Raw genomic sequence first — 288,358 nt, 5'->3', positions numbered from 1 at the left:
GAGCAGATTGTTTTGCATAAATCACTCACCATCTTTCGGAGCTCAATATTTGAGCAGTCTTTGAGTTTCTTCATTTTATTTATTGATTTGTCTTGTTTCACAGATTAGTATCCCAATTCACACATCAATTCATCTAGAAAGCTTTGATTGAAGCAGACGTGATCCCACTTATTTCAGTGTAAGAAAACGGATATCCCATAACTGGGTTCTGAGGCTTTTACTTGAGAGAAAACTAGGGATGTACGAAAGTCACTTACCTTTCTGCAGATTATGTTGATTGGGGGGGGGAGGCTTTCTGTCCCTCCCCCCGGAATCCTCGATGGGGGAGAGGCAATCCGTTCCTCCCCCCTGGAATCCTCCACGGCCGGCTGTGCTCTGCGGCAGCTCTGCGGAGCAGCCGGCCAGGCCCAGGCCAGAGCCGTCCACAGCCGGATTTCTGGCAGCGGAGGGCTCTGGGTAAAAAAAAAAAACACGTACGCAAATGGCGGCGGCTATGGCCGCCACCGTTTGCATTCCTTATTTTTGGCCATCTTAGTCTACGTAAATATTTACGTAGACTATGACGGCGAAAATAAAGGGGAACGCAAATAGCGTAGCAGGTGCTATTTGCGTCCCTTTTTGATTCGTCATTTTAGCCTACGTAAAGATTTACGTAGGCTAAAACGGGGAATCAAAAAGGGACACAAATAGCGCCCGCTACGCTATTTGCATTCCCCTTTATTTTCACCATCATAGTCTACGTAAATATTTACGTAGACTAAGACGGCCAAAACTAAGGAACGCAAATGGCGGCAGCTGTAGCCGCTGCCATTTTCGTACACTTTTTTTTTTTTTTTTTACCCAGCCATGATAGGCTACGTAAAGATTTACATAGCCTATCACATCTTGTAAAAAAAAAAACCCGACAAGACTGCAAATGGCAGCGGCGGCGGCCGGTCGGAAGACCAGCCGCTGCAACCACCGCCGCCAAAGCTGCCGCCAAAGCCTGGAACATCCGCCCCAGGTAAGTCTCGTCCCAGGGGGGATCCGCAGGGGGGCGGGGGGCAGGCCGTTCCGCCACAGATTTCAGGGGGCCGAATGCACTGGCATTCGGCCTCACCGAGATCCGTGGCGGAATTCTCTGCCATCCCTAGAGAAGACATGATGGGACTTTCTTCCAAGCAAACATTCATAGGATTGTGATGCGCCTTGGGTTGCAGGAACTTTCTTCGGCATATTCTATAGGTTTTCTATTAGAAATGTATATAATTTTAATAGGAAACATATTATTATGGTACTGTATTTAATTTAGCCTTTTTCTATTACATCAGCAGAAATTACAGTCAGGGCCAGAAATATTGGAACAAGGATAACTGTTTTGGCAGTTGGCCTCTGTACACCACCACATAGAAGTTGAAAGGAAACACACTCAGATGGGAGCAAAGTCAGGACTTTCAGCTGTAATTCAAGGGGCTTGACAAAAGTGGGGCACTAACCATTCAGGAAGAACAGCCAGCGGCATGCACACACACCCATCGTTGGTGGCTCATAAGTAATGGAACAAACCAACATCATTTCAAACTGAAGGATCGCCTTTAATACCTGGATGAAAATCCTTTGCAGTCAATGGCTGCCTGAAGTCTGGAACCTATGGACATGACCAAATGCTGAGTGTCTTCCCTCGAGATGCTTTGCCAGGTCTTTCCTGCAGCTGCCTTCAGCTGCTGCTTGTTTGTGGGTCTTTCTGCCTTCAGTTCTGTCTTCAGTAAGTGAAAAGCATGCTCTATTGGGTGGAGATCAGGTGACTGACTTGGCCATTGAAGAACATCCCACTTCTTTGCCTTGAGAAACTCTTGGGTAGCTTTTGCTGTATGTTTGGGGTCATTATCCATCTGCAATATGAAGCGGCATCCTATCAGTTTGGCAGCATGAATCTGAGCAGAAAATATAGTCCTATACACTTCAGATTTCGTCCTGCTGCTTTTATCAGCAGGCAGGTCATCAATAAACACCAGTCTAGGGATGGGGGAGAATTTCTCCCCGAAACTTCGGGGGGCCAAGCGCCAATGCATTCGGTCCTCCAAAGGTTGTTCGGGGAGAACTTCTCCACCCCCCCCCCGGGATTGGACTTACCTTTCACAAATGTCCCTCCCGGCGGCGGGTCCCGGTGGCGGTTCGGCAGGTCTTCGTCAGGGGCGGGGGCGGCAGCCGGTCTTTTGACCGGCTGCCGCCGCCGCCATTACAAGCAAAGTGAAAAAAAAAAACCACGCCCCTGTGATAGGCTACGTAACGATTAACGTAGCCTATCACGGCTAGATTTGCAAAGTCAGCCGTGATAGGCTACGATAATTGTCACGTAGCCTATCACGGGTGAATTTTTTTTAAAAAAGTGCGTATGGCTAATGGCGGCCCCCATAGGGAGCCGCCATTCGCGTTCCTTATTTGGTCCCTGTAGTCTACATAAAGATTTACGTAGACTACGGCAAAAATAAGGACAACACAAATAGCGTTGCCCTTATTTTCGCCATAGTCTACGTAAATCTTTACGTAGACTACAGGGACCAAATAAGGAACGCGAATGGCGGCTCCCTATGGGGGCCGCCATTTGCGTATGCGCTTTTTTTTTTTTCAAAGTCACCCGTGATAGGCTACATGACGATTAATGTAGCCTATCACGGCTGACTTTGTAGATCTAGCCGTGATAGGCTACGTTAATCGTTATGTAGCCTATCACAGGGGCGTGGGTTTTTTTTTCTTTTGAAGTTCGCGGCCGGGGAGACGGGGCGCTTCTCCCCGGCCTGAATTTCGGCTGGGTGAGGTGGGAAGCCTCCCCCCCAGCCTGAATTTCGGCCGGGCGAGGAGGGAAGCCTCCCCCCCCGGCCTGAACTTCGGGGGGAGCAGCGAAGCGCCTCCCCCCCACCGCGAAGCAAGCTGCAAGACCAGGTAAGTGACTTTCGTGCACCCCTACCAGTGACACGATTCCATTGGCAGCCATACATGCCCATGCCATAACGTTGCCTCCACCATGTTTAACAGATAATGTGGTATGCTTTGGATCATGAGCTGTTCCTTTCCTTCTCCATACTTTTCTCTTCCCTTCATTCTGGTACAAGTTAGTCTTGGTTTCATCAGTCCAAAGAATCTTATTCCGGAACCGGGCAGGCTTTTTTAGGTGTTTGCTGGCAAAGGCTAATCTGGCCTTTCTGTTCTTGAGTGTTACCAGTGGTTTGCACCTTGTTGTGAAGCCTCTATATTTACATTCATAAAGTCGGCTCTTGACTGTAGATGTTGACAATGACATGCCTACCTCCGCAAGAGCGTGACCTGGCTAGATGTTGTGAAAGGGTTCCTCTTCACCATGAGCAGAATTCTGTGGTCATCCACTTTAGTTGTCTTCCATGGTCTTCCAGGCCTTTTGCTGCCGCTGAGCTTGCCAGTTAATTCCTTCTTTTTCAGGATGCTCCAAATTGTATTGGCCACTCCCACTGTTTTTGCTATCTCTCTGATGGGTTTCTTTTGTTTTCTCAGCCTAATGATGGCCTCCTTCACTCGCATGGACACCTCTTTGGACCTCATTTTGGGAGTTCCAGTGAACAGCTATTAAATGCAAATGTAACACTCAGAACCACCTTCAGGCCTTTTATCTCCTTGATTGGTCATGGGGTACCCAGGAAACAGGCCACACCTGGCCATGCAGCTGCTTGTCAATCATTCGTTCCATTCCTTATGAGCCACCAACGATGGGTGTGTGTGTATGCCACTGGCTGTCCTTCCTGAATAGTTAGTGCCCCACTTTTGTCACACCCCTTGAATTACAGTTGAATGTCCTGACTTCACTCCCATCTGGGTGTGTTTCCTTTCAACTTCAATGTGGTGGTGTTATCCTTGTTCCAATATTTCTGGCCCTGACTGTACATCAACAGAGTATTATAACCAAGGATGTACCAATTGTGCTCATACCGTTCCCCTTGACTTCTGCAGTTTGCATCCTCTGTCCCGTTGCACTGGCCACAAGCCCCCGAAATCCTCTGCTTTTTTTTCCCGCCTCGGAAGTTACGTAAATAAATCCGCACCATCCGTTGAAAAATCCTCCGCGCCCAACAGCTGCCCATCCCGTTCTGCCATCCCGCGAAACACTATTCTTTGTAAATATTTACGTAGTTTCCTTTGGCCAGAATTGACCCTATGTAACTTCCACCGCACTCGCCATTGCTCATTGTGATTGCTTACGTATTTTCTCCCTAGGGGGGAATCCCCCTGTAACTTCCGCTGCACTCGCCATTGTTTGTTGTGATTGCTTACGTATTTTCTCCCTTGGGGGGAATCCCCCTGTAACTTCCGCCGCACTCGACATTGTTGTGATTGCCTTGGCCAGAACTGTCCTGCTATTTTCGTAATTGTTTACGTATTTTTTTTCATTGCCACCTGGAATGTTTCCTGCCCTCTGTGCGCTCCCCTGCTGTCTTGTTTTCTCGGACAGGGACTGTGATTTTATTAATTTCTGTGTATTTGTGCTTGATGTTCCTCATGTTTACTGGTCTTGTTAACCTCAGAAAACCATCTCCCAAATAAAAAAAAAACGAGGCTGCAGCTCCGCTTCCACAAAATCTGTCGTCAACTTCCTGCTAACTTCCTGAATGTCGTCTGCATCTGCGTTTGTGTCTGCATGGTGATTTGTGGGTGGAGTTCTGTTGTGTGGTGGTAGTTGTGTGTTAGTGGTGGTGCTTATTGGATTTGCTTGTGTCAGTGTTGTTTGTGCATTGTGGTGTTTTTGTCTGGTTTGGTCTGTGTGTGTGTGTAGTGAAGTGGTGGTTGTGCATGGCTGTCTGGTGTGTGTGTGTGTGTGTGTTTGTGTGTTGTAGTGTGGCTGCACTAAAATGGCTGCACCAGTGCTTGGCAGGAGGTGGGACCATGAGGAGACCAAGGCCCTCCTCATTAACATTAGGAGCAGCGAGGCAGTGGCAGCGCTGCTTGGCAGCTGCTCCTGCCGCAATGAAGTTTATTGGGGCCGGATAAAGAGGAGGATAGAGCGAGTGGGCCACCATCAAACGACGGGACAATTACGGTCCAAATGGAAGGTGTTGAAGCAGTCCTTCATCAAGGAGGGGATGGCTGCTGCTGAGAGGAGGGCATCGCTGTCGAACCCCCCCCCCCGCCTACTACTGGCGCATCCATAGAGTGTGGGTCAAGGCAGGCCAGCCCCCATTTTTGCAGAGGCATATGCCTGGTAAGTTATATTTATCCCATCCCATCATCAAGTTTAACTAAATATGAAAACAATGATGTGCACCGAAAATGAAGCTATCTCTTTGTGGTCTCATGTGGAAACAAACAAATCCTGACATTTAGCCTGCAATCCTATGCTTGTTGAACTTGGACAGAAAAAGGTCCCATCATCTTCCGGCCACTTTGGCTGGTTGAAGAAGGGATGCTGGGAACTGCATTACTTTTTCCTTTACAGTACAACCACATGCATAGGATTTTGCAGGCCTGGCTACAACTCATATTACACACTGACACACTGTCCATTTCCAGGGAAATGCTAGGGATGTACGAAAGTCACTTACCTTGAACAAAATTTGATTCGCGGTGGGGGGGAGGCGCTCCGTCCCTCTCCCCGAAATTCTGGCCAGGGGGGGAGGCGCTCCGTCCCTCCCCCCCGAAATTCTGGCCAGCCGGGCCGCAAATGGCAGCAGCCATAGCCGCCGCCGTTTGCATCCCTGCAGTCAGCCATGATAGGCTACGTAAATGTTTACGTAGCCTATCACGGCTGAGTAAAACAAAAACAAAAAAAACCACACGTACGCAAATGGCGGTGCCCATGGGCGCCGCCATTTGCATTCCTTATTTTGGCACATCTAGTCTACATAAACATTTACGTAGACTACGGCGAAAATTAAGGGGAACGCAAATAGCGTAGATGCCAAACCGCTGCCGAACTGCCCTTCTTCCACAGATGAAGCCCCTCCTCTTGTGCTCCTGAGGCGTCTCTTGACAGATGTCCAGAGGCTCAGCAGGACCTGTAAGTGGTACTACGGAATGGCACCTGAGCTAACAACTCTGCCTGCAAGATGCATATTACCATTGTGCTTTATTCTTCTCTTTCTACACACAGGTGATGACCTTCAAAGAAGGGTGGAGGCCATGGAGCAGGAACTGCATCCTCCTCCAAACTGAGGCCTGCAGCCAGCCAGCGCCCAGCCCAATGTTACAATTGTTTCTGTGTTTTGTTTTGATCTGTTCTATTTGTATATAAAGTTCTTTCTAAAAAAAAAGTTAACAATTCCTTGGTTCAAGTCCACAGATATAATTTTTTAAATCTAGATCATTTCACACCATGATCTCTGTGTTTGCTTACTGTTAACTGCAACAAGTATGCTTTCCAAGCCAAACAAGCCCAGCTGCTGTAAGCTTTCCTCATAGGGAGATGGTCAGTCAGCAGCGGTTATGTTATGAAGTATGCTTTATTTTACGTGGAGGTGCATATCACATACATGTAAACTAAACACATACCAGAGGGATCTTTTCACATAGAACTCTCAGTGCTTAGGGGAACCCAAAAGCTGAGGGAGTCAAGAGAGAGACCACAACAAGGTCTTTGAAAGCAATTCCTTGATTTATGAAAGAAGAATTTAAAATGAATTAAAAGCACACATCAAGAGAATTGGAACTATACATACATTTGGGGAATCAGAATCATACTAACATTCAGAGGGGTAAAGATACACATATTCAGTCAATAGCGAAGTACACTGGGATGCATAGAAAATTGTGTGTGTGTGTAGTAGGGATGTACGCTGTTGCATAGTCCGCCACACACAGTCGGGCAGCACAACTGGACTCTGCATGTGAGTTATTATAAAGCTCCGCCACATATCGCCAGTGCTTTGGGCTCTGCCCAGGCCAGACAGGGACTGCTTGTTTGCACAAAGCTCTGAGGGACACCTCAGTGTGACCACACTCACAATTACATGATTCTGCCTCATTGTCCCTCAGAACTTTGGCTCACATTAGCAGCAGTATCATCATCCAAGGGGTCCTCCTCCTCGTCACTTGATGACTGCTCTGCTCTGCTGATAGCTGGTGGTGGTGGAGGGAGGTGCTGCTCGGGAATCTATTCCCTGTTGGAATGTATGAAGGCAAGGGTGGAGACATGTTCTGGTGTGAGTCTACTTCGGCGGGTAGTGACAATGTTGCCAGTGGTGGAGAAAAGCCTTTCAGAGGCCACACTCGAGGGAGGGCAAGATAGATGCCAAATGGTGACTCAGATTTGGCCAAATGCCACGTTTTGTCTCCCAGTATAGGAGAGGATCACTCTCTGGGCTGCTCTGCGTTCCTGAGAAACTCTCTCTGGCATAAGCTTCCAGTTCCTGGATAGCAACATCATAAGCTGATCCTTTCCTGGCTGCTTTGGCACATTTCCCCAGCCCACTTACACGGAGCTCCACTGCCATTGAGGAGTACAGGTAGAACTTTCCACAAGATGCCACTGTATCTGTATGTCGTGTTGGTGGTGTAGCTGCTGTGGGGTCATCATTGCCCCTCCTGCTGGTGATGGTGCTGCAGATATTATGCTGCAGATATTATCTTCAGGGGAGGTAGTAGTCCTACTAGCCTCACTCTTCCCCAGCTCCTTCTCATCCAGAACATCTCTCTAGCAGCACGCCATGACTTTCTCTGTCAAATAGCTTTTTAGACTTCGGAAGTCAGGGTTCTGGTTTGGCAGCACTGCCCTTGTTGTGCTATTCCAGAACCATAGTTCAAGGAATGCAGCAGCAATGTATTTCATGTCCCCCCTCATCGAAGTGATGTGTTTGTTGGTGCCCAAATCCTTCAGAAGGAATTCAGCCAGCCTAACTGCAGGATTGGGGACTTGACTGCCTACAGCACTGGTGCACTCACAAAGCTCAGCATGGCGTTTTCTCAGCACCCCCTCTATAATCTTCAGCACAGGTAGAACTTGGCCCAGTGTAGCAGTCTGCACTCAGTAGCATTGTGCATTCATCAAATATGTTTAAAATGTCCACCAGGTCTTGCACCCAGAGCCACTGATGTGGTGTGACAAAAAAATTGGAGTGGTGTTGTTTCTCAGTAATGTAGTCATTTATAGCTGCTCTCTGCTCACAGAGTCTCTGTAGCATATGCAATGTGCTGTTCCAGCGTGTGCACACATCCAAAATGAATTTGTGTTCTGGAAGGCCACGGCTACGTTGGATGGCGCCGACTGCCTCCATTGCTGAGCAGGACTGCCTGAAGTGGGTGCAAATGGATCGGGCCACCTTAAGTAGTTTGCCTATTTTAGGAGATGCATTGCTCAATCCGGAACGCACCACAAGGTTCAAACAGTGCGCAACGCACTGAACGTGGTTTAGCTGTGCGATGCGGGCTGCTTTTAGGTAGTTGGAGGCATTGTCTGTTGCTACACAGCCCACTGTTAGATTTAAGGGAGCCAACCAGGACTGAACAACACCACTGATGCTACTGGTGATGTTTTCTGCTGTGTGTGTCCCTGAGAGCATTGTGAGGGCCAATGTCGCTGTTCTCCGAGTCAGTCGGCTGCTCGCGCTGACGGATACCCATTGCGCGGTGACACACAGATAAGACTTTGTTTGATTATTTGTCCATGTGTTACTCGTTAAATGTACACTTCCTCCAACTGCACATTTCAAATCCTGTTGGAGTACCCTTTTGATTTCAGAAGCCAGGGCTGGAATGGCAACGCCACTAATGTAGTGACGAGAGGGGACATCCCACCGAAGGCACAATCTCTTCATGAAGCGCAGGAAGACCTCATCTTCCACCAGGGAGAAGGGAAGCATACATTGAGCAATGAGCTCTGTCAGGTCATGATTCAACCTTCATGCCTAGACGCTGTCAGAGAGGAATTTCTTTTTCAGCATGAGGCATAAATATTTACGTAGGCTAGAACGGCGAAAAATAAAGGAACGCAAATAGCGTCCACTATGCTATTTGCGTTCCCCTTTTTTTTTTGCCGTTTGATTTTACGTAAATATTTACGTAAGATAAATCAGCGAAAAATAGAGAACGCAAATGGCGGCCGCCGTAGCCGCCGCCATTTGCGTACGCTGCATTGTTTTTTGTTTAGGTTAGCCATGATAGGCTACATAAATTCTTACATAGCCTATCAGGGCTGTCTGTTTATTTATCAAGCTATCAGTTTATTTATCAAGCTGCTTTGGGACCACTCCTCACACCACACTCAATCCTGCTAGAAGTATTATGAAACACATACAAAGATAATAATACTGGTTGATGCTACCAAGCAGTTTTGAACATGTCATCATAATATAATATTTTAACTGCTCCAGAGGTACAGATAAGATCTGTTCCTTTCAGTGGTGTACTGTAGCTATATAGTTTTAGACCCTGGAAATAATGGACTTATGAGGATTGGCAGGGGGGAGGGGGGCTTTAGACAGCTATGTGTATCACTTCCACTGTAAAGCACACAAATAACATTTCTCTTCTCCCCACCACCACTCCATGCTTTGCAACTGCTTCAACATGCCTGCTATGTTAGAAAACAACAACAACAACAGTTTGCCAACTCTGATTAAATAAATAATCTGAGCATGTGCAGTTTCACATTTTAAACTAACAAATCGTATGACCATCATGACTACTTGAATAATAATATGGAGTTTGCTACTCCAGGTAGTGACTTGTTTGCTGCTGCATCTGCTGCTCTCTGGGTGGTCATCTGGGGGACCCTAGGGCTGCAAAGCCCTGGACTTCAGCCCCAAGGTCCAGCCCTAACTTTACCACTGGTTTCTCTAGAACTGAAGAAACACCAGTAAGAGATATGCATGGCCAGAATCAGGTTCTCAAGATGTCTGTTATCTGCATTTTGGACATTATATTTTAATACGGGCCTATGCACACAGGTCAAAACAAGCACAGGCCCTATGTGAGCATGATCCCGACTGGGTGAGCTTACTGTCAGAAATCATAATTAGCTCACCAAGTTATGAATCTGGCATTACACGTCTGGATGAAATTGCCCGTTGGTTCAAGAATCCAAAGTATCTGAACTGTTGTGCATCCACTTGACCAAATGCCATCTTGGAAATGTGGCATACGTTATATGCAGTGGAAGCTGGTGGCTCAGCTCCAATGTCAGTGGGGTGGTGAACCCACTCCGGGTTTCAGCCAGAATCAGTTAGCACTTTAAAGAAGCTGTCCAAGGTACAAACCACCTTGGGAGGCTCCTTTAGAGTTCTGACTGAAACCCAAAGCAGATTCACCATCCCACTGAAACCAAAGCCACCAGCCTCCACTGGTACGACGGTGTTGTTTTCCAAACCCATATGTCATGATGTACCTTTCTCTGATTAGCCAGGTGTGCTTTGTTTGCTATAGATGAGTTGAGTGACATGGAGGTGAAGGCCGCAGCTCCAGTGCAAGCTGAAGAAGTTTTAAACTGATTGGCTCCTTTGGCAAAGAGTAACTGAAGGGCTGAAGTAAAAATCTTCCCATGTGCACATGCAATACAAAGGGGATGCTTTCTTTTCCTTTGGAGAGTAAGGTGTTGCAGCAACCAACGTCTGAGCATGTGCAAAAATGGCAGTTCGGATGCTTAGTCATGCAGACCATGCGGGCGCAAAAAAACATAAATTAACCAGTAATTTTGGTTTGAATTATGAAAATATTAACATTCATCAGAGTGAAGTCCAGGCTCATTACACATTCAGGAATAATGAACCTACCAGGTTTGACCAAAAAAATGGCTAATTTCACATTTCAGTACTATCCCTAATCCTGACCCTTCACTGCACAAAGGCTCTATGCATATCTGTTGTAAGGTCATTATGAATGAAAAGCAGTGAGTTATAAAAACTCACACAACATGCTGGACTGGACTTCAGAAAGAATTTTAGAGCGAACACATACATGCAGAGAGAGAGAAAAAAAAGAGAGAGGAAATGAACTGGATTTCTGAATGTGAGTTCTTCTAGCCACTGTCTAGCAGAGAGAGATTGTATTTTCCGCTGCTTCCTTTCAAACCAGAGGAAATTCTTGTACCCAATTTCCTGCTTCAAAGCCACCTTGGTTAATTTCATCCAGAGATCTGAACTCAGAGATCTGAGCCTGAGCTGTTAAGCACTAATTCCCATCAACTGTTAAAGTGCAGGTTTATTTTGCTAACCCAAAACAATATTCCAGTGGGTCCAGTCATTTCTGTTGGTGTCAGAACTTCAGCCAGCAGCATGAATGTTTAGCACATTAACTAATTAACAATGTTAAGGGAGAAGAGCAATTACCCAGCAATGTGTGCAACATTTTTCAAAGTAGCGGCGGGGGGGAGGGGAATATATGCATTCAAGAAGCTGACTTGAATCTTTTCCAGATTTAATAACAAACTCTTATAACTGAGGTGGGGCACAACGAAAGTCATAATGCATAATGCAATGGGCTGAAGTAGTTATGTACTACTGAAGAATGTGCCTTGACAATGGGTCAGAATGAAGAGGCCTTTAAACTAGGGATGTCAGAGAATTCCGCCACAGATCTCAGTGAGGCTGAATGCCAGCGCATTCAGCCCCCCGAACTCCGTGGCGGAACGGCCTGCCACTCCCTGTGCCCCCGCGGATCCCCCCCCGGGACGAGACTTACCTGGGGCGGATCTTCCGGGCGGCGGTGGCGGCGGCGGCTGTGGTGGCTGGTCTTCCGACCGGCTGCCGCCACCGCCATTTCCAGTCTTGTTAAAAAAAAAAAGATGTGATAGGCTACGTAAAGATTTACGTAGCCTGTCATGGCTGGGTTTTAAAAAAAACCACATGACGTGATAGGCTATGTAAATCTTTACGTAGCCTATCATGGCTGGGTGGGTTTAAAAAAACAGCGCGTGTACGCAAATGGAGGCGGCTACGGCCGCCGCCATTTGCGTTCCTTATTTTTGCTGTCTTAATCTACGTAAATATTTACGTAGACTATGACGGCGAAAATAAAGGGGAACGCAAATAGTGTAGCGGGCGCTATTTGCGTCCCTTTTTGATTCGCCATTGTAGCCTACGTAAATATTTACGTAGATTAAGACAATTACATAATAATTAATTACGTAGATAAATATTTACGTAGGCTAAAATGGTGAATGAAAAAGGGACACAAATAATGCCCGCTACGCTATTTGCATTCCCCTTTATTTTCGCCGTCATAGTCTACGTAAATATTTACGTAGATTAAGATGGCAAAAATAAGGAACACAAATGGCGGCAGCCATAGCCGCCGCCATTTGCGTACGTGGTTTTTTGTTTTTGTTTTTTACCCAGAGCCCTCCACGGCCGGAAATCCGGCTGCGGACGGCTCTGGCCTGGCTGGGCCTGGCCAGCTGCTCTGCGGAGCTGCTGCGGAGCACAGCCAGCCACGGAGGATTCCAGGGGGGAGGAACGGAGCTCCTCCCCCCCGGCGAGGATTCCGGGGGGAGGGATGGCATGCCTCCCCCCCACCATCAACATAATCCATGAAAGGTAAATAACTTTTGTACATCCCTACTTTAAACAAGATTTTTGTGTAAGAAACTTTACAAGGAATGTGCTCAAGGACTCAATAATGGCACTGAGCTCCCAGGGAAATCACTTCAACAAGGTACACTCCCTGTATTTAATACAATTCAGGACTTATTTTTACTGTGCTAAGGTTTTCTTGAAATTCAAAATGTCTAAAGGACCCTTTCTCAAACTTTATCAATTTTTTAAGATAGATAAAGGGAGCATATAAAGAAAGCATATGAGCACATTTGCATGCATGCCTTAGCAACTGCCCATATCACTATTGGGATAAGAGTAAGGACAGGATCCTTGCTTGTGGTGATTGCTCGGGGGGCAGCCGGCAGACACATCTATCTCCTTAACATGTTGGAGAAGGATGAGCATCACAGTAGCAGAAACAAATGGCTGGAGCAACATAGATGCAGTGGTGTCAGTGGCTGCAGTGTTGCCAAGGAATTAAGCAGAGGGGAGAAGAAGTTACAGATACAAGAATCCTATCCCCAGACCATTGGCATGGTGTTTCTGTTTGAGAAGGATCCAAATACTGTTGAGATCCATTCACTAGGACAAGAGTGGGAAGAAGGTAGGTCTCTAGATGTTTTGGACTTCAAGTTCCAGAACCCTCTCCCAGCATGGCTAATGGTTAGGAATGCTGGGAGTTGAAGTCCAACACATCTGGAGATCTATTTTCTGCCCACCCCTGAACTAGGGCAGCTGTGGAACAAGTTCTATCGCCAGACAGATTGTTCTGCCCAATGTCTGTCACCAATTGAGACTGAGGCAGTAAGGAAAGTCCCAGTTCAGCTCCATAAATGCTCTCTCAAAGATTGTGCCTTTTCCATCCACCCTATACAGTCCTCTCAGCTTTCAGGTGTGCATGATGAGAATTCAGATGATCAATACCTGTGTAGCTATTTTGTATTACCAAAGGTACTTGGAAATCCAGGGAACTGTGGAAGGGATGTAATCACATAATTAGAGATTCCACTGAGCTGCCTTCTCCACATTATACACTTGTCTACCCATAGTAGGAAGGACTACCTAAGGATGAGAAGTAGAAATGGAGAAAACCCAAAATGGCACCGTGATTTGAGGTTCCCAATTCTGGGCCAAATTTACTGTGCTAAATGGTCAAATATGGGAAGGAGAAGGAGAATGAAGAGGAAGGAAGGAAGGAAGGAGTTACTATAATAGTAATGTATTACAAAAACACAGCACAAGGGATCAGCAGATTGATGTGTCCAAGTGCCTTTTTTCTCATTCCCAGGGATATTCTCCCAGGTTCTGCCTACACAACAAAAAGGTGTATTGATTAGCATTGGGAACTTCCCCTCTGAAGGGACTGCAAGCTTGCAAAATGGGCAATCAACTTGTCTCAGTCACACCAATGCTTCAGAATTAGAATTCTGCCAAAGGTGCAGATTTTCTATCATAAATAAGCATGTGAACACTGTTGGATTGGTCTAGCATCTTGTTTCCAGCAGTGGCTAGCTCCCATGAAACCAACAAGGAGGGCATGACAGCAATAGCCTTCTGCTATTGTATGGACCCAGCACCTGATAGTCAAACAAACATTGCCGCTGAACCTGCAGGTGGCATTTAGCTGACATGACTGGCAGTCATTGAAAGACCTGTTCTCCATATATTCCTGGGTTTTTAAAGCCACATAAGATAGTGACCACCACCATGTCCTGTGGCAGTGAATTCCATAAGTTAAGGATGTATAATTTGAAACCCTCTCTCAGGTCTGTCTGCTTCCACTTTGGAACAGCTGTCCTCGCTTTCCCACAAGCTTTAGCTCCTAAATTCACCAGGTAAAAGAGACACCCAATAGGGCTAATTGGTTCCCTTTACCCAACCAGGAGAGGTGCCCAGGGAATATGAACACTGCTGGTAGCACAGAAAGATGAACAAGTCGTGGGATTTTATAATTTAAAAACAAACAAACAAACAAAAGATTATTTAATACAAGAGATGTTATATCTTATAATGAATCACTCAGTTCTTGGTCTTACCCTGCCTACTCTACCCCTTCTGACTCTTATTCCCACAACGCCACTATCTCGATGTAGCTTAATCAAACTCTGAGGCCCTATCTAACCGTCCACTCCTGCCTTATATAAAGTCAGTCTCCGTTCTCTCTCTCTCTCTCTCTCTCTCTCTCTCCCTCTCTCTCTCTCTCATACACACACACACACACACACACCCTCCCACCTTTCACTCACTTAGAGTTAACCCTAACTTACCTGGGTTATGTTTAACTCAGCAAACACATATAAACATTAATATAAACTCCTCATGGCAACTATTGTGATTTTGTCACAACTGAGCATGCTGCCTGTCAATATTTCAATACAGAAAATTAATGAGGCTGTATTCCTACACTCACCAGGGAGTAAGCTCCATTGAATTCAGTGTGACTTACTTTTGAGTAGACATGTATAACAGTGCTCTGTAAGATGTTGTTCAGTCGTTAAGCCTGTGTAAAAATATCAGGGCAATCCTGCCTTATAGTGATGGTAGGGAGTGATCCACTCGTGGAGCAATGACCAGATCTTGTGCCCTGCTGTTTTGCTTTTGTCATGTCCGCCTTCCTTGACCCATCCTCTGGCTCTGAAGAGGACACACAGGCAGAGAAAACTCCCTCCATTCATCCAGTCCCCACTAGGCCAGGGCCTTCCAGACCAGAGGATGTGCCTCTACCTGACTCCTCAGATGCAGAGGACACTCCCCCATTACAGCCTTCACCACCCCCACCCCACAGGAGCCAGCGGCTACAAATCAGGCAGTAGCCCTTTCAGAAACAAACTCCTTCTCCAAGGGGGTGGAGTTAAACTGCAGGTCTTGAGCTGCTGGCCTTTATAAGGCTTCAGAAAGCAATTGACTGTCACTGAGTTGACAGCTCCTCTTGCTTGGTTGTCATAGAATAGTAGGGTTGGAAGGGGCCTATAAGACCATCGAGTCCAACCCCCTGCTCAATGCAGGAATCCATGTCAGAGCATCCCTGACAGATGGCTGCCCGGCCTTGTCTTGAATGCCTCCAGTGTGGGAGAGGTGAGCCCACCACCTCCCTAGGTAATTGCTTCCATTGTCATATTGCCCTAAGAGTCAGGAAGTTTTCCTGATGTTCAGTCAGAATCTGGCTTCCTGTAACATGAGCCCATTATTCTGTGTCCTGCATTCTGGGATGATTGAGAAGACCATTCTGGCCTTCCTCTCTGTGACAACCTTTCAAGTACTTGAACAGCGCTATCATATCTCCCCTCAGTCTTCTCTTCTCAAGGCTAAACATGTCCAGTTCTTTCAGTCTCTCATAGGACTTTGTCTCCAGTTCCCTGATCATCTTTGTTGCCCTCCTCTGAACCCTCTCCAGCTTGTCTGCATCCTTCTTAAAGTGTGGTGCCCAGAACTGGACACAGTACTCCAGATGAGGCCTAACCAGTGCTGAGTAGAGGGGAACTAGTACTTCCCAGGATTTGGAAGCTATGCTTCTATTAATGCAGCCCCAAATAGCATTTGCCTATTTGGGGCTGCACATTTTGGGCTGCACATCACACTGTTGGCTCATATTCAGCTTGTGATCTATAACAATTCCAAGATCCTTCTCGCTTGTAGTGTTGTTGAGCCAAGTATCCCCCTTCTTGTAACTGTGCATTTGGTTTCTTTTTCCTACGTGCAGAACTTGGCATTTATCCCTGTTACATTTCACTCTGTTGTTTTCTGCCCAGTGCTCCAGTCCATCAAGATCCCTTTGAATTTTGTTTCTGTCTTCCAAAGTATTAGCTATCCCGCCCAATTTTGTGTCATCTGAAATCTGATAAGCATTCCCTACACCTCCTCCTCCAAGGCATTAATAAAAATGTTGAAGAGCACTGGGCCCAGGACTGGACCCTGTGGTACCACACTCATTACCTCTCCCCAGTTTGAGAGGATCCCATTGATAAGCACTCTTTGAGTCCAATTCTGTAGCCAACTATGGATCCACCTGATAGTTCTTTCATCTAGCCCACTTTGAGCTGGTTTGCTCATCAGGATATCATGGGGGACTTTGTCGAAAGCTTTGCTGAAGTCGTGGTATACTGTATTATGTCCACAGCATTCCCACAGTCCACAAGGGAGGTTGTTGTTGTTCAGTCATTAAGTCATGTCCGACTCTTCATGACCCCATAGACCATAGCACGCCAGGCCCTCCTGTCCTCCGCTCTCTCCCGGAGTGTGCTCAGGTTCATACAAGGGAGGTTACTTGATCAGAAAATGAGATTAGATTCATCTGGCAGGATTTGTTCTTGACAAATCCATGTAGGCTTCAAGTCATCACTGCATTATTTTCAAGGTGCTTACAGATGGATTGCTTTATCATCCGCTCTAGAATTTTCCCAGGGATTGATGTCACACTGACTGGTCTGTAGTTCCCAGGTTCCTCCTTTTTGCCCTTTTTGAAGATAGGAACAACATTAGCCCTCCTCCAGTTATCTGGCACTTCCCCTGTCCTCCATGATTTCTCAAAGAGAATAGACAGTGGTTCTGAGAGTTCTTCTGCCAGTTCCTTTATTACTCTAGGATGCAGTTCATCTGGCCCTGGAGATTTGAACTCATTCAAGTAATTAGGTGTTCCTTGACCATATGCCTATTGATCTCAAGCTGCAATCCTGCCCCTTCAGCTTGTACTTTGCCTTTTCCAAGGGAGTCATAGACCCTCTTTTGGGAGAAGACTGAGCCAAAGTAGGAATTGACCTCTGCCTTTTCTTTGTCATCTGTTATCATTTTACCATCCTTATTTAATAGCTGAGCCACCATTTCTTTCCTCTGTCTTTTACTATGCACGTATCTGAAGAAAGCCTTTTTGTTGCTTTTAGCATCCCTCACTCACCTCAGCTCATTCTCAGCTTTAGCCTTCCTGACACCATCTCTGCAATTCTGTGCTACCTGCCGGTACTCTTCCTTTGTTGCTTGCCCTTCCTTCCATTTCCTATATGTGTCCTTTTTTGTTTTCAGGTCATCTCTAAGCTTTTTGTGAAGCCACATTGGCTTCTTCTGTTGTCTTCCACCTTTCTTCTTGTTGGAATTGTTTGTAATTGTGTCTTGAGAATTTCCTTTTTTAAAAGCTCCCACCATCTTGGACTCCTTTTCTCATTAGAATCACTTGCCATGGGACCTTACTTAACATTGTTCTGAGTTTATTAAAATCGACTTTCCTAAAATCCAGGGTACGCATTTGGCTACACTCAGCTTTTGCTTCCTTTAGAACCAAGAACTCAAGTGCAACATGGTCACTTTCTCCCAGAGTTCCTGTAACTGCTACTTAATCCACTAAGTCATCTCTGTTGGTTAGGATCAAGTCCAGGATAGCCGATCCTCTAGTTCCTTCCTCTACTTTCTGTAGGAGGAAGTTATCTGCAACACAAGTCTGGAATTTCTTGGAGGAGCCATGTTTTGCAGAATTTGTCTCCCAGCAAATATCAGGGAAATTGAAGACCCCCATTACTACTACATCATGCTTCCTTGAAACACTGGCTATATGCTTTTCAAAAGTTTCATCCTCATCTTCTCCTTGATTGGGTGGCTGGTAGTAGACTCCAACTACCATGTTCCTTTTATTCTTTGCTCCATTTATTTTAACCCAGATGATCTCGATGGGGCTCCCAAGCTCATCCTCCTGTATTTCTGTGCAGAGATATGTATTTTTAACATATAGTGCAACCCCACCTCCCTTTCTGTGTTTCCTGTTATTTTGAACAAGTTATACCTTCAATTGCTGTATTCTAGTCATGAGAGTCATCCCACCAAGTCTCAGTTACACCTATCAAGTCATAATTTCCCTCCTGTCAAGTTTGTTCTGTTTGTTTCCCATACTCTGGGCATTAGTATGTAGACATTGAAGACCATCTGCTTCATAGTCTGGCTTTCTTCCTACATGTTTCTGAAGACTATTATTGGGCACTATTAGAGCTCTCCATTGCGGTGCATGAGCCTTCATCCATTGTTACCCCCAACTTTACATCTCCCTTCCCCATAGGATTCAGTTTAAAGCCCTCCTGATAAAGTTCTTCATGCTGTGGCCAAATACATTCTTCCCAGCCTTTGTGAGGTGCAACCCGTCCCTTGCCAACAGTCCATCTTCCAGGAAGTATAGCCCGTGGTCCCAGAATCCAAATCTCTCTTGTCGGCACCACCTTCATAGCCAGTCATTCACCGGGAGTATTTTTCTTTCCCTTTCTAGCCCTCTTCTAACTACTGGATGAGAAAACTATCTGGGCCGCAAAGTTCTTGAGTTTCCTTCCCAAAGCTTCAAAGTCTGACATGATTTCTTCACAGCTCCGCTTGGCGGTATCATTTGTTCCCACATGGATGAGAAGAAAGGGATACCTATCAGTGGGCTTTATGAGTGCAGGCAATGCTTTAGTCATGTCTCTAATCCATCCTCCTGGGAGACAGCATACCTGGCAAGTCCATGGGTCTTTGCAACATACTTGGGTTTCAATTAGGGTTGGCGGAGACTTTCTCCCCGAAACTTCGGGGGACGGAGCGCCAATGTGTTCGGCCCCGCAAACAAGTTTCGGGGAGAAATTCTCCGCCCCCCCACCCCCCGCACACACACCCGGGACGGGACTTACCTTTGGCGAATGTCCCTCCCGGCGGAGGGTCCGGCCGGCGGTTCGGCGGGTCTTCGGCCGGGGTGGGAGCGGCAGCCGGTCTTTTGACCGCCGCCATTCCAATAAAAGAAAAAAAAAACTGCCCCCATGATAGGCTACGTGACGATTAACGTAGCCTATCATGGCTAGATTTGCAAAGTCAGCCGTGATACGCTACGTAAATCGTCACGTAGCCTATCACGGGTGACTTTAAAAAAAAAAGATTACATAGACTACGGCAAAAATAAGGGCAACGCTATTTGCGTTGCCCTTATTTTCACCGTAGTCTACGTAAAGATTTACATAGACTACAGCGACCAAATAAGGAACGCGAATGGCGGCTCCCTATGGAGGCCGCCATTTGTGTACGCACTTTTTTTTTCTTTTTTTTTAAAGTCACCCGTGATAGGCTACGTGATGATTTACGTAGCCTATCACGGCTGACTTTGCAGATCTAGCCGTGATAGGCTACGTTAATCGTCACGTAGCCTATCACGGAGCCGTTTTGTGGTTTTTTTACTTTTTAGTTCGCGGCCGGGCAAGGCGAGGCGCCTCCTCCCTGGCCTGAATTTCGGCCGGGCGAGGCGGGAAGCCTCCCCCCCGGCCTGAATTTCGGCCGGGCGAGGCGGGAAGCCTCCCCCCCCAGCCTGAACTTCACGGGGGGAGCAGCGAAGCACCTCCCCCCCGCCGCAAAAAGCTTCGAGGACAGGTAAGGGACTTTCGTGCACCCCTAGTTTCAATCCCAAGCAGCAAGGAATCTTCCACTACTACTACTCTTCTCTTGTTGTTGTAGGCCTTGGTTTCATCGCCTCTGCTTGACTGACCTTCATCCTCTTGCTCACTCTCATGCAGGTTCCCCTGTAATTCTTCCTCTGCAGGCTGTCCTCCAGTCTCATCCTCAAGTACCTGGAAATGGTTCCATAGCTGCACTACTTCCACTGGTGCAGAGTGGCTTCTAGTTCTTCTGCTCCTAACTGTCACCCCCTTCCAAGGAGTATCCTCTACTGCATTTTTCCACACCTCAGTATTATCCTCTTCTGCCTCAACTTGCTGTTGCTCTTCAAGCTTCTGTTCTTCACTTTGCTGCTGTAGTTCCACCATTCTGTCCAAGAACTCTTTGTGTTCTCTTATTCCCTGGAGGGTCGACAGTCACCACTCCAGTCCTCTTACTTTTTCTTCCAGCAGTGTGATCAACTTGCACTTGTTGCATGTGTAGGCCATGTTGTTCTCAGGCAAGAAAACAAACATTGCACACACCTTGCAGGTCACCACCACTGGTCTTGTCCTTCCATAGTTTCTTTTCCCTTTTTGTGTCTAGATTTCTGATTGTTCTAGAGTAGCTTGTGCTTGGTCCTCTACTCACTGGAGGTTAAAAACAGAGTCCCACTGGTATGGAAGTGTGTGTTAAAAGGAAAAAAAATTAAAATTGTTTAAAAAAATGTTAGGGGCCTCCCCCTTGACCTCCCCTGCCAAATTCACCTGGCCAACTCCTGTTTGCTCTCCCTGTTCGCTCACTCTTTGGGAGCTTGCTTGCTTCTATAGTCCCTAGACCAGCTGGAGCAGCTTCCTCTGCTCTGCTCTGCTCTGCTCTGCTCTGCTCTGCTCAGCTAGGAGGCAGGAATCAGACTGAAACTTCCTGCTCACACAGCTGCTGGGAGTACTCAGGCCACACCACCTCAATTCAGTTGGAGCTCTCAGGAGCACCTGGTGAGCTGACAACGACTGGTGAGCTCACAGCCAAAGGGAGAGGACAGCCTCCTGGGCTTACTCCAGCCCACTTACCTCTTTGCCTTTGTCTCCTTTGTCTCCTCTTCCACTGCAGCTCCCCTGGCCAACTCCTGTTTGCTCCCCCTGTTCGCTCACTCTGGTCGCTCGCTCTCTGGGAGCTTGCTTGCTTCTGCAGTCCCTGGACCAGCTGGAGCAGCTTCCTCTGCTCTGCTGTGCTTTGCTGTGCTCTGCCCTGCTCTGCTCAGCTAGGAGGTGGGAAACAGCTAACTTGGAGCTAGCCAATGTCCTGGAAGACCCTATCTGGTGTAACTTGCCTGGCTATTTATCACCCCCAAACTGGACTTGCATTGCCTGGACCTGACCCAACTTGCCAAGTCTGTGACTGTATGTCCTCTGCTGATTTTAGCCACTCTGGGTGCCTTGAAACAAGTTGGACAGGACAGCTGTGGACAGGGTGCGAGGTGGGGGCAGAATTTTCTGTTCCTTTCCCATTGGCTGCAGTGGGAGCAAATTTACTATGCCAGGGCTGGTGTAGAGTTACACCAATTACTTGGGTATGTCAGTGAAATAAAAGGGCTTAGGATGTGGCAGTTCTGTGTCCACTACTGGCATGCCTCAGGCATGCCCCATTTCCTCCCATGCTTCCTGCAGAAGGTTGTTGGTGGAACATCTACACCAGCAGTGTGTACACCTGGCTAATGCTATCTTGCTTCAGCAGTGTGCTCAGGACACAGAGCTTTCCATAGGTCGGGGGGATTATTCCAATAGCATCAGACAGCTTTGGCTATTGGATGGTATAGAAATGTAATAAATAGATAAATCAGCGTCATGCTGCTTGTGTGCCCCCGTATCCTCCCATGAAGCAGCACTTATACCTCAGCAGCAACACCTCAGCCAGCTCATCAGTGAGGGTAGGATGGCTCCCAATGTTACACAATATTAAAGAGGAAGTGTAATTATATCTGAAAGTAATTATAAAATATCATTAAAATGTTGAAACTGTACTTTCCATTATTTTTTAAAAAAATTCCAGATGATTTGCATTTCCCATTTAGGTGGGAATGAGCTGTGAGAGCTGCACTCAGAAATGCTTTGTATAACATGCAGCAACAGATTTCCTAGTAGACAGCTTGAGGAAAGCAAGACAGAGGAGACATTGTCAGAGAGATGCACCATGGGAGAGACTGTGGAGAAAGGAATGGCTCCATTGACAGGAACCGTCTACATGTTCCAAGGGTAGCATACTGCTTCTCATATAGTAGCTGGCATCACCTGGAAATACTTGACTGTAGAGTGTACTTGTGTAATTAGCTTTAATACTTCAAAACACAGAAAAATCTGATTGCTGTGAAAAAAACAAGCCCTCATTAAACGTATTCAGACTCAGTTATTGCCTTGGTTATTATTTTCATCTCAGCTCTGTTCTGCAAAATAACAATAATAAAAAGTATCTGAGGTGAAGCACAGTCATCTGCCTAACCACAATGAGAAAAATGAAAATGTGAAACTTACAGTGAAATCCTATAGATGTCTTAGAGATAACTTAGAGATGACTTAGAGATAAGCCTGTTGACTTCAGTGGGACTTTCTCCCAGGGAGATGTGCATAGTATTGATGACAAGGCTTGTCTGTTAAGGCATCACCCTCAGCTTCCAACACATGCACAACATCACAAGGCCTGTCTGTTAAGGCATCAGCCTCAGCTTCCAATTCCCTGGCTTTGAGGAACTTGAGACAACATGGGAGAGCCTTAACTGTTCTGAAACCAGCAGGTTCTTGTTGTTTTTTAAATCATTGAATTAGTATATAGGAGAACCAGGGGGGAGAGAATAAAAGAAGTTGTATACTTTAAAGTTAAACACATAACTTTAATCAAAACTCCTGTTCAGATATTATTCCCTCTACACAATTAAGATGGTGTGGAAAGGGCAGGGCATTATGTGCATTGGTCCCAGCCTTGTCATTGCATTCCCTGCCAGCCCAGCCTCCACATTGTCCATCCAGGATTCCCAATCATGGGGAGAGCCTGTGCATATTCAGGAATATCCCCTGTACACACGAGCCACCAACACTTGTAGGGGCAGAGTTTGGAAGGCAAGGCGGGGGCCTGTACATTTGGTCCCACTCTCTCTGTGTGCCATCTTAATGCCTGAATAGGCTACTGAGAGCCTCCCACGTGAGATGTCCAGTTAATGAATAATTTATGGGAGTGATTCCACTGAGGCAGAGCTACCATCTTTGAAGCTACTGGAAGCAGAGGTTGTGTGACGCTGCAATCCTTTGCGTTTTGACACTTACCCTTTTCAAACCCTATGCCTTAAGGCTTAACTTAGTGAAGTGTTTTGCCATAGCTTTGTCGTGCAAGGTTGCCTTTTCACGAAGCCCTGTTCCGAATCATTTCAAATTTAACAGGAAGACTGTGCAGTGCTGTGCTAGCAAACAAGTGTGTAGAATAGCGTGCAAAGGCTCTATATACTGCCATACTGTCAGTAGTTTAGGTGAATGGTTCAGCAGCATAGATTGTTCTAAAGCAAGCACCAGCCAGCATCTACAGACAACGCATTGTGTTGCATCCCTGGCTGAATCCAGACTAGCTAATTGCTAAGGGACAAGTGCAGTGACAAGTGGCAGCCCTGGAATACCCTTTAAAATTTGTAATAGCAAAATTCCCATGTCTATTTCCAGCTCTGTTGGAAGGGTTGCCAGAGGACTGTCTTCAACTTCAACTCTCCAGTCCAAGTCTGGTATAAAGATAGAGCCATCAGAAAGAAGAGTTGGGCCCTGGGGTTTGTCCATCAAGAGGACCTGGACAGCAGGCTGAGCAGGCACAGTCACCCACTTCCACACTATGGTGAGATGTTGTATTTCTGTTTAAATTATTATTATTATTATTATTCTTTATAAATTTACATCTATACATATACATTAGCATATGGAAACTTCATGTAAACCAATGTCCTGTTTTGGCGATGCATTTCTTCTTTTCTGGCAATTCATAACTGGCCACCCATACACACAAACACACGCTTTGTATAACATCTGAGCTCACCTCTTCTGGTAAACTTTTTGACATGACTGTGCAAGCATATGAAAAATATGGCTGTATCAGTAGGCTTGAAGACAACAAGAATATATGCTACAGGAGGCTGCATTATGAGGAATATGATGTTGAATCCATAGGTTTAAAGGCTATTATTATGGGGAGGGGGGTTACTTTGAAGTATTACTCCTCTGAAGTTATCTCTCAATTGCAATAAAATTCCATTCTTTGAGACAGTTTGTTTTCACAGGCTTAAATGAATATAATTGTGTTTGGTCAAATTCAGTCCTCATATTAGTTTTATTTTATAGAATCAGTACTAGTTTCCTTGGAGATATTGTAAGCTTAAATAGATGTAACAGATCATAATCTCCCTCCGCCACACGATACTTCATTTTATTAAGAATAGTGGGATATTCCAATAACCATGAGAATGCTGGAACATCATTAAGGAGAAATATCTTATATGATGTGAAGCTCTCTCTGTATCTGGTTCCTTTTTTTTCTGGTGGTGATCTCAGGTCATTCAAGCAGTAAAATTAAATGCATAGTAATATTCATGGTTCAGTGCCTTTATCACTGGAGTGCTGTCCTGCTTAGGAAAAGAGCCAGAAGACAGCATTGCCCAGCAACTCCACTTAAGAGATCTCATGTAGCAGTGTTTTGCCTAACACCTCAGAGAGCTGCCATTGGTTAGAGTGGATGACATTGGGATTCCTTGCTTCAGTTTTCAGTGCCCTGGCAACCTCCTGTTTGAACTACTGGTGGGGCTGTTTGTATGTTGGGGCTGCCTTTGAAAATGGGCTGGAAACTTCAGATACTTCAGAATATAGTTGCAAGACTGCTAACTGATTCTGGACAAAAGGAGCACATCATGCCAGTTCTACATCATCTTCATGGCTTCCAGTTAATTGCTGGGCCCAGTTCAAGGTGCTGGTTTTGACCTTTAAGGCTCTTCATAACATAGGACCAAGGTAAGGACTACCTCCCTCCGTACCCAGACCTTGAGATCCTCTTTGGAAGTCCTTCTCCAAGAGCCTCTAACAAACAAGTCAAATGCAGCAGGCAGTTAATGAAGAGAAGGCCTTTTCAGGGGTGACACCCTGGGTGTGAAATGCCCTCCCCAGAAAAACTCACCCTATGCCTTCTTTGGTGTCACTGTGGTATCAAGTGAAGACTTTTTTTTCAATTTCCTCAATCTTTTTAATCTGTTTTAGCTTTAAGCATTTTTACTCTCTGCAACTTGTATTTGCTGTATTATAGTTTTATTGTTGTGTTATTGTTACTGAATTTTAATGTTTAATTTCTTCATGTGAAGCATCTTGAGAACATTATTATAGGGCGGCCTATCAGTGCTGTTAATAAATACATAAAATCAATGTGCTTATTTTTTTTCTAACTTGCTCTCTAACTCTGATATGGCTACCAAGGTGGCAACAATCAACATTAAAATCACTATACTAACTAAAAAGTGATAACCATCTTTTAAAAAAAATAAAAAATGAAACCAGTCTTAATCACCTCAGGGAAGTCATTAACTTTTAGCACAATCAACCCAATAGGCTTCTTTTGATAAATAAAAGTGCTATCCTATACTTGTCTACTCAGAGGTAAGACCCATTGCCTTCAATCAGACTTACTCCCAGTTAAGTGTGTATAGGACTGCAACCTAAAAGTTTTAGCTGTGGTCCCTCTCTCTTTTTAATCTATCTTTCCCTCCTCCCCAGTTACTTAACTTTTAGGCAGCCATCCTATGCATGCTTACCTGGGAGTAAGCATACAATGAGACTAGAGCCAGATCTACACCTTGTGTCATATCAATATGATCCCATCATGGTGACATGGTATCCCTCTTGCGTACTTAAACCTCACAGCACACACAACGACATCTGTTTGTGGTATTTTGGATAATACAGAATAAAAAGTGGGAAATAATACTAGAAAAGGGCTGGATGCGCCTGCTCTCAACTGATCTCGGAAGCTAAGCAGGGTCAGTCCTGGTTGGTACTTGGATGGGAGACCGCCTGGGAATCAGGCTTCCCGCATTGAGCAGGGGGTTGGACTCGATGGTCTTGTAGGCCCCTTCCAACCCTACGATTCTATGAAAAGTGGTATATGGAATGCATAATGTGCCCCAACAGTTATCAGGGCACTTCAGTACTGATAAAAAGCACTAGGGCAGCTCTAGACTTACTTATGACGTACATACGATTGCACTATTAATAATATGTCATGCTGATTGGTTATTGTGAAAAAAAAAATCGTATTGCGAGTCACATTGAGAGACTATTTAGAAACAGAATGGCAGGATATAGGATTTCCTAACAAACAGACAAAGAAATAATAAAATTAGTTGCTGCATGATCTAGTGATGACCACTGATTTAGATGGCTCTAAAAGAGGATTAGATAAATTCATGGAGGGTGGATATATCAACACTTATTACTCCTGATGGATATATGAAACCTTTACATAAGAGGTAGGAAGTCACTGGATAGCAGTTCCTGGGGTGTACCCGCTGGAGTGGGCCACTGCTTTCATGCACTGCTTGTGGTTTCCCGAAGGCATCTGTTTAGCTACTGTGGAAACAAGATTCTGGGGTAGATGGACTTTTGGTCAGATCCAGCAGGACTCAACCTATATTCATCAGGCTCTCAGAGCAGCATACAAATGAATCAAACTATCCAATAAAACAATAGCAAACACATTAAAACCAAGCATTAGCAGCAACCATCTGAAACACAGTGAACTAAAGCCATTCAGTAGCAGCACCAGCTATTCCTTCACTGAATTTCTAAAGGAAAGATACCAAAGCCTTAAGATGTCTTTAAGCTTTAATAAGATACCTTTAAGATACCAAGATATTTAAACTATACCACAACTGCCTATTATTATTATTATTATTATTATTATTATTATTATTATTATTTCCACCTGCCCAATTGGGAGTTCATGTGTAATACGTTACTCACTAGATAATTGCTTGGTAACAATGAATATGTCAAACTGCTCTCCTCAGTCATCACAGATTACTGTCTCTTATCAGCACAGACCTAACAGTTCAGCCAAGCTGGAGGGAACAAGCTTATCATATCTTGGCTAGTTCCTTCTGTCTTCTGATGGCTATCTCTGACACCAAATATCAGAACTGTCCCTAAGACAGATTTAATGAAAAGCATCTTAGATAACAGCTCTGCTTCTGCTAAGGCAAACCTGAGCAGCTGGTGGCCAATGGGACATTGTTACTCAAGGCTCTGTGGAAAGCCTTGAACTGTAGGGGTGCAAATAGTAGGGGGGGTACTGTCAGGGTGGAAACTGATCCCATAGAGCCCCAGAGCAGTTCTGATTCTGAGGAGGAACAGCAATCCGTGGGAGAGGAGCTCGCTCATCTCTCACAAGCACAGCAGCTGACAGAGATTCCTCCTGCCAGCATTCCTGGGATAGATAGTGACCCTGGTAGTGAGAGAGCACTGGAGGGGGGCTTGCTGGACGCTTGGTGCAGATGCAGGGAGCGACAACAGATGGAGGGCGCCAAAAGGAGGCATAGCGCTCGTTTGACGCACAAACAACGGTCACGTCCCAAGGACCCAAGGGAAAGAGGGAGGATCTTTCCCTAGCCCATCAGTTCAGGGTCTTCCCGTGGTTCTCCTTCAAACAGGGACCAACTGCCTTACCTGGAGCTTAGGCTACTCTGCTATCTTTCCCCAGTGCTGTTCCTTGCTTTGGCGCTAGTGATTAGTATCTGAAAGAGTCATAGAGGAATAAAGGAATAAAGCCTTGGAAAGAATCCTCGTCATCTGTGTCCTGAGTTGGCTATTGGAGGGGACTGCAAGAGGCAGCTAGGGTGCTCCTGACAGGTACCACTGAAGGTTAGGTTCTACAAAATATCTAGGGACCCCATATCCCATCACTACTATCAATTCAGACAAGAGGGAGGAAGACTCCTTTCCACTCTTATGTCCTCCTATAACAGGCTGAAGAACGTAGAAGGAGGATTCAAAGGCTGCTGAAACGATCTTTTGCTACTGCTAAGGTGATAGCTAATTGTGTCTATCCACCAATGGAACAGCATTTCCCAACAGAGCCTTTCCCCATGCAATACCCACCAATCTTCTCCAGAGGTTGGGGGAACCCTAGAGAAGATTTTGGGGTGCAGAGGGCTGAATGGGAAAGAGAACATGGGAAACTTGGTTGTGCTAGCAGAAGTCCACTCATGCAATGTTGGATGCAGCCCAAAGATCCTATAGCTGTTTCTACATGCAAAAACATCTTTTACAAAATCAGATGGTGATGATAATGATGATGGTGACGATGATGAACTGTAGACTGTGGGACCTTGGAATTCCACCTTTCATCGTTAAAGCAAATTTCTAGCCCATGGGATGATTCCAGATTTACACTGGATCAATGGCACTGATGGAAGTGGGCATCTCTGCCCCCTCCTTCCCACAGCTGTCCCTCCAGCCCCCTGCAAAAGCTACACAGAGAGTCAGGAGACCCTGCTGAATGAGGTCAGCTGTGGTGTGTGTGGTGGTAATGGTGGGATCCCAGAACATCAGGAGGACCTTTCATGAATATAGCCCTCCTCTTGTGGAAGGCTGATCCTGGATCCAATCCCATATGTCTGCCAAATTAACAATGATTATTTAGTGACAATAATTTTTCATGATTCCAGTTAATGAACTGCTCCCTATTATGCTAAATAAAATAAATGGTGTCTCTGATCTAAAGAGTGCTAAGAAATAATGACCTTTACCTGAACCACCTCAGTATTCTCTCTGACCCCTATTTTAGAATATTTCCGTAGTCAGGCCACCTTGTGACTTGTATTCATTATGCATCATGCTTCTTTTATCAAAATAGAGCTCAGCTCATGGCAATCTAATCATCTGAACCATTCATCACAAACACAGGTCACAACTGGCATGCTACTGATTTAGTGTTTCTTTTGTACTGTACTCAGTGGGTTGGATACAGACTTAATCATACTTGGAGTAGTGCCACTGAAATCCATTGATTTCAGTGAATCTACTCCAACTTAATCTGAATCCAACACACAGAGGGTATACATTTGGCTTTCAAAATGTGGCAAGCTTCATGTTTTTCTCTGCAAATGCTTTAGCTGGTGGTCATCTCTGTATAAAAGGCAGTATGGCTCCATTCCCACCTGTGTTCTCAGCCTTACTATCCAGCTGATTGCTGGTCCACAGTGCACTGTCACCTCAGTCTCCCTCACCTCTATATCACAACCAGTAAGATATTCCTTTAGCTGTGCAGAGGGTGATTCAGCAGCTCATCTAGGGTTCACTTAAAAAAAAAAAAAAAAAAGGACTGGGTTTTTGTTAGTGGTTGCATGTCGTAAAACTGTAGCATAATGATTGGCCCTAATAACTGTGGTTTATTGCTTGCAAACTTTCAGTTAATCTTGATTTAATGTGAGTAAAATTGTGTTAAACCTTGTATTTACATTCCAACAGCAGTGAATAATTTTCCCTCTTCTAATTTTCATATGTGTGGGTTTAAAAACAAACAAAAACACTTTTTAGCACTTTATCTTTCTCATCATTGTTTCTCTAACTCATTTCAAAATATTAGACCTTGGTATTCAATATCTATTGATTGAAAGGATAATGAATTGATATAATAAAAGGGTGGGGAAAATTAGAAGAAAGGGATTAAAAAAGGAGAAAACATGAACAAATGAGCTGGTTATTAGAGTGTGTCCTACTCACATTAAGTGGACATTGAACAGATGCAGTCAAGGTCTAAAATGAAAACAAGTAAACAAATGGAGATTATTCATTGATCAACACTGGGGAAAAGAACAAAACAAAATTGGCCCATTTTAAAAAAAAACAACAATAAAACAGGGAGATAGAAATAGCTTGCTTTGAGGCAGATTGAGCTCTGCATGACACCTATGATTTCAGCTCAGAAATAGGGAAAGAAAACTGACAAACTGAATGAAGCACTGATAGGAATAAATGCCGTTCCTGAACACCTACTGCAGCCATTCAACTTTGGGCACAATAGAATTCAGCAACATGACATCACTGCTTTGATTTCCAAGAGGGAACCAATAATAATGGCTTACTAGCATGATGACTGCAAAGAACAGACCTTCCCACCCATTATCAAACACAGCTTGTCTAATATCAAGGCAGAAAGTGTAAATTCCTAAAGAAGTCAATTCAGTTTTGAAAGACATGATGAGGTTCCAAACATGGTTTCAAACAGGTTCCAAACATGGTCAATGGCTGGCACTATACCGGGGGAATATGCATTTGTCTTCCTTTCAATGAGGTAGGTCTCTAAAATTCACATATCTGATGCATTCCCCCCCTACACACACACACACACACACACACACACACACAGCCAGCCTTTCTCCTTCAGTTGCTGATCCATGTGTTGCTTCTTTCATGGCAAAGCGTCTATGAGCTTTTCTATATGAGGCTGTTAATCAGCTGTTAATCTGATGTATCTACTTTTGGTTTCATCACAGAATTGAGATCTGAGCACTCCATAAAAACAGTGTTTCCTTTCCTGCTTTTCTGCAACATAAGTTCTAGGTGGCACTGCAGTATAGGGAAATAGCGCAAATGCCCAAGGTAATCATGCTTTCTTTCACTTTCACAATTAATGCCACATTTTCCCTGCTCTAAATTTTTTTTGCTGAAACTGTAGGTTAGACAAAAAAGCAAAACTGGAGGGTCATGATGTCATCTAAAGAACCCATAAATAATCGTGAGTAGGAAATGACAAGCAAGCAATAAATGCTTTGTTTAGAAAAGCCCTTTAATGAATAAGTCATTCAGAGCACACACACACACACACAAATGTACAACTCACATCCAGAGTTCTGCAAGCAAAAGAAATGGATAACCTATGGGTAGAAGTTTAGAACTCAGCATGATAGGTTAATGCAAGCTACAACCTTTTGAAAAGCTGGTTCCATATTATGGATATCTGTGAAAGAAAGCTTCCAAACAAGGCTTTCATTGTACAATTGTCCTGTCTCATTCACAGAATTTTACAGAGAGTCCAGATGAAATCATCTTCCATTTGTAATCCTCCCATGTTTTACCAGCTCTTCTTCCAACTTTTAACAGAAAATTTACTAAGGGGGAAAATATGTATTCGCTGCACTATGTCTTTTAATTGGTATCACTAGAAGCTGTTCATCTGGAAGCATCTAAAATCTGATGGAAACCTTACATCATTGACTTTAGAGGATTTAATAATGTTCCAAGTTGGAACTTGGAGTACCTAAGCCATTAAGGGTACACTTCCAGCATGGTTCCTTTTTGGACATGGCTCTTCGTGGATTGCAAACCTTTTTCAGCCTGTCTTCTGTGGTTCTGTGAAACCTTCCTAAGAGATAATTGGTACAGAAGAGACCTTCAACCCGTACAAACCAATGGTAGAGACTGTGGACTTAGACTGACTCACAAACTGTAACATGTTCACTTTATCAGGAATTTGTCTAGGAAAGGACAGAATGTGCTCTTCGAGACATGTGTACAAACTTGTGCACATTCTCAAGACATTCATCCATTAAGAGACCTTTTAACTTTGGCAATAGTGCATCTTGGCAGAAGGGGACTGTATGATATATAGACACACATTGGTTTCTTCAAAAACAGGGAGAATTTATTAAACACATGAAAATTTAAAATGCACTTGAGGAAATTAGCTGGTAGAGAGTTTGTTACAGAATTCCAAAATACTGGCAAATTATACACAAAACATGCAGAGCAATCCACTAAATCCAGTCGAGAGATAGATGATGTGATGATCCATGCACCAGTTTTGAATACTGGGGAGAGTGGTGTAAGAGTTCTCTCAGGACTTAAACCGAGGGCTGTGATGCATAGACTAGGCCACGGACATCCATGGGTACTCTGGGCTGAACTGGGCTGAGCTTCTGGGTGCAAGGATTGCCATGGCAGAAGCTAGGGAAATCAGGAGTCCTTGCACTACTAGGGGAGAAAATGAAGGTTTGGGGTGAGCTTGCAAGAGTGGGGAGGAGAGAAGGCATCTCATGGAGGCTTGTGCTACCAGTGGGTGGTGTGATCAGGCACAAAATAGGAAACAGGGTATAGAGTAGGAGACTGCACTTTATGTAAGCTGGTACATGGGTACATATTTTCTTCCAGAAAATAAAACAGAACTGTGAAAGATAACTTGCCTTGTGTTTGAGTAACTCATTCCAGAAGCTGAAGGCTGCAGCACATTGAAACTCCTAGGCTCCCCCTGAGGAAAAGAAATGTGTCCATCTAAAAAGGAAGTTGCAGCCGGCAAGGCAAGAACCTCAGCAGCCACACTTGGGAATCTCACACACACACACCCAAAAAGGGTGGTGGAGCAGAGTGTCTGAACAATCGTGTTCTGTGCCTTTTGGCAGTTCTGTCTGGGCTTGCAATGGCAACAGAGGCATCCAGGTCTCTTTGAGCTTGTCCAGAACCAATGGGGGAGATACCTGGCCCTGGGAGGACACAATATTCCAGAGTTTGCCATGCTCTGTGACTTGGAATACTTCCAGGAATGGATAGGCCAGGAGATTTGAGCAGTGTGGTCCCAGTGCATTAATGGAGCAGCAGCCACAAAGGAAGCTGATTTGGTATACTGATGGCTCAGAGCCCAGGATTCTTACATTATTTCAACAAAGGCTTCAAAGACACAATGGATGCTAGGTCTGACATAACAGAAACACAACGGGGCTAGGGAGCAGTGGCCTCAGTAGCCATTCTGGGCTAAAAACCTAGGGCTGGGGTTACTCTTGGCCAGAGTCATCACAAATGTCAAAAGACGGGACTTGAGATTATCAAACTGATCAAGACAATGCTGAGCCTATAGCTACTCAAAATGGTGACCTTTTCAAAAAGTTGAGAAATTCCCAGTTCTGTGCCTGGAGCAATAATTAAATCATACCTGGGGAGATTACTTGACAGCTGGTATATGCTTACATAATTAAATTAGTGTTTGCCTGGCCTGGGGCTTCTGAATATGTGCAGTTTTGATTAGACTGGTCCTGCTAAATTCAGCCTTACATACACAACCTGCAGAAGTTATAGGCAAGATCATATTTTGCTGCTGTCAACAAATTAATAACCATCCCTACATCAGGGATGTCTTCATACCCTTTTAGACAACTCAGAAGCACCTTTAATGGACCCACTGGTATGTTATAACCTGTTATAAACTCACTATGATGCAGAATCAAAGTCCAATATGATTTTATTTTATCAGAGTGCCAAAAAGTATGTATGGAGTCTGCACTTTGTTCACCACACTGCCAGCATTTGTCATGAGTCAGCTGATAGATTGTCTTGATTTTATATAGTGTAAGATACCATTGATAGAAATTCTTTTAAATGCTTTCCGTTTTAAATACATTGGTATCAAATTCATTGCTACATTAGTACCTATCTATTGCCAAACCTCACCTGGTAAAACCATTTGTAGGTCCTTTCCCCAGTTTGTTTGTTTGTTTGTTGAGAATTAGGTGCGTATCTTTTCTGAAGGTCCTTTAACAACAGATAGATCCAACTTTAACAAAAGATAGACCTTACCTATCAGACCTTTACTGGAGATAGTTAATTAACATATCTCAGTGGCTGACAGTTCCCTAGGGAGACTATATTTATGTAACATCACAAAAGTAGCATATTCGATTAAGGATGGGCGAACTCACCATTTCTTGCCCTGTGCACCACTCGCCAGACTCCCACCAGCCACCCAACCCTGCCCGCCATGCATGGCAGGCACCCAGGTTGTCTGCAACCATCCACTCCTTCACTTTGCATAAAAATAGCAGCTTGATGTTTTTCATATATAACCATTTGTGCAAATGGCAGCCGTAAAGCAGCCATTTATGCAAAAAATACAGGTGTAAATGGTCCATTTACACCTGTAATGTTGCATAAATGGCTGCTTTATGGCCGCCATTTGCATAAATGGTTATTTTTCAAAAACAAGGCTGAGCCACCATTTTTACACAAAATGGTGTCTCTGTGAGGAAGAAGGCTGTTGCACGCTTGCCCAACTCGGCATTCGCCAAGTCAAGCAAGTGAGGGGATCCGCAGACTGGTGTCTCTTGGGGGGGCATGCTGATGAGAAATCACCAAGCTTTGAGCCCAGCCAGATGCCCACACCATCCCTAGAATTGATATGAAAAAAAACCCTGACCTGATGCAGCTTCAACTGCCTATTGGTTCTTAGCCTTGCTTGATCAACAGTGCTTCGCCCAAATCTCTTCTCATTCTGTTGTGCCCGTGGGACCAGCCACTAGTGCAACAGGAAGCTAGAGCTTCCGAAAGCAACCTTGGAAATGAGCAGGAACACTTGTTTACAGAACTGAGCAGGTCAGCTCCCTTCTGAGAGTTCTGCTGACCTGCCCCGTTCCAGAAAAATAGTGTTTCTGTTCATTTCTGGTTGCTCCAGGAACCAATGTCTTCCTGTTTCACTAGCTGTGGGTATCACTAGCACATAGGAAGCATTGGATACTGCCCAAGCATAGCCCTAATACAAGGATTTGACAAAGCCATATCCAAATCAGTTTTCCCTCTGAAACATGTTTCAGGAGTGGATATGTTCCATTTTGCTCATATTCTTTGACGCCATGCTTATGGAAAATAAGGGTAAATTAACTCCTCCATGGGTGACTTAATGTTGCTAATGCTGTTTTGGGATGTTTATACTGCCATATACATTTATTACAGAGTTCTTGTCATTCTTTTGGTCTGGATTCCTTATGCTTCAAAGTTGATTTCTTTTTTAAACACAAAGCAGCCTGGAGTGGAAGAAGCCACATAAACCTTTTTCTGTCCTGTAGTTTTCTCAATCAAAACTGTCCTGGCTGTTGTGTATTTTTTCCCATTCTAAAAAGTTAAAAGTCCTCTCCTAAGAGCTTTAAGCTAAAAGATCTTATGAGCAGTAAGAGCTGTAAGCTAAAATATGCTGGCATTTAGGGTAAATTGGTCCTGCACCTTTTGCCCTTGGTCCCACCCCCTTTTGCTTCCAGCACCACCTACTGGAATGCAGCGCCCAAGAGCTTCTCCAAAACTGAATTCAACCCTCGGGCTGAAAGAGGGTTGATAACCCTGCTCTAGGAGCACATGACATCTGCTGTTCATCACTCCTGGCTGTAACAAACTTACAGCATGAGCAAGTTCCTTGGTTTTGCAGTGAACCGAACAGACCCCATATTGGCTAGGGATGTACGAAAGTGACTTACTTTTCGTGGATTATGTTGATGGGGGGGAGGCATTCCGTCCCTCCCCCCAGAATCCTCAATGGCCGGCTCTGCTCCGTGGCAGCTCTGCAGAGCAGCCGGCCAGGCCCAGCCCAGCCCAGAGCCATCCACAGCCAGATTTCCAGCCGCAGAGGGCTCTGGGGGGGGGGGAACCGTGTACGCAAATGGCGGCGGCTATGGCTGCCGCCATTTGCGTTCCTTAATTTTGGCCATCTGAAACTATGTAAATATTTACATAGACTATGACGGTGAAAATAAAGGGGAACGCAAATAGCATAGCAGGCGCTATTTGTGTCCCTTTTTGATTCACCATTTTAGCCTACGTAAATCTTTACGTAGGCTAAAACGGCGAATCAAAAAGGGACGCAAATAGCGCCCACTACGCTATTTGCGTTCCCCTTTATTTTCGCCGTCATAGTCTACATAAATATTTACGTAGACTAAGACGGCCAAAAATAAGGAATGCAAATGGTGGCGGCCGTAGCCACCGCCATTTGCATACACGGTTGTTGTTGTTTTTAAAACCCACCCAGCCATGATAAACTACGTAAAGATTTACATAGCCTATCATGTCGTGTGTGTTTTTTAAACCCAGCCATGATTGGCTACATAAATCTTTACGTAGCTTATCACGTCTCTCTTTTTTTTTTTTTTAAGAAGGCTGGAAATGGCGGCGGCAGCAGCCGGTCGGAAGACCAGCCACCGCAGCCACCGCCGCAGCCGCCGCCACCTGGAAGATCCGCCCCAGGTAAGTCTCGTCCCGGGGGGGATCCGCGGGGGGGGCAGGGGGGTGGCAGGCTGTTCCACCACAGAGTTCGGGGGGCCGAATGCACTGGCATTCGGCCTCACCAAGATCCATGGCAGAATTCTCTGCCATCCCTAATATTGGCCAGAGAGAAAACTAACTGAAGCATATTCATCCTCGGCCTTGACTAAGGTGGAAAAGCATAGCCAAAGGGGTAAACATAAGCTGCTATGTCATTTAAACGGCCTCGAATGGCCTTCTCTCTGTCCCATCAGCCAGGACAGCTAGACTGGCGAGGACAAGGGAGAGGGCCTTCTCTGTGGTGGCCCCCACTCTGTGGAACTCCCTCCCTAGGGAACTCCACCATGCCCCCTCTTCAATGAGCTTCCACCACGCATTAAAAACGTGGTTGTTCAGGCAGGCATTTGGGGTGGGCTAGGGTAATTTTAGAAATGTGATGCTTTTAACATTGAATTTTATTGTATGAACTGTTTTTATTGGTGTATATCGCCCAGAGTGGCTGGGTGACCAGCCAGATGGGCGATTAATAAATTTAATAAATAAATAAACAAACAAAGCTAGATTTCTATTCATATGTTTAACTGTATACGTTTTAATGTTGTAAAGCCGCCTTGAGTCCCAGTATTGGGGGAAAGGCAGGATAGAAATAAATAAATAAATAAATAAATAAATAATAGATTGGGCATTATCAGATTCTAATCAAGCATCCAGATGTGCATATGCCCCTAAGCACAAATAGGGAGTGAAATTGGGTAACGTGAGCCTGTCTCACAGTTAGAGTGATTTCTCTCCCAAATATGGCAATGTGTCATGAATAGGTTTCCTCAACATGCACCATTGAGACAGACATCTGTATTAGGTATTCCTTTTATTAAAAAAAATATCTTTTGCAGGAAAGATTATAGGGCTTTGTTGTAGGGCAATCACTGCCATTTCTAGTACTTAGACTAGTTTGGCAAGTCTTTAGTTGTGGGTTTCACACTGCTTTAACATTAATTCTTTTGTGACTTCAAAGAGAGGATGCCTTCAAATTGAGGATTGTCCTCTGTAAAGTAAGACACGTGGCCATTCTAGAAGGAGCCCGTAAGTAGGGTGGGGCGAAGACACTCGTGTTCACCTCTGGTTGAGCTGTCATATAGTAGCTACAAGTGTAACCCAGGGAGTCTATGGTTCAAGCTGCACCACTCCCACAAAATCACTGGGTGGGTGTAGGCACACCACTGTTGTGTTTGCATTAGCTCATCACATGCAATATAGAGCTAGTAATACTTACAACAAGACTGTTTCTAAGATAAACTAAAACAAAAATTGTGAGCCAGAGTCTTTTGTCAGGTGCAAGTGAGCTCTGGGCCTCAAAAACTGATGTCACAATAATTTGTTAGTCTTAAAGTTGCCTCCAGGCTCTTGTTGTTTGGGGGGCAACGGCCTAACGTGGCTATGGCACTGAAGTATGTGAAACTCCAAGTCCAGTATTAATGCTCATCATCGTCATCTTACTTAACAGCCAAATGTTGGGCTGCAGGCTTCGGGTTACAATAGAACTCTGCAGCCAAAACGTTTTGTTTGTTTGAATAAGGAACAGTAGTAATTGCTTTCTTTGACAGACGAATGGACTGTAATAGACCCTACAAAAGACCTTGGCGGGTGTTCATCATCTGTAAGCCGTTGCGGTTCATGTACATCTTTGAATTCTACCCTACAACAACATACACGCTCACTCTTTCCCCTTTTTTTCATGCAGCAGGAGAAAGTCCAATATTGTGTGTGTGTGTGTGTGTGTGTGTGTGTGTATGTGTGTGTGTGTGTGTGTGTGTGTGTGTGTGTATATATATATATATATATATATAAGGGAAAGGATATATTGGATGCATCTCATTGAGAACAGCCTTCCTATTTGCTAAGCTGTATCAGTTCAATTCAGAGTTTAGGCTTTTCTTTCCTTTATCTGTTTTATTGCCAATCCTACAGATACATGGGAAGTACAGAAAATCCCTCATGTTTTAGGATCTGGATGGTTGACTTTTAAAAAGGGCAATGCATACGGAAAGCTAATGGCTAAACTAGCTGCCAATAGATTGCCAGAAAATAATCTCCCTGAAGAATGCTGTAACACCGCCCCCACCCTCCATCTTCTGTGAAAGAACCATGCGGTTTAACCATGCATTTCTAAACTGATCCATTTCCAAAGAACAAACTGAATGCACTGATGCTCATTTCCAACTGAGTTTTAAAAAAAAAAACTTTCGGAACAGCAGGAAGCGAGATTATGTGTCACCATCTCTATGCTCTTTTGAAAAACACTTATTTCTTTACTACATAGCTGCGTGTCCTTAAAGTTAAAATCAAAACACTTTACAAAACTTAAAACCATCAGCTTATATGAAATAGTAAGAAATAATTATGACACCACCAATCATTACAACAGCAAAAGATAAAAGCAACACATTTGAAAACAAAGATTTCAGAAACAGGGAACTAATTAAGAACAGTCAAACCATTGGTCCCTTTATTTCAGTATTGTCAACACTGATTGACAGAGGCTATCCAGGGTTTCAGGCAGGAATTTTCCTGCCCTACCCAGATATGCCAAGGACTGAACTTGGGACCTTTTGCATGCAAAGTATGTGCTCTGCCACTGAGCTATATATACTCCATGGGTAAATCTCTCTCAAAATAAACATTTTAACTTGCCTCTAGAGATTAAGCACTCTGAACTAAAGGTTCATGGTTCCAGTCCAGGTGGTCCCTGACACAGATTTATATGCTGTGACTGAGCATTGCAGTGCCCGATTAATTCAGGGCATGTTTAGGGGAAGCCTATAGCTCAGTGGGAGAGCCCAGGCTTTGCATGCCAAAGTTCAGTCTCTGCATCTTCAGACAGAGCTGGGAAATACTCTTATCTGAACTCCTGGGGAACTGCTGCCAGGAAATGTAAGCAATACAGTGCTAAATGGACTATTGGTTTGACTTGGTATAAGGGATGTTCCTACATGGAGAATGACTGGCACAAATGAGTTTCAATTGGGAGAATGTTCTATAAGAATATAAGAACATACGAAGAGCCATGCTGGATCAGACCAAGGGTCCATCTAGTCCAGCATTCTGTTCACACAGTGGCCAGCCAGCTGCCCACAGGAAACTCACAAGCAAGACACGAGTGCAATACCACCCTCCCACCCATGTTCCCCAACAACTGGTGTACATGCCTATGATACTGGAGGTAGCATGTATAAGTTTAAGGCTACCACTTACTATTATTGGGGGAGGGATAGGAAACTGAACCACGTTTAGGAACTAAGAAGATTTATATATATTTCTTAAAATCCATAAGATTTAGGTATGATCTAGTGTTAAAAAAGAAAAACAGCATTTTGAATTTGGCCCAGCAGATTATTAGAGTGCATAGACTCCAATGGACTCGAATTTCAGACTGCCTGATAAGTGCCTGAAAGCTGAGTAAGGTATTCTTGGTTTTGTTTTCTTGTTGTTAAATGTCCTTTTAACAACAAGAAGGAGAACAACAACTCCTCATTCGGCTTTCAGACGCTCAATATGCTGCAGCACTGGAAAGCTTCAAGGGAAGAAGAAGTCATGGTTAAGTCATCTAGGGAGCTTTCCAGGAAGCCCAAGCAGCCGGGGAGGTTACAAAGCACAGGATGGGACAACAGTTGTAGAATAAAGAGCACACATAAGCTCCACAGCCACCTCCTTACTGTAAGGTAAGTGCTGAAACCCTGCACCCTGAGAAATGTCTCTGAAATTCTCAACATCCCTGCAAAACAAGCAGAAAAGGAAGTGCCTCTTTCCCGGGGAAATGAAGTGGTGCAAAAGGATAGGTGGGGTTTTCAGCACAGCACTACTAAATATCGCAGGGCTTTCACTTTGACACAATTTAACATCCTACCCCCCTCAAATACTTTGGGGAAGATATGATGGTGCCCCCTGCCATTGATGGTTTGTCCATGTAATGACCAGGAGGTGAAATCTGTGGGAAATGTTCCCCTGTTTTGTAATTTCTGCATTGGAGTTGGGCAACAAATGATTGCTAATTTATTGGCCGCTTTTCCAGGTAGATCAACCCAATTGTATGTTAAATATCTGTTGTCAGATAAAATCCCATGACTAATTGTGGCTAAATTCTTGTCAGTTGCAATGAGAACAAGGAAGCAATGAAATATTTGATGTTGCAAGGTTGTTTCTGGGGAACTGCCTTAGCGTATTCGTTTTTGTAGAATTCTATGTTTGAGTCGATGACATTTATGTTGTCCTATTTTGTTTTGTAAACATATCTCTGGCTGTTTTTATCTCTGGTTTTTTCACTGTAATAATAATTTTAGAAGAACTAAGAAGAAGTAAAGCCAAGACAAAGCCTAATACCCATTTCCCACCAAATCCCAAAGACAATGGCAGAGAATGTGGTGTTCCTTCATGCCAAAAGCTTCTAAAAGGTCCGAAAGAATAAATATGATGGGTTGCCTCCTATCACCTTCTAGATGCAAACCAGAATTTGCACCTCTAAAATCATCCTAGTCCTATTAATAGGGCAGAGTTGCAGCTACTGGAAAAAAAAAACTGTGTTCCCAAAAGACTTGTCTTCCTTTTCATTTGGACTGGTACATACAACCCTGGCAAATAGTTTGATGGTTTTTTAAGGATGCTACAGGATTATAGTTTTTCCTAGTTTGAATTTGTCAAACCCCCTCCAAGAAAAAAGCAATGCAACTGAGATTGCCCAGACATGGTTCCTTGAGAATTCTGTCATTATTGTGGTCTACATTTGTCTGGTGATCTTCCCTATTGTCATGCAAATGGTCCATGATATCGATAGGGCTTCCAGTCTCTCCAAAAAGCTTCCAAAACTCCCATTACATTTTCCCATTAAGATTGTCCAATATTCTAAGAATGAAAATATACATGTAAATGTAAAAGGGCCATAGTACATGTTGTTGTTTTTTGGTGAAAAGTAGTTGTGTGGGAGACTGCAGTACTGAGCAAAACACCAGTGAGGTGCTTAATCCTTTTCTGTTGGGTCATTTTTCTGCTCAAAACTGCAGCTTTTCGCCTGGCGGTGGTGGTGGTGATGATGATGATAATGTAGCATTATTGCATATATTTTCCTCTTGAGGAGAAAAAGCAGCTATGATTTTTTTAAAAATGTTAATTATATTGTGCTAAACTTACGTGCGACTCCATGTAACATGTGGTTTGGCCATTGTTCTGCAATTCTGTGGTTGAGCCTTTTCTGAAATGATTTGATATATGGAACAAAGGTGTTTAGTAGATATATGTGCAGTGCTTGCGCAAATACCTTGATCAAGTATTGCTGGCCTGACCTTGAAGTCGTAATTATGAAATTGTTTTATATTATTCCTTGCTCAGATGACACTGATTCATCAATCTCATTAAATCTCTAGTTCCCAAGGTATTTTTCAGCAAATGAATAGCAATTTTGTCTGCCTACAATTTCCATTGGTGTACATGGCTGCTTATATGGATTATAGACTGTCTGTGTTCAAAGCATTAAAATTCATCATTCAGATGTAGCAAATGGCTATCAGCATGTGGTCATTTATTTTGCTGTAAGTGGTTCTATTAGTCACTGCAGTTAGACTTCACTAGAAAGAATAAAACCCCTGTGTACTCTATGCTTTTCTACAAAATGAGGTACTGAAACATTACTACCACCACTTCTCTGTGAACAATTGAAAATAAATAATGCTAATTTTTCGCTGCAGTCTAAGCTGTGAACGTTAAAGATACTTCTTTCCTCTTTAATATAGCAATTCAACAGGGATGAATAGTCAACCAAGATTTGTTGGGCTTCTGCAAACCTTGGGGTTCTACCAAATCTGCTGTCCTCCTTGTGATTCCGTAAGTGACAGCACTACACCCTAAACATCAGAAATAGAGGGGGTGATATTTTAGTGTTTTGCAAAAGAATACAAGAAAGTAGGGCTGTGCACCACTTCAGTTCCGTATCCGAATTCTGAACCAAAGCAGAGTGATTGGACCAAATCAGTCTGGATCCAAATCAGATCTGGATTGCTCTGAATTGGGTCAGATCAATCCAAATTGGGTCAGATCAATTTGGACTGATCCGGACAATTCTGAGGCCCAGACTGTCTGGGAAGTGTAACAATTTGCTTAAGATTGGGGGGGGGGAGTTGGGAGGGGGGAACTGAGCCTTGGCAAGTGACATCCCTAGCTGCCAATAGGGCTGAACTTTAAACCCAGCAGTCTCCAATCACAGTGGTGGAGGAGGGGTTGTATATAACAGGAGATTCTGCTTTTGCTTCCCAGTGTGAGAGAGAGTTGGTAGAAGTGTAGGAGGAGAGTTCTTTATTGCGGAGTGTTGGTTGGATAGTGCAAGTGCAGCTTTGTTGGTTTGTTCTTCCCAGTACCCAGCCCTTCTCAGTTCCCTTTCTTAGTCTCCCCTTTCCCTTAAATCCTTCTTTTCATTTCTAGTTCTGAGGCTTCAGTTTGTTTCCTTGCTTTGTTTACTGCTTGTTCTTTGGCTTCCCCCTCCCCCGTTCTCAATTACTATTTCTTCCCTTCCCATTTTTCAACTCTTCATCTATATTCTTATAAAAAAAAGAAACGAAAAAAGTGCCACCCCCTTTTTTTTCTCTTCAGTTAGGCTTTAGATAGATAGATAGTTAGTGTTAGCGTCAGTCCCCTTATTCCCACCCCTTAGCTTGTGTAGGTAGTTTATGCTTTTTGTATCTGCTTTTCTTTTGGCCGTTGTGTGTGTGACTGTGCATGCGCACGCGCAGCGTGATTGCAACATACACATTATTGTGTCCTCCTCCGCCGCCAGTTTCTGCCACCCATGCTGCACTGCATGGTTCCTCCACTGCCAGGTGGATGGTGCCAGCCTTGAATGTGCCCACCTGAGTGGTGGCTGGCTGGTACTGCTGGTGGCTAGGGATGGTGCAGGTACTCAGTTGGGGCTCCAAGGCTGGGGAGAAATCACTGGCTTCCCTGCCCCCCTGAATGCCAGTCTGCAGGCCCCAGCACCTGCCTGGCTTGGCACAGTGCACAGGTGTCTGCTCCCTTGTCGAGTGCTATTTGCCACTCAAATGGCTGCTTGTTCTTTTCCATAAGTATGCCATCTATGCAAATGGGTAATGCCTGTAATGTTGCTGATATTTCCCCTTTAAGGGCTCCATTTGCATAGACAGGGTACTTACAGAAAAGAATGAGCAGCCATTTGAGTGGCAAGTGGCACTTGTCGGTTCCACAGGGGTTGGTTTTGTTCCCCACGTTATTCAACATCTACATGAAACCGTTGAGTGCGATCATCTGGAGTTCAGGAGTATGTTGTCATCAGCTTGCTGATGACATACAGCTCTATTTCTCTTTTTGATCCTCTTCAGGTTAGGCTGTGGATGTGCTAAGTCGCTGCCTGGCTGTAACAATGGACTGGATGAGGGCTAAAGTTAAAGTGTATTGCAGCCAAAGAGAGGCTTAACTTTTTTGTTCCCTTAATGAGAACATCCTCAGGTCATCCGGGGCCAATCTACACTTATGTTTTTTTCCACTTCCAATAAGGTTTCACCACTCATCTTTCTCACTATGCAGGACCTGCCTTGAATTTAGGGATGTCAGAGAATTCTGCGATGGATCTCGGTGAGATCCCCCGAAATCCATCGTGGAACGAAGCCCCCGCCCCCCCCCCGCCCATGAAAGGCACGCAAAACGGAGCACTTACCTGCTCCCATCTGCGCTGCTTTGCGAATGGCGGCCGTCCTGCGGCCGCCTTTCGCTTCCTCCTCTCAACAGCCATGATAGGCTACATAAATACTTACATAGCCTATCACAGCTAACGCAGGGACACCATTTGCGTCCCTGCGGAGACTGTGATAGGCTACGTAAGTATTTACGTAGCCTATCATGGCAGGGTGGGGGAAAAACCCAGTGTACGCAAATGGTGGTAGCTACCGCCATTTGCGTATGCTGGGGTTTCCCCCCCTCCACCATGATAGTCTACGACAGCCACCATTTGCATCCCTGCAGGGCTGCCTAGCAGCTGGATGTCCGGCTGCGGGCAGCCGGAGCCGGCCGGCGGCTCCACGGCTTGGCCGCAGAGCAGAGCCGGCCGGGCAGGATTCTTGGGAGAGGGATGGAGTGCCTCCCCCCCACCGCGGATGCCCCTGCGCGGAGCCAGGTAAGGGATTTGTACATCCCTACTTGAATTGGGACCGGAATTTCCCACTTCTGTGCTCTCACTTTCAATACCCTGATATCCTGGTATTTCCCATTCATCTGCTCTGCTCTTCCATGTTCATTACCTTATAAGGTCATAGTCCCTTCCCACGCCAGTCCATATACAGCAGTGTTTGTATTTCCCTCCTGTCCAATAACAGCTCTAGATGCCCCCATCTGGTCTTCCAGCTACTGATAGCATAGCTTCCATAGCACTGGAAGTTTTATCATCAACCAGCAGAGGCCTAGAGGTGCTGGCTCTTGTCTGATCTGGGAAGCTCAGCTGGATCAGCCCTGGTCAGAATTTTGGATGGGAAACTGCCTGGGAGTCAGCCTTTAGGGGGTTGTTCTTTCCCTTTAAATGACACTAACTTTTACCTCCTTCTATCCCCTGCTTTGGCTTAAAAAAAAAAAATTAAGGATCATAACTGAGTGCCTTTACACACGCTGCCTTCCCCCCTCCACCCCCATTCTAGCTTAACTGGTGCTGTAATGTTTTCTCATGGCCCCAATCATGGGAACTTACTTACTCAGGAGTAAGCCACATTGAACTCAATGGAACTTACTACTGAGTAGACATAAGATCACCCTGTGATTTTTTAAAAAAATTAAGGCATTATCTTCAAATCTTCAGATCTTTAAATCTTTGAAGAATAGGGCTTCTCCAGCCTGATTTCCTGATGCACAAGCATAAATTTCTTCACTGGGCAGTCTTCAAAGACACAAGCTGCAGCACACACACCCCAACCTGAGCATCTCCTGCCTCTACATTTCTCAATCAGAGGGAGCAGAGGGTAAAATGCCTCCCTGAAATGAAGGGAGACACCTCTGATTCCCCACCCCACCAAGCTCAGAAGCAATGTCCTCTTTTGTTCTAGATCACCCTATGGGGCTCAATGGGGCTTACTCAAGGCTTGCAGACTTACAGGGTGATCTTATGTCTACTCAGTAGTAAGTTCCATTGAGTTCAATGTGGCTTACTCCTGAGTGAGTGCCCAGGATTGGGGCTGCAAGAAAACATTACAGAACCAGTTAAGCTACTGGGAGAATGCGGGGGGAGGGGGGAAGGCAGCATGTGTAAAGGCACTCAGTTGTGATCCTTAATTTAAAAAAAAAAAAAGCCAAAGCTAGGGATAGAAGGAGGTAAAAGTTAGTGTCATTTGAAGGGAGAGAACAACCCCCTGCTCAGTGCAGGAAGCCTGCTTCCCAGGCAGTTCCCTATCCAAAATTCTGATCAGGGCCGACCCTGCTGAGCTTCCGAGATCAGACAACAGCATGTGCTTCCAGCCATTTCCTTGCTGGTGATAAAGCTTTGAGTGCTGAGGAACCTATGCAATGACATCTCATGGTCTTCGAAGCTGCACAGCTTTGAAGCTTCGAAGATGCTAGCAGCCCCCCCCCCCAGCTGAGCACTGGGTGCTGCCGCTGCTGCCTCTCTTCCTTGTGCTGGCTGTAAAGGACTGGCACGGGGAAAAGAACATCAACAGACACCTCTCAGCCTCTCACCCTGGCGTCCAGCAGGTGGGAGGGGAGAAGAAGATAGGTGCCTCCTTCTTCCCTCCACCCCCACCTGCTACAGCGGTGGCAGCAAGGGACAAGCTCTCACCAGGCTTTGAGCCCCAACAGGACGCTCACACCATCCCTACACACACACACACACACACAGGGATAGAGGAAGAGAGGGACGGTGGGTGGGGAATCACCAGAAACAGGGAGAGTTTCTGCTCCTCCAATGAGAGCCACCGTCTTTAAGAGCAAGAAAACAGCACAGCGCTCGAGTGTGAACCAGGCTCGCGAATTTGATCAAGAACCGCAACGAGAAAAATGGATGAGTGTGGATAATCACATTTTAATGTGAGTGCGTTTAACCTGACAGGACCCCGACTTAATTGTGATGGCGGGCGCAATGTAGATCGGCCTCCAGTGAAGCTAAATAGTGGCAGATTCAGGACAGATAAAAGGAAAATACTAGAGGAGAAGGGTTATTTTGCACTTCAAAAAAACCCTACACCACAGATTAGGGTGACCTCTCAATTGTCACCTTAAGCACCTCTTCATTAGGTTCTCTAATCCCCTATGTGGCTTGACAGGGGTTTTTTTACCTTTTGTTTTAGTTTTTGAGAAAAGGAAAACATAATGTTCCCTTTTTAGAAAAGGAAACTTTATGCATGGTTAGCATCATAGTCACTGGATCTAACTGTCTGAAATTTGGCAAGTTCAGTAACCTCTATAAGGGCTGCCATGTTCTCAAATTCCATTCACTTATATGGAAGCACTATATATATATATATATATATATATATATATATATTCTTTGCTTTGACAGATTTTCTTGAAAAAAGCTAACTTTACTTGTGGCTAGCACAAAAACCACTGGATCTGTCTGAAATTTGACATGTTCAATCATCTCCATAGTGGCTGCCAGGGCCCAAAATTGCATGTATTTATCATAAAAACTAAGGGGAAAAAAAGTCATGGCCATTTCTGTTTTCCAATGCAAATCAATCGCAAAATGTAAAATCCAAATAATTCCAGGATTCAAATTGGGTCGGATTCGGTCTGAATCAGTCTGAGGCAGATTGGAGCCCAATCCAAAGCCTCAAATCAGCCTCCAAGTTGGGTTGGGGGTCCATGCACAGCCCTACAAGAAAGCCACTCCACATGAGCCACCTGGTCCTATGCACCAGGGACCATCCTTGTTTGGGGGCACCATTCCTGCCATATCACTGTCTACATTTTGTCCCTGCTTTTTCAGGCTGGGGATGCTTTATTAAAATTAGTGTGAGTGAACAAAGTCTTCATTCTTCAAGGTTCAGTTGCTTCCCCAGAGTCTCTAGAACAGGAGTAGTGAATCTCAGGTCTGTGGGCAAAATACAGCACTTGTGGGATCCCAGTCCAGCTCTCTGAGGTTCCTAAGATGGTCACACACCCTTGTCCTGGCCACACCCATTTCTCCCTGACTGCTGAGAGTTTGGTGGTTTCCTGGTTTTTGTGCAATTCCCCCCCCCCATTCTAAAATGTTGAAATGCCTCTCTGAAGGCTTACTTACTAGCAGGAAGAGCTCCAAGCTAAAATATGTGGGTATTTTTATTTTTGGCCTCAGCCCTTTTTACTTTGGCCACACCCACCACTAGAATGTACACACACAAACACACACACACATTTACACAAGTGTTTTTCCTACAGTGAATTTTTGCCCTGAGGCTGAAAGAATTTTGACACCCTTGCTATAGAAGTTAAAACTCAAGAGTGGGGAACAGATACACCAACAGGATATGGGGTATGAAGGATAGCCACCACCTTAGTAAGCTGGTTGAGTTTGTCTGCAGCATTTGCATTTAATAAGATTGCCTCTGACAAAGGAGCCTCAGTCTCCAAAATGCATTGGACTTAAATAAATAAGCGTCACTTTGGCAGCTCTGAGAAATTGTTCTCTTTTTGCTTTCCACTCATTGACAAGAAGGAAACATACAGTGCTCAGGCTGCCATTTTACCTGCTAAAGCTGTTTTGAACTGTTGAAAATCTATTCTAGGACAAATATGTCTTTTCTAGCACATCGCTAATCAAAGAAACAAATTCTCTCGTTTTTAAGGCAAGAGATAGCAGAGCACATTTAGACAGCAGACAGAAGAAGAAGATCCTGACTTTATGTTCTCTCCAATTATTTCTGCACTGACTTCTCTTTGCTCCCTCTATATTTGTGACAGGATCAAATAATTTCTTTCTCAATGTTATTTCTTGCTTTCTTTCATTTTCCAGTTTCTTAGATCACTGATATATATTTTATCCCAAAACTTAGATGAAAAACCTTGACCTTCAAGAAAGCAAAGATCAAAGTCTGATGGATTTAGTCTAATTCAGTCTAATTCAGGTTGCGTCTGTGAATATTTCTCGTATTGTACTGCTTTTCATCTTTCAACCTCTTCACTTTCATGAGAATGCATCACTGAATATATCTCATGGGGAGCAGCTTCCAAAAACAGGAATGTGAGTTTCACATTCTGACTCTCTGAGTCATTGTTCCTCATATTTCACATACCACAAGGTCTGATGTCACCTTACAGAAGACTGAAAGATGCAAAACTTCTTCTGTGAACATTTTATGTGTAAATGGTTGGATGGCCTATTTGAATGAATGACCATTTGAGAAGACACTTCTGTAGTAGGCACTCAAAAGCCACCCTGTAGATCAACAACGTTGAATCACTGCCAAGAAAAGATTCCAGTGGAACGGTCACAGCAGAACTGACATGTGAGCAGTGTGTGGCTTTTACCTGAATCTGACTCTGTGTCAGGAATTAGATCTATCACTCCTCTGATGCACCAAGGTGGTAAAATCCAAGTCTCTTGTTTCAATCCTGTACATTGTGATCTACTTATTAATGTTTTCCCACAGCTGCTTCCCTTGTAGGTCTAAGCTTTCATCTGTCGGATGAGCATTTGTTTCTACTATACTTCCCCATGTTTACGTGACCAGGTTTTAGATTATACTAAAAAAAAAAAAAGCTTACCTGAGCTTGATAACAAAAAACACAAACAAAAAATAGCTACAACCATTTTATGTTCTCCCGTGTACATATTGTGACCAAATCTGAATTTACTTTTAAAGATGCATCAAACAAGCAGAGTTTAAAATTTGCCAGGTCTTTCATGACAGTCCAGCAGTGCCACCAACAGGGCACACTGCAGATTTTAAAGAATTATTTAGCTGCTTTCAAACCTGTACAAGGAAGTCTTCTTTAAGAAATAGGGGAAGATAAGCAATTATATGATTTGATTTTGAATTAACCGAATCGTGTGTGTGTACATCTATCTATCATCTATCTATCTATCCATCCATCGATCTATCTAATCTTTTCTCACCTGTTGTCTGAATCTGTATTGCTAGTGGCTAGTGGATAAACAAGTTTGAAATGGACGTTTTGGATCTCCAAGCAACAGTAAATGCGTTTTTAAATATATCAAATTGTTTCTTAGGAGCTCATCTGCTGTGAAATCAAATCAACAGTGTAAACACTGAATATTATTCTTCAGTATTTTATAGTAATATTCATACTTTCATTCTTTGGCAATTTCACTCCACAAAATGAGTGCAGCTGTTAGCCATTCCATTTCTAAATTTACCAGTCTATTAGTTTATGCATTTTTAAAAATTAAATTGCAGCTGTTAATCACAGTTCTGATGTAAAATTTTGTATCCAGAGGCAGCTCCTGAATTAGAGATAATCTAATTTAAAGAAATCCACTCTGCCTCTTTGTCAAGAAAAGCAACAGACATTGCGGGTAAATATCCGCCTAGCCATATAACTTCTACTACTTAGTGAAAACTTCCCAGCCTTTGGAATTTCTCCTGCCCATTAAAAAAATGATAATTCTGACTTCTCCCCCCAAATCCCCTTCTCTTTACTCTTGAGCCAAGATATAAAAGAAAATAAAGTCAACTACGGTAGATGTTTTAAAATGTGCATACAATTGGATCCTATTCTTTAAATGCATGCAAAGAATAAAGACATCAAGGGTTCAATCCTACAGACCCTGAGAGGGCATCCCAGGGACTGTAGTATATTGGATATCCCCCCTTGAAGTGCTGAGAGGGAGGTCCACCCTTGAATGGGGAGATCTGATTTCTGGCCTCTGACCCTGCTCTCAACCCCCATGGCTGTTACCTCCCCAGACCTGGAGCTCCAATGTGGGAGATATAAGGGGTGGGGGTAGATTGGGAGCATGGGTGGATTGGAGGACACTATGGATCTGAAGGATCCAAAGCCCTCCCAGTCTCCAACCATGCCCCCAACACAGAAGGAAATTTATGCTAGCCCTGGAGGTCAACACACAGAGAGAACTGGAAGGAAGAGAGTTAAACACTGCTCCTCCCTCTCTTCTACCCTGCCGACAAGAGCCCAACAGGGCTTTAGATATGTTGGAGCACTCTTGACATTGGAATGCTCCTACTCTTCAAGTAGCCCTGCCTGATGCTTAAACTGGAGCCTAAAAGGTAGGTTTAAGACTTCTACAGTGTTCATTCTGTGCTATGTGTTTCCTGCAATGCATCTGGAGCCTGGTTGATGGGTCAAATCTGGGGTGAAATCCTCTGGTGAAATCTGGGGCAATTAAATCTATTACCAAGTCTTACTGGGAATTAGTCAAGTTTTATGTGTTGCATGGCATACGGAAATTGAACTGGTGAAGATTTTCCCAGCATAGAGATGTGGAAAGTGTAAGCTGCAGAATTCCACCTTCCCATGGCACAGGAGACTTGCCAGGGAAAAAGTGGCAACTCTGTTATGATGACTTAGAAGCTGTGAAGCAGAAATGGTTTCAGTGGTTGTAAGTACAGCATTTCTGGACACTATGCATGCAGCTATTGGGAAGTGGGGATCAGGAGGTATAGCTCAGTCCTGTGTGCATGCAGGGATGAGGCTTGCTCTTAGGTGGGCAACTTGTGGCCCTCCAAATGTTTTGGCCTGCAACTCCCATCAACCTTCGTCATTATAGCTCTCAGCCAAGCAGGGGTCAGGCTAGTCAATGAGGTCTTGCTGTCTTGCAAAATGGCCACTCACACTCTGCTTGTGTAATTTGTTTATGCATAGTCAATCAGTTCCTGGACAGTTCCAAATGATTTTCCACAAAATTGGCCAGTCCAGCTTTGGATAGGCATGCTGAATAGAGTATTGTGCACACAAACAGATGTTGCATGTGCAATTCTCTCTTTGATACAACTGCTCAGGCTGCTCACATTTAGTCCTTAAAAAAAATCCCACTGGCAGGCTATTTGAAAGGGGAAGAAGAGGCATTGATTCAGGCTCTCACCACGTCCCCTTTCTTACCAAATGGCTGATCATCAGGATATCAACTTGTAAAAAAAGGATAAATGCTTATACTGCTCCATTTGCTCCATGTGCACTGGGGTGGATCAGGTCTAATATATTTAAGGATGATCCTGTGAGCTACAGCTAACATGGAAATAAACCATTCAATTGGTATAAATCCAGAAGAATCATTCTCAGCATCATTCTACAGCAGAGTTGTTGAACTTCTTTCAGGCTGAATTCCATCTTGGAGAAGCTCTTGGAGACTGTGTTCCAGTGGTGGGCAGGACTGAAGACAAAAGGGGAGGGGCCAAAATGCAAGTATATTTTAAGTTAAAGTTGTTACTGCCAGTATCTACGTTTTAGGTCCCAAGACATGGTCTGAAGGCACATGAGGCATCCACCTTGCTGAAGCTAAGCAGATCTGGGTCTGGTTAGTGCTTGGAGGGGTGACCACCTGCGAATTGCATGTAGCCATCTTGAGTTCCACAATGGAAGAAAGGTGGGATAAAAGTGTAATAAATTAAATAGGAGAGGCATTTCAACCTTTTAGAATGGAGAAAAACTTTAACAAACTGGGAAACCACCAAATGATTGTTGGTTGGGAAAAGGGGTGGGTGGGGCCAGAGGAAGGGGGCACAGCAATATGGGGAACCCCAGAGGGCCACATTTGGCCCCATCCTGAAGTTCTGCATCCCTCTTCTACAGAGATAAGAACATAAGAAGAGCCATGCTGGATCAGACCAAGGGTCCATCTAGTCCAGCATTCTGTTCAGTGGCCAACCAGCTGTTGACCAGGAACCCAGAAGCAGGCCATGAGTGCAACAGCACCCTCCCACCCATGTTCCCCAGCAACTGGTGTACATAGGCTCACTACCTCTGGTCCTGGAGGTAGCACATAGCCATCAAGACTAGTAGCCATTGATAGCCTTTTCCTCCAGGAATTTGTCTAAGCCCCTTTTAAAGCCATCCAAATTGATGGCCATCACTAAATCCTGTGGTAGCAAATTCCATAGTTTAACTATGTGCTGTGTGACGACCTTCCTTTTATCTGTCCTGGATAAATTGTGCACTGAAGACTATATACATATGGCTTGTCTAGAGTTTGACATCAAGAATGAAATTGGACTTACATATTTTATATAAATTCTTTGATTGCTTATTTCATCTATGCAGTCATTTTGCATGTTATATGTCCCTATCTTTAATACCAAAGCACCTATGAAAAATCAAGAGATGAAAGCTTGGTTTAATGAGACAGGAAATAGAGAGAATCTCTAGAATGAATGTAGACCCCAATGTCTGATAGATTCATTTTTTCCTCAAAGAAAAGAGCCACCTAGACACTATAAATCCTTTCATAAATGCCACAAACGTCTTTCTGTGAGCTACTGTCTCCCTTTCTTTCGATGTATGGAGAATCAATCAGATTCTCAAAACGATGCCCTGTAGATACAGTTCTATTTGATTGGCTTCTTTCAATGGATTAGTAACTCCTGGGTGGATGTCATGTCTTTCCCCCCATACTTTAATTATTTTTCCCTGTTCTTAGACATGGTGAGGGGAATTTTTATATAGGTTTTTTTTTTCTGGGGTAGGGGGGATTGGGTCATTCACTAAATAAGAATTTTGGTAAACCACCTTGGTTGCTTCCAGAAAGGCAGTATAGAAATGCAATAAAATAAAAGGAAGGAAGGAAGGAAGGAAGGAAGGAAGGAAGGAAGGAAGGAAGGACAGATGGACACCACCTTGGTTGGTTTATTGCTTATAGAAATGCAAGAAAAGAAAAAGAAAAGAAAGACCATTCTGTGCAGTCGTTGGTGTTTCAGTGGAAGGTGTCAGCATGTAACTTCATGGTAGTGCAGTGTCATACAACCATGGAATAGATCCTTATTATTTCTGAATTTCTACAGTAGTACAGCCTTCCCCCAACCTGGTGCCCTTCAAATGTGTTGGACCACAACACCCATCATTCCCAGACAGCATCATCAATAGACATGCTGGCTAAGAATGATGAGAGTTGCAGTCCAACGCATCTGGAGAGCAGCAGGCTGGTCTAGCACATATGAGCTGAGTTGAGGAGTTACCTCCTTTAGACCCACTGTGCCATTAATATGAGTTTTTATTGTGTGTGGGTAGGCAGCAGGTACAGTTTCTTCCATATTACCATGTAAGATGTTACACCAACTAAATATCTCCTTTCTACACAGTACAACTGATAGCTGTATTTGTTACGTAATTATTTATTTATTATGTTTTTAATCTGCCCAGTAACCAGTGTTAATGCCAGAGCACATTAACTTCCTTCACAAGCCAGAAGCTGACAGATCTAGCTGCACTCATTTCTATATACAGAAATGGACTAGTTCTTCAGGAAAATAGAGCAATGTCTGATATCGCTGAAGGTAACCTATGCTATGATACAGGATAAAAAATGTAAAGTAATTTTTATATGCTACATCACAGTAATTGTGGTGCTGTAAGGTACCACCATTGAATCACATAATCTTCTGGAGGACCCAGGACAGCTTACGGGGGGGGGGGGGAGAGAGAGAGAAAATGGCTGCCCTGACCCTTGCAATTCCACAGTGTCATCCTAACAGCGGGAGGGAGATGGCAGCTGGTCAGCCCAAATGAATCAGTTGACCTGGGGAGCCGGAAGTAGCCCTGCTGGTTTTATATAGTGTGGCTCGGCTCCCCAGCCTGAGCAACTTGTCACTAAGGGTAGCTTTGTCTTGCCTTGTGTGTCTTTTGTAGAGATGTATGAAAATTTCATTTAGTTTGATAAGTTGCCCTGTTCGCAACTCCAAACATGAGCACATCTTCCAGACAAAGCTTGCATATTCCTGAGCTTGTGATCACATTCACAAAACGTGTTTGTTAGGAAAATGTGCACTTTAAAAAAGGCACATTTGGGGGGAAATACGCATTTTTATGTGTTGGTCAATAGGGAAAAGGATACATTTGGGTGTGTGCTTTTAAAAAAGGTGCACACTTTTCCTATTCTAACAAGAACACGAACAAAAGCTCACATTTGGGAATGGGAAAAAGGTGAACCAAATCTCTAGGTGAGATCGGTGAACCTTTACAAGCTCGAGGCTTGCTGTTTCTCCTGTCCCTAGTCTTTTGGAACTCAGCCATTTCTGTTGGACCATGTACCTTCCCCTAGCCCTTTAAATGTGCAGTTGCCATACTGGAATTGACCTATGGCTGCTGTGGACAACATTATTGGCCTCTGCTCCCACTGACCCTGGAAGGTACCTTATGGAAAGGGTGAATAAAACAGGAGGATCCAATGGGAACATAATATCATGCTCTTTGAATGGGCTCCAGAAAAGTTACATTGGTGGCCAATTCTTATGTAGTGTACTGAACATTCGCTCCCAGGAAAGTTGCACCAAAGCAAATATCAGAACCTATCAAAATATGTATGGAAATTACTGAAAGGTTTTGTTATATTTTCAGCATTAGTGAAAACTAGGGCTGTGCAGGGACCCCCTGATCCGACTCAGAAGCCCTTTCATGGCTTCGGGGGCGGGCCCGATTTGGCTTGGGCTGATTTGGGGGGCGACCCGACTCGGACCTGAACCCGAAGTGAGATTCGGATGCTGAACCCTGCTTAGGGTCCCCCCATGCCCCCACGCAACCCCCCAGCTCCTTACCTTGCTGCCACATCCACTGCTGCCTTCTCTTCACTGCCGCCTTCTCTGCCACTGCTGCCACCTTCTCCGCCGCCGCCTTCACCTCCTTCTCTGCTGTCGCCGCCTTCACTGCTGCCTTCTCTGCACTGTCGCCTTCTCTGCCTTCACCGTCATTGCCGCTGCCAGCTCCCGAGGCCTGGACACACGCTGAGTCTTATTGCAGGGAGTCACCATTTTTAAAATGGCAACCTCTAGGAAGGTCCTGGAAGGTGTCATTTAAAAAATGGTGACTCCCTGCAGTAACAGTCAGTGTGCGTCCAGGCTTTGGGAGTTAGCAGCGGCGATGACGGCAGCGGCAGAAATGGCAGCGGCGATGACAGTGGCGGAGGATGAGAAGATGGCAGTGGCAATGACTGCAGTGGAAGCGATGGAGGTGGCGGTGGAGGCAGTGGTGGTAAGGTAGGCAGTGGAGGTGGCGGCGGCAGAGGTGGGCGGCTCAGGTAAGGACCTGGAGGCACCAGCGTGTCTGAGCCAGGGGTGCCAAAGCTCCGAAGCACACTGAGTTCTTCAGAGAGCCCGACCCACTCTGGGTCACTTCGTGCCCCCTCTACTTTGCCTCGGAAGGGACTCAAAGTGTCCCAAAGCAGCCTGCTTTGACTCAGAGTTTGGGCCTTGGGCCAAAGTGGTGCACAGCCCTAGTATAAATGTTACTTTTATATACATCCAATAATTGCCTTTTCCAGATTTCTAAGACTTGTTCTTCCCCTCAGTGCATGATAGATGAGCAGAAGTACATAATAATAGATATGCCCTAGTTACATCTGCCCAAGGAGGAAAACACTATTAAAAATAGTCCCTGAAATACAGTCAGTCACCTTTGGCAGATTTTGACTTTTAATTGTTGTGATGTTATTTTGTGCCATTACTTTAATCTCTTAGAGCATCTCAGTCAATTCAGAGATGCTTTTATCTTAATCACCTCACTCTTGTCATAAGTAAGCCAGTCCCAGAATAAGTACAGATGTTGAATTTCTTACTAAAATGCTTTGCAAAAATGGAGTATGGTCAACTAGCACTTGATATCAGAGAAAGAGAGGCAGATGGAGAGAGGCAGACAGAGACAGATTATTGTTGTATTATCGTTGATTAAAAGTTTTATATTGTTTGTCCCTAGAAGGATTTGTTTCCCCATATTTTTCGAACAGATATTTTACCAACAAACTGATAAAGCAAACTGTCCCTTGTGGAACATGCAATTGTTATGACACACAGAACTAATCGCAGGTATATTAAGTCTTCCATTAAAGTGATGGCCTCATCCTAGGCATATAGACAACTCCATGAAATCCAGCAAAGGGTTGTAGTACTGACAGGGTGGGACAGCTGTGCTGTGCAAGGGCCACTGTACTTTTGCGCTGTCATGCAGTATCCTGTAAGCCTTGTTGTCCCATAAGAGCTATAACTAGGGATGGGTGAGAATTTCGTTTCAGTACATTCTTGATAAGAATTTACCAAAATTCACAAATCCATCACATTTGGGATGGAAAGAACTTGAGATTAAAAAAAAAAAAAAGAATGTGGGAGAATGTGACTTTGAATCCCTGTGTATTCAGCCATGTTAGTGCTGAATTTGGGTCGCACCCTCTTTTTTTCCTGACAGGCTTCTCATCTTTAACAGCTATGTGGCAGGCAGATACAACATATGGTCCTCTCCATGTACCTACACGGCTGGTGCAGACAGGTAAGAATTTCATTTCCATTGGTTTTTCACAAGGATTCACACAGTTCTTCATGTTCTAGATGGAAACTTAACATTTAAGGAATTGGAATGCAAGAAAAAGCAGAAACTGACAGATTCATCCATGCCTAGCTACGACACCAAGTTGTGTCAATGGGGCTGGTTTCATGCAAAACTTAACATAGATACCCAGGGACACTGTCTTTCCCAGAATTGGGCCTGGAGGACTATACAAGAAAAGATAAGTTGGGAAAAACTGTTCTTGGACTGTACAATTAAGATTGCAGGTGGTAGGGTTGTGGGGTTACTTACTGGAACGCTCCATACTAAAACCAAATTTTTATTCATGGAAAACTAGAATGTCAGGGACAAGGCTCAGCTAAATTCTTTTCTGACATCTACAGTGCACTTCTATACATGTCTATTAAGAAGTAAGCCCCACTGAGTTCAGTGGTATTTATTCCCACAGTGGTATTTATTCCCAATGTCTACACAGCATTACAGCCTTAGTTGTTGTTGTTGTTCCTGCTGCTGTTTAAAAATGTATTAATATAAACAAAAAAGCCACAATGGGAGTCTTCAATTAAAATACAGATAATATGACATCTATTTAAACAGAAATAGAAGCCCTGAATATAGGATTGCTTGAATATGGGATATAGCAGTCATGAGGACTATCGCAATAACTGAATATGTGGTTGAGACATTTGAGAGATACCATTGTTGAGTCTGTTTCAGGGCCAAAACAGAAATTGCTTTCTCTCATTTTTCTCTAGAGTAGGGGCAGGGGCCCTGATCTGGATTGGGACCCTAGCATAGGGGCAGAGGAACTTTAACCCTTTCTCACCACTATGGGCCCAGTCTGGATCAGAGATTCCATACCTGCAATTTGTATTGCAAAATAAGGATCCATAAATTGCAGGTATGGTCCCCCCAAATCTGGATTGGGCACGGGGGGGTAAGCCCCCCTACCAGCACCCAGTGCCTACTGTAGAGTAAAAGCTACATCTTTAAAATAATGTCTGCTTTGGCCCCGGGTCTGTTATTTTGCAGTTTTGAGGTGATGCATTCACTTTTCTAACTGCTATGTGCTATTCTATTTGATTCCAAAGTTCACAGTAAGCTGGTCACAGTCTGTCCACCTCTTGGCTATTTCCAGAGCTGCCACTAACAAGAATATAGCATGCTCTTTTGAAGATCCTCATGCCAGCCATCATATAATAATAGCAGAGCTAATTTTGGTTCAGGAGACAAAAGTCTGTTTTCTACTTTTTGATATGTGAAGAAAAACCTTCTCCCAAAGGCTTCTTACAATTTTACATCCCCACTAGATATGAAAATATGAGCCCTTTTCTTAACACCCCCTCCAGCACTCCAGTCTTATAAAGCAATTAATACAATTCAACTACAGGTGGATGAGGAACCAGTGATGCAAGATTTCCAATGGGTTTTTCCTGAACTGCGTTCATATGGATTTTAGGGGCTTTTTCTGCCACAAGGAACACCATGTGAAGGGCTCCTGAAAAAGAGTGAGTGCAGTTTATTCACATGCTTGCAGTGAGAAGGAGAAGGGAGGGTTGTGTGTGTATGTATGTATGTACTCATGCAGGCATGATATATACATGGGTGGCGGGTGTAAATAGATGGAGGATCGATGGCTAGGGGTGTGTGTGTGTGTGTGTGTGTGTGAGAGAGAGAGAGAGAGAGAGAAAATATATACAGGCCTGTGTACAGGTATTTGGGCACCCTGTGGCAGCACAGGGAATCTTCAAAGCTTCCTTGCCAAGAATGTCCCACTCTCAGGAAGGACCCCTGGCTAGGGATGGCAGAGAATTCCACCACAGATTCCAGTGAGGCCAGATTCTAAAGAATCCAGCCCCCCGGAATCCATGGCGGAACAGCCTCCTGCCCCCCCCCACGGAATCACCCGGGATGGAACTTACCTGGGTGGATGCGGCGGATGCGGCGGATGCGGCGGCAGCGGCGGCTGGTCTCCTGGCTGGCTGCAGCCAGGCTGCTGCGGCCACCATTGCCGTCCTTGCAGCTGTGATAGGCTACGTAAGAATTTACGTAGCCTATCAAGGCTACCCCCCCCAAAAAAAAAACCAGCGTATGCAAATGGCGGCAGCTATGGCGGCTGCCATTTGCATTCCCTATTTTTCGCCGTTCTAGCCTACGTAAATATTTACGTAGGCAATTACGGCGAAAAAAAAGGGAACCACAAATAGCATAGTGGGCACTATTTGTGTTTCTTTCTTTTTTTCACTGTAAAAGCCTACGTAAATATTTATGTAGGCTAGAATGGCGAAAAATAGGGAACGCAAATGGCAGCCGCTGTAGCCGCCGCCATTTGCGTACACCGTTTTGTTGGGGGGGGCATGCTGTGATAGGCTACGTAAATACTTACGTAGCCTATCATGGCAGCCTGGAAGGATGCAAATGGTGGCCGCTACAGCGGCCACCATTTGCGTCTGCAGCAGCCCATCCGCAGCCGGAAGTCCGGCTGCGGATGGGCCTGGCCGGCTGCTCCGCAGAGCTGCCACGGAGCAGAGCCAGCCAGGCAGGATTCCGGGGGGGGGGGAGGACTGGATCACCTCCCCCCTGTCGAGGATTCTGGAGGAATCCTCCAGCGGATGCCCCGACCGGAACCAGGTAAGTGATTCATACATCCCTACCCCTGGCTTTGGAAGGCATTTGGTATTTGGGCCAGGCAGGCTTTGTGCAGACTTGCATCAGCCACTTTTCTGCTACAGTGTTTGTCATAGCAGGGAGTAGCTGGCAGGGCTTCCCAGAGAGCAGACCCATCTGATGCTTATCTCTGAAGGGTTCTACAAGGAGGAAGAGCAAGTGCGTCACCAATGGCGCCGCCACCACCTTACAGATGCCCCTGCCACCTTCAAGGGGCCATTTGGGCAGCCCCAGATGTTGGCACCTGGAGCAGCTACTCCACTTGACCCCTGCTCCCTTTGAGGTAGCCCTGAGTGTCTATTGCTAGGGAGCTGGGGTGAGAGAAAAGTTTGCCTTGAATGGAATAGGTCTCTTTTAGTGCCGAAAACTGTGGGTTCAAAGGAGGTGTTTAGTGTTGGGGCTCACATCCCATCTCTAGCTTGTACTCAGTCTTTTGGGCAGGTTATTTGTCCTTTGTGATTAGCCACACCTCCTGTGGCAGCCATTCAGTGGTCATACCCAGGACAGTTTCTCAAATTGCCAAATGTGCCCACAGGCCCCAAAAAGGTTGCCTAGCCCTGCTGTATAGCTGTAGTCAAACAGAATCCCATCTTTTAAACTTCTGGCATTTTGAGATGATTGATGAGATGATCAGTGGATGATTTAGAAAAGAGGATGATTTAGAACTGGTGTGAGCAGGGATATGAAAGAAGCCAACTGATTAGACCAGGTCTTCCACAGGTGTTGGGTAAGTATGGCCTTTGCTCCACCTCTGTAATCCTCATAAGCTAAGCAGGGTCAGCCCTGGTTAGTACTTGGATGGGAGACTGCCTGGGAATCAGGCTTCCTGCATTGAGCAGGAGGTTGGACTCGATGGCCTTGTAGGCCCCTTCCAACCCAATGATTATAGATGGTGAAAACTCCATAGAGGCACAGGGTTTGTTCTGGGCTCCATATAATATATACAATAATAGTTCTGACAGTTAGTTTTTTATGTTTATGGGGTTTCTTATATGGGGAAACATTCAGTCATGTGAATTCTATCTTCAGTCTGATGTGGTGCTCCCAGGAAAGGGTTTGCCAACTCTACTGTTTGTGTAGGCTGAGCCTCGCACTCCAGCTGTAGTGCTGCTGTAGTATATATTTCTGTTTGCCTTTGTAATGTGCTGCTGCTTCTATTTTTTTCTCTCCCTTTTATTCCCACTGATGTTTGCCGAACATAACGATAGCAATGCTTCAAAAAACCAGGTCCACATAGAATAACACACCCTTTCATAGTTGCAACAAGTAACAGTGCCTTACTTTAAATTACATACAACTGTTTTTGCCATGTTTAGGGTTCAGTCAGTATATGTATTAAATAATATGTTTATGTATTATTTGTATCGTATTGTATATTGTATTTTATTAAATGCACAGATAAATGTATTATATGTACATTTATTATTTATTACATTATCATATGTTATCATCAATGGGGTTTAGTGGATTTGTCAACCCACTGCCAGATTTACAGGTAAAATCTGTAGCATTGATAGTCAAAAATGTTAATAACTTATCTCATCTTTCTGGCAAATTGTTTTCATTATAGCAAAGCAAAACAAAATATAGTTTGTGATTTTTGTTGTCGCTTATGCGTTTCTGTAAAACAGCTAAACCAATCAAGAGTAGCCAGCTTGAGCACTAATTTTAGTAGAAAGGCAAGACACAAATTTAGTAAATAAAATTAAAATAGTGTAGTTTCCAAGATGGAATTTCTGTGGTCATAATGGCACATTGGGAAGTTTTGTAAGATACATAAGGCTCAGATGGATTCATGTGTGCATGGACATTCCATAATGTTGTATCAACTGTAGGCTTACCACTTGGTGACTAGCAGCTAAATGTGTGAACTGCCTCCATTGGAAAGCATTGTGCTTGAGGTGATGTCAGGTGATCTAACAGCTCTTTCTGTGGTGCTTGAGCTGTAATGGCTGCTTTACACAAGTCATCACAACGTTGCTGCCACTGAATAGTGAAAATGTGAACTTTAAGTCTTGGAATATATCCAGTTATGTGGTATTTGCAGCTTTGGGGATAGGGTTTGGGGAACAGTTTCTACTTTTGTGAAATCCATGACATTATCCTCAGCAGTACCTGCTAATATCTTTTCAGATGTGAAAATATACCTCCCTGCCCTCGCCCACTGCCCAGTCAGCGGTAGAGATGTCTGGATTTTGTGAAATCGTGGATTGTGTGGTTTCATTCATTCCAGTGTCAGTTCACAGATGGATTTTAATTCCCCCCCCCCATTATGCAGAAAGATATGCAAATAATTCTGTAAGAGGGTTCACAACAATTTACGTAATTTATGTTACTGCATAACATTTAGCATATTGTCCCCCATTACATTTGACTTTTCCCCATGTCTATTTTCCAGCCCCAGCAGAAACTTGCATATTTTCCTATGAATAAATTTCCATAAATTTGGGGAAAATTAAAAAAAAATCCAAAAGTCCATGGACTCTGTGTGGCCTGAGCAGGCCGGTCCACAGCAGATTCCGCAGACTGAATTCTTAGAAATCCAAACTCATTTTAGTCTGTCTTGAATTTTTCCAGTATCCCTAATCAGTGGTCTGGAGAGTCCACTATTCAGAAAGGCAGAAATGGTCTTCTCTTTCAAAAGCCCTATTTGGAAACAGGCCATATAACTAGGAATACTGAGAATTTAAGATGGGGCAATTTCAGGTGTTGTGAGGATTTAAATCAGATATAAATACTCAGAGCATACATTAAAAGAAGCACACATCCTCCCTCCCTCTCTGTGTATGTGTGAATATACAGGCTCGTCATCTTGAACCAGCAGAATGTGGCACAATAATTACTGTCAGTTTAACAGAGAGAACATAACCATGGAGAATTCTGTCAGCCTTGAGCTTCTGAGCAAGTCATGTTTATCACCTGATTAAATATTAATATGATGAGAGGTCACGGTCTTTTGTGAAATCCCATCAGTAGACTGAACACCAGTAGGAAAAAACCCACACATCTACATTCAGCACTCTTTGTAATGTGCCCTGTTTAGAACTGCCTGAGTAACAGTCAGCAAATAAAACAGTCTAAGTTCTCTCTCATCTTGAAGGTACCATCTAAAGCCTGCTTCATACAAAATGTTGTAGGCTCTAGCTAGGTGGATTTGGCAAGCCTAGTGTAAGACATGATTCCTAATGTTCCTTTTTTTTTCAGGTCCAACCAGTAAAAATATATTCTAGGCTGGTAACCAGCATCAGAGTTTGGAAATTTCATAGCTAATCTAACAATGATTCCTCTCCTCCCACCCCTTGCCACCACCCACTGCTGTCCTTGGGTAGGATATGGATCTGAATTTATATCCCTTTGCCATACTTCCAGATTATATTTCATACTGAAGGCTGCTGAACTCTTGATTTAACATCCAGTCTGACATAAAGACAGACATTTCTAGCTGAAAGGCATAACAGGATACTGGAAGCTAGAACAGCATCAGATGAGATGTTATTGTCTCTTTTATCATTTGCTGAGAGAGGTTATTCTAGCTGTTGTCCTGTTCCAGGCTGTGAAACTGGGACATTTCCTAGAAAAACCACGGGAGTTGCCATTGATAGGATTAAGAGGGGAAAAAACAGAAGGAGGTGAGGTGAGTATCCAAAGTAGATCACAAAGAAGAGAAATGGGTTCTCAGAATGCAAAAATAAATTGATTGTAGGAAGCCCAACACATTTTGGCCTTTTTACGGTGACTCTATTGAGTTGCCAGTAGATTGACACAAGAGACAATCTTATGCTGAAAAAAAAATCTGAAAACTTTTTTCTTCACCCCCTGAAGAAGGCCTAAAATAAGAAAAAAGGCTGAAACACATTGGGCTTCCTACAATAAATTAATTTTTGCATCCTGAGAACCCGTTTCTCTTCTTTGTGATCATTGATAGGATAAAGCAACAGCTGGGGTGGCCAAAGGTCCTGAGCTGCATATGATCATCCTCATATGGCTGAGGGACAAAGCATGTCAGTCTCACCTTCTCATCACTCCAACACTTTCTCTAAAATCTCCAGAACATACATTGTTGCTGATTCTCTGACATACTTATTTGCCTCTCACCACTTCTTCTAGCCTTCCCATTTCCCTCTTCCAGTATCTGCCAGGGCTCCCCTGACACCCTAGGGGTTATCTCTCTCAAGCAGGGATGGGTGAGAATTTTGTTCCATTGGTTTTTAGGTAAGAGGAACTTAGTGAAATTCACAAATTTCTTCATAAATGGGATGGAAAGAACTTGAGATTTTAAAAAATCTGAAAGCAGGAGAAACCGAAATGGACAGATTCATCCATTCAGGCAGAAGGCTTTGACTGCTTCGCTCTTAAAAGTCTGAGTTTGAATCCCTGTGTATTCAGCCATGTTTGCGTTGCTGAATTAGGGCTGCCACCTCTTTTTTTCTGACAGCTTTAATGGCTACATGACAGGCAAGTACAATGTGGTCTCCTCCACATCGCAAATATCTTTACCAATTCCACTTGTCCTGTGCAGCTGGGTGAGAACTTCATTGGATTCATTTTTGATAAGAATGTACCAACATTCTCAGTTTTTTTCATAAATGGAACAGAAAGAATTCACGATTAAAAGAAAAGAAAAGAATGTGGGAAAAAGTGAAACTGACAGATTTGTCCATCCCTAGTCTTGAGACTGAGCATTTACTCTTCCTCCCAAGATCTTGGTCTTGGCCTATTTTTGAAGCTGGTAGAGTGGAGGATTTCCAGGAATCGCTTCTTTCTTGAATTGCCCATTTGAACTATCCATCAACTCCAGGTAGGCAGTTCCCATGGATTGAAGAGTATCAGATCTTTCTAATATGTGTCAATTTTTAGGGTTAGCTCACAAATCAACATGCCTCTGAGCAGTGTAGCCCCTGCAGGATGATGAGAGCATAGCCTTTATTAACCCTTAGAAGCGGCTGAGTGACTAACAGGTCCACCTTGTAATCCTAGGGCCCATTTTACCAGGGCTCCAATCACTTTGCTTTGGGGAAGGGCAAGGATAGGATCATGAGATGGCCATAGATGCTTAACTATGAGCAAAGCCTTAAACTGGCTTTCAGTCATTGTAACTCACTAGCCCCAGCAGGTATTCTTCTGGAACTGCAGGTTTTTGCCTGGGGACACCTCTACAAAATATGAAATTTTTATGCGAATTACTCCAAAAACTGAGGGGGTGGAGAGAATGAGAAATAAGTAACTTCCCTTCCCTCCTCCCCACAAAAAACTGAGGACTGTCCTTCCACATGAACCACTGCACCTATCTTTCTCAAACTTTGTTAGGGACACATTCAGTCTATCATTTTCAGCACAATGGTCCACAAGGAACATAAGAGGATAACTGTGTCCTCTTTGGAATACCCTCAAAATGTCAAGGCTGCTCTTGCAGATACCACCTGTGACTATTCATCTGAAACATGGCAGCCTTGATTCCCCTCTGCAAATGAAATCAAATTCTGCCCAGAAATTCAAAAACCTATCAGCAATTCCCTTTAAAAGAGAACCAGACTCTAAAGGCACATAGCACCAAACCCCTACACCTATTTTTCTGACATTTGGCAGGGGTAATCCCTTCCTAATGGGCTGCTAATAACATCCAGTTCTGATAAAGAGAGAAAAGTTAATGCCATTTAAAAAAAAAAATCCATCATCATCAATGGGAGCCACAAAATCTTGGATTTCTGAATCTCAGCTTGGGTTTGGTACCCATGTTGAAGTGGACAGCCTCTAAAACTGTCCAGAATAGGGCCATTTTTCAAAGCACTGAATCATGGTCTGAGACTCTGAGTTGAGTGTGGGATGCACACTTCTCCTAATTACATATAGGTCTCTGCTGCTGTCGTATATTTTCAGTATTGATACTTATGCTAGAGACCTGCTGCACAGTGTATTATAAATGACAGTGCATTTGCAGATTTAGAAATCGCAGTACCAAGGGGTTAATGCTTTGACTCTTGAATGCTTTATTTTTTATTTATTTGTTTGTTTGTTTATTTATTTATTTATATCCCACTTTTTTTCCTCCTTAAGGAACCCAAGGCGGCATACATAACACTCCTCCTCCTCCATTTTATCCTCACAACAACAGCCCTGTGAGGTAAGTTGGGCTGGGAGTCTGTGACTGGCCCAAAGTCACCCAGTAAGGTTCCATGGCTGAGTGGGGACTAGAACCTGGATCTCCCGACTCCCAGTCCAACACTCTTGCCACCACACCACACTGGCTTTGGGGTGAAAGCAGATGTGGATTTTCATTCTTCTTATGAGAACTACTTTATTTTCATGGAGAATTTTTTCCCTCCTGATCATATATTTCAGTGCAGGAAAGCTGAAGCCTAAGTAATTTTTAAGAAAGAAATTTTCTTAAAATTCAAGAAAGAAATTTCATTTCTTTGTTCCTCTTTCTCACTATGAAGTCTTTCAGAATGGTAGGATGTACTCAAGTAGGAAAGAACAGAATATTAACCATCTGACTGCCTATGTGATAATGGAAGTGGATTAATCCATCCTGACCAGCAACCATAACAGGAGAATATGCAACCTATGTATCAGTTTCCCAGTCTTTTTTGTTTTTACTGTAGTTAAGTATAAGTATTTTAGTTCTAAGACACTTGACTGAAGACATATGGGTACAATTTTCTTGATAAATATTTGCTGCTGAATGTCTCTGCCCAATTTCCTGAAACCCTAGCATGGGGGTAGGCCGTGTGGTGCCCACAGGCACCAGTGCACCCCTGAACACTTTTCTTGGTGCCCACCGAAGTGCCCCCCCACTTTTTAAATTAATAAATTTTCTTACCGACAGCTGGGATCACTTCACATCAAAGTGAGAGCTTCATCCACTGACCATCTTCATTTCCCATGAATGCCTCTGGGCCACACATGGGGCTCAGAGACATTCTTAGGAAATGAAGATGGTGGATGGCAGATGGCTGCAGGTAGTGCTGTCCTCTGCAGCATGTCCATCCACTAAGAAAAAGAAGAGGGAGGCGGGGAAAGGGACTTTCTGACACTTCTGCCTGGTAAGTGGTGGGGTAGGGGCTAAAGAGAACAGCATGGGGATTGGGGAAGCTAGCATGAAGCCAGCTTGTGAGGGGGGAGGGAAGAAACCATCCACTTCAAAAATGTGTGTCATGCCCCCACTAAAGGAAGAACTAGAGCTCCCAGAAACCAAGGGTACCCCAGAGGACTTGCAGAGGAGGAGCCTGGGCCCTCAGGGGAGATGGCTGCAGATCCATCCCTGTCAGGAGGAGGGGACTCTGCCTCTGAGGTAGACATTGAGCAAGGCCCTGACCCCCAGGGGCATCCTTGCCTGAAGCCACAGGCCAGTGGGACTCCCATAAGGAGTGCTTGCTTGCAAGGAAGGGCTCCTCAGGAGAAAGTGACTCCTCATGAGCAGGGCTCTGACCAGAGAGCTCTAATGTACTGCAGCTGAGCCCTACTCATGAGGAGCAGCAGGCTTTGGTGCTAAAAGTCACTGCTGGAAACACCATTCTTCCAGCTCCTGTGCCTTCTACCTTGCCTCCCGGACCACTGCCTGTGATTGATGCTCTGTGTTACTGACCATTAGACTTCTTCTTGACTTTGCTTCCGAACTTTGACTGCTTAATTGCCCATTGACCTCTGCTTGCTATCTCGACCGCTCTTGCTTTAGCCTGACCCCACTTATCTGACTGCTTGCCTGAGCTTGCCTGCTGTCTTGACCACTCCTGCCTAGCCTGAACCCCATTGGACTGAAACCTGTGTGCTTGAACATTTGCTGGCTTCATTGTCTTGCTTCTTGATTAGCCCTGTACCCAGAGTCTGCTCCAGTCAACACAGGACAAGGTGCTCTGGGCACTATGTTCTTTGGTAAATAGCTTCAAAAGATGGCTTAAGGCGCAATCCTATCTATGTTTAGAGAGAGAGAAAGTCCTACAACTCCCAGCATTCCCCAGCCAGATGGGGAATGCTGGGAGTTGTAGGGCTTTTTTCTGTCTAATCATACATAGGACTGTGCCCTGAGATTCCTAGAAAAGAAAGATTTGTTTGAGAAAACTTGGTTTGAAACACACCAGTGCTAACTGAAATTTAGCTACTAAAATCTACTGTTTTAGGAAGCACTGAATTTAATAATAAAGCTCTTAATCCTCAGCAATTGTGAAGCTCAGGCACAATTTGTCTTAACCTGGACACTCAGAAATAATGAGCTCATCTGAAAACTGAGCAGTCTGGTCCCTTTATACACTTCTTACTACCAATATTTCTCCAAATCCAATACAGCCGATGCTACTTGTTAAGTGTAAGTGCTGGTCTAAGGTTTTCTAAATCGTGAATTGTCTGAAAAATAATATTAGTAGCACTGTATATTATCTGTCATCATAAAAAACAGGAAAGCAGAAACCTCAAATCCCAGAATTGTATCTTGGTAGTAAGACAGTGGTGAAAAAAAAGAAAGCTGTTGGCAAAAGAGCAGCAGTACCCCCCAGTGGCGTGACTTTGCATTTTCCTTTCGCTCTGTTATGAATAGCTATTGTTTTGGTCTGTTTGTTTTTAATGCATATAGCCTAATCATTCAGCATACAAGACAATCATCCACAATGTTTCTTCTACAAATGAGCAATATATTTCCATATCAGTGGCACAATAATCATATCCTTTGTGATGATGTATCAATGCCTGAGTGAAACAGTCACTTCATCAAAATCGACCGTTACTGGCTGATGATTGTAAAATGCCCAGAGAAATTTATTTTACAAGGCATTTAATACATTAAGCGAGCAATCCTATGGCTGCCAGTCAGCAGCTAGACAGCCATAGGATATGCTGTTTTCCAGAAACCGACCGCAGAGTCCTCGCTCCAAGGTCAGTTCCCGAAGAATCGACCTCCCCCCACGTCCACGCTGCCTCCGAAGCAGCGCAGAGAAGCCCCGTCCTCCGCGCTCAGAAGAGGAACACGGAGCAGCTGAAAAGGGGCAGGGCTGGGGGCGTACTGGGGCGGGGAGAGCAGATCTGCGTGTACGATACATCCTATATGTTGGACAGCAGTCTTCTCTCCCGCTCACCTCCCGCCCCCCGCAGCTAGGCAGCCGAAAACAGCTGACTAGCAAAAAAAAAAAAACAGGACAGGAGAGGCACAGAGAGAATGATTCTGCCCCCCCCCCCGTGTTTCTCCTGCCTTGATTTGGATAGGCGGTCGCCTCTGAGTTTGGTGGCGGCCACCTATCTAGTTAAGATTGCGCCCTAAATAAATAGATACCCAAAGAGCCTTCTTGACAACTGTTCTGCACAGATACCACAGTTCTATTTGGTTTTTGTTGGTTGGTTTCTCCCAGCTGCTTGCACTGAATTGGAGGCTACACCCAAAGATTCCCCAAGTTTCATAGGATTATAGGGCTAGGAGAGACTTCGGCTCCAATCCAATGCCCACTTACCTGCTAATGAGCCCCACTGACCCCAGTGGGACTTAACTTCTAAGCAGACATTATAGGATTGGACTATTACAGTATGTTTCTATGTGAGCTTACTCAGGAGTAGTTCCAATAACATTCAGTGGAACTCATACTTAGGGAAGTAGGCAGAGTGGCTGCAATCTCAGTGGCTCACCTATTTCAACTTTCTGCTCTTAAGTCAGACATTCTCGACCACAAGGAGTGGAGGGTCAGGGCCCAGCTTCAGTACTGCAGTAGCTATAACGTACAAGGCCCACTGCAGTACTAAAGCTGGGCCCTGACATGGTGAATTTGTAGTAGTAGTACTGGGGGACTTCAATTTCCCTGATACTTGTTTTGTGAACCGCCCAGAGAGCTTTGGCTATTGGGCAGTATAGAAATGAAATAAATAATAATAAAATAAAAAATAATAATTTCTTGGGAGACAAATTGTGTAAATCATGGTCCCTCCAAGAAATTCCAGACGTGTATTGCAGATAACTTCCTCCTACAGAAAGCAGAGGAAGGAACTAGAGGATCGGCTATCCTTGACTTGATCCTAACCAACAGAGATGACTTAGTGGATAAAGTAGCAGTTACAGGAACTCTGGGGGAAAGCGACCATGTTGTACTTGAGTTCTTGGTTCTAAAGGAAGTAAAAGCGGAGCGTAGTCAAACACGTGGATTTTAGGAAAGCCAATTTTAATAAACTCAGAACAATTATAAGTAAGGTCCCATGGCAAGCGACTCTAACGAGAAAAGGAGTCCAAGATGGGTGGGAGCTTTTAAAAAAGGAAATTCTCAAGGCACAATTACAAACCATTCCAGCAATAAGAAAAGGTGGGAGAAAACAGAAGAAGCCAATGTGGCTTCACAAAAAGCTTAGAGATGACCTGAAAAGAAAAAAAGCACACATATAGGAAATGGAAGGAAGGACAAGCAACAAAGGAAGAGTACAGACAACAGGCAGGTAGCACAGAATTGCAGGGATGGCATCAGGAAGGCTAAAGCTGAGAACAAGCTGAGGTTAGCGGGGGATGCTAAAAACAAAAAGGCTTTCTTCAGCTACATGCATAGTAAAAGGCAGAGAAAAGAAATGGTGGTTCAGCTATTAAATAAGGATGGCAAAATGATAACAGATGACAAAGAAAAGGCAGAAGTGCTCAATTCCTCCTTTGGCTCAGTCTTCTCCCAAAAGAGGGTCTATGACCTAGGGATGGGGGAGAATGTCTCCCCGAAACTTCAGGGGGCCGAGTGCCAACGTGTTCGGCCCCCCGAAGTAGTTTCGGGGAGAAATTCTCCGCACCCTCCCGCACCCCGCACCACCCCCGGGACGGGACTTACCTTTCCCGATTTGTCCCTCCCGGCGGCGGGTCCCAGCGGCGGTTCGTCAGGTCTTCGACATGGGCAGAGGCGGCAGCCGGTCTTTTGACCAGTTGCCGCCGCCGCCACCACCATTCCAATAAAAGTAAAAAAAAAAAAATAACGCCCCCGTGATAGGCTACGTGACGATTAACGTAGCCTATCACGGCTAGATTTATTTATTTATTTATTTATTTCATTTCTATACCGCCCAATAGCCGAAGCTCTCTGGGCGGTTCACAAAAACTAAAACCAAACAACACACAATTAAACCATTTAAAATATATAAAACATTAAAACCACAATATAACAATACAACCACAATAAAACCTAGCAGCAGTACAGGAGTTTAAAATACAGATTTAAAACAGCAAAGATAAAAATTTAGAAAGCTAAAATGTCTGGGAAAATAAAAAGGTCTTCACCTGGCGCCGAAAGGAGTACAATGTAGGCGCCAGGCGAACCTCACTAGGGAGCTCATTCCAGAGCCGGGGTGCCACAACAGAAAAAGCCCTCCTCCTAGTAGCCACCCGCCTCACTTCCTTTGGCAGGGGCTCATGGAGAAGGGCCGCTGATGATGATCTTAAGGTCCGGGCAGGCACATATGGGAGGAGGCGATCCTTCAGGTAACCTGGCCCCAAGCCGTTAAGGGCTTTGAATGTTAACACCAGCACTTTGAATCGGGCCCAGAAATGGACTGGCAGCCAGTGCAGCTGGAAAAGTACTGGCGTAATATGAGCTCGCGGGCCAGTCCCTGTTAACAATCTTGCTGCCCTATTTTGGACCAGCTGAAGTTTCCGGACCGTTTTCAAAGGCAGCCCCACGTATAACGCATTGCAGTAATCCAGACGAGAAGTTATCAGAACATGGATAACTGTAGCTAGGCTATCTCTGTCCAGATAAGGGCGTAGTTGGTATACCAGCCTAAGCTGATAAAAAGTGCTCCGTGCCACTGAGTTCACCTGTGCCTCAAGTGACAGTTCTGGATCCAAGAGCACCCCCAAACTACGAACCTGATCCTTTAGGGGGAGTGCAACCCCCTCCAGAACACGTTGAATATCACCTAGCCGGGCAGACGAACCACCCACTAAGAGTACCTCCGTCTTGTCTGGATTGAGTTTCAGTTTATTAGCCCTCATCCAGTCCATTACCGTGCCCAGGCACTGGTTCAGAACAGCCACTGCCTCACCTGGTTTTGATGAGAAAGAGAGGTAGAGCTGGGTGTCATCCGCATATTGATGGCACCTCAGCCCACACCTCCGGATAACCTCCCCCAGCGGTTTCATGTAGATGTTAAACAGCATGGGGGATAGAATAGAGCCCTGTGGAACCCCATGGCACAATTGCCATGGCACAGAGCAATAATCCCCCAGCACCACCTTCTGGAATCGGCCATCCAAGTAGGAGCGGAACCACTGTAGTGCAGTGCCTCCAACTCCCAACCCAGACAACCTATCCAGAAGGATACCATGGTCGATGGTATCGAAAGCCGCTGAGAGGTCCAGGAGAATCAACAGGGTCGCACTCCCCCTGTCCCTCTCCCGGCAAAGGTCATCCCACAGGGCGACCAAGGCAGTTTCCGTTCCAAAACCAGGCCTGAAGCCCGATTGAAATGGATCTAGATAATCCGTTTCATTCAAGAGTGCCTGGAGCTGTCCTACAACCACCCGCTCAAGCACCTTGCCCAGGAAGGGGATGTTGGCCACTGGCCTATAATTCTTAACATCCTCTGGGTCCAGGTTAGGCTTTTTCAAGAGTGGTCTAATTACTGCCTCTTTTAAAGCGGCAGGCACCACTCCCTCTCTCAAGGAGGAATTTACAACCTCCTGGACCCAGCCGGACAACCCCTCCTTGTTTGATTTAATAAGCCATGAAGGGCAAGGGTCAAGCACACAAGTGGTCGATCGGACTTGGCCAAGCACCTTGTCCGCATCCTCAGGCCTCAGTAACTGAAACTCATCCAATAAAACTGGACCAGACGGTGCTCTGAACGCCTCTACCAATGGAACTGCATTAATGGTGGTGTCCAATTCATGACGAATCTGAGCGACATTATCCTCAAAGTGCCACACAAACTCGTCACAGCGTGCTACCGAGGGTTCCACCGTCTCTCTCCCTGGCCCAGAATGTAACAGGCCGCGAACCACTCAGAAAAGTTCCGCCGGACGACACTGAGAAGATGCAATGCTGGTGGAAAAGAACTGCCTCTTTGCCACCCTCACCGCCACAGAGTAGGCTCGATAGTGGGCTCTTACCTGTGTTCGGTCAGACTCAGCACAAGTTTTCCTCCACCTGCGTTCTAGCCGTCTCCCCTCTTGCTTCATTGCCCTCAGCTCAGGTGTATACCAAGGAGCTGGCCGGGCTCTGCTCAGAGGGAGAGGGAGCTTGGGTGCGATCGTGTCAACCGCCCAAGTCATCTCTGCATTCCACAGAGCGACCTGGGCTTCAACAGGAGCACCAGCCATACCAGCAGGAAAATCCCCCAGAGCCCTCTGGAATCCATCGGAATCCATTAATCTCCGGGGGCGGACCATTTTAATAGGTCCCCCACCCTTGCAGAGGGGAAAGGCCGCCAGAAGTCTAAACCTCAGCAGGAAGTGATCTGACCATGACAAAGGGACAGATGTTAATTCCTCTACTTTCAGATCACCATCCTCCTGCCCAGTCAAGAAAACCAGATCAAGCGTGTGTCCTTTTATATGCGTTGGGCCGATGACATGTTGGGACAGCCCCATGGTTGTCATGGCAGCCATGAAGTCCTGAGCCGCCCCGGATACAGCGGCCTCGGCATGGAAGTTGAGATCCCCGGCATGGATCCCCGGCATTCCTCGGCATGGAAGTTGAGATTTGCAAAGTCAGCCGTGATAGGCTACGTAAATCGTCACGTAGCCTATCACGGGTGACTTAAAAAAAAAAAAAGCGCGTACGGCTAATGGCGGCCCCCATAGGGAGCCGCCATTCATGTTCCTTATTTGGTCGCTGTAGTCTACATAAAGATTTACGTAGACTACAGCGACCAAATAAGGAACGCGAATGGCGGCTCCCTATGGGGGCCGCCATTTGCGTACGTGTTTTTTTTTTTTTAAGTCACCCATGATAGGCTATGTGACGATTAACGTAGCCTATCACGGCTGACTTTGCAGATCTAGCCGTGATAGGCTACGTTAATCGTCACGTAGCCTATCACGGGGGCATTTTTTTTTTTAACTTTTTATTTTGCGGCCGGGCAAGGCGAGGCGCCTCCTCCCCGGCCTGAATTTCGGCCAGGCAAGGCGGGAAGCCTCCCCCCCCGGCCTGAACTTCGCGGGGGGAGCAGCGAAGCGCCTCCCCCCCACCGCAAAGCAAGCTGCGAGACCAGGTAAGTGGCTTTCGTGCACCCCTACTATGACCCCCCTGGCAAAGGCGAAGTACAGGCTGAAGGGGCAAGATTGCAGCTTGAGACTGATAGGCATATGGTCAAGGAACACCTCATTACTTTGAATGAGTTCAAATCTCCAGGGCCAGATGAACTGCATCCTAGAGTAATAAGGGAACTGGCAGAAGAACTCTCAGAACCACTGGCTATTCTCTTTGAGAAATCATGGAGGACGGGGGAAGTGCCAGATGACTGGAGGAGGGCTAATATTGTCCCTATCTTCAAAAAGGGTAAAAAGGAGGAACCTGGGAACTACAGACCAGTCAGTCTGACATCAATCCCTGGGAAAATTCTGGAGCAGATGATAACGCAATCCAACTGTAAGCACCTTGAAAACAATGCAATGATGACTCGAAACCAACATAGATTTGTCAAGAACAAATCCTGCCAGACGAATCTGATCTCATTGTTTGATCAGGTAACCTCCCTTGTGGACTGTGAGAATGCTGTGGAAATAATATACCTCGACTTCAGCAAAGCTTTTGACAAAGTGCCCCATGATATCCCAATGAGCAAATTAGCTAAAATTTAATTTGGGGGGAGATATGATAGTGCTCTTCAAGTACTTGAAAGGTTGTCACAGAGAGGAAGGCCAGGATCTCTTCTTGATCATTCCAGAGTGCAGGACACAGAATAATGGGCTCAAGTTACAGGAAGCCAGCTGAACATCCGGAGAAACTTCCTGACTGTTAGAGCAATACGACAATGGAACCAATTACCTAGGGAGTAGAGTTGGCGGAGAATTTCTGAGAATTTCTCCACGAATCTCGGTGAGGCCGAATGCCAACGCATTCGGCCCCCCGAAATTGGCGGTGAAATTCTCTGCCACCCCCCCTCCACACACCCCCGGGATGGGACTTACCTCCTGCGAATGTCCCTCTCAGCGTTGGGTCCCGGCGGCAGTTCGGCGGCGGTTCGGCGGGGGCGGGGGCAGCGGCCGGTCTTCCGACCGGCTGCTGCCGCCGCCGCCATTACAAAATAAAGTAAAAAAAAAACAACAACCCCGTGATAGGCTACATAACGATTAACGTAGCCTATCATGGCTAGATTTCCAAAGTCAGCCGTGATAGGCTACATTAATCGTCACGTAGCTTATCACGGGTGACTTTGGGGGAAAAAAAAAAAGCGCATACGCAAATGGTGGCGGCCCATGGGCGCCGCCATTTGCGTTCCTTACTTTGGCACGTCTAGTCTACGTAAAGATTTATGTAGACTACAGCAAAAATAAGGGCAACGCAAATAGCGTTCCCTTATTTTCGCCATAGTCTACGTAAATCTTTACGTAGACTAGACGTGCCAAAATAAGGAACGCAAATGGCGGCGCCCATGGGCCGCCGCCATTTGCGTACACGCTTTTTTTCCCCCCAAAAGTCACCCGTGATAGGCTACGTGACGATTAACGTAGCCTATCACGGCTGACTTTGGAAATCTAGCCGTGATAGACTACGTTAATCGTTACGTAGCCTATCACGGGTTTTGTTTTGTTTTTCACTTTTTGTTTCGCGGCCGGGGAGAGGGGACCCTTCTCCCCAGCCTGAATTTCGGCCGGGCGAGGCAGGGCGCCTCCCCTCCCGGCCTGAATTTCGGCCGGGCAAGGCGGGATGCCTCCCCCCCCTCGCCTGAACTTCGGATGGAGAAGCGAAGCGCCTCCCCCCCACCGCGAAGCCAAGCTGTGAAAAGGTGACTTTCGTACATCCCTACTAGGGAGGTAGTGGGCTCTCCCACACCAGAGGCATTCAGGACGAGGCTGGACAGCCATTTGTCAGGGGTACTCTGACTTAGATTCCTGCATTGAGCAGGGGGTTGAACTCAATGGTCTTATTAACCCTTTCCTATCCTACTATTCTATGATTCTATAATTCTATGAACTTCTATGATTCTATGAACTCCAGCAAAGGAGATTGTTACCTTGTCGTGGTGCTGGAGCTTGAGCACCTCAATGACGCCATGAGCTAAACCGTGAAGGGACACCCAAGATGGGAAGGTCACGGCATAGAAGTCAGACTAAATAAGATCCCTGGGGAAGGTAATGGCAACCCACCCCAGTATTCTTGCCATGAAAACTAAATGGATCAGTACAACTAGAGATATGTTGGTATACCATCGGAAGATGGGACTCCCAGGTAGGAAGATGGTCAAAATGCTACTGGGGAGGAACAGAGGATAAGTTCAACTAGCCCCAGATGTGATGACGCAGCTAGCTCAAAGCCGAAAGGACGGCTAGCGGCCAACGGTGCTGGTGGTGAACGACGAATCCGATGTTCTAAAGATCAACACACCATAGGAACCTGGAATATAAGATCTATGAGCCACTGCAAATTGATGTGGTTATTGAGGAGATGTCAAGATTAAATATAGACATTTTGGGTGTCAGTGAACTGAAATGGACTGGAATGGGCCACTTCACATCAGATGACCACCAGATCTACTACTGTGGACAAGAGGACCACAGAAGAAATGGATTAGCCTTCATAATTAATAATAAAGTGGCTAAAGCAGTGCTTGGATACAATCCAAAAAACAACAGAATTATCTCAATTCGAATTCAGGGTAAGCCAATTAACAACCCAGTGATCCAAATATACGTCTCAACCACAGATACTGAAGAAGCAGAAGTAGATCAGTTCTATGAGGATCTGCAGCACCTACTGGATAATATGCCAAAAAGAGATGTTATTTTCATTACAGGATGGTTGGGGAACCCCCAAGCATCACCTTCTGGAGCGATCCATCCAAACAGGAGCAGAACCACTGCAATGCAATACCCCCCACTCCCAGCTCAGACAGATGCCCCAGAGGAATGCCATGGTCATTGGTATCGAAAGCTGCTGAGAGATCCAGGAGTATCAATAGGTTCACACTCCCCCTGTCTCTCTCCCATAGGTCACCATACAGGGTGACCAAGGCGTTTCAGTGCCAGAACACGGCCTCAACCCCAACTGAAATTGATTCAGGTAATCCAAATTCCCCTTCCCAAATAAGGATGTATGAAACACTTAACTGGTTTCGTCCAGGGACATCTGTGCTGGGAGGGAGGCGCTCCGTCCCTCCCCCCGAAATCCTTGACGGGGGGGGGCGGTCTGTTCCTCCCCCCCGGAATCCTGTCTGGCCGGCTCCACTCCGCGGCCAGGCTGCAGAGCCGCTGGCCAGGCCAACCCGCAGTGGGGCCTCCAGCGCTGCCGGGCTGGTGCGGACGCAAATGGCGTCCTGAGTAGGGGACGCCATTTGTGTCCCTATGGTAGGCCATGATAGGCTACGTATATATTTACGTAGCCTATCACGGATAAAGCAGGGACGCAAATGGCGTCTGCTACGCCATTTGCGTTCCCGCTTTAGCTGTCATAGGCTACGTAAATATTTACGTAGCCTATCACGGATAAAGCAGGGATGCAAATGGCATCTGCTACGCCATTTGCATTCCCGCTTTAGCTGTCATAGGCTATGTAAATATTTACGTAGCCTATCACGGATAAAACGGGAAAGCAAATGGCATAGGGGACGCCATTTGTGTCCCTACTTTAGCCGTGATAGGCTACGTAAATATTTGCGTAGCCTATCACGGGCTACCATAGGGTCGCAAATGGCGTCCCCTACTCAGGACGCCATTTGCGTCCGCACCAGCCCGGCGGCAGCCGCCGCCACCACCACCACCGGAGCCGCAGCCAGAGCTGCAGCCAGGTAGGCTCCGTTTCGTGGGGCTTTCGCAGGGTGGTGGAGCGGGTTGCTTTGTTCCGCCATGGATTCCGAGGGGCCGAATTCACTGGAATTCAGCCCCCTTGGGATCCGTGGCGGAATTCTCTAACATCCCTACCAAATCCACCGTTCACTCCACAGTTGTAGAGGTATCTCTTTTCTGCCATCAAGTTCAGTAGGACAAAATAAATGGGATTCAATCTGGAACACAAGGAACTAACAGAACAATCCTATATATGACTAGTCAGATGTAAACGCAATTGAGTTCCATGGGACTTACTCCCAAGTAAATTTGTATAGGATTGCAGCCCAAATCTGGTTCCTATTCCAATATCTGGGACCACTATGGTCAGGGGGACAGACTGAGTCTCCATTCCAATAGTGCCCCTAAGTTCATGCCTTTTTTCCCCCTTTATCTACTTAATCAACTTTTTATGCTGCCCTTCAAAATAAATAGTTCTCCAAGTGGTGACAACTGTTTTGGTTTTGTTGCCACAAGGCCTTCATTTGCTGCCCCAGACCTAGATTGATCTGTGCTAGATTTTTTTTTCTGGTAATTTCTCCATTCTGGTTTAATCACACCAGTTTCTTTCCAATAACAATAACACAATCCCATCTCTCACACTAGGATTCCGTGCTGCTGCTTCAGAATTACCAAGGGCAGTGCTACTAGCGTTTGGCTTCATTTTGGAAAGAGGTATTTGGAGAAACATGGAGTTTCTGTAATGTTTGATTTATTTACGGCAGAAGTGTTGAGCCTCAGACCCATGGACTAGATCTGGCCCACCCGGGATCTCAAAAGAACCCTCTGAGGTTCCCTATAGGGCCACATCCCTTCCCCTGGTCCCACCCGCTTTCCCTAGGCAGGCTATCATTTGGTGGTTTCCCAGCTTTTATTTATTTATTTCTTACATTTCTGTACCACCCAAAAGCTGAAGCTCTCTGGGCAGTTCACAGAAATTAAAACCATGAAGTACAGAATAAAAACAGCATTAAATATAAAAGCTTAAAACTACAGTATAAAAATACAACCAGAATAAAACCTAGCAGCAACGCAGGGTTTTAAAATACTGTAACAGATTTAAAATAGCAAATTTAAAAGACTATTGCACTAAAATGCCTGGGAAAATAAAAAAACAACTTCACCTGGTGCCTGAAAGAGCTCAATGTAGGTGCCAGGTGAACCTCTCTAGGGGCTCATTCCACAGCTGGGGTGCCAGAAAAGGCCCTTTTCGTGGTAGCCACCCACCTTACTTCCTTTGGCAGGGGCTCACAAAGAAGGATCCCGAAAGATGAACTTAGGGTCTGGGCAGATACATATGGGAGGAGATGATCCTTCAGATGACCTGTCCCCAAGCCATTCAGGTTTTTGAATGTTAATGCTAGGGATGTTAGAGAATTCCGCCACAGACTCCAGTGAGGCTAGATTCTTTAGAATCTGGCTCCCCTGAGTCCGTGGCGGAACGGAGCAATCCCCACCACCACCCCGCGAAATTGTCCTGGGACAGACCCTACCTGGTGTTGGCCGTCCAGTCTGTCCGCTGCCCCAGTCTGTGGCCACCATTTGCATCCCTGCATTAGCTGTGATAGGCTACTTAAGTATTTACATAGCCTATCACGACAAAGAGCAGGGACGCAAATGGCAGCAGCTACGCCATTTGCGTCCCTGCCTCTAGCCGTGATAGGCTACGTAAATATATACATAGGCTATCACAGCTAACGCAGGGACGCAAATGGCGGCCGCTACGCCATTTGCATCCCTGCATTAGCCATGATAGGCTACATATATATTTATGTAGCCTATCACGGCTAATGCAGGGACACAAATAGCAGCCGCTACGCCATTTGTGTCCCTGTGTTAGCCGTGATAAGCTACGTATATATTTACGTAGCCTATCACGAAAAGAGCAGGGTCTTTTATCACGGAAAGAGCAGGGTCTACGCCATTTGCATCCCTGCTCCTTGCCGTGATAGGCTACATAAATATGTATGTAGCCTATCACGGCTAACACAGGGACACAAATGGCGGCCGCCATTTGCAGCCGCAGCCTGGCAGCAGACGGACGTCTGGCTGCGGGCGGGCCTGGCTAGCGGCTCCACAAACTCGCTGTGAAGCAGAGCTGGCGGGGAGCATTCTGGAGGGAGGGACAGATCACCTCCCCACCCCCGTGGATGCCCCTGACGGAACAGGGTAATTCGTAGACCCCTAGTTAATGCCAGCACTTTGAACTGGGCCCAGACATGGATAAACCTTTACACAGTTTTTTCCCCATTCTGGAAGGTTGAAATGCCTTTTAGAACTAAGGCTTAGTTACTGGAAGTATGGGCTGGTATTTTTAGCATATTGGTCTTGCCCCATTTTGCCTTTGGCCCCACCTACTACAGGAATGTAGCTCCCAAGAGTTTCTTCAAAACTGAATTCACCCCCTGAAAGAGGTTCAATGCCCCCTGATTTCCAAACATACAAGCAGAGCATAAGTGGAATCAAGGAGCATTCACACTCCTAAGAGGTTCCAGACACAACATCAGATCAGGAAGAGAGAGAGAACTTCATGTCCCTGGTGCCTGTTGCTTAAATCTGTCTCTCTCCAAAAATTGCAGTTCGAGTGCTGATCTCAAAAGCACAGGCTGTGTGGAGGTTCTGGTGTGTAGGAGCATGGAGATACCGGCACAGTGTTCCTTTGGGTACCCTGGTCCCAAACCATTTAGGTGAATGACTGTCATATATTGGTATGGGGGCAAAATATATGCTGTACTTGGAAAATATTGTGGTGGCCCAGCCACCACAAATGTGTGTGTGTGCGGGGGAAATAATTCCCCTTTTCCCTCACTAGAAGGCCAAAATATTTCTGACACCAACCCTGTCCTAACCTAGCAACCCGATTTTGGATGGGAGAAGAGAGAAGAAGGTCTGACTCCAAAGCCATGTGTCGCAACTGTCTCACAAACGTGAGTTAAAAGGTGTTTTTTTTACCATCTTCACAAAATGCAGATCCAGTTCTGTGGTTGTCCACCAATGTCTTTTGTTAAAAATATACAGAGCCTCAAAATTCACAGAACATTCAGGTTCAAAAATGTACAATGGCTTTCATTCTTTAATGTTCCCAGCAACCAGTCATGAAGACCCTGGTATAGAGACAGATTCTAGACTTACTACATTCAACTTTACCCATATATAGCTTCCCAATATTTAAGATTGCATGGCATGTCTTTGAAGGCTATATTCTCTATCACACCTCCACAGCAGACCAGCTTTTTTCAAGTCACATGGATTCTGTGGACTTGTGGACTGGTTTTTTAAAAAAAAACTTGGCGGGGGGATTAGCACAAGTATGCATAAGCACTAATGTGCATTTGTGCAAGTGGAACAAAATTCTCATACATCCCTAAAAAAAAAAAAATCTGATTCCATCAATAAGTGTATGACAGAACAAAAAGACACCTGACAATCCATGAAACATAGATGGAACAGATTTAACAAAATCCATACTTCCCTTGTCCACTTAATGTATCTTATGGCATCTTATTCACTGCTGTCAAACTTTCCAAACCGGGGCACAATCAAATAAGCTTCATTTGTTGCAATAGGCCTGCTGCACAATTTGCTTTGAATTTTGGTGTTAGTGCCAGTGCCCAAAATAGAGAAATGATGAAGCTCTAACCAGTTCCAGTAAAAGCATTTAAATTCAGTTCCTCTCCAGAACTACAGGAGGCTCTATACACTACAGTCTGTGAAAGATTTCTAAATGGATTAGACTCACTGTGTATTCCCCTTGTAGCTTGATTTCAAAGCAAAACATTTTCAGTCTCCATAAGTATCTGCTCTCATTGCTCCCAAGCTTATTTTACTTCAGGGACAGGATCAGCACTTATCTACTTTTAAGGCTCATTTCCTGAGGAAGGCAGCAGCTTTTAAGTCCATTCTCATTCACTAGCATTTAAAGGATATGATGAGGGGATGAGTAAAATAAAAAACCTCACCATTTTTTGCTCTTTAGGAATGAGGATGTAGAAAGTAAAATTTGTCCCATTAGCCTGCATAAGATCTATTATTAGGAACTGGCAAATAATCAAAAAAATCCATCTCTTCTCATCTGTCAAAGGAAGCACACACATCTGCCCTGGTCCAGAGTTCTGGAGAGGCTCTGATGTTCCTGTGTATGTAGACCATTGGGATTCATCTCAATTGTCAGCACTGGTTCTGAGCGCAGGGAGATAGATAGTTGGCAGCTCAGATTCAGAAGAGGAGCAGCCAGAACTGGGGGAGGCTTTTTCACAGGCCGGTTCAGATAAGGATAGGCGTGCTTCTCAGTTACCAGCTCCTAGATGGCTGGGCGTGAAACCTCATCCTCATCCCCCTCTGTGAGAAACAGCGAGGAGGAGGAACTTGAGGTCTGTGACCTAAGGGATGCCAGGCGGAGACACAGAGCTAAGAGGGAAACGGGGGCGGAGCTTAGACGTTCGAACTGGCTAGCAATGCGTGAGAGGCTACACAGGGGAGCAGCAGGCGAGGGGTGGGACCTCCCTCTCTAAGTTAGCCTAGTCAGACAGCCGCCCTTTCAAACTGCCCGCAACTTTCGTTTATTCCCAGTTGAATCCCCTGGAGGCCTTCCTTTGTAGCCAGAGAGTCTTTGAGGATTTGCATCTGTAATGAACCTGTGAATAATGAATTAAAGGTGTGAGACTGAAGCCTCTCTTTTTGTGTGTTTGTGAGTGCCTGAGGAAGGAGGGAGTCAAGGGAACCCTGGCATCAATAGAGGGGGGGAAATAAACCCATGGAAACAATATGAATTTGCCATCATGATTAATCATTTCTAAAATGTGGTAGAATGAAGTCAGTCACAACTAGAGCTGAGCTAAATTTTCTAGGAATCCATTTTTCTTCGCACATCTGTGAGATTTTTCTTTTTCTCAACCCTTTTTAAAAGGGGGTCACTTTGCAGACTTTTCCCCAAATATCCTCCACCATTTGGAGTGGGGGAAGCCACCTTGTCCCCACACCAGGTATGGGCCATTGCAGATGATGCAAAAATGGTTGCCAGGGTGCCACCACGATTGCTGCTGTCAGTTGCAGCAGCAATGGCAGCAATCATGATCCCAGAAGGAAGCTGTGCTGCTGGTAATGGTGAGTCCCACCCCTTGGAGAAACGGTTGGAGAATTTCTCCTCCTCATAGAGAAAGTCAGTAAAATGTTCCTGCAATTGCTCTTCTCACAAAGAGGGCAGAAGATTCTAGAAGGCTATTTGCACACAGTTCTAGGACTCATCTCCATTTCAAATACAGAAGAAGTGATTTGAGCAGACATTTGCTACATTCCCAAGTATTATCTTCTGGGCAGTTCGTGTATGTTCAAACCAGTTTTAGCACACTTACAACAATACATGTCTAAGTTAGTCCTACTAAGCTGAATGGGACTTTTCCCAATGAAAGTATGTTTAGGATTGCAGTCCTGTAGTGCAACCCTATACGTATCTACTCAAAGGTAAGCATCATTGAGCTCAGTGATACGTACCCGCTGGTAAGTGAGTCTAAGGGTTGCAATACTTTGAATATACAGATCCCACTGCTCCCCACATGTTCTGATGAACTGTAGAGTAGAACATGAACTGGAGAGAACTAAGGTTTGAAAACTCACAACTAATTAGGAAGTGATTCTACATTTTTATAGGAAGCAAAGTTCAAGTATGGGGAATAGTACACCATAATGCTTATGCTCACTCATGTATGTGGATAGTGCCTACAGTGTTTAAGAATGAAATAAGAAATAGGTCTGAAACAAAGAACTGATTTAATATAATTTCTTAAGGCTGCACAAATATCCCTATTAACTATATATCAATAAAAGTGATTTAATTATCCCACAGAACACACATAAATATATTAATACATTGGGCGGTATCTAATACTGCTTGTTCACTAGTAGGACTTCCCACTTGTGCAATGGGAACCTAGTGGTACCCAAAGCAATCAGAAACAAACTGAAGCACTTGTTTTTCAAAGGGCACAGATCAGCAACGTCCATAGAAGGGAGCTCCACTGACCACCCTGGTCCCAGAAACAAGCGTTTCTACTTGTTTCTGGGCTGACTTCAAGAAGTGGTACTTCTCCATTGTGCGAGTGGTGGGTCCTGCCTGCGCAATGCAGCCAGTGGGGGCAGAGCACTGCCCCCACTATTTTCCATCATCAGCAACTCTGATCACTTAATAATTATATCCTACTTCCTATCTGGGTCCTCATGCAGTGATTGTGGCACTTAACCAGCTTTCAGAAACATCCTTAGTGCTTTGTTCACCAGTATACACTGGCCTGTTCTGAAGTATCATCCCAGGTTTCATAAACAAGCCTGGAATGATCATCCATATATATTCTAGGCACAACAATATAGACTAACATTTTAACTCCAAGCGTTTTGATCTACAATGTGTACTTAAGCAGTTTCTCATTCACACAATTATTAAAATGTGTATTCTTTTTCCTATCAGCAACCAGCAACTCTGCATATTATACTTTTCTGTAGGGTGCTTTTTTTTAAGGAAGATTTTTTCCTTGGGGCCACCTACATGAGCCTTTTACTCCGGGGCGGGTGCAAGTCGAGGTCCTTTTGATTAGACGATGCAGTCACCACTTCACAGCCATCCGTGGTTTTCTCCTGGAAAATGCAGATTTCCAAGGAGGCGTTTTGCTGCGATGTTTTTGGTTTGCTGCAGGTTTTCCACGGTTGCGAGCCGTCTGTCCCTTCCCCAGACCGACTTCATATTTTGCAGTGGGTGTGTTGTAGGCATGCATAGTGCTTGCTTGGCTGTGACATCCCTTTACTCGCCCCATCCCTTCGCAGCTGCGCAGTTACAGAGGCACAGAGATGCATTTTCATCTATTTAATCACCCTTCCACACATTTTTGCAGCTTCGTATCTTTGCAGTGGTTGCTTTTGGACTCAGTGCCCAAGGGCCAGGGAGGGTCTTGGGGGAGGACCAACATCGCCCCGGCCACCATTTCAGAGCGTTGGCTAGGCCCGTGCCGCTAATGCTTGTTAGTGCGAACCAACGCAAGAGTCTCAGGCTGGGGAACTGACAAACAAATGGCGTGGAAATGAAGGAGCGCAAGATACTCACTTTTTACCTAATGAGGGACAGAAAGACACAGCAGAGTCCCAAAAATGCAGAACAGCCACTGAAGTGTTGCACCCCCACACTCACGGGACTGCACAGCTGAAAATTTAAGTATAATGGCAAAAAAAAAAAAAGTCATGGCCGAGTCTGTTAGGGAAGCACGCAGTAAACCGCGAGTGTATACCACCAGAAGCTACTTGGAAGCTGAAATGCTGTGCAGCTGCGATGGGGAAGGGGGTGAAAGCAGTGCCATATAGATGGGGCCCTTGATACACACTGGCTCATTTTTACCATTTGTCAATAAAACGAGCGGGGGATGACATAGAGGGGCTCTTTTTTTATTTTTAGTTTAAAGAAAGATAAAACGTTTTCACAGAAATCTACAAGTTCTGTTGCGGGTGCAGTGTGGTTTCGACAATGCAATTCAAAAGTGGGAATCAGTTGCAAATCCCCTGTTTTAATCTCTTAGGATTCAGCATTAGCACAAAAAATACTGTGTGGGTGATTTGTGAGACTGAGTCTTTCACACCCAAAAGACTTCATTCGGCAAAGTCAGTAAGCCAACACCAACTAGGCTGTTCACAAACCCCCAAAAGAAAGTTTTCCCTTTCATTCTATGCCGTAGTTGCACGGGGGGAAAGAGGCGGGGGGGGGGGGGAAGGGAAGACTGCAAGGAGTTTTCCCCTAAAGATCCATATGTCTGAAATTGAAGCAACCATTACTCTCTTGTTCCCATACACCAAACCAACCAACCAATGGGCATCACCACAGAACTTTCTTCGGGGGAGAAGTTCTGTACATTTTGCTCATTTTGCCAATGGAAGAGGCACTGAATTCTAGGAAGGTGCTCTAACAGCACCCATTAACCTAGAGGTGAGGAACCTCTTATGACCCGAGGGCTGAATTCCATTTTGGATTCCAATTCTCAGGGGCACCCTACAGTGGTGGGTGGGACTGAAGGAAAAGGGGGCAGAGCCCATGGCAAAAGGGGTGGAGCAATAACCCCCCCCCCAAAAAAAAATCCACATATTTTTAGCTTAAAGCTCTTCCTGCCGGTAACTAAGCCTTAGGAGAGACATTTTAACCTTTTAGAATGGGGGAAAGCAAAATTTGGGACACCACCAAATAGTCAGAGGTTGTGGGAAAGGGGGCTGGGGGCTGGGGAAAAGGAAGAGAGCATGGCCATCTGGGGAACTCCAGGGGGCAGACTGGGACTCCAGGAGGGCTGGATTTAGCCTCCAGGCCTACACTTCCCCTCCCCGCATTAACCTTTGCATTGTGGCTCAGAACTCATTAGGTTTCAGAGGGCCACCATTTCATCTGCGTTCCTACCTGCCAACCCTAAATCATACTGGGCACTGTGATAAGTGGGCTGTGCATGCCTTCCTTATATTGCATGTCAATATCATTAAATATTACAAAGCAGTGACATCAATAAAAGCCATAATTGCATGTAGGAGGAAATCAACTCTGCACAAAGTCCACAAATATCCTTCTTAAGAAGAAAACAGTAAGTGGTAGTAGGTATAATTGCTTTTATCCAATTTTATGATATGTGAGCTTTATCTGTGTAATACTGTTAACTGAAAGTATACGAAAATGAATGAGACTGCCATTAAGCCTGCAATTCAACATAGGAATTATTATGTGCATATAATACAGCAAGATATATAAACAACTACCTTACAGTCACATACTCAAGCAGTACCTCACTTGGGACTACCTGTATGGTTAATGTAGACCTGTTATATAATATGCACCTATTGGCTAAAGGTGTCCTTAAAGCAGGATTGGGCAACTTGTGGCCCTCCAGATGTTTTGGCCTACATCTCCCATCAGCGCTAGCCAGGCATAGGCAATAGTAAGCGATGATGGGAGCTGTAGGCCAAAACATCTAGAGTTCCACAAGTTGCCAACTCCTGCCTTAAAGGATCCTATCTATATATAAACTAAAAAAAATGAAGTTGGAGGAAACGTCTTAATGTTTTTTTAAATGCACAAAGCAGATTCTCCGACATTTTTCACCTAACTCCCCCCCCCCCCCCGTCTTTAGAAATGGTCCAGGAGTCTGCGGAATCTGCACGACTCAGAAAAAGCTGCTCTGCTGTGGAATCCACAGGTTGGATTCATTGAAGTCTGAGCTCATTTTAATCTGTTGCACGTTTCTCCGGCATCCCTGATTTGAAGGTCTGCCCATTCCGAGTCTGGTTTAAAGATAACCATCAGAAGGAAAAGCTGGGCCTTAATGCTGCCTATCAGCAGGACCTGGACAGCAGACTGAGGCACATGGGTATTTCTCCTTAAATTATAGTAATTATTTCTAACTTTGCATCTATACATATCATACAGAAATTTTATGCAGATTGGTATCCTCTTTCGTCCTCATTTTTGGTGATTTTCTTTTCTTTTCTTTGAGTGATTCATAATTGGCCACCTTACCAAGAGAAGTTGGAATAGAAATTCAGTGATGTGGGCAAATGAGAGGTAGAAGAGCTGGCAGTCGGATAATGTGGCAGGAAGATTAGATGCTGTGTTTGTAGGATTGCCAATTGACCATTTAAAAAACACACACCTGGTCTGGTTGTGATTCTTCCCCTGCTCCTTTTCAGCTGTTTTTTCTTCCTCTTCCTCCTCCTCCTCCTCCTCCTCTTCCCTGTTCCCCTCCTCCTCCTTTTAGGAATATAACTTGGATATAAACTGACAGCATTTGTACTTGGCTCCTCCTTGTACCTATTGAAAACTGCTGGCTTCTGCACATAAAAACTGACTGGAATCCACCCATGGCACTGTCGTCACACTTTCTCTGGGCTCTGTCTCAATACAAGAAAATTTTTATTTCATGTATTTGTTCATTCAAATTGTATTGTTTATAGCCAATGGCCATTTCAATATAAACACAAGAGAACATATTTATAAAACATTGAACAATCAATCCAAAACACAAGTAGGGCCTTTGAAATACAAATAAAAGGTTTTAAGCATATGTTTAAATTAGAAAATGGAACTCCCCTTAGCTTTTGTCACTGATGTGATTCAGAAAGGCCACTCTTAATTTTATTACAGCTAGAGCAACAAATTTGTAACTGACGAATTTGTCTATATCCATCAAGGGCCATCTGATTTTAAGATCATTGGACAGGCCTTCTAGAAAGGTCTGAAAAGGGAGAATGAACTTAACCCTAGGTGAATTATATAGAGGGCAATATAAAATATAGTGAACTACATCTTCAATATGGCCTAATCCAAATACACAGAAGTGATCTTTTGCTAACTTTTTAGAAAATCTGCCAGGTATTCAGTGGGCATCAGTTGAACTCTGAGCTTAGTAAAAGCTCGCCTTATAGGGAAGAAGGTTATTTCCTGCAGGTGGGTGGCCCTTTCATGGTCTAGCTTGATTTTGGCATACCAAATAGCATATTTACAATTCTTTATAGATTCAGAATCTCTCTTAGCATTTTCAACGAAGATTATGTCCCGATCTTAGGAACAGATGCATCCTGTATCATCGTTACTGGGGAGATTGAATAGCTCCACATCAAATATCTGCACGATTGTACCCAACTTTCTCCATTCTGTAGATTGAAAAAGCACAGTTTTGCTATATAATAATCCAGCATCAGTAATAGCTTTTTCCAATATAACATGATGGATTTGTATATGTGCATTTTTAAAGAGGGAAATCCTAGTTCACTCCTTAATATTGCACCGGGTGTGCTATGTGCTACTGCCAAAAGCAGACACAAGAACTTATTTTGGATTACATCAAGTTCATCTCTGCAATGACTGCCCAAAATTGCTGCTCCATATAGAAGGTGGGATACAATCTTGGCAACATAAACTTTTAACACTGGTTCTACTAAGTGGTGGCCCTCAGTATGATAAAGCTTTATGGGCCCCAATGAGCGGGCGGCTGAAGATGTAATTGCCTCGATGTGGGTATGCCATAGGGTATTTTCAGAAAAATGAAGCCCCAAATATTTAAATGAGTGACACTGTTCTATCTTGTGTCCATCCAGAGCCCATTTATGTTGCTTATGCCTCTTGGCAAACACAAACACTTCAGTCTTACTGTAATTAATAGATAGGCCTTCTTGCTTACAAAAAGTTCCAGATTTCATAAGCAACCTTCTCATGCCTGTTTGAGTCAAGGAAATGAGGGCTATATCAACAGCGAGGGTGGGGGGGAAGGAAGGGGAGATGAGTTCCTGAATTATGTCATTTATGTAGAGATTAAATAAAAGTGGTGCCAAGATGCAACCCTGTTTGACACCCCTTGCTGTGGGAATGGGGTCTGAAAGGGAACCCGCCATACCAATTTGAATTTTGATACCAGTATTGGAATAAAGCTGCTGTATAAGAAATAGCAGGCATTTATCTAGTGAACTGGCATCTAATTTTTCCTGTAAGTGCTGTCAGTCTATAGAATCAAAAGCAGATGATAGATCTACAAATGCAATATATAACTTTTTTGATGGCCCGTTTACATAAGATAATTCAAGACAAAGCACTGATCAATTGTGCTATGCCCCTTACGAAAGCCAGCCTGCATTGGGGACAAAATCTGCTGCTCTTCTGCCCATTGTTCCAATTTATCTAGAAGGTGTTGTGCATATATTTTAGCAGGAACATCACGGAGACTTATTGGGCGATAATTTTGGGGATCCCCACGATAAATTGAACTATGACACTAGACCAGCCAACTGGCAATATTCCAGTTGAATTAATTGATGTAAATAGTGTTGCCAGAATCAGCACCCACCATGCTGGATCCATACAAAAGCATATCCCACCCTGTGGCTTTACCTAAAGTGAGTTTTCCAATGAGACTTTTTTACTTTATTTCACATATTTCCACTTTATGTGCATTGAGATCAGAGGATAGGCAAGCAGAGTGGTAAGCAGTGTGTGTGTGTGTGTGTGAGAGAGAGAGAGAGAGGGAGGGGGAGGGAGAGAGACTAGGGAGTCACAGAGATAAGGTTGGCTTGGATCAAGACTTGATTTAGAAGCATTTATAGCTAGGCCACATCAGTTAGGAACACTGATTGCTCCATTACCCTGGAGTAATGAAACCACATTGGGTTTCTGGGGAAGGAAATGCTCCCTTTTCCTTGTCCTTTGTGGGACATGGAAATGCTTCAGTTGAACTACACAATAAGCACTGTTGGCCTTTAAAGATGGAAGATCCCAATTTGGGTTCAGCTGATTCTGACATATGAAAGGTCCCAGAGACAGTTCTCAAGCAGAACTATTGGACTGGCCTGTACAGCACGGGGGTGGGAGGGGTAATCCTCTCCTTGCAGCAAGAATAGAGGGGATTTTGATTGCTTTAGACACAATGGCCTGACTTCACATTATTTTGAAATAAAAATTGGTGTCATGTTAAACCCAAGCTCAGAGTGTCTCAATAAGGTCACAATAATCAGCATTTCATTGTTAATCTTCTGAACAATTCCATTCCCTATGAGTCCATGTTCAATTTCTTGCAAATGGGGAAGTATGTAAAGCCCATAGATCATGTTTTATTTGGATCATACATTTTCTAATTTTGCTGCTCAGACTCTACATTTATAATGTAATAAGCATTAGTAGCTATAAGAGAATGATATGAAGATTGATACAGGCACCTTGCAGTTGGGGAATGGGGATAACTACATATGGAATTCCAGTTCCATCAGATAATCTATGCCAACTTTTGCTTTTGATTTGTGAGAAACAATTGGGAAGAAATTCTCATTTAAAACAAAAAACAAAAACAAAAAACCTGACATTTTTCTAGTGGAATAGTTAGGTTAGTCTGAAACCATTCCAGGGAAAACTCCAGATTAGCTACATTATATAGAAGTATGAAAATATTTTAAAAAAACTTTGCCTGGCTTTAAGAGATTTGATGGGCTGAACAGCCCTGAGTAAGGTCGGATCCAGCTTGTAGATACATTCGGGATTAAGGTGGTGATCCAGTGTACACTTACCTGGAAGTAAGTCCCATCCAATTCAGTGGGATATACTTCAGAGTAATCATGCATAGGACTATACTCCAAATTATTTTTGAAATACCAGGTCTGTTCTAGTCATGTTTGTGTTATTTCTATTGGGTAGGATCCAGACTTAAGCTCAGCAGAATTCTGCTGGCATTGGATGAAGGGGGTGGAGCTGCAATTTTCTCTTACTCCTCCTTTACCCTTCAGCCCCTAGCTGTTCTGGAAGGTGCATGGAGGGGCAGGTCTGGATCCAACCCAAATATTTTAAAATACTTATTAGGAATGTGATATGGAGAATTACCATTATCATTTCATTATCAGCTTGATAATGAAACTGGAAATTTCCATTGAAATTTGTGACAACAGATCAACTCCAATTTGGAGCACTCTCTCTGTCATACTTTCTTGCCTGTCATTTGTTCTATCTTTTGTGCTTCAGCATACTGTTTTTCAGTAATCCTGTAGAGGACATCCACGTAGAACACAAAATGTTAATGATTCAACATACATACCTAAAGATGAATTGACCAAGCCCAAGGACTGTTTTAAGACAGTGGAATCTATGGACTAACATCTATCATTTCAGCCATCTTGCCATGACCGGAGATGTTTGTGTGAAAGCCACCCACCATGAGCTAAGTCCAGATAAACTTTTCACATGCACACACCATCACACCTTAGAGTGCATGCCAAAAAGCCATTCCGAAGTCAACTCATAGCAGATGGTACGAGGTGACTTTTTCATATGATCAAGTCAGTCCTTGGGCAGCAAGGGGTAAAGGTCAGAGTAAGATGACTAAGTGCTGTTGCTCAAATGGCCACGTGAATGATCCCCGATTTTTTGAGACTTCAGTTATATGTGTGGCATTTTCAGGAAGACAGATGACTGCGGAAAACCATTGTGTGTTGGTAGAGATAGCTAGGTGAAACAATAGCTTATCATGCACACAGGAGATACCTTGAAAAAAATACAGAACGTCGCTGGTGGTGGTGCTTGGGGAAGACATACTGCAGAAGATTTTGCATTGAGACCACACACTAGAAAACCCCTATGGCTGTGATAAAAGGGTGCACATGCCTTAGAGGATTTAGGGTGCAATCCTATCCGGATAGGTAGCTGCCTCCGAACTCAGAGGCAACTGCCTATCTAAAGCAGGGCAGGAGAAGCATGGAGCAGATTGTTCCCTTCGCGCTTCTCCTGCCCTGCATTTTCAGCTAGACAGCCGACTGCGGCTGTCTGGCTGCAGGAGGGCTGAGCAGGGGAGGAGGCTGCTGTATGACACATTGGAAGTGTTGTACAGGCATTTCAGCCCTGAACACCCTCCAGAACGCCCCTTTTCAGACGCTCTGCGCTCCTCTTGTGAGCACGGAGGATGGGACTGTTCCGCACTGCCTCCGCGGGAAGGTCAGTTCTCCAGGAACCGACCTTGGCGCGCGGGCTCTGAGGTCGGTTCCCGGAAAACAAGATATCCTATGACCGTCTAGCTGCTGTCTAGCAGCCATAGGATTGCTCCCTCCAGATTGAAACAAGAAAAGATATGACATGGAACTTTGACCTCAACCAAGTGGCTTCTCTGTATGCAGAAGTACATAGAGGTGGCCCAAGCAATGCTCCTACCCTAGCCACAGCAAAGGAAAATGAACAGAAACTCAGGGAGGTTGTACATTGCAAAAGATCTACACATTTCTTTTTCCCACTAAATAAATTGAAATGCTAGCTCCCTTTTCCCCAAAGAACACTGCAGTGGAATAAAGTATATTCATTTATATGCAATAAAGCTCTGCCACCCAGGAATTCAAGTAAAAGAGTAGGCCCCAAGAGCAGACACACTCAAAAAGCACAGCTGCAATTGCTTTTATCTTTTACTTTTTATTAAATGAGCTTAGGGACATGATTCTGCCCTAGGTGCATGCACATAATTCTCATTAGCAGTAATGGGAATTATGCATTCAAAGGAGAATATAACCCTAAATTGAGAGTTTATAATGCTACTGCCTCCCCCCGCCTCCATTATATTTGAAAATGAGCCATAAAACTAGGGCAACCGCAATGAAACAATGCTGGAAATCAAGACTGAAAATGAAAACTTTCTTTCTAAGTGGAGGGTTCATTGTTCTGCTACTATCACTGCTGCCTACTACGTGCTTATTTATAGCCTGTAGCGTGCTAAGGACTGTTTCATTGACACTTCTGCTTTGGTTTTATCTGGCCAAAAAGCTATTGCAGCGGTTTTCAAACTCTATTCTGAGCAACCCTGGATCTCTCAGAAACTTCTCACCGAGTCCTCAAGATTAATAATAGCAGACAAATGCCCCTGAAACGTAGCTTGGCTTGCTCATTATTGGTCTTCTGAAATGCACAGCCACAAACAGGTATTTGGCATGTTCTAGAAGCTATTTGAACTCATGCAGGACTATTGTGAGATCTATCAGGCCTGTCCAGTACCTTACTGTCAAGGTTCCCCTTATGACCTGGATTCCCTGAACAACTCTTTAACGATCTTGTGCCTCCTTAAGGGCACCACCTTCCTCCTTTTACCTTCCCCTTTCCAGTAATGTGGGGTTCAGGGGGGAGACATGGGGTGACTGACACTGTAGACACAGGGTTTAACCACAACAGTTTACTAGTAGGTTTAAAGCAAACAAATTACAACTACAGGTATTTACACAATAGAGCTGAGTGATACAAAAGGCATTAAAAGAAAAGAAAATTTGCAAAATGCAAGTTCCTTTACCCTAGCTGTCCTTAGACTTTTCTCAGATGTTTCTTCCTGCTCTCACTTCAGGCTTGGCTGTCTCTCTCTTCTTCCTGACTCGCTCTGGCTGAAGCCTGGTCTTTCCTTACCCTTACTGGCCGTCTCTCTCTCTCTCCTTATTTCCCTTCTCCCACCAAAATGAAAATACTGCCTCAAACCTTAAGAAATGAAACTTAAGTGGAGAAAGCTGACACTAATTTGGAAGCTTTGACACTAATTTGGAGAAATGAAACTATTCCTCTCAGGGTGACCCCTCCCAACAGAAAACTCCAGGCCTCTAAGCCTGACTCCCCCCACCCCCGCACGCTTTTTTTCATAGGCCTCAAACCTTCACACCTATATTAGGGATAAGGAAGAAATTTGTTCAGTTTGCATTTTAACTGTGTGAACAGAACTCAGCTGTGCTTCAAAATGCGCACTTCTCTGAATTTTGCAATGGAGCTCTCCAATAAATCTGTATAATACAATATAAATCTGTATATTAGGAAAAAATAATGTTAGAAATACATTATATTAGGAAATATTACTTGGAAAAAAATTTAAGGCAAAAATACATTAAAATGCATGCATTAGGGAAAATGTTCACAAATGCTTAAGTATTTTCATGCAACTTTTTAAAAAAATCTCAAAGTTCGGGATGAACCGAACTTAAGACTGGATAAATTCTCAAACTTTAAGACAAACCGAACGTAAGAATGGAAAAATGATAAATGGAGAGAAACTAAAAACAACAGAGTCATCCATACCTACCTACATTAACAGATGTGCCCTGGAAATTCAGCAAAACAATCTGCCACACGGACAAGTTTCTTGGTAGAGAAAGCAACATGGGGAAAAAATACTGAAGAAAGGGGGTCCTGAAACCCTTTGATGAAGGTAAACAGGCAGATCAACTCAGCTAAACTGAGAACTGATGATTGCGTCTCCACAGGCACTAGTCCACTGATGAAATATAAAGATGTTTAAGGTATATAATATGTACCAGCCAGCTAGCATGGTTACAGGTAATACTGTTTGAGATATTTGCAAGAGTTCAGTATTGCATACATCAAAAGCTCTGGGAGGCTGCTCATAATTTTGCAAAGAATATTATTTATATCTAATAGCTGTGTTGCATTGGTTCCAGCACAAATGGTAGACTAGACCTTTTAAACTGCAAAGCAGAAAGTCAAACTTTCCTGACCCTCCAAGAGGAAAGTACTTACAAACCGCAAAGGATTGTTTGATCTGAAGCTTTGAAAGGGCCGGAGGGTATAGAAGTGAAATGGCCAGTAAAATATTTATAGAACTCTGTGGATTATAGGTTCTCTCTTCTAGGATATTTCCCAGTTCAGTAGCAGCAATTTTCCATATCCTAAAATGAAACAGGAGCATTTGGCTTCTACTTTTTGCTGAACAAATATCCAAGCAAATGACTTATCTGTTCAGAATTACTGACCATAACTTATAATAAAAAACTAACAATATACTTTTTAAAAGAGTAAGTTGCTTACAGACCTCAATGTAGTTGTTTCAAATATTCTTTTTAATAAAGGAAAATGTGCCTAAATAGGTAACTTATCTAAATGCCCTTTTTCATTTATTTTTGGAACCTGAAAACTGTGGTTAATATATGCAAGTTGAATTTTCATCAGAAGTTTGTACTGTGCTGCTTAACTGATTTGCCTATTGGATTTTTTTATTTATTTTTTTATTATTAAATGTATTAATCGCCCATCTGGCTGGTCACCGAGCCACTCTGGGCGATGTACAACATACAATAAAACAGTTTAAAACAATAAAATTCTACAATAAAAACATTTTCTAAAATACCCTAACCCACCCCAAATGCCCGCCTGAACAACCACGTTTTTAATGCACGACGGAAGCTCATCAAAGAGGGGGCATGACAGAGTTCCCTAGGGAGGGAGTTCCACAGAGTGGGGGCCACCACAGAAAAGGCCCTCTCCCTTGTCCCCACCAGTCTAGCTGTCCTGGCTGATGGGACAGAGAGAAGGCCATCTGAGGCTGATCTTGCTAAGCGGCCTGTCTGGTGCTGCTGGAGGTGCTCCTTAAGATAGGCTGGGACGGAACCATATAGGGATTTAAAGGTCAAAACCAACACCTTGAATTTGGCCTGGAAAACAACTGGCAACCAGTGCAACTCCTTCAGCACTGGAGTGATGTGATCTCGCCGGCGGCTGCCTTTAATCAGGCGAGCCGCCGCGTTCTGTACCAGCTGCAGTTTCCGAACCGTCTTCAAGGGTAACCCCACGTAGAGCGCATTACAGTAGTCTAAACGAGAGGAGACCAGGGCATGTACTACCGATGGGAGCAGATGGTCGGGAAGGAAGGGGCGCAGCCGCCGTATCAGATGGAGTTGATACAGCGCTGTCCGGCTCACAGCTGACACCTGGGTCTCCATGGACAGCTGGGAGTCCAAAATGACCCCCAGGCTGCGGACCTGGTCTTTCAAGGGTAGCCGTACCCCATTCAACACCAGGTCAACATCCCCCAGCCTCCTCTTGTCTCCCACCAAAAGTACCTCGGTCTTGTCAGGGTTCAGCTTCAGCTTATTCCTCCCCATCCAGCCACTCACCGTCTCCAGACATTTGGACAGGGATTCTACGGCCAACCTTGGTGAAGACTTGAATGAGAGGTAGAGCTGCGTGTCATCCGCATATTGATGACACTGCACCCCAAACCTCCTGATGATAGCCCCCAGCGGCTTCACATAGATGTTAAATAGCATCGGGGAGAGGATGGAACCCTGTGGCACCCCACAAGTGAGTGGCCACGGGTCCGAAACCTCCTCTCCCAGTGCTACCCTCTGGTACCTGCCAGAGAGGAAGGACCGGAACCACCTCAATACGGTGTCTCCAATGCCCAACCCCTCCAGGCGGTCCAGGAGGATACCGTGGTCAACGGTATCAAAAGCCGCTGAGAGGTCGAGGAGAACAAGGAAGGAGCATTCACCCCTATCCAGAGCCCTCCTCATATCATCTACCAAGGCGACCAAGGCCATTTCTGTCCCATGCCCAAGCCTGAAGCCCGACTGAAATGGGTCTAGATAATCAGTTTCTTCCAAGTGTGCCTTCAACTGCACCGCCACCACCCGCTCAATCACCTTGCCCCAAAATGGCAGATTTGAGACTGGGCGAAAGTTGTTCAGAACTTGAGGATCCAAGGAGGGCTTCTTTAAGAGCGGTCTTATCACTGCCTCCTTGAGGGCTGATGGCATCACTCCCTCCTCAAGGGAGGCGTTCACCACCGCCCTGATCCCCTCACCCAGTCTGTCTCTGCAGCCCATAATGAGCCAAGATGGGCAAGGATCAAGTAAGCAGGTGGTCGGCCGTACAGATGAAAGTACCTTGTCCACTTCATCAGGAGGAAGAAGCTGGAACCGATCCCACAAAACCGGTTTGCCACAGGCCGCCTCTTGCTCACTAACTGTATCCACAGCATGCAGAGTAACACACCTAATCTGATCAATTTTATCTGCAAAGTGCCTTGCCAAGGCCTCACAGGAGGCCTTAGAATGCTCCAGTGGTTCCGGAGCCACAGGACCGACCAGGCTCCGGACCACTTGGAACAGCCTCCTGGGACAGCACTCTGCAGACGCGATGGAGGCAGCATAATATTCCTTTTTTGCTGCCTTCACCGCTACATGATAGGCTGAAGATACAGCTCTAGCCCGTGTCTGATCGTCTTTGGAGCGAGATTTCCGCCACCGGCGCTCTAGCCATCTCACCTCCTGTTTCAGAGCTCGTAACCGCGGATTGAACCATGGTGCAGTCCGAGCCCTGTTCAGGGGGAGAGGGCATTTCGGAACCACCTGATCTAATGCCCCAGTGATTGCGGCATTCCAGCCACCCACCAGGGTCTCGACCGAGTGGCCGTTGGCGTGCCCCAGAGAATCCCCAAGCGCGTTCAGGAATCCATTTGGATCCATAAGATGCCTGGGGCGGACCATTTTAATGGGTCCTCCACCCCTGCGGAGGGGTTGTGGAACCGAGAAGTCCAACGTCACCGGATAGTGATCTGACCATGACAAGGGGGTGGTGGATATACCCCCGACTTCCAGATCACTCCCCGCTTCTCCAGAAACAAACACAAGGTCTAGTGCATGACCGGCTACATGGGTGGGCCCAGTTTTTGCCTGTATTTGCCTAGCATAGGGTGCAATCCTATGCATGTTTAGACAGAAGGAAGTCCTACAACTCCCAGCATTCCCCAGCAAGCCATGCTGGGTGGGGGTTGTGGGAGTTGTAGGACTTTTTTCTGTCTAAACTTGCATAGGATTGTACCCATAGAGGCTTAACTAGCCAGACAAAGTTGATGCTGACTTGTGCGCTGACCTACCTGGGTTCAGTAAAATGTGTGTAGAAAAGTCACTGCATGCCTACCTCTATGACTTTGCAAATTTCCTGATTTTATGAGAGAGGTTCAGATGCATTAAAAACACATGGGAAGGATGCAGGTGGGAACCCTGCCACCTACTGCCAATGTGCCCACAGCCACATGTTCTTTGGCCATGAGAAGGGGCCCTACACAGGTATCAACCTATGTGCGTAGAGCTCCTCAATGCAAGGGCAGAACCCTGATGGGCCCACAATCCCTCCTCATATGTGGAACTCTACGTGTATGTCAGTGCACGTGTAGAGCTTTTCTCACAGTTGCAGACTGCACAGCCATGGGGCCTGGGTTACCAACGGGCATGGTGGGGGTGAGACCCTCATGTGTGCTTTTAACGCTTGAGGCAGATTGTTTGAACTCTGTATAGAGAAACTGTTATCCATGCATCTGTGTGCTTGGGGCTCTGTATGCACTGTAATGAACACATGAAGATCAGAGGCAGAGACTGCCATGATGACACCACTTCCCCCCCTCCCACTTGCTTCCTGTGCAGTCATTTAGGCCAGGGGTGCTCAATCTTTTCTGCAGCAGGCACCATGTGATGCCGTCTAGGAGGTCAACCATATGTATGTGCACACACATATACATGCACACACAACCCCAGCAATCTGTAGGAGGACCTCCGGGGGAATGAGTGGAGAGCCACCTCACCCTGATACAGATCGCTCTCTCCTCACTTCTAGCAGCAATGAGGATGAGAAGCTCTGGGGGAGTGAACAGTACATGGAGGGGGGAATTCGACAGTGGGGTTGGGGGTCACTCTACTCTTCAGGAGCTGCAGTAAAGGGCCCAGGGATGCAGGCTGCCCCGGGCCACAAGTGGTGCACCTCTGGTTTAGCCCTTTTGAATGTCTGAAAAGGGCTTTTATCCTGTGTGAAAACATCCACTGATGAATGACTATCAACTTTTTTCTGTTTTCCTTATAGTTTTGTTTATAATGCATTGAACAGATGGCCTGCAAACTGAGCCTGAAGATTTGAAATGCTACTGTAATACGAATATAGATAATGTCTGGACTCCATTCTTCCTGAATCCTGAACAGTGTGTCATGTGGCCAGTTCCTTAGAGGAGCATGCTAGACTTCTGTTGGCTTCCTGCTGCTGTTTGATAGTGCTATAAACCGTTATTTTTAATATGTGATTTACGCAACCACCTCTTTTTTTCAGGTGCAGATGTGATGCTACTCCCCCTTCATCCCAAAATAAAAACCGACCAATGCAAATACTGCTGATTACACAGCATGACCTGCATATAAAGCAGAGGCTTTGCTATACAAAAATGAAAGTCAGTTTTCCATTCTGCTTCTATTTGCATTGTAGCCTATATATATATATATATATACACACACACACACACACCCCAACACTATTTTGAGAAATTCCTAGATGTTCGATTCCAGAGAGACCCGTGATTGCTATTAAGGAACATTGCAGACAGCAGGCAATATTATTTATTGATGTGCTAGAGCACAGTCAGTCAGCACAAACATGTGTCATAATTTTTACTCATGTGCCTGTTTGCAGCCTCGAGGATCTAAAATCATCCATCATCCTGGCAGTTTAGTCCCTTTAGATTAGGATCTGCCTGTCATGTGATTTATAGTGATATTTGGTGTGTGTGTGTGTGTGTGTGTGTGTTTTAAACAATCTTGCCAAAATAAAGATCTGCTCAGCCACTGCTTACTATATTGGTCAGATGGAAGTTGTGGGAGCAATCTTTCAAACTTACTAATTCTGGGACAAAGTATATAATGGAGGTTAATTTAAAAAAATGTAAAGGTTAGCTTGCGAAATCTTACTAATGACTTAAACTGAAGAGGCCAGATTTTCAGTTACAGTCAAGGCCAGAAATATCGGAATAAGGATCCGATTTTGGCAGTTGGCCTCTGTACACCACCACATTGAAGTTGAAAGGAAACACACCCAGATGGGAGCGAAGCCAGGACTTTCAGCTGTAATTCAAGGGGTTGGATAAAAGTGGGGCACTAACCATTCAGGAAGTACAACCAGTGGCATACACACACACCCATCGTTGGTGGCTCATAAGTCATGGAACAAACCAACATCATTTCAAACTTAAGGATTGCCTTTAATACCTGGATGAAAATCCTTTGCAGTCAATGACTGCCTGAAGTCTGGAACCCATGGACATGACCAAATGCTGAGTTTCCTCCCTCGAGATGCTTTGCCAGGTCTTTACTGCAGCTGCCTTCCGCTGCTGCTTGTTTGTGGGTCTTTCTGCCTTCAGTCTTGTCTTCAATAAGTGAAAAGCAAGCTCTATTGGGTTGAGATCAGGTGACTGACTTGGCCATTGAAGAACATCCCACTTCTTTGCCTTGAGAAACTCTTGAGTAGCTTTTGCCATATGTTTTGGGGCATTATCCATCTGCAATATGAAGCGGCATCCTATCAGTTGGGCAGCATGAATCTGAGCAGAAAGTATAGCCCTATACACTTCAGAATTCATCTTGCTGCGTTTATCCACAGTCAGGACATTAATAAACACCAGTGACCTGGTTCCATTGGCAGCCATACATGCCTATGCCATAACACTGCCTCCACCGTGTTTGACAGATGATGTGGTATGCTTTGCATCATGAGTTGTTCTTTTTCTTCTCCATACTTTTCTCTTCCCATCATTCTGGCACAAGTTAATCTTCGTTTCATCAATCTTTCTCCTAATCTTTGTTTTACTGCCCATTTTGCTCTTTTGGCTGTGTTTTTTATTTACTATGTGCTATAGCTATAGCATTTGTATTTGCAAATGTGATTTGTCATAATACACACACACACACACACACACAGTCTTATTCCAGAACTGGGCAGGCTTTTTTAGGTGTTTTCTGGCAAAGGCTAATCTGGCCTTTCTGTTCTTGAGCGTTACCAGTGGTTTGCACCTTGTTGTGAAGCCTCTGTATTTACATTCATAAAGCCGTCTCTTGACTGTAGATGTTGACAATGACATGCTTACCTCCTCAAGAGTGGTCTTGACCTGGCTAAAAGTTGTGAAAGGGTTCCTCTTCACCATGAGCAGAATTCTGCGGTCATCCACTTTAGTTGTCTTCTGTGGTCTTCCAGGCCTTTTGCTGTTGCTGCGCTTGCCAGTTAATTCCTTCTTTTTCAGGATGTTCCAAACGGTTGTGTTGGCCACTCCACTCCACTCCACTCCAAAAAAAAAATATTTCTGCTATCTCTCTGATGGGTTTATTTTGTTTCCTCAGCCTAATGATGGCCTCCTTCACTCACATGGACACCTCTTTGGACCTCATGTTGGGACTTCCAGTGAACAGCTATCAAATGCAAATGTAACACTCAGAACCACCTCCAGGCCTTTTATCTGCTTGATTGGTCATGGGGTACCCAGGAAACAGGCCACACCTGGCCATGCGGCTGCTTGTCAGCCATTCGTTCCATTACTTATGTGCCACCAATGATGGGTGTGTGTGTATGCCACTGGCTGTACTTCCTGAATGGTTAGTGCCCCACTTTTGTCAAACCCCTTGAATTACAGCTGAAAGTCCTGACTTGGCTCCCATCTGGGTGTGTTTCCTTTCAACTTCAATGTGGTGGTGTACAGAGGCCAACTGCCAAAACAGTTATCCTTGTTCCAATATTTCTGGCCCTGACTGTATATATAGAATATGTCTGAAGTTTTGCAAAAGCCTCTTTTTTCCCCCTAAAAGACTGACAAAGAGCATTTATCAGTGTAATATTTCTTGCATTTGGGACAGTTTCTAACCCTACATCCCAATCTGAGGATTTCCCTTTACCCTTTTGGGTTGGTGTAAGTCCTTTATTTTAAAGGTATGTCCTCTATAAAAGTCCACAGTTAATAGGAAATATTTTCTATGCAGTTTAATAATCTTTTTCCATGGAGTCACCTAACATCTTTTAAAAGTTGGATGACATCTTGTTTTAATCAAGATCCGACGGGTACGAAGGAGGATGTTTTTTCCTTCTCCTTGCCTGCTCATATTTACGTATGTTTATGTTTGCCTTGCATTCATTTTTGTTCCTTTTCCCTTTTTTGGTTCCTATACCCCACATTTCTGACTGAAATTGGTTTTATTTCAACTTGTAAAATGTCAAAAATATTTTAAGGGGTCTATTGAAATAATGATCGTTTATCTTGGATGTCAAGATCTTCAGTGAGGCTGCACAGATATTAAGAGATTTACCTGTGCTGTTATGGTAACATGGAAACTCTGCCACTGAGATCATTTAAGTGGTTTGTGGTGAGTCACTGTACCTTTGGTTGCAAATTTTTCCAGTATTCCAAGGGTGCTGGCTTTGGAATGTCTCTCCAGGAGCTGGGCAAGACTTATGGCACTTTAAAGACTAATAAATTTATTATGGCATAAACTATAATCCATGAAGTTTATGCCATAGTACGCTTGTTAGTCTTTAAGGTGCCACAAAATTCTTGTGGTTCCAGAGAGCTACCAAGATATTAACTGTTGCCATCTGGTACAGATCCTGAAGACCTTATGTCAAAAAAGGAGGCATGCATGCTATGTGGGAACAACCTCAGGCCTGCACAACCTGTGACCTACCACTGTGACCACAGCCCACCAATCATGTACTTTGACCTGGATTTGATCAAAGAATCATAGAATAGTAGGGTTGGAAGGGGCCTACAAGGCCATCGAGTCCAACCCCCTGCTCAATGCAGGAATCCAAGTCAGAGCATCCCTGACAGATGGCTGTCCAGCCTCGTCTTGAATGCCTCCAGTGTGGTAGTAGCCCACTTGTTGTTCAGTCGTTCAGTCGTGTCCGACTCTTCATGACCCCATGGACCATAGCACGCCAGGCCTTCCTGTCCTGCGCTCTCTCCCGGAGCGTGCTCAAGTTCATATTCATTGCATCCGTGATGCTATCTAGCCATCTCATCCTCTGCCGTCCCCTTCTCCTTTTGCCTTCAGTCTTTCCCAGCATCAGGGTCTTTTCCAGGGAGTTTTCTCTTCGCATTAGGTGGCCAAAATATTGGAGCTTCAGCTTCATTATCTGTCCTTCCAAAGAGCAGTCAGGGTTGATTTCCTTTAGGATGGACTGATTTGACCTCCTTGCAGTCCAGGGGACTCGTAAGAGTCTTCTCCAGCACCACAGTTCGAAAGCATCAATTCTTCGGCGCTCAGCCTTCCTTATAGTCCAGCTCTCACAGCCATACATTACTACTGGGAAAACCATAGCTTTGATTAGACAGACCTTTGTCGGCAAGGTGATGTCTCTGCTTCTTACTATGCTGTCTAGGTTTGCCATAGCTTTCCTCCCAAGGAGCAAGCGTCTTTTAATTTCATGGCTACAGTCACCGTCTGCGGTGATCTTGGAGCCCAAGAAAGTAAAATCTGTCACTGCTTCCATTTCTTCCCCTTCTATATGCCAGGAAGTGATAGGGCCAGATGCCATGATCTTAGTTTTTTTAATGTTGAGTTTCAAACCAGCTTTTGCACTCTCCTCTTTCACCCTCAACAAGAGGCTCTTGAGATCCTCTTCGCTTTCTGCCATTAGGGTGGTATCGTCTGCATATCGGAGGTTGTTGATAATTCTCCCGGCAATCTTAATTCCGATCTCTGATTCATCCAACCCGGCATTTCTCATGATGTACTCTGCATATAAGTTAAATAAGCAGGGTGACAATATGCAGCCTTGTCGTACTCCTTTCCCAATTTTGAACCACTCGGTTGTTCCATGTCTGGTTCTTACTGTTGCTTCTTGACCCTCGTACAGGTTTCTCAGGAGACAGGTAAGGTGGTCTGGTACTCCCATCACTTTCAGAATTTGCCACAGTTTGTTGTGATCCACACAATCAAAGGCTTTAGCGTAGTCAATGAAGCAGAAATAGACGTTTTTCTGGAATTCTCTTGCTTTCTCCATGATGCAGCGAATGTTGGCGATTTGATCTCTAGTTCCTCTGCCTCTTCGAAACCCAGCTTGTACTTCCGGTAGTTCTCGGTTCGCATACTGCTGAAGCCTAGCTTGTAGGATTTTGAGCATCACCTTGCTGGCATGTGAAATGAGCGCAATGGTGCGGTAGTTTGAACACTCTTTGGCGTTGCCCTTCTTTGGAATTGGAATGTAAACTGACCTTTTCCAGTCTTGTGGCCACTGTTGAGTGTTCCAGATTTGTTGGCATATTGAATGCAGCACTTTAACAGCATCATCTTTTAGGATTTTAAATAGCTCGGCTGGAATACTGTCATCTCCGCTAGCTTTGTTGTTACTAATGCTTCCTAAGGCCCACTTGACTTCACTCTCGAGGATGTCCGGCTCAAGTTCAGTGACCGCACTATCATGGCTATCAGGGACATTCAAATCTTTCCTGTATAGTTCTTCTGTGTATTCTTGCCACCTCTTCTTAATCTCATCTGCTTCTGTTAGGTCCCTGCCTTCTTTGTCCTTTATCATGCCCGTCTTTGCACAAAACGTTCCCTTGAGATCTCCAATTTTCTTGAAGAGATCTCTAGTCTTTCCCATTCTGTTGTTTTCCTCTATTTCTTTGCATTGTTCACTTAAGAAGGCCTTCTTGTCTCTCCTTGCTATTCTCTGGAACTCTGCATTCAGTTGGGTATATCTTCCCCTTTCTCCCTTGCTTTTTGCTTCCCTTCTTTCGTGAACTACTTGTAAAGCCTCATCAGACAGCCACTTGGCTTTCTTGCATTTCTTTTTCTTTGGGACGGATTTCGTTGCTGCCTCCTGAACAATGTTACGGACCTCCGTCCATAGTTCCTCAGGCACTCTGTCTATCAGGTCTAATCCCTGAAATCTATTCCTCACCTCCACTGTATATTCATCAGGGATATGATTTAGATCATACCTGAAAGGTTTAGTGGCTTTCCCTACGTTCTTCAATTTAAGCTGAAATTTTGCAAGAAGCAGCTCATGATCTGAGCCACAGTCAGCTCCAGGTCTTGTTTTGACTGACTGTATGGAGCTTCTCCATCTTTGGCTGCAAAGGACATAATCAATCTGATTTCGATATTGACCATCTGGTGACGTCCATGTGTAGAGTCGCCTCTTGTGCTGTTGGAAAAGAGTGTTTGCTATGATCAGCATGTTCTCTTGGCAAAACTCTATTAGCTTTTGTCCTGCTTCATTTTGTACACCAAGGCCATGCCTGCCTGTTATCCCGGTGATTTCTTGACTTCCTACTTTAGCATTCCAATCCCCTATGATGAAGAGGACATCTTTTTTTGGTGTTAGTTCTAGAAGGTGTTGTAGGTCTTCATAGAACCGATCAACCTCAGCTTCTTCGGCCTCAGTGGTTGGGGCATAGACTTGAATTACTGTGATGTTGAATGGTTTGCCTTGGATTCGTACTGAGATCATTCTATCATTTTTAAGATTGTACCCCAGTACTGCTTTTCCCACCCTTTTGTTGACTATGAGTGCTACTCCATTTCTTCTAAGGGATTCTTGCCCACAATAGTAGATATGATGGTCACCTGAATTAAATTCGCCCATGCCTGTCCATTTGAGTTCGCTGACTCCCAAGATGTCGATGTTCAATCTTGCCATCTCATGTTTGACCACCTCCAGCTTACCTTGATTCATTGATCTGACATTCCAGGTTCCTAAACAATATTGTTCTTTACAGCATCGGATTTTCTTTTCACCGCCAGACACATCCACAGCTGAGTGTCCTTTCGGGTTTGGCCCAGCCGCTTCACTCTTTCTGGCGCTACTTGGAAATACCCTCTGCTCTTCCCCAGTAGCATATTGGACACCTTCCGACCTGAGGGGCTCATCTTCCGGTGTCATCTCTTTTAGCCTTGTGATACGTTCCATGGGGTTTTCTTGGCAAGAATACTGGAGTGGGTTGCCATTTCCTTCTCCAGTGGACCACATTTTGTCAGAACTCTCTGCCATGACCTGTCCGTCTTGGGTGGCCCTGCACGGCATAGCTTATAGTAGCCCACTACCTCCCTAGGTAAATGGTTCCATTGTCATATTGCTCTAACAGTCAGGGGGTTTTTCCTGATATTCAGCCGGAATCTGGCTTCCTGTAACTTGAGCCCATTATTCCGTGTCCTGCACTCTGGGATGATCGAGAAGAGATCCTGGCCTTCCTCTCTGTGACAACCTTTCAAGTACTTGAACAGCGCTATCATATCTCCCCTGAGTCATCTCTTCTCAAGGCTAAGCATGTCCAGTTCTTTCAGTCTCTCTTCATAGGGCTTTGTTTCCAGTCCCCTGATCATCACTGTTGCCCTCCTCTGAACCCTCTCCAGTTTGTCTGCATCCTTCTTAAAATGTGGTGCCCAGAACTGGACACAGTACTCCAGATGAGGCCTAACCAGTGCTGAGTAGATGGGAACTAGTACTTCCTGGGATTTGGAAGCTATGCTTCTATTAATGCAGCCCAAAAGAGCATTGGCCTTTTTTGCAGCCACATCACATCAACATACAAAGAATCAGTCGATTGTTGTTGTTGTTCAGTCGTTCAGTCGTGTCCGACTCTTCGTGACCCCATGGACCATAGCACGCCAGGCCTTCCTGTCCTCTGCTCTCTCCCGGAGTGTGCTCAAGTTCATATTCATTGCATCGGTGATGCTATCTAGCCATCTCATCCTCTGCCGTCCCCTTCTCATTTTGCCTTCAATTTTTCCCAGCATCAGGGTCTTTTCCAGGAAGTTTTCTCTTCGCATTAGGTGGCCAAAATATTGGAGCTTCAGCTTCAGTATCTGTCCTTCCAATGAGCACTCAGGGTTGATTTCCTTTAGGATGGACTGATTGGACCTCCTTGCAGTCCAGGGGACTCGTAAGAGTCTTCTCCAGCACCACAGTTTGAAAGCATCAATTCTTCGGTGCTCAGCCTTCCTTATAGTCCAGCTCTCACAGCCATACGTTACTACTAGGAAAACCATAGCTTTGATTATACGGACCTTTGTCGGCAACGTGATGTCTCTGCTTCTTACTATGCTGTCTAGGTTTGCCATAGCTTTCCTCCCAAGGAGCAAGCGTCTTTTAATTTCATGGCTACAGTCACCGTCTGCGGTGATCTTGGAGCCCAAGAAAATAAAATGTGTCACTGCTTCCATTTCTTCCCCTTCCATATGCCAGCAAGTGATGGGGCCAGATGCCATGATCTTAGTTTTTTTTAATGTTGAGTTTCAAACCAGCTTTTGCACTCTCCTCTTTCACCCTCAACAAGAGGCTCTTTAGATCTTCTTCGCTTTCTGCCATTAGGATGGTATCATCTGCGTATCTGAGGTTGTTGATAATTCTCCCGGCAATCTGAATTTCGACCTGATTCATCCAACCCGGTGTTTTTTTCATGAGTTAAATAAGCACATGAGTTAAATAAGCAGGATGACAATATGCAGCCTTGTCATACTCCTTTCCCAATTTTGAACCAATCAGTTGTTCCATGTCCGGTTCTTACTGTTGCTTCTTGTCCCTCGTACAGGTTTCTCAGGAGACAGGTAAGGTGGTCTGGTACTCCCATCTCTTTAAGAATTTGCCACAGTTTGTTGTGATCCACACAATCAAAGGCTTTCGCGTAGTCAATGAAGCAGAAATAGACGTTTTTCTGGAATTCTCTTGCTTTCTCCATGATCCAGCGAATGTTGGTGATTTGATCTCTAGTTCCTCTGCCTCTTCGAAACCCAACTTGTACTGAAATGCATGTGCATTTCTAAATAATCTGACAGAATGAAATCAAAAAGCCCACCACGTTAGTCCTTTCACAGGTTTATTTCTCAATCATCTTGTCAAGCATCCACTGTGAAGTGCTAATTAGGAGCAAGAAGTTAATTGGATTACCACAGAGGTCTAACCTGAATGTCTTTTTTCTTGAGGTGGTTAAAAGTGCATAAATTATCTCTCATTCAGCATTCAGTTCCCCTGTTGACTGCAAATTTGCGGGGAAGAAAGTAAATGTGCTTGAGCAGCTTGATGATCCAGAAATTCCCTCAGTTACCAAGGGATGGCATCCCCCAAGCATTCCTATCCTCATCAAACTTCTAGTGATAAAATGAAGATATATGAAGGTTACATACGATAGACACATGACTAAAAACAAGAATATATTATTATGGCGCGTGTATGTGTGTGTGTGTGTGTGTGAGGAGTACGTATATCAAAAAGCACCACAGGAGTTTCTGATTATAGTAATAACTATGGATGTGCACAATACAGTTTCATAATCCAAAGTTCATATGACTGTGCAAAACGTACAGCAAAAAAGTAACGTGAATAATGTTTTTGTGAGCACGGTATAATGTATTCATTAGTGCTGTGTCAAAATCTATCCCACATTTTTTTTTTTTTACCATTCTCATTCAGTTTGATGAGGGATGGCGGAGAATTCCAAATCCCCCGAAACCCGTGGCGGAACGGCCTCCCACTCCCCGCCACCCCACGGAATCCCCCCGGAACGAAACTTACCTGGGGCTCCAGCAGCAGCGGCGGCTGGTCTTTCGGCCAGCTGCTGCGGCCGCCATTTGCATCCTGCCAGGCTGCTGTGATAGGCTATGTAAGTATTTACGTAGCCTATCATGGCAAAGAGCAGGGACGCAAACGGCGGCCGCTACGCCATTTGCGCCGCTGCTCTTTCCGTGATAGGCTACATAGGGATGGCGGAGAATTCTGCCACAGATTCCAGTGGGGCCAGATTCTCTAGAATCCGGCCCCCCGGAATCCGTGTTGGAACGGCCTCCTGCCCCCCACCCCCCCCCCGTGGAATCCCCCAGGATGGCACTTACCTGGGGCGGATGCGGCAGCTCCGGCGGCGCGGCGGCCGATTCGGTGGCGGCGGGTGCGGCGGTGGCGGATTTGGCGGCGGGTGCGGTGGCAGCAGGTGTGGTGGGGGCAAGGGGCAGAGGCAGCAGGGGCGGCGGCCCCAGGGGCGGCGGGGTGGCGGTGGCGGCAGGGGCGGTGGCGGCAGGGGCAGCGGGTACAGCGGCAGCGGGGTGGCGGGGGCGGCAGCGGCAGGTGCGGCGGGGTGGCAGCGGCAGTGGTGGCAGCGGAGGGGCGGCAGCGGCGAGTGCGGGGGCGGCAGGTGCAGTGGCGAGGGCGGGGGCAGCGGCTGGTCTCCTGGCCGGCCGCGGCCGGGCACAGCGTACGTAAATGGTGGTGGCTACAGAGGCCGCCATTTGCGTTCGCTATTTTTCGCCGTTCTACCCTACATAAATATTTACGTAGGCTAGAATGGCGAAAAATAGCGAACGCAAATGGCGACCTCTAGCCGCCACTATTTGTGTATGGGTTTTTTTACTTTGCCGTGATAGGCTACGTAAATACACGTATCCCTGTGTAGCCCAGCGGTCGGATGTCCAGCTGCAGGTGGAGCCGGCCAGCGGCTCGGCGGAATCCCCACAGAGCGGAGCCGGCCAGGCAGGACTCTGGGGGGAGGGACAGAGCACCTCCCCCCCATCGAGGATTCTGGGGGGAGGGACAGAGCGCCTTCCCCCCACCGCGAAGCAGATCCACGAAACAGTAAGTGACTTTCATACATCCCTAAGGATACATAAGTATTTACGTAGCCTATCACGGTAAAGGCAGCCACACAAATACCACACGTAGTGGCCACCATTTGTGTGGCTGCCTTTACCGTGATAGGCTACGTAAATACTTAAGTAGCCTATCACGGAAAGAGCAGCGGCGCAAATGGTGTAGCGGCCACCCTGCTCTTTGCCATGATAGGCTACATAAATACTTATGTAGCCTATCACAGCAGCTTGGCAGGACGCAAATGTTGGCCGCTACGGCAGCCGCCATTTGCATCCACAGCAGCCCTGCCGCAGCCGGAACTCCAGCTGCGGATGGCCCTGGCTGGCGGCTCCGCAAAGCTGCTGTGGAGCGGAGCCAGCCAGGGAGGATTCCAGGGGGAGGGAGGGAACGCCTACCCCCCCCCACGAATCACACCTGTGAAAAGGTAAGTGACTTTCGTACATCCCTAAGTTTGATAGAAAAGACATTGCTTTCAAAAACAAATTAAAAGGAGGAGAAATTTCAGAGAAATTCTCATGGGTTGGGTTTGGGGCTCTTGTGCTTACCTTACTTATGAGGTGGCTGAGGAGTGTGTGTGAGTGTCCTGTCTTTCATCATACAGTCATCTTTCTGGCAGCCTGTAGCCTCCTCAGCTTCCTGTACTTTAGTTAAAGCCATAATGAAGAAGGCATCATGAGGAAATTCCTCCCATGGGGCTTTTTCAGTTCAGGAAATGCAGGTGGCCTGGGAGGCTGCAGAGTAGGGATGTCAGAGAATTCCACCATGGATCCCAGGGAGGCCAAATTCCAGTGAATTCGGCCCCCCGGAATCTGTGGCAGAACGAAGCAACCCCTCCCCCTGCCATCCCATGAAATGGGCCCGGAACGGAGCCTACCTTGTGTCATCCGTCCGGTGCTCCGCGACGTCTGCAGCCGCCATTAGCATTCCGTCTAATGGCCATGATAGGTTACGTAAGTATTTACGTAAGTCTAATGGCCATTTGCGTCCCTGCAGAGGCCATGACAGGTTGCGTAGATATATACTTAGGGTGTAATCCTATGTTATTCATCAGCAGCCTTCGAAGTCAGAGGCTTCTGTGTATCTTACTTCAGGGCAGCCAGAGCACAGAGGAGATCCTTGACTCCGATCTCCAGCTACTCTGCATTTTTCCTAGACAAATTTTGCTTGTCTAGCCACAGCACTTTAGGTCGGGAGGGGAGGAGGCTGGGCAAGCATAGGAAGCTGCATATGGCAATTTCCCCGATCTCCTTCCCCCCCTGCCCCTGGGACCATCTCCATGCTCAGGTTTCTGAGCACGGAGAGTTAGCCAGTGTGGTTCTCTCCATGCCAGCTACGAGGGGGAAGGGGAGGCTGTGGGGAGCACAGTTTCTTGGCTCCGAGGTCAGAGTCAGTAAACCAAACAATCCTATGGCCCCCCAGCACTGTCAAGAGGGCATAGGATTGCTCCCCTATATGTCATTTCAGCAACAGGCAAATCACCTTTTATTTGCTCTGGCATTTCAGTATGCAATATAATTTGCCTTGGTTATGTTTTTATCTGTTCTGCTGAATTTTATGCCTTTTTTTTAATTGCTACTTCAGCTCTTTTATTCTTGTTGCCTTTTATATATGTTCTGCTTTTTATTATTTTATTGTACATCACCCAGAGAGTTTTTACTGAAGGGCAGCCTAGCAATAAATAAATGAATAAATTTTTGAATAGGGGAAAAAGATGCGTTTGGCAGTTAAAATACATACCAAAAGTCCAACATAGCATAGCTCCTAGAGACGGGGGTTTACTGGTGCCATTATATTTACTAGTAAGAATAGAATAATCTACCATGTTAGTCAGACCCCAGAGTGAAAGAATTGGGTTGGTTGGGAATAAGCGCTGGTGGTGATGTTGGGGTGAGGGTAGTATCCTGGGGCACAGCATAGTGCAATCAATAAAGGGTACATATTACACAGTGCATTGGACACTTCCAAGTTATATCAAGTTTACTGATATGGACTGATCTATCAGGTTTTAACTGTGTTTTATAAAAGCGGCATTGTGTTCAAAGGATTTCCGAGTTCAAATAGCTGACTTCCTTTCCTCACTCTTAAGTAATTTACATCACATCACATTTCATGATGTTAAGTTATTTACATTAGTTATTTACATTAGCATCTGGGTATACTGGTAGTGAAATAGAATTGCCTTCTAAGGTACACACACATTTCTTTACTCAGATTCCCAGGTTTCTGCGGATGGGCTTCCACAAACTTTGATGAGAATCTGTCTTGGCCTTTGTTGCTGCCTTGGCTATTGGCAAAAGGGTAATGTATGGTAAAATATGCTTGTCTTCGGTTATCTCCTTTTGATAGCAGAAGGAGAACTTTGACCATCATCAAGCTGTTATTAACTCATTGTTCTTTCCACTTACAATAAAAAGACGTTTTAGCACCAGTGCTACTGTAGCTCCTTGTGACCTTCCTGCTGTGCCTTTCTCTTCTGCTATTAGCATTATCAGTGGAGATAAGAAGCTGATTCTATCCTGTTTATGTCACAAAGCCCTTACCTTTGGCAGAGAGGACTTTGGCTCATCTGAATGTTTATTAGCACAGGCCAAAACGCTTTTTATCTTCTAAACACATACTTTTTCTCATCATTTCAGAGCTTTATTTCCATTTTTCTAAAAAAAAAAAAAATGCTGCTGTCAAATAAGCCTGGAGGTTACAATCTGTGATCTAAATGTCTATGCCCCTTGAGTGGGCTTGACCAGATGTGCTGTTAGTTATGCATAGATATGCACAATTGCTGTTAATTAAGCAATTAGAGAATTGCTAAATATTGCTTCACAGAGAGGCTGTGCTAAGTGAGATGCAGCTTAATCAAGTCCAGCATCAATTGCATATTGTTGTTGTCTTGCTTTTGTGTGCTGCTTTTACTGGGTTATATCCAATACATTGTATCCAATGTTAGTATTACATAAATTCAATCTATTTCAATAGATCTACTCTAGGTAAGACTAACATTGGATAAAACCCACTATACCAAGGGTGGGCATCTTGTGGCCCTCCAGATGTTTTGGCCTACAATCCCCATCAACCCTAGCCAATGGTGAGGAATGATGGGAGTTGTATGCCAAAATATCTTGAGGGCCACAAGTTGCCCATCCCTGGACTATACAGTAATGAATCAAGTAAAAATTAACTGCCCATAAGCCACATGAAGACAACATTAGCCTTACACTGTCTAAATCAGCATTCCCTAACTTCGTACCTTGCAGATGTGTTGGCCTACAGCTCCCATCATCCCATTGGCCCTGCTGGCTGGTGATGGGAATTCTAGTCCAACACATCTGGAGGGCATCAGGTTGGGAAAGGCTGGTCTAAACATAATTAACTTTATAATGCTATATTCTGGTGAAAGAGTGGGTAATTGTGACGTCCCCATTTTTATTTAAATTCTACAGAGACTGAATTCTTAACACTGCCACTGAAAACAGAAAGTGTGCAAAATTATGTATTCCAGAATCTGGCCCTGATTGATTGATTGATTGATTGATTGATTTAAGGTATTTATACCCCATCAGATTTCCAGGGCAGCTCCTTTCCTTTGAGATCACACACTTCAGGAAGATATAAGATGGCAACACAGGCTTGTGTACATCATCATTTAGTTATCAGAATTATAACATTACTCGGAAACCACCATTGCTGTTAATTTCTGTTGGACATATGTAAATTACTGAGTCCAGCCCAGGGGGGTGTCTCCATGAGTGATTACTTCCGAGCTGGCTGCATTTGGAGGTTGTTAGGGATATATGATGTTGTGGCCATCCAGAAGCCGCCTTGGAGCTTATAAGGGGAAAGAACTGATTTCCTGAGACTGCTTGTAGTCTGATTCTTTTCCTTAAGTTGGATTCTCCACAGTATAGTTGTTGTGTGCCCCATCCTCTGCATTTACCTCAGGTATGCTAGCCCTGCCCAAGGGTGTGCCTCTCACTGTCACCCCAGTCAAGGGGTGTTTCCTGTCCCTGTGTTTCCCAGCACAAACCAATTAGTGTCTACTCAGAAATAATTCCCATTGTGCTCAATGAGGCTTGTCCCCTGAATGCACACACCATAGATCCCCCTCAATTGAAATAACGCATTTTAAAGCACTAATTCCCTAAAGGCTGTAAAGCACTTTCCCCAAGCTGCGATTCTCCGTTGTTTGGTTTATTGCCCTGGGAAGTCTGACTTCATCTTGCTAATGGTGAGCAGACCTTTGTTCCTGTGCAGCATCGGGTTAGAAAGGGGGCTGGTTTCCCCTCCCTTTATCCCCCCCCCCCGTTTCCAAGCACAAACCAATTAGTGTCTACTCAGAAATAACTCCCATTGTGCTCAATGAGGCTTGTCCCCTGAATGCACACACCATAGATCCCCCTCAATTGAAATAACGTATTTTAAAGCACTAATTCCCTAAAGGCTGTAAAGCACTTCCCCAAGCTGCGATTCTCCGTTGTTTGGTTTATTGCCTTGGGAAGTCTGACTTCATCTTGGTGAGCAGACCTTTGTTCCTGTGCAGCATCGGGTTAGAAAGGGGGCTGGTTTCCCCTCCCTTTATCCCCCCCCCCATTTCCCAGCACAAACCAATTAGTGTCTACTCAGAAATAGCTCCCACTGTGGTCAATGAGGCTTGTCCCCTGAATGTGGGGGAGCCTCAGGTGGCAGTAAAAGGCGATGAATGTCCAGTTTTGTTGTCTTTGCTGTAAGAAATGTGAAAGTCCTCTGGCACCTTAAGCATCAATTAATGTTTTGTAGTATGAACTTACATAAGCAAGAAGAAAATTCAGATGCATGAAATTCATATTTTCAGTTGTGTAAAAGACTAACATGGTTACTCTGAGTGTTACACTGGGAAACCAGATATGTCAAAATGTTTAGCAGAAGTGTGGCACAAAACTCACAATGTTATATCATTAGCCATTTGTCGATACTCCTTTATAATATGACATTTTAACAAGCTGCTGTGCTCATTTGGTTTTATGTCAAATGCCATGTGTGCTTATTTTTCAAAAGTGTTACATTTCCTCAGGATGCAAAAATATCCAAATGCTTTCTTAATGTGGATAGTCTCTAAGTGTCAGCAAAAACAAGCCGTCTTTTCCCAGGTTTTCATCACAGATCAGTCTATGCAGTTTATCCACCTTCTTTCACAGCAGCCAGCACTGCAGAATGGATCAAATCATTTAACACACCTGCCACAGAGAAGCCGAGTCTAACTTCATCTTGCTAATGGTGGGTAACCCTGTACATGTAACCAAATCATTTTCTCACAGATGGATTAACAAAATGTCTGGCACCAGCCTTTTTTCTCATAGATTTGGAATTAAAGGGTTCTTTTGTTGTTGTTTTTAATAAACTAAAAGAAACCCATCAACACACAACACCTCCTCACTCTGTGTCAGCAACCTCTTTGCCTTTTGCAGTTATGATTAAAAGGGGAGAATAAAAACACCACAATGAGATTGTAAATCTCACAGGAACTGCAGATATTGCTGACCCAACATAAATTTCATTGTGACATGACTCTGCAAAAATTTATAGTGCAGGAATGTAGAACCTTTTTTTTTAAGAAGTCAACAAAGTCCTGGCCAGTTTGACATCTACAAGGTTATGAAAACCACTTAGCTAAACAGTGATTAAGGTGAGGTAGCCTTTCTGTCCATGACACAGTTTTATTGTAGCTGGTGCAGAGGTTAGTTATAGAGGTACTATCATTTCTCTTAACAAAAAATCATGTCACACAGTGTTACAGACGAGAAATTATTGGCAAAAGCCAGTGGTTTGCAAAAGGTGTTCCTGGGAACCCGAGAATACTTCAGAAACTTATCAGGAGCCCTTAATGAAAAGAACAGTAATGATGGACAAACTTCCCTGAAAGAAAGTCTGTTGACCTTTTGTTATGGGTCTAGGAAGAAGAATATCCTATCCTATTGGTAGACCCCCTTTTTCTTAAGGGATTCTCCCAAAAAGAATTATTAGATGCTGCCACAAATCAGATTAAGCTCCTGACACACAGTAGTCTGTTCAGCTATGTCTGGATCCAACCCATGGCTCTGTGGTTCTGAAAAACAGGTTTAACTGAACCTTACTCCTGAATTTCGCTTACAAAACTAACCACAAGTTTTACTTGTATTATTCTACAGACTGAAGCATCCTTTTGCACACAGAATCTTGCCAGTTGGGGAGTTTCCTACAGCAAAAGGATGCTGGCCTCTCAGCTTCCGTTAAAATATTAATGTATGTACTTGTCAGAGTTTCCCATGGTTTCCAATTTGGCTCTTTATTTGATTGCAGGAGCTCAAGAGTTTTGGAGAAGAAAAAAAAACGATGCAGTTGTTGCTACCTTTCTTTCCTTGGCAGAGAAAAGACAGTGCACCCTGGGTTTTGGTTATGAATAATAAAATTGTACAATATGAGCTTTTCCTCTAAAAAGTTATTTCTCTATAGAATAAACATATAATTCAGGGCTAGTTAACATATGAAAATAAGAAGAGCCATGCTAGTATACTGTACATAGGATCACTGTCTCTGGTACTGGAGGTAGCACATAGCCATCAGGCCTAGAAGCCATTGATAGCTTTTTCTTCCAGAAATTTGTCCAGCCCCCTTTTAAAGCCATCCAAATTGGTGGCTATCACTACATGCTGTGGTAGCAAATTGCAAAGTTTAACTATGTGCTGTGTGAAGAAGTACTTCATTTTATCTGACCTGAATCTCGTACCAATCAGCTTCCTGGGATGACCCCGGGTTCTAGTATTTTGAGAGAGGGAGAGAGAAAGAGAGAGAGAGAGAGGTCTCCCTATCCACATTCTCCACACCACACATAATTTTGTACACCTCTATCATGTATCCCCGTACCCTCCTTTTTTCCAGGCTAAACAATCCCAGCTGTTGTAACCTTCTCTCATAGGAGAGATGCTCCAGCCCCTTGATCATTTTAGTTGCCCTTTCCTGCACTTTTTCCAGCTCTACAATATCTTTTTTTTAGGTGTGGTGACCAGAACTGTACACAGTATTCCAAGTGTGGCCACACCATAGATTTGTATTGGGGCGGTATGATATTGTCAGTTTTATTCTCAATTCCTTTTCTAATTATGCCTAACATGCAGTTTGCCTTTTTTTTTTTTTTTACAGTGGCCACACACTGGGTTGACATCTTCATTGAGCTGTCCACCACAATCCCAAGATCTCTTTCTTGGTTGGTCACCGCTAGCTCAGATCCCATCAGCTTACATGTAGTTGGGATTGTTTGGCTCAACATGCATCACTTTACCCTTGCTTACATTGAACTACATTTGCCATTTAGATGCCCATTCTCCCAGTTTGGGGAGATCCTTTTGGAGCTTTTCACAATCCCTTATTGTTTTAACTACCCTAAATAATTTGGTGTCCTCTGCAAATTTGGCCACTTCACTGCTCACTCCTAATTCCAGATCATTTATGAACAGGTTGACATTGGTCCTAATACATATCCCTGTGGCACCCCACTATTTATTGGGAGAATTTACCGTTTATTCCTACTCTCTGCTTTCTGTTCTTTAACCAGTTACTGATCCATAAGAGGACTTGTCCTCTTATTCCATAACTGGTAAGTTTGCTGAGGAGTCTTTGGTGAGGGACTTTGTAGGGATGTACGAAAGTCACTTACCTGATCCCGAAGCTTGATTCGAGGTGGGGGGGAGGCGCTCCGTCCCTCCCCCCAAAATTCTGGCCGGGGGGGAGGCGCCCCATCTCTCCCCCCCGAAATTCTGGCCGGGGGGGAGGCGCCCCATCCCTCGGGCCGCGAAACCTCCTCTCCTGCCGGGACGCAAATGGCGGCAGCCGTAGCCGCCGCCATTTGCATCCCTGCAGTCAGCCGTGATAGGCTACGTAAATGTTTACGTAGCCTATCATGGCTGACTTAAAAAAAAAAGCGCATACGCAAATGGCGGCGCCCATGGGCGCCACCATTTGCGTTCCTTATTTTGGCACATGTAGTCTATGTAAACATTTACGTAGACTACGGCGAAACTAAGGGGAACGCTATTTGCATTCCCCTTATTTTCACCGTAGTCTACGTAAATGTTTACGTAGACTACACGTGCCAAAATAAGGAATGCAAATGGCGGCGCCCATGGGCGCCACCATTTGCGTACACGCTTTTTTCTTTTTTTTCAAAGTCAGCAGTGATAGGCTACGTAAACATTTACGTAGCCTATCACGGTGTTTTTTAAAAATCTAGCCATTATAGGCTACGTAAATCTTTACGTAGCCTATCACGTTTGTTTGTTTTTGTTTTTGTTTTACTTGGAAATGGCGGTGGCGGCACCCGGTCGGAAGACCGGCTGCTGCAGCCACCGCTGCCGAACCGCCGCCGGAGCGGCTGCCGCCAGGGACATTCAAACAAGGTAAGTCCCGTTCCGGGGGGGGGGGTGGCAGACCGTTTCTCCACCAATTTTGGGGGGCCGAATGCGCTGGCATTCGGTCTCCCCAAGATTCGTGGAGAAATTCTCTGACATCCCTAGGACTTTGTCAAAAGCTGTTTGGAAGTCCAAGTAAATGGTGTCTACCAGATCACCCTTGTCTACATGTTTATTGACACTCTCAAAGAACTCTAAAAGGTTAGTGAGACAGGACTTACCTTTGTGGAAGCCATGTTGATTCTTTTTCAGCAGGGCTCATCCTTCTATATGCTTATTAATTTTATATTTAATAATGCCTTCAACCAATATACCAGGAACAGATGTTAAGCTAACCAGCCTGTAATTTCCTGGATCCCTTTTTTAAAATTGGTGTTATATAGCCATCATGATAGTTGATTGTTGATACAAAGAAATTGACCTTATTTATTCATTTACATTTATTACATATTGCTTCACAAATTTCCTTCTGTGACCTTCCTTTATGTTAACTTATATTAGGATCGAAACCATAATAAATTTACAATTGGCCACATTTCTGTGACACCCCAAAAATCTGCTAAAAGGACAAGAACTTGTCAGTGATTTATGAATTATTATTATGGCCAAAATCCAACTGATTCTGTGTGCCTAAACAGCTTCCAGGGTCACATGGGGATTTTCCTTTCTGTTTGCAACCCTTCATGGCACATTGAATGATGGATCCCCCCATCCTTCACGGGTAGATGTGGATGGGGATAAGAGAACGTGATGGAAAAGATGAATGAAAAGCTTTGGTGTCTGTTTAGGAAGTTGTGTGCAACCTTGCTACCTAAGCATATATATTTACCTAGGGATGCTTGAGGAATCTGATCTTCGTAAATTCTGATAGGAACTGATCTGTATCTCCTGTAATAACATGCAGATTGGAATTTGGTTACCAAGCGCCTTTCATACTTCCAAATGTTCCAGCACAATTCTCAGCTCAAAAAATGAACCTCCCCTCTATCTCTAAGATACCTGGTTGCTCAATTACTGGGGCTTCTGGGATTGTGGTGCTGTTGTTTTTAATGCCAGGTCAGTGTCTAATCAGGTCAAACTCATCCATGATCTGACTATGAATGAGGGAGCCGACCTGGTGTGTATGGCTGAAACCTACATGAGTGAGCTAGGTGGGGTTGGCCCTTGCAGGGTTTCCCTTGAGATTGATTCAGAAGCTGCAGCTAGTGCAGAATGTGGTGGCTACCCTACTGCACACATATGACTCCTTTGCTGAAACTTCTGCAGTGGCTGCAAATTAGCTACTGAGCCATGTTCAAGGTGTTATTGCTGGTTTATAGGACTCTAAACAGCTCGGGACCAGGTTATCTAAGAGTCTACCTTCTCCAGTATTGGCTGCCTGGTCTTTATGTACTCAGGGGAAGGCCTTGATTACCATATCTTGGCCTACTAACGTTCACTTGATCGTGGTGCAGAGGAGGGCCTCCTCCATTGTGTCACCTATGGTGTGGAATTATCTTCCCATTCAGAACAGACAGGACCTTATTATGGAGTTTCCAATGACAATTAAAAACATATTTGTTAGCCTGAGCATTTTCCTGAGTGCTAGCATTGCCAGCTACTCTTGGTTATTTTAATGAGGCATTTTATTGGTTTATTACTGTTTTGTTGTTTTATTTATTGGTTCTATGATATTTTATTATGATTTTACTTGTGAACTGCTTTGGGGTGTTTTTTCAGCAAAAACATTTTCTGAAATAAATACATAAATAGCATTATTTATTCTATCTGTAACCCATCTTTCCATAAAAAATGCTACTCAAGGTGGCTAACAATCATAGGATCTTGAAAATAGATAGGAAAAAAACTTGTTTTAAAAAAATACATTAAAAACACAGATAAAGCACACAAAATTACAGAATAAAAACACAACCTAGCCCCAAAGACTAGCTAACATAGGAATATAGGAACACAGGAAGCTGCCATATACTGAGTCAAACCATCGGTCCATCTAGCCCAGTATTGTCAACACTGACTGGCAGCAGGGTTTCAGGTAGGATTCTTTCCTTGCCCTAACTAGAGAAGCCGGGAATTGAACCTGGGACCTCTTGCATGCAAAGCATGCACTCTATCACACTGAGCTATGGCCATGCTTGAGCAGAAATATCTTTGCATGCTGGCAGAACGACAGCAGAGAGAGAAACCCAACCTAGCCTCTACAGGGAGTTCCATTTATTTAAAATAAATACATACATAAAAAATACTTCTTTAAAATGTGTATTCTGAGTGAAAATGCATTTATAAATGTGCATTTTGAGAGAAAATATGTCTAAAACATATTTAAATACATAATTAAATGTAAAGTTTCATGCTGATTTCCTTTTTTAAAAGATTCTCAGATAAACGCGAAAATGGGATTGAGTGGACACATGCAAAAGTGACATAGACTGATCCACCCATCCATAGTTTACTGTATTAGGGCCTTAACTTAAGGGGGAAATCTTATCGATCTGTATGTTTCACCCATCCCTATTTTTATTCAGGTGTGTGGTGTGGAGGAGTAGATGGGCCACTTAGGATTTCTGTCTTTGGTTCACCCTGGGTAATTGTACATATGCACCAGGCCTTCTAACGTTCCATGGAGAAGATAGCCCTATACAGGCATTTTGAACCTAAATAGAGGAAATGGGTGACAAGAAAGGGCACTCTACCCCCACCCCCCTCCATCAACTCATCTGTCACCCTCAACTTGTAGAGAGTGACTGCTGAAAAGAAAAGCCTCTGATATCTAGAGACTCTCCACATGAGCAAGAATGCTGATTTTCCAGAATGCTGATTTTCTCCTCTTCAGTCACTCTCCAAATGGTGAGAATGGGTGAGGGGGACTGGAACACTCCCTCTCCTCACACGTTTGTTCTGTTGAGGTTCAGAATGCCTGAATAGGGCTGATGAGTTATTGGAATATGAGCCTTTGTCAAGACTAGTCTTATTTAGGTGGTCTTCTTCTGTGTGGAATCAACACACAAGAGTGAAGAGTGACAGCAAACATGCTAGGGATAACTTCTGAAGTGGGGAGCCTTCTCTACTCATGTAGGCTCCCTGTATGATTTAGAGCCCTGGAAAATCAGGGTTGTAATTCATGCAGGGGGGTTGTGTACAAACTTGTGGAGGATAACAAGAATGCCAAGGGAGCGGGGATGGAAGCTATCATGCTAATTCCCACTTGCATGTTAAGAATATAAGAAGAGCCCTTCTGGATCAGACCAAGGTCCATCTAGTCCAGCATTCTGTTCACACAGTGGCCAACCAGCTGCCCATGGGAAACCCACAAGCAGGACATGAGTGCAGCAGCACCCTCCCGCCCATGTTCTCCAGTAACTATAGTATATTGGCTTACTGCCTCTGATACTGGAGGTATCATATAGCCATCAGGACAAGCAGCCATTGACAGCCTTCTCCTCCAGAAATTTGTCTAACCCCCTTTTAAAGCCATCCAAATTGGTGGCCATCACTACACCTTGTGGTAGTGAATTCCATAGTTTAACTATGCACCTATGTGCGCATGTGTGAAGAAGTACTTCCTTTTATCTATCCTGAATCTCCTACACAGGGGGAGAAGAAGAAAGTCGAAATACAGCTATTGAGTCTTTGCAAACCTACTTCCACTGTTTTCAACAGCTTTGATTTTACCTCTTCTCAATGCAAAGGGTGACACATGGCCTCCTGTACAACTACAAGCCCCACAGCTGTAAGTAACATCATGCAATGTCATTTCAATTTCACTGGTGACAGATAAATGCAGAAATAATAACTGGAAGTTGACAATTAACATTTACAACCTTGGGCGTTTCGTATGTGTGTACATTATCTTGAAAAATATTATCTTTTTCACAAGGAAGCTATGTTTTCCTACTTTGAATATATACTTTGAATCATAGCATTGCACCAGATGACACAGAAACTAGAGCTGAAATTACTAAGTGTAAATTAAGATTAAAGTTGTAATTAATTTCCAATCATATTCAGTATATAAATATCTGCCAAGCTGATAATTGTTCTTATCATTCTTATGTGCATCTGGTGGCAATTCTTAATTAGTCACCATTTTCCAGCCTGAAATGAATCTGAAAAAGTCATCAAAGAAGAAAGGCAATCCTCTTAATAACTTTGAAATTTTGCTTGCTGCTCTGTTTACATTGTCAATATGCATTTGTGTTGGATTATTAACACTTTTGTGGCTCTTAAGCAAGGCAAATGAACAAGGTAAGGAGTTCAGACTTAACTTTACACTTCAGCTCTCTGGTAAATCTTCAGACTCTGAAATCAGCTGTTCATGTTACTTTAATTATTTCTCATGTTTGATGCTAAGCTGAAATACTGCTGCTTTGAAAAAAGGATCATTACACATAAAAATTAACAAAACAGAAGCCCCAGCAGTAACCCTTGGACTATAATTTAAATGGTAAAGCATATGCTCCCTGACTTAATGACAACATGGAACAGGGTGGCTTTAAAGTTGATATGAAAGTTGCTTTTGTACTTATGCCTTTGTGTGAATTCCTTTCATTTACAAGTTTGAGAATTGATTGTAGGAGCTATAGAGCACTCACTTAAATCAATGGAATGTTACAGTTGCCTGGAATGAAAAGACAGATGAAAGAAAAATAACTCCCCTGGCTGAAACATATTTAATACTCCATTTTGCAAAGTGTTATGTGTTTCCATGGTTGTGGACTGGGGGGTCTTACATTCTACTACGCAATAATTCAACTTTTTGACATCAGAAGAGCAGTTTGACTCAACCCTGTATTTTATTTGGTATACATGTTAAATTTGTCACAGGTCTGTTGGAAAAAAAAGAAAAAAGAGGTCTTTTCCTGGCAGCCATCATTATGTTGTTGGTCTCCATGCTTCTGCTAATGGCTGGCAAGAACATGGAGCTGAGAGAATTAGCCTACATTTAGAGCAGGGGTGTAAAACCCCTTTCAGCCCAAGGTCAAATTCCATTTCAGAAACGTTCTTGGTGGCCGCAGTCCTGGGGTGAGCGAGGCTGAAGGCAAAAGGGGTGGGGGCAAAATAGAAAAAAATCAGCATATTATAGCTTAAGGGCACAATCCTATCTAGATAGGTGGCTACCTCCGAACCCAGAGATGACTGCCTAGCCAAAGCAAGGCTTGTTCCCTCTGTGCCTCTCCTGCCCTGCTTATTCTTCTGCTAGACAGCCATTTTCAGCTGTCTAGTTGCAGGGGGGGCGAGCGGGAGAGGAGGCTGCTGTACAACACATTGGATGTGTCGTACACGCAGTTCTGCTCTCCCTGCCCCGGAATGCCCTTAACCCCACCCCTTTTCACCCACTCTGCACTCCTCTTCTGAGCGTGAAGGATGGGTCTTCTCCGCCCTGCCTCAGAGGCAGCGCGAACACGGGGGGAAGTTGGTTTTCTGGGAACTAACTTCGGAGCGCGGGTGCCATTGTTGGTTCCTGGAAAACAGCATATCCTATGGCTGTCTAGCTGCTGTATAGTGGCCTTAGGATTGCTCCCTAAAGCTCTTTCAGTAACTAAGCCTTAGGAGAGGCACTTCAATCTTTTAGCATGGGGGGGAGGAGAAAACTACACAAAATCTGGGAGACCATGAAATGATTGATTGTCAGGGAAAGGGGGATGGAGTCAGAAAGTAGGTGTGGCTAACTGGAGAACCCCAGAGGGATTTGGTCCCCAAGTGGACTGTATTTGGCCCCAGTCTTGAGGTTCTGCACCCCTGATTTAGAAGGAAAATGCAAGGGACATGTGCTTTATTGAGGAACTTGCTTTTCAATTCTTGCTGTTTTTCAGAACTGGACAAAATCTAATTTCAAGCTAGATTAGATAATCTGATTAAGTTGAATGCTATTTTTAGATCACAACAGATTGAAAGAAGCTTTAGTTTATAAGCTTATCAACCTGAAAGATCAAAATGACTGTAAGAAGGTATTCTCTACATCCACTAAAGCAATACATGAATTCTGACAGAAAAGGTCAGCTATATATGTGTCAAACCAAAGCTGTCTCTTGTCAAAGCTGCACATCAGAGAAGTGTATCTCTTTCATGCCCAAATGGAAACAATGTTAATCCTTAGTTCTTACAATACTCTGAAGGTATTCTGTGTCCTAGCATGATTCCTTGTATATGATAAAACTGGCTGCCTAACCATTATCCTTCTCTGGTCAGTGTCTCTGTAATATGACCCAAATCCTTAAATAGCATTGCCACAACTAGTGACTTCCATGGCTGAGCCCAACTACCTCTGCCTTATATCTCATATATTTCTTTCTACTGGAAATTGCCAGCATTTGGTGCCTGTGAGACAAAAATGCCTATTATAAGATATTGTGCAAGAAAGCGTGATGATTTTTTTCTTGTGTTGCTTAGGTGCTGATAGGAAAATACTGGTGCAGCTGCACCAAAGGAAGCACTATGGCCAGATCAAGGTTGAGTGTTAACATCAGATCCACTGTAACAAGGGAGAGGGGGAAGGAAGGAGAGAGAGTGAGCGACAGAGGGAGGGAGGCTGATTATTTTTTTTAACTACTAAAATGTAAAATATCTTGGTCATTCCTCCTTGATGCTGTGGATCTATTTTCAAAGGCAGTAAAATGCAAAGAACAGGTCTAAGCAAACAGGAAAATGAGAGAAATATCATTTTGAAATCCTTGCATTTATCCCCTTTATCAGGTGCAAACAGTCATGCAGCCCAGGGAACATTTACGATACTGTCAGGAACATCTTTCAGCCCTGCTTTGCAAGAGAAATCATCAACAGCCTTCAAAGCTCTTGCCTTTGATGTTCAGCAAATGGTAAGACTCAACTGATACATGTTTACCACATTATTATTGACTGGCATTCACCAGCTTCTCTGTATTATCTTTTAATTTTAAATCTATCAAAATTCCCTAGTATGTGTTTAGAGGTGTGTGTGTGTGTGTGTGCATGTGTGCTAGGGAACGTGGATAGATTTAAAATTAAAAGACAATATGAAGAAGCTGGCAAATGCCAATCAATAATAATAATGATTTGCCAGCATTCCAGATCACATCAAGAGCCTCCATGGATACAAGAGGATCTCATCTTCAGAAAGTCACCCTCTATGAGTAAAGAATGATAAAAGCAATGACGGAAGGGGTGGGGCTAGTGTGTTCCCACTCCTTGTGTATTTAGCATACCCTGATGTAGAACACCTGAATAGCAATTGTGTTCCAGTGTGGTGTGATGCTCCAGTTTTCATTAGGAAAAGGAAACTCAGATATTCTTTTTAATTGGGCCAATATCTTGCGGGGAGGGGGATGGTTCTGTAAAGTTCATAGACTCTGACTGACAATCTCAAGAAAGGTTTTGTCATACTTGCTTTGCCTCTGCCAACTTTTTCCATCTAGGTAGATGACCTATTTCAATCAAGTGAACTTCAAAATGAGTATAAGAACTGTGAAGTTTTGCAGTTCAGGTATGTTGTTGTTGTTGTTGTTGTTGTTGTTTTCATTGTTGTTTTTGTTTTCAGCCTATATTAGGACTGCAGTTCTGTACAGTTGTACATGAAATACCACAGAAATCATAGGGCTCAAAAGTATGCAACTGGGACAAAGGAATAATAGTGTATTATGTTCCTGTTCATCTCTTTCTCTAAAGGTACAATCCTATGTGTGTTTAGACAGAAAGAAGTCACCCTAAAGCTGCAATATTACAGTCCCTGGGAGGGTGTCCCAAGGGACATAACACAGATCAGCTCTCCCCTTCAGATGGCATAGTTGTCTGTCCACCCAGAGATGACAGAAATCTCCCCTCAGAGAGAGAGAGAGATTGGGTGCCCCATTCCCAGCCCCTGTGGAAACCTCTGAGGCCCTTGCCTCTCCAACATTAAACTCCAAAGCTGGTAGAGACAACGGGCTTCTTCACACGGAACTTTTATCCCGCTATTGAGATTGGTTACTCACGGAAGTTTGCAGATCCTTTAGATGATGTTGTTAACCTCCAGGATGTCTCCCACACTAAATGACCTTTATTCCTTTTTTTAAAAGATCAGAGATAATGAGCTATCAAATTACAGCGCTTGAGTACCGCTTGAGTTCCCTTGAAAAAGGAAAAGCCTAGGGATGTACGAAAGGGACTTACCTTGTCCCGCAGCTTTTTTTGCGGTGGGGGGGAGGCACTTCGCTTCTCCCCCCAAAGTTCAGGCCGGGGGGGGAGGCTTCCCACCTCACCCGGCCGAAATTCAGGCCGGGGAGAAGCGCCCCGTCTCCCCGGCTGCGAACTTCCAAAGAAAAGTAAAAAAAAAAAAAAAACGCCCCGTGATAGGCTATGTAACGATTTACGTAGCCTATCATGGCTGACTTTGCAAATCTAGCAGTGATAGGCTACGTTAATCGTTACGTAGCCTATCACAGGGGCGTTTTGTTTGTTTTTTTTCTTTTCTTGTAATGGTGGTGGCGGCGGCAGCCGGTCAAAAGACCGGCTGCTGCCCCCACCCCTGACGAAGACCTGCCGAACCGCCGCCGGGACCCGCCTCCAGGAGCGACATTCGTGAAAGGTAAGTCCCATCCCGGGGGGGGGGGGCGGGGGCGGAGAATTTCTCCCCGAACAACCTTCAGAGGACCAAATGCGTTGGCACTCGGCCCACCGAAGTTTCGGGGAGAAATTCTCCCCCATCCCTAGAAAAGCCATAATAAGAGGAGCTAGACTACAGCGCCATCTAGCGGCTGTATAAGGAAACATATGGAAGACGCAGATAAGGGGGGAAAGGAGGGGGAGGGGGGAAAGGAAGCACATGATCCTGCATTTAAAATGGAAGCAGAAACCCCCGTTTTAAATACAGGATTTTAGGCTGGTATACAAATGCTCAAAAAGGGGACAGTTTGGAAAGCATGCCATGGGCAGATCAGGACCTCCAGGAGGTCCATTTCCATGGACCTCCTGGCCCATAGAAATGTCCCTGACATGGGAGGAAATTTACAGCAGCCCTGGAACTGGCATAATTTTCCTCCGATTGCTTCCAATGGGAGAGAAATCACTGCAAGGGGTAAGGCGAATGAAAAAGGGAAGAAAAAAGGCTCCTCTCTCCCTCTCTTCTACCTTGCCAGCATGAGCCTGGCAGGGCTTTGGATAAGGCGGTTCCTCTGCCTTTGGATCTTCTGGCTCCCGCCAGTAGGATTGCTCTGTACGTTTTTTATCCACGACTTGCACAATGAGTTGCAGTTGAATAACACTTCCTGTAGGTAAGTAGGGAATGCTGCCGTACAATGTCTGTTGTCTATTTCCTCTGATAGTTTCCTTGATTTTCCCAAGCGTTTTGACATTCTGCACTTCCATTAGAGCAAAGTTGCCATTCTAATAGATCTGTCAAGAAATAAGACGTAGTCTCCCATTGTTCAATTCAACAGCTAGTGGATTCATTTGATAACGTTAATGAAACACAGGATCACTATACCCAGACTTAATAACATTTGCTGTCAAGTTGTACTGAATATACTGTACATGATGTAAAACCAGAGCCTCTTGGCTTGCGTTCTGAGACATAAAATTAAACACACACACATACACACACACAGCCCATGAATGTTTTAAGTCACCATAGCAATATCTGTTTAGATCTTCTGTAAATCTGCTCCACTGTGATTCAGATGTAGCTTTAGGCTGCTATATCCCATGAACAGTTCTGTATCTACTACATTTGATAAAGAGCAATGTTGTGAACCGATGCAATGACTGAGGGTGTAACTACAGGTGATGATAAAAATGTGATTAGCAATCATAGCATGTAGCTTCTTTGTTTTTTAATTAAATACCAGGCATGGTGGTGGTTAGGAAATTGTTATCAAGATCACAGTATTCAGGAAAGGGTGGTATGAGTGTTCCCTCCATCAGCCACAATCTCAATGATATCCTCCTAGTGTGCCAGTTAACACTAGGAATGGGAAGGTGTTTTCCCTAATGCCAATATGAATATCTGCAAGCGCAGCATAGGAGAAGGCGTATTACACAGAGATTACAAGCCTTTCTGTATGAGGCTTTTATTGTGATTGCTCACCCACAGTAGTTTGCAGGTCCTTTATGTGATGTCATCATCCTGCAGTGTCTCTCCCAGACTTTGCAAACATTATTGCATGGTTGTGGTGGTTGTTCTTCCTAATGAGAAAACTTGGGATCTTTGGAATTTTTCTCAATGGTTTTATAGAAGCCTTGTGTATTTGCTCAATTCTGCTATACCACAGTGCCACCTAATGGTTGTGTGATGGAACATATAGAAAGGCAGAGAAAGAAAAGGAGCCAATCTTAACCCCGCAAAGAATCGAGAAGCAGAAGCCTTGGTAAAGGTGTGGGATAAAGTCTCATATAGAAAAGCCCTACAGCTAGGCAGGGAAGGTTTAAGCCTCTTTTCCCCACATGTTGCAATCCTGATAACAACCCCCCCACACACACACACACACACACACATGAACCTGATATGTAATTTTAAAAATACACAACATTATTGCTAATTACATTGCTAATGTGACAGACGTATACAGTGATGCAGTGGTAACTTTTGAACTGCAGGCACTCATCATGACAGTCTCCATAGCCATACCCCCAAAGAGAGTCCACAAATTCAGGCTGCTGAGTTCCTTATCAACAAACCAGTTCTAGCAGTCTTCATCTCCACCAGGAACAGTTTTTCTGTAAAAGCAAATAGGCTTTAATTGCCCACTCTAAACTAAGCTCCCCCAAAATACATGACATTACAACAGGCAACAATATATTGTTGCTGGGAAAATTTGATTTTCCCTAGCTACTGTGAGGATTGCAACTAAGCTCAGAGGGAGCAGGGAATTTGGGGCAGGGGACGGGGAGTGGTAGATGATGTTGGCATCCTTACTAATAAAAAAGTGCCAGTATTGCATCCCTTTGAGCACTGACTCCACAACACACCACTGTACATATACTTAGGCCCTGAGACAGTGAGACAGTTCAGATGACACAGCAGTCCATCATGGATTAATATAATCTTGAGGAGCTGTGGCACATGCTAGCTGTCATTATGAATATGCAACTGATGACTGAGGGTTGTCATGTCATGCAAACCCAACCAGTGGGGATTATTTGAGGGCTAACCAACCCTCCTATAACGCTACAACAGACCACGATTGATGCAAAGATTGTTTAGCCTTCAAATAACCTCAGTGGCCGGGTTTGCATGACACGACAACCCCCAGTCAGGGGTTGTATATTCATAATGGCAGCCAGCATGCGTCGCAGCTCCTCAAGGGTAAATTAACTCACTATTGGCTCCCATGTCAAGCAAACAAGGTCAATGATTGTCCAAATAAGCACTGAGCAATGACAGCTAAGCAGGACTTGCTGAATGCTGATGAAACCTTCTCCAATTAGCCCACAGGCAGCATACATGCACAGCCTGTGGCCCTTGGATTTTCACTGCTTTTCTGCAAGGACAGGGTGCCTTCAGCATTGCTTGAATGCAGACTAATTTACATTGTTACTTGTGCTATTTTTATAAGCCAAGTGTTTGCTCTATCCTTTGTGGGTAATTTGACTTCTTATTTCATCCTTGAAACTTACATGAGTCACAAAGATAGCATCAAAAGTTTTTGTTTACTCCACTTAGCCTAGAGGTCATCAGAATCATTTCAGAAATTAAAGGGAAGAATCGTTCAATATATTGCAGCCTCTGCTTTGTGCAATGTTAGGATTAATCACCGCTTACTCAAGAGCACAACTATATTGGTGACAATCTGCTGGCAGGGATTATTTCAAATAAGAAAGGTCACTGCTGATTTTTAACCAAACCAAAAACTTCTTTCACTTCAGCAAGCATAATTATATGGTCACACATCATCCTCAATCCAGATCTTGCTGCAAGTAGAGAAATCGATACTGAGAGTAACTGAGATCAGCAAAACCAAGCAGAAACCCCCATTGGGTAAAACAAACATTGTTGAAAATCGCAAGGCTTAAAAGGCAGAGGACAGAAGCATCTTAGGCCATGTTCACCCTAGGGTAGGGATGGTGGTGGAGTCAGGCTGTGGGCTCGAGCTCAGAGGATTACTGCCAGCTTGGCCCCCCAGACTGGAATCTGTGGACCATGTGCTGAGTCGGGCAAGTGTGGTGGGCCTTCCTGCTCCCCCAAGCCATCATTTTGCATAAAATGATGGCTCGGCCTTTTCCATAAAGGGCGATTTTACGTAAATGGCAGCCTTCAAGAGGCCCATTTACGCCTGTAATGTTGCATAAATGGGCCTCTTTGTGGCTGCCATTTATGCAAAATCGGCCTCTACGGAAAAGGCTGAGCTGCCGTTTTGCGCAGGATGGCGGCTCAGTGGAAGAACGGGTGCCCACAGACCAGCTGCCCGCAGACCGCCCAGCAGCTCACCACATGTGGCAAGCAGGATCAAGCTGTCGGAGGGAGTCTGACGAGCAGCACACATCACAGATGGGGGTGAGTTTGCCCATCCCTACTCTAGAGGTGTGCCAAGAAGACAAGATTGGGGTCAGAACCCACTTTCAGATAGATGCACTTCACCTGCATCTTAGCATATGTACAGTAGTGTAGTGGCAAATTCAGAAATGCAGGGTCCCTTCGTGACAGTCACAGCCACACCCCCTCATAGCCACACACCCCTCTAAAATTGTACAACCTTGTAAGATATACAGCCTTCAACCGGGATCCAAAAACAGTGCAGCTGAGAGTAAGGCAGTGGTATTTCAATTGGATGTCTGAGAAAAAAATGCAGGGGTGTTAAAATCTTTTTCACTGACCCACTCGCTCACACACTCAAACACAAACATTTTAGGTTTTCAAAATATGATATTCTATGGAAGCTTCACCCTCTCAACTCAGCCCTCATGGACAGATTCCTTCTCATTTAAACACCCCCCTTGCACACTCCCTTAGACCCCCAACATTAGCCATTAGCCTTCCCCAAGCTCCTTCGTTATATGGAGCTCCCCTCCCCCTCCAACCGAAACAGCCACACACCCAGCTGGATTGAACTACATACACACACATACACACAGTGGTGTAGTGGTAAATTTGGAAATGCAGGGGCTCATTGTGACAGTCTCCAAGGGCAGTCCAAAAATTTCAGGCAGCTGTGTCGATCCGTATCAACAAACCAGTTCTAGGAGTTTTCATCTCCACCAGGAGCATGTCTTTGGTAAAGCGAATAGGTCTGAATTGCCCATTCCAGACCAAGTCATCCCAAATACTTTGCATTCCAACATGGAACAATATATTGTTGCTTGGAAAATTCATTCCTCCCACAGCTACAGTGAGGATCGCATCTAAGCTCAGAGGGGACAGGGAATTCTGAGGAGGGTGGCAGATGACATCAGAGTCCCTGCTAATGAAAAGGTGCTGGGGCTGCGTCCCTGCAAGCCCTGCCTCCTCTACACCACTGAGTATGTAGTGCTTGTTCACACCATATAATATAGTGAAGGGAATCCTTTAAAGTGTTGGGATGTTTTAAAAATGATCTCCTTCTCCCCTGTGGAGGGTATTTTGCTATATCCTTGTGTTACAAGAATATACAAAGGGTGGGCAACATGCAAACCCCAGATCACATGCGTCCAGTACAGCCCCTACCCCACCCCATCCCTATTTTTTTCCTTTAAAAAAATGGAGAAAAAGTCACTGTTTGCTGCCAAAATTCAGTGACACACCACTATGGAGGCTTATAATGGACACATTTAGCTTCTTTTGCCCATTCCCCCACCCTCTTTCTTTGGTGGTGTGAGGGGGCAGGGGGAGTGTGGTTTGCAGTTGGTCCAGAGGGATAGAATTGGCCCCCAAACTGCCCGACAGTTCCACCGCTGTGTTATACACTCACTCTCACACACATGGGATGGATGAAACTATCACTTTCAGTTCCTCTTAGTTTCTCAGTTTTCCAGCCTTAAGTTCAGCTCATCCTGAATTTTATGGGGGGGGGGGGGGGTTCCAGTCTGCATGTGTGGATTCCTAATACACACATTTTTGTACATATTTTGCCTAATATACACTTCTTTGCAAGCAATGTTCCTTACATGCTGCATTTTGTACGTTATTTTCGCTAATATGCACATATTAGTGTGCACTTTCCCTCAATACATGCATTTCTGTATGCATTTCCACTGCAAAATTCATAGCAGCGCAAGTTATGACGAATACCTGGTTTCTGCCATGGTTAGAAAATGTGAAAGTAGTTAAGTTCACATTAAACCAAACGGATTTCTTCCCCAAACCTAACAATACATATGCACACAGGATGTCGGAGAAATCCATCCGTGGGATGGAATTCACTGAGCTTTCAGTAGCTTGGCCCCCCCAGGCTCCAGCTCACCTCTGTGTGAGCTGGCCCAACTTGACAGCATTGAGTCAAGCCAACGCGTGGATTTCCTTTTTGCCTCCACCCCAGCTCAAGAGCTGGGAGACCTCCCGCTAGGGATGGGCGGATTCCCTACCTCCTGGTCTGGGTGGGAATCTGCCCTTGGGGGGAGGCGATCCGTCTCCATCCACTACACCATTTGCGGCCGTAAAGCTGTTAGGTTAACCTAAATGCAGCCATTTACAGCTGCATTTGGGTTAATCTAACAGCTTAACAGCCGCAAATGGCATCCACTACGCCATTTGCGTCCGTGTTTTTTCCCGTGATAGGCTACGCAAATATCTACATAAATACAATTTGCGTAGCCTATCGCGTGAAAAAACAGGGATGCAAATGGCATAGTGGATGCCATTTGCAGCCATAAAGCTGTTAGATTAACCTAAATGAAGCCGTAAATGGCTGCATTTAGGTTAACCTAACAGCTTTACAAACGCAAATGGCATAATGGACGCCATTTGCGTCCAGAGTTAGCCCTGCTATATGGCACGGCAATGGTGGCCAGCCGTATTGCCAGAGATACGGACCCGGTGGCTGGCTCTGCAGGATCGCTGCATGGAGGAGCCGGCCTGGACAGATTCCGGAGGGAGGCAGAGGTGAGTGCCCCATTCTGCCACGGACTCCGGAGGCCAGATTCTTTGGAATCCAGCCTCATTGGGGTCCGTGGCGGAATTCTCTGCCATCCCTCCCTCCCTCCCTGCTTCTGCTGCCTCACAACAACCTTCCCTCCTGCTGCCACGCAACCTTCCCGAATCAGGAAGATAAGGTAGTGGGCTCTCCAGGATGGGGTCTGATGGCAGCAGGGAGGGAGGGAAGGTTGCATGGCAGCAACAATGGCAGAAGTGGGAGGGAGGGCTCCCAGCTCTACAGCTGTGGGTGGGGGAGGAAAATTTGCAAGCTGGGAACTCTCCCGCCCTGTCGCCACCACCACTGTTGCCACTGAACAACCCTTCTCTCTCCCCGTTGTCCTCACCCCCAGCCCATAGAGCCTGCCACCTTACCTTTCTGACATGTGGGGTCTCTCTGGGCTGACAGTGGCAGGGACAGGGAGAGAGGAAAGGTTGTGCAGGGGCAGCAATAGCAGCGGCAGCATGGCAGGAATTTGTTCTCTTTTTTCCCATAAACCCCAATTTCTACAAGTTATGGCTGTCATTTGCATTGTTTGGGCAAATCATGGCCATAATTTGCACAAATTACAGCTGTAATTTGCGCCAATTGGGGTTTACTTTTTTTAAAAAAAAAAGAACACGTTCCTGGATTTCAGGAACAAACACCCGACTTAGATTACAAAGGCAAGCTGAGCCAGGGGTGCCATGAGAATCCATTGGGCCCTAAAAGAGCCAGATTTCCTGGCAACAGACATGCCTAGCACACACAAGCATAGTATTAGGGTGGTGCTAAACTAGAAATCCCTGCATGGTTGTAATGCTCTCAGAGCATCATCAGCATTCTACTCTTTCAGGCAAAAAGAGACTGTGTTTATCTGTGTGTGTTCGTGTGTGTCTCTGTGTGTATACGTATATGTATATGTGTGTGTGTGTGTCCTTCCCGCTCTTTGCTTCACCTCATCACATTGAGTTTACATTTAAATCATGGGTGCAACTGTGCGTCTAAAACGCTTCCTGCATGCAAAGCCCTCAGAGCACCCTCTCCCCTTCTGTTCTTTCAAGAAGGGAGGTTGTGTCCCTCTTGCTCATTACATTATAAGCACTTGGGAAGAAGGCAGCAGAGGTGGCAAGACCAGTTCTTTCCCACCCACTCCAGCTACCTTTCTCTGCTGCCTGGAGATTGTGCCCCTCCCATAATGCAGGTAAGCATTACCTTTGGCAGTGTGTGTCCTGCTGCCCTCTCTGTATGGGCAGGTGACAGGCTATGGGGACTCAGTGGAAATCCATGCACCTGCTTGGGGGGTTGGTGTTTCCACAGCAGCCACCCACTGATCAGGGAGCAGTGGGGACAGGCGTCTCTCAATCAGTGATGGCTCTTAAGTCATTCTTGGAAGGCCCAAGCACTGCTGCCACCATAGGCGCAGAGTCACAAAATTGCTCTGTGCCATGGCAGTTATGCCATGGGGTCCCACAGGGATCTATTTTATCCCCCATGCTGTTTAACAACTACATGAAACTGCTGGGGGAAGTTATCCGGAGGTGTGGGCTGAGGTGCCATCACTATGCAGATGGCATCCAGCTCTACCTGTTTTTCTCATCAAACCCAGGTGAGGCAGTGGCTGTTCTGAATCAGTGCCTGGGCATGGTAATGGACTGGATGAGGGCCAATAAACTGAAACTCAATCCAGACAAGACAGACTGTTAGCGGATGGTTCGACTGCCCAGCTAGGTGATATTCAACCTGTTCTGGAGGGGGTTGCACTCCCCCTAAAGGATCAGGTTCGTAGTTTGGGGGTGCTCTTGGATCCAGAACTGTCACTTGAGGCACAAGTGAACTCAGTGGCACGGAGCACTTTTTCTCAACTTAGGCTGGTATACCAACTACGCCCTTATCTGGACAGAGATAGCCTAGCTACAGTTATCCATGCTCTGATAACTTCTCGTCTGGATTACTGCAATGCATTATACGTGAGCTGCCTTTGAAAATGGTCTGGAAACTTCAGCTGGTCCAAAATAGGGCAGCAATATTGTTAACAGGGACTGGCCAACGAGCTCACATTATGCCAGTACTTTTCCAGCTGCACTGGCTGCCAGTCCATTTCTAAGCCCAATTCAAAGTGCTGGTATTAACATTCAAAGCCCTTGGGGCCAGCTTATCTGAAGGATCGCCTCCTCCCATATGTGCCTGCCGGGACCTTAAGATCATCCTCAGCGGCTCATCTCCATGAGCCTTTGCCAAAGAAAGTGAGGCGGGTGGCTACTAGTAGGAGGGCCTGTTCTGCTGTGGCACCCCAGCTGTGGAATGAGCTCCCTAGTGAGGTTCGCCTGGCACCTACATTGTATTTCTCCCAGTGCCAGGTGAAGACCTTTTTATTTTCCCAGGCATTTTAGCATTTAGCTTTCTAGACTTTTAGCTTTGCTGTTTTAAATCTGTATTTTAAATTACTGAACTGCTGCTAGGTTTTATTCTGGTTTTATTCTGGTTGTATTGTTATACTATAATGTTTTATATATTTTATATTGTTTTATTGTGTGCTCCTTGGTTTTGATTTTTGTGAACTGCCCAGAGAGCTTCAGCTATTGGGCAGTATAGAAATAAATAAATAAATAAATAAATATGCAATGGAAATGCGAGAACATCTTCTTTTAGTTCCTTTTACATCCCTCCCAAAAGTACTGTGATCGTAAGGAAAGAGGAGAGACCTGGTAAAATCCTAATACCCAGCCTGAAAATTTGGATAGGAACTAATAAGTGTTCATGACAAGCATTGATACTTGGCCTACAGCCAAAGGTATATGATGTATTTCATTTCTGTAAACCTCCCAGAGAGCTTCAGCTATGGGGCAGTATAGAAATAATAATAATAATAATAATAAGGTCCGTGGTGGCTTAGTGGTTAAGACGCTGAACTGCCGACTGGAAGGTCGGCAGGTCAGCAGTTCGAGACCCGAGTGCCGCGTGACGGAGAGAGCTCCCGTCTTCAGTCCCAGCTCCTGCCAACCTAGCAGTTCGAAAGCAAGAAATTGCAAGTAGATGAACAGGTACCGCCTCGGCAGGAAAGGTAACAGCGTTCCATGCACCTCGGTGTTCAGTCATGCCGGCCACATGACCACGGAAGCGTCTTCGGACAGCGCCGGCTCTTCGGCTTAGAAACAGGGATGAGCACCGCACCCTAGAGTCGGACACGACTGGTTGGGGACACCTTTACCTTTTTACCTTTTATAATTATACTGATATTGATAGGCAGTGATATTTGACATATAGCCATAGGTATATGACATATTGGTGTAATCATAGACCTATACCAATAAATGGAACCATGCATGGGTCCAAGTGAAATGACATCATTTTAATACTAAACCCTTTAAAGGTTCAAAGATATATTAGCTCATGGTTTCGTGAACAGCTGTGGCAGGGTGGGGTGGGGGGCAATAAAAGAAAAGCGTATTTAGTCGTTCTGATGGTATAAAATTTAAAACAGTATATTTGGGGGGTTGCCAATGAAAGAGGTTTGAATTACTAGCCCATTAGCCACTTCTACGATTAGACTCCTCACATTAAGAGGATGTCCATCTGAACTGGCAATTATGGCAATCTTAGTCCAGCTAATTGAAACAGAATTTGATTTAATCTTTTAGGTTTAAATTGAAAACTTTTCTTGTTATTTAGCTTCAGCCTCTGCGCTCCCACTCACTGGTTGCTCATATAGCCTTTGTTATCTTAGATCCTACCCTTCCTTTAATTATTAAGCTCATTTCCTCAGTTTGAGTTATCATAGTCGTTTTTTGTATTTACCTAAGGATGGTTAAAGTCTGTAAGATGTATCATCTTGCAATTTTGTTGCTATTAGACATTATCCTACAATTCACTAACATCATATTCTTCTTGTTGCTGGCATGCTTTGCAACATCCATAAATTTAACTGAATTCCAAATTAAGAAAATGTGTCTGATTTAGTTATTTATATTACTAATAATATTAGGAATATAGAAATTCTCCTTATACTGAATCAGACTATGGGTTCATCTAACTTAGTGTTGCCTGCACTGACTGTCAACAGGTGTCCAAGGTTTCAGAAGGAGTCTTTCCCAGCCCTACCTGGGATGCAGCCTGAAACCTCTCACATGTAAAGTGTATGTTCTACCACTGAGCTATGGCCCAAGCCAAACGTTCTGTGAGTCTAAGCCACTTAGCTATTTCAGATAAACTTTAACTAGGAAACAAGTGGATCCTATGTATCCGCTCAACACTCTCTATTGATCCCTCCCCCTCAATGGTCCCTTAGGTAACCTTGTTTAGGTAGCCCAGGATAGTCTGATGCTTGGCAGTTGTTTTGGACTAATTCCCATAATCCCTGGCCATTGGCTATGCTGTCTGGGGCATATGGGAGTTGAAGCCCAAAATATCTGGAGAGTACCAGGTTTCCTATCCCTGCTTTAGAGAATAGTCACCTTGCTAGGGCAATTGTAAAATAGTGCTTGCCTCGTTCATTTTTCTGGTGAGATCAGATGTCCAGATGTAGAACTACTGAGCTGACATTCTTTTGGATGAGAGAGACTTGTGGTACCTTTGTGATATCTTTGCAATATTTACAAATATTCAACAGAGCATACTGGAAGCAAGAAGACTCCAAAAGCAGGTAGCATGACTGCTAGACCTCCCTGAATCCCGAAGAGCAATTGTACCCTAAAGAATCTTCCATTTAGCCAGCTCCAGCTAAAAATGCTCAGTTCTTTTTCTCTGTCTAAATTTTCAGTTGCTACAAACCATTTCTCTGCCCCTCCCATAAACTGAAGGTTGTCATCCTGTAAAAGCAGGGGAGAGATTTCCGGCTATCAAAGAACATTAATGTTCTTTTGTTAAGTCCCTGACCATCCATTTGTTACCTGGTAACAGGCTCATTCACAGTAATAAAGACAGCCAAAATCATAACACTCTATTTTGTTGACTAACTTAGTTTTGTTTTTGTTTTTTTGTTTTTTTTCTTGGGTGGGTACTTGGCAGAAATGGCAGCGTTATTGTACTATTCCACATTTTCTTTCTACAATGGGTACCTGATAAAAAGATAAAGAATGAACTGGCTTTGGGCATCAAAGGAAATAAAAGTGACCTTTTGCAGACTTTCATCATTGATGTGAACAGCATAGAGATAACAGGTAAATCGTTACTTTAAAACATTGAAATGAGCTCTCTGCTTTGGTACTTTTCATTGGCAACTGATGTCTTCACTGATGTACAACTTCTTCTCATGCCTGTATTATCAGAACCACTGGCACTTCCCATCCTAAAATATTGACCTACAACCACAATTATCCTTAAAATAAGGCTGTTACTGAATTTGTTATATGAAGAAAGTTGAGCCAAAAAGTGAAAATCAGGCACTGTGTACACATAAAGTGGAAAGGGAAGATGGGAACTTTTCAGTGGAATGACTCTCAATAGTACATTATGATAGGGATATTTGATTGCCAAATTTATTTGCCTCCCCACACGCAAAGAAACCACCCAAAAAACACCTCTGTAGAAACAGGGCTAGAAAACCACTAAGTATTCAATATATGACAGTTGTTATTGTACATTTAGTATTTGGTGTTCTGCTTTCAGCATTTAACAGTCGGCATTTGATAACACTTAGAAATCGATGTAGAATACATAATAGGTGATATTGTATACACTATCTACTTTTTCATAATTTTTACTTTTGGTTGTAAAGTTGGTCCTTAGTCTGAAACTAGAGAATCTGAAAACCATTTGAGATGTTATATTCTATATGGGTATTTCATACCTAGTATGTTTTAGATTCAATACTTGAATCCAAAGTGGGATTGGTTGTTATGGAAACCACAAATTGAAAATGCAGGTGTTTGTAGTACAGACATGCTAGCACTTCTGGGTAAACTTTCTGCTTAATTGGCCTTAAACTCTGCATGTTAGACCTGGGCTTTTGCAATATCTTAAAGACCAGGTTGTCTTACCTGAAGATCCAGTCACCTACCATTGTTAAGGTAACACAACCTATGTAACCCCTAACATCATTCACTGTTCCACTTTCTCAGTCTTTATTTACAAAATTTGTAATAGTTTGCCTAGAGGCTTCAAAATGTCAGGGGCCTACCACTAGATTGGTTAGATCCAGACTTAGCCATGCTTAGAGTAGACCCACTGAAAGCAATGGAACTTAAGTTGGCCACTATATCTGGATCCAAACCATTGGTAAATGCATCCAGAATCAGAGATTTAGCTTTGTCCTGTGTACATTTAATGCAGGAGATAGAAAACTCTGCATTAGGCTGAGGATATGCATTCAGTGTTGCCAGTAAATGCCACCTCTTTAATTCTTCCATACATTATTTTATAAGTACGTGCACATGTTGAAGCAGAGACAGAACCATGGGGAAGGCAGCACTGGATTTCAACAGACAAAAATGTACATAACTCTACATATTTCACCATGTGTACATTTTTTAGGATGAGTAACCACAGAAGAAACTCAGGCATATTTTGCCCCATGGTAATATGATGCATGGTAAAGCATGATTCATAAAATTAAAGGCTGCTGCATTATTCTGTAGCTGTTGAAAATCTTGCTACAATGATACCTCAAACAAGTTTAGGGTGGAGCACAATCCCATACAGGTTTACTCAGAAGAAAGCCCCATTGTGTTCAATGGAACTTACTCCCCAGCAAGTGTGTTTGTTGCAGCCTTAGGCTTCAATCCTCTACATTACCTGGGAATAAATCTAATTCAGTGGAATACGACCATGTTCTGAATAGACATAGGTAGTTGAGCTGCAAGTGTCTTTTGAAATGTTGTCTGACAATCAGACTACTAATGTAAAAACATGATTCCAATTTTAAAAGATACAAATTATAGCAGCTAGCTATAAGGGAAATCTGGACAATTGATTATATCTGACTGTCAAAGCAATATACTCATACACATTTTCACATTGTTGCATAAAGCTTCAAAAATGAATGGAAAGAACATGTGCTTTAGAACTAATGCATGTCTTTGTTTTGCTTTGCAGATTTGGGAACATTTAGTACAAGCAGTCCTTCAACAACACCCGGTTAGTAAATGTAGAATTTATCAGCTAGTTATATGGGAAATCAGGATAAAATCATTGACGGTCCCTGACAGCTAAAGCTGACGCACTCTTCCATATTATTGCATAAAGCTTCCAAAATGAATAGAGGGAACACTTGCTTTAAAAACAGTTTTCAGTTTTCTGTTTTTTTGCTTTACAGGTTTGGGAACATTTAGTACTAGCAGTCCTTTGACATCATCAGGTTTGTAAATAGAATACAACTTGATAAAGTGGGGTTTCTTTGTATCAAAGATTCTAGGTGTATTTGTACTCAGGCCATATGCTTTATTCACTGTCTTTTCCACCCACAACTTTCACAGTATACAGGGCCTGTATAGATTAGAATAAGGAAGACTGGGTATGAGTGGTGAACACTATTGTCTGCTACTTTGAACAAATATATATCTACTTAGTAACCAAAGGCTATACCACTTAGGGGATGTTAAGGTAATTAAACATAAGTTCTTAGCATTTATACTTCAGAGATTTTGATGGGCAGGTATGTTTGTGTTGCTCTGTCTTAGAAAGAGAGATGGTAACAGAAGAAAACATTTCAGGGTGGACTCATTTTCTTTCTCCAGTAGATGGCATTGTGGTTTAGTTTTCTGAACTACAATACTAAAAAAAAAGGAATTAAACTTGTCCTTTTATAAGCACTCAGTAAAACAGGGGTTCTTACTGGTACGCCACTACTGACTTTGTCACTGGATTTTACAAGCTCTGAATTGAAGTGTCTCATCAGAACATATGATGAGCCTCCAGCACCGGCAACACTGGGCTTGTGGAATGGTATGACAGCACATGGTTCTGTTCAAGCAGGGGTGGGCAACTTGTGGCCCTCCAGATGTTTTGGCCCACAACTCCCATCAACCCTTCTCAGCATAGTCAAAGGTGAGGGATAATCCCAAAATACCTGGAGGGTCACAAGTTGCCTTGTGATACATTCCATGGGGTTTTCTTGGCAAGAATACTGGAGTGGGTTGCCTACCCCTGTGTTAAAGGAAGGGGATATAGCTCAGGTCTGCTAATTAGTAACTAACCCCAGCATGTGGCCTCCCCTCAAAACCTATGCCAAAGCTTTGTTTTTGTTCTGTGACACAAACCCTGAGTTTTGTGCCACTCCCCACAGGTGTATACTGACTTATCCAGTCAGAGTGCCTAGCTAACAACCCAAAATAAAACACTGTCACATCCCCTCAAAACTCTGCCAAAAAAATTAGTTTTGTGCTGTTTTGTGCCGCAAACCCCAAGTCTTGTACTGCCACTTCTCAGTATGTAATGACATATCCAAGCAAGGTACCTAGTTTGCACCCTGCAAGAATTTTCAACCTTGAAGTCTAGTTTCCTCTCAAAACCAAAATTTTGTGCTAGATTTGTACTTCGTTTTTGTGAACTGCCCAGAGAGCTTCGGCTATTGGGCGGTATAGAAATAAATAAATAAATAAATAAATAAATAAATGCTTCATGCCACAAAGCCCACGTTTTGTACTGACACCTTTTAGTAGTTTCAATGGGACACCAAGTTTGCAGATTCATTCTTAACACAGCTCCGTAGCTCAGTGGTAGCTGAGTGCAAAGCATTGTACACAATGCTTTGTGTACAAAAGGTTCCAGGTTCAATCTCCATGTAGGGCTCAAATAGAGTCTCATCTGAAACCCTGGGAAACCATTCAGTAAAGATGATACAGAGTTAGACAGAGCACAGGTCTGGCTTGGCATAAGGCAGCTTCCTATGGGAAAACTGTGTAAGCTACACTAAACTTTCCAAAGGAAATGTTAGATAGAAGTGTTGTGTTTAAGTATTAAGCTGTTAGTGTTTTTGCACTTTTGAGTAAAAAAAAAAAAAAAGAGTATGGTAAGAAACCAGATACACAGAGCTCTACCCAAACAGTGGAATGGCTTGAGCTAGAATATCACACGTTTATTGACACAATGACCTGGTTCGGACATCACAACAACCAGGGATTCTTAAGACTTGAATTGTTGTGAGAGAAGCAGGGGTGAGTGAGTGTGCTTGTGCTCACCAGCCAGCTGGTTCTCACCAATTGCTCGTGCTGCAGCTGGGTGGAGCTAAACAACGTGGGGATGATTTGTCCCTGGGTGTTTAACATGATGTCCAGTTGCAGAACTCTGGATTGTTGGAGGAGAGACAATCCAGAGCTGTAACCCAAGACTAAACCATGAGTTAGAACCATGAGTTACAATTCTGGGTTGTCTCTTCCCCAACAACCCAGAGTTCCATGTTTGGAACATCACACTAAACAACCTAGGGACAGATCATCCCTGGGTTGTTTAGCTCCACCTGGCTGCAGCGGACAGAGTGGGAGAGCAACTGGGTAGCCAGGAGCCAGCACGCTTGCTCATTCCATTCATTCTCAACTACCCAGGGTTTATAATAGGGGTATTGAACCTCTTTCAGCCAGAGGGCTGAATTCCATTTCGGAGAAGCTCTCAGAGTCTATATCCCAGGGGTGGGCAGGGCCAAAGGCAAAGGGGTCAGGGCGAAATACCCCAAATACCCACATATTTTAGCTTAAAGCTCTTACTGCCAGTAAATAAGCCTTAGGAGAGGCATTTCAGCCTTTTAGAATGGGGGGGGACATGCAAAACTGGGAAAACATAACAATTGGTGGTTAGGAGAAAGGGGTGTGGCTATCTGGGGAATCCTGGAAGGGTGGGTTGGACCCCAGGTGGACTGGATTTGGCCTGCAGTCCTGAGGTTCTGCACCCCTGGTTTATAAAACTCTGGGGTAGTTGTGATGTCTGAACCATACCAATATGGATTGCTTGAAGGGATTGCCATGAACTCAGTTGGAGAGAAGTGTAATATAGTGTTGTGTTTTCTGCTGCCTGACACTGTGGATTATTTATTTGTTTAAACAGATATTTTTAAAGTAACTTTTTAGGGCTATGCTCTCTCAAAGTGATGTACAAAAAGGAGTAAGATGTACAAAATGTACAAAATTTGATGTACAAAATGTACATCAAGATGTACAAGATGTACAAAATTTGCTGTACAAAAAGGAGAAAGCCGCTCTGACTCACAAGCCATTTATGGTCAGTTAAAGGAAGCAGTGAAGAGGATGTCTGAGGGCCAAGCAGAGATAAGTTTGAATCTGTGTTTACCAACTATGTCTTCCCCCCGTTTTTACTGTAGAGTGGGTGCAAGGAACCCAGTCCAGATCTTAAAAGCCCCCCCCCCCGGCTTGCTCAAGGGTCCCAATCCAAATTGTTGGCTCTTTGTTCAGTCGTTCAGTCGTGTCCGACTCTTCGTGACCCCATGGACCATAGCACGCCAGGCCTTCCTGTCCTGCGCTCTCTCCCGGAGTGTGCTCAAGTCCATATTCATTGCATCAGTGATGCTATCTAGCCATCTCATCCTCTGCTGTCCCCTTCTCCTTTTGCTTTCAATCTTTCCCAGCATCAGGGTCTTTTCCAGAGAGTTTTCTCTTCACATTAAGTGGCCAAAATATTTGAGCTTCAGCTTCAGTATCTGTCCTTCCAATGAGCAATCAGGGTTGATTTCCTTTAGGACTGACTGATTTGACCTCCTTGCAGTCCAGGGGACTCTTACTCTAAAATAAAAAATGAAAAGAAGATGTAGCTGCTAGACATTAAACTAATGTCTGTTTTGGCCCTGACTGCCTCGACTGAAAATGCAAGGGATAAGTCTCTACCCTGCTGAGAAAATTTTGTAGGAAGATTTGTCTCCTTTTTCATACAGCAGGGATACCACTCTGAACTTTTAAGAAGCCCAAAGCAGGCAGGTTTTCTGAATAATGCAATTTTCCTTTTACAAATGTATTTTAGTGAAATGTTTGCCTCATGATGAACTATGTGCTGATGGTGTAAGCTGCGTAAGAAAGGAATTCTTTTGTGATGGAGAATCAAACTGCCCAGATGGCTCTGATGAATACGAAAAAACATGTGGTAAGAATTTGAGCCCCTGCAATTAGCCTTTGAATCTCCCTGAATCTCTCCACATCATGAACTATTAAAAAAAATCCACTGTTTATTTAACCTGTCAGGAATGTGTGTGTGTGTGTGTGTGTGTGTGTGTGTGTGTGTAGGGAGAGGGAAAGTCTATTTGTGTATGTGAGAGATTTTACCCATACTTTCTTCCTTATAAAGATAATGGTAAGTAACTTATTGTAGGTGGATTAGTACTATGGAAAAGTAATATTCTATCTACAATGGAATTTGAGCAATTCATTATTGCTATCCCCTTTATGCCGTCCAAAGCTTTCCATGTGGTAATGCTTTGCGACGGAAGAACCAGCTTTCACTGCTCTGAATTGATGCTGGAGATAGACAGACAGCCAGCCAGACAGAAAATATTTATCTGTCTGTCTGTCTGTCTGTCTGTCTATTTACCACATCTGTTATTGATAAGATCATCAGCTGAGGTATTCCATTGGGCTTTCACAATTTAAAGCTTAATTTTAATCTCCATAGTCTTGCTGGAAAAATACATCTGGGGGCTGTCATCAACACTTAGCTTCAGGACCTATGAGGTCTTAAGGCCAAAATATGTTACATTAAATGCATCATTTGGCCTTGCATTTATTTATTTATTTCCTTCAATGAGCAGTGCCAATGTTAGCTTCCCTCACAATGCGAATTGCAGCTTCAGAAGAAGGCGGTTTTTGTTGGGGCTGCAGTTTAAAAAAAAAAAAAAACACTTCCACTTATACTGTAGTTCTGATCCTGATCTGGGTGCCTTCCCACAGCTTCTGTTTAAAGTAAAATAAAAGTAGAAATGCAAGGCCAAACTACACATTTAAGGTAACATGCACTTTGGCCCTTAGAATGGCTATAGTAGCAATGGAACCAAAGAATGCTGAGCCCTATTCAGGTGTTCAAAATTATGTAAGATAAATAAATGCATGAGGAGGGAGTCAGGATGAGTGTGCTAGCATCACCATTGTTGTCACTTGCCACATGAAGAGGGCATCTTTCTGCAGGGGAGAGCCTCCTGTATACATGGAGGTTCTCCCTGAGATTTAGACCTCCATTCTTGAATTGTTGTGAACTGCCCAGAGAGCCTCAGCTATTGGATGGTATAGAAATGAAATTGTTGTTGTTGTTGTTGTTGTTGTTAATCCACTTTTCTGGGAACTCTAACATACTGTCCACACTTACTGTCCATAATAAATCCTTGCCTTTTCAATACCAGTACCCTGAGCCAGAGGGCCATGCCAGTCATAGATACTACTCTTGGACCATTCAGTGTACAAAACACTTCTTTTTACCTTTTTATTTGTTGAGGTTACACCTAGATCTGGGTTACATGTCACTGAGGTTACATATAGGCCTGGTTTGTGCAGGGGAACCCAAGGCTGCAATAAACATGTTTGTTGTTTATCATGATATCTGGAACTCTGGTTTGTTGGGGGCTTGGGTTGACCATGGATTTAAACTCTGGGTTGTTCAACACACACAAAAACAGTTCTAAGTTGGACATCATGATAAGCAACCTAGAGACAGGGCATCCTGGTTTGTTTATCACAGCAGGAGCAGGCAGGAACCAGCATGCATGCTTGCTCCTGCTGCCTTTTCAGCAACCCATGGTTTACAAACCATGGGTTGTCAATGATGTGTGAACCAGGTCATAATGATACAAATAGCAAAGGTATTTCATTTTCATTTCATTGTTTCCCTAAAACTTGCTCCCCACAAAGTCCAGGAGGTTAAATATCTTGTGGGATAACATTGTAACACTCTGACCATTATTACTAAATACTTATAACTGGAAATAAAGACTGCTATCAGGCCTCTTAGTTCTTTCAGCAGTTAGCAGGGATACCATGAAGAGCAGAACTACACCATTTGTACTGTTAGAATGCATGCCAAATTTGCCAGTTCTGTGATTTTTCACTCATGTCCTATTCCCAAAGTGACAATACCTCTTTCATAATAGGTTAAAAGGATCTGGTGTCTGAGAAGTTCTGTAAAATTTTGCAATAGGATCTATAGTAGTTTTACAACTACTCTTGCACACAAAAGAACCTATTTCCTTTCAAAGAACTATGCCCACCGCCATCCGGTCCCTATTATAATTCCCTTTAGCACTACTGAGTTCAGCATATGCTAGAGGTATAAAGACATAGCACAGGAAGGGTGTAATTCCAACAGTTTCTTCCTGTTGCTGTCAGAGGTCAGTGAAATCAATTAACTTCTCAGCTGAAATGCAGTCAACAGGTGACAGAGCAAACCTTCATTTCCAAGTTTTAATGATAATGATAAAATCACCATGAAATGGACTGACTCTACCACAGCCCCATGACTAAATTCAGCTTTAGAAAGTGGGATCCAGAGCCTGTACTGAAATGCATTTGATAGTAGTAGTAGTAAATTAGAAAGGTCTTGAGGCCTGTAGAAAAATGGAACTGTGTGTGTGTTTTTAAGCTGCTACTGTATTTAAAAGAAGCTGTGGTGCATACAAGTGTAAGAGAGAGACAGAGAGAGAGAGAGAGAGAGAGATGGTATCCTCCCATTTAAAAAACCTAGCAAATATATACTGTTTGTAACAATACTGTGCCTTAAACTCTCACCACAGTTAGTTTCAGGCTTAGTCATGCTTAGTCTAGACCCACTGAAATTAATGGAACTTAAATTACTCATTAGTAACTTGCCCCGTTGATTTCAATAGATCCACTGTAAGCATGACTAAGTCTGGATCCAACCCATTGTTGGCATGGACTGGCTATGAAGAAATTAACGACTTTCCCCATTATCTTAATGACAAATTCAAGAAAATCTCCTTAGAACATTGTAATGAGTCAGCACTGGCAAACAAACCAACATACACAAGTATGCTGTGGCCTCCCTTGAAAAAAATGTGTACACATTTGTGTTGCTCCATATTCAGAACACAAGACTTACCTCATGAATTGGAGGTTGGGGGTTCTATAGGTACAAGAACCCCTTTAGGGATCATCAACACAGCATTTCTAGCATTGTGGCTGAAGGGAGGAATACAGTTCCTCCAGAAAGGAGGTTCAAAGTAGGAGTTGGGAATTAACATGCTCATCCTGGAATGATGGTTGCAGCTGATCTGTGAGGTAATCTACCTAACCATCCTCTATTGTTCATGCTACAGAAAATCAATTTAAATGTCATCAAGTAAAAGAGGGACACCTAAAAACAAGAAATCTTGTTCCCTCTAGACAGTAAAAATGAAATTAAGGTTCTGAATCTATATTCTATCTGCTAATACAACCAATCTTGTCTCAACACTGGAAGGGTGTTCTTTTCCCCTTCATGCGTTACTGAGGCAAAATACTTTGAAAACACAGTAATTGTTTTTCAATTTGATCTCTTTCTGACTTTCAATGAATTGAAAGGATAATGATTATTTATTTACAGCTACATCCTGTGATGGAAAATTTATTCTGACTGGCTCCTCTGGGTCTTTCCATTCTATTCATTATCCAGAGCCCTATATTTCAAACATTGTTTGCCGATGGATTATACAGTAAGTCACTTCACAATGTTCTATGTCAGCTGGATTCTATTTGCAGATAAAATGCAACCACTTTTTTGTACAATAAAATCTTAACAATTGTGTTTATGTGAATAATATGCATCGTTATTAAATGTCCATGCATTCCATATAGGGCAGTGCCTCTTAAGGCTTGGGACAAAACAGAGACAGCATATGGACACCATTTTAAATCCCTGTTCCCTACCCCGGTAGGTGTCTCCAACAAACCATTCACTGGTACCAGTTTACCATACAAATAGAGCTATTTTCACTATCTTATAAACTTTTGTAGTGGAGTGGAGAATATTATCTAATCCACATGGCAAACCACTGCACATTCTATGGATTGATAGGGACTTTCATTGAACATCTTTTAAACTCACAAAGATTAAAATTTACATTTAATTTTGTAGAACTCAATACTAAAATGTGTGGTGGACAAAACAGCCCAGGTTCAGCAAATTCTAGAAACAGTGTCAATTTTGAAGGGGTGCCCAAGGGTATGTGGCATTTTAGGAAGCATTCAACAAATTGCATGCAGTCTAACACTTCTTCTCCTCTCATGATGATATAAACATTCTGAGCACCTGTACATGCTGTTGTCTTCTGCTTATGAAATAATTCATCCAAGAGAGAAGCATTATTTCAAATATTAATCCAAAGCAGGTCCGAGCTTATCTGTTTGATTTGTTTTTTGCATCCTTCCTATTTGTATAAGCTCTGCTTTTATGAAGATATTTCCATTTCCTCAGTCAATTTTGTGCTTCTTTCCTGAACAAAGATGTAATATCATTATTCTTTTTTTTAATAAATGTAGAAAAATAACATGGCTGCAGTCAAATTACCCCATCATATTAAATTAACCAAATATGCCTTACTGAGTTACTTTTCCCAGCATTTGTCTTGAGTTCTTTTATTGTCAGATATAATTTTCCATGTTTCTTCTATCTACACAAGTGCTAACAAAAGAATAAATATAAAGGATGATGGGCTGCATAAAGTATGTAGGGATGGACGAAAGTCACTTACCTGATCCCGAAGCTTGCTTCGCGGTGGGGGGGAGGCACTCTGTTTCTCCCCCCGAAATTCTGGCCTGGGGGGGAGGCACCCCATCCCTCCCTGCTGAAATTCTGGCCAGGGGGGAGCACCCCATCTCTCCGGCCGTGAATCCTGTTATCCTGCTGGGATGCAAATGGCGGCAGCCGTAGCTGCCGCCGTTTGCGTCCCTGGCCTGCAGTCAGCCATGATAGGCTACGTAAATGTTTACGTAGCCTATCACGGCTGACTTTGGGGGGAAAAAACAAAAGCTCGTACTCAAATGGTGGTGCCCATGGGCGCCGCCATTTGCGTTCCTTATTTTGGCACGGGTAGTCTATGTAAATATTTACGTAGACTATGGCAAAAATAAGGGCAACGCTATTTGCGGTGTTTTTTGAAAATCTAGCCGTGATAGGCTACGTAAATCTTTACGTAGCCTATCACGTTTGTTGTTGTTTTTTACTTGGAAATGGCGGCGGCAGCAGCCAGTCGGAAGAGCGGCCGCCACCGCCACCGCCGCCACACCACCGCCGCGCCACCGCCGGGAGCTGCCGCCGCGAAGGACATTCGCCAAAGGTAAGTCCCATCCTGGGGGGGTGGCGGACCATTTCTCCACCAATTTCGGGGTGCCGAATGCGCTGGCATTCGGCCTCCCCGAGATTCGTGGAGAAATTCTCTGACATCCCTAAGTATGTGCTCCACAGCTCCTTCCAAACTGACTCTTACAAGCATGTTGAAATGGTTGTGGTCAAACGTAGCAGTGAAGTGGCCAAGTTTGCAGAGGACACCAAAGTACTTAGGGTGGTTAAAACAAAAAGGGATTTGTGAAGAGCTCCAAAAGGATCTCTCCAACCTGGGAGAATGGGCATCTAAATGGCAAATGCAGTTCAATATAAACAAGTGTAAAGTGAAGTATGTTGGAGCAAAGAATCCCAACTCAAGTATAGCCTGATGGGATCTGAGCTAGCGGTGACTGACCAAGAAAGAGATTTTGGGGTTGTGGTGGACAGCTCAATGAAGATGTCAACCCAGTGTGTGGCCATTGTAAAAAAAGGCAAACTGCATGTTAGGCATAATTAGAAAAGGAATTGAGAATAAAACTGACAATATCATACCGCCCCAATACAAATCTATGGTGTGGCCACACTTGGAATACTTTGTACAGTTCTGGTCACCACACCTAAAAGCAGATATTGTAGAGCTGGAAAAAGTGCAGGAAAGGGCAACTAAAATGATCAAGGGCTGGAGCATCTCCCCTGTGAGGGAAGGTTACAACAGCTGGGATTGTTTAGCTTGGAAAAAAGAGGGTAAGGGGAGACATGATAGAGGTCTACAAAATTATGCATGGTGTGGAGAATGTGGATAGGGAGACATTTTTCTCACTCTATCAAAATACTAGAACCCGGGGTCATCCCAGGAAGCTGACTGGTGGGAGATTCAGGACAGCTAAAAGGAAGTACTTCTTTGCAGAATACATAGTACTATGGAATTCACTACCATGAGATGTAGTGATGGCCACCAATTTGGATGGCTTTAAAAGGGTGCTGGACAAATTCCTGGAGGAAAAAGCTAACAATGGCTACTAGTCCTGATGGCTATGTGCTGCCTCCAGTACCCGAGGCAGTAAGCCTATGTACACCAGTTGCTGGGGAACATGGGTGGGGGTGCTGTTGCGTTCATGTCCTGCTTGTGGGTTCCTGGTGGACAGCTGGTTGGCCAGTGTGTGAACAGAATACTTGACTGGATGGACCCTTGATCTGATCCAGCATGGCTCTTCTTATGTTCTTATATATTTTGACCTCTTTGTGGAACTGCAACCAGAAAGGAAAATAAGTAAATTCAGAGCAGTTTGCTATTTTCAAGTTCATATTTACATCCTGAGTATTCCAGATTTTCATGTTTATAGAAAGAGGAGGAAGACATAACAATGGAAATGAGGTCTGTTTCTGATGTGATGCTACTGTTTATTAAATAATTACTATGACATTCATTAAGTATCACTTTCAAATGGTCAGATTCATGCCAATTTATGTAAATTGCAGCCTTGATATTCATGTTCAGTTCACTAACTTTCATCAGTTTTCTAAATGTGCATTCTCTGGAATAATCCATATTAAAAACAAAACAAAAACAACCTGACAAATCTGTAGCCATTCTAAACTGAGGCCACTTCTTGTTACTTCATTAGTGGATATACTACCAGTTCATAAATGTAACCATAAAACCTAGCATGTCTTAAGAAATGTATATACACTGCATTTATATGTGATGAGGACTCTCAAAAAGTCAGCTCCATGATCATAGAATCATAGAATAGTAGGGTTGGAAGGGGCCTATAAGACCATTGAGTCCAACCCCCTGCTCAATGCAGGAATCTAAGTCAGAGCATCCCTGACAGATGGCTGTCCAGCTTCATCTTGAATGCCTCCAGTGTGGGAGAACCCACTACCTCCCTAGGTAATTGGTTCCTAGTAATTGAATACACGCATTACTGAAATAAAGTTGCAACTTGCAATCTTCTCCCATATTACAGGAAACACCACCACTACACATAGTACATTCACTAATTTTGCAAAGTGTGGAGTGGCCATGATAGTAACATGTATTCCAGATGTTCATGTTCATAGAAGAAAGAAGAAGACATAACAATGGAAGTGTATGGCTCTTAATTTACATTGTCCTCCAAGTGGACAATATATTGTAAAAACAACAAAGAGTCTTGTGGCACCTTAAAGACTAAGACATTTATTCTGACATAAGCTTTTGCAGACACTGTCCACTTCATCAGATGCATGAAGTGTTAACTTTGTCAGATTTATATTCACATGCTGGGAAGGGGGAGGGAGGTGTAAAATGTGTTGTGAGAGGAAATACAACGCAAAAGGTACAGACAGTGATGATTACCTAAACAGTTACCGGTTAACAGTTACCACTTAAGTTAAACAACTGCTAAGGTAATTATCACTTTCTGTACTTTTTTGCATTTCAATTCTCTCTCACAACACGATGCGTGAATGGCAGCATGTGGCACCTTTAGGTGCCAGATTATTATGCAACCCCCACTCGGGGCTTCTCCTGTCCTGCCAAGCCAGCAGGGTTCATTTAACCTTTCCATAAGCCTAAAACAGACTATGGGTTATGCAAGGGTTCTTTAAACCTCTCATAACCCTTGCTCGCTGAGTTCGCATGACACAACAACCCCGAGCGGGAGTTGCATATTCAAAATGGTGGCTGCATGGGCCTCAGCCTCACCATGGGTTGAATAACCCATGGTGGGCTTTCGTGTTGTGTGAACTTCCCTAATGAGTCTGGATATTAAGATCAAGTGGGTCTGCCCTCTTATCAGTGCTGCATTTGCCTGGAATTTGATATGAGGCAATTTGAGAGGTGTCCTCAGTACAGGCACCTGACTGTAGAACTCCCTCCCCCCTTATATATGGTCAGCACCAACCCTTCCAGGCTTTCACTGCCAACTAAAGACCTATCTGTTCGTCCAGACCTTTGATTAAATTTTATTTAGGTTATTATTGCATCATGTAGACTGTTATTTCTCTGTGATCCTGTTCTCCCTTGTTTGATCATTTTGTTTTTGGCTGATGTTGTATGATTGTATTGTGTTTTATTCATTGTACTCTGCCTTGGGATTATTTTATAATGAAAAGCAGGTAATAATTTTTATAAATAAATATCTGTGCTCACGTTTCTGTGGATCATATCCATTGCAATACAACTATCACAGAATAGCTATTAAATAACTTAACATTTTGTCCTCTCTCACTCTTTTTTTTTTAGTGTAAATCAAGACCTGTCTATTAAACTGAACTTTAGTGCTTTTGATACACAAAATTATGTGGACACTCTAAGCATTTATGAAGGCGTAGGCCCAACAAAGATTTTAAGAGGTAAGACACATTTTCAGTGTGTGTGACTCTAACAGCAAGCAGACATCCCATTTTCACAATGCAATGTTGTGTACTGCCATGTGGTAAGCAAAATGCTGCTCATTCAGAGCTTTGCAAATGTTCCAAAGTAAACAGGGAGTTCCTGCATGAACAGAGTACCCATTCAACTTAATGGAGGAGATAACACCTCATGTGCATTCCTTTCAACATTTTCCATTTTTCATTTCACCATGTGGCAATTGCAAATGTAATATTCAAGTCCATAGGCTTTTAATTGATCACACTTTTATTATTTGTCCCATTTCCATCTTCTAGTTGTTATGATACTTAATGAAATAAACAGCTTGTCTCTTATCTACAGATGAAAACAGATAACCATGTACACCAGTGGGAATAATAATGCTCAGCTCTTCATGTGATAGTATTATAGAAATTATTATTTTGTTTCATGAGAAGTTAGAGCAACACATGGGGCGTTTTTAAGCAGCAACCTCATTAAAAGTTGCTGTCTATTTTCATCTTCACATTCTGAAGAATAACCCAATACATGCTAGGATATTGTGTGGAACTCTTGTGAGGCCAGAAAGTGTTTCAGTGGCAAATTGCTTGCTGCTTAAATACCACTGGCTTCAATTGGTTTTAAACAGCCTGTTAGCTAGGAAAATTCAATTTCGTTTATTTCATTTCTTACACATAAAATTTACTATAAATGGATAACACTAAAATAAACAAGGGAGATTTGCCTTAATCTTCCCACAAAGTAAAGCCTATTGATTCCTGATTATTTGAATGTATACCGTATTATCCACTTCTGACATCTTTCATGTCTTTTTTATTCTTAGCTTTCCTCTGGGGTTCTAATCCTGGTACGATTCATATTTTTTCCAATGAAGCCACTGTAGAATTTGCTACAGACTATTCTGGAAATTTTAATGGATTTAATGCAATGTACACTGCATTTAATACAAGTGAACTAACCAGTAAGTATTCTTTGTAGCTTCTGTTTAAATACCATAGTAAATACTACAGTGGCCAGTACACTGTACATTTTGGTGCTGTACAGTGGCTACAGCACCAAAATCATGACATTCCTCTGGGACAGAGATAGATGCACCTGAAAGTCATGTTTGGCTTGCTATCCATTTCAGTGAAATCTGCTTTTTCATATAGCATGTTTTGAATCCAGTAGGGTGCTTCCACCAGCAATTTACTCCAAGCTGGCTGCGCTTGGAGGTCATTAGGGATCTATGATGTTGTGGCCATCCAGCAGCCACCCCAGAGCTTATCAGGGAAAAAATGAATTTCCTGAGACTGCTTAAAGTCCAGTTATTTTCCTTAAGTCGGGTTCTCCCTGTTATAGTTGCTGTGTGCCCCAACCCCCGCATTGACCTCGGGTATACTAGCCCTGCCCAGGGGGGTGCCTTTCACCATGAGCCCGGTCAAGGGGTGTTTCCTGTGTGTTTCCTGTCCCTGCACAAACCAAGTAGTGTCTACTCACAAGTAACCTCATTGTGCTCAGTGAGGCTTGTCTGCCGAATGCCCATATCAGAACTTACAGAGATCCCCCTCAACTGAAATGGCACAGTTTAAAGCACAAATGCCCTAAATGCTCTAAAGCATGATCTTGAGGCTCCAATTCTCCATTGTTTGGTTTATTGCCTTAGGAAGTAACTATTTCACACCTTCTTTATAGAGATCCTGCACAGCATCAGGTTAGAGAGGGGCCTGGTTTCCCATCCCTGCATTTCCCCCCACCTTTCCCAGCACAAGCGTATGTGTGTCTACTCAGAAGTAATTCCCATTGTGCTCAATGAGGCTTGTTCCTGAAATGCAGGTGCATCTGGAGTTTCAGGGGAAAGGACAAAGTGGGAGAGAGTGGGGGGGGGGACTCTTCTATTGGTTGAGCAGCCCCTGCCAGTCAGATTATGTTCACTCCAACTCCCATCCGGAAGTATGTTCTGTCAACTTCTGTGAAGTGATTTTTACTGGTGCAGAGCGCTCGCTTGTGGAGCCCTGCATGGACCAAAGCGCAGCAAAGCTGGTTCCTTTAAAAAAAAATCCAGTACTCCTCCATTCGCTTCTCCTTCCGTTGTTGTGCGGTGATCCCTTCCCTATCATAAACACATTGGGCAGGTTCGCATGATTGCTGCAGCCCCCCATGGCATCTTTGCGACATGTGCCGGTGGCCATTTTGTATATTCAACCCCCAATGTGGGACTGCCATGGTTTGTCATGTCATCTGAATCCGGGTGGCAGAGGTTGTTTGGAGGTTAAACAACCCTCAAACAACCCCTTCTGCCTGGGTTCGGAGGACACAACAAGCCTTGGTAACTCCCCACTGGGGACTGAACGTTCAAAATGACCACTGCAACCCACCTGCAGTGATTGCGCAGACTCAGTCATTTACCTTGAAGTTTGTACCATTCATTTCAATGGAATTTGCTTGAAAGTGACTTTAGAAGTTTAGAAGCTTAAGCTGTCCAGGTGTAAGCAGTGGTATAAGTATTAGAATGCAGAGCATTAATTGCTGAATAACTAAGGTTAATAAATCAGTTTATGAGATGATTACTTTTGAAATCTGGATCCTGAATTGGATCTAGTTAGTGCTACCATATTAAGAGTGGTTGGTGCTGGTGGAATTTTTTATATGCATACTTCCTTTTATATAGGCAATATATTTAAGACAAGTGGGACCTAGAGCAAAGTGCTGCAGTGTGGAGTGTTCCTGTTCATGGCTGGTTGGCTGGCTGGAACCCTGTCCTCTTCCAGGATATTCTATTTAATCCCCCTCCACCCAGTTTTCTGCTCCCCCTCCAGTAGGCACTCACTGTTCTATGCCAGTGAGCATGTTCAGTCCCCATTGAGCTGCTTTGTGGTTCCTCCCTCCCCAGGGTTCTTCTTTTTTGGGGGGAGGGGATTTCTGCAATACAAGCCTACTGATACATCCCTCTTGTTTGTGGATATTGCTGTTCTAGGTACATATGGACCAGCACTCAGAACTGAGATTACCATTAGTATATATGATTATTTCTCCTTGCAAAATGATTGTTACTTAGTGAAGAAAAAAACATGATCTTCAAAATATGCCTTGACTGTACATTATTTACTGTAACTGTTCAGTTCTTTCTTTGGTTAAAAACATGAGCATTAATTGTGTTCTACCTTCAACACACAGTAGACCAGTTGGCATGATCGCCACAGCGGGTTGCGCGCATGCCGGCAGCCATTTTGAATATTCAAGCTGCAGCAGGCACTTAACTTGCCTTATCATGTCTGAACCTGGCACAGGGCGAGTTGTTGCTGTAGTTAACAAACCACCCACAACCCAAAAACAGCCCACAGTGAGCTGTGATGATCATGCGAACCAGGCCATTCGGTTGCAGTTAAACTCACATCTGATCACTTTCATATAAACTTCCATATAAATCAGTCTTCAGCTTTACTGACAACACAACTTGAACAGCTGACAACTAGTAAATACAGAGGATCAGATATGTAGAAGAACCACTAAGGGAAGGTTGAATCAAATAGAGGTAAAAGGCATGGGACGGATGAGACGAAAAGACAATGCAAAGCCAGGCCTTGGAGGATGCGACTCAGAATGGCAAATAGGGTGGCCACTTAAGCATCACCAAAAACAAGGACACAGATTTGCATAAAATGCAAATGCAGAATTCATACGTATGAATGAATATTTAGAAATCATTACTATAATTTAAATAAAAATATAGTGCATTTCACCACTGTAGGGAAGACTGACTAGGTGTACCTGTGTACCTGTGTACCTGCCTGCTCAGTCTTCTGTCCAGGTGCTAACAGTTAGGTAGCTGCTAACTTCAAGGCCCTGCACTCCTTTCTTAGGGTTATTTATCTTTAAGCCAGACTTTGACTGGACTGGACAGTTCCCTGGCAGCCCTTCAAATAAAGGACTGTCCTCTGTAAAAGAGGACACATGGCCACTGTAACAAAGAACAAGTCCAAAGGTTCTGAAGAATACTGGCCTAAGCAGGTATTGAATTTCTAGGTAAGAACAACCAGTCAATGCATGATAAAAGACAATAACGTCTGATCAGATGCTGACAGATTTACAGAGGCCAGTTCAAGCAATTCTAAATGCAAAGACTAGGGGACAATATAACGTAACACAATGCCCTGCTGGGTCAAAACAAATGATGAGAGGCTTGCTAAATCAGCTGCATCAGCATTTATTTATTGGTGCAAACCAGGGCAGAGACTGCGCATGGCTTTGGCACTCTAGGCTGACATAGCAATGCAAATGTTTAGAATCTGGGTGCCAAATAATGTAGGCCTAAAAGCTATTGGAATGGAAGTGTGCTATCTCGTCCTATAGATGCTTCACTTAGATTGTGCCTGTACCTTTGTTAAATGTGTCTTCAGTCTACCGTATTCTTTATCAAATCCATGCTGCAGTGCTAGTGTAGCAATCTGTTATGCACTTATCTTGTTCAAACACCCCATGATGGACTGTGGCTTTCTCTGCAGCCTGATGTCAAGTCACCCTTCTGTCTGCTTACAGTTATCAGAGATGCTGTAACTCAAGACTGCTTGCTTGCATTTCAGCTTTGGAGTCTCCCAAATTATTTTCAATATTGGAAAAAAAATGGTCCATACATTTACCCAGGAACGTACATCATTAACAGGGTTTGCAAGATCAGTGATGACTTTTCTCCCTCTTCTCCATCTCATTGCCATCTAATATGCATTCCATTTCACCATCAGGGCCCTGTCAGGGGGGGCATAGTTGGGCACCTACTGAGGGCCCACACCCCAGCAGGGGCCCCCTGACAAGAGCCCCTAGAGTTGCTTCCACTCTCCACTATTGCAACCTGCTTGTTCATCTACCTCTTGCTCTGGACCAGACAATGGTGGTGGTGAGAAGGAGGAGCAGCAGATGCCACTGCCCACTTGCTCACTGGCTCTATGCTGGTCAAGCAAGGAAGTGGTAGCAATGATGAGAAAGAGGATGAGGAGCAATTGCAGCTGGTGACGATGGGAGTGAGAGAGAGGGGGCCCATTGAGGGCATCTTGCCCAAGGGCCTTGAAAACCTGGAGCTGGCACTGTTCGTTATAATCACCGTGTTACCATGCAAGTCTTTTTATGCATTTTCTTCTTTGCACAAAATGCTCCTTGGTTCCCTGCTGTGGGCCCGAACAGCAAACCATTTCGAAACACGTTTGAATGGATTTAAATGTCTGCCCAATGGCATGTGGCGATGGAATGGAGAAGGGCACCAGAGGAAGAGTCGGAGCTGACAGCTATGCACAAAGTGCGCAGAATGACTTGCTCAAAAATGCCCCCCTTAATCAAGAAGGCATGTCAGCTGAGTCTGATTTTGTAGATACACACTGCTGGAACAGAGAGGGTCTAATCCAGCTACAGTCATGGCCAAGTGATCATGCAAAACAAGCAGTGCCGAGTCACAGAATCACTAAGGTGATGCTTTCGAGTGAATTGGGAAGGATCATGACATCCTCAATCCCAGAAAAAACACCAACCTGTGCCTTTAACACATTTCTTCTCTGACTATTCCCAGATGTTGCAGTCATGGAAGAAATGAATTGCAGCACATCACTGGAAGAGGGGAGAGCTGCCCAACTGCTTAGGCAGCCATACCTTCCTGCACTACATTGCAGTGGATTACAGGCTGCAGCACAGCCCTGAAGAGAGAGCAAGGTGCTCAATTACCCTAGGCAATTGGGCAGCTCTCTATCTCTCTCTTCCAGTGTTGTTTGTGCTGTGACTTGCACCACAGTGTAGGAAGGGGAAAAAAGCATTCCTTTGTTGCCTACCAAATGCAAGAACGTGCTCCTTTCCCCTCAGCACAATGGGCATATTTTGACACCTTCCCTGTGAGAAGGGAGAAGGCAGCTTTCAAAGGTAGGCACTGGACCAGTTCACATGACATGGCCGGTTCACCAGGGGTTATTTACCCCATGATGAGCGGCAATGCATGCTGGGTGTCATTTTTAATATGCAACCTCAAGCAAGGGTTGTCATGTCATGTGAATCCGGCCACCAATGGTTATTTGAGGGTTAAACAACCCCCGCATAACCCTACAACTGGTGGAGGCTGGTGGCTCCTATGTCAGGGAGGGGAAATCCACTCTAGATTTCAATCAGAACTAGTCAGAACTCTAAAGGAGCTATCCAAGGTTCTGAACCCATTTGGGGGGTAGGGTTCAGCACTTTGGATAGCTTCTTTAGAGTTCTGACTGGTTCTGACTTAAACCCAGAGCAGATTCACGGCCCATGAAATAGGAGCCACCAGCCTCCAATGCCTACAACAAATCAAGGGTTATGTGAAGGCTGCTTAACCCTCCAATAACCCTCAGTGGCCAGGTTCGCATGACATGACAAGCCTCAAGTGGGGGTTGCATATTCAAAATGTTATCCACATGCACCAGCATATGCCGTGGCTCATAATGGGTTAAACAACGCCTGCAGAGCCCACTGTGTCATGCAAACCAGTTCATTGTGTTTTTGCTAAGTCCAATGGAGCCTAGATGAACATGATAATGCAGATGATGCATCAGCCATACATGATAATGTGTCAGCCATACATGATGAAGATTTGCATCTACACTGAGGCTGTTATGTAGCTAGTGTGCTCTTGCAGGTTCAAGTCAAATGTGTTGATGTTTAATGCTATGGGGGGTGGGACAAAGCCAATAAGCCTATCATAAAACCTACAGAAAATAAGTGTTTATGTGTTATATTATATATCCAGAGAATCATGCCTTTTACAAGACTCCTAGAAATTTACTTCTAGGTAGTGTCTTTTCAGGACAGGGGCAGGCAGGAGGAGTACTCTCAGTAAAGTCACTTTGGCTTGTGTTACAAAAAGGATTATAATCAATAGATACATGGCAGGATTGCATTGTTCATAGATTGTGACATTATTGTTTTTCTAATTTCATTTCAAGGCAGTCAGAAAATTGACTGTACTTTTGAAGATGGCTTTTGTTATTGGATTCAAGATTTGGATGACGATGATGAATGGGCAAGAATTAAGGGCCCCACCATTCCTGTGACATCTGGCCCTGATTTTGACCATACATTTGGCAATTTATCAGGTAAGAATTAAGATCTAAGCAAAATCAAAATTCTCTGTTGATTTGTATGCTATTTTTTTATCCAGATATAATTGGAAGAAAATAGAAATGTTAATCCAAAGAAAATATTTCCTGTAATAAAACCTGAAAGTTTTAGCTTGTTTGGCCTGAGGCTACAGAAAGGGGGCTCCTTGGACATGTTCCCAAGGCCCCTTGACCTGCCATGTAGGGCTGTCCACAGGAGATTTAGTTCTATGTTACGTTCTGTTGTCACTATTTATTTTATCCTTGGGTTTTGGAGGGAGCATTCCTACAGCCACCAGACTCTGTCTGGAGGGCCATGGGATTTTTCAGTTTCTGGGAATCAAGATCAGAGCCAGGGTTCTCTCCATGCCAGCTACATCTCTACGCTTGGAAACAGAGTGCAGAGACAGCAAGAAGGGGGCAGTCCCAGGGACAGGGAGGGGAGGAGACCACGGAAGCTGCATTATGCAGCTTCCTATGCACCATGTGGCCTCCATCCCTCCCTCATCCCGAAGTTGCAGCTCAACAGACAAAATCAGCCATCTAGCCAAAAATGCAAGGTGGCCGAAGCACGGAGGCAAGGATCTCCTCCATGCTACGGCCACCCTGCATTGGCTACTCAGCAGCCTCCGACTTCAGAGGCTGCCAACTATCTCAGAAGGATTGCACCCTAAACCTGTTTATTTTTGTACAGTAAGGTAGGCTGCTGTTTCAATAATGAAAAATAACACTTAAATATGTTATATATAGCTATCCCATTACCTTATTTGCTTTGGCAACTGCCATTGCATGCTAGGCAAACATTACTGACCTAGCCAAAGTGACTCATATCTCTTTTTCACAAAGCTTCAGCATAGTCACTTTTACAGTGCAATCCTATGCATGTATACTCAGAAGAAAATCCCATTAAATTCAATGGGACTTACTTCCAGGCAGTGGAGGCTGGTGGCTCTGATTCTGGTGGGGCTGTAAATACATTCTGTGTTTCAGGCAGAACCAGCCAGAACTCTAAAGGAGCTATCCAAGGTTCTGAACCCAGTTTGGGAATAATTCTCCCTTGGATAGTTCTGCCTATAGCCCTGCCCCCATTAACCAATCGGAGCCCCAGTTGGGTCAGCCTCCCACCCACCTTGGAAGGCTCTGGTGCTATGGCTGTGCAACTGTTTCTTCCAGTCCCCTCTTCTTGCCCCAGCCACCAGACCCATGTTCCCACACAAATTTCAGCTTCCAAGTAATTCTGCTTACCCAACAAATATGTGGTTTATTCCAACATGCATTTTATTATAGCTAAATTTATGTATACTGGTATGCATCTAGCTTTCCTGCCTGCTACCTGTATCAAGCTGCTGCTGCTGCTGCTGCTCCTTCTTCTTCTTCTTCTTCTTCTTCTTCTTCTTCTTCTTCTTCTTCTTCGTTTTAGGGTGACTGAAATAAAATATCTAATTAAAACCAATGATATAAATTATCAAGTGTGCCTTCTTAAGTTGGTTGTGGAGCAAGGAATTATGAATTAACACCTCATCATTCATATATATATATATATATATATATATATATATATGTTGTTGTTGTTTGTTTGTTTTTGGCAGGCTATTATATTTCAACACCTACGATGCCTGGAGGCAGACCAACAAGAGTCCGACTTTTTAGCTTACCCTTAGTCCCTGCTTCAGATGTGTTTTGCCTAAGTTTCTGGTATAGTGAACATGTCATATATGCTAACTGATATATTTGACTGCCAACCCTTATGTTGTCAAAATGGTGCCATCCATACATAAGAGGGTCAGTCAGCAGATTGGGGGAACTCCAGAATTTGCAGAAGTACAAACAACATTTGAAAAAAATGAAGGGAGGGACCTAAAACAACTCCATGAGGACTGACCATGTTAATTGGCCATGCTGGCTAAATGTTGGAGGGGGGGGGGGAAATATGGAAAACCAGGGTGGAATGGGAATGGAATGGGGTGTCTGGAAGGGGACTTGGCTGGATGGCTGGAATCTTGAATGGTAGCATTCCATGCTGCATTATATTATTGCAGGCGCCACTTGTTTACTTTTACTGCTATTTGAATCCCCATCCCTAAATTCATTATATGAACCTTTTTCCTGATGAGCAGGGACTGCCCTGCTGTGGGCAATATAGAGAAATGTGGGTTTGCCTAAGAGGCAAATGACACCTGACACTGCAGCTGGGTGTGATAAAGTCCCTACAGCCAGTTCTCTGCTGCAAAGCAATCTCAGGATGTTGGATTTACTTCTGAGTAAACATGTGTAATAAGTTGGGTGGGTTTCAATTTAACTGACTAGAATATTAAATAGAATATCCAGTAGGACAGAATACATAATTACATCTTATTTTCCATTCAGGTATCACATGTATGGTATTAATGTATATCGTTTGAGCATTAAGATAACATATGATCATAACACTGAAAAGATGGTTTTTGAGAAAGAAGGGAATTATGGAAACAACTGGAATTATGGCCAGATAACACTAAATGAATCATCTAATTTTAAAGTATGTCAAGCTATTCATCTTCAGTAGAGTTTTTATTTAAGTCTCTTTTTACTTCCTTTCTTACCATTTTTCTGGTCTTCTATCCAGATATTCACATCTGCAAAAATAAAACCTTTTAGTCCTCCTTATTACAGTCTGTCAAAAAATGATTACAGCACACAAGACTAGGTTTTATGAGCAGACTATATGTTTTTGGCAACTGAAATTATTATGATTACATTGGAACACTGAAACTTCTCTTTGTCTTGGACTAGCCAGCTTTGTCACCAGTTAAAACCCTCAGGTAGAGTAATGAAATAAATCTACAAATGAAATTCACTTGAAATATCTTAGATATGAATTTCCACCACCACCACCACCACCACCTCATTTTGGGATTCACATTACAGGCCTTTAGATTCTAAGATAGCAGTTCAAGCACTTGGTTATGTACTTATGTTGTCAAACCTGGCTTCCAAAGGGAATGCATAGATCTAGTTTACAAATTATTGGCCAAACATGTCTGATAAATCATCAGAAACTTTATACAGGAGAAGTGTTCCTTCAGCTTTCCTGTACTGAAAAATGGATTTGGCCCATATGTTTTACAGAACTCATATGTCATCTTCCAATTGTTATAGCAGAGACCTTTCCACTAACAATGTTGTTAACAAAAAACACTAAACTTGTACTAAGAATCTGAATTTGTAATAATCCATTTAGTGGAGGTAGAATTCTTTGAAAAGCCAATAAAACAATCACATATGTGACTGTTCACATTTCTACTTACTAAAATTTGATGTTTAGAAAGCAATTCTGCTTTAAGGCTGCAATGGGAGTAAGCCCCATTGAACTCAGTTGGACTTACTTCCAAATAGATACACTTCCAAAATGTGTAGGATTTTACTGTAACAATGCAATCCTATATGTATCTACTTGGATGTAAGCCCCTTAACATCAGTGGATGTTATTCCCAAGTATATAGAACGGCAGCCTAAGTGACTGATAAAAAAAATAGTCCTCTACTCATGTGCATCATCACCATTTTTGTTCACAGTTGTGTAGCGTGTTAGAAAACTATTGATGGGTTAATCAAGTTGTCAATTATTTTTATGCATCAAACAATCATCCAATAATGATGATAATATTTCAGTGTAGTATGTACTGAGTTGTTGCTGATTTTACTTCCATATGTAGTGAAAGTTGCCATAAATATGCAGAACCACAACATTGCTCTCTCCCTTTTTCAAATGTGAATTCTATAAATATAGACTGAGTAGACAGTCTGGCAATGAGCAGGTGTTTAACTACAGTCTACAAAAATCGAGAATGAAATAACTATCTGTTCACAGAAACAAGCATTAATCTGTCCCAGGTTTGCTAAGCATGTATATATACCAATAGCTTTTCACAACACATTTGGGTGAAGAAATGCAATGGGCGGGAGCCAGGAGAAGGCCTAAATTTGATACAGTGCATCCAGTAGACTGGGTAAACAGACCATATGTATGTAAATATTATGCACTTCTACACATGTCCACACATGCAGGAACCTTGCTTTTTGGAGAAATCTTGATACATATGCATAGGATGGTCATATGTCCCACTTTATAAAGGACAGTTCTCCATTTGAAGGTGCTGAAGGGCTGGCCAGTCCAAGTTTGGTTTAAAGATGGAGAACCATAAGAAGGGACAGCAGGGGGCTTAAAGTTGCCCCTGAAGAGCACCTCGGCAGTAGATTGTGCAGGCACACATGTCACTGGCCAAAGAGTCTTCCCCATGATGATGAGATGTACTGTATTTCTATTTACATTATAGCACTGATTTCTAAATGTCCATCTACAAATGCAAATTAGCACATGCACATTCTATGGAAATGTATGTCCTCTTTTATGGCAATGCATAGGTGGCCACATGATCAGGAAACTTGCTAAAATCAGGATTTCAGTTCATGCAGAGATGTCTACTCATGTAGGGGTTGTTCACACAGTTTATTGAGGCAGTGTCTGCCCAGCTAATACTCCTTCTTCCTACCCACCACAGAAGGGTGTGCAAGCTTTGGATTTCTTCAGAACTCTTCATCAGGATAGATGGTACAAAAAGCGTGTGTGTGTGGGGGGGGAGACATGAAAGTACAACAATGAGGCCAAATGTTATGGCCATGAAACCTGCAGCTTCAACACAATCTCAAGATGGAGACTGCAGACAGATTGAATTAGGCACTGGAAAGTGTTGCAGGTATCAGGTTATACCTAGCATTCCATGACAAAGAAGTAATGGCTGATCCCAGTTTCTGAAAACCTGAAGGGTAGCTGTAACTTATATCTGGCTCTTATGTTGGGTGAAACACACAGGTTCCTGGGCAGGCAGAGAGTAGGAGTAAAGAGAAACACAACGGTTGTTATACTAGCAAAACTGGACATTAATGTTAGGTGGAGCACTAGATTAAAAAGTCAGTGGAAGTCAAATTGTGGCGTATTACCTAATGGATAGAGGGAATTGAACCCTTACAATACAAGTCCCATTTCAGGTGGTAGAAAATCATCTTCCTCTGGTGGTAGATTTCCCTGAATGGCTAAATACAGTATTCTCCATGGCACATAAAAAACAAAGATAGCCATGCTGGTCCATGGGGTGGGGTGGGGGATCCAAAACACACAGTTGGGCAATACTTTTATTAGGACCAATCAAAATGCCACAAAAGAGTGTTCAAACTTTTGAGTTCTCCAGAACTATTCATCAGGCTAGATGGTACCAGGCCCAACTACAATCTTCTTTTGATATAAAATGTGTGGTTCTTATAAATAATTATTTCTTGTCACTATGGGTTCATTTGAAATGTAACAGCAGAATAGATGGGAAGGTGCAAAATAAGATATCTATATGGACTCTTGTTATGATTTTACCCAGGTGAAATTCTTTCAGATCTTAATATGGCTGGGATTGGGGATGAGGTTCAGCAAGGTCCAAAGGTCCACTCTTGGGGAAGAAGGGAAATGTGCAAAAGCAGTATACTTCTGAGTGCAGCAGTTACGAACGTTTCCTTTTTTCTTTTCTTTTTTAAAGAAGAACTATATAATCACAACAAATAATCATCTCTTTTTGAAGCAAAGGGGTTTTGCATACCTAATAGTCCAATTTAATTGTTTATAGCAATAGTCACTAAAGGAAAGGTGTAGAGCCAATAGATATAGATGCTGATATATACATATAGATGCCGATAATGATATATAAATTCCATCTTCCTGTCCTCCCAGGGTAGCATGTCTGCATCTACCATTAAATGCAAAAGGAAAGGGTCAATGTAACATTTTCTGTGATATTCGTTCCCCAGGTTGCTTTTGATGCCTTTAAAAGATCAAGATGGGACAACATTGCCATTGATGATATAGGACTGACAAGTGGAGCCTGCATGGAAAGTGTTTATCCAGAACCTACCTTGGTCCCTATAGTTCCTACAACCCCTCTGCTACCCAGTAAGTGTGGTGATTGTTTTCTGTGGTCACAAAAGCATTCCACTAGTGGAATACTATTAGAGTATCCTTTGGGCATCTTGGGGGCTATCGTGCCCCCATCACCTGCAGCAAGTGGGACAGCCAATGGCAGAAAAACACATCAAAACAAGAAGCAAACGATTTCCTCACATGACATACCTATATTGTCCTGTCCTAACCTTTCCCAGCGTCTGTTCTGCTTGCTACTACTTAGCAGTGGCAAAGAATTAGATCAATCAGCACCAGAGAGTCAGGAATATTACTAGGGTTGCTGCACTATAACTCTCTCTGTGTAGTTCAGCAACTGTGTAGTGCTCCCTGACTCCCGTATAGTTCAGTTATACTGTGCAAACAGTTATAAAGGTCTGCCATTCTATTCTTGTAAGTTTAATATTCAACCAACAGTCTCTAAACAGCTAGCTAGTCTTGTTCTAGTCCTCCAACCCCTTTCATGGCCAATGATGGTGGGGACAGGGGACCACCTAGAAGCTACTTTTGAGCAGGGAAAGATATCTCATCAAAATAGGGTTCTAAAGCACTGAACTGGAAGTTACTTGCACTCCTATGTATATGAAACCTTAAGACAAAATTGTAACTTTTCTAATGCACCCAAAATTAATTGTAATCTGTTTAAATCCAGTTTACCTACTAACGTCACAAACCGATTCAAATCCATACATGGCAGCACTTTGCCGGTCATCATTGATGTAAAGTCCCACTGAGCTTCCATTAATTGTATTACGTGAAGATCCGAGTGAGAGCATTGATAGGATATGACTTACGCAATAAACTGAGGATGCCTTAATTAAATTCATCAATTTTCCTATGTTCTGCCATTGCTATATTAGATGCTGAAAGACATAGAGCTGATGATGCACATGAGCAATTTCTATCAATTTTAGGGAGAGATGCTAAGCTAATAAATGTCCAATAAATTGGCAAATAGCAGCAAGGCTACTAAGGATAAAAGGTCAGCAGTATATGCTCATAGAACAGCTAATGAGGTTCAGAGGCAGGACCAGATTTCTTTGTATAACAAAATAATAGTATATTCTATACTAACTCCATCTGGGAAAAGATGGCTAATATGTCTAGTTTTGTTATCTTCCTTCCGCAGCTAAAGTATGCTGAAAATTGTTTTCCCTGTAGACCTATCAGAAATCTTGACTGCCATCAAATTCAATCATTCAACTTGGCACATTTTTATAATGCTACTGATATTATTAAATTGGTCCTGCCAGAAACAACAGACAAAAGAACCTGAACTCAACCCAGCCTACTCCAACAGGCACTGACTGTAATCCAGCATTCAGTGAAGACAGTGGCAAAACTTCCAGTGATTTTAATGGAGTGGGATTATTCATGCTGAGGTCCTATAAAACTTACCATCTTTTACAATATCATTAATATCCATCAAAACTCTGCCCTTAGGTGCTTCCAGACACCCATTGGTAGCTCTAGGGCTCCTAGCATTACCAATGAGAATGCATTTTGCAGCAATTCCCTCTCCTTTCCTTAATGGATTTTCTGCAATAAGAAAAAAAGATGGAAGAAGTGGTAGAAAAACACAGGAATATTATGAGTGGAAGATGGTGGCATCTGGAGCCTGCCCCCATAAAATTCCACAATGATGGGTCTTTCTGCCAGTATTCAGAAGACCTCCATGGCTGACCTCTCTCTCCATGGGTGGTGATTTCCACCATCTTCATCTCCTGTGGAGGGGGAGGTCCACAGTGCCCTATGGCCCCTGGGACAGCCTCCTAGGAACCATAGGGTTGCACCCTTAATGTCATGTCAGGATGGACAGAATTTAGATCTCTAGATGTTTTGGACTTCTACTCCCAGCATTCCTGACCATTGGCCATGCTGTCAGAAGCTTTTGGGAGTTGAAGTCCAAAACATCTACCTTCTACCCACCCCGTCTTACCTCATAGCTTTGTTCTGAGGAGCAATAATGAGGCGACTACAACATGCTTCATGAATTAAAAAAGGCCATCTGGTGTTTAACTCTACAACTTTTTGAAACTGACTCTTATCATGATGTAACGTATTGTGGACATATCACCAATAGATGGAAAGTGAGAAATTAGAAGCAGTTTAAGTGAAAATTATAAAAGTGTGCACAACAATTTATTGTATTTTATGGTTGTATTTTATAGGTACAAATGGCACTATTTCATGTTGTTATCATTTCTAATGACAATGTGACAATAATATATGTACTGCAATAATCTTTATAACTGTTTTTTCGTCTGGCACCCAAGCACTCATTACTTAAATTGAAGCTAAAATATAGGAAGAAAGTCAGGTATGGAGTTGGGAAGAGTAATTGATAAAGCTGTTCCCTGTTCTAAGTGGACATGAAATCCCAGAGGATAATTAATAGCAAAAAGGGCCATGAAAATTTGCACTGCTAGTTGCCATTTTATCACAGTAGCTCTAGACAAGACCTCAACCTCCCAAATTACTAAATGCTATTTTTTTTCAACAACAATTCATATAAATAACCATACAGGTTATTTATATTTTTTAGGGCAGATTCATATAAATAATCACACAGTGTCTTGTGCTGAAGTGTTTGTGTGAAAAACCAAACAAAAAATTATGACAGACTGCTTCTCCACCCAGAGGCTTTTTATCCTACAATTCCACCAGGGATTCTGCTTCCAGATTATTTGTGGGATTAAGGTTGGCCCTTTACATGTGCTTCCCTTTCTTCCTCCCTTTCCCCATTTATCTGAGAGTTCTATGTGTTTCATTATACAGCCACTAGATGGTGCTGTTGTTATAGTGCCACTTCCTCTTTACATGGACAAATTCAATGTGATTCAAGTAGAGGGAATGACTGTAAGGCTCAGCTGGCCTCAACTCAACTATCCTTTATTTATCACACACAGAACTGCAGAATTTAGCAGAAGCTCCACCCACTGCTTCTCCTCCCAACTGTACAGGAGCTGCCAAGGTTCAAAACAATAACTAACCCACCGTACTTCCCCCCCTCAAGAATACATAACAATTAGCTCATTATTTCCATTTCAAATGAAGCTGCAGAAATGGTCAGAAAGCACAGGAGAGATGCTGGAAGTTGACAACATCATGTAAAAGACTCACAAACTTCCGTGAGTAACCAATCTCCATTGCAGGATAAAAGCCCCATGTGGAGAAGCCCAGAATATCCAGAGATAGCAGATCAAATGCTCTTAGATTTTTAAGTGATAGCTTCCCCTCTCACCCCCACCCACACTTCAAAATGGCTTACTTCATGCAAGCACTTCATTGTAGGAAAATGATGTGGCAAATGTCACCATGCCAGATCTCTCACCACATTAAAAAATATATATCTTAATCGGTCTTGAGGGCTAAACTACACACTACGTTAAATACATCAGCACCAATTGATTTTTTTCTCTTTTTTCATTTACTGCCATATGTAGGGAGGGGGAATTTAAAGAAAAAAAGCAGCTGGGTGAGAAGGTTTAAAGTTCCCCATCCCATACACAGTGGTCCTGATCCAGACTGGGGGCCTACATGCTTACACAGTAATAAATAAAACAGCAAGGATCATCACACTATGTATTTAACATAGTGTGTAGTTTAGTCCTCAGACTCTTGACATATGGATGGCAAATGGTTGTGAAGGGTAGTAAGCTATATTGCTAAAGAATGTCACTATGCATTGTACTTTGGCCCAGTTCACACATGCTATAAGTAATCAGTGCAGCTTCTCCTAGAGATACGCAAACCATAGGAAGGCTGCTCCATATGGCAAGTTGTATGACATGAAGCAGCTCCTTCTGCAAGTTTGACTATGCCAATGAAACATTTGTGCTGGCATGGTTGATGCTGGCTGAATTGCATAGAGATCTGCTTCATGCAAACAATTGCAACCTGGAGCAGCTACCATGCTGTGTGCATTTTAGATGGAAACCATACTGCTTGCTGCCTGTGGGAATCACAGATTTGTTTTTTCTGAAAGGTGTCCTCCAGTCTATTTGAAATGAAATGAATGTCTGATCCATTGTTTTGCATAAATCAAATATTGTTAGATGTGTGATCAAACAGCACACCCTTCATTTTTCATCCAAACACAAGAACTTACTTGCTGAATCAGACCGAGATTCATCATTCAATCTCCAAAAATGCCCAGGTTCAGACTATCTTATCTCAGCTTAATAACTGAAACCAAATTATTAATCAGCATAATAACTGAGATATCAGCAAGTCTTTTGCCCACACACACGGCCCCTTTGCTCTTCCCTTCATGCTGTCAAATCAGTCAAATCAGAAAGCCTCGGATTAACCATAGTTTCCTGTTTTGTCTGAACCAGGAAGCTATGGTGACCAGCTTCAGAACAAGCCAAGATATTAAACAACAGTTTGAAGTTTGGTTAATATCCTGGCTTGTTCTGAAACAGGTTCAGATGAAACAGGAAACTGTGGTCAGTTAGAGATTTCCTGTGTTGATTGCTCCCACTGCCAAAAGAGAAGAGAATGATTTGTGTGCATGAGCAAAAGACTTGTTATACCAGTTTAATGATTGTCCTAACACAGCCAGTGGTAATCCAGGTGCCTCTGAAAGCTCACAACAAATCATAAATGTGATGGCCTTCCATTTTTTTTGTTGTTGTTTTTGCTCCCAACACATGGTATTTCGAAATGTACTGCTTCTGTATATGGCTGTTCTATGTAGCTATCATGGTAGTTACAAAGCATGGACAGACCAGTCTTTAAAAAAAGAAAAAAAGAAAAGAAAAAAACCCTAAGAAGCTAATGGCTATATCACTGCTGCTTGTGGTAATGAATTGTTAGAGCAATATGACAATGGAACCAATTACCTAGGGAGGTGGTGGGCTCTCCCACACTGGAGACATTCAAGATGAGGCTGGACAGCCATCTGTCAGGGATGCGTTGACTTGGATTCCTGCATTGAGCAGGGGGTTGCACTTGATGGTCTTATAGGCCCCTTCCAACCTTACTATTCTATGATTCTATGAATTCCACAGATTAATCGTGGATATTGTAAAGAAATGCTTCCTCCTGCCTGTCTTCAGCATACTACAAATGAATTGTACTGCGCGTGAACTCCTAGTCCTATAAACTCCTAGTCCTATGAGGAAGAAAAATTTCTCTGCATTCACTCTTACCCCACTTTCCATAATTATTAATTGCCATTATTGTTATTATTTATTGATTTGATTTGTCCTCCCCTCCCACCATTCTACCAAAAAATAGCACTCAAAGTGGTGATTCCATAAACCTATCATGTCCCTCCTTGCCCATCTTGTTTCCAGTCTAAACATCCTTGAAAGCTTTTGCCTTTCCTCATAAGGATGCTGCTCCAACTCCTTGATCATTTCAGTTGACCTTTCTGTGCCAGCTATATGCTACAACCCATTTTGAGATAAGTTAATCAGAATTATACACACTATTCTAAATAGGACCATATTAAAGATTTATAAATGGCTTTATTATTCTTGCTGTTCTGTTTTCAGAACCTTTCACAATAATTCTTAACACTGAGGGCCAAACTAAATGGGGGGGCTTTTAAAAAGAGAAAAAGCCCCCATTGATTCCAATTGATAATTTTCCCTTTTTTATGCCCCCCCCTTCATGTGGGGGTTGAAAGTTTGGGATGAAAAGGGGTGGGGGGAAAGCTTAAACCATCTTTTCCCAAAATGCCATGGCTCTGATCCAAAATGGGTCTTACATGCTTGCAGGAGAGTAAATAAAAGTAGTACACTTCGCTCTGCTATGCGTGTGTATAGGGATTTTTAGTTTGGCCCTGAACTGAACTGTTAATCAGTGAGCTGGATTCTATAAATCCAAGATCTCATTTTTGGGTAGTCAAAGACAATGAAAACCCAGTCAGCATATATCTCTTTACCAATTGCTTTTTGTCCCCATGTGCATTACTTCGCACATACATTGAATCTTACCTGCAATTTTCTTACTCCTTCATTTACTTTTGGATCTCTTCTTCGAAATTTCAGCTTATATTATTTACAAAATATAAAACTGCTATGTCTACCAGTCTGATGGCTTGGAAGAGACTATGAGCAATCTTTAAAGTATATTTCATGATATAAATAAAAGCATTTTTCGTATATTATTTTCTTGCCAGTGGACAATTAAGAACTCTTGTGTACAGGATACAAGATCAGATCTTGGCCAAAGTACTCTCAGGTTGTACAACTTTCACTTTGTGTTAGTGATTCTGTTTAAATCATCAGATCTCTCTCTCTCACACACACACACACTTTCATCCATCTAGTCTCCCAAAATAGCTTTGAAACTTTGTCCAAAACCAAATGTCACTGATTGATATCTATACAGAAAATGGACTTCATTGGATCTTTTCCCATGGCTCTAATTCTATCAGTGTCTTCATTAAATGTATGTCACTTGATGTGCAGTTTCTTTCTGTTGCACATCTTTTGATATTTTTGGACATGGCAATTCACAATTCAGTCAACTGGAAAACCATTCAGATTGGCCATCACTGAAAAGTGAAAACAGTTCCATTTTTATTGTAATACCTGACAGTTCATAGATGGAAAGATCTGACAGAAAGCCAAAGCATAATAATTCATGGGCCTTTGTTCCAAATTTTGCCTAGAGCATCAATAAAAACAAGATACCATTGTGTTGGGACAAATTGGTGGCTGCTTACATGACTACAGTTTACTTAATGCTATTTGTCTCAATACAGGGAGACCGATCCCTGTTTGGAAGCAGGTTTCAAGGCAGAGATCAACTGGGCCAGATCCAGATGATCCTCAGTGGTTTGGGGTGCATACTTCAATGCTGTAGCTATTCAACTGCCAACCTGGTGTAATAGCTAGAATGTTGGCTTTGGACTGTGCTTCTGATGGGTTCAATCCCCACTTAACAATAAAGTGCACTAGATGATTTTTGGTCAGTGACTCACAACCTAACCTACTTAATAATATTGTAGAAAATGGGGAAAAACCTATGTATACTGCCCCGGGCTCCTTGGAGATAGGGTGGGATGCAAATTTAATATAAGAGGAGAATAGCACTGAATCTACCACACAGACATACAATGAGCATCTTACAGCATAAGAAGTCCATGATTCATCTCATTTGCATTTGACCATTCCAAATGCATTTTTTTCATATCAGATGAATGTAGCAAGACTCAGTAGTAAGGCACACACTATGGTGAAGACCCATCTTAAGAAAGAGAAAATTAATAATACACACAGAAAATACAGTTTTGGCACTCATCTCTTTGCTGTATTGATCCAATAACATTTGTCTCTCCATGGTCCTATCCACAGTGGACTCTGACCAAGAACCCTTTAAATTATGCTTGATGTCAGGTTTCTTGAAGGTTCTCCTTCAAGTTTACATTTCCAGTTATTCCAGTTTGGTAGTAAAGGAAAACCATGGCTTTTTCTTCTTCTTTTTGCCACCACCGCCATGCCGCTAAATTTTGGCAGCAAAATTGGTGGTGATGCAGCAGTAATGGCCATGGCAGTGGGGAGGGGTGTGGCCCCCACTGGGTTGCAGGGGAAAACTTGTTGCCACAAATGTTGCCTACCTCTGTGTTACAGTCTAGAGAATGTGGTGTAACAAATAGCATCCAAACATCTCTCATAAAATGGATCCAAAATTATTGCACTGCCATTTTGTGGCTAGCTTCACCACCACATGGCAGTGTAACAGTATGGTGGTGAAGCTAGTCACAAAATGACAGTCCAAGGATTTTTGAAGCACATTTTTTGTGTACTTCAGAGCACCTTTCCCCCTCCCTGCCAGTAAAAATAAAATGCTAATAAATAACCAATCTTAATAAATTAAACAACCAAAAAATTGCTGGTCTTCAAGCCACCCAAAACCAGCTGGTTGAAGTGGCCACTTCACTTTGCCTAATAGCAGGCCCCTCACTACACCTGTTTTAAAGTTTTATTTTTAAACACAACACTGGGATTGAATCACAGTTATCTTGCATTATGCGTGAAGGTTTGAGGCCTACAGAGGCAAGGAAAAGAAAAAGGTCAGGCCTAGAGTCCTGGGGGGTTTTGTTGGGAGGGGTTATCTCTGAGAGGGGTAATTTCATCTCCCCAGTTAAGTTTCAGTTTCATGTCCCCAGTTGAGTTTGGTTTCATTCTTAGGATGGTTTCAGGTTTTTTAAAACACCAACAAACTAGGTCACCCGAAGAGTTCCAGGGAGTGATGAGTTCTAGTGGCAACTTTAGAAAATGGTGTGTGTGTGTGTCCCCCCTGCTGGCTCCTTTGTACAATGTGGCTGGGTTGCTTCCTTCATGGATCCCAGGGATGAGCAGGGCCTGCTGCCTTTGCTTATGCAATGCCTTGAGCCAGAGAACTAGGACAATTATCATTGACAGGGGAGATATGACAAGTCAGGTGGTCAGCACGAAGCAGAAAAAGTCACTATCCCTCACCACCACCTCTTTGTTGATGCCCTCGGCTGCTGCTGGGATGCTGCTCCAGGTTCCTGGAGCAGCACATTCCCTGATGCTGACACCATTAAGTCCTCCTCCAGCAGTGACAGTGGCCTGCTCAACTGAGGTACTGCTGTTGGTTCAGTTCCAGTGAACCTGGAATACAAATTTGTGGCAGGTGCTATAGGAGCAGTGTCCCAGCAGCAGTTGCCAAGGGTGAAGATGAAGAGAATGACAAAGGGGAGTCATAAGGGATCACTGCTTGTCCTGCCCTACACCTGCTGCTGTACTGGGGCTGCTGCTACTGGTGGTATCCCTCTTCCATCTTAGCCAGCATCAGGAAGAGGAAGAAGTGGCCAAGGCTGGTGGGTGCTCCATGATCAGTCAGATGATGGTATATCTGCAACCACTCTCTCCAACTTGTTCCGTCCACCTCCATCTGCTTCCCTTCCACTTGCTCAACCCTCTCTCTCCCCCTGCATCTTCATCTCTTCCTTCACATCTCCTGTTGCAGCTGTGGTGGCAAAATGAGAGAGGAGAAAGCTAGCTGGTGTGTGGTGATACAACCAGCTTTATGGGAGAGAGTACCCGGGGACAGCACAGCCTACCTGAAACAATGCATTGGCCCACAGTTTGAGAAATGCTGCCCTAGAGACCAGAGCAATCAAAAATAGACTCAATGGGAATATTTAAGCACAGCAACAGAAAAGCAAATTATTATTTTTTTTATCTGTGAACTGCCCAGAGAGCTTCAGCTATTGGGCGGTATAGAAATAAATAAATACATACATACATACATAAAAATAAATAAATATCTGCAAGAAATATTCAGAAACTAAATACGTCTTAACTTCTGGCTGAGATGGCATTAAATTACAATTTCTACTCAGGAAGAAAGAGCATTCCATCAACAAAATCAAATACTTCCAGATGGTATTTCCATATGGGTGGCTCCTACTTCTACCAGTCATAGACACTGTGCAGCTATTCCATCTTTTCCTCCTTACTGGATTTTCTGTGGTAAGGAAAACGATGGAAGAAGTGGTGGAAAATATGGGAGGGTAACGAATGGATGATGACATTGTCTGGACCACATATAAAATTCTGTGAATGAGGCAAACTGATTGCACAATAAGAGCCATGTCTGGAATCACCCTTGGAGTGCAATATCCTCAGGAAATTCCTGGTAGACTTCCTATAAAACTGTATTTCCAATATCAAGTAATGTAAAAACCACCATAACATTTCTTCCCCCCAAAAAAGCTTTGAGACAAAAATCATTTTAAATTGGATTAAGTTTTCTAATGCATGTATTAATGGTAATATATTTTATTAACAGTTATGTCACTTGTTATTTCATGAAGGCCAAAATATAGGGGGGGGGATTTCTTTATTACATTGCTATACCGTCCAATAGCCAAAGCTCTCTTATAGAGAAATATAGAAGAACCAAAAGAAAATGTCCTAATACATGCCATGTTCTGTCCTTTTGGGGACAGGGGGGACGGGGGGACGGACAGATTTGTAATTCAGTTAGAAGACTGTGTCATCGCAGGTTGCTCTAAGAACCCAGATGTTTGGATACTCATTAACCCTATTCAGGCATTCTAAAAAGTGTGTTGTTTAAACACGCAAGGAGGGAGAATGTACTAGCCCCATTTCCCTCCATTGTCACATTGAATGAATGGAGGGCAACTTTCCATGCTGATTATCCAGCACTCCGGATCACATGGAGAGCCTCCATGGATAGAGAAGGCTCTCCTCTTTACACAGTCATCTTCTACTTGTTCAGTGGGACAATGGAGGGGGTGGGGTTAGAGCGATTCCCCTCCTCACATGTTTAAACAACATGCTTTTTAGAATGTCTGAATAGGGCTTTTGTTACACCATGTTTATTAGACTGTAACAGAAGACTTCGTAGCTTTTTAGCAGATAGGGTGGTATATAAATGTTAGTAATATTAGTGTTGTACAAAACATTTCTCCCACATTTATTTTCAGCCGTTCTCATTCAATTTGATAGAAAAGACGTTGCTTTCGAAAAGAAATTCAATAGTGAAGAAAATTTGGGTGAAATTCTCATAGATTGGGTTTGAGTTTCTTATAGGGATGGATGAATCCACCCCCGCCCAGTATCGATGGGCACCTGATGAAGCGCTGCCCCTGTTTGAGCCCCCCAGGACCTGTGTTTGAGCCCCCACAAGCTCAATGAGCCACCAGCACACTCAACCTGGGTCCCATCCACAGGCACCCGCCGTTTTGTTGAGCTTGCTTTTATGGAAAATAAGGAGCTGATTAAAAGTGGGCATATTTAACTATGCTCACATTTGGGCTGGGAAAGCTTGATCTATGCAATATTAGAGGCATAATGCCTCTAGCATTGTGTATATCAAGCTCTCCCAGCCCAAATGTGTGCGTATTTAAATATGTGCATTTTTAATTACCTCCTTTTTTCCATAAAAGCAAGCTCAGCAAAATGGTGGGTGCTCACGGACAGGTCTGGGTGAGTGCAGGTAGCGTCCAGGAGGGCGCAAGTGGGGGCAAGCAAGGCCAGGAGCATGATGGGCACGGGCGGGGGGTACAGGCATGGGTGGGACCCCGATGGACTCCCGGACCTAGTCAGATGTCTGCACCATCCCTAGCTTCTTGTGCTCACCTTACTTAGAAGGGAGCTAAGGAGTGTGGGTAAGTGTCCTGTTTTTCATTGTACAATCATCTCTCTGGTAGCCTGTAGCCTCCTTGGCATCCCATACTTCAGTTAAAGCCCAGAGGAAGACTTCATGAGGTAATTTCTTCCATAGGGCTTTTTCAAATCATGAAGCACAGGCAAGCTAGGAGGCTGCAGCTCAATGGAAAGATGTGTAATATAGGGATGGCGCAAGCATCCGGTTGGGGCTCAAAGCCTGGTGAGAAGCTGCTGGTTTGGCCCCCCAGATGCCAGTTCATGGATCTGTTCAACTCTTGCCTGACTCGCTGCATGCTGAGTTGGGCAAGAGTGCAGGTGCCCAGTCCCTCAGCGAGCCGGCTGTCTATCACGGAGAGGGGAAGAAGGCATGCTGCACAGGACAGGCTGGTAGTTTTCCATAAGTCTCTTACACACTTACGTAGAACGACCAGCCTGTCCCTCGCTGTTGCCACTGTAGCAAGGATGAGCAAAGGAGGAGAGTTGGACTCGATGGCCTTGTAGGCCCCTTCCAACCCTACTATTCTATGATTTCTATGATTCTATGAGAGGGAGGTGCTGCCTTCTTCACCTGTCTTCCCCATGTTGGCAGGGATGAGGAACAGGCTGGTCGTTCTATGTAAGTGTAAGAGCCTTACGGGAAACGACCAACTTGTCCCTTGCCACCGCTGCTGTAGCAGATGGGGCAGAGGGAAGAAGGAGGCACCTATCCTCTTCTCCCCCCTCCCCCGCACTACAGTGACGGCAGCTGATAGTTTTATGTACGTCTCTTACACTTATGTAAAACAACCAGCCTGTCCCTCGCTGTGGCTAAGAAGGGCGATGGCAGCAGGCACCCCAGTGCTCTCCCAGGAGGCCGGGGCTAGAGCGTGGGGGCTGGCCACCTAGGTCCTTCTTCCCTGTGCCCAGCCCTTGACAGCCAACGTGAGGAAGAAGGGTGACAGTGGCCTCTAGAGGAGGCCAGGCTGAGAGGCTGTGGGTTGGCCACACCGAGCACTCAGCAATCAAGCCCTTGTGCGCATAAAGCACAAGGGCTTGACTGGAGTCCTTGGCATGGAGAGGAGGGGTGGCTCGCACAGCTCGCGGGCTGGCGGGGTGAGTTTCAAGGCTTACCGAGCAGGCCTGGGCCATGTGAGCTCAGGAGAGCAGCTCATTGAGCTCCCCCCACCCCAGACAGAGATGCGCTCGTCCATCCCTAGTGTAATAGAAAGAAGACACATACACAGCACTCTGTCACCTTGCAATGATCAGGTAAGCTGAAAAGCACCATCAAACTAAATTAAAAATCACCCGGAGAATGAGGCAGAACAATGGAAGGAAGAAATTTGCATGGGGGAAGACATTTTTCAGGAAATTGGAGGACATATATTTGGCTTAGCACTAGCTCCACCCCCTTCACCTGCATTGTGGTAGATGCAAAATGGGGGCCAGCCTGCCAATACAGTTAATGCTGTTGCCATTTGCAGTGGCAGCACAAAAAACAAACAAAAACCCTTACAAAAAAGAAACTATGCTACAACCCTTGCCAGTGGTAAGCCCTACCTGTGAGAAACTGTTGAGAATTTCTCCTCCCTATGGAAAAAAAATCAGTGAACTTGTCCCCCCAATTTCTCCGCCCACAAATAGGGTGGAGAATTTCAGGCCATTTGCACACAGCTGTAATAAACATAAAATAAATATTTAATAGAGTTTCTTTCTTTCTTTCTTTCTTTCTTTCTTTCTTTCTTTCTTTCTCTCTCTCTCTCTCTCTCTCTCTCTCTCTCTTTCTTTCTTGCCAAATACAAAAACAAAATTTCTCTTATCTGGAACTTCAATACACACAAATTCACCTGTATTCTAAATTCACCTTCTCTTAAAGAAAGCAGATCTTGAAACAGACAGACACATGAACTGTCGCTTGTACGGTTGTTCACTCTGGTCTTTAGCAACAACCACTGAAGCATCGAAACCTGAAAGTTGCCCCAGCACCCTGTGGCTTGCCATTTCAGGGTTATTGGGGCAGGCACTCTGAAGTTGAGCTTCTTTCTATAAATGAATAAGCAGCTCTCAGCCTTTCTCCATTATATGCATGTTCTGCAGCTGTGACTACTATGTCTAATAAAACAGTATAACAGGGATGCATGCAGCAATATTATAATTGAATATCTTTTCCACACAGACTAGTCAAATTATCATTAGATTTAATGGTATCATTATAATCGTAATGGCAGATCTTGTAAGTGCTTCTTTCAGGTCATCTACACCTAGACAGCTGCTAATATATCTTGTTAGACCAAGAATAAAAGATACCTTACCTAGTGAGCTGTTCAATGTAAAATTATACTTTCAATTATTCTAAAACTTAGCTCTTCATTATTTAAGAATGACTCTTCTACTTAGTATATAGATATTAGGGAGGCTAGTAATTTTGCCCGGCTTATTTGGTTTGCTTTTCTACATTTTTCTTTAGGACCATAGAAACCTTTAAGATAAATGGACTACTTTTTGAGCTTCCTAAATTCTACCTACATTTTAGAAAAGAATATTATTAAATGTCTCCTTTGTGCACACTATGAATTATGAAGTGCTAATAATAAGCTTTCAATTTATAAATAGTAGCAGTTATATAATTAGTTGATTCAGTTCCTCTCATTCTTCAAAAAGCACCTAAGAACCCTCAGCTATTGTCCCCAAATGTCTATAATTTGCTGAGATTTTAACTTAGTATCTCTCTACTTCCATTTTCTTTCCTTCCCCCATTCCCTTCCTTTTCCTCATGTGACTGTTTATTTAGATTATATTTTGTTGAGGATGATTTTATTATATACTGTAATGCCTTGTTTTTTAGTCTCTTAAGAAACCATTATTATTATTATTAAGTTATTTTTATTATTACTTATTAGAATTGTCTTATTTAGTCAAAACAGCTACTTGAGAACAATCACACTTGTTCAGTCCACACATCTGTAGACACAATATCTTCTTTATAAGGATCCACATGAAAACTCTTTCTCTGAGTTTAGGCACAGGAAGAATTTTATTATACCTAACAAATTAGTGTGTTTAGTTTGATAATGAAAAATATGTTACCTTGTGTGTTTCCTTATTCGCTCTAGAGAGCTAAATTTGTTGCTCAACTCTGAATGTCCCTTCTGTTTTATGGCTTACAGCTAAACAATAAAATTACTACTACTAAATTACTACTACATATCTAAAACCTACTTTTCCATGTTTGGAATATAAGCCCTTCTTCAGCATGAATGAATGAGGGGATTTTATCTCTAAAGGGGGACCCATCTGGTAGAAACAGGGAGCAGATTAGTGCTTTTAAGGGTGAGATAAGGATATCTCCAAAGGTCACTGTGGTGGGATGAGGACTGAAACGCTGCTTCTAAGTTTTCAACGCAAATAAGAAACTATGCTGTCCAAAAATAGATGGATTGTCTTTTCTGAACCATTTTTTCTTTCTTTCAGATGACTGTGGAGGCCCATTTGATCTGTGGGAACCAAACACAATATTTAGTTCAATGAGCTATCCCAACAACTACCCTAACAAAGCTTCTTGTAAGTAATACTGCTTGTCTCAAAACATGACTGGAAACATCGCATATGAGCCCTGATTAGCGCTTGTAAATGAAGTGCATGTTGTGAATCCACAAGGGTGCTTTGTATCTACGAAGTCACATTTGACTTCAAGAGAAGAAATTTCTCAAAAATGCTGGGATTGGTAAAAAGGAAGTCAAAATGGAAAGTCAAGAGAGGCAAATCTCTCCAGAATACTTGGGGGCTACTCAACACCACAATAATAGAAGCTCAGCTAGAATGTATACCACAGGTCAGAAAAGATGCAATTAAGTCCAAGAAGTCACCAGCATAGATATGACACATGAGCAGTGTCAAGGAAAAGAAAGAAGGCTTTCTTCAGAAAATGGAAGTCTTCCCCAAATGAGGAGGACAAGTAGGAACACAAGCATGCACAAATGAAATGCAAGCATTCAATAAGGGATGTGGTAAAAGATTTTGAGAGGTATATCGTTAGTAACAGGGCTGTGCACAGACCTCCTGCTTCACTTCGGACTGATTCGGAACCCATCTGCTTCTCTTCAGATCCAAATCCGAAGCAAGATTCAGATATCCAAATTATTTGGTTTTGATCTTTTCTCCTTGACTTGCATTGGAAATCGTAAATGGCCATAACTTTTTCAATTTTCATGATAAATACATACATTTCAGATGGTTTGGCTCAGGAGTTTTTATGCTAGGTGTAGGTGAAATTTGAGTTTTTCATCAAAAACTCTCAAAGCAAAGAGCTATAACTTTTCTCTGTTTCCACAGAAGTGCATGAAATTTGGGGACTTGTCAGCCTCCATGGAGGGGATCCACCTGTCAAATTTCAGGCAGTTTGGCCCAGTAGTTTTTGTGCTAGGCACAGGTAGAGTGTGCTGTTCTTGTCAGGAGCACCCTAGCAGCCTCTTTCAGTAGACTCCAATAGCCAACTCAAGACACAGACAAAAGGATTCTTTTCAAGGCTTTAATCCTTTTACAATGTAATGACTCTTTCAGATGCTAATCACCAGCGACTAAGCAAGGAACAGCAGAGTAGCCTATGCTCCGAGTAGGCAGTTGATCCCCGTTTGAAGGAGAGTCACTTGAAGACCCTGAACTTATGGGCTAGGGAGAGATCCTCCCCCTTTCCCTTGGGTCCACGGGAGGCGGCCATTGCTTGCATGCCAAACGGGTGCTACGCCTCCTTTCCGCACCCTCCATCGCTCGTTCCTCCCTGCGTCTGCGTCAAGAATCTAGCAAGCCCCGTTCCCACACTTTCTCACTGCTAGGATCACTATCTATCTCAGGAATGCCAGCAGGAGGAATCTCTGCCAGCTGCTGTGCCTGTGAGGGATGAGCTGGCTCCTCTCCCACAGATTGCTGATCCTCCTCAGAATCAGAACTGCTCTGGGGTTCTATTGTCTCAGTTTCCACCCTGACAGTTCTCAGAAACTCAAACCAAAGTTCATTAGGGCATAATCAGAGAAGTTTAAGCAGTGATTAGGAGGGGATCACTATCCCTAATCTCTGTTGTAGGTTTTTTTGAAGTGCAGAATAACCCCTTTTCCCTAGAATGACATTGCCTGGGGAAAAAACACTGACTGGTAGGCAAGCTGTCAGAGTAGTTTTGTGCTAGGAGCACAGAATGTGCTTTTTTTCAACACAAACTCTCAAAGCAAAGAGCTATAACTTTTCACTAGTTGCACAGAATGGTCCCAGGCAGCAGCACCTCACTCATCTCTACCCCTGCCAAGATCCCGAAGATCCCTCATATTGGGCTTGCTTTGCCACACAGGGGAATATTATTTGAATAATAGATGTTATGTGTGTAGTGCTTTGCCCGCTGTATTTTGAAATGTGGATGTATGTAGAGCTTTGCTTGAACACAAAACAGGCACACACACAGGCACACAAGAGCAAAATACAAGCAAATACAGAACTACCTACAAGCAGAGAAAAGAGTTATTTATTTATTTATTTATTGCAAATATATAGAGTTCAAAAATGGGAAGGGAAGGAATACAGGAATTGGGGGGGGGAGCAATCCTATGGCCTCTAGTCAGCGGCTAGACTAGACTAGGATAGGTCAGTTCCCTAAGAACTGACCTCCACCCCTCCCGTGCTGCCTCATAGGCAGCATGGAATGGCCCCACACTCCACACTCAGAAGAGGAGCATGGGGCAGCAAAAATGGGGCATTCTGGGGGCAGGACAGGGAAGTCGGAAATGCCAGTACGACACATCCTATATGTCATCCAGCTGCCGCTTCCCACACTCCGAGGTCCCATGGCTAGACAGCCGAAATTGGCTGTCTAGCCATAAATGCAGGGCAGCTGAAGCTCAGAGGGAAGATCCCCTCCACATTTCTCCTGCCCTGCATTGGATAGGCAGTCACCTCCAACTTTGGAGGCAGCTGCCTATCCCAACAGGATTGTGCCCTAAAGGATCTAGCAAGAAAGACAGGGAAAACTACAAAGAAAGAGTTGACTTGAGAATGGTGGTGGGTGGGGAGCGAGCCAAAGAACAAAGCAAGGCAAGGCAAGTGAACTACTTTTAAAATATTTCCATTTTTTTATAAAGAATCCAGAAAGAAAGAAAGAAAGAAAGAAAGAAAGAAAGAAAGAAAGAAAGAAAGAAAGAATAAGATGGTTGAACAATTCAGAAGGGTGGGGGGTGGGGACCAAAGAACAAAGCAAGGAAAGGAAGTAAACCTCTAAAGTACTAAATGTTTTTGGTTTAAAATAAATAATCTTAAAAAGAAAGAAGGCAATAGTTGGATTGAGAAGGGCTGGGTGGGAAAGAATAAGAACAAAGCTGCAGTACACACACCACAGATCTAGCCAAATAACTTCACAGCTGTCTCCAGTAACACCACCAGATCTCTCTCTCTGTCTCGCAGTGAACAAACACTGACTTTTTTCTCTGATATAATAGGGATGTACGAAAGGGACTTAACTTGTCCCGCAGCTTTTTTCGCGGTGGGGGGGAGGCGCTTCGCTTCTCCCCCCAAAGTTCATGCGAGCGGGGGGTGTCTTCCCGCCTCGCCCGGCTGAAATTCAGGCTGGGGGGGAGGCTTCCCACCTTGCCCCCGGCCAAAATTCAGGCCAGGGAGAAGCGCCCCGTCTCCCCGGCCGTGAACTTCAACAGAAAAGTAAAAAAAAAAAACCCATGATAGGCTACATAACAATTTACGTAGCCTATCACGGCTAGATCTGCAAAGTCAGCCATGATAGGCTACGTAAATCGTCACGTAGCCTATCACGGGTGACTTAAAAAAAAAAAAACGCGTACGCAAATGGCGGCCCCCATAGGGAGCCGCCATTCGCGTTCCTTATTTGGTCGCTGTAGTCTATGTAAAGATTTACGTCGACTACAGCGAAAATAAGGGCAACACAAATAGCGCTTCCCTCCCTCCTCCTCCTCCCCGCCTCCCTGATCTTTCTCAAATTGATACATTTTGGAGACAGTCTGTCTGGGCTTCAGAAGGCATCAGAATAGCTCCGAATCTCCAAGGTGGACCGAGACACTTGGTCGGTGACCCACTTCGCTTCAGAGCACCTTGGTGCTGGTCTGATTTGCTTCAGATTGCATCGAGGAACCCTCAAAGCCCCCAATTCACTTCAGCAATGCACAGCCCTAATTAGTAGCATTAGGACCAATATTTTTTTTTTTAAACCCTCTAAATACATCAGAAGCAAGAAACTACCCAGGGAGGCAGTTGGCCCATTCAACGACAAAGGAATTAATGGAGTACTTAAGGATGATAAGGAGATTGAAGAAAAGCTGGATGAATTCTTTGCATCTGTGTTCACTACAGAGGATGTAGGGCAGAGGATGTAGGGTAATGATATTTTCAGGAATCTGAGGATTTGAGGCAAATAATGGTGACAAAATATGAAGTTCTAGGCCTTATCAACAAATTTAAAACAAACAAAACCAGGTCTAGATGGTATCCATCTGAAAGTTCTTAAAGAACTCAAATGTGAAGCAGAGGAGCCCCCTAAGGATTGTATTGGGACTGGTGCTTTTTAACTTCATAAATGATCTGGATTTTGGGGTGAGCAGTGAAGTGGCCAAGTTTGTTGATGATGACACCATATTATTTAGGGTGGTTAGAACAAAAAGAGACAGCAAAGCTTTCCAAAAGTATCTCTCCAAACTGGGAGAATGGGCATTAAAATCGCAAATGCAATTCAATGTAAGCAAAAAATCCTATCTTCACATATACATTGATGGGATCTGAGCTGGTGGTGACTGACCAGGAAAGGGATATTAGTGCTGTGGTGGATAACTCAATGAAAACATCAACACAGTGTTTGGCTGCTAACTATCCATATTAGTGATCATTAGGAAAGGAATCAGAAAAGCCATGCCAATATCATAATGCCATTATACAAATCTATGGTGCAACCACACTTGAAATACTGTGTACAGTTCTGGTCAGAAAGGATATTGTAGAACTGGAAATGGTGCCAAAAGGGACAACTAAATTAATCAATGGGCTGGGGCTACTCCATTATGAGGAAAGGTTACAATGTTTGGGGTAGTGCTGTGCCAAAAATGTTGACTCTTCAATTTTTGGCATTTCATGGGGGGAGGGATGAAAACTCTGGAGAAAGAGGCTGGGAGAGGTGAGAATTTCAGAGAATTCTCTCTTGGGGAACAAGGTTTCCACGTGCCTTTTTAAGTGTAAGCAATTCTTGAAGGGTCTTCTTTCTATTTTTTATTTTTTTAAAAAAACACCCCCTGCATTTATAGGAGCCCAGGCTTCTTCTGCAGCCCAGCAGTTCTTTCTGAACTCCCAGGAGACCATGTGGCCTCACCCTCTCCAATAGGCATGCAGGAAAAACTCCCCTCAGCTCCTTGGGAGTGCAGGGGGTGTTTTTAAAAAAGAAAAAAATAGACAGAAGATCCCTCAAGAATCACCTACACTTTAAAAAAGGTATGTGAAAACCCTGTCCCCCTCCCCAAGGTGAAATTCTCCAAAATTCTCCCCCCACCACCACCCATGAAAGAGGCAGAAGAAATAATGTCTCTTTCGCAGGGAGAGAAAAAGTTCCCCAAAATAGGGGCAGGTTTCAGCACAGCACTAGTTTGGGGCTTTTTAGCTTAGAAAAAACAGTGTATAAGGGGCGACTTGATAGAGATGTATAAAACTATGCATGATGTGGAGGAAATGGAAACTTCTCCCTCTCTCATAGTTTTAGAGCCCAGGCTTCTCAATGATGCTGAATGGTGGGAGATTCAGGGAAGAAAAAAGGGAAGTACTTTTCATACAGTGCATAGTTAAACTATGAAATTCACTACCACAAGAAGTTAGGGATGTCAGAGAATTCCGCCACGGATCTCAGGGAGGCCGAATGCCAGCACATTCGGCCCCCCGAAATTGGTGGCAGAACGGTCTGCCCCCCCGCCCCCCCCCCCCGGGACGAGACTTACCCGGGGTGGATCTTCCTGGCGGCGGCGGCTCCGGCGGCGGCTCCGGCGGCAGTTCAGCGGCGGCGGTGCGGCGGCGGTGCGGCGGCGGTGCGGCGGCAGTGCGGCGGCGGCAGCAGCCGGTCTTCCGACCAGCTGCCACCACCGCCATTTCCAGTTAAAAAAAACAAACAAAAAACGTGATAGGCTACGTAAAGATTTACGTAGCCTATTACAGCTAAGTTTTTTTTAAAAAACCGTGATAGGCTACGTAAATGTTTACGTAGCCTATCACGGCTGACTTAAAAAACAAAACAACGCGCGTACGCAAATGGTGGCAGCCGTGGCCTCTGCCATTTGCGTACGTGCGTTGTTGTTGTTGTTTTAAGTCAGCCGTGATAGGCTACGTAAACATTTACATAGCCTATCACGGCTGACTGCAGGGACGCAAACGGCGGCGGCTATGGCCGCCGCCATTTGCGTCCCTGCTAGCCAGTGGCCGGATGTCCGGCTGCTGGTGGAGCTGGCTGGCGGCTCCGCAGAATCCCTGCGGAGCACAGCCGGCCGGCCAGGATTCCGGGAGGGGGGGAGGAACGGAGCGCCTCCTCCCCATCCAGGATTCCAGGGGGAGGGACGAAGCGCCTACCCCCCCCACCACCATCAACATAATCCGCAAAAGGTAAGTGCCTTTCGTACATCCCTACAAGAAGTAGTAAGGGCCACCAGGTTGGATTAGATACATTCCTGGAAGATAAGGCTATCCATAACTACTGGTCATGATGGCTATACATTGCCTCCAGTATCAGAGGCAGGATGCTCCCTACACAAACATGATGTTGCCATTGCTCTCGTCTCATGTCCTGTTGCTTGCATACCAAATGCTGGACTAAATAGGCCTGTGGTGTCATCCAGCATGACTCTTCTTATATTTTTATGTTCCTATATTATACGATGCCTAAACAATCCACAAAGAGGATTGCATCCCTGAGGTGGAATTCCACAAGAATCTTGATTTGTGGACCCTGTCTCCACACACACTTGCACTAAAAGTAGTAGTGACTACTGACCACTGTCGTAATTATTTTTCTCTGAGCACTCCCAAATAATTCTGAGAAAATTATTGTAGGATGTATTGATTTTGAAAGATACCGATACTGAAGAATAAGTGTAAGTGTGAGAACGAATATGCAAGGCAGACTTGAGACAATAAAAATACAATGGACTATGTTTAAACTTTATTCAGACTTGAAGAGAAGGCTGTGAAAAATGGCTGCCTCGTTGTGTAAGCTGCTGCTTCCATCACTTTTTGAAAAGATGCTGACAAATGAGCACTCTAATGAAGGACTGTTTCATGCTATCTTTCTTGAATTCATTCTTCTAGGTGTGTGGTATTTAAATGCAGAGAAAGGAAAAAATATTCAACTTCATTTCCAGTATTTTGATCTGGAAGATATTTATGATGTTGTAGAAATCAGAGATGGCAAAGGAGCTGATTCTTTGCTTTTGGGCAAGTATAATCTACTAATTAATATGATAAATCATATAAAATTAGAATGGTGTGTACAGCATTTCATCTTCCCTGGAAAATGTAAGTTGCTTCTTTTTTCTTTTTTTTTAAGATTCCCACAGTATATTTGTGATAATTAAAGGGAGCTGCAATTTCAGAGAAATGAGAGTGTATTTACTTTGCTGTTTATCCTTCCCAGACTTAACAATATATTTCACATATACATATTTGCAATAACAGTAGCATCAAGAATACAAGGCCCAATCTATATGGGCACTGTGGGTTACAATACCAGGCTCCAAAACTAATTTAGTGCTAGGAACATGCTATCATCCCCCAGACCAGAATACTCAGAGTGACCTTGAGATGGAAAATGAAATCAGGGACACCTCACAACAAGGAAGTGTTGTAAAAATGGACAACTTCAATCACCCCCACATTGATTGGATAAATGCATGTTCCAGCCACGACAAAGAGGTTACATTTCTCGATGTCCTAAACGATTGTGCTCTAGAACGGTTGGTCATGGAACCGACCATAGGGGAAGCAACCTTGGACTTAATCCTAAATGGTGTTGCCCAGGACCTAGCACGAGATGTAAATGTTGTTGAACTGGAAACAGTGATCCCAGTGCTATCAGATTTAATGTATATTTAAGTGGAAAATTGCCCAGGAAGTCCAACACATTTGACTTCAAAAGATGAAAGTTCTCTAAAATGAGGGAATGAGTGAAAAGGAAGTTAAAAGGGGAAGTCAAGAGGATTAAATCCCTTCAAAATGCTTGGAGATTATTCAAAACAACAATAATAGAAGCCCAGCTAAAATGTATACCACAGGTTAGGAAAGGTAGCACCAAGTCCAAGAGGTTGCCAGCATGGTTAACGAGCAGGGTTAAGGGAGATATTAGAGAAAAGAGAGCTTCCTTCAGAAAATGGAAGTCTTGCCCAAGTGAGGAAAACAAAAGGCAGCACAAGCTTGCACAAAGGTGATGCAAGCAGACAATAAAAGATGCAAAAAAGCATTTTGAAAAGCATATCACTAACAACATCAATTCCAACAATAAAGAATTCTTTAAATATGTCAGATGCATAAAACCAGCTAGGGAGGCAGTTGGACCATTGGATGACAATGGAGTTAGAGGAGGACCGAAGGAGGACAAGAAGATTGCGGAGAAGCTGAATGAATGTTTTCATTTTATTTATTTATTTATTTATTTCTATACCGCCCAATAGCCGAAGCTCTCTGGGCGGTTCACAAAAACTAAAACCAAACAACACACATTAAAACAATTTAAAATAAATAGAACATTAAAACCACAATATAACAATACAACCACAATAAAACCTAGCAGCAGTACAGGAGTTTAAAATACAGATTTAAAACAGCAAAGATAAAAATTTAGAAAGCTAAAATGCCTGGGAAAATAAAAAGGTCTTCACCTGGCGCCGAAAGGAGTACAATGTAGGCGCCAGGCGAACCTCACTAGGGAGCTCATTCCAGAGCCGGGGTGCCACAACAGAAAAAGCCCTCCTCCTAGTAGCCACCCGCCTCACTTCCTTTGGCAGGGGCTCACGGAGAAGGGCCGCTGATGATGATCTTAAGGTCTGGGCAGGCACATATGGGAGGAGGCGATCCTTCAGGTAACCTGGCCCCAAGCCGTTAAGGGCTTTGAATGTTAACACCAGCACTTTGAATCGGGCCCGGAAATGGACCGGCAGCCAGTGCAGCTGGAAAAGTACTGGCGTAATATGAGCTCGCAGGCCAGTCCCTGTTAACAATCTTGCTGCCCTATTTTGGACCAGCTGAAGTTTCCGGACCGTTTTCAAAGGCAGCCCCACGTATAACGCATTGCAGTAATCCAGACGAGAAGTTATCAGAGCATGGATAACTGTAGCTAGGCTATCTCTGTCCAGATAAGGGCGTAGTTGGTATACCAGCCTAAGCTGATAAAAAGTGCTCCATGCCACTGAGTTCACCTGTGCCTCAAGTGACAGTTCTGGATCCAAGAGCACCCCCAAACTACGAACCTGATCCTTTAGGGGGAGTGCAACCCCCTCCAGAACAGGTTGATTATCACCTAGCCGGGCAGACGAACCACCCACTAACAGTACCTCTGTCTTGTCTGGATTGAGTTTCAGTTTATTGGCCCTCATCCAGTCCATTACCGTGCCCAGGCACTGGTTCAGAACAGCCACTGCCTCACCTGGTTTTGATGAGAAAGAGAGATAGAGCTGGGTGTCATCCGCATATTGATGGCACCTCAGCCCACACCTCCGGATAACCTCCCCCAGCGGTTTCATGTAGATGTTAAACAGCATGGGGGATAGAATAGAGCCCTGCGGAACCCCATGGCACAATTGCCATGGCACAGAGCAATAATCCCCCAGCACCACCTTCTGGAATCGGCCATCCAAGTAGGAGTGGAACCACTGTAGTGCAGTGCCTCCAACTCCCAACCCAGACAACCTATCCAGAAGGATACCATGGTCGATGGTATCGAAAGCCGCTGAGAGGTCCAGGAGAATCAACAGGGTCGCACTCCCCCTGTCCCTCTCCCGGCAAAGGTCATCCCACAGGGCGACCAAGGCAGTTTCCGTTCCAAAACCAGGCCTGAAGCCCGATTGAAATGGATCTAGATAATCCGTTTCATTCAACAGTGCCTGGAGCTGTCCTACAACCACCCGCTCAAGCACCTTGCCCAGGAAGGGGATGTTGGCCACTGGCCTATAATTGTTAACATCCTCTGGGTCCAGGTTAGGCTTTTTCAGGAGTGGTCTAATTACTGCCTCTTTTAAAGCGGCAGGCACCACTCCCTCTCTCAAGGAGGAATTTACAACCTCCTGGACCCAACCGGACAACCCCTCCTTGTTTGATTTAATAAGCCATGAAGGGCAAGGGTCAAGCACACAAGTGGTCGATCGGACTTGGCCAAGCACCTTGTCTGCATCCTCAGGCCTCAGTAACTGAAACTCATCCAATAAAACTGGACCAGACGGTGCTCTGAACGCCTCTACCAATGGAACTGCATTAATCGTGGTGTCCAATTCATGACGAATCTGAGCGACTTTATCCTCAAAGTGCTGCGCAAACCTGTCACAGCGTGCTACCGAGGGTTCCACCGTCTCTCTCCCTGGCCCAGAATGTAACAGGCCGCGAACCACTCGGAAAAGCTCCGCCGGACGACACTGAGAAGATGCAATGCTGGTGGAAAAGAACTGCCTCTTTGCCACCCTCACCGCCACAGAGTAGGCTCGATAGTGGGCTCTTACCTGTGTTCGGTCAGACTCAGCACAAGTTTTCCTCCACCTGCGTTCTAGCCGTCTCCCCTCTTGCTTCATTGCCCTCAGCTCAGGTGTATACCAAGGAGCTGGCCGGGCTCTGCTCAGAGGCAGAGGGCGCTTGGGCGCGATCGTGTCAACCGCCCGAGTCATCTCTGCATTCCACAGAGCAACCTGGGCTTCGACAGGAGCACCAGCCATACCAGCAGGAAAATCCCCCAGAGCCCTCTGGAATCCATCGGAATCCATTAATCTCCGGGGGCAGACCATTTTAATAGGTCCCCCACCCTTGCAGAGGGGAAAGGCCGCCAGAAGTCTAAACCTCAGCAGGAAGTGATCTGACCATGACAAAGGGACAGATGTTAATTCCTCTACTTTCAGATCACCATCCTCCTGCCCAGTCGAGAAAACCAGATCAAGCGTGTGTCCTTTTATATGCGTTGGGCCGATGACATGTTGGGACAGCCCCATGGTTGTCATGGCGGCCATGAAGTCCTGAGCCGCCCCAGATACAGCGGCCTCAGCATGGAAGTTGAGATCCCCCAGGACCATCATCCTGGGGGTCCTCAACACCAAGTCCGAGACCACCTCCGTCAGCTCAGGCAGGGAGTCTGATGGGCAGCGGGGTGGGCGGTACACCAACAGAATCCCTAATCTGTCCCGGGTACCCAACACAAGGTACAGACACTCAAGATCTGCACTCGAATGAGCAGGAAGCCTGGAGAGGGAGATTGAATTCCTATAGACCACGGCAACCCCCCCTCCCCGACCCTCAAGTCGGTGTTGGTGCTGCACCGAGTACCCAGGAGGGCACAGCTGGGAGAGAGTGACCCCTCCCAGTTCCCCCACCCAGGTCTCAGTAATACATGCCAGGTCAGCCCCCTCATCCACAATCAAATCATGGATGAGGGAGGTCTTATTTTGGGCCGACCTGGCATTCAGCAGCAGCACCACCAGACCCGAGGGCAGACTGGTAAGGCTGCCAGGAACCATCAGGTTGGGGGAAGAACCAGAAGAGGGGACAGCTGTAAGGTGTCTAGCCCCTCTTCTCCTCAGCTGGCCTGTTAATCCCCCAATGCCATACCTCCCCCTGCCCGTGACCACAGTTATGGTGGCACCTCCCCCACCCCCTGAGTTGTCCAATAGTCCTCCCAGGCACATATTAAAATATTAAGATATAAAATATACAATAGTTTTCATCCATCTTCACTGCAGAAGATATAGGACAGATACCTGTGCCTCAACTGATGTTTTCAGGATGGGAGTCCGAGGAACTCGGGCAAATAGTGGTGACAAAAGATGACATTCTCAGCCTTATTGATAAATTGAAAGCAAATAAATCACCAGGTCCAGATGGTATCCATCCTAAAGTTCTCAAAGAACTCAAATATGAAATTGCTGATCTTCTAATCAAAATATGCAACATGTCCCTAAGATCAGCCTCTATACCAGAGGACTGGAAGATGGCCAATGTAACACCAATTTTCAAAAAGGGATCCAGGAGGGATCCAGGAAATTACAGGCCGGTCAGTTTAACATCTGTTCCGGGTAAATTGGTTGAAGGCATTATTAAAGATATAATTAGTAAGCATATAGAAGGACAAGCCCTGATGAAAAAGAATCAACATGGCTTCCGCAAAGATAAGTCCTGTCTCACTAACCTTTTAGAGTTCTTTGAGAGTGTCAATAAACATGTAGACAAGGGTGATCTGGTAGACATTGTTTACTTGGACTTCCAAACAGCTTTTGACAAAGTCCCTCACCAAAGACTCCTGAGCAAACTTAGCAGTCATGGAATAAGAGGACAGGTCCTCTTATAGATCAGTAACTGGTTAAAGAACAGAAAGCAGAGAGTAGGAATAAATGGTAAATTCTCCCAATGGAAGAAAGTAAATAGTGGGGTGCCACAGAGATCTGTATTAGGACCAATGCTTGTCAACCTGTTCATAAATGATCTGGAATTAGGCGTGAGCAGTGAAGTGGCCAACTTTGCAGATGACACCAGTGGGAGCCTGTGTGGTGTAGTGGGGGGAGCCAGTGTGGTATAGTGGTGAGAGTGTTGGACTAGGAGCCAAGAGATCCAGGTTCTAATCCCCACTTGGCCTGGAAGCTCACTGGGCCAGTCACAGGCTCTCAGCCCAACCTACCTCACAGGGCTGTTGTTGTGAGGATAAAATGGAGAGGAGAGCAGGGGATGGCTAGTGGCTGGGGCGTGTGCAGCACCTCCTCCTACTCTTGTCCAAGGACAGCTGACTAGGCAGGACGGGGTATCGGCTGGTACTAGGGATGCCACGGGCATCCTCCTGGATGATCCCCACACTCACCCATGACCTGCCTGGTGAGCACCCACCATTTTGCCAACTTGTTTTTTTTACAAAAAAAAGGAGCTAAAAAAAACCTGTGTATATTTAAATATGTGCACATTTGAGCCGGGAAACCTTAACCTATGCAATATTACAGGTATTATGCCTCTAATATTGTGTAGATTAGGCTTTCCTAGCCCAAATGTATGCATATTTAAATTAAAAATTTTAGCTCGCTTTTTCGTAAAAAAAAACAAGTTAGCAAAATGGCAGGCGCTCACCGGACAGGGCCCGGGGTGACTGCGGGTGGCTCACTGAGCTCGTGGGAGCTTAAGCATAGGATCAGAGGGGCTCGAGCAGGGTCAGCACTTCAGCGGGTGCCCACCGATCCCAGACAGGGGTGGGTTTGCACATCCCACAAAAAAGATTTAAATTATTCAGGAATATTTTTCTAACCTTGGGAGACCATACTCAATAGGTATAGATGAAGGAAAGTAGACTTCTTTTTTTTGCTGCCATAAACCTGTGGGCTTTTTTTCCCTAATTTTAATATGTAACAACACTTCATCAATTTTCTAAGCAGAAATCATTTAATCCAAGTCTAAAATATGCCCCTCTTTTATCCTTGTGAGTAGCTATATATACAGGAAGATTCCCAGTGCCAGATATATTCTCTACGACTCACCAGATGACTGTGCTCTTAATTACTGACAAATCTACAACTAGGAAAGGATTTGTAGCCAATTTTACTGTAGGCTACCATCTAGGTATGCCAGGTGAGTTTCACGCGTAGCACTATTTTTCAAGTAAAACAATGTAAGGCATTTGAAACAGTGAAGAAATATTCCTTGATTTGTTATTCCCCATAGAAATCTTTCTCAGGATCTGTCTTGAGCTAATTTACATATTACACTCTAGTTTTCAATTACTCTTAACATTAGCTCAACAACCGATTCTGTGCCTCAAAGCAGCCTTGGGAGGGAATGATTTGCAGCAGAGAAGCAGTAGAGGGAAACTTCCCCTCCTGTTGTATTCCCACTGTAACTCCTGCCACCACCCCATGAGATAGCAGATTGTGTTTATCTCACAAACATAGGTCTCAAATCCCAAAAGGGAAAAGCACCTGAAAGGGGCCTTCAGGGGAGAAATAGCAGGGCCGGCATCAAGGGTATGCATGGCCGGGCATCTGCCAGAGGCCTGCATCCCAGCGGGGGCCCATTGACAAGAACCCCCTGGACTTGCTCTTCCTCTTCACCATCATACCCAACTTGTTCACCTGCGCCTCATTCTTGCCCAGACAACAGTGGTGATGAGAAGCAGCAGCAGTAAATGCCACTGCCTACTTGCTTACTCGTTCTCTGCCTGTCAGGCACGCAAATGGTAGCAATGATGAGAGAGAGAACGACGAGCAATAGTAGCTGGGGAAAATAGTGGTGAGAAAGTTGACCCACTGAGGGAAAGGGCCCACTGAAGTTGTCTTGCCCAAGGGCCCCTCCTCCAAACCATGAGCCAGCACTTAGAAATAGCATGATAACATGAAGGAAAGGTTTAAGCCTTTCCCCTGCTATTTCTTTGCTGTAAATCACCACCTCCCAAGAACATAGGAATGAAGAGTCATCTGTTGGGCTAACAGTAGATATTGCTAAGGTGTCATTTGGCCCTCAGTGTAATCTTGTACCTCTTAAGAAGAACACACCATTAATTATAGTCAATGTTTAAGCCTTTATTTATTCATTCATTCATTTCATTTCGTTTTTATACTGCCCAATAGCCGAAGCTGCCTGGGCAGTTCACAAAATTAAAACCACAAAGCACAGCATAAAACAATATAAAATATGAATTTTATCATATTTGATCAGATGAGATTACTTGCACAAATATATATATATGAATGCCTTTATACAATGGACACCAGAAAATCAGCACAACTTACTTCAAAATTTGGTTCATTGAAAAAATTAATTAAAAATACATTACCTGAGTAGAATATCAATCCAGGGTAGTATTTACATTTTTATATCCTTAATGGCCTATAGTAAATATATATACTTTTTTTCCTTTTACAGTTCCCTGTGGATCCAATTATTATCAGTGTGGAAGTGGAGAATGCATACCACTGGTTTTCCTGTGTGACCAATCACAGCACTGTAAAGATAATTACGATGAAGCAGACTGTGGTAAATATTTTCCTCATAAACCCAAAACCAGCAACCTGCTTCTAATACATGGAACATTTCTGAATAAGCAAAAAAGTTCATGAATAAACATCTGATATATAAGAATATAAGATCCATCTAGTCCAGCATTCAGTTCACACATTGGCCCATAGGAAACCCACAAGCAGGACATGAGTGCAACAACACCCTCCCACCCATGTTCCCCAGCAACTGGTGTACATAGGCATATGCCTCTAATACTGGAGGTGGTATGTAGCCATTTTGACTAGTAGCCATTAGTAGCCTTAACCTCCATGAATTTGGCCAATCCCCTTTTAAAGCCATCCAGTTTGCATAAGTGTGGTGAGGTGAAAGAACAATATGCCTGTCATTGGTTTTCTTCAGCAGCTGTGTTGTCTTGCTTGGTGATGACATAATAACTCTTGCCTGGACAAGTGTAATGGAATATCTACCATCCCTCAAAAATTAAAGAAACACAGGAAGAACTAAGAAACCCTTTCTCCACTCTACTCCAGGCTAGAGGTCACTAATTAGATGGTCAGGAGAAAATATATCATCATACTTCATTATGAAAGTTTAACTGTCTTCTGGCCAAGGACTATGAGCTGCTATGCCAGTAGACCATTATACAGGATCAGGCAAAGATATTGGCCTTGTTCAGACATAACGCTAAGCCATGATGGTTAGGAGTTTTGACCTAACTATGTTGGCTTAGTGTGATGTCTGAACAGGCATCTATCCCAACCATGGTGGTTTATTAACCACGGAATAACCACGTTCACTAACCACTTGCTGCAAGATGGTTGATGGGCTCTATCATGGCTTAGCATGATGTCTGAACAGCCTCCATAGCTGCCATAGAGCTCCATGGCAAGAGTGGCCAAAAAAGGAGTAGCCACCAAGCACCAAAATGGCCAGCAGCACCAAGCACCAAAATGGCTGACAGCACAAAGGCCGCTGGGATGCTAGGCTGCCCATCCAGAGGACTGTGGGTTCCGGAGGGAGGAGGGAGGGAGGGAGGGAGGTTAAAGAATGGTTAGTCTAACCACGTTGTGGAACATGGTACCCTGCACGTGTGGCGGTACCACTTGCAGTGGTTAGCGGTAACCACCGTGCCCCATGGTTAGCCTAACCACCCTTCCCCAGTGGGTATCTGAAGGGCCACTGCCACAGAAACTTGATGACAGAAGTTGGCAAGGATGCAGTTGCAAGGATGTTCTGCTCCACATTGGCACTGCCCTGCTTGCCAGTAATAGGCTTTTGTGGTAGCAGTATGAGAAACCCTGTCTTCATGGAATTGGGCTACCCATAGATCAATGTAGCCGTGTTCCATTGACACAACTGAAGCGTTTACACAGGCTAAGAATCTAGATCAAAGTGTATGCAATGTTACTACACTGTGTTACATACACACAGGATCTTTATATCAGACTGAGGGTATAAAGTGAAGACTCAAAGGTACACTGTATGTATGCACTCATGCTATCTGAGTTTTTATGCTCTGTTCCAGAGGGTGAACATGATCACTGCTCCAAAATCTTTTGAAGTGGAGTGGTATATAAATATTGTAAATAAAGTAAATAAAAAACAAATCTTTTGAATGGAGGCTGCTCTGTTCATTTTTTCAGAAACAGGAGGGTCTGCATGTGGTTTTGTTTAGAATGCTTGTGCAGCTCTGTTTCCTTTGGAATGAAAGAAGAAACTGTTTAGGACTGAAGACTGAATATCTCGAACAGAAACATACTCATTATGATGTGGGGCATCCATATGCGCATGGGAACTATGGAGTTCCTTCCTGTGCAAAGTCCTATTTATTCTCTTCAACATGCGCTCAAAAGGCATGCCTTGGACTCAATTCTTAAGCTTACTTTCAAGGAAATGAGTTTAGGATCAAGGGTAAGCTTGACAGAAGTGTTTGACAGGAGCATAAAACAGCTGTGGAGAATAGCATTTCAACTGTTTCACAACATATATGCGGGTTACTTTGACAACAATGACAGCTGTTGTCATAGCACCATCTGTGGAGGTAGTTATTTCCAAAATTAAATGTTCCATACAAAGCTCTGTTTCACATAAAACAGAAATAATGGTCTCTGTACAACCATTTATATGCAGAATTGATGTTAAAATGATGCTGGGGTCTGGTAAAAAAAGGAACAGGATTGCTCTTACAAAGTGCTGTCTGACACAATGGTTTCTGGGGTGGATGTTTAGATTTGGAGGGATATTTCCTTGTCTTATGTTAGATAAATCATAACTGTTAGCACTGAAACCCTTAGATATGTGTTGGCAGGTATCCATCATTAGTAGTATACACATCCAGAGGCAAAATATGGTTCTGAATACATCTTATCCTGCTATATTTAGTGGAGTGGTGGGTGGAGGAGTTTTCTTTATTCCTAATTTTTGAAACAGAAACTAAATTCCAGCTTACCGGGGAGAACGCACGCATACAGAATCTTAATCCAGACAAGACAAAAGCACTCCTGGTCAGTTGAAAAGTGATTCAGGGAACAGGGACTCAATTTTATTTATTTATTTATTCATTCATTCATTTCATTTCTATACCGTCCAGTAGCTGAAGCTCTCTGGGCGGTTCACAAAAATTAAAACCAAAGAGCACAGGATAAAACAATATAAAATATAAAAGCATTAAAACCACAGTATAACAATACAACCGGAACAAAACCTAGCAGCAATGCAGAGATTTAAAATTCAGATTTAAAACACCAAAGCTAAAAGACTAGGAAGCTAAATGCCTGGGAGAATAAAAAGGTCTTCATCTGGTGCTGGAAGGTATACAACGTAGGTGCCAGGCAAATCTCTCTAGGGAGCTCATTCCCCAACCAGGGTGCTGCAGCAGAAAAGGCCCTCTTCCTGGTAGTCACCTGCCTCACTTCCTTTGGCAGGGGCTCATGGAGAAGGACCACTGAAGATGATCTTAGGGTCTGGGCAGGCACATATGGGAGGAGGTGATCCTTCAGATAACCTGGCCCTAATCTGTGTTGGATGGGCAGTTTATAAATCACAAACATACATCACATACTTTAAAAAGAAACATGTGGAAAAGTTTTGCAATAATTTCCACCAAAGGTTGGAAATCCGAAAAAGGAAAGTGCTTTATATGCTGATGTTTGATCTGATAGGATTATAATTGGAGCCAGTCGCTGTAATACCTAAATAGTAGGATGAGAGACCTCCTTTGCATGCACTCTGACTGTTGTGCTGGCTTTCTAGTTGCTCCCTTGTCATCCAGTAAGGCGATCATGTGAAGCAGGTCAGTGTGCTCCTGAGACCATCTTCAGGTGATGCGGCCCCTGAGGCACTCGAGTGTCTCTTCTGTAGTATGCTGAACGTGCTGTTACAGGAACCCCATGGTTGGTGGCTTTTGCATGGATCCCAATCAGAGCAACAAGAGAGCAGTGTCAACCAACCACACTGGTGGGGTACAGTTGAACGACACATGTTAGAATAGTGTTGGTTCAAACATCGTCCCTCAAAAAGGTCTGGCTTCAGAATGGTTTTCTAAACAAGGGGGGGGGGCAAAGAGTGGCAGTACAAGTCATACTCCCTTTTCCCACTCTTGCTTAGGATAATGGAAGTTGAGCCTGTACAGCTTCTCTATGACTAGAAATGACCTAGATTCTATGCCTTACTGTCAGTATTTACTTCTGACTGTTGTTTTGCCAACAGTACGCTTGGTCAATGGTTCTCTCACGTTCAATGGGTTGGTCCAGTTCAAGGTTGAGAATAAATGGCATACAGCTTGTGCAGATGGCTGTACTGAACAATCGTCAAGCAGTATCTGCCACTGGTTGGGACTAGGGTAAGTAAGACTATTTAATAAGTGTTGCTCCTGACCTCAGTTGTATATTGTGTTGTGCATAGCAGTGGGTATCGCCAACTCTATAAAGGTGGTGTGCTGATGTGTGGTTATCCAGTGCACACATTTGAAAGGGTCTGGAATCATTTTTAGTGGAAGAATACCATATTTTCTCCTCATTCTTCCACCAGGGCACTTTTCTGAAGGTGCAGTGGCTACTTTGAGAGGAATAGTAGGGGTGCAGGAGGAACACTACGAGTGCACATACTGTAAAGTCCCAGACTTGTGCTTGACTGTGTATTGCAGGGCTCAGGAGTTTAGGTTCCAAAAGCTTTAGTACAAATAACCGAAGCTTGCATAACAAATTCTGGATAGTTCTGAAAACCTGTTTCAGCCAAAGCACTCCACCTCCTTCCTCCTTCCTGCCCTTTTGGAAGTTGGTAAAGCTATTTTTAAGAACAGTACAGAATGATGCCACATGGGGTCAGCAATACTGCTGCTACTGCTACTGTAATAATAATATCATCAACAACAGCAGCAATGGCAACAACAACATGTGTCATTTGTCACTAGTGATGACAAGGATTGTCCAGTAGAAGCACATTGTAACTCTCCCACTAAAACCAATAAGACCTACAAGTATTCCGCTTTGGCTTTATTCTGCCCTATCTCAGTAGGGGCGCTGAAAACAGGGGAAACCAAACTGAGCAGCAGCAGCTTTTGAAGCAGCCAGGCAGATCTTTTAAAGAACGTCACTTTTTCAGTCAAGATTTAGGGGGTGATTTGCTTTCTACCTACCCCTTTCTGGAGGAAAAAGACTAACTGCTGATGAAATTCGAAGCGTCCGGTCTTCCCGCAGTGTCACAGAGAAGTAAATCAGAGGGGCTGCGTGTGCTCAGCATCCTCCTTCTTGATAATGACTTGAGAAACAGTGTGTAAAAATGACCATCTTAAAAGAAGGAGAAACTAAGCCCAGCTTTAGCGCAGTGTGTGTGCTTCAGTTAACTGCCTACAGCATCCCCATTGCTTGAAATACTGGGGAAGATGACTACATTATATTCTCATATGAAGGGATGTATTGTGTTCAACCACATCCTTACATCCCCTCACCTCAAATCTCTGTGCAGATCCTGCTGGTTCCACACACTTCTCTAAAGTGGCAAGAGCAAAGGCAATCATAAAATCAAAGAAAACAGAGGTTAAAAAGACCTGTTAGGTCATTTAGTCCATCTTCCTGCCAAGTGTTAGATTATTGTCCAGCAGTATTTCCACACTTGCTTTAGCTAGCCTTGTTTTAAACCTCCAGGATATTCTGCCAATTGCCCAGTCGCTTCTGTGTGTTTTATTATAACTTGCAGTCTGGAGTTCTGCTGATATTTGGCCTATATTTTCTTTTCCTCAATATTTTATCCCAATGGGTAGGAGGAGACCTACTGAGAATTGCTAGCACAGTATGCCAGAGCAAATCATGTTTGAACTTACATCTGGAACTCCTAAAATTAGATTTGGCTTAAGTTAGTAGTAGGTAAAATTGAAGTCCTTAAGAACACCAGCCATATTTCTCAAATTAAAGCACATCAGCATATATAAGCTAGAGTGGAGTTAGGAGGTAATTTCAGGTTCCATGAAGAACTATATACTTTTGTCCTGGTCCAAAAAGCCTGAACTATGTACAGAAGCAGGTTTTATTATCACAAAAATTCCTTTGTTGAATCAGGAAGTATACTTGCCAATTGGTCGCAATATGCGAAGTTCCCATGGCTGGATCAAAGTATTCAGCCCTTTGGGGCTGCTTGCATAAGTCCACTTCCTGGATTGGGGCTGTGGGCACAGTGCAGAAGAGATTAATGCTCCTGCCTTTCACCTACATTTAGTAACTGGATTTATTCCCTTGACTTCTCCAAACTAACTGCTCTGACCACCTGTCTGGCAAGTTCATTTACAGTCCCAGTCCAGAAAAGGCAACACGCAGAGGTAGATACAGGATTTCTTTCCATGTGGTGGCATTTTGTGGTTGGGCAAAGTGTCATTGGAGTCACAGGAATTATTGGTGACCATATTCTGATTGTTCAGTTTACACTCCACACTTCTTCATATGAGTGCTTGTCTAAGACAGTCTTTGTGTGAAGTGTGTCTAAAAGGAGATTTCTTAGTGGAGAGCTAGAAACCCATTGATGGGTCTGAAAAAGGAAAATGCCTTAAGAAAGGGCACAATTCTATGCATGTTTAGACAGGAAAAGACCTACAACTCCCTATAACAACTCCCATGGCTGGGGAATGCTAGGAGTTGTAGGACTTTTTTTCTGTCTAAACATGCATAGGATTGCCCTCAAAGCCACTCTTATATTACTATACCATAGTACGTTTCGTCTTCAGCATAGTTGTTTTTAGACTGTTTTAATTATTGTTTGAAAGGATATATCCCAAGCACTGTTTTCCCTTGTAGGAATGTGAATAGATCATTTCCTGTTTTGTTTGATGGGACTGGGCCTTTTATAGAAGTTAGAAAAGCAGTCAACAGCTTAATACTAGCACCAAGGTAAGTATTTGAAGATAATGAGGACGAGGATGATCAACTGAAGTTATGTTTAGCATGTACTTACATTTTTTTCTTTAAATTTTGTTGAACACATGATCCTTTCACATTTTATGACTAAAAAATTGTCAACAGGTTGTGGCCAGCTCCATGAACACCTTCTAAACCAAAACTCTCACTCTTGGTGAGCAGCCCACACTCACCCCAGCGGCCTCGTCAAGCTCCATGGTTGCCATTTTTTGAAAAATTAAATGGTGATCACAAAATATGCACATTTGCGCATGAGTGAAAAATGCGCATTCGCAAAATGTGCATTTTTGCATACGTGAATATGCACATTCGCAAAATGCGCATTTTCGTGCATACACAAATAAGCGCATTTTTGTGACTGCCATTTTATTTCTCAAAAAATGGTGACCGCAAAGCTCAACAAGGCTGCCAGGATGAGTGCAGGCCATTTGCTGAGTGCAGGCATGGGACAAGTGGGGGCAGGGGCTCGGCAAGCAGGACTCAGGGGTGCAGGCAGGCGCGGTTCTGCCAGATTCCCAGATGAAATCGGGCACTTGCACCATCCCTATTGACTTATCTCTTACCTGTGAGTATCCCTGGGTCATTTTTAGCCTTGTTTGTGATCATGTAGGGCAGGGGTGGGCAATATATGGCCCTCCAGATGTTTGGACCTACAACTCCCATCAGTCCTAGCCAGCATAGTTGTAGGCTAGGGCTGAGGGCCACAAGCTTCCCAACCCTGGTTTAGAGAGATGTATCTGTATACAGATGTACTGAGATACAACTAGCATTAAGTTTTACTTTCACAGCACTACATCTTTTCAATCACTGGGGTTGTTCACACAACATGCTAACCCACACTCAGTGGTTGAGTGTGGGTTGTTTGCTGAAGAGTGGGTTAATGTGTTGTCTGACTGCAGCACATTTTCCACAGGGTGGGTTCTTGTGTTGTCTGAATGCAGCCAGGGTGGCTTGTTAACCATGTAGTGTGGCTTGTTAACCACCCTGAACAACAGCAACAACAACAAACCATGGGTTTTCTTGTTGAGAAAAATAATCCATATTACATGGTTAACAAGCCAACCTGGCTGCGTTCAGACAACATGACTGTGTTCATCAGAATTTCTGCTGGCTACATATGCATACCACCAGTACAGTGCCACCATGATACAGTCTGGCACAGAACACTACCAATTCATAAACTGTGTGGGGGAATCGCTCATTTGGAAGTGCCCTGCCCGGTGTCACCTGTGCAAAACTAGAACATTAGTGAGAAGGATTAATCAGTGGGCATTTTCCATCACTATTAAGTATTTAGGTGAAGTGGCACCATGAGATTCAGACCTATTCTAAGCATGCAAGAAAAACTCTCTTTATGGAAATGGTATTCCTCATATGGAGACCTTAGAATCCTTGGTTAGTCAACCTAAACCAAAGTGATGCAACATCACATAAACAGGTGACTGTATGGAGAGAAGCTCAGGAGATTCTGTTTTCTAGCAGTAACATCTGAAGTAGACTTGAAGATAAGATCATAAGATTCCCATACCATTATGAATTTCAGGAAAATAAAAATGTATGTTCTCAATTAATAAAGCCATGAGAAATTGTAAAGAAGCACTGCTCTATTTCTCTTTTGTGTGGTTGTGTTGTATTTATCTGCCACCTTTCATCTATGATGCATTATTATACTTGGCTGATCTATGATGTGTTAACTTTTGGCACAAATACAGCCTCTAGGGCTCAGATGAATTGTAGGCTAATGAAATATTCCTCAAGCCTGGTATTCTTCACAGAAATACCAGTCGTTTTTATCTGTGCTCTGTTCTGGATTCTGTCTTTTTTTCTTGGCCAAATATTTCTGAAGCTTCTGAACAAAGCTAAGATAGACCTGGCAAAAACAGAGTTATATCTATGAAAGTAGCTATTGCTTTCTATCAAGCTAACATTTTGAAATCTTTGGTCACACTGATCTCTAGTGGCAAATAACTGTGTGAACATATAAGAAAGAAATATTGCTTTGTTACTAGGTAGACTGCTGAGCATTCTCATATGCACATCTTCCCTCAGATTCATGATTATGGAAGTGCAGAGCTCGGGAGAGGCTGGTTGTTGTTGTTTTTTGCTTTTGTAGCTTCTCCAGAAAAATTGTTCAGATAATAATTAATGCACAGTTTTAATCTAATGTGAAATCCATCCACTGAGCAGCACTATATCACTAACTGTATAGTCTTCCAACAGATAAGGAGGTCTGTTTTGAATAAACTTCCTTGCAATCCTAAATGTTCAACTTTCATGTTGCTCTCAGCCTATTTTCAAAACTCTTCTGCAAGTGATCAGCTCAGACCTCTGGCAAGACTGATCTGTCCCTCCCCTGGGCAGCCCGCTGGGTGAAAACAAAAGGGGGAGGGAGGAGAGGGTGGGGAAAATGGGGACAGCATAAAAGAGAGGGAGAAAAGGGGAGTTCCTACCCAATTCTGGCTCTGGCCCTGCCCACAGCTGGATTCACTGTTGTTCACCACTGGCTCCAAAAGGATGCAGCCCTCAATTAAAAAAAATGTTCCCTGCCTACCCCCTGTTCCATGAAAAGCTGAAATGTAATACCTGTGCTCTCATTCTAGGGTACAGTGTCTCAATAATATGGTGATGCACCTGCAATGCAACAATAAACGTAAGTGTATGAAAAATCAAAAGTTCAACACAGAACGTCTGCCCACCTATGCTTTCTGTGACCACACAATATGGAACAGTACGTTTTTTGCATTAAACATGAATAAGGATGATATAACAGAAGCTAAAAGCATTGTCTTGGCTCAGCTTGAGGCACCAAAAGGCAGCCCACATAAGATATTTCAGTGCTTCCAGAAGGTATCCTGCCTCATACTATGTGGATTCTCCAAAGGAAAGAAGTTTCACTATTATGGGCAGTTACCAAAGATGTCTGTCTTTGACATCTGTAAACTCAAGAAAGGTTGCTCTTGCTAATGCTAGAGAAGACAGCTGTCCATAGAAGAGAAGGTAATCCTATACCTAGACCCATTTCAATCTGGGTTTCAGCTTGGTTACAAGACTGAATGAACCTTGTACCTTGATGGGTAACCATTACTGAGAGAGGGACAGGGGGAGTGCAACCCTGTTAATTCTGCTCAATCTCTCATTGGCTTTTGATATCATCAACCATGATATCCTCCTGGACTGGCTTCATAGGTTGGGCATTGGAGGCACTATGTTAACATCTATATTAAGCTGCTGGGAGTGGTAATTATTGGATTTAGAGCAAAGCACCAGAAGTATGCTGATGACACACAGCTCTATCTCCTTGTGACGTCTGAATCAGGTGAGGCTGTGCAAGCCCTGGATCAGTGCTCAGATTTGGTGATGGGCTGGATGAGAGCCAATAAACTGAAGCTGAATCCTGGCAAGACAGAAGCTCTGTGGGTGAGTGGTTCCCACATTTGGGAGATTAGCATATTTCCTGTTCTGGATGGAGTTGCACTCCCTCTGAAAGATCAGGTTTGTAGTCTGAGGGTACTCCTAGATCCATTTCTGTTACTGGATGCCCAAGTGACCATGGCAGATTGGAGTGACTTCTACCAGCTTTGATTGGTATGCCAGCTACCTCCTTTCCTGGACAGGCATAGCTTGGACACAGTGGTACAGGTACTATAATGTCAAGACAAGATTATTGCAACATGCTGTGTGTGGAACTTCCCTTAAGGTTGGTCCAGAAGCTGCAGGTAATGCAGAATGGAGCAGCTCAGCTGATGTTGAGAGCTGCTCCTTTTCAGCATGTAACTCCTTTGCTGAGGAAACTGCACTGGCTTCCTCTTTGCTACTGGGCCAGGTTTAAGGCTCTGTTACTGATGTATAAAGCCCTAAGCAACTTGGGGCTAGGATATTTGAGAGAGGACCTTCTCCCTTGTTGTTGTTGTTGTTGTTCAGTCGTTCAGTCGTGTCCGACTCTTCGTGACCCCATGGACCATAGCACGCCAGGCCTTCCTGTCCTGCGCTCTCTCCCGGAGCGTGCTCAAGTTCATATTCATTGCATTGGTGATGCTATCTAGCCATCTCATCCTCTTCCATCCCCTTCTCCTTTTGCCTTCAGTCTTTCCCAGCATCAGGGTCTTTTCCGGAGAGTTTTATCTTCGCATTAGGTGGCCAAAATATTTGAGCTTCAGCTTCAGTATCTGTCCTTCCAATGAGCAGTCAGGGTTGATCTCCTTTAGGATGGACTGATTGGACCTCCTTGCAGTCCAGGGGACTCGTAAGAGTCTTCTCCAGCACCACAGTTCGAAAGCATCGATTCTTCAGCGCTCAGCCTTCCTTATAGTCCAGCTCTCACAGCCATACATTACTACTGGGAAAACCATACCTTTGGTTAGACGGACCTTTGTCGGCAAGGTGATGTCTCTGCTTCTTACTATGCTGTCTAGGTTGGCCATAGCTTTCCTCCCAAGGAGCAAGCGTCTTTTAATTTCATGGCTACAGTCACCGTCTGCAGTGATCTTGGAGCCCAAGAAAATAAAATCTGTCACTGCTTCCATTTCTTCCCCTTCTATATGCCAGGAAGTGATGGGGCCAGATGCCATGATCTTCGTTTTTTTTAATGTTGAGTTTCAAACCAGCTTTTGCACTCTCTTTCACCCTCAACAAAAGGCTCTTTAGATCCTCTTCGCTTTCTGCCATTAGGGTGGTATCGTCTGCATATCGGAGGTTGTTGATAATTCTCCCAGCAATCTTAATTCCGACCTCTGATTCATCCAACCCGGAGTTTCTCATGATGTACTCTGCATATAAGTTAAATAAGCAGGGTGACAATATGCAGCCTTGTCGTACTCCTTTCCCAATTTTGAACCAATCGGTTGTTCCATGTCTGGTTCTTACTGTTGCTTCTTGACCCTCATACAGGTTTCTCAGGAGACAGGTAAGATGGTCTGGTACTCCCATCACTTTAATAATTTGCCACAGTTTGTTGTGATCCACACAATCAAAGGCTTCAGCATAGTCAATGAAGCAGAAATAGACGTTTTTCTGGAATTCTCTTGCTTTCTCCATGATGCAGCGAATGTTGGCGATTTGATCTCTAGTTCCTCTGCCTCTTCGAAACCCAGCCTGTACTTCCGGTAGCTCTTGGTTCACATACTGCTGAAGCCTAGCTTGTAGGATTTTGAGCATCACCTTGCTGGCATGTGAAATGACCACAATTGTGCGGTAGTTTGAACACTCTTTGGCGTTGCCCTTCTTTGGAATTGGAATGTAAACTGATCTTTTCCAGTCTTGCGGCCATTGTTGAGTGTTCCAAATTTGTTGGCATATTGAATGCAGCACTTTAACAGCATCATCTTTTAGGATTTTAAATAGCTCAGCTGGAATACTGTCATCTCCGCTAGCTTTGTTGTTAGTAATGCTTCCTAAGGCCCACTTGACTTCACTCTCTAGGATATCCAGCTCAAGTTCAGTGACCACACTATCATGGCTATCAGGGACATTCAGATCTTTCCTGTACAGTTCTTCTCTGTATTCTTTCCACCTCTTCTTAATCTCATCTGCATCTGTTAGGTCCCTGCCTTCTTTGTCCTTTATCATGCCCATCTTTGCACAAAACGTTCCCTTGAGATCTCCAATTTTCTTGAAGAGATCTCTAGTCTTTCCCATTCTGTTGTTTTCCTCCATTTCTTTGCATTGTTCATTTAAGAAGGCCTTCTTGTCTCTCCTTGCTATTCTCTGGAACTCTGCATTCAGTTGGATATATCTTCCCCTTTCTCCCTTGCTTTTCGCTTCCCTTCTTTCCTCAGCTACTTGTAAAGCCTCATCAGACAGCCACTTGGCTTTCTTGCATTTCTTTTTCTTTGGGATGGATTTTGTTGCTGCCTCCTGAACAATGTTACGGATCTCCGTCCATAGTTCCTCAAGCACTCTGTCTATCAGGTCTAATCCCTGAAATCTATTCCTCACCTCCACTGTATATTCATAAGGGATATGATTTAGGTCATACCTGAATGGTTTAGTGGTTTTCCCTACGTTCTTCAATTTCAGCCGAAATTTTGCAACAAGAAGCTCATGATCTGAGCCACAGTCAGCTCCAGGTCTTGTTTTTACTGACTGTATAGAGCTTCTCCATCTTTGGCTGCAAAGGACATAATCAATCTGATTTCGATATTGACCATCTGGTGATGTCCATGTGTACAGTCGTCTCTTGTGCTGTTGGAAAAGAGTGTTTGCTATGATCAGCGTGTTCTCTTGGCAAAACTCTATTAGCTTTTGTCCTGCTTCATTTTGTACACCAAGGCCATGCTTGCCTGTTATCCCGGTGATTTTTTGACTTCCTACTTTAGCATTCCAATCCCCTATGATGAAGAGGACATCTTTTTTTGGTGTTAGTTCTAGAAGGTGTTGTAGGTCTTCATAGAACCGAGCAACCTCAGCCTCTTCGGCCTCAGTGGTTGGGGCATAGACTTGAATTACTGTCATGTTGAATGGTTTGCCTTGGATTCGTACTGAGATCATTCTATTGTGTTTGAGATTGTACCCCAGTACTGCTTTTCCCACCCTTTTATTGACTATGAGTGCTACTCCATTTCTTCTAAGGGATTCTTGCCCACAGTAGTAGATATGATGGTCACCTGAATTAAATTCGCCCATGCCTGTCCATTTTAGTTCACTGATTCCCAAGATGTCGATGTTCAATCTTGCCATCTCATGTTTGACCACCTCCAGCTTACCTTGATTCATTGCTCTTACATTCCAGGTTCCTAAACAATATTGTTCTTTACAGCATCGGATTTTCTTTTCACCACCAGACACATCCACAGCTGAGCGTCCTTTCGGCTTTGGCCCAGCCGCTTCACTCTTTCTGGTGCTACTTGGAAATACCCTCTGCTCTTCCCCAGTAGTATATTGGACACCTTCCGACCTGAGGGGCTCATCTTCCGGCGTCATATCTTTTAGCCTTGTGATACGTTCCATGGGGTTTTCTTGGCAAGAATACTGGAGTGGGTTGCCATTTCCTTCTCCAGTGGACCACATTTTGTCAGAACTCTCCGCCATGACCTGTCCGTCTTGGGTGGCCCTGCACGGCATAGCTTACAGCTTCACTGAGTTACGCAAGCCCCTTCACCACAACAAGGCAGTGATCCATGAAGGCCAGTTACTGAGGTCATCAGTAGGGATGTCAGGGAAATTTACAATGGAACCAAATGAGTTTGGGTTTTTATAAATCCAACCCACGGATTCTGCAGCAGATGGGCTTTCCCCCTGTAGGGTAGATTCTGTGGACTTGCAGACTGTTTTTCTAACTTTCCTGAACTTTGCGTTATTTTTGTCATAGAAAAATATGCAAAAATTATAAAAAGAAAAACCTGGCCAGAAATGTACATTTCTCCTATAGGCTAAAGCATAAAAATGCACATTTTGGTGGAATTTGCACATTTTCACAAATGTGAATTTCTGCAAATTTGGAAACTTAAAAAAATCTGATTCTGTTGATGGACGGACAACGGAATGAAAGGCACCTGACAGTCTGCGAAACACAGACAGAATGCATTTTACACAAGCCGTACATCCCTAGTCATCAGATTAGGCACTTTTGGTGGTTCTCTATAGACATGCAATCTGTTTGAAGTCCATTTGGAGTGGAGTCTTCAGTGGACTGGCTCCCTCTTGGTGGACCTCCCTGCATGCTGATTTCAGGCAAGAACCAACATTGTTTTGTTTTTGGTGCCTGCTGAAGACATTTCTATTTAAACAAGCCTTCCCTGGTTGACCAGCCATGGTTGTATTGTTATAAGCTGACTTTATGTATTTTAATGTTGTATTTTGATACTGTTTGCTTCTTTTTATTGTTTAGCACTCGAAAATCCTGTTGGGTGTAGAGTGGAACATAAACCTTGCAAATTAATAAATAAAATAAATAATAACGTTGAGATAAATAATAGCTTTATTATTTAAGACATTAAAAAGCTTTCTAATTAAAAGAAAATGATGACAATTCAATCCAAACCAATCTCCCATCACTGAGGAAGGTCAGCCACCTAATTCTACTCTGGACACACTTTTAATTTTAACCTTTTCTTTTCCCCATAGCATGTGGCAAAAGACTGATTACTCAGAAGCACAGCACGAGAATTGTTGGTGGCTCTGATGCTCAAGAAGGTGCTTGGCCTTGGATGGTCTCACTACATTTCAATTCCAGGCTAATTTGTGGCGCTTCCCTTGTCAGCAATGAATGGCTGGTCTCAGCTGCACACTGTGTATATGGGTAATTTTCATCCTTTCCTTTACTCTGTTTAAGCCATGTTGTTTTTCCTCACAAACTTTATTTCAGAATGCTTTTGTCACTGTTGATCTTTCACAGAGAGCCATAAGATAAAGCAGTGTCAGGATTTAGTCCATGTCACTCTGACGTTTTTTCATGGATGTGTAATGCCTCAAGAGTTTGACATTGCAAAATCTTCAAACTCAGCAATATGGATGTTCAGGGATCATACAAAACTTGCATTGCATTCAGTCGGCATTTAATTGTGGAACTGCAGCAGCTGTGTTTCTGGTAAAGAAGCTTAGATCAGCTCTAATGAAAATGAACCATAAATATTCAGCCTCTCTCTTTGATTCTGGTGCTATCAAGCAATGCATCCTAACACTCATATAAGAAATAGACAATAAAGCACTATTTCCCATAGACAGGGATAACTTTGGTGTTCCTTCCACATACCAGACAAAAAAAGTGTGTAATTTCTTCTGAGAGGTTTTCTAAAAGGTAACTGAAGATTGAAGAATGTCAGAATTAGCCATAGTCCTTTCTTCTGTTCCTTTATTTTCCCATCTAGATTGATTGTTATGAAGATTTGCTGGGCAATATTTAGTCTATTTTTTTATTTATACTATTGTAACAACAAGCATGACACCGAACAACAGCACCATTCAAGCTTCCCAGTTTCCCAACTGACATGCACCCAGCTCTTACTTTCATGTTAGCGCACTGGAATATTTTTTGTAAGCCGAGGCTTATTCAAGGAGCATATTTCCCCAATTTCCCAAGGGTCTCACAGTTTTCTAGCTATTTTAGGTGCCTCTATTTAGGTTCTGTTGGTCTCTGATTCTTTTAACAAGACCCTACCTTGCAACAGAGCTTAAGCAAAGCAATAGCTCTAACTTCTGACAGTTATACTCTTGGACTGAAACCACATGGGATGATGTGTTAATGAGGTGTTAATGGTTTTGGCGGAGATGTAAATGCTTGCTAAAGTGGCATTAAAAACAACTGCACAGTCATCTTAGTGCCCAGAGGAACTGAGTGTAGAGTGAAATAAGGTTCTTTTAACCACATAAGGTTATCCACTCCTATGTTGCAAGGGTGGGAGGGGACACCACACCCTGAAGTTACATTAAATTGGTTATCTGATCCTCTACTTTCAAAAATGCCACAAGTCTCCAGTGATCTCTCCTCCAAAAGTAAAGAGCTGTTGAAGAATCTAGTGATATACATGCAACAGAAGAAGCCATTTTATTTCCTTTAATACAAACTGAGATTGGCAGAGTGTAAGGTGGGGGGCATGTTGTATCTATGAAAACAAAAGTAAAGCAATGGGCAGAAGTAAATTTGGATCTATGATAGATCACTGGATGATTTGCAGTAGATCAGCAAGGATTTCTGACTTCCAATTGTTTAACAATATCAACAACAAAAAGGCTTTATTTTTCTAAATTTGGCCATTATGAGTCCCTGATCTACAGTAAGTCATGCAGACATTCAGATCGTCCTGTATATAACTCCTATACATGAGGTGTAGTAGGTCACTGGCTCCATCTTTAAGCAGGGCTGGCCCAACCATGAGCCATGGTGAGCGCCTTTGCTCAGGTGGCAGATTGCAAAGGGTGGTGGCACCCCCATCTCTATGCTGGGCTACCCATCGCTGTGCTGCTGCCACCACACATACCTGTAGCTGCTTCCACCACCAGCCCCCCAGCCAGAAAACCATAGAGCACTGCTGCCACCAGTTTATTCCAGAAAAGTGGGTAATGATGCTCCTGTAGGGCTGTCTGAAGCACAGACCCATGCTTCATTCTGGGGAAGTGGTCTTTCCTCAGAGTGAGGCATTGTGGGTGAGGTGACCCGAGGATCCAGTTTGCTTTGATGGTGGCAAACACTGTTTAAAGTTTGTTACCCATTAAAGAATGAGTATTTGAGACAATTCCCCAGAGTCTGGCATTAAGATGCAAAATGGCCCTGGAAATCGTGGGAGCACTCACACTGTCACCACTGTTGCAGCTGCAAAAACTATTTATGGCTAGCCCCGGAGGAGAAGGCGGCAGCAGAGAGCCACCTCGGGCAGTGCAGTGTTTTGCACCAGCCCTACCCTCAATCCACCATTTGGAACCCAGCTCCAACCTTCAATACAAACCACTGTTTTTGCACCTGGCTCTAATTGGTGGCTGTTGGCATCTAGTAAAAATCAAAGTTAATTTTTGTGAACCGCCCAGAGAGCTTCGGCTACTGGGTGGTATAGAAATGAAATTAAATAAATAAATAAATGTACACCTACAAGCTTGTAGTGTCTCCCCATGCCCGTTCTAGTACATAAAATTTTATTCCACTGAGTCTTTCATCCTATCCAGCTGAACAAGAGATCTAGATTAGAAGAATTTGAGGTTATTTACTGTGTGCATCTGCGTTTGAAGGTACAACCAGGTGGGTGAGAAGCAGTGTTCTGAGAATGTTGAGAAAAGGGTGCAATTAATTCCCACATTCCTGCAGAGGCCTTTCATTCCCCCCCACACACACACACACACACACACACACCAGTTCCTTGCAAGCAACTTATGGGCAGCAAGGCAGTCAGGGTGACCTGTGCATGGATGCAGAGTGGTCCATGGGTTTCTTGTTCACTGAGACTTCATGGTCAAGATACAAAAGGAAAAAAAAACCCTCTGTGCAGCAGTATACACACCTCTGAATTTTAAAATATTTATACCTACACTGAATATGTTGCATTGTAGACATAAAAAGAAATCTTGCTTTAGTTGCTGTTAAACTCTTAGCTGGCTTTTTGCTTTTTGCATCCATTCATCTGATTGTTATTCATTGCTAAAAGCCTTCTACATAATATGAAAATGGGAACTAATTTCTCGTAATATACCTAATATATTCAAAGCTCTTCAATACTAAAAATGGAACCCAACTTGGTGATGCTTCAGTTTACTTGTAGCCTCATTTTTCAACAGTTACAGTATAGGATGTAAGCAAATAAAGAGTGATTAATGTAAAGTTATCCACATTAAATATGCTATACCAGGCTAAGTGTTCCCGCTTTATCTAGAATCAATTGAGTATCCACATTACTCATCCAGTATGTTGCCAGTGGTGTGACTAAGGAATGACCTCATGTCTTATAAAGGTAGATGCAGCTTAACAGCCAGTCCACAGCCCATAGAAGGCAAAATAAGCCAAGTTATTCCTATTTGTCAGCCTCAGCAATGGCTTGCACCTCCACGGTTAAAGTGATATTCTGCTATTGGAAAGCATAGCTGAGCCAAAAACTGCTACCTCACTGGTCATTGACCAAGCTTTCTTTAAAAAAAAAACAAAAAAAACACTCCAGGTTTACACAAATACATCCCAACCTGGGCTGATCCTGCCCCACTGACTGCTCTGAAAGTGTGCCATGACCTTCTTTCCTCAGAGCTATTCTGTACTGGAGTAGGTTTGTTTGTTTGTTTGTTTGTTTCTATACCACCCAATAGCTGAAGTGCTCTGGGCTGTTCACAAAAATTAAAACCACAAAGTGCAGCATGGGAAAGCTTAAAACTACAATATAACAGCACAACCAGAATAAAACCTAGCAGCAATACAGATATTTAAAATACAGATGTAAAACACCAGAGCTAAAACACTAGGAAGCTAAAATGCTAAAATACTGGGGAAATAAAAAGGTCTTCACCTGGCACTGAAAGGAGTACAATGTAGGTGCCAGGTGAATATCTCTAGGGAACTCATTCCACAGCCGGTGCGGCACAGCAGAAAAGGCCCTCTTCCCGGGAGCCACCTGCCTCACTGCCTTCGGCAGGGTCTTATGGAAAAGGAACCCGGAAGACGATCTTAGGGTCATATGGGAGGAAGCGATCCTTCAGATAACCTGACTCCATGCCATCTAGGGCTTTGAATGTTAATACCAGCACTTTGAACCAGGCCTGGAAATGGACTGGCAGCCAGTGCAGCTGGAAAAGGACTGGCGTAATGTGATCTTGTTGGCCAGTCCCTGTTAACGTTCTTGCTGCCCTATCTTGGATTAGCTGACGTTTCCAGACCACATATAATGTATTGCAGTAATCCAGATGAGAGATTATTAGAGCATGGATAACTGTGGCTGGCTATGTCTGTCCAGATAAGGGTGTAGTTGGGTTCACATCTCTGCAGTGGTGTGAGCGTATCAGTAATGTCCTGACTCCATTCCTGACATCCTGCTTCCCAGTACTATGGGCCACAGTGCTCAGGCAGCCATTGTTGTTGTTGTTCAGTCGTTCAGTCGTGTCCGACTCTTCGTGACCCCATGGACCATAGCACGCCAGGCCTTCCTGTCCTGCGCTCTCTCCCGGAGCGTGCTCAAGTTCATATTCATTGCATCTGTGATGCTATCTAGCCATCTCATCCTCTGCCGTCCCCTTCTCCTTTTGCCTTCAGTCTTTCCCAGCATCAGGGTCTTTTCCAGGGAGTTTTGTCTTCGCATTAGGTGGCCAAAATATTGGAGCTTCAGCTTCATTATCTGTCCTTCCAATGAGCACTCAGGGTTGATTTCCTTTAGGATGGACTGATTTGACCTCCTTGCAGTCCAGGGGACTCGTAAGAGTCTTCTCCAGCACCACAGTTCGAAAGCATCAATTCTTCGGGGCTCAGCCTTCCTTATAGTCCAGCTCTCACAGCCATACATTACTACTGGGAAAACCATAGCTTTGATTAGACGGACCTTTGTCGGCAAGGTGATGTCTCTGCTTCTTACTATGCTGTCTAGGTTTGCCATAGCTTTCCTCCCAAGGAGCAAGCGTCTTTTAATTTCATGGCTACAGTCACCGTCTGTGGTGATCTTGGAGCCCAAGAAAGTAAAATCTGTCACTGCTTCCATTTCTTCCCCTTCTATATGCCAGGAAGTGATAGGGCCAGATGACATGATCTTAGTTTTTTTAATGTTGAGTTTCAAACCAGCTTTTGCACTCTCCTCTTTCACCCTCAACAAGAGGCTCTTGAGATCCTCTTCGCTTTCTGCCATTAGGGTGGTATCGTCTGCATATCGGAGGTTGTTGATAATTCTCCCGGCAATCTTAATTCCGACCTCTGATTCATCCAACCCGGCATTTCTCATGATGTACTCTGCATATAAGTTAAATAAGCAGGGTGACAATATGCAGCCTTGTCGTACTCCTTTCCCAATTTTGAACCAATCGGTTGTTCCATGTCTGGTTCTTACTGTTGCTTCTTGACCCTCGTACAGGTTTCTCAGGAGACACGTAAGGTGGTCTGGTACTCCCATCACTTTAAGAATTTGCCACAGTTTGTTGTGATCCACACAATCAAAGGCTTTAGCGTAGTCAATGAAGCAGAAATAGACGTTTTTCTGGAATTCTCTTGCTTTCTCCATGATGCAGCGAATGTTGGCGATTTGATCTCTAGTTTCTCTGCCTCTTCGAAACCCAGCTTGTACTTCCGGTAGTTCTCGGTTCGCATACTGCTGAAGCCTAGCTTGTAGGATTTTGAGCATCACCTTGCTGGCATGTGAAATGAGCGCAATTGTGCGGTAGTTTGAACAGTCTTTGGCGTTGCCCTTCTTTGGAATTGGAATGTAAACTGACCTTTTCCAGTCTTGTGGCCACTGTTGAGTGTTCCAGATTTGTTGGCATAGTGAATGCAGCACTTTAACAGCATCATCTTTTAGGATTTTAAATAGCTCAGCTGGAAGACTGTCATCTCCGCTAGCTTTGTTGTTACTAATGCTTGCTAAGGCCCACTTGACTTCACTCTCTAGGATGTCCGGCTCAAGTTCAGTGACCGCACTATCATGGCTATCAGGGACATTCAGATCTTTCCTGTATAGTTCTTCTGTGTATTCTTGCCACCTCTTCTTAATCTCATCTGCTTCTGTTAGGTCCCTGCCTTCTTTGTCCTTTATCATGCCCATCTTTGCACAAAACGTTCCCTTGAGATCTCCAATTTTCTTGAAGAGATCTCTAGTCTTTCCCATTCTGTTGTTTTCCTCCATTTCTTTGCATTGTTCATTTAAGAAGGCCTTCTTGTCTCTCCTTGCTATTCTCTGGAACTCTGCATTCAGTTGGGTATATCTTCCCCTTTCTCCCTTGCTTTTCGCTTCCCTTCTTTCCTCAGCTACTTGTAAAGCCTCATCAGACAACCACTGTGCTTTCTTGCATTTCTTTTTCTTTGGGACGGATTTCGTTGCTGCCTCCTGAACAATGTTACGGACCTCCGTCCATAGTTCCTCAGGCACTCTGTCTATCAGGTCTAATCCCTGAAATCTATTCCTCACCTCCACTGTATATTCATCAGGGATATGATTTAGGTCATACCTGAACGGTTTAGTGGTTTTCCCGACGTTCTTCAATTTAAGCCGAAATTTAGCAAGAAGCAGCTCATGATCTGAGCCACAGTCAGCTCCAGGTCTTGTTTTTACTGACTGTATGGAGCTTCTCCATCTTTGGCTGCAAAGGACATAATCAATCTGATTTCGATATTGACCATCTGGTGACGTCCATGTGTAGAGTTGCCTCTTGTGCTGTTGGAAAAGAGTGTTTGCTATGATCAGCGTGTTCTCTTGGCAAAACTCTATTAGCTTTTGTCCTGCTTCATTTTGTACACCAAGGCCATGCCTGCCTGTTATCCCGGTGATTTCTTGACTTCCTACTTTAGCATTCCAATCCCCTATGATGAAGAGGACATCTTTTTTTGGTGTTAGTTCTAGAAGGTGTTGTAGGTCTTCATAGAACCGATCAACCTCAGCCTCTTCGGCCTCAGTGGTTGGGGCATAGACTTGAATTACTGTCATGTTGAATGGTTTGCCTTGGATTCGTACTGAGATCATTCTATCATTTTTAAGATTGTACCCCAGTACTGCTTTTCCCACCCTTTTGTTGACTATGAGTGCTACTCCATTTCTTCTAAGGGATTCTTGCCCACAATAGTAGATATGATGGTCACCTGAATTAAATTCGCCCATGCTTGTCCATTTTAGTTCGCTGATTCCCAAGATGTCGATGTTCAATCTTGCCATCTCATGTTTGACCACCTCCAGCTTACCTTGATTCATTGATCTGACATTCCATGTTCCTAAACAATATTGTTCTTTACAGCATCAGATTTTCTTTTCACCGCCAGACACATCCACAGCTGAGTGTCCTTTCGGCTTTGGCCCAGCCGCTTCACTCTTTCTGGCGCTACTTGGAAATACCCTCTGCTCTTCCCCAGTAGCATATTGGACACCTTCCGACCTGAGGGGCTCATCTTCTGGCGTCATCTCTTTTAGCCTTGTGATACGTTCCATGGGGTTTTCTTGGCAAGAATACTGGAGTGGGTTGCCATTTCCTTCTCCAGTGGACCACATTTTGTCAGAACTCTCTGCCATGACCTGTCCGTCTTGGATGGCCCTGCACGGCATAGCTTATGGCTTCACTGAGTTACGCAAGCCCCTTCGCCACAACAAGGCAGTGATCCATGAAGGGGATCACAGGCAGCCATAAGTAAGCTTAAATTCAAGTACTTTGGATAAACAGAATTGCTGAGTGGTCTTTTTAAAAACACTTCAATAATCTAAATTCTTCTGAAAAGCTATGCAAGTATAAAAGCATTGTCCAAATGTTTTGGTGTGGTGTAGTGGCAAGAGTGTTGGACTAGGAGCTGAGAGATCCGGGTTCTAGTCCCCACTCAGCCATGGAAGCTCACTGGGTGACTTTGGGCCAGTCACAGACTCTCAGCCCAACCCATCTCACAGGGTTGTTGTTGTGAGGATAAAATGGAGAGGAGGAGGATAATGTCAGCCGCCTTGCTTTCCTTGCAAGAGGAAAAGAGGCGGGGTATAAATGCAATAAATAAAGTAAAATAAATTGGTGTATTTATTAATATTAAAGTTGAGCAAACATAATCAGTATTATTCATTGTATTGCATACATATGATTATTGTGTACTAATCTGTGTTGTCCATCTTATGTAAATATGATGAGAATATCGGGTACGTTTGTATTAAGTGTAATTGCAATTTTAAATAGAGAAAACAAGGATGCACTGTCATTCAGTGATGCAGTTCACATCATAGCTGATAGGCATGGAAGAATTGCCCAGAAATTATAGTCCCACCACCAGCTGACTGGACAAGGAGGATGGTGAGATGCCAGGAGGCAATAGAAACTCACAGCAGTAAGCCTACTCGTTTTCTGAGAACTGATCAGCAATATGTTAATGTATCTTTTTGAGTGTAAAAGTAATGTGCCTCTCCAATTGTGCTCCAGTTGTGAAAAATTTGGGGAAGACTCATTTAGGCCGACAGTATCGTCAGCAATCCTTATGCATTTCAAAGAACCATATGACTCTGACACAGGGCAGAATTCACTGGAAACACAAGACATATTGGAATGAATGAGAGTTGCACATGAGTACATTGTGCCAAAGTGGTTTAGAATATAAAAACTGACAGAAATTACATATCACAATTGCTCAGGTCTGTTGTTTACTCATAGGTGATTCTGACTCAGAATATTCATTGCAATCCCCAGGAGGAATTTAAAACCATCTTGGTGGAAAGCTGTTCTTGGCTTGCATACCCAGCTGAATTTATCATATCCTCAAACAGTCATCCGAGAGATCGATCAAATTATCATAAATCCCCATTACAATAAGCGAACAAAAGACAGTGACATTGTTTTGATGCATCTCCAGTTCAGAGTGAATTACACAGGTAGGGCTATTTTCTTCTATAGTTTTCCTTTTGTGTAATGAACTGATTTCAGTCCAAACCTGAAAGAACTTTGGAAAATTAAGATATTGCACATTTCCAATAGAAGAATAAACCAGTCTCAGAAACTGACGCATTCTGGGCTCACTACTATGGACTCTGGAGGAGCTGCTTGAGTATTGCCATCATAAAAGACTGGACACTGCAACTGAAACTGATGGACCATTTCTTTTTCACAGATTACATTCAGCCCATTTGCTTCCCAGAAAAAAACAAACAATTTTTGCCAGGAACTAATTGCTCCATTGCTGGCTGGGGAAGAACCACAAATCAAGGTGCGTCATCACACTGTTGAAAAGTCCTATTGAAATCTTGAGCAGAACTCCCTTTCTCTTAATGTTTTGGCATTTTCCTGATGCAATCACTACAAGAACACTTTGAGTAAATGCATGTTTCTGTTTACAAATATATTTATCTTACAGGAGCTTCAGCTGTCATAGCACAATAGCATGTTACGCAGGAGATCCATTCGAGCAACTTCAGGGTGGGTTATAGGGTTAGCCCTTTCACCCATACCATTGTATGTGTTTTCCTCCTGTGGGCCAAACAGAAGGTTGGGCAGGGAGATTTTTTTATGTATGTATTATTTTACAAATTTATATCCTGCCTTAAAAAAAAAAAAAAAAAGTTTGGGGGGGGGAGAACTCAAGGCAACTTATAACAATAAAATATCAAACACTATAAAAACAAAACCATAGAATATATTAAATCACCATAATAATAATAATAATAAAACACAAGTAATGTAAGGAGCTAAAAATTCCAGCAAGCAATGAAAGCAGCAGTTCATAAGACCAAAACAAGAAGAAGATAAATGACACATTCCCACAGAAGAGACATTTTCTTAGCTAAATGCCTTCTTAAATAAGCGGGTGCCTAAAGACTATATAGTAACAGGGCTCATTGGATCTCAACTAGAAGGGCATTTTAAAAGTTGGGAGCCACCACTGAAAAGGTCCTACTCTTAGTTGCTGCTCACTTCAGCTCGGATGGCTAAGGGATTCAGAACCCTGAATTGAACCCAGAAACAAATTGGGAACCAGTGCAGATCAAACCACACACAAAAATTGATTGGAAAAATGGTGTATGGGAAACTGGTAATTTAAACATCCCCCACTTCCCTCCTGCTCCAGTCAATTTGGCAGCTCACAGTGGCTGGTTTTTCAGTAATGCATGGTTCTTCCACATAACATGTCACTTGGCCCTGAAATATGCTAGTGAGATTCCAATTGACATGCATAAAGACGATCAGACACGGGCTAGAGCTGTATCTTCAGCCTATCACGTGGCGGTGAAGGCAGCAAAACAGGAATATTATGCTGCCTCCATCGCGTCTGCAGAGTGCTGTCCCAGGAGGCTATTCCAAGTGGTCCGGAGCCTGGTCGGTCCTGTGGCTCTGGAACCACTGGAGCATTCTAAGGCCTCCTGTGAGGCTTTGGCAAGGCACTTTGCAGATAAAATTGATCAGATTAGGTGTGTTACTCTGCACGCTGTGGATACAGTTAGTGAGCAAGAGGCGGCCTGTGGCAAACCGGTTTTGTGGGATCAGTTCCAGCTTCTTCCTCCTGATGAAGTGGACAAGGTGCTTTCATCTGTAAGGCCAACCACCTGCTTACTTGATCCTTGCCCATCTTGGCTCATTATGAGCTGCAGAGAGAGACTGGGTGAGGGGATCAAGGCGGTGGTGAACGCCTCCCTTGAGGAGGGAGTTTTGCCATCAGCCCTCAAGGAGGCAGTGATAAGACCACTCTTAAAGAAGCCCTCCTTGGATCCTCAAGTTCTGAACAACTTTCGCCAGTCTCAAATCTGCCATTTTTTGGCAAGGTGATTGAGCGGGTGGTGGCGGTGCAGTTGAAGGCACACTTGGAAGAAACTGATTATCTAGACCCATTTCAATCAGGCTTCAGGCCTGGGCATGGGACAGAAACGGCCTTGGTCGCCTTGGTGGATGATATGAGGAGGGCTCTGGATAGGGGTGAATGCTCCTTCCTTGTTCTCCTCGACCTCTCAGTGGCTTTTGATACCGTTGACCACGGTATCCTCCTGGACCGCCTGGAGGGGTTGGGCATTGGAGACACTGTATTGCGGTGGTTCCGATCCTTCCTCTCCAGCAGGTACCAGAGGGTAGCACTGGGAGAGGAGGTTTCGGACCCGTGGCCACTCACTTGTGGGGTGCCACAGGGTTCCATCCTCTCTCCGATGCTATTTAACATCTATGTGAAGCCGCTGGGGGTTATCATCAGGAGGTTTGGGGTGCAGTGTCATCAATATGCGGATGACACGCAGCTCTACCTCTCATTCAAATCTTCACCAAGGTTGGCCGTAAAATCCCTGTCCAAATGTCTGGAGACGGTGAGTGGCTGGATGGGGAGGAATAAGCTGAAGCTGAACCCTGACAAGAACGAGGTACTTTTGGTGGGAGACAAGAGGAGGTTGGGGGATGTTGACCTGGTGTTGAATGGGGTACGGCTACCCTTGAAAGACCAGGTCCGCAGCCTGGGGGTCATTTTGGACTCCCAGCTGTCCATGGAGGCTCAGGTGTCAGCTGTGAGCCGGACAGCGCTGTATCAACTCCATCTGATACGGTGGCTGCGCCTCTTCCTTCCCGACCATCTGCTCCCATCGGTAGTACATGCCCTGGTCTCCTCTCGTTTAGACTACTGTAATACGCTCTACGTGGGGTTACCCTTGTAGACGGTTCGGAAGCTGCAGCTGGTACAGAACGCGGCGGCTCGCCTGATTAAAGGCAGCCGCCGGCGAGATCACATCACTCCAGTGCTGAAGGAGTTGCACTGGTTACCAGTTGTTTTCTGGGCCAAATTCAAGGTGTTGGTTTTGACCTTTAAAACCCTATATGGTTCCGGCCCAGCCTATCTTAAGGAGCGCCTCCAGCAACACCAGACAGGCCGCTTAACAAGATCAGCCTCGGATGGCCTTCTCTCTATCCCATCAGCCAGGACAGCTAGACTGGTGGGGACGAGGGAGAGGGCCTTTTCTGTGGTGGCCCCCACTCTGTGGAACTCCCTCCCTAGGGAACTCCGTCATGCACCCTCTTTAATGAGCTTCCGCTGTGCATTAAAAACGTGGTTGTTCAGGCAGGCATTTGGGGTGGGTTAGGGTATTTAAAAAAAAAATTATGGTAGAATTTTATTGTTTTAAATTGTTTTATGGTATGTTGTACATCGCCCAGAGTGGCTGGGTGACCAGCCAGATGGGCGATTAATAAATTTAATAATAAATAAATAAAAAAATTTTCACCACTTGCAAAGAATACCATGCAGACTAAAGTAGGATCAACAAAATCAGGATACAGCAAGATGTGGTAGAAATACATCATACCTAATTTCTCATTGGTACTACCTATCAGTCCATCATGGTAACCGATGGAGTAAACTATTTTTCCATTCTGTCATGTTACCCTTTGCAAAGGGCATATTGTCCTGTAATTCTTGACTATGCCTTCAATAGTTATTTTTTTGATTTTGGGGGAGGGACTGTATTTAAAGATTCCAATCAGAAACAACAACTGTCTTGTGGCAGTTTAAAAATTAGCAGATTTATTGTGGCATAAGCTTTCATGGACTTAAGCCCACTTCATCAGATACATGATGTGTTATCCTTAGTTGGCAGATACATAGGTGCAGAAAACAAACATTGTGAACAGAGAGGCAGCAAAAGCTTATACCATAATCAATCTGTACATTTTTAAGTTGCCATAAAACTCTTAGTTGTTTATGCTTCAACAGAAACTTGAAGCATAAACTTGATTGCAGACTGCATGTTCGCAGCTTGCAGGAAGTTAAAGATGTTCTTCCTTATATGTATCTCCTACCGATAATTTTTTTGTCTGAATTACTGTGCAGGATCATCATTATGGCAAGCTATGTTATTTCTTATGTAACCATAATAAATGTGTAGCTTATAAGACAGCTTTGTTTACAGTGATAGCATACAAACTTAAACACGATTTTTCCCCCCCAGTCCAATGTAATAAATTGCCAGGAATAAATAATCTTAGGTTCCAAGTAGATTTAATGATTTATTATGGTTTGGTGGCATTTCTTATTTATTACATTTATATACCATCTTCCTTCCATCATGAAACTCAAATTGACATAAATGGGGCAATGCCAATAGCCCATCCATAGACTGACCAGACCTAGACCAGCTTAGCTTAAGCAAGGTGGCTGTATCATGTGCTCTCAGACCATGCACTGGAGCCTGTTGTGTGCATGTCAATAGTTTGTGATGATCTTTGGTTTTAACAAACAAAATGAAATGAATGAATGAGAATATCATGTCAGTCCAAACTATAAGCTAGTCTGTGCATTATCACACAACTAGCACATCTACAAGGCATGGCTGTTACAAGCCAATCTTATTGACCTTCTATGGAACTCCATTAAATTCCAAATTTGTTGTTGTTGTTGTTCAGTCGTTCAGTCATGTCCGACTCTTCGTGACCCCATGGACCATAGCACGCCAGGCCTTCCTGTCCTGCGCTGTCTCCCAGAGCGTGCTCAAGTTCATATTCATTGCATCCGTGATGCTATCTAGCCATCTCATCCTCTGCCGTCCCCTTCTCCTTTTGCCTTCAGTCTTTCCCAGCATCAGGGTCTTTTCCAGGGAGTTTTCTCTTCGCATTAGGTGGCCAAAATATTGGAGCTTCAGCTTCATTATCTGTCCTTCCAATGAGCACTCAGGGTTGATTTCCTTTAGGATGGACTGATTTGACCTCCTTGCAGTCCAGGGGACTCGTAAGAGTCTTCTCCAGCACCACAGTTTGAAAGCATCAATTCTTCGGCGCTCAGCCTTCCTTATAGTCCAGCTCTCACAGCCATACATTACTACTGGGAAAACCATAGCTTTGATTAGACGGACCTTTGTCGGCAAGGTGATGTCTCTGCTTCTTACTATGCTGTCTAGGTTGGCCATAGCTTTCCTCCCAAGGAGCAAGCGTCTTTTAATTTCATGGCTACAGTCACCGTCTGTGGTGATCTTGGAGCCCAAGAAAGTAAAATCTGTCACTGCTTCCATTTCTTCCCCTTCTATATGCCAGGAATTCTCTTGCTTTCTCCATGATGCAGCGAATGTTGGCGATTTGATCTCTAGTTCCTCTGCCTCTTCGAAACCCAGCTTGTACTTCCGGTAGTTCTCGGTTCGCATACTGCTGAAGCCTAGCTTGTAGGATTTTGAGCATCACCTTGCTGGCATGTGAAATGAGCGCAATTGTGCGGTAGTTTGAACACTCTTTGGCGTTGCCCTTCTTTGGAATTGGAATGTAAACTGACCTTTTCCAGTCTTGTGGCCACTGTTGAGTGTTCCAGATTTGTTGGCATATTGAATGCAGCACTTTAACAGCATCATCTTTTAGGATTTTAAATAGCTCGGCTGGAATACTGTCATCTCCGCTAGCTTTGTTGTTACTAATGCTTCCTAAGGCCCACTTGACTTCACTCTCGAGGATGTCCGGCTCAAGTTCAGTGACCGCACTATCATGGCTATCAGGGACATTCAGATCTTTCCTGTATAGTTCTTCTGTGTATTCTTGCCACCTCTTCTTAATCTCATCTGCTTCTGTTAGGTCCCTACCTTCTTTGTCCTTTATCATGCCCGTCTTTGCACAAAACGTTCCCTTGAGATCTCCAATTTTCTTGAAGAGATCTCTAGTCTTCCCCATTCTGTTGTTTTCCTCGATTTCTTTGCATTGTTCATTTAAGAAGGCCTTCTTGTCTCTCCTTGCTATTCTCTGGAACTCTGCATTCAGTTGGGTATATCTTCCCCTTTCTCCCTTGCTTTTCGCTTCCCTTCTTTTGTGAGCTACTTGTAAAGCCCATCAGACAACCACTGTGCTTTCTTGCATTTCTTTTTCTTTGGGACGGATTTCGTTGCTACCTCCTGAACAATGTTACGGACCTCCGTCCATAGTTCCTCAGGCACTCTGTCTATCAGGTCTAATTACTGTGATGTTGAATGGTTTGCCTTGGATTCGTACTGAGATCATTCTATCATTTTTCAGATTGTACCCCAGTACTGCTTTTCCCACCCTTTTGTTGACTATGAGTGCTACTCCATTTCTTCTAAGGGATTCTTGCCCACAATAGTAGATATGATGGTCACCTGAGTTAAATTCGCCCATGCCTGTCCATTTTAGTTCCCAAGATGTCGATGTTCAATCTTGCCATCTCATGTTTGACCACCTCCAGCTTACCTCGATTCATTGATCTGACATTCCAGGTTCCTAAACAATATTGTTCTTTACAGCATCGGATTTTCTTTTCAGCTGAGTGTCCTTTCGGGTTTGGCCCAGCCGCTTCACTCTTTCTGGCGCTACTTGGAAATACCCTCTGCTCTTCCCCAGTAGCATATTGGACACCTTCCGACCTGAGGGGCTCATCTTCCGGCGTCATATCTTTTAGCCTTGTGATACGTTCCATGGGGTTTTCTTGGCAAGAATACTGGAGTGGGTTGCCATTTCCTTCTCCAGTGGACCACATTTTGTCAGAACCCTCTGCCATGACCTGTCCGTCTTGGGTGGCCCTGCACGGCATAGCTTATGGCTTCACTGAGTTACGCAAGCCCCTTCGCCACAACAAGGCAGTGATCCATGAAGGGGTAAATTCCAAATGCATAGACATAAAGAACTCTTCAGCTTAATCAAGAGTAAATGGTTTCAGATCTGAACCTTACATACATTTGAAATATTGACCTCATCTTCTGTGTTTCTCCATTTACAGCCACATTGCAAGCTGAGACAGGTTTTCCATATGTGGGTACACAGGTATTTAAATATGCATGCACATCCATATTTTACTTTCACACTTATGTGTTTTCTGCAGAAAATATCGGATGTAACATTGGGCAGTATCCTATACTGCTGTTGCACCTCCACTCCTGCCAGAAGAACTAGCGGTTTCTGAAATAACCCCAGAAATGAGAGGAAAAGCTTCTTTCCAAAATGGGACAGGTCAGTGGAGTTCCTTTGTGGGAGCTCTGCTGACCTGCCCCATTCTGGAAATGAGTGCTTCCACTAATTTCAGGAACTGCTAGTTCCTGTTGTGCTAGCAGTCTCTTTCGCTAGTGTGTGGGCAGCATAGGATACTGCCTATTGTTTCCTGCAGCAATTGTAATGTGTAGCACTCTCTTTACTATGGGAGCAAATTTTCAAGTTTACACTATTCTGGTTTACACTATTCATGAATGCTAGATGGTCATATAAACTGTGATAATCAAACTACTACACATGCCTGTATAGATGTCACTGAGTTGACTAACCTCATAACATAGGCAGTTAAGACGCCTGTAATGTTGTCTAATGGAAATGGGGAATATTGAAATGAATGAAAACTTTAGTAAAAAAACTTGTTATGCATTATGCAACAGACTGCTTAAATGCATGTGTTTCTTGGTGTAAACAGGTTCTGCTGCAAATACATTGCAAGAAGCAGAAGTCCCTGTTATAGCACACAAGAAATGCCAGCAACAGATGCCAGAATACAATATTACTGAAAATATGATATGTGCTGGATATGATGAAGGAGGAATTGATTCTTGCCAGGTAAATGGAAATAATGTTTTCTCTCCTACAGGACAGCTAATTAGAAAGAGTTTCTTCTTGCTTGATTCTCTGATCATTACTTGTGATGCTAAATGTTTATATATCATGTATACAATGATGATATGGAGAGGTTGAAAAAGCATTACTTGTCAGCAATTGAGCCCTCTTCTCTGGCAGTGGCATCATCATCATTGTCATCATACTGCTTTCATTTGTTGCTATTTGTGACCTAAACATCCTTGAATTTATTTAGAGAAAAACTGCCCTGAACAACATCTAGACCCCATCACCCAAGGGAATATGAAGCAACTCCCATTATCATTACAGACCATGGGCTGTCATAACCAGAGTGTATCTAAAGATGGTCTGCAGTCTAAGAAAGGCAACATCTATTCCTCCAGTGCTTACAAGCTGTGACACAACTTTCATGCAGGCTCAAAGAATTTAGCTTAAAGTAGGAATCCATACAGAGGGCTGCATTGCTACTGCACATAGCAGACAGGCATCTCACCGAATGCTTAAGGGTATAGCAAATCTCATTTGGACTTCACAAATAGTTTTGTTTCCAAGAAAACTATTATACATAAGAACGTTTCAATCTCTATTTTTCATTCCAGGGAGATTCTGGTGGGCCACTGATGTGTCAAGAAAGTGAAACGTGGTTACTGGCTGGTGTGACATCCTTTGGCTATCAGTGTGCACTGCCGCATCGTCCTGGCATTTATGTGAACATTTCAAAATTTGTTGACTGGATAAAAAGGATAATTCATTAGCAGCATTAAAAAAATCTGGGAAAAGATGGGAATTTGAGGGCAAGGATATGTGTGTAGCATAAATACCATTCCACCTGTCAGAATCAGGCAAACACAAATCATTCACAATATAGCAGAGTTAATTTATTGAAGTCCCACTGGCTGGCAATTGAGCCCACCACTGCAATCTTTCCCCTCTAGCTGCTGCCCTAAGACCTGAATGGGAAAAGAAGGAAAGGCATCTTGAAAAGCAGCAGTGGCTAATTGACACTGCACTTTTGACTGCTAAGACAACTTCTTTAAGTTTAAACATATGGGAAAAGCAGCCATTACAAACTCGAATGCTAGAAGGCACCACAACTGAAGTTCTTGTGGCTTTCATATGTGATTCCTTCTTTCACAAGAGATCCTTAAATGGCATGCACCAAATCATTCAGCTTGAAAGGCAAATTCCTATAGACTATAGAGGAAATAACAATAACATAGTACTAGTAGTAGTAGTAGTAATTTGCTTTGTCCTGCATTGCACAGAGGGTGACCACTTAAGCATTGCCAGAAAGAGGAAATGCATCACCAAAACAAGAGAGCAAAATAGAACACAGATTTACATAAAATTGCATGTGTTGATTTTATGTAGAGATGCAAATTTAGAAATAATTTCTACAATTTAAAGCGAAATATAGTACATCTCACCATAGTGGGGAATACTGACCAGGTGAGCTGTGTGCCTACTTATTCTGCTGTTCAGGTGCTAATTGCTGATGGGCAACTTCAAGGCCCTTGCTGGCTCTCCCATCTTAGGGTATTTTATCTTTAAAACTGGGCTTGGCCCTTCAAATTAGAGTTGTGTGCAAATGGCCTCTCAAAATTCTCCACCCTATTTGTAGACAGAAATTGGGGGGACAATTTCACCAAACTTCTCCAGGGAGAGGAGAATTCTCAACAATTTCTCACAGGCAGGGCTCATCGTTGGCAAGGGTTGTAGCACAGTTTCTTTATTATTATTTTTCCTAAGGAGTTTTGGTTTAGGGAGGGTTATTTTATTTTACTTTTGCACTACCACTGCAAGTGGGAACTGTATCAACTGTGTAGGCGACCTGATCCCCATTTTGCATCCTCCACAATGCCCCATTCCTAGAATCATTCCAGGGCATGATGGGGTGGGGAGAGGGAATGCAACCACCACAAAAAATAATGCTGAAGAAAATTTGGAGGAAATTCTTCATAGTTGCCTTTTATTTCTAGGAGGGTAAAAAAAGAACACTCTCAGGACTTTTCTGCGAGAAAAAGAAAAATTCTGAGAAATTTTGTCTCAGCTCTGGTTGTCATTCTTCAGAGTTCAGCACTTTCCCCAGGGTCTTCCAGATGTTAAATTTCTGAGGGGTGATTGTGGATACATCTTGTCACTGATGCAGCTGCAGATAATACCACTCCATCCCTACAAGCCCTGTAGCAAGTGGGGGCAGGGAGAGGACAGTGTTGCGTTCCACTCCAGGGAAGAGACTGAGCTAGTACTGTGCCAGAATCTGACCTCCAACTTCCTGAAAATTTTCTTCCCCTGTGAAAGAAGTTTCCATTTTTCTGCCTCATTCTCAGTGTGTTCTTTAATTTATTTTGAATTTATTTTGGCGGTGGTTGTGACCTTACCTAATCACTGAGGTGGCCAAAGGTACGGTTTCTGTGTATTTCTTTCTATTTCACATCTCTCCATTGTCCTGCAGCCTCCCAGGCTGCCTGCACTTCCTGAGCTGAAAAAGTCCTATGGGATGAATTACCTCATACCCAGGGTGGGAAGTGCAGGAAGCCAAGGAAGCTACAGGCTGCCAGAGAGATGATTGTACAATGAAAGGACATTTGCACACACTCTTCAGCCACCTCATTAGTAAGGTAAGCATAATAATCCTGAACCCAACCCATGAGGATATCTCCAAAATTTCTTCTCCTTTGAACTTCTTTTTGAAAGCAATTTCTTTTCTATCAAATTGAATGAGAATGGTAAAAAAAAAAAAATATGTGGGAGAAACTTTCAGCACAGCGCTTCTCAAATAAAGAAAGCCTTCAAATAGAAGACTGTCCTCTGTAAAGTAAGACAAATGGCTACTCTAATTTTACACTGTAATCAAGTAATGATTGCATGCTAAGGACTTGCACAATCCACCATATGACCTGCAATAACACTGTGAAGATGAAGCCATGGAAAAGCAGCTCATTTCATTGCTACAATGTATAAAGAGCAGTTTTCTATTGAAATTAATAGAATGTACTATTGTAGTGCTATTTTTTCCCCAGAATCATAGTTTTCATCCCAAAACTTGACAGACAGAAATTCTTCTGTCTTGCCCAAACTACAGACATGTTTGATCCAAAATTAATAATTCATCCATAGATCTGAGCAATTCCTCTAAGTTATCTTTTGAGCATAAAATATATTGTATTGTAAGCTACATGGCCCCTTCCGCTATTCAGAAAAGTATGACCCGCTCTGAATCATAAATGCCTCTTCATATATCATCTAATAAAGAGGTCCCGAGTATGCACTCAAACAATTCCATACTTCAGGGTATTTTAATATATGGTTGCAATGAAGTGGAGAACCCTCTCAATTGCATTATGTGATAAGTACTTTTAAATATGAGCAAGGTACACTGAAAACTGCAGGAATTTACATTATTGAGGCTGCACTTATATAAAGACTTACTCTCTAGGTCAATGGGGCTTACTTCTGCATAGACTTGCACATGATTGCACTGTTAAGCAAGAGAAAATACATTGTTTGACCAAGAAAAATAAGCCAAGATTCAAATGGCAATCGTGACTGAGGGAAAGGGCAGGTTTTTAATTCTATTGACAATCTAGAAGTGATACAAACCCAGTTAGGTCTGTGAACCTAAGAGACATTGGTGGCATTCTTATTCTGTTTTCTCCATTCTTCATCATCACCTGCTATATAAAATTGCTCTCCTACACACAGTTTCCATTAACTGCTTTTGTTTAGATTAACTTCCAGATCTCCAGATGTGACATGCATACATTTGTCCTTTAAAAAGGATTTCTTAGTAACTAGATATTCTGCATACTTTCTTGCTCTTCTTGTCTCTTTGCAGGGGGGGGCAGAGTTCTTCAGAAATAAAAAGAAATCACTGAACACACTGCAAATAAGCCTTCCTTTCTTGTCCACTGATTTCTTCTTCACTGCTGTTAACTAAAACTGGATTATGTGTGCAACTATCACATACAAAAGTCTTTAAGGCTGCAATCCTATGGCTGCTAGTCAGCGGCTAGACAGCCATAGGATAGTTCAGCTCCCAGAGAACCGACCTCCACCCCCTCCCATGCCACCTCGTAGGCAGTGTAGATTGGCCCTGCACCCCTCCCCCATGCTCAGAAGAGCAGCACGGAGTGAGGGAAACGGGGTGTTCCCAGGGGCAGGGCAGGGCAGGGAGGTCGGAAGTGCTGGTACGTCACATCCTATGTGTCATCTGGCCGCCCCCTCCTGCGCTCCGAGTTCCTGTGGCTAGCCACAAAAGCAGGGTGGCAGGAGTTTGGAGGAGATCCGCTCCTCACCACTCCTCCCGCCCTGCACTGGATAGGCAGTCGCCCCCTGGCTCAGAGGTGACTGTCAATCCACATAGGATTGCTCCCTCCAGACACAAGTCCTGAATAGCATAAATGTTTCAGATTTCTTTGGGAAAAAGAAACTGGACTGTACGCAACTTCTCATACCCTTTTTGTTAAGTGCTGCCAACTCAGTATGTTTTTTATTACTATATGTGTCCTACTATATTATATTATATTAATCATTTTCTCAAGCTTTTTAGTGATAATATCTTTGATAAAGATAATTCAAATGGAAACTGTGCACACATAGGGTAGTATGCAATACTGCCGCTGTGTTCCCGCTCAATCTGTTGTACAGGCAAGACTCACCACTCAAGCTACAGAAAGGTAGCAGGCCAAAAACCAAACCTAGAAACAAGCAGAAACGCTCATTACTGGATCAGGACAGGTTAGCCAAGCTTCCTTCTGCAAGCTCTGCTGACCTACCTACCCTGTTCTGGAAACAAACATTTCTGCTTGTTTCTGGTTGCGTATTGAACCACTAGCTCCCTGTTGCACTAGTGGTGGGTTCTGCTGGTGTGCAGGCAGACTTGGATATTGCCTGTGGTTTAGGGCAACCAAGACTATCTGTAGATAATTTATTCAGATACCTTCCCAAAATCCAACAAAGAATAGCATCCAGATTTGCATACATCACAACATACAAACACGTGAACAATTGGTCCATCTATCTTAGAATGGTTTACTCTGACCAGATGTGGCTGAGGTCTCAGGCAAAGGTCTTTGTTAGCTGGCCAACCTGGAGATGAAATGGATTAAGCCTGGGATCTTCCACATGCAGACCAAGTGCTCTGAGCTATGGCTCCTACAAAAAAAATCAAGATTGTATTTCTTTCTTGCTGCATCTTGAACCAACCTGGTAAATATTTATTTATTTATGAATTTATGAATTTATTTATTTATTTATTGCATTTATATCCCGCCTTTTTTCCATTAAGGAACTCAAGGCGGTGTACACAATCCTCCTCCTCCTCCTCCATTTTATCCTCACAACAACAACCCTGTGAGGTAGGTTGGGCTGAGGGTCTGTGACTGGCCCAACGCCACTCAGTGAGCTTCCATGGCCGAGTGGGGACTACAACCTGGATCTCCTGACTCCCAGTCCAGCACTCTAGCCACTACAGAAAAGAAATCCAGAGTACAATGAATGGGAAGATTTTTGATGCTAGTACCAACATGACATTGATGCTAGTACTTTGATGCTGGACTATTGAGATCTTTTTAAAACATCTGTCTCTCTCTTAGGAGTAGCTACTGTGAAGGTTGTTTTCACTTATTAGGAACAAATATAAACAAATAGTTATATCCTTTAAATTCTGCCTCTGATTCAAATTAAAAAAATATAACTGGTCATGATGGGTAACCTCAGTTATTAATTTAATTTACTTATGTTCATGAAACCCATGCAAATCCCACTGCAAAAAAAAAAAAAAAGGAGGCTGAGGAACAGAACTATCTGATGTACCACATATAGTTACCACAGCAATTAGCACATTAATACTTCAGAAGTGTGACTTCTGGAGTTCTATTATAATAATTACTTTTATTTATATACTGCCCTTCTTCAGGCCAGGGTCCAACATAATAAAAATGCATTATTTATAAATAATTGGAACATCAACCATCATTTATTCATAATAAAACATCAACCATAAAACTAAAAAAAATTGCAGAACACACACACACACACACACGTTTAAAGCAGCACGATCCCAGGGCAAAGTTACATCTCCAAAACCCAGGTGAACAAATGTGTTTTTAGTTGCTGTCCAAAACACAACAACGTAAGGGAACAATCACACTTCCCTAGGGAGGGAGTTCCATTATCGGGGTGCCACAGCTGAAAAGGCCCTATCTCAAGTCACCACACCACAGGCCATGCCCACTGGTGGGATCATGAGCAGGGCCTTCCTGGACAATACTAAAGCATGGACTGGTGGTTACTGGGGGAGGCACTTTTATGTACTTGAGTCCTAAGTCACTTAGGGCTGTGTACACAAGTACCAACACCTTGAACTGGTCACCTGAGAAGTATAAAATTACTGAACATGGGCAAGATGTTGTTCCAGTGGGGCAAGACAACTCACTATGCTGCGGGTGTTGCACTGAGCCCACCACATGCATGCACACACCTACACACACTGTGCCCTCATTTTAGACCAACTATATCATGACAATGTGGTCAAGACATTTCTATTTTTAAGATAAATGAAATAAAGTCAAGATGGAATTCAAATAAATGTTATTACAAATCATCAAAAAGTACAATGGTGAAAGGTAATAACACATACAGAGATTTCTATACCACACTGCTAATATAATACTAATATTAAGTACTGAGCAATGCTATTTCCTATCCTTATGCCATAAATATCCACATGTCTCTGTGAGGTAGGGAATTATTCTCATTGTACAAATGAGGAACAGAGGCCCAAGGCTGACCTAACCACCCTGTGTCTAGGCATGGAAATGTGTATTTCCCAGAGTGTATTTGGACCTTGTTTCTTAAAGTTTACATATGCCTTTTCTATTCATCTCTTAATTGCTACAATGTGATGAAGCAACCACCGCAGATGAAATCCCACAGGCAGTGCTTTCGTAACCTGGCTTGAATACAATACTTTTCAATAAATTCATTCCCACGTCCACCTGCAAATAACTGAATGGTGAGATAGCAAATGATGCATATGTGTGAGAATGTACCCAAGATGTGAGAATCAGCCTTAAATTGCTGCAAATCTCAATCCTGAACCTGCTGAGATACAAGTAGAGGTTTCTGCTGCTCAGCTATGTTCCTGTGCTGGGCAAGTTGGCCAAAACCATCCATTGCTGAATATCAAACAGAGCAAACAACCAAAATCTCGTCACTTTCTTCTTTATTTCAAGGATGTACCCAGCAGTCTCCACTAGTGTTAGACCACTGGAACCCACTGCAGTAGTTGTGTGTGTGTGTGTGTGTGTGTGGCGTGGAGGGTTATATCGCATGAAGAGCTGTTAGAAGCCTCTTCTCAGTTTCATTATCCCCCAGCCCTGAGCAACCACAGTCCATGTATGGCCCAGTTAAGCTGCTCAGGATTTTGTAAGGATCAATGGCATAGAATCTATACCGCACCAAGAGTGTCTTCCCCTTCACAGTGCAGGAATCAAGTAACGCACCACAGCAAGAAGACAAACAGCCCTCTTGTGCCAGTGCTTGCCCCCTTGAAAGTAGACCCTGTGGATTTTTGCCTTCTCAGTCACAGGGTCAGGCAGTTCATTTCTTTTCATGCAGTCAACATAGTTCTTAGAATCTCGTTATTTGAAACTAGCCTTCTTTGCATTCCCTACCTGCTCAGTTAGTTTTTAGTGAACTGAATGACATTAAATTAATTTGCCATGGGCAGAATGATTCATGTTGACTCTGGACAAGCATATCATCAAAATGCACTCACTTGCTAGCAAAGTACACTCATTACAGTGCATCGCTTGGTTTCCCCATGTTTCTGATGCTTATCATTGCAGACGAATAGCGCGGCCTTGTCAGATGTCTTTACTAACGTGGAGCGAAGTTAGCGCAACCGTTAAATCACTTCCTATGGCAAAGAAATAATCTTACAATCAATATTTTATAAAATTTTTATGCAAAGATAAATTATTCTGTTACACTGTAAATTTATATTAACTGAATTTACAGTACATCCATTAATGGGAAACAGTACAATGTATGAGAAACTAACAAGAAAAAGGTAATAATTAAACTAGAAACAATTGTTCTAGAACTGACACATACAGTAGACATTTTCCTATATATTCCAAATGCTCTGTCCATCACATTACTATCTGTAGTGGAGTCATTTTCCTTAGCAAAATAAATGCATTCTTTTCTCTTTTTTTAGAGTGCCATGTTTTGCTACTGAATTAAAAATCAAACATTGCATATAAAATGATCTGAGCAATTGCCTCAAGGGGGAGCTTCCAGTTCATTTTGCTGATCCGTTGCAATTTCAACTTCAAGCCATTCCAAGCTAATATCTGACATGACATTAAAATAGATCCTGAATGTAAAAGTGTCATTCCTGCTTTCTTTTCAGTCATATCTCTATACCTCCATGCTACTGTCTTTCCTTGGGTTCTTAGAAATCCATAGTGTAGACTGGTCCGGACTGGTTTTTGTTCTTCCTTTACTGGAAAATTGAAAACACAACTCTATGTATGCATGTCTGTATATACTTATTTACAGCACATCTATTCTTTTCATACATTCAATTAAAGATGCAGTGAAAGATGGATGGTACACAACAAACAACTGTAACGGTCTTCAGGATTGTCTGATGCTTCCTCATTTGGTCTTCCATAAAAAGATGGTGCATGATGTAGCTGAAAACTGGTCTTAGACTTAAGTGGATATATTTCCTGAGAGGAACACTGGTAAAGACGAATATCACAAACATATTAGGGCAGTGCTGTCTCATAGACCTTCATGGTCCATCTATGTAACCTTCAAGGTCAACCTTCAAGGTGCCCACCCTTGACAACTAATGATATGGGGTGCTTCTAGATGGAGGGTTCCTACCTCTACCAATCAAAACACATTGAGTAGCCATTCTGTCTTTTCTCCCCTAACACTTTTTGTGGAAAGAAAAAAAGATGGAAGAAGCAGTAGGAAAACATGGGGGGGGCGCTACATATTGAAAACAACCATGTCTGGTACCCCAGTAAAATTCCATGAATGAGACAAGGCAATTGCATGATAAATGTCTCATCTAGAAAAGTCCTTAGACTCAGTGAGCCATTACACTAAGGCAGGGGTGGGCAACATGTGGCCTTCCAGATGTATTCACCTACAACTCCTAGCCAGCATAGCCAATGGTGAGGGATGATGGAAGTTGTAGGCCAAAACAAGACAAATGAGTGGATCTTTCCCATGTAATTGCTACCCATCCAGGATGTATGGGGTGAAGTTGGTGCCAATCGGGTGATGAAGAATATCCCAACCGACCTCACCCACATTGTGCCTTTAAAGATTACAGCAGCATTACAGTGCAGTTTGAACTGCATCTCCCGAGCTTACAGTATACAGGCTGTTGTAGCTTCAAGGCCTTCACATGGAAATAAACCAACTGATACCAGATGAAGAGATTCCCTGTGCAGTTTCTGGGGAGAGCACTTGGTAGCTTGAGGAAGTTACTCATCCCTGCACTAAGTTAGACTTTATTCCTCTGAACTAGATCCTACTAATATTTAAGCCTATGGGAAAAGAATGCCACCATGTTAAATAATGGAGGACTCTTGAGCAATGACTGTAGTTGGCATGTCAATTCTACTTGCTTAATAAGGCTTACCCTGAGCCACTAGCATAAGGTGGGGTGGAGGGAGGAGGTTAAAAAGTCTTGAATAGATTAATACATGCTTGAGGGAACTGGCGATTTTGCTAATTATACTATTTACATTGAATTATCCAGCAAAATTAAGTATATACTTAACTGCCACACTGGACTTGATAAAGTGCCTAATTCTGACTGGCATGTGCCTTCTCTATTTAACTCTATTTACCCGTGAACCTCCATTGCATTTATTCATTCATAACATGATCCAAAGCTTATTGGAATTAATGCAAAGGTCCCCAGTGGTAAGCTAATAGCCATTACATTTGGAACACACTAAGTAAGATACCATTCATGGCCTTCAAAAAAAATAGTGGCTTTGATTCCTCATTCCACCACTAACTGTCCTATACTTGGAAACCAGCTCTGTGATGTAAATGTATGTCACAGCTAAGATGGAGGCCCAGCATCAGCAGTGTGGGAGCTGCTTTTCCATGGCTTCATTCCAAGGCACTGTTGTCACTTTTAAAAACCCAGCATCACATGGCCAGACAAATGTGTGGGTTCTTCCCATGCAATTGCTACCCACCCAGGATGTGTGGGGTGAGGTTGGCAACAATTGGGTGATGAACAATAGCAAAGAGCAAAAGGTTCGACAAAAAGGATGTTTAAGTCAATGGAAAAAAATGGGGTTTTTTTTCACTGAATTAAACATCCTTTTCATCTACCCCTTTGCTTTTGGCTGTTTGGCATTCTTCGTGGAGTTCCCTTTTTGTTGGCTTTTGATGAAGAAAAGCTCAACTGACCTCACCCACATTGTGCCAAGCAACCTTTAAACAGCAACACCACTGTGCAGTTTGAACTGTAGCTCCAGAGCTTATACAGATTGTTGTAACTTCAAGGCCTTCACATGGAAAGAAACCAACTGATACCAGGCAAGGAGATTCTCTCCCTGTGCAAACTCTCAGAGGAGAGCTCTGGGTGATTTGGGGAAGTTTTCAGGAACTGTAGCTCGCAATCTTAGAAACTGAGAAATATACCAAGTTAGAATCTAAATGTTCTGCAAGGCATTCAGATGATAATGGAGATGAGTCATTCAAGCAGTCTCTCCTTGCTTCCCTAGAAGAAAGGAAAGGGAAAGCCACTAAGCATGAATGAGCTGTAGTTGGTTTGCCTAAAGCACAGGAGAAATGCTTGGCTTTGTGAGGTGTGTCTACCTGGACACTTCTCATCCCTCGCTTTGGCTTTCAGTGCTACCATCAGATGTTTTACTCCCTACAAGAGCAAAGAACAATACAGCAAGAGAACTCCTCCCTTTGAGCAGAACTAGATATTGTGCTTGACATGAGGCTGCTGCTGAAATGGCAGCCCTGTGTCAACTTCTTCCCCTCCTTGTAACTTTGAGTCAGACATGCCTGTGTTTTTTCACCCCAGCTCCACATCATGGGCTACTGCTGACTGGGTCAAGGAAATGGGGATATGACACATGTCAGTCCAATCAAGCATTATGGAGACTGGGCAAGTGGAAGAGGAACTCAACATGGGATCACCTTGAGTTCTACCCTGATTTTTTTCCTCTTTCTGTGTGGACGGCAATACCTGCAATGCCCACATGATCATCCCCACTTGCTGTACAGAGGAAGCAGTGACCACAATATTCCAAGAGCAAATATTAAGGGATGTCAACAGATCCAGCCCTGGGAAACAGCCTTTGCCAATGCTCCTTTTGATAACCGAAACTAGCCATATCTTCAAAGGAGGGTTAGTCATTGAGTGCCTTGGATCTTGACTCCTTTTAAGTAGACTTTTGAAAAGAAATATGTATATGTGTGTGGAAGCAGGATAGATAACACATCCCTTTTTATATTGTGGAGCCTTCCCTTCCTGTTTAGGTATTAGGCTGAGGTGCCGCTTTTCTAGCAGTGTTAATATACAGAAGTAAGAAAATCTTTGCACTAGCATAAAAGTAACATTAATTTATTTAGGACATGGGGCATGTTTACTGTGTAAACACGCTAATATTACTGAAAACCACATTATATCTTTAATTTGTGGGTGATTATTTAATGTGTTCTTCTGTTAGTATAGTACATTGCACTATACCGTGATAAAGCTACAGTTCAAATGTGAATGGCCTTGCATTGCATGTGGAATGGACCTGAATATGAACAAGTGACTAATGGATGTATACATTCCACAGTACATGAACTTAAGATCGAAGGTTTCATGCCTGTCCAAGCACAATATTTACCTTTTATGCAACATCTGGAAACAGCAAGTCCCAAAAGCCACTAATATCAACAACAGCAGTGGTATAGTTGGTATAACAACATAAATTAGATTGGGAATTAAACCTACAAGAAAAAAGATTTCATTAACATCTTTTGTTTGAAATTGGAGGTTCCATTTCCATCTCATTAAAATGGTATATGTAAATTCTCTCATTGTGCACTCATTAAACCAGGGGTGGACAACGTGTGGTCCTCCAGTTGTTTTAGCCTACAACTCCCATCAGCCCTAGCCAGCATAGCCAATGCAGAGCGATCAAGGGAGTTGTAGGCCAAAACCTCTCGAGAGCCACAAGTTGTCCACCTCTGCATTAAACACTGCCAAGCACAACTACGGCTGTCTTATGCCAGTTGTTCACATATGTGATAAAGTGGGCTCTGAGTCCATGAAATCCTATGAGACAAGAGGTACCTAACCTTAAGGACTTTGTTGGTTTTGATTTTCAAGCTGTAATTCGGGGAATCCTGGACTTCCATCAAAGCTTCAATGAGAAGATTGTTAATGGCAGAAAAGCTTCCCTGAAAGCGTTTTTAAAATGGTCACTGCATGTCTACATGTTCTATGTTTTATGCTTAAATATTATTCATATATTAGAATCATATATATCAATTACCACCAGTTTCAGTAACAACCACCGGAAAATGATCTTCTGGCTTGCTTGAATCTTGCGGCTTCCCTGCTGGCACAGTTGCTTGGACTTCTGAGAAAGCAATTACATATTTTAACAACATGAAATCTATTTTTTGAGCTGCAGCATCTGCTCACATTATTCTACTTTGAAAGGAAAACAAAGACTCCACACCTAATCATTTTTTAAAAGGGAATAAGTGTGGGTGATAAATTTGTCTACCGGACTTTACTGTAATGTTGCGATCACATCTGGAATAGGAGTTACAAACTGCAATATTTTGAAACATATCCATTCCATATGCCTATAAAAACATACATTGTAGATATTACTCTCTACCGGACTCATCATTCATCTGTTCCACCAGTAGTCTGGTTTTCTAATCTATAGGATTGTTTTGACTTTCAAAATGATTAATCAGATTATATTGCTTTACCATTGCAACTCAATCCAAAAGTTTCTTACCAAAATGTGGATCTTCTCTGTCTCCTAATTCTTTCTCTAGGATGTCATCTGTTAAATCAATCAGTCAACAATGAAAAAAAATCATTTACATTATTTTGTATGTGTCACCCTGGATAGAAAGATAGGCAATGTTCGGTTTTAATAAAAAAAAAAAATCTGTGTACTTTAAACTAAACCACAAGTGAACAATTGTGTTTCATGAGATGGGATGTTGGACTTAAGATGTCAAAAGGTCCTACACCTAAAAGCTACTTAACTAGGGTTGAAATTCTATTCCCAGTTATTTGGGAGTAAGCCCCATTGATCTCAATGGGATTTACTTGCAAGTACGCATGTATATGATCACACCATTATTATATTTTTATCCCACCCTCCTTCCACCGGCTGACTTACTGATGAGTGTAAGCAAACAATTATTACTGGTGGATTGTACAGGATTCCTCTTTGGTTTTGAATTCCAAGAATGGTTAAGAATTGTTCTCCCTCTGGAAAGAATTGTTAAGATGTCACTGACAACCCATGTATTTTGGAACAATAAAACAGAAATCATGCATTACATATGAAGCCTGGCTTCAGCATTCCCCACCTGGTTCAAACTTGCAGATAAAATTGTGCTTCATGTTGCATCTGTCATCATTCCATTGGTAAAGATAAGGCCCTCCCAAACCAGGATTTGCAGTTGGTTGATGATACATCACAACACAAGCTTCACTCCCGCAGGAAGGTTCATCTGTATACCAATTTCTATTACAATGTATGAATACAACAACAAAAAATATTAGCGAACAGGATTGTTAACTTGGGAGTCTTTTCTGTTCTACTGACTCCAATCTGAATAATTCCTTCAGTCACACAGTAAAATCCAGAGTACCCAAAAATCTGAGGCTGAGCTAGGAGCAAGCGCTTCTGTCAGATTTTCCCATGACAAGAATAGCATTTAATTTTTTAAGAATGAGCAAATACTCATTCCCATATTCATCCTAAACAAACCTCAACGTACAGAAAAAAAATGCAGCCCCAGCTTTGAAATAAACAAACAAAAAATGTGCACCTGATTCTTTCCTATCCTCCCTGGCTCTTCTAATGTAACTGCCTTGAGAAAGAGAAGTGCAATATAGATAATTTCTTGTAGTCCCAGTTAGAGTGGTGCCCAGATTCAATGGGAGAAGGGAGATTCTCAAGTAAGAAGCTAGTTCTCTGTTGTCATTGGGATCAGGCACAAAGGAGCAATGAATGACTAGGCAAAAGATTATGCCTTGAATCATCAGAACAGCAGTTCTAGAGGCCATTAAAGCTTCAGTTGTTCTGGCATAACTTCTGAACAGAGCAGAATGACTATGAGTTTCCTCATCCAGGGATGAAATTATTGAGAGCCACCCGGGCATCCAAATGGTGTTCCATCTCTTGTAGATGCCTAGCCTTTGGGTGAAATAATGAGTTTGGGGGCCCAGTAGAACAATGCCTTCCATACAGAAGATCTCAGGTTCAGTTCTCGTCAGCTTTGTTAAAAGGCAGCAGGTAGCAGGATGGAGAAGACCTTTGCTTGAAACCTTGTACGCAGTCTGATTACCGAGTCACTGAATTTAAATTTGTATTTATTGTTTTGTTGTTCCTATTTATTTTAGTTGTTACCATTTTGTTTTATTGTTCCTATTTATTTTAGTTGTTAGCTTTTTACTGAAAACGTCAATAAAGATTTTTTAATTAAAAAAAAACACACAGAATGAAAGAAGGCATGCAGAGGTGACAACAGTCCATACAGGTACTATTTGGAAATGCTACTGTGCAACAGTGCAGGACATGGGAAAGCAGGGACACGTTCTCCAAGGTTGGGGAGTGGGAGCGACAAAAGCAAGTGCTGCTCATTTCACAGTGGGTAACTCATCCCTAGGTCATGTTTCCATGCACACTGCTTCCCTCAAAAGAAATATTTCCACCATTTGATGGGCATCTCACCAACACAGCAACAAGGATGGGCTACAGATGAATAAGGGAAAAGAGGAAGACTGCAGGGCTCTGTAGACAGAAGATCCCAAGGGAAAGGGAAAGAGAGGAAGAGGAAGAAAGATGAAACTGAGGCCAATGGAACAAAGGCAGGATACAATCAGAAGAGGAGAGAAGGTGCAGACTCACATTTTTCTACCCACTCAGTTACGACCTGTACCATCTCAGGCCATGGGTTCTGTCAATACCCTGTGCTGTAGCCTGGGCTGCAGGGATCTGCTATGGATCAGATCTTGAGCAGGTCAGGTTTGATTAGGTCAGGTTTCTCAGGGAAGCAAGATGGAAAGAGATCTGCACAACGGAAAGTTCCGAGCGGTGCCAGGCTGGGAAGCCAGACAGGGCTGTCTGTACGTTGTTCCAATAAGGAGCAAAGCAAGACTCGGGCTTCATAAGAGTTTGGCTGCTTTTAAGGCGTTGGCCCCACCTCCACACTGACTGAGACTTTGTTAAAGGGTCCTGGCCTGTTTCAGCAATCTCGGGCTGTGATGACATGGGACTGGCTGTGGCCTGAGTCCTCACAGTCTGAAGAAAGAATGTGACCTCTCGATACAAGGGAGCTGGCCCCTGTGGTCTTTCTGGAAAACTCAGTCTTGGGGAAGTGGAAGCCTCATAATGCCTTCCTGTGGCAAGTCCTCTCCCTGAACCATTAACTCTGGAGCCTCTTATTCAGAGGACAAAGGGTTGGGGATCCTCTGAGGATGAGGGTTCAGAATTCTGGACCATGACACAACATAGAAAACATTTACTAGTGGGCATCTCACTAGCAGATATTTATTTATTAAACTTTTATTTATAGAATATCCATGTATTTATTATTAATACATAATGCATTTATTATTATTTTTGCACAAGTTCTGTTTTGTCTTGAGGGATTTTGAGGCCCTTAATATATCAGGCCTTATATCTGCTTACTGCTAATTCTGGCCCCGAATCCCTTTGGTTTTCAGCAGATGCCTTTGAGTAAAACCTCACAAACATTTACCTGAAGAGGGAACTGCTTTCATCTGTCCATTTGTAAAGGTCTGGGCAGGCACTTGACGTAGTTTGTCCCTCACCGTTTCTCCATAGCCCAATCCAGAAATCCCCATCAGAAATTCCAGCGCCTGATTTTGTGAGATTCTGCAACATACTTTCTATTAGCTTCTGCTCTGTTTCACTTTCAAGGCTTAGGAGTACCCCGTCATCCATTTCACAGGCATGGCGAGCCTCCTGGAAACCCACACGCCTGGACACGTCTTGGAAATAGGCTATCTTGTAGCAGGGATGTGTTGAATCACCATAGCATATCTTTTGACCTTAAAAAACAACAACAACCACAAACATGTCAATATTTACTTACTGCATTTTTACACTGCCTTTCTCGAACCAACCAAGACAGTTTAGAAAAATTCATAAAACAGAAATCATAAACAAAGAAGTAGTAAGACATTAAAGCAACCTTATAAACCATAATAGCAATCTTAAAAAGCCAAATTAACAAGACTGTCTTGACCCCCTTCCTAAATGCAGAGAGTTTGTCTTAGAGACTTAATTCATGACAAACAGCGTATGTATGACACCAGACTTACTTTCCTCCCCCCTATTTATCTTTACTATTCTGCTATAATTCCATGCTAACAATGATAAATCACCCCATCAGAAAGTTAAAGGGTTTGAAAATGTTAGTGAGTTGTTTAATCAGCCAGACAAGGGGCATCTCTACACCAGCCTAAAATCCTAAAACGGGGTTTTCTGCTTCCGTTTTAAATGCAGGGTCACAATGACTCCCTTTTTCATGTGCTCCCTTCTCCCCCACCCCCTTCCCCCTCCTTCTCCCTGTATCTGAGTCTTCCATTGTCTTTCATTGATCTTGCTCCTCCTGCTTGCCACTTTTACTCTTTTCATGCAGGAAAGGGAAGCAGAACACAACAGGGTAATTTGATAGCTCATTATCTGCAATCTATTTAAAAACAGAACAAAGGGCAGTTAGTGCAGGAGATGCCTTGAATGATCATGGTGTCATGTAAAGAGCCCGCAAACTTCCATGAAGGAGCAATCTCAATCGCAGGATAAAAGCTCAGTGTGAAGGAGCCCAAGAGCAAGAATGTTAACACTGACCTTAGAATAGCTGTTGCAGACACTGGATATTCTATGAGTGAAGATTACAAAACACAAAATAGATACACAGGGGCGGGGGGGCGGAGATGAGAATCATGGTTTCTGAATAGTTCAATATCAATAGTTTCTGAATCAACAGTTTCTGAATAAAATGTCCTAAATTTTAATTACATATTGGGTTTTGGGTAGGACTGGTAAAAAAAGTTTGTGGAAAGATGGGCTTCTATTATTGCAGTTTTGAGTTAACTCCACACATTCTGGAGAGATTTGATCCTCTTGACATTCCCTTTCTACTTCCTTTTTACCAATCCCCTCATTTTTTAGAAGTTTTTTCTCTTCAAGTCAAAAGTGGCTGCGTTGGACTTTGGCAATTTCCTACTTACATATGAATGAAATTTGCTACATTGTGGTCACCGTTTCCAACTGGTTCAACAACAGTTTTGATATTATATTTTTATTTTTTATCATTATTGTAGTGTGTGTGTGTGCGCGCACACGCTTTTGTTTTATGTTATTTTTTGTCTGTTTGCTTGCTTGCTGCCTTGGGAAGGTTTACCCAAAAAGGTGGCTTATAAAACTTTTAAATAAATAAGTAGACATTTACATCTTGCACTAGGGCACCAATAAGGATTAAATCCAGGGTCACCTCCCCTCTGGTTGGTTCCATGACCAACTGTTGTAGGACACAGTCATTTACGGTATCTGAAAATTTTACTTCTTTGTTGTGGCCTGAACATGAATATGCATTTATCCAGTTCATATGAGGGTAAATGAAGCCAACCAATACTACTAGAAGTGTGCGTTGACCACAAGATTCGACTTGGGCCCCAAATCGGTGCTTTGGAAAATGGCCCAATTCTGCTCGGACTGATTCAGAGGCATCCACTTCAGCTTGGGTACTGAGCCCATGTTGAGATTTCGAAATCCAATGCTTCATGCCTCCGATTGGCTGTCATGGGAAATCTAAAAATAGCTATAACTAGCAGTGGTTTTTGTGCTATGTCTGTGTGTGTGTGTATATATTATATGTGGGTGTCTATATATATACATGTATACACATATACAAATGTGCGCGCACACACACACACATTCTATCTATCTATCTATCTATCTATCTACCTACCTACCTATCTAATATTTAGGAAACTACCAATGGAATTTCTTGGCAGAATTGGATAAAATGTGTAGGGATAGTTGCCCCTTCTGAGGGGATTAAGCCCACCAAGTTTCAGATGAATAGGCATGGGACATTTTTTGCAAGAACAGCCTTTACATTTTGAGGGTATCCAAAAAAGAAGAAGACGTGTTTATCCCCGTATTTTCCTTGTGGACCATTCTTCAAAAAGTGACAAACAACACAGAGGTGTCTCTAAGTAAGAAAACTGAAAAGTTTCAGACAGATAACTACAGTGGTTCATGAGGAAGGAGAGTCCTCCCATTTGGGGTGTGTATGATTTGCTACCCCTTCCCTCCCTCATATTTTGGGGGGCAATTTGTATGAAAACAGCAGACATAATAGAAGTGACTGCAGGCAAGAAACCAGCAAAGTTTCAGAAGGATAGGCGCAAACAAAGCCTCCTGCAGGGTCCAGCTGACGTTCTGGTCACTTCGAAAGGAAGCCCCCTTTACCTAGACAACAAAATGGTCTGAAGGGGCCCACTTTGGCTCAGGCGTTGGCCAAATCTGATGTACATCCCTAATTTCGACCACATTTGATTTCATTCTCCATCTAGAGATCACCCTGAACATTTGGGGATGGTGATAACATGTACCCACTACTAAATTACTCTTGGGCCCTGGTATTGTCATCCATAAAGTTTCTGTGATGTATGCTGTGTTTGAGGTTTCTAGGTTGACATTATACAATACCTTCTTTTGACATAAGAGCAACACTATACCCTTTTCTTTCTGTAGAGTTTGTACTCAGAGATTACTATATCTCACTAGTTCTCTCCATTCCACCAGGTTTCCATTATGCCCACTGTATGTATGTTCTCATTCAAAACCAAGCATTCCAATTACATACTCCCATCTTGGCTTGGAGGCTTCTACCATTAATATAGAAACACGTATAAATTGTGTCCTTCTCCAGATGACTCTAGTATGTGCATTTTTCCCTCTGACATCTTTGACTGACTATAATGTTCTATGTATGCTTGTGGCTTATTTCTACCCCATTCTCATTTGGGTGATCAAAAACATCTTCAGCCTCATCCCTTAGGAATTATTCATCCTGAACCAGAAGCTCCCCAGCTCCTGTCAGCTGCCTTTGGAAAGTGTCCAGAAGCATCAACTAGCAGCAAGAACGCTGAATGGGCTAGTCCTTGGATTGCACCAGATACCTATATGTTCCCATATGTTACCAGGCTCATTTCAAAGTGCTAGCTATCACTTTTATAGCCTTAAATGGCTTAGGATCCAGTTTCTAACATATAAGGTTGCCCAGTCTCTAAGTTCATCTGGAGAGGGCCACCTGCATGTCCTGCTCGCATCTGAGGTACATCTGGCAGGGAACACAGGAGAGGGTCAGCTAATAACAATTTGTTGTTGTTCTTGTTTTGGGATTGTTCATCTGTCACCTCTGCTTTACTTTAATTGCTTGCCTTGGTTTTTGATTATGTTATATTGCTTAAGTCACTCCTCTCCATTTTATCCTCACAACAACAACCCTGTGAGGTGGGTTGGGCTGAGAGTCTGTGACTGGCCCAAAGTCACCCAGTGAGCTTCCATGGCCGAGTGGGGACTAGAACCCAGATCTCCCAGCTCCTAGTCCAACACTCTTGCCACTACACCACACTGGCTTTCCAGTGGCTAACATTCATAAAGACATTCTCTCTCTCTCTCTCTCTCTCTCTCTCTCTATATATATATATATATATTGGGGGGTATGTATAATGTAATACACAATATAGTTTAGAGCTAGAGCATAGAAACAAGATGATTCAAACTATTTAATGAAAACAAGAAATGTACGTCAAACTCAGATGTGAACTCAGTCCACACAAGATCACCCCCCCATTTTCCCATGAAAACATAATTTAGATCAGAAAGTTTTCCTTCTACCACATTATGTGTGAAATGTCAGCAAATACCATATCGGAAGCATGAAATAGTGAAAGAAGGATAGGCATGCATTTATTCCTTGCTTGGTTTCATAAACGAATTATATAAAAATACATTCCAACTCTGCAAAGAAAAGTATCTGGCACCATATAAAGTTAATATCCTGAACTAATGTCAGAACTCTTCAAAGATTCTTTCCTAAGCTATTACTTGACCACCAGTGTTGTGCCATTGTCCCATCTTTTTCTTCTTCATTTCTATTATTTCTAGTGCCACTGAAGGAGCAGGTGTGATCACGTACTGTGCTGGGACGTAGTTCTGGGAGACATGTGAACCCTGTTCAGACCTTCCCCCTGAACACTTGGAGGAGGAAGAAGAGGAGGAGGTGGTGGTGTAGGGATTGCACCCACTTGTCTGCCCCTTGACTACCATGTGTTCAGTGGAAGCTAAGGGTCCTTACGTGCATACAGCTATAGGTGTCTACACTCCTCCACATGACTGGGAAACCTGATTAAACAGGGTTTCCATTCCCATAGCAGAGCCTACATGTGCACAGCAGTATGTGCATGGAAACCCTTTTCAGAACTTCTGTTGAACAAAAGACCGCCTTCCCCTATATATACAGCCAGTCACCCCCTGAGGTCTTCAGAAGAGGCTTCACTGGTTGTTCCATGGCCAATACAAAGTCACCAGGTAACCACATGTAAGCAGGCCTTCTCACTGATGGCACCTACCCACTGGAACATTTTCCATGTGGTTCAAGAGGCAGAAATTGGCAAGCTTCAAATGCTTCTTGAAAACACATTTGGTTATACAGGCTTTTCCTGGCCTATAAGGAACTATGCCCTGGTTTATTGTTGTCTTTGCTATAATGGTTTAATTATTTATTATTGTATATTGTTTTTAATATTGCTTTATATATGTGTTTTAATGTTAACCACTCATCATTCTAAGCAATAAAGAAGTAAATAAAAATAAATATGGAAGGTAGATCATGATCTTGCTCCTTCCTTCATACGTTCAGTCTAAACATGGAGGTGACATCTGAAAACAGCTATGCCCAAATCCCTATGGCCTTTGTTCAAAACCCTACCACTCCATACCGGTTATATTAACTTACCTCACAGGATTTGGGCTAAGGTGATTAAGGGCCCTCGGTGATCAGAAGCGCCCGAATTTGGAGGTGTCAAATCAGCCAATGCAGAGTGGGAGGAGTGGTGGAGGCAATCTTTACCTCCCTGTCCTCCCGCCCTGCAGATTTCACTAGACAGGCTTTTTAGCCCAATGAGCAAGGGCGCTTGGGAAGGGAAGGGAAGGGAAGGGAAGGGGGCTGGAGGAGGCTCAGGTTAACTCGTATCCTGGCCTCTACGGTTTCCTCCCATCCCTGCCCACCAGAACGCCCCCTTTCCCCCTCCTCCAATGGAGCAGGGCTCAGATCTCCAGCTCCCCTTCCAAGGTTGGAGCACTGTCTTTAACCTTAGAAGGGAGAATCAGAGCAATCCTATGATCCCTGGGATACTCATCCAGGGACCATAGGTTTGCTCTCTAAGATTCTGAAGTACTGTGTTGTATATGCCAAGTGCCATATCTATTATAAACAACAACCCCCACCTTTTCCCCACTGAGTGAAAGCCATATTTGGGTTCTATTCAGCTATGAAGATAACTTGCATGAACCAGAGTGAGTCACTGTCTGTCATCTGGATCTACCTTACAGGGCTGCTGTGTGGTTTAACAGAGATAACCCCGTGTATGATACCCTGAGCTGCTTGGAGGAAGGTGTTGGGTTACAAATGTGGTAAAGTGAGAATAAATCAAATAAATATGTGATATGATACTCACTACTGGCCCCTGCTGAGATTGCAACCTTCATATTCCCAGAAACCAATACTTGTCAGCATTATTCACCTCCTCGCCAACATGAATCCATCCAGTAATTTTGCCCGCTGATACCTATTTCATTTTACTATTTTTATGTTAATGGAAAATATAACTTTGGCCCCACTTTTAAACACTCTTCCTATAGGGTAAGTCTCCATGAACTCAGAGGCATTTATTTTTGAGTAACCGTGCCCAGGATCACACTGTTCGTCAATAATGCTTTGATACGAGCATCACATAGACATTCCAGCCCTGCCCTACCATAACCTGATGAAGTCAGCACAATAGGTAGCAAGGGGTGTAGAAGGGGAAGAAGCAGGGGAAGGACCAGAAGTGTAACTAAGCCAGAGGTGAGGAGCCGATGGTCCCCCAGATGTTGTTGGTCTACAGCTTCCATCATCCCAAGCCATTGGCCATGCTGGCTCGGGCTGATGGAATTTGGAGTTCATGACATCTGGAGGGTCACATGTTCCTCTCCACTGAACAAAGCTAAGACTTTGTGGAATCATCCATTCTTTGAGCCCAGGTGAAACTCGAAATACCATACAGGACTCGAAACCCCATTATAACAATTTCTATTCCCTAATGCATAACAGGAGGAGGGCCTAATCTTTAGTGGATCATGCAATATTACTATTTGCCTAAGGGTGGCCTATCTCAGAATGTATTCTATTTCCTGCTATCTCTTCCTGTCTGCTCTCCAAACAGCCAGGCCAATTCACAGAAAAACCTTAAACATGTTTACTCAGAAGTAAGTTCTATTGAGCACAATGGAATTTTCTCCCTACTAAGTGTGCTTAGTAGGATTGTACTGTCAATAATAATAATAATAATAGTAATATAATATATTACATTTATAGCCCACCTTTCCTTTCTTCCAAGGTGTTCAAGGTGGCATACATGACTCTTCACCCCAATTCTATCCTCACAACAATCCTGTGATGTAGATAGACTGAAAGATTGGTCCACAGTCAGCCAGTGACTTTCATGGCTGAGTGGGGATTTGAACCTGGGTCTCCCCAGCCTTAATCTGACACCCCAGCTACTGGATCAGTTCCCTTAAGTAGCAATCAGCCATGAGTGTGACCTGCTTTTCACATTGTCCCGACTCACAAAACCAATGGTTCCCACACACCTATATCCACCATGTGTGTGTTTTTTTTTCTGAATTACAGTGGGAGGCTCTTGTACCTCTTAGAAAGTGAAAAGGTGAGAATTTCCTGCCCTCAAAGGAATGGCATTTCTGCATGAGTCACTATTGTGAGCATGACTGAAAGGAGTCAAGACAAAAACAGCAATGATTCATTCAGAGATCCAAGGGTCATCCTCCTCAGAGAGCAACTAATTCTGGTGCATCTCTCAATAGAGGTGATGAAAGAATCCAATCACACCTAATACAGAGATGCACAGGGTAATTCCCAACTCCAGAAGAAGCTGGTTGGAAAACGGCAATGAATGCAGAGGCAATGCACAGACACAGTGGGGAGCCTCTTCTCTGGCTAGATGCTCTGGGCTTATAGATACTAGTTACTCAATTTTCTGTGATACACTTTTGGTGGTAGAAAGTATGCCCCAACAGGAGAGGATTCTGCTACTGAGCTTCTAGAAGACAGCTCATTGATGACTTCAGAAAACAAGATGCTAGACTAGACAGACGTTTGGTCTGAAGTAGAACTCTTCTTATGTCCTTCTGTCCTTGCTTACAGACAGCCTCCCTAATCTTAAACAGCTACTCTCCAGCGACAAGTGGTACATCACAGAGATGCTTACCTACTCAAGGACCAGGCCTTGCAATAAATCCAGATGCCAACAGCGTCCCCATATCCATTCAGGCAACAACACTACTGCAGGACCTAGCACCATCAGCCACAACAACAAAGGCTTATTCAGCTCCTCATCCCCCAACATGATATATGCTACCGCATGCCACCAGTGCCTTTCTTCCTTTTATATAGGACAGTCTTCCACAACCTGGTGCCTTCCAGATGTCTTGGACTACCACCCCCAGCATTCCTGACCAGGCCATGCTAGCTGGGGCTGATGGGTATTGAAATCGAAAAGATCCGGAGGGTAAGTGGTTGGGGAAGGCTGACATAGAAGAAACAGGCTGATCTCTATGGAAAAGAATACATGGACACATCGAAAATGGCAACATTCAGAATGGGAGAACATTTCGATCTCCTGGGACACTCTACTGATGACCTGAAAGATGCCATTTTCTAACAGGGGAATTTCAAAGAGAGACTCCAGCTGAATGAGAACTAAACAAAATGTTTGATTCCATTCATTTATGCTTGCTTTGAGAAAATGGGTTTCCTGTCCCACGACAGGTGTTAATTAACATAACAAAAGTGGTACTGTTGTGTTATCACCACTTACTGCTATTGTGGATATTCACTTTGCTTATCTTGAGCTTTGCATAGAAATGATCACAGACAGTAGTTGGCGCATTTCATTGCTATTTGGCCACTTTTCCATCGATAATCATGCATGTATTTTTATTATTTATTTATTTACAATATTTGTATACCGCTCCTTATCTAAAACAGATCTTGGAGCAGTGAACAGAAAAGATAAAACAGTAAAATAATAAAAAGATTAAAACACCATATTAAAATTATGCTTTCGTAAAAAACAGAATGCCAATAGCAACCGTGACTGGTCAATTAAGGAATGCCTCCTGGAACAGTGCTGTTTTTAGGAGGCGCTAGAAACAACACAGTGTTGGTGCCTACCTGACCTCCAGGGGAAGGGAGTTCCAAAGAAAGGGGGTCACCACACTGAAGGCTCTTCTCCTGGTGACTCCAAACAGGTCCTTGCTGGACCACCAGGAGCAAGCCTTCTGATGACCTCAGTGACTGAGCAGGTTCGGAGAAGACGCTCTCTCAGGTATCCTGGTCCCAAGTTGTTTAAGGCTTTGTACCCTAGTAAAACCTTAAATCTGGCCTGGTAGCAGATAGGCAGCCAGTGCAGTTCTCTCAGCAAAGAAGTTACATGCTGAAAAGGGGCAGATCCTAACAAGAGCCAAGCTGTTGCATTCTGCACTAGCTCCAGCTTCAGGAGCAGCCTTATGGGTAGAGTGTGTTGCAGTAATCCAGGCTTGAGGTTATCCAGTGGTACAGCACCTGTACCACTGTCACCAAGCTATCCCTGTCCAGGAGTGGCCATAGCTGGCAAACCAGCTGAATCTGGTAAAAGGCACTCTGAGCCGCCATGAGTACTTGGGCCTCCAGCTACAATGATGGATCTAGGAGTACCCACAGTCTACAGACCTGATCTTTCAGAGGGAGTGCAACCCCATCCAGAACAGGCAGTGAGCCTATCTCCTGGACTCAGGAGCCACTCACCCACAGGACTTCCATCTTGCCAGGATTCAGCTTCAGTTTATTGGCCCTCATCCAGCCCATTACTGAGTTCAGGCTCTGGTCCAGGACTTGCACAGCCTCTCCTGATTCAGATGTCACAGGGAGACAGAGCTGTGTGTCATCAGCATACTGATGGCACTTGGCTCCAAATCCCCTAATGACCGCTCCCAGCAGTTTCAAATAGATTTAAATAACATTGGAGACAAGCTGGTACCTCGCAGAACTCCACAGCTCAATTGCCAAGGGGCCAAGGAATGGTCACCCGATGTTATGCTCTGAAATCAGCCCTACAGGTAGGACCAAAACCACTGTGACACAGTGCCTCTGATACCCATCCCGTGTAGTCGATCTAAGAGGATACCATGGTCGATGGTATCAAAACCCAATGAGAGATCAAACAGAATTAACAGGGTTGCACTCCCCTGTCCCTCTCTCAATAAAGGCCATCCATCAGGGCGAACAAGGCTGATTCAGTCCTGTATGTATGTAGGTAGGCAGATGGATGGATGGAGAGGTAGGTGGATGGAGAGGTAGCCTAACTGAGGATAACACTTCATGCTTCTGATGGAGTAGACTCTAGTCCATGAAAGCTATCACTACAAATTTGTTCATCTTTAAGATGCCACAAGACTTTTTGTTGTGAAATACTAGTAATTTTCTCACAGCAGAGTTCGTTAATTACCTAATCAGCTAATAGGCAATTAGAAGGTTTCTTCTGAAGTCAGAGATATGACACTGTCATTTTTTATATGACAATGAGAGTGACAGGGATGACTCCAAGGAGAAGGAAGAGTCAGCAGTTGCTCTGTCAAACCATTTCCTGCTCCCCTAACTTTCAGTCATAGTGGCTGAATTCACACGTAATGCTAAGCCAAGGTTTATGTTAACTATGATTTGTTGCTTTATCCATGAATTGTTTTGCAGACAAGCTAGCAAACCCCACTTTGTTTTCCCTATTTCTGGCTTGTTCCTTCCCACCCATTTTTCTCGCCTCCTGAGCAGTTTCATTTTTAGATTGGTCTTTCTGGGTGCTTCTGTTTCAGGGTGGACAGCAGCAGAAACAAGTCAGGGATAAGCTATGGTTTCGGGTTCAGTTACCATAACAAGCCATGGTTTAAACAAGCCAGAATTTGTAAGCCAATGACAAACCATGGCTTAGATTTGTGGTTTCTAGCTGGTAAACAAACCATGGTTTGTTTGTGGGGAGGGGTTCAGGCACAATGATCTGGTTCACATGACATAACAGCCTATGGGTTAAACAACCCATGGGCTGTCAGGGACAAGTGGGAGAGAGCAGATGCACTGCCTGCAGTGCACCTGCCACTTCCACTTTTACTCAGCAGCACACGATCGGCTCCTTCATATGTATGTATATATGTATTTATTTATTTACTGAATTTCTTAATCACCCATCTGGCCGGTCACCCAATACAATTTTAAAACAATAAAATTCTACTTTAAAACATCATATTTCTAAAAATACCCTAACCCACCCCAAATGCCTGCCTGAACAACCACATTTTTAATGTGTGGCGGAAGCTCATTAAAGAGGGGGCATGGCGGAGTTCCCTAGGGAGGGAGTTCCACAGAGTGGGGGCCACCACAGAGAAGGCCCTCTCCCTCATCCTCACCAGCCTAGCTATCCTGGCTGATGGGACAGACAGAAGGCCATCCAAGGCTGATCTTGTTGAGTGGCCTGTCTGGTGTTGCTGGAGGCGCTCCTTAAGATAGGCTGGGCCGGAACCATTTAGGGTTTTAAAGGTAAAAACCAACACCTTTAATTTTGCCCCGGAAAACAACTGGTAACCAGTGCAACTCCTTCCGCACCTGAGTGATGTGATCATGCCGGCGGCTGCCTTTAATCAGGCTTAGCATAACACGCAAACCTGGATCACTGGGTTTTTTAGGGGCTAGACAACCCAGCAGTTAACCCATGGTTTGTTTTGGATTAACAGTTGGGTTATTTAGCCCCTAAACAACCCAGTGGTCCAGGTCTGCACATCGCACTAAGCAACCTATGAAGGACTCAATCATGGGTTGCTGAGTAAAAGCAGAACTGGCTGGCATGCTGCAGGCTGTGTGTCCGTTCTCTCCCACTCACCCCTGACAGCCCATGGGTTGTTTAACCCAAGGACTGTCATGATGTGTGAACAGGCAAGGCAGATTTCAACAAACTACAACATGGCTTAGTTTCATGTGTGAACCAGGTAAAAGCCCTACATAATATGCATTGAATCCTTGCTCATCTAAAAATGGCCTTTGACACCCCTTCATTCTCCTACCCAGCTAGCTCTTCTGGAGTCACCCTGGTAAAGGATTATCCTGACAAAAGCTCATGAGTTTGGAAACAAAATGAAGGAAGTTGCACGAGAATTACTGTGTGGTTAGGAAGAGAGAGAAAAAGGAGAAAAAGGAAAGGAGAAGAAAGAGGACTAATGAGATTCTTAAAAAAAAAAAAAAATCAGACAAACCCAAAATGGTAAATAACAGTCACTTTATTATCTAGTCTTACAGGTGTTTCTTGGTTGCTGAAAATGGTGATAACTTCATTTGGTGATGTACAAAATTACATCTGTTTCATCTCTCCTATAAGTGGTCCTGACTATTTGAATGTCACGTACAATTTCAACATGAGTGCTAATAATGTGGAACAGAAAATGCAGGAGTGAGCTGATAAATAGAAAGAACAGATCTGTATAGTCACATTTGACCCATCCATGATGTATCATATGATTAGCAATCATCCTATCCTATCATCTTGTCAGAACTTTGATCTGATTCAGAAGCCAATCTTGTGATGAATTGCATTAAATACTATTGATGTTTTACTGCAGCATAGTCTCTTTTGTCCCATTGATGGGATTAATCTGCATTTTAGGATGAATCACATTACATCTCTTCAAAAACTCCTGCCACAGCATAATTTCATAATTATACTCGTTAGTAAGGGAAACAAATAAAAATGAATCGCTTCTTCTCAGCCAAGTCACATCTTCCTCTTTTGCTATTTAGACTACTTTTTCAGCCCGCTTGCTTGGTTATCTTATGCTAGGCCTGCACAACATGCAACCCACAAAGCTGAACACCAGCCATGTATAGTGGCCTGCCCAATAGGGGCCTGCTTGACAACATCCCCATTTTTGCAGCCTCAAGTGGACAATAAAAACAAAGTCTATGATGCTCCTTGTGGGGCACCATACAGGGCTAGTGGTCTGCTTTTCACTTGGTGGGTCAGCAAATGAAGTATTTAAACCAGTTTAAGTCTTTGGTGTACGTATCTCCAGAGGCTCTTGCTACTGTTGTGCCAAAAATTTTGATTCTTCCATTTTTAGCATTTTGTTGGGGGTGGGGGAGACAAAAACTCTGGTGAAAGAGGCTGGGAGAGGTGAGAATTTCAGAGAATTTTCTCCTTGGGGAAGGGGACAGGGTTTCCACATGTCTTTTTAAGTGTAGGCAATTCTTGAGGGGGTCTTCTTCCTATTTTTTTTTTTTAAAAAACACCCCCTGCACTTGCAGGAGCCCTCTTCTCTAGCCTGGCAGTTGTTATTTTTTCTGAACTCCCAGGAGACCATGTGACCTCTCCCTCTCCAATAGGCATTCAGGAAGAACTCCCAGGAGACCATGTGACCTCTCCCTCTCCAATAGGCATTCAGGAAGAACTCCCAGCTGGAAAAGAGTCTTGGGCTCCTGCAAGTGCAGGGGATATTTAAAAAAAAAAATGAAAGAAGACCACTCAAGAATTGCCTACACTTTAAAAGGTATGTGGAAACCCTGTCTCACTCCTCAAGGAGAACATTTTCAGAAATTCTCCCCCTCCCTGCAAAAGAAGCAGAAAAAAACAATACCTCTTTTGCAGAGGGAGAAAAGGTTCCCCAAAATAGGGGGCAGGATTCCACACAGCACTAATTCTTGCCAATTTATTTGTCCTGCCCAAACATATTCAGAGCATCCAGAATTTAAGAACAAGAATGTCCGGCCCAAACATCCAGAAACTGCAGACTGGAAGGTCGGCAGGTCAGCAGTTCGAGACCCGAGTGCTGCGTGACCGAGTGAGCTCCCGTCTTCAGTCCCAGCTTCTGCCAACCTAGCAGTTCAAAAGCAAGAAACTGCAAGTAGATAAATAGGTACCGCCTCGGCGGGAAAGGTAACAGCGTTCCGTGCACCTCGGTGTTCAGTCATGCCGGCCACATGACCACGGAAGCATCTTTGGACAGCGCTGGCTCTTCGGCTTGGAAACGGGGATGAGCACCGCACCCTAGAGTCGGACACGACTGGTTGGGGACACCTTTACCTTTACCTTTTAAGTGCATGAGTCACTAGTCTTATGGCTAGTAGTCCCCCACTGGTCAGCTTTCCTGGCCAATGCACCAATTTTGCACCCATTTTGCACAATTACATCCCATTGGTAACACTGAGCCAGTAATAAAGATCACAACCTTAACATTGCGACTGACATGGAGAAATGGTTTATTGAAATGCAAAGCTCAATACAAGGACAGTAGAGAAATAATTATGTGACTGAATAACTACATAGAAAAATAAGAGGAAAACTATAAATGCACAGATAAACAGTGGATAAAGAAATAAAGAAATAAAAATAATAAACAATTAGATATAAAGATACAGAAAACACAGGCAATGAAGAACTAAGCAAATGAAGTCACACTGTATTGCACATTATATTCAATCACCCTAAACTCCCACCAGCCCCAACTACTTAAATCAATCTAACTCATTCCAAGTGCCATAGCATTCTAGAGTCATATTCATTCTAAAGCCCCCAATTGTCCAGCATCCTGTATCTCATGGGAAGCTCCCATCAATGCAAAGGCTTCCCAGAGCCACACAACCTTGGGAGTGGAACTAAACACATGGCCCCACCGTGCAGCTGTGTCTGTGCTGGCTCTCCAGTAAGTAATCCCTAAATAGAGCTTAAGTTTCAAAACAGTTCATAGCAACCAATCCAATGGGTCTGGCAATCTTTTCTTCTTCTTCACCCCTAATCTCCCATCCTGGACTTCTCATATTGATCAGAAGTGAACCTTTCTACGTTGCTTAGAGGTAGGCACAGAACTTTCCCACTCTCCCTATTTATTCACATTTTATTAAAGGAAAGTTTAACAACTGTCTCTATAAAGTGTTCCATTCCCCCCCCCCATTAACTCATAAACATATTCCATGTCAGAATCTTCTCAGAACCAATGCTAACTCCACAAAGTTTGTTATGGCTTCACCATCTGCTGTGCTGCCTGATGATTTCCTTCACAGCCGCTTATCAAATAACAATGCCTTTCCCATCCTTGTTCTCAGCCCAGGTGCCAAGGTCTCACAAAGGCCATTTCTTTGCCTCAGCAAAAGTCACTTTGACCCACAAAGAGCTTGCAGACCGTTTCTGCATGGAGGAGCATTAAAAAAAAAAATCTCTACCTGTAGCATGCCAGAGTGCCATCCATTCTACCTCCTTGTTCTGCTGCATGAATAGGCCAAGCCTCAAGCCTCCACTCATCAATGTGTAAACCAGCTCTGGACATTTGTGCATCTGTCTCTATAATCTAAGGTAGTCTTCTCCAATCTGATGCCCTATATTGTGTTGGACTACAATTCCCATCATGCCCCAGTCAGCCAACACAGTTGGAGAACACCAGGTTTGGGAGGGCTGATCTAAAGTGTCTAACTTCCAATGTGAATGGAATGACCAGCTAAAGTAGGCCAGGTGTCCTGCTTTACAAAGGACACTTCTCTATTTGAAGTGCTGACAGAGGACAGTTCTCTTTGTGTTGTTGTTGTTGTTCAGTCGTGTCCAACTCTTCGTGACCCCATGGACCATAGCACGCCAGGCCTTCCTGTCCTGCGCTCTCTCCCGGAGTGTGCTCAAGTTCATATTCATTGCATCGGTGATGCTATCTAGCCATCTCATCCTCTGCTGTCCCCTTCTCCTTTTGCCTTCAATCTTTCCCAGCATCAGGGTCTTTTCCAGGGAGTTTTCTCTTCACATTAGGTGGCCAAAATATTTAAACTTCAGCTTCAGTATCTGTCCTTCCAATGAGCAGTCAGGGTTGATTTCCTTTAGGATAGTTCTCTTTGTAGGCATCCTCAATTTGAAGGACCAAATCCAATTTAAAGATAAAGAACCATAAGGAAGGAGAGCAGGGGTCTTGAAGCTGCCCATCAACAGCAACCTAGACAGCAGACTGAGCAGGTACCTATGTCATCGGTCACAGTCTTCTGTACTATGGTGAGATATCCTGAATTTCTCTTAAAATTATAGTAACTATTTCTAAATTTACATCTATACATATACATCAGTATGGAATTTTAATGCAAATCTGTGTCCTCTTTTTTTAGTGACACATTTTCTCTTATTTGGTGATATGAAAATGGCCACCCTAAGGTGAACTCTTCATTTACAACACTAAAAGAATTCTTTCAGAAGGGCGTTCTTCAAATCTTAGCATGCATTAGGATCTGCGTTCATTTACACATCTGACTACGGAAACTGGCACGTCAGCATTTTAGCATTCACAGATTTGTAGAAGAAATACACGAGCCTAATTACCAGAATTATTGCACGGTAAATGGTTTTTCAACCAGCAAAAGGATATTATGCTGACGGAAACACTGTTCTACTTGTTGACTTAAGCGGTGTGCCTTTATCAAGGAAAAAAAAATCTACACATTACAGTATTTCCTGATGGCAATTGTGCTCCAAACTATTAAAATTCTGACAGCTTTACTTTTCCCTCTAAGTGGAATTGTTTGGCATTAGTTCTACTCCATATATTTCAGATGCTATAAAATGAAAGACTGCAACCCATTTAGTTGTTCTGTAATAGATGCCGTCTCCCACCCACCTTTTGATCCCGTGGATTTTGTAACTGAACTCGGAGAGCGCTACTGGAAGACAGCCAGAGCTCTGTCTAAGGGGAAATGTCTTAGGGGTGCTCCAAGAGTCTCTCTGTCTGAAAACTGGAGATGTCTGTGGCTTCACAAAGATCTAGATCACCCTTCCTCAACCTGGTGTCTTCTAAATGTGTTGGACTACAACTCCCAGCATGGCTGGCTGGGGCACGCTGGGAGTTGTTGTCCAACACATCTGAAGGGCATCAGGTTGAGGAAGACTGATCTAGAGCCATACCTTGCAATGTGGGATGACTGCTCTCTTTGAACCTGGAATTCAATGTGAACCCATGGCATTGCACCACTTTCTCTCCCCTACGGGCCTCCATTAGCCCAGGCATATGTGGCATCACAGGTAGACTCTAGCTTTGGAATTTTCTGCTGAATGTAAACACCCTCATTGTGACCTTGTTTCAAAAGTCAAAGGAGCAAGATAAATATTTGAAAGAGTGCTGGGTGCTCTTGCATGTGAAGCAGGGAAATCTTCACTCACCCAAGAAGCTCATAGGGCAAATCTATCATCCTAAACTACTGCACAGATTGTTGTGAAGATAAACTAGATAGACCATTGTAGGTCTCCATGAGCTCCTTGGAAGAAGCATTAATAAATCCACATGACATTGCTTCCCATTCTAGTTTGATCTTTGTAACACTGTTGCTGTTGTGGTGTTAGGGGAGGAGGATGGAGACTTTGTTTCCAATGGTTTCTAAAGCTGGACAAAAACCTGGCTCTGTAATCAGTTCACCTCTTCAGATCACCTGCCTTGGATGGTCCTTATCAGTACATTTATTTATATATTGAAATTTATTAAACATAAATTTATCTAGGTGTTTTACAATAACAACAAATACAATCATAATAAATCCTCCTTCTCCTTTACCTCACTGCTGCATTTGTCTTTAGACTAGGGACAGTCTCCAGGTGGTTGGTAAGCACCCTCCGCAATTATCTATACTCACTTGACTCCAAGCTATGCAAGCAGCACCGTGTCAACAGCAGTTCCACTCCGTTTCTGTGGCCATAGTGGCATAAACTGTACAGCACCCCCTGCTTGCTTAGCACCAAGAACAAACAGCCCACTTGTCCACTGGGTTGGTTGTCTGTAAACACAATGGGACAGTTAAAGTTGGACCTTTGGGCCAAACTCCAGGGCCACATTGCCCAGGAAAGGCCCAAAAGACCACTCAGGGAATGATAGTTGACTGGCAAACAGGCTCAACATCTGGGCATGTTGGGGCAGATACTTCTCACTGCAGCACCCTTTCTTCTTATTTTTAAAAACATTTTATAATCAGGGAGTTGCTGACCAGGCACACACATGGTTACCGCTGTTCATTTTATTATTATTATTTTCATTTTAAAATGTATTATCCCTTTTTAAACAACAAAATGGTGCTTATTCCCAAATAAATGCATACTTCATGACTGAAATACTTCATGACATAATGACATGTATGTACATGTACATACATGTACATATGTACATGTACATAAATGTCATACTTCATGACATAAATTGCAAATCTAGCAGCGAGCACGTAAGACCATGAAGTCCAGGATCCACAATTACCTAGCTGCACCACTGAGTAAGCAAGTCAGATTTCATGGATCACATGCTGCACAGCACTCTGTGCAACACTGCTACACTTCACATGTCTCAAAAGACCCACTATTCTGAATAGCTTAACCTGTGGTTAGCTCTTTGTGAGAGGGGTTTGACTGAAACAGCAGAGTCTTGAGGGTGGATTCAGACAAAAAAACCCTTTTGCTTTCATTATGCAGTGATTTTTGCAATCATTCTATGGGAAATCCATGTCAGCTTAGCTTGTCAGGGAGCATATTTCTAAACTGAAGACACTGAGATATATCATGTCCATGTTGAGTCTTCGTTCTGCTTTTCTTGCTTGTAGAAGAGGTAACTACTCAGAATTTCTACTTTAATCAAACACCTTGGGTTTTCCAAAGTGTTTGATCAGCACACAGAAGAGCTGAACTATTGCACCGGGGTTTGTTTGGCAAGCCTCATTTTGCATATGGTGCAATGTGATTCAGTAAAACATGCTCAGTCCCAACCAAACTGACCTTACCTTCATTAAGAACTTGAAAACATATATTTATCTACAAGCTTGCTCTTCAGGGAAGCTTGTTCAATCTTTTGAAGGAAGTGATTGAATCAAAAGCACATTGGAAAGTAGTAGATCACACCTAGAATGAATCAGTGAGACCTACCAATTGCATTATTGAACTGGGGAGTCTTGAATTCAAGTTAAGGCTTATTGGGTAACTTTGGGGAAATAACTGTCTTTCAGCCTAGCCTTCCTCAGTTGTATCTTGAGAGGCAGGCTGCAAGAGACCCAAGTATATTGCTCTGAGCATCTTGAATGAAGGCCATGATACGTGTGTGATAACTGAAAGGGAAATCCACCTTAAAATAGCCAGTTGTTTTTGTTACAGTGCTGCTCTAATCAGGAATATGCTACTTCCAGGCACTCTAGTTCAAGGATGGGCAACATGTGATGCGACCGATCTTGTCTGATCTCAGAAGCTAAGCAGGGTCAGCCCTGGTTAGTACTTGGATGGGAGACTGCCTGGGAATCAGGCTTCCTGCACTGAGCAGGGGGCTGCCCTTGATTGTCTTGTAGGCCCCTTCCAACCTTACGATTCTATGAACTCCCAGATGTTTGGGCCTTGAACTCCCATCGGTCCTTGCCAGCATAGCTAATGGTGAGGGATGATGGGAGTTGTAGGCAAAAACATCTGGGGGCCACAAGTTACCTACCCCTACCCTAGTTCCTTATCTAACCAAGGATATTATAAATGCTTCCACATGCCTGCCATCTGTGATTCTCCCCAGAGGTATATAGGTCACAGCCTATCACCTTAATCAGCCTAAAGGGGCTTGGTGAATTCACATGCTTTGGATGGATGCTGGAAAGTTTTCAGCTTGTGCTTCAGTGGGATTCAGTGCAGGAGAGCTCTCCTATGCAATAGTAATAATAAAGGCAAGAGTGCATCTGAGCATGTACAAACACAAAGGCACCTTGAAATGTTTCTCAAGTCAAGAGAGAGTCACTTTTCCATGAAGGGCTGGGTTAAGTGACCCAGACATATCTGTGTAGGCTGACAACGTGGATGCCAATTAGGGGATGCAAATTCCATGGGGAAAATTTATGTGATCAGTGGCAAAGTAGCCAAAGTGGCTTTGGCATAGCTAAGTGAATGTCAAAGGGTCCCATAGTTGATATCATACGGTTCCATAAGTACTGCACAATGTAGTTGGGAATCTACCATTCCATATGCCTTGTGTTTCAGATTGATACATACATCCCCATTCGCTATTTGGGCTACTGTATTGTTATTACATGCACAGTATTAGTTGTACACAACAAGTGTCTCTGGAATTGTGCTACTTCTTAGTTCAGTTGCTGAATATCAGTTGGTTTCACTTTAGTAAATTTATTGCTTTATGATTGATTGATTGATTGATTGATTTGAGTTGTACCCCACCATTTTACCAAGCCCCTTCATGGATCACTGCCTTGTTGTGGTGAAGGGGCTTGCGTAACTCAGTGAAGCCATAAGCTGTGCCGTGCAGGGCCACCCAAGACGGACAGGTCATGGCGGAGAGTTCTGACAAAATGTGGTCCACTGGAGAAGGAAATGGCAACCCACTCCAGTATTCTTGCCAAGAAAACCCCATGGAACATATCACAAGGCTAAAAGAAATGACACCGGAAGATGAGCCCCTCAGGTCGGAAGGTGTCCAATATACTACTGGGGAAGAGCAGAGGGTATTTCCAAGTAGCGCCAGAAAGAGTGAAGTGGCTGGGCCAAAGCCGAAAGGACACTCCGCTGTGGATGTGTCTGGTGGTGAAAAGAAAATCCAATGCTGTAAAGAACAATATTGTTTAGGAACCTGGAATGTAAGAGCAATGAATCAAGGCAAGCTGGAGGTGGTCAAACATGAGATGGCAAGATTGAACATCGACATCTTGGGAATCAGCAAACTAAAATGGACAAGCATGGGCGAATTTAATTCAGGTGACCATCATATCTACTACTGTGGGCAAGAATCCCTTAGAAGAAATGGAGTAGCACTCATAGTCAACAAAAGGGTGGGAAAAGCAGTACTGGGGTACAATCTCAAAAACAACAGAATGATCTCAGTATGAATCCAAGGCAAACCATTCAACATCACAGTAATTCAAGTCTATGCCCCAACCACTGAGGCCGAAGAAGCTGAGGTTGATCGGTTCTATGAAGACCTACAACACCTTCTAGAACTAACACCAAAAAAAGATGTCCTCTTCATCATAGGGGATTGGAATGCTAAAGGAGGAAGTCAAGAAATCACCGGGATAACAGGCAAGCATGGCCTTGGTGTACAAAATAAAGCAGGACAAAGGCTAATAGAGTTTTCCAAGAGAACACGCTGATCATAGCAAGCACTCTTTTCCAACATCACAAGAGGCGACTCTACACATGGACATCACCAGATGGTCAATATCGAAATCAGATTGATTATGTCCTTTGCAGCCAAAGATGGAGAAGCTCTATACAGTCAGTAAAAACAAGACCTGGAGCTGACTGTGGCTCAGATCATGAGCTTCTTATCGCAAAATTTCAGCTGAAATTGAAGAACATAGGGAAAACCACTAAACCATTCAGGTATGACCTAAATCATATCCCTTATGAATATACAGTGGAGGTGACAAATAGATTTAAGGGATTAGACCTGATAGACAGAGTGCCTGAGGAACTATGGACGGAGGTCCGTTACATTGTTCAGGAGGCAGCAACTCAATCCATCCCAAAGAAAAAGAAATGCAAGAAAGCACAGTGGCTGTCTGATGAGGCTATACAAGTAGCTGAGGAAAGAAGGGAAGCAAAAAGCAAGTGAGAAAGGGGAAGATATACCCAACTGAATGCAGAGTTCCAGAGAATAGCAAGCAGAGACAAGAAGGCCTTCTTAAATGAACAATGCAAAGAAATCGAAGAAAACAATAGAATGGGAAAGACTAGAGATCTCTTCAAGAAAATCAGAGATTTCAGGGGAACGTTTTGTACAAAGATGGGCATGATAAACAACAAAGAAGGCAGGGACCTAACAGAAGCAGATGAGATTAAGAAGAGGTGGAAAGAATACACAGAATAACTATACAGGAAAGATCTTAATGTCCCTGATAGCCATGATAGTGCGGTCACTGAACTTGAGCCGGACATCCTAGAGAGTGAAGTCAAGTGGGCCTTAGGAAGCATTACTAACAACAAAGCTAGCAGAGATGACAGTATTCCAGCTGAGCTATTTAAGATCCTAAAAGATGATGCTGTTAAAGTGCTGCACTCAATATGCCAACACATTTGGAACACTCAACAATGGCCACAAGACTGGAAAAGGTCAGTTTACATTCCAATTCCAAAGAAGGGCAATGCCAAAGAGTGTTCAAACTACCGCACAATTGCGCTCATTTCACATGCCAGCAAGGTGATGCTCAAAATCCTACAAGCTAGGCTTCAGCAGTATGTGAACCGAGAGCTACTGGAAGTACAGGCTGGGTTTCAAAGACGCAGAGGAACTAGAGATCAAATCGCCAACATTCGCTGCATCATGGAGAAAGCAAGAGAATTCCAGAAAAACATCTATTTCTGCTTCATTGACTTTGATTGTGTGGATCACAACAAACTGTGGCAAATTCTTAAAGAGATGGCAGTACCAGACCACCTTTCCTGTCTCCTGAGAAACCTGTGCGAGGGTCAAGAAGCAACAGTAAGAACCAGACATGGAACAACCGATTGGTTCAAAATTGGGAAAGGAGTACGACAAGGCTGCATATTGTCGCCCTGCTTATTTAACTTATATGCAGAGTACATCATGAGAAACGCCGGGTTGGATGAATCACAGGTCGGAATTAAGATTGCCGGGAGAATTATCAACAACCTCAGATACACAGATGATACCACCCTAATGGCAGAAAGCGAAGAAGATCTAAAGAGCCTCTTGTTGAGGGTGAGGGAGAGTGCAAAAGCTGGTTTAAAACTCAGCATTAAAAAAACTAAAATCATGGCATCTGGCCCCATCACTCCCTGGCATATAGAAGGGGAAGAAATGGAAGCAGTGACAGATTTTATTTTCTTGGGCTCCAAGATCACTGCAGACGGTGACTGTAGCCATGAAATTAAAAGACGCTTGCTCCTTGGGAGGAAAGCTATGGCCAACCTAGACAGCATAGTAAGAAGCAGAGACATCACCTTGCCGACAAAGGTTCGTATAATCAAAGCTATGGTTTTCCCAGTAGCAATGTATGGCTGTGAGAGCTGGACTATAAGGAAGGCTGAGCGCCAAAGAATCGATGCTTTCAAACTGTGGTGCTGGAGAAGACTCTTACGAGTCCCCTGGACTGCAAGGAGGTCAAATCAGTCCATCCTAAAGGAAATCAACCCTGACTGCTCATTGGAAGGACAGATACTGAAGCTGAAGCTCAAATATTTTGGCCACCTAATGCAAACAGAAAAGTCACTGGAAAAGACCCTGATGCTGGGAAAGACTGAAGGCAAAAGGAGAAGGGGACAGCAGAGGATGAGATGGCTAGATAGCATCACTGATGCAATGAATATGAACTTGAGCACACTCTGGGAGAGAGCACAGGACAGGAAGGCCTGGCGTGCTATGGTCCATGGGGTCATGAAGAGTTGGACACGACTGAACAACAACAATTTTACCAAGAAAAAATGGCACTCAAGGTGGCTTACAATCATAAATAAAAAATTATTAAAACAATAATAAAACAAATGCAATAAAATACCATTAAAACCACAACAGTAACAGAAGAAAAACAGCATCCAACCCAACAGACCTTCTTACATGCCAAAGGCCTGTTGAATTAAAAAAAAATGGTCTTCTTGCCAGAGAAGGATAGCACAGGGAGAGCAAACCTGGCCTCCCTCAGCAGGGCCTTCCACAGTCTGGGAGCAGCCATCAAGAAGGCCCTGCTTTGTGTCACCACCAAATGGGCCTCTGAAGGCAAAAGACAGGCCTCTCCTAAAGATCTTGAGACCCAGTCAGGCTCATATGGCAGAAGGTGGACTTTCAGGTAGCCTGGTCCCAAGCCATATTGGGCTTTATGTGCAGACGCAATGGTGGCAAGAAGTGAAGTTTCTTCACTGCCCTCATAACCAGCACTTTGAATTCTGCCCAGAAACAGACCAGTAGCCAGTGAAGCTGTTGTAACAAGGGAGTTGCATGCATCCTGTAACCGGCCCTGGTCAACAGTCCGACCACAGCTTTCTGGACCACCTGAGGTTTCCAAACAGTTTTTGAAGGCACCTCATGAAGATCGTGTTATAGTAGTCCAAACGGGATGTAAATAAAGCATGCATAACCATGGTGAAATCATGGAAATCATCTCTAGGAACAGGCACAGTTGGAACACTAGCCTCAGCTCTGCAAACACACTCCTGGCCACCGCTGAGACCTGGGCATCCACGTTCAAGGTTGAGTCCAGGAGAGCACCCAAACTGCAAGCCTCAGTCTTCAGGGGGGGGTGACTCCCATCCAGGACAGGTTGTATCCCTATTCCCTGATATGCCTTTCAACTAACCAGAAGCACTTCTATCTTGTCTGGATTAAGTTTCAATTTGTTTGCCCTCATCCAGTCCATTACCAACATCAGACACCAATTTAGAACTAGAACAGCTTCCTTGAATTTGGATGGAAAGGAGAGATAGATTTGGGTGTCATCAGCATACTGATGGCACTGAACCCCAAAACTCCAGACAATCTCTCCCAGTGCTTTCATGTATATGTTAAATAGCATGAGAGATAATATAGAACCCTGAGGGACACCACAGGTCAACAGCCACGGGATCAAACAGGAATCCCCCAGCACCACCTTCTGGGAATCCACCCTCCAAGTACAACTGGAGCCACCATGCCTCCCAGTCCCATCTCAGACAGATGCCTCAGAAAGAAACCATGGTCAATGATATCAAAAGCTACAAAGAGGTCCAGCACAACTTACAGGGGCACAATCCCCCTGTCCACTTCCCAGCATGGATCATCCAAATGGTGACCAAAACAGTCTCTGTCCCATTACCAGGCCTGAAGCCAGATTGAAATGGATCTAGATAATTCACATCACCCAGAAATCCCTGGAGCTGAGACGCCACCACACACTCCAACACCTTGCCCAAGAATGGAATTTTAGACTAGCTGGACATTATCCAATACACTGGGGTTCAGGGAGGATTTTTTTTTTTTAAAGGACTTATCACTGCCTCTTTTAGAGAAGATGGAATCACACCTTGAAGTAAGGAGGAATTCACCACTGCCCTTACCCACTCAGCAAGTCTCCCCCTGGCTGCTTTTATAAGCCAGGAAGGGCAAGGGTCCAGCACACAAGTGATACGCCTCACTTTTCCAAGGATCCTGTCTACATCCTCAGGCTGTACAAATGGAAAAGTATCCATTGTAACTGGACAAACAGGAGCCAAAGTTACATCCACTGGAACTGTATCAACTATAGCATCCAAGTTGAGGTGGATACAGTCAATTTTATCTGCGACGTGTCATGCAAATTAGTCACAGCAGGCTATTGAGTGGTCCACCTTTTCTTCTTGTGGGCCAGACTGTGATAGGCCTCTGACCACCCAAAGAAAGCTCCACTGGGCAACTCTGCAGCTGCAATGGTGGCAAGAAGTGAAGTCTCTTCACTGCCCTCACTGCCATGGAGTGGGGTTTAAAATGAGCTCTAGCCTGCATTTGATTGGACTCATTCTGAGTTTTCCATCAACATCACTCTAGTTGATGTCCCACTAGTTTCATCACCCACAATGCTCTGGAATACCAGGGGGCTCGTTTGGCTCCACTCCATGAGAGCAATCATGTCAACCACCTGGGCCATTTTTCCATTCCAGAGGTCAACCAGATTCATCAGAATCACCAGCCGAGGTAATAGAAAATCCCCAAGAGCCATAAGAAACCCATCAGGTCCATCAGTTCACCAGGGTAGACCATCTCAATTGTCCCCCTGACCTGCAGAGGCTCCAAGTCCCAGCAAGTCTAAACAGGTAGTGATCTGTCCATAACAGAACTATAGAAAGTTCCTTCACCCCCATAGCTCCATCATCCCACCCTATGCAGAAGACCAGTTCTAAAATGTGTCCTGCCAAATTAGTGGGGCTAGATACTAATTGGGATAGACCTGTGGTTTCCACTGAGGCTATGAAATCCTGAACCACTCCCAACAAGGTGGTCTCAGCATGTATGCTGAAATCCCCCTGCACAACATGCCATGGAGACTCTAGCAGCAACCCCAAGATCACCTTGGCCAGTTCAGGAAGGGGGACCATTGGGCAGAGGGGTGGGTGGTGCACCAACAGAATTCCCATTCTGTCCCGAACACCCGCCTTCAGATACACACCCTGGAGACTAGAAGATGGCAGGATGGGGCACTGGGACAGGGGATAGAATCATGATAGACCACTGTGACTCTGCCTCCTGCTCCCCTCCCCCAAATCAGGTGTTGCCTGCTGCAACACAGAGAACCTAGGTGGGCAAAACTGGGAGTGATTTACTCCCCCAGTCTTATCCAACCAGATCTCTGTGATATAGGCCAGGTGAGTTCACTCATCCAGGATCAAGTCCTGGATGGCTGTTGGTTTCCACAGTAGTATCTTCAGTCTTCAGATAACTTACCTCAAGTACTGTAGTGTAAACATTGGAAGGTGCATTGACATAATCAAGAAAAATGTCACCAATAAAAAGGAGAAAATAAACTAACAGCAAATAACAGTCATTAAGGCACAATGGCTTTGATTAATACATTGGTTGTTAAGTGGCTAGTAATAAGATTAACTCCCCACTTTCCTGCCCAACAGACACTTAAAGTAATTGCATTTTTGCAAGCTGCTTTATCATCACTTTATGTGCTTTATGATGTCATGGGGACAGCAATGTGAGTTATCTAACACTCAGCAGTTTTTCCTAACCCTTCCTCCACACTTTTTTTTAAGGACTATTCTTCTGCCAGCTCAAGGCATTCCTACCTACTGCACTGTAAACACTGGTCACAGACAATAACTCAGGATGGTTGCATAAAACTTTGCCCCAGCCCACGCATAATGTGCCCATTTCCAAATCAATGCTCACAATAGCACCACAATGTGGGAAATGGTTACAGGGCACTTAGGAAGAAGTGAAAAAAGACAGGGAAGAATTTCAACATCCTGTAAGCTACCCTGAACCATCATGAGAAGATGGAGCTCGAATAGAACAGAACAAAACAGAACATGTTGCTCTGCTGAGGGATAAGGAAATCTCTATTCCCAAGACTCATTTATGGAGCCCACAGATCTGTTCCACTTCATCTTCACTATCAGGGCTGGCTCACAGGATGGCGCAGCTGGGCATTTGCCAGGGTCCCAAGAAAAGCAGAGGGCCCGTTGCCCTAACAGTGCTATCATTTCCACTTTGCATGTGAACTCTTATTACTGATGTTGCACCTGTTCAACTCAATAGGCATCTTTCCAATGATTTCAGGGAGCATTTATTCAGACCCAATAATAAAGATCATATTCAATGTGAACTGCGTTGGGTGGGATACAAAGAACTGTGGAACTAGTTTCCCAAGCCCAAAGGATTTTAGATGGGGGGGGAGGTGGGGGGTGTTTCCAAACAGCAATCTCCTCTTCCCCCATGCTTTATAATAAACTGTTTCTGAACCCTGAAAATGTATGCTAAAATAAATTTGTTACGGTGCTACAAGACTCTTTGTTGTTTTTGCTGCAATAGACTAACACGGCAGCCCTCTGGACATCCTAAACACACTTTCTAGAACCTAAGTCCCGCTGAACTTAGAGAGACTTACTTCTGAATCAACATACTTCAAACTTTGCTGCTAGGAATGATGGTGCACAGAGGTGACATGGAGCAAACCGACATCAGCCTGATCCTATGCAGAGTTAGGAACAACAACAAGCTGATTGAAATGAAAAGGCTCAGAACACCTCACTCTGCATGGGATCTGGCAGCATCCAGCAGTTTTGAGAACATGGCTTCCTCTATTGCATACGTTATTATTACATGTCACAGCTTTGTACATACTTGTGGTTGGTTGCACTGCTGCTTTACATTTACTCCAAAGCGAGGCCCCAAAAGCAGAAAGGGTAATCATTGCACATTTGCATGTGATGATTCATATAAATATATTTACATTTGAGATGTCTCATTAAGCAATAGTATAAATATTCTCAGAGCAGCTAACAATAAAAATAGGGGAAAACAACCCAGAATAAAATAATAAATAATGCAGATTTAAAAGCAGAGCTGCATATAAAATCTATTTCAGCAAATGTTTTAAAATATGTGGAGAAAATACATCTACAGTTGGGCAATACCTTTATTAGGACCCAAAGTTCCACAAAATTGTGCAAGCTTTTAAGTTCTCCAGAACTCTTCATCAGGCTAGGTGGCCTGATGAAGAGTTCTGGAGAACACAAAAACTTGTGCAATTTTGTGGCATTTCAGTAGGTCCTAATAAAGGTATTGCCCAACTGTTGATCTGGATTTTTTTTTCTCATGGACCAGCATGGCTACCTTTGGTTTTTTATGGGAAAATAAAAAGAGATCTTTTCCTGGTGCCAAAAAGGCATCAGAATCAGCACTGGTTGAGTCGCCCTGAGGAGAGCATTCCATAAGTGAGGCACCACAGCTGAGAGGTGACACCCACATAACCTCTAACAACTATGGCACCCAGAGAAGCATCTGATTAGGATCTTAACACATCAGCAGGTATGTGTAGGGGGAGATGGTCCTTGAGGTACCCAAGTCCCAAGCCATATAGGTGTTTAAACCAGGATGGGCAACATGTGGCCTATGGGCCACACATCCCCCCCCCCAGTGCGGACCCTGCTACCCCTGTAGAATTTACTGACAAAAACCCTCACCTTTAAAAAAAAATGTGGTTTTAGCACTACTGAGCACTCAACAGTTCAAATTTAGTGTGTTCTGAAACTTACCTTCAAAACTAGCTAAATGTGACCCATTTTGCATGCCAGTGGCAAAACCTACAATTTTTTTCAGGCTCCCCATGGAGTGCAGCCCACAGAGGGGGGTCAGGGATAAAAATGGCCTACAGTCTTACCACGGTTGCCCACCCCTGCTTTAAAAGTAAGCACCAGCACTTTGAATGGTGCTTGGAAATAGAATTGCAGCCAATTAACACTTTCAGAACTTCCTAGGGATGCTCCCAGGTAGCAGTCTAGCAGGACAGTAGTATTGTCACATTTTCCAGAAGCTTCCCACATATAACAAATCTGGATGTTGCCAGGGCTTGAATAACTGTGGGGCATCTCTGTTCAGGAGGACCTGCTGCCAGTATGCCAGTCTTAGCTGGTAGAAGACACGATGTGCTACTTAGGCCTTTAGTGACAAAGCTCGATCAATCAACAGGACCCCCCAACCTGTGTACCTGATCATGCAGGAGATTGCATCTTGGTAAGAACTGGCTGAACATTACCACCCTGACTAGCCAAATCACCCACCAACACCACCTCCAACTTGTCTGAATTGAGCTTCAGTTTATGGGCCCTCATCCAGTAGATCAATTATCTCAGGCACCAGTTTGGCCTGAATCAAAGTGCTGAAGTGTCACCTGAATCAGATGGAGAGGAGAAGTAAAGTTGAATGCCACACTGGTGGCACCTCAGTCCAAATCCCTGGATGACCACCAGAAAATCTCAGTGTGAGTTTTATCTGGTTTGTTATAGGCAAAGAGCCAGCTCCCAGTATTGACCTGGTCTCTTGAAATGCTCTTCCGCTCCAAGACCACACTTCTTGCACCTCCTGTACAGCTACTGCACTCAGTTCCATGGCTTCTTCCTCCCCCCACCAACACAAACACTACAGAAGGCAAGAGAGTGGGGTGAATAAATGCACCAGTGTAGTAGTAGAGCAGGAGGGGCAGCTATTTTCTAGTGCAAGGGTAGGCCACCTGGTACTTTCTAGATGTTTTTGACTACAACTCCCATCAATCCCAGTCAGCATGGCCAATGATCAGGGATTATGGGAGTTGTAGTCCAAAACATCTGGGGGCACCAGGTTGCATACCCCTGGTCTACTGTCTCAGTAATGCAGAACCTTTATGAGATGGACATCATCTCTAGATGAAGACCTGGCAACCTGCATCTGCAAAAGAGGGTTTGGAATGCAGCTGGACTATGTAATCACCTATCTCTTGATTAATATCCCATTCATATAAGGGTTTCCTGGCAGGAAGCTCAGCAGGAAGGAGCTGGATCTATTTTCTGTTTCCTGCATGGAAACCCCTCCCCTCTGCTGTTATCAGTGGTGGCTCCAAATTCTGAGGGACTCTTGAGCAACGGGACCTCAGTAGATCCTCCTGCCCGAGTGGGTTCACTTCTTTTCCACTGCCACCATGGCCTATTCACTTGCTTTCTTCCCTTGAGCCCAATCTACATCATGGCCTAGAAGGAGATGTTGTTGTTCCTTCACTCTTGTCACTGCTTGCATACTAGGAGACAGTAGAAGGAGCAAATGGGTGCAGAACCAGGGGGCTCTAGGGAGCAACAGCAGGCCCCCTGTTGTTGGCGGGTGCCCAACAATGCTGACCTGTAACACCATCCCTGCCTCTTATACAAATATATGTAAAATATTAGGCTTTGTGTTCCATGTGACCAGTAGCTGAGAAGGGCCAGGATTGGTTTCAGGTCACCTGAGTGAATTATGTCATTCCTAAGACTCCTTGGAAGGGTTTCCCAGTTTTAAAAAAATGGTATGTCCTGTTTCTAGAGGACTGAAAGTTTCTGGTTCTTGTGCTCTTGTTCAGGGACTCCATTCTATGTATGGAAAATTGAAACATGGTAGAAATTTTCCTACATATTCTCAGTGTAGCCTGTGAATGCTCATGCCACAAATGTTTGTTAGCTTTTAAGGTAGTGCTGGATTAAGAACATAAGAAGACACATGCTGGATCAGACCAAGGGTCCATCTAGTCCAGCATTCTGTTCACACAGTGGCCAACCAGCTGTCGACCAGGAACCCACAAGCAGGGCATGAGCACAACAGCACCCTCCCACCCATGTTTCCCTGCAACTGGTGTACATAAGCTCATTGCCTCTGATGCTGGAGGTAGCACTAGTAGCCATTGATAGCCTTCTCCTCCAGGAATTTGTCCAACCCCCTTTTAAAGCCTTCCAATTTGGTGACCATTACTACATCCTGTGGTGAATTCCATAGTTTAACTATACACTGTGGGAAAAAGTACTTCCTTTTATCTGTCCTGAATCTCCCACCAATCAGCTTCATAGAATGACCCTGGGTTCTAGTATTTTGAGAGAGGGAGAAAAATGTCCCCCTATCGACATTCTCCACACCATGCATAATTTTGTACACCTCTACCATGTCTCCCCTTACCCTGGATTCTTTGTTAATGTACACCGGGGGGTTGTATCAAATTCCATTTCAGAGAAGCTCTTGGGGGCCACATTCCAGTGGTGGGAGGTATCAAAGGCAAAAGGGGTGAGGCCAGAATACCAGCATCTTTTAGGGTGAAGCTCTTACTGTCACTCATTAAGCCTTAGGAGAGGGATTGTAATCTTTTTAAATGGGGAAGAAACTGCATACAAACAAGCTGAGAAACCACCAAACTATAAGTGGTCAGCAGTGGAGTGGTAGCCACCAGGTAATGTGGAGAAGGGTTGTGGCCACCTACTGAACCCTGGAGGGTTGGATTGGTACCCAGGCAGGCTGGATTTGGCCCCAGGGCCCGAGGTTCAACACCTCAAATGTACACTGCAACATGATGCTCAGTGCATATAATGCAAGGTTTTTCACCTTGAGTACACTAAATGGGGGAGGGGAGGAGTATATACACCAGTTGCCCAGCAAAAGAAATAAACAGCAAACCTTGCATTGCATTTCAAGTGAGTGCTCATTTTATCCTAGAAATGCTTTTCCTGATTGGAAAAATGAACCGCCCAGAGAGCTTTGGCTATTGGGCAGTATAAAAATGAATGAAAAATAAATGAATAAATATGTAATGCATTGTTGTTGTTCAGTCGTTAAGTCATGTCCGACTCTTCGTGACCATAGCATGCCAGGCCTTCCTGTCCTCCGCTCTCTCCCGGAGTGTGCTCAAGTTCATATTCATTGCATCGGTGATGCTATCTAGCCATCTCATCCTCTGCTGTCCCCTTCTCCTTTTGCCTTCAATCTTTCCATTTTCTTGGCATGCTTCCATTTCATTCTAACATGCCGTTTCTAGTCATGGCAATCGATCATGCTCCAGAAGAGAGGTGGGGAAAAAGCCTCTTCCTGCTATCCACAGGAAACCCCGTTCCGATACCTATAGGAGTGGAGTTCAATTGGGGCACCGTAGTAAAACAAGAAAATATGCTTCACAAAAATGTCCTAGGCCAGATCTGCACCTTGTATCATTACAATCCCATCATGTTAAATGCTATACCCCTCTTGCACATTTATATCTCCTAGGACACACAACGACATTTGTTGCAGTATTTTGGAATAATGTGGCAGAAAAAGCAGGAAATAACACTACAGAAGTGGTATATCGAACGTGTCATGTGCCCCAACAGTTACCAGTGCCTTTCAATACCACTCTAAAGCAGTAGTGTAGATCTAGCCCTACTCTCTTTTGAAGCCAATGGGTTTTCCTGCTTCCAAAACTGTCTGATTAGGTGGCTCACAACTCTAATGGTTTGCTATAATAGTCTGAATTCCAGCCTTCAAGAAGACAAAATTAGGTTAAGTGTGGTGTGTGTGAGTGGGACAGGTGGGACAGGGTAGAGTTTCCTAATCTGAGTTGTATCCAACGTTAGTCTAATTTAAGTCCCATTCATTTCAACGGGTCTCCTCTACATAGGACTAACATTGGATACAAGGAATTGAGGAGTTTAACAAGTTTCTCTGGGAAGTACTGGCATCTCTTCCCTTAGAAACAAATTTTCAATGCAAGACCTGACTGGAATTAGCTAAAGTTAAGTATAGGATATTCTGACAACCCAAACCTATTTCTAGCTCTGCAATTCCCTACTGTAACAGTCCACCAAAACTATTACACTGAAGATAAAAAGTAAGTACTACTGGGATTTATAGAAAAGAGAAGATGGGGGGATGGGTTGGATTTAGTCCCTTTCTGGTGATACACTCCGTAACCCGGAGTGTATCACCAGAGTCCGGGCACACTTGACATATGATGAGAGACACTAGCGAAAATGCTTCCATTATGCTATAGCTGCTAGATTTCACGTCTGGATACTCACTGGACAAAAAGACACGTTCTGCTTACTCAGAGTAAAACTCCATTTAGACCACTACAGTGAAATCCACCCACTGCCACGCCAATTGTTTCAAAACTTGATCTTCAGGTACTGAGCTTTCTCAGCCCACTCAGAGATGGATAATCATATTTGGAGCCCCACACATGCGACGGACGCATTTTGCCTCTCAGCTATAATTCTATCGTTTCCGTTCCATAGCAAAGGGAGAGGGAGAAAGGCAGCGCGAGAGAAATGTTGTTGATTATGCGTTATCTTTTTTAAAAGAAAGAACACATTTCCCAATACTACCTGAAGCAGAAATGCAGTGGAAGTTCAAGCCAAGAACACTGCGCTTCAACGGCACACTGCTCAGGGGGTATTCTGCACTCAGTAGCACATCTTTTATCAGAAGTTTCTGCAGTGGCATTCCTACAATGATATCATTCCCAGGAAAGAAGGGAATAGCACAGTCCCTTCTTTAACAAAGCACTCATGAGTAATATAATGACATGTAAGCATGAACTGAAAAAGTTGGCAGGTGGGAATCTCTTTCACCACTCTGCGCCTATTATCAATAGTATTTGAGGTTAAAGATATTCCTCTCACTGCAACACACTTAATGTGATCCTGAATATTTAGCCCCCTATAGTGGCAGGAATCATACTTCTTAGCCTCTGTACTTTAAAATGAGGGAACAAAGTCCTCTAAATGGGAAACAAGGGAGAGCAAAATATGTTGACATACAACAAGACACAGTATGAGGGACCTGAATTTTTCAGTGAAACAAATGAAACAAAAGGAACCAATCCTTCTAAGGCAGTAATAGGGACAGAGGAGTTGTGTGAGTTGGCGGATCCCCTTTGGAAGAACCTGTAGTTTTCAAGACTGAGGCTACAATTTTTTGCACGCTCACCGGGAAGTCCGGTCAACCCGTGCCTAGCATCTGATCTGCCAGAACGTCTTGGTGAAACTTATCTGGAATGCCCCAGTTCATCCCGAGTAAGTAATGAGGAGGAAGAGGGCGCTCCTAGGCATGCACAGAGTGCATTTTCCTTCAACAATGAATAAACACAGGCCACCCCTCCCCATTCGGAATTAAGGGAGAATTCCCGTCAGAAGGGGTCCCCTTTGTGTTTGGAAAGTATGAACCCCGGCGTCCAACGGTGACCAACAGCTGCAAGAGGCGACAAGCTGAAAAGCAGGGACAACGCAAGGCAGTAAGGGGCAGCTTGGATTTAAAGGAAATAAAGTAAAATAAGGTAAGATTAAATAAAATAAAATACAATACAATAAGGCAGGGATGTCCCGGAAAATCCGGGACGCTTGAATACGGAGGGGCCAAAGTTGGGCTGAAGTTCGCGGAGGACTCACCACTGAGGACTCGCTGGGAGAGGCAACTCTGCGCCCACAGCGCCCAGGCGCCCAGCAGCAGCAGCGGCAGGGGCGCCCCGCTGCCCGGGGAAGGCAGCATCGCCGCGGCGAGATGGGGGAGCGCCTCGCGAAGCCCCGGGCGGAGCAGAAGGCGGCAGGCGGCGGCGGCAGGAGGGACGCCCGCTCCTCCTCCTTCCCCAGCGCCTGCGCGACGGCCAGTCCTCCGGACGCGGCTCCGTCCCCGAGCCGGGAGCGCCTCCAAGCGCCGAGCCGCGCCCGCGGCGGCAGCCCCGGGGTCCCGCCTGCGCCCTGGCCGCGGCGCTCGTCTCCCGCAGCGCGGGCGCGCGCGTCTTGGACCGCCCGGCTCGGGGGCCGAGAAGGAGCGCGGCCCGCGTCGCGGGGGAGGGGAGGGGTGGGGCCGGCGGCGGCGGCGGCACCGCTGCGGGGTCTCCGCTCGCCTTGGCCAGCCTGCGCCTGGCGATGACGCCGGAAGACAGAAGGACCCTGCTGCCCGCGGCTTTATAGGCTCCCGTCCGCCCAGAGACTCGGCTCGGGAAGAGCCGGCCCCGCGCGATCGATTCCTAGCTGAAACGCCGCGCTGCAGCTTTTGGAGGGGCTGGGCTGGGCTGGGCTGGGGGCTCTGGCAAGCAGCCGCTCCCCCGCCCCCGCCCCGCGAGGAGTCCTTTCCAGAGCTGCTGCAGAGGATATTAAAAAGGGGGCGACGCTGCCAACTCCGATCTGGCAGGAGGAGAAGGCTGCCTCGGTCTCTTTCGCCCGCCACCCAGATTAACGGGGATGCCCCCCCCCCCCCTCCGGCTCTCCTCGCCTTTCATGGTACGGGTTTATTCTGCTAGCTTGCTCGGCTCCCGTCGCTTTCTCTGGAACTGAATTCCAGATGCCGCCCTGTAACATTTGGTGGTAATAATGCAGAATAACTCTGAGCATACACAGAGAGCCTAGGCACATGCAGCACCCAGTAACGTGAGATTAGGGGGAAGAGCAGGCAAGCTTCGGCCAGGCCTTGCCATTAGATTGACTTTTTGCCATTTGTTGGCTCAATGCACATCACAGAATGAATCCCTGATGTATTCAGTAGATCAGGGGTGGGCAGAAATTGGACCGCCAGATGTTTTGGACTTCAAATCCCAGCACTCCTGACCACTGGCCATGCTGGCAGGGGCTTCTGGGACTTAAAAAAAAAAAAAAAAAAACCTTCTGCCCATCCCTGCAGTAGATCACCTAATTCAGCCATCCCCACAGATGTTTTGGACTACAGTTCTCAACATTCCTAACCATTGACTATGCTGGCTTGGGCTAATGGGAGTTGAAGTCCAAAACATCTGTAGATCTACCTTCTGCCCAGCCCTGCAGTAGATCACCTAATCCAGCCTTTCTCAAACTTAATGCCCGCCAGATGTTTTGGAGTACAACTCCCAGCATTCTTAGCCATTGTCCATGCTGATTTGTCCTGATGGGAGTCCAAAACATCTGGAGGGAATCAGGTTGGAGAAGGCTGTCCTATATGTATCCTTAAGCATTTATAAAGTGTAAGTGTTCACATATACAACAACACTTCTGTAAGGTCGGTCAGGTTTATTATTGCAGAAGAGAGGCTGAGGTATGGAGGTCGTGGCTTGACCAAGAGACCGCCAAGTGCGTTTTAGGCTGATGTTGTATTTGAACCCATCACAGCTGGGAATCTGTTCCACTGCGTAACTGTTCTCATAGTGGGGATTCCCTTCCTGTTTAAATGAGTGCCTTCCTACAATGTAACCCACACTGCTTTCTACCTAATTTTCTGCAGTGGATACAGGTTTTTTCCCCCTCTTCATTCACACATCCTTTTTTATGCAGCTCTTCAATTCAAGTTGACTATTTCATCTTTAGAGCAGGAGTGGGCAACCAGCAACCCGAGGGCCGCATGGGCTTTCACTTAATTTCATGCAGCCCTCTGCAAGCAGGTCATTCAGACCTGATTGGGGTAGCAGAGAGAGAGAGAGAGAGAGAGAATGGAGTCAACCATTAACCTGCCTGCTTTGTGCTCTGACCCTACCCACATCTGGCTTTGACACTGCCCACTGCTGCCACGTGGCCCCCAACATATTACCCCTGAGGGTATGTGGCCCACCACAGAAAGCAAGCTTCTCCACCCCTGCTTTAGAGCCACCCTGTGGGTGTATCTGCTACTTCGGTGTATGAAGCTGCCTTGCTGCCTGAGTAGGGTACCAGCAACACACATAAGAAGGAAAAGGCCAGCCTAAGGTCCTTGACCTCCCTGTGCTGAGTGGGGAAGTCTGCAGCAGGCTTCGCTCACGTTTGCTTGAACACAAGTAGAAGCCTCCACAGGACAAACAACCTGTCTTTATCACGGTTTCCGATGGCGTAAATGGCTCCATTCGCAAAGGGCTCTAGTCACATTCAAGCAGAAGCCCTCTGCAGACCTCCCCATTCAACGAGGTGATCGAGAGCTGAGGGGGTAGAGCAGCACATGCAGGGATGCTGAAGGAGGGCCGGTGTGCACCCCCCCCCCCCATGCATGTTGCTCGAGCCAGACCAGTGATTCATCTAGCCCGGTATTGTCTGCTCTGACTGCAAGCAGTTACCCAAGGTCTTTGTGAGCTTTGCTGCCTGGGATTGGTTAGCGATATTTGCAAAGCATGTACTACATACTGATCCATGGCCCCCTCTCCATATAATCATAAGAAGACCCAGCTTCTCACTTTCAGAAACTATTGTACCTCACTTTGCCCACCATAAGAAGATAAAAAATGACCTGCTGGATCAGACCAAAAGCCTATCAAGCCCAACATCCTATTTCCCAGAGCGGACCAGCCAGATGCCTATGGGAAGCCCACAAGCAGGAGATGCCTTCAACAGCACCTACCTGCTCATGTTCCCCAGCAACTAGTCTACAGAAGCACACTGCCTCTGATACTGGAGGTCATATATAGACATCATGACTAGTAGCCAATGACAGCTTTATCCTCCATGAATTTGTTTAGCTCCCTTTCAAAGCCATCCAAGTTGTTCAATGATACTACATCTTGTGGTAACGAATTCCATAGTTGAACTATGCACTGTGTGAAGAAATATTCCAGTTGCCCCCCTCCCGAAATGGCATCCATTGTCACATAGGGCATAGCACTGATTCACTCGTCTGGACAGTGGTGACTCAAGTTTTTTTGCTGCCTGAAGAAAAGCTCAAATGGACCCCCCACACACACACACACACACCAGAGTCAACACTTTAAAAAGTCCTGCTTTCATCTATTCTCTCCTCCCTTGTGGAGCTTCCTGAAGTAGCTTCACCTCTGTGGTGGCTGATGCTCACATGGGCTGGTGGAGTGGAGGGTAGGGCAGCTAACAGTAGATGGAGACAGACCGAGGGATAACAATAGGTGGAGCGAGAAACTGAGAACAAGGCTGTAATCCTTAGGGATGTCAGAGAATTCCGCCACGGATCCCCTGGAATCTGTGGTGGAACGGCCTCCCCCCCCCCCACGAAATCCCCCTGCGATGGAACTTACCTGGGGTGGATGCGGTAGCGGCTCTGGCAGCAGCGGCGGCGGCGGTGGCTGGTCTCCCAGCTGGCCACAGCCGGGCTGCTGCGGCCGCCAGTTGCGTCCTTGCAGCCGTGATAGGCTATGTAAGTATTTACGTAGCCTATCATGGCAAAGGCAGCCACGCAAATACTTACGTAGCCTATCACGGCAAAGAGCAAGGGTGCAAATGGCGTAGCGGCTGTCATTTGCGTCCTTGCTCTTTGCCGTGATAGGCTACGTAAATACTTATGTAGCCTATCACGGCTGCTTGCAAGGACGCAAATGGCAGCCGCTACGACGGCCACCATTTGCGGCACAGCAGCCCAGCTGCGGCTGGAACTCCAGCTGCGGATGGCCCCGTCCGGCGGCTCTGCGGAGCCGCAGCGGAGCGGAGCCGGTCAGGGAGGATTCCAGGGGGAGGGACGGAGCACCTCCCCCACTGCGGATGCCCCTGCACGGAGCCAGGTAAGGGATTCGTACATCCCTAGTAATCCTATGCATGCTTACATGGGAGTAAGTCTCATTGAATTCAGTTGGACGTTAGTAGACATGCCTAAAACTGGACTGTAAGATTTGTAATAAATGTTTGTGAAAGCTCTGATCCAGAATAGTTTATCCCACAAGAAGTACTGATATGCTACCTCTATAGAATACCTCTCCATAAGTGCAAAAAGAATTTAGCTTTCACACATATGCTATTGCATGCCAAGTCATCTAAAATGAGGCATTCTATAGGACCACATCTACAAGGTCTTCTACACCACATATAGAGTGAGCAGTTCTGTTGGACAGGGATGCACTTCTGCTGGACTCATACATCAACACAGAGTGGTATGAATAAATAACCCAAGGTATTCGCACACACCAGCTGAGCAGTGGGGAGTGAGGGAAAGATCATGAGAAGGTGAGGTTTTAAAAGGTTTCACCTTTCCTGTGATCTTTTCACCACCACCACTCAACTCATGGAGTGGCGTGCGTGTATGTGACTGAGGAGACAATCAAAGTGAGACTGGGATAGACAGGAGAGCATTCCTTCAGGATGCCTTTCCTGAGGTCTACTGCATACGAAGAACACACAGGAGAAAGAGAGATGTATGCACAGGATGCATAGAAAGCTGCCAGCAATTGGGGGGGAGGAGGTCTGAGGGACAAGAGAGAGTGTTGGGTGGGCATTGACTGGCGGGAGGACATTACCCCCTCACCCTTAATGAAAAATGCTGCTTCACCCTACTGCATAGCAGCACTGATCCTGCATCCTGAGTTGACATCCCACCGTTCCAGTGCATATTGAGTGTTTATGGCAGCTTAAAAACAGTATAAAGACCAATAAAATCCAACAGAAATTGATCAATCATGAACAAAAATAAACAGCAGTAACAACAACACTAAATTTAATTGAGTGGTTTATTAACATTAAAAGAAAAAATTAGTCACCTGAATTTTCCACCATCCAGGGAATCTGTAATTGTAACTCATTTAAACTTCAGATGCATTTTCTATTTCAAATACATATTAACATATCTTCCTACTAGGAAACTTTGCAAAAAAAAGTGGATGAAATGCTGGCTTGCTCTTTATAGTTCCATGGGTAGATTAAGATAATAAAACAGCCGCCTTTTATGAACAGCAACAAGAGAATCAAGAGGACTAAACAAATCGTTGGGAAGCTGAAATCTTTATTAACCTCATCGCCATGTCTGATTTTCTCACAAATACACAGGATGGTGCTTTCAAGATAAACCAAGAAGCCAACCAAGTAATTACATAGAAGCTGTTCAGTCCCTGGCTGGCAGTTGTTGCATGATTAACAATCTAAAAACAAAGTACTAAGTTTAGAGCTTATTTTCCATGTGTGTAGGCCTCACAATAGCACTTTTCACGATGATGATGACAACTATGATGACAACAACCCACATGGAAAGAGTAGCACAAGCACCCCAATCCTACGTTTACTTAGAAGTAATCATCACTGTGTTCCATGGGGTTTACTCTCAAGTAAATGTGCACATGAATGCAGCCTTAAATAATCCTTACACTGCACACTATGGGCCAGTTTGCATGATCACTGCAACCCACCGTGGCTTAGAAAAAATATATTTCTGAGCAGCAATAATAACACAATTTTTGTTCAAGTATGTTGTTATTTATTCGCTCAGTTGCTTCCGACTCTTCATGACTTCATGGACCAGCCCACACCAGAGCTTCCTGTCGGCTGTCGCCACCCCCAGCTCCCCCAAGGTCGAGTCCGTCACCTCCAGAATATCATCCATCCATCTTGCCCTTGGTCAGCCCCTCTTCCTTTTGCCTTCCACTTTCCCTAGCATCAGCATCTTCTCCAGGGTATCCTGTCTTCTCATTATGTGGCCAAAGTACTTCATTTTTGCCTTGAATATCCTTCCCTCAAGTGAGCAGTCTGGCTTTATTTCCTGGAGTATGGACTGGTTTGATCTTCTTGCAGTCCAAGGCACTCTCAGAATTTTCCTCCAACACCACAGTTCAAAAGCATCTATCTTCCTTCGCTCAGCCTTCCTCATGGTCCAGCTCTTGCAGCCATAGGTTACTACAAATTCATGTAATAGTCATGAATTCAAGTATGGCCCTGCTGAGATTGGTAGTAATGCTCCCCTCAGTGGCATTATGATTGTGTCCATAATCAATCATCAATAATAAAATCTTGGAAGCTAAGCAGGGTCAGCCCTGGTTAGTACTTGGATGGGACGGAATCAGGCTTCCTGCATTGAGCAGGGGGTTGGACTCGATGGTCTTGTAGGCCCCTTCCAACCCTATGATTCTATGATTCTAAGCCATGGTGAGTCGCAGTGCATCCCAGAGGCCATTTTGAATATTCAAGGCATGGCAGGTGAGCACAGTGCTTTATTGTGTTGTGTGAACCCAGTAAGGGTGGCTTATACAAAGGTTGAACAACCCTCACATAACCCTACAACAGCCCATAAGGGTTGCTTAACCTTCGCATAAGCCACCCTCACTGGGTTCACATGACATGATAAGCCATAGTGACTGTCTGCTGTGGCTTGAATATTCGAGAGGAAAGGTGGCACGCACCACACTTTTCTGATTGTGCGAACCCAGTCATTGTGTAGCAGCAGCCCAGTGGCACTTGGGTCACTATCAGGCAGAGGATAAGAACATAAGAAAATCCCTGCTGGATCAAAATAAAGGTCCATTTAGGTGGGCAACCTGCAGCTCTAGGACCATGTGCAGCCTTCAGACTAATTTCAAAAGCCCTCTCCGTGCAACCAGTCCAGACCTCTGGCAAGATGGATCTGTCCCTTCTCTGGCAGCCCACTGGGCAGAAAAGAACAGGGAGAAAAGAAAAGGGGGTGGCTGAAGGAGAGAAAAGAGGAGGTGGCAGAAAGAGAAAAGGTTTGGCACAGCCACTTTTGGCTCTGGCCCTGCCTTCCATCAATGTGTGGCTCCCAACAGATTACCCACAAGGGAATGCAGCCCTCGACCAAAAAAAAAGAAAAAAGGTTGCCTACTCCTGGTATAGGGGCTAGGGAGTTATGATGAATGAAAAACCTTTTCGGGTGCAATCCTATGCTTTTAGACAGAAAAAAGTCCTACAGTTCCCAGCATGCCTGGCTAGAGGAATGTTGGGAGTTGTAGGCCTTTTTTCTGTCTAAGGATTGCACCTAAATACTTCTTTTTTGCCTGCTCAATTGGCACCAAAGTCACAGAAAGTACAACAGGGGTGGATGATGGATGTGGATCATACAGTGGCAGAGGCAGAAGGATTCAGCGTCCAGTATTTTCCCAGCAAGCACCCAACGCTACAGCCTCCCAGGTTCCACAGGCTCTCCCAAACCTCTTAAGAACATTGTCTTTCTCAATATTTAGAATTAGCAAAGATGTCAAGCTTTCATGTTTTAATGCCCTTTAATCTCCAGTGCCTAATCTCCAATACCTATAAAGCCAAGACAACCATCGTAAAACTGAAAATGTACATTCTGTTCAGTGTGACATTTTGTTTAACTTTCAAGTGTAGAAATATTTGGATACAGATTTTATTATTATGTGTGACAATGCATTGGGATTGGCTTAGCCGTGGCATTCCAATGAACCCCCAACAGCTCATTTTCTGGGGCTGCAGGCCCATGCAGGCTGTCCCTGCGCCCCACTGCTATGTGACTAGCAAATGTGAGAAGTGGTACAGCTGGGTAATTATAGACCCTGGACTTACTTGTCATATGGGGGTCCCCTGCAGATGGCCATGGGCATTACTTTAGTTCTGAAGCACACAACTAACATCTTCTCCCCTTTCCAACCACTGCTCCATGCTTTGAAACTTCTTCTACATGGGAACATAGGAAATTGCCTTATATGGTCAGACCATCTGTCCATACAGTTCAGTATATTGTCTATGCTGACTGGGAGTGGCTCTCCAGGGTTTCAGGCAGGAATATTTCCAACCTTACCTGGGGATGCCAGGGATTGAACTTGAGACCTTCTGCATGCAAAACAGCTGCTCTACACTGCGCCATAGCCCTTCTCAACATTCCTGATGTTCTAACATTCCTGATACTTTAGAACAACAACAAAAACAACCAAACTGTTAGCAAACCCTGATAAAACAAAGTACTCTGAGCATGTGCAGTTTTGAATTTTAAATTGTAGCAACATCACACCTACAGGAATACATTGGAGTGTGTTTCTGATGTCCTCATCACCTGCCACTCTCTGGGAGATCATTGGGGGAGGGCTAGGCTGCAGGGCCCTAGATTTTGACCCCAAGGTCCAGTCCCAGCTGCACTACTGGAGACGGGTTCCTCAGGCATACTGATGTCTCTGGGTATATCACCTCCACGCAAGGGGGAAACCTGATTGTCCCAAGATCTCACACACACACTGACTAGGGATGCCAGAGAAATCCACAATGGAATCAAATGAGCTTGGATTTCTATGAATCGAATATGTGGATTCCGCAGCAGAGTGGCTTTTCCTGAGTTGCATGGATTCTGGAGACTTGCAGACCTTTTTTTTTGTTTTTGTTTTTTAACTTTCTGGAATTTTATGCAAATTTAGTTGTAGAAAAAATATGTAAAATAAAAAAGCACCAGCTGAAAATGTGCATTTTCCCCAGAGGGTAAAGCATGAAAATGCACATTTTGAGGGAGATTTGTGCATTTTGGGGGGATTTGCACATTTTCACAAGTCCAAATTTGCACAAATCTGAATTTGCAGAAATTTGGGAAATTGGAAAAAATCTGATTCCACCATTGAAAGAACAATGGAATGAAAGGCACCTGACAATCTGCAAAATTGAGAAAGAATGGATTTTACAAAATCTGTAAATCCCTACCCACCCCACACACAGGAGCTCTATTCACATAATTGGTACATCTATGTGTGTCTGGCAGGGAGCATGGTGAAGGGCAAGCTGCTGCACCCAGCCCCCTCCCTCTCTCTGCAATGCATGATAGGTGTTAGTGTGACCACCCCCAATTTCTTGATACAGAGATCTCCTTGGGATGTTTGGAGAATGTGAAAGCCATCATTGCTAGGGACCACATAGCAAGGTTGCAATATTAACTATTAACATATAAGTATTCGTAGAATCAGTGGCCAGCAAGGGGGGGGGGTGTGCAAAAGAAAACCATCATTATTATCTGACCCAACTGAAATAATTTACTTTGTGGTACAGCAGCTACAAACCAATAGGAAGTGACCATTCTTGGGCAGGGCATACTGATAAAGGCCTCCTACCTTTCCCCTTTAGCTTAGCTTCAGCTGGGGAAGGTTTTCCAGAGTTTTTCTCTTCAACCAGACTTGGAGGTTGTATTACCAAGGCATTTGTACCTACATGTTTGCATCACTGGATTTTAAAAAAAATGCTTCCTCTACTAACAAATGATGGACCAGGTTTAAAAAAGGTGGAAGGGAGGTTACATCTTTGATTTATAGACACTGCTACCTACAGATCTGTGGTAGCTCTTTAATATTGTCTGCCATCTTGCTAATTGCGTCCTACTCCCTTTCCTACCTCCAGCACCATCATGAAGCATTGTTAAGTCTGAATTCCTCTTAGGAATTCCTATTATACTGCATTGTTGATGCCTGACTTTGATTTTTATGCTGAAACATCTCTTACAGACCCACTGACTCTTCTTTGTTCTTCCCTCTTAGAATTTGCTTCACACCAGGAGAGAAATGCAAGATCCTGACTATATTGTTTCAGATGAAGAGGTAAGAAAATTCTTTTTCTCTGAACCAAGGATGGATGGGTCTGTTTAAGTTTAAAAGATGGAAGTGGTAGTCTGCCTAGCGGATAGAGAGGAGGGGGTTGCCAAGCTTGTATTGGCTCATGCTGCTGGAAGACAACATCAGAAGTTCAGCTGGTAAAACCTGCATATGCAGTGGTGGGAAAAGCTAAACCTGCCGTATGTCTATCTGCAGTACAAAAGCCACAGAAGGGAAGAAAGGATTATTATAAAGCTATACTACTGTTAAAATGTAATCTCAGACTTGAGGTAAAGTCTAGTCCTAAGCCTCTCTCTGGCACCCGGCAGCCATAGAATAGGTCCAAAATAGTGCATTTTTGCCAGCAAATACATGAAATGCTAAAATGTTGCTTGAAAGGGAATTACACACAGAAGCTGATGGGGCCCAGGACTGGTGGATTAGTGATCTAAACAAGCTGGTGCTGTCAGGCCACACTGCATAAATTACCAGTTCTCCAAGCAAGTTTGCCACTTCTTTGCTGGCTCAGCCCTAGCAGCGTTTTGTGATCCATTATCATTTCATTTCTATCATGCTGCTATTGAAAGAATGGGAACAGCGCTAGAAAGAAGCAGTACCTCTGTCTACGGAAGGAAGGGCTATAACTGTGGTTAGCTTGCTCCTCGTGTTGTTAACCCTTGCTGAAAGGAGAGTGCCAAAGTGTTCCTCTTTAATCTGATCTGCTGAATGCCCCTTAAAAGCTATGGGGCTGTATCACTACGCAGCTACTGGTAGTCACAATGCAACACCATCAGGTGGAAGCTACTTGATCCAGCCTTGGAAGATGCAAAGCCGTAACAGAGTAGAAGTATGACTGGCCTCTGAGGGAGATATAAACTTAGACTACGTTCTGTTCCGAGCAGTAGTTTGCCTATTGGGGTGTTGCTTCTGTGTGAGTTAGGGGTAAAATCCAACTTAAGTCTTACTTAGAGTAAAACCATTGAAATGAATGGGATTTAAATTAGTCATGACTAGTTGAAGTCCCATTCATTTTAATGGATCTTCTCTAAGTAGGATTTATGTTGGATTTTACCCTAGGATTCCAGGTCCACATCTGGCTTCCGTATCTTAAAACTGTTGCACTGCATGGGATAATCTACCACAGCTTCCTCTAAGCTGGTGCCCTCCAGATGTGTTTGATTACAGTTCCCACCAACCACAGCCAGCATGGTTATAGGCCAGGATAATTGGAGTTGTAGTTCCACATATCTGGAGGATGCCATATTGGGGAAGTCTAGTTTACCAGATGCAGCTTCTTTCTCACTGCAGAACTCTAGCTGGAAAAGTAGCACTCTGTGTGTGGCTGGGGGTGGGGGGAGTTCCTTTGGTGTAACACTTAAAGATGCAAGAGCCATCCAAGTCTGGGCTTGGCAATGAGCATGTCAGACACACACTCCATGCATGAGACATGCATGACAATATTGAGTATTTTTAGCTTCCATATATAATTCTAGGACTCTTTCCATCCTACATCTCGATTTTAAGTTCTACAGGGGAAGACAGCTGGGAATTGTTCCAATATGAAACTTCTAGAATTTGTCATACAAATGAAGGCGTGAGAACTACATATACAAGAGAGAGGACCTTTTCCTCTCTTGTGCCAAATCTCTGGAATGCCCTTCCTATGGAAATCTGCTGGCCTCCCTCTCTGTATATTTTAATGTAAAGATTTTAATTTCAATAATTGTTCGATGTTCTGCTTTAAAAAAAAAAAGCAAGATATTATTAATAGAGATACTGGACAACCATATATATATATATATATATATATATATATATATATATATATATATGAAGAATTGCACAAATTAGGACCCTGTAATCAGTGGATTGCATGAAGTGTTCTGTTCCCATGTGATGCGCTCTCTTCTTGGGGAGGATGTGAAGGAACAGCATGGAGATCCACATGATGACTACATGATTTCTGTCCTAATTATTTATGTAAATATGTACACAGAGAGATGTCCTGGAACTAGAGAAAAACTAACTGCCGAACTACTATTTCTTTCCAGGTTTCCACAAACAAAGAGAGACATTCTCGTCTTGGCGAAGATAACCTGGACAATACACTGGAATATGATTTTTCTGGTCAACCTTTGAGAGTGGAAAAGACTGAGGAACTGGAAACAAGGGATAGTGGCTTCCTGGTCAATCAGAATGCCGGTCATGAGGCTGAAGTCAAAGCCGAGAAGGAACCAAATGATCCACTGCTGATGACAGTCTGTCCTTCTGACTCCTGCCCCAGAGACTCCAGCGTGTGTTCTGTACAGTAGCTATCTCGGTCCCAGTGTCATTTTCCTAGGTGCCAATCTCCCTGCAATGAAGGACTGTGTTGAAGGTTTAGAGGATAAAACATAATGAAAACTTGTATGACATTTGGGGTAGAGCAGGGCGTTCTTGGACCCAGTGCGTTCTTCTCCCATCTATACTTTTTAGTCTCTTCTTTCTCACTCATGTTTCCACATTTTGCACCCATTTCTCATTCTTGTTTCTAGGGATTTGCAGAATTTGGGCTTAAAGAGGCACAGTGTTTGTGAATGAGTCAATTATAAATGTTGAAGCCTTCTGAGAAGCAAATGAGAGAAGTGGGTCCCAGAGCGCTTGAGGAATATTAATATCAGAATGCTCTAAAATAAAGCAAATAAAGCCATTTTCTTTCTCTCTAGAACTCTTCAGTCAGCAAAGCTCTTATAATGAGGGGTTACTCTGATAACGACGGATTTCAGTAGTAAGTTTTCCATAAACTGTACTGGTTTAGCTACAGGCTTAGGATGTTTGAGAAGCAATCTAGGTGCTAACTTGCCCATTTTACTGGCATGTAAATAACAGTGCCAATGTCACTTCTGTGGATCTAGTTGAGACAGCGCTATAGTTTAAACCTGTTAGGATTGGATCCTCTTTGCACACTAATTTGGGAGTAAGTTGTGTTTGAACTCAAGGGGAGCTCGCTTATATGTAAGGAATGTTTAGAACTCATGATTATATGCTAAACTTGTTGCCCTGACAAGTGAGCAACATAGTATCGATAGACTGTCCACTCTTATTAAAGAGTTCAAGTCAAAGATGACTAACTTGGGGCTTTAGCATTTTTTAAAACCATTTCCAGTGATACATTTCTTTCTCTGTTTGCAGGGATAGAATACTTTTTGATAAAAAGCTGGGCTTCTCACCTCCTACATGTCCTTAAAAGTGCTTTATGCTCTTTTTTTGTCCATTCCCTTACAATACCATAACGGCATGAACATGGCATTCCCAAAACAAGAGAAGTTGCTGAGCTTGGGCAGAATTCTTTTCTATCTCTAGTTTGCATGAGGGAACTATCCAAGATGGAGGGAAGGACCTTCTGAATAACCTCAGCCGGTCCTTGGCCCTGACTTCTGTCTGGGAAGATTTAGGGGTTCATCACACGAAGCTTTAATCCTGCTATTGATATGGCTCTCTCTCTTGGAAATTTGCGGGCTCTTTACATGACACTGTTAACGTCCAAGGTGCCTCCTGCAATTTTCCCCAGCCTATCTCATGTTTTCTCCAAACACAAAAAAAATGTGTTATTTTTCCCAGCCCATGGAACAAGAGCAGCATAACTTCCCCATGAAATTCTCCAGTAGCAGAAGAAATAGCTGTGTCTGCCCGCTGTGGGCATTTGTTTTCAGTTGTTGGGGGCGCAGTCAGGATGACGAAGGCATTGAGGATGGGAGCGGGGTTGCACAGAAGGAGACCCAAGTAGATTTGAC

General features: G+C 43.8%; 2 protein-coding genes across 5 annotated transcripts; one reads left to right on the top strand and one right to left on the bottom strand.

The window, feature by feature from the left end:
• Positions 1-120,795: 120,795 nt before the first annotated feature.
• TMPRSS15 (transmembrane serine protease 15) lies at positions 120,796-228,721 on the top strand. Its single transcript, XM_084841709.1, has 26 exons — positions 120,796-121,238; positions 123,687-123,808; positions 124,385-124,452; positions 136,973-137,124; positions 138,998-139,039; positions 139,218-139,259; positions 142,868-142,987; positions 146,426-146,534; positions 151,374-151,483; positions 152,326-152,463; positions 158,429-158,578; positions 160,171-160,276; positions 160,949-161,099; positions 164,413-164,554; positions 179,137-179,226; positions 186,004-186,129; positions 192,346-192,486; positions 193,777-193,887; positions 197,581-197,713; positions 200,157-200,249; positions 202,877-202,926; positions 208,338-208,512; positions 217,020-217,201; positions 217,438-217,533; positions 224,677-224,816; positions 225,434-228,721. The coding sequence occupies exons 1-26, from the start codon at positions 121,094-121,096 to the stop codon at positions 225,587-225,589; spliced, it is 3,090 nt and encodes a 1,029-aa protein (XP_084697835.1). The 5' UTR covers positions 120,796-121,093; the 3' UTR covers positions 225,590-228,721.
• Positions 228,722-232,793: 4,072 nt separating this feature from the next.
• Positions 232,794-275,336, bottom strand: CHODL (chondrolectin). Of its 4 annotated transcripts, XR_014788821.1 has the most exons (9): positions 274,846-275,170; positions 240,858-241,170; positions 238,458-238,615; positions 237,872-237,919; positions 237,392-237,478; positions 237,195-237,259; positions 236,741-236,843; positions 235,530-235,608; positions 232,794-233,349 (listed from the first exon to the last, which is right to left on the bottom strand). XR_014788821.1 is itself a non-coding variant. In XM_084841707.1 (8 exons), the coding sequence occupies exons 1-8, from the start codon at positions 274,943-274,945 to the stop codon at positions 233,347-233,349; spliced, it is 891 nt and encodes a 296-aa protein (XP_084697833.1). In that variant the 5' UTR covers positions 274,946-275,324; the 3' UTR covers positions 232,794-233,346. The 4 variants fall into 4 exon arrangements, 3 of the variants coding, with proteins under 3 accessions (XP_084697833.1, XP_084697831.1, XP_084697834.1); XM_084841707.1 differs by lacking the exon at positions 237,195-237,259 and having other exon boundaries at positions 274,846-275,324; XM_084841705.1 differs by lacking the exons at positions 235,530-235,608; positions 237,195-237,259 and having other exon boundaries at positions 274,846-275,336.
• Between the last annotated feature and the right edge of the window lie 13,022 nt (positions 275,337-288,358).

The sequence above is a fragment of the Heloderma suspectum genome, chromosome 3 (genome assembly GCF_057233095.1).
Source record: "Heloderma suspectum isolate Gila_16-S chromosome 3, 16-S_ref, whole genome shotgun sequence".
NCBI classification, from domain to species: Eukaryota; Metazoa; Chordata; class Lepidosauria; order Squamata; family Helodermatidae; genus Heloderma; species Heloderma suspectum.
Note: the sequence above shows the minus strand (reverse complement) of the source record. Positions and strands in the feature narration are given on the sequence as shown.

Coding starts and splice junctions, on each gene's coding strand:
- TMPRSS15 (XM_084841709.1), top strand. CDS start 121,094: ATGAATCTGAAAAAGTCATCAAAGAAGAAAGGCAATCCTCTTAATAAC. Junction 124,453..136,972: donor TGTGAAGTTTTGCAGTTCAG/GTATGTTGTTGT, acceptor GGTACTTGGCAG/AAATGGCAGCGTTATTGTAC. Junction 208,513..217,019: donor GCTGCACACTGTGTATATGG/GTAATTTTCATC, acceptor TGCAATCCCCAG/GAGGAATTTAAAACCATCTT.
- CHODL (XM_084841705.1), bottom strand. CDS start 274,945: ATGCTGCCTTCCCCGGGCAGCGGGGCGCCCCTGCCGCTGCTGCTGCTG. Junction 237,920..238,457: donor TATCTGCAAGTTTGAACCAG/GTGGGGAATGCT, acceptor TTGATTTAACAG/ATGACATCCTAGAGAAAGAA. Junction 233,350..236,740: donor TTCCAGATGTTGCATAAAAG/GTAAATATTGTG, acceptor TCAATTTTCCAG/TAAAGGAAGAACAAAAACCA.